A 282,992-nucleotide genomic window follows, 5' to 3' on the forward strand; every position below is an offset into this window, starting at 1 on the left:
GGGTTACCAAGGTGATGTCACATGGTTTCTCTCTCTCTTTATTTTACTGTCTCACCCAGGTGTCCTCTCCGACTCCGAACACTGGCACAGATTGCGTTAACGTGAACCAGTACTCGGTAGTGCCAATGTAAATGTTGGCCAGTACATTGGGTTCAGTATTCAGCCCTAGAGAAAGCAGTTAGTCCCTCCTGGAGAACTCCAGTCTTTGCCATCAAGCACTGAGGCTGTTTCAGCAGCTTTACTAACATATATAATACTGGTGGTTCCTTTAATATGACAAAGAAGGACATAAACATACCACTAAGCCATTGTCAAAATGGCTCCTGAGTGAACTGGCCTGACGTGAGATTTTTAGTCAAGCAACCGATATAATGATAGTGTTTATTTTTGCTTTTGCTTACACACACACACACACACACACACACACACACACACACACACACACACACACACACACACACACACACACATAAGCGCACACTGACTCTCTACACAGAGCTTGTATTTGTTTCCTAGAGCACCATCTCACATCAAAGGCTTGCCTTGCAAAGACACCCCATGATGCATCTTCTCTCCCACTGATCATTGGTATTGTGAGTAATTGTATTATCCATATCTGGACCCCACTGAACCCCCACCACTACCACCACCACCACCACCCCCTGTCATCTTCCCTCTCTTTCTGCTCCATTTACCCCTGAGAACCAAAGTAGGAGAGGCAGAGGAGTGAAAAGGCTCCTCCTGCTGTTAAGCAGAGCTACCTTTTGGCTATTAGAAATGTAAAAGAATAAGACATGGAGGAATAATCATGTTTTGCCTCTCGTCATTTCAACAACCGGAGTGACACTGTGGCAAATCTTTGTGCTGGACAATAGATGCCATTGACATCATAATATTATGGTAATAGAATATATGTATAAATAGCTAATCTTAGTCAGTATGATACTCTTGGTGTTCATTGTCAATGTCCTGTTTGTGGTTCAACCAAGCAGGGGGGTTCAACGGAGGCTGCCGGTGCCAAATAAGGCCTTTTACCTTCCATATGAACAGTGTGTGTTATGATACTATTAAATCAGATCCTCTGGTGTGCAGGAACCACACATGAATTCCAGCCTTTAAGGATCAGATGAGCTCGTCTTTAAGTCGAGAAAAATCAGGGTTTGGACTTGACCTTCTTTTGAAGACGGTCATCTGTTCTAATGAGGTTCTTTGAAGATTATCGTATTGTCCGAAGGTCTTTTATGCAGCATGTATAGTAAATGCATGGCATCAAAGCTTACTAAGTAAAAGCAGCTTTGCTCAGTAAAAAAAAAAAAAAAGATATAGAATGCTTAAATAGATGAGGAAGCAATACTTGAGCCACCGTCTGGCCACATTGTTTTTGTACATCCTTCTCTTCCTTGCCTGCGTAATGTGAGTTTATAGGGTTGAAAGCTGAGGAAAGTCTGGCTTTATGTGTGAGTCACCGCAGCCTCTGTCAGGCTGGAGAGTTTAGAGTTCAGTTCGGTGGCAGGGAAACTGTGTTTATACTGCATTTATCCAGGATTTAGTTGGTGTATCACCACTGTGTCTTTGGGTAGGATATTCAGAGTTTAAAAAAGAAAGAAATGCAAAATGAAAAAGTGCTTAGAAAGAGATAGAAATACCTAAAAGAAGATAAATAGTTCCGGTAGAGACATAAGTTATTGCTTTAAAATGTGTCTTTTAAGTGTCTGCCATGAAGGTTGCATTAATGGGGTAGATGGGGAGGAGGTTGAGCTCTGTCTCCACCATAACAACCTGGATACACACACTGATACAGATAAACAGCAGTTCAGGTACACACACATAAACACAGTCAGATCTCCAGACGTCTCTTTCTGGGCATCGTTCCTACAGCTACTCTTCACTCACACATAGAGCTGTTCTCAGGCTTGACAGGGAGCAGAAGTGCTGTCAACAGGCCCAGAGCCTGTCAGGAAACAGTCCACGACACTACACACTGCTACACACATGCGCACACAGATGTGTGTAAAGCTGACATGAAGAAAGATCCATACATGCACATGCAGTTGAAATATGTCAAACACGTCCAACATGGCTTCTATGACAAAATACAAACAAACACACACACACAGAAAGGTCAAGAGAAGCATTAAACAACATGGCTTGTATGACTGAAAGCTATAACACACTCTCTCTCTCACACACACACACACACACACACACACACACACACACACACACACACACGCACAAAGAACATAAATACATGAAGCAGCATAGCCATTATGACAAGAAACACAAACACACACCCACACACACAGACAAATACATAAACGGTCATCCCAGCAATGACCGAGAGGTAATTTTCTGCTTCTTCAGCTGATCCTGAACATGTGTCAAGGTTTACACTGTAATCTACTGGAAGAAACAAAGCAAAGAAACTACACTAACTTGACTTCTTCTTTTCATTTCTATATTTATTTACCGTCTTGCGTGGAAGTCTGTTTGGACTGCCATGCGTGTATGACGATATTATTAACAGCTCACTGTGACACAAACTCACTGCACCAAGGAGTGTCGGAGGTTTCCCCATTTATGACCTCAGCTCCGGGACTGGAGTCTCCCCATTAAGAACCCCACCGTGACAGCCTGAGTGTCCTGCAGGCCTCCTGGAAGATGAATTACAGCATCAATCAGATGGAGGCCTGGTGTTCCAACCCAGGTGGAGGGCAATGTGGAGCCTTAATGACCAGAAGCTATTGATGGTACATCCGGAGAAGCACAAGAATTCCATAACGACTTTATCAACTGAAACATACTGACTGTAATCTGGAAGCATCAGGAGGGATCAAGCACATACTGTCTAAATTATTATCTCACCTTTATTAGCGAGGCGGCACAGTGGTGCAGTGGTCAGCACTGTTGCCTCACAGTAAGAAGGTTCCGGGTTTGAGCCCCGGCTCAGGCACAAGATCTTTCTGTGTCTCCATGTTCTCCCTGTTCCTGTGTGGGTTCTCTCTGGTACTCCAGCTTCCTCCACAGTCCAAAGACATCCAGAGGGGACGAGGCTGATTGATGCTCTAAATTGACTGTAGGTGTGACTGTGAGTGTGAATGGTTGTCTGTCTCTATGTCTTGGCCCTGCGATGGACTGGTGACCTGTCCAGGGTGAACCCCGCCCCTCACCCGAATGCCACTGGGATAGGCTCCAGCCCCCCCCCCCCCCCGCGACCTTTAACAGGAATAAATGATGGAGGATGGATGGAGTTTCAAAGCGCAAATTCATACAATATTTGTGGCTGTGTCATCCAAAGATATTTTGCCTTTATTGTCTTTAACTCTAAGAACATTTACACTTGTAAACACACCAAGGACATCACACTTATTGGGGGTATCAGCTTGAGTTCATTTCACTTTTGATAGCTCCACTCTCCTTACCCGACATCTTTGGATCTTTCGGCCCATTGTCAGGGATCTACCACGTGTCAGAGTAACTCTTGATGGTCAAACCTCTCCACAAAGTTCTGGTACCACGACTGAACTGAAGAATCGCATTACAAAGCATATAAATTGGTTCCCTTGCTGGAAGAAATACAACCTCATTGTGCTACATTTTGCATGACAACTCAAAATCATTCACTTGACATCCCTTGTGGTATGTTTTGCAGTTTTTTTTGTTGTAGTTTTAGAAACCATCAAGTGAGTGTGACCACCATTCTTCTTCTTGAAGGGCTAATTTCTGCATACATTTAATTTAGCCATCCTGAACAACATTTACATTTTTTTGCAAAAGTAAAGAAACAGATTTCAGAGTCATCATATATGGAATCAAGCTCTTGCCCTCAGCTGGGTTGTATCCTTTGTACGTGTCTGCTGACAGTCAGACACAAGATAAAGTGGTCCTAGCAGTGACCCTGCTGACCACGACAGAGGTTTGACAAGAGTGGCCTGCTGGCTGCAGTAGGTGAAAACATACATGGTACTCTGGAGGGGTTCAGGACTCTACAGCCAGCACAGTGAGACAGTGAGTTGATTTATGAGCCGGTACTGAGCCTAGCTCAGTCCTCTGGGTCAAGGCACGCCACCGTGATTGAAAGTCCCATCCCAGCCAATGTACCGGCCCCTCACTCACCACTCTGCACACACCCTCAGATGACTGTGTTCTGTTTTGATATCCCAGGGTCTCAAGTGGAGTTGACAGAGTAGCATTTACAGAGTAATCTGAGCGCACAGGATACAGAGTCTACTGTTCTTGTGGAGTGGCATTTGGATTTTGTCCATTGTAAGTCTCTCTCTCTCCATCCCACCAATTGCTGTTTAACTTTATATTTGCTATAAATTTGGAGGAAAAAAATTATAAAACGCCATAATCTTTTCCATCCGTCCATTTTCTTAACCGCTTATCCATTAAGGGTCGCGCGGGGGGAGGAGCCTATCCCAGCTGACATTGGGTGAGAGGCGGGGTGCACCCTGAACGGGTCGCAGGGCTGGCCCTAACCTTTTTGTACAAAGGAAAATCAGTCAGTGTTAATAGCGACATTTACACATATACATCTTAATATAAACTTTGGGCATTATATTTTTTCAGGAAGTTAGAAAAAGTCAGTGTCATGTGAATGTATTACTAAAACTGGACTTTGAAATTACATGTACAGGTTCGTCTGATTGAAATCATATTAAGTCGATCTCTTCAACGTTGGACAGACAAATCCGATAATGCAGCTGGGGAATGATTTACTCAGGCATGTATACGCTTCAGTTGCATGTTCCGTCATTTTCACTGGCTCTGGTATTTAACCCACAGGTGGAAAATCACACAGTCAAGGAGGTATCCTCAAGGCCGATATAATACACGACAATAGCAACGTATTTTTGGACACATGAGGAGAATGTACATTGCTGTACATTTGTCCTTTACGCTATCGTTTTTGAAATCCACCTGTTGACAAGCTGGTTTACATCAGTAACAATTTAGCAACTTAGTTAGAAACCTGGCTGCTTTTGCTGGCAACCAGCTGTAAAAGGGCATACCGCTACATTTGAAATCTGATATACTTGAGTTACTAATCCCAGTTGTTGTTACATAACTTGGATATCTATGTTACATAATTTGGATCTCTATGTTACATTACTTGGATATCTGACATCTTACTGACAGTTGATTGAGGGTTTATTTCACCAAGCAAAACTCCCTGTAATGGCAGTTGTGTCTTTGTCGATGTTATGTCTTCCTCCCTATCGCTCGCCTGTCTTAGGTGGACATATATTCAGTAAATCCTGACTTGGTTCAGAGCAGCAGTCAGAAATTCACTCTGCAGGTACAGAAAATCAGGTGGGTTCCTCTCTTCTTTTTGCAACAGTCACATACATTTCAAATTGTCTCTTTTTTTTAAATATAGCAGTCAAAAACTTAGACTGAAAAATCCTTGCAGATGCGCGCAGATAGCGCACTACCAGGTGTGACCACACACAGCCAGCGAGCAGACAACCACAGTTTAACCACAGATACACAAGCAACTGAATACAATTAGTAACAACAAAATCAAATCATGGACAAAGCCTGGCGCAGACAACCAAGTCAAACAATAATTATTTGTGATTTCTCTTCCAGGGAAAATAGAGAGAAAATTAAGTCTGTGTGCACGTTGAGCTGACGCCAGTTTTTATCCAACTGACAGATGAGAACCTCAGTACAGTGATAACACAGCAGCATAGTTTGTAATGTAGGCTGAGAGCCTGCAGGACGTGAGTAATCTGGGGAAATATGTCACACAGGCTTAACTTAACATCCAGTCCTTTAATCAGATCGGATCTCCCGCGGCGGGTGAGAAGCGGGTGATGACTGGAGAGACAGAGAAGATGACAGCTGAAGTAAAACTTTTTCTCATCCTCCCCTTGATGTCACAAAGTGCTAACAAAGCCTCATTTTTGCGGTTACATAAACTTGAGGCTAACGCAATGCAGCGAAAGATGGGGATTACGGGAAGATGAGCTGCTGACAGTCCTGCAAGATTTAGTCATTGCGATTCAAAAACAATATCGTAATCAAGGGATAAAGAAAACCTCAACACAAGATTTTTTTTTTGGTTGTTGCTTTCAGTTGTAACATGAATCATCATCTTTGACCCTGTGTCAGTCCCTCCAGGAGTTTCTTTGGGATTGTTGCAGTCAAAAATGCTGGATTTTGCAGCAGCTTTTCTTATAAATTACAAAATTTGCAGGATTTTTGTGATTTTTTTTTTTTTGGAGTAAAATTTGGGGAAGTGCTAAATTTGGAGTTTTGGTGGAAAATGTGTGATTTGATGAAAACAAAATGCTACCTTTTATTTTCTAAAAATTAAGAAAGACCCAAGCTGTAAAAAATGTTCATAAATGTTTTTTAAACAATACAAAACAGTGGATCTGTTATAAAAATGGATTTAATTAACTACGATACTACATGCACAACAGGCAAAGCACAGTCTCTTACAACTGTAAGTTTGTTTAAATCTCATGTAATTAATGGGACAGGTTTCTTCATTGTTATAACATGAATGCGCACATGAAGCAAAGTCAAAGAAATACCTTTAAGGCAATAAAAGGACAGGCAGACAACTTAAACCTTAGTTCCAGCCTCAGGCCTACCAAATCTAGGCTTGCTGTTACTTTAACTAATGTTATTTGGCAATTTGAATCACTGGGTGGCCAATCACTATTACCTTAAATACTAAAAATAACTTTATGAGCATGTTGCATCATGGAAGGAAGGAGGGAAGGGGACATGACACCAGTTTGGTGTTGTGGGAATGCAGCGCTGCAAAGCTAACATTCATTATTCAAATTGTTCGTGATCTCCTCACTACACATAAGTACTCATCGTTATCTCAGACTGAGTTTGTGGGGAATGATGTCAGTCGTGTATGTGGTGGCAGACCAGTTCCAACAGAGCCTGACATCAGTGTCTATAGCCAGCAGACAGCAGCAGATGTCTGAGGAGATGGTAAATGGAACGTGGCAGGCTGTCGGCCATGTGGTTTAGCAGACAGAAAAAAAGGGTAATAACAACGGTTGGGTGACGCAGTGAAACCCTAACACTGCAACTAGACTAAAACAAAACACCTGAGACCAAAAGCTGTGTTTAATTGAAGGTTAGAGCCTTGTGACTGCATGAAACCAATAGAACAACAACAACAGTAAAATCATGTTAAATCTGTTGCGGCACTGTAATCTGATTCAGTTCAAAAGCTTTGTATGATTTTTTTCCTCATTGATCAAGGAGAATTTTCCCGAACATAAGAACCTGATCAGATATGACTGTTCAATTTAAGACCCAATGAAATTTTACTGTGAGAGTGCATGTCATAATCACTGTCATTAACCATACTAACCATTTCCAAATCAAATGAATAGTTTTTATCGTTTCCTCTGTTCAGCCCCATAAAAATGCTGACAACCAGTTGACCTCCTGCTGTGTATTTCTTTACCGCCACTCACTTGTTTTTCACAGTCTTCTCACAGAGATCATTAGTTGTCATCTCATACAATCATAAATTGTTCTCACGCTCTCTCTGATCGTTAAGAATTTTAAATTTACTACACATCTAAACGTCGGTTTCCTCTCTTGCCTTTTCACATTGTGTTTTAACATCAAACGTTACACATAAAAGACTCCGCAGCGCTGGAAAGAGTTTTCTCTCTTGAAATGTGTTTCTCATTTCATGCTATTATCATATCACTGGACATGTCCATATGCAACTTTTGTTCTGAAGACTGTGGATTCAGAGAGTAAATGAGCCACAGAGTTGGTAATTTGAGCTCAGATCCCGCCGTAAACCCTCTGATGGAGACTCAACTGTTTAGTGGAAAAATTTCCGAAGCCAGACATTTGTGGAAGGAAAACGAAGAAGATGTTGATAAAAATGAGTGAATAATCCTGGAGTTCCTGTTTGTCTTGGCCGTGGAAGTGGCTTTGTGACTATAGCGTGCGTGAGACAGAAAGATTTAGAGGTGAAGTGATCGATAGAGTTTCTGGTATACACGAGAGAAATAAATGTTCAGGGTCCCTGTCTCTGATTATTTGCTTCTGTAGGACTGTTGAACAACGGAGGAGGTAAAATATAAAATACAGCACGATCATTAAATAGTGGGAAAATTTGAGCCAAATTGTGATGCCCTTTAGTATTTTTCCCTTTCTCGTAAAATAAAGGTGAATAGCATGGTAGTTGGATCGTATTTTGAATTAAAGGTTGAACATCGATGGCAAAAAGTGCACATTCTTCATCATATTGATCTGAATAAAAGATTCACCCAATTAGCAAATAGTGAACAGGTTAATATTTAATCCTTTCATTCACCTTGAAAATGTGTCTTAAAATCCAAGTAATTCAGCCTCCTGGCAGGTAAAGAAAGTGAGACGTCAAACTTAAACATTATGTTTAAGGACTTGTTTGGTTTGTATCTCCTGTGAGAACTTTCTATAAGTGCTGTATTTCCTTTAAAGATGAAATGTACATGAACAGCTGGATTATTACAATGATGAAGCAATCTTGATGATGAAAGCATTGCTGTGGTCTTGAATCATTCTCATGCAAAGAAGTAACTCCATCATCACTCAGCTGTGGATGCACCCAGCGGCACAGACAGGGACTTGTGATCACATCTTAATGGCTTTGGAAGGAACAGAGTGTCACAGCGGAGGAGTAGCGTTTAGAAAAACGTCTTCTTCAAGATTAGCAAGATTAGGTCTGAGCTCCCTGTCAGTTCCGTTTAAAAGTGTTGTCAAACACAACAGAGCTCAGGTGAAAATGGACCGCTGCTAATGAAATTACTGTGTAACCAAATTGAAGTTGAACACAACTGTTGGCTCTCTGTGCATGTGTGTTATTGTCTGTGAGCTCCTCCACAAAGTTTCCAGGACTTTCCATAGCAGGTTTGACCGAGCCCGGCCTTGTGGGCTCCTCCTGCAGCGGCTGTGATTTATCAACAGCCGGCCCTGATCTGCTCCTCGCTGAGCTTCCCAGCCTTCAACAAACTTCCAAAAGCTTTGTCTAAACCCAGGAGGCCATTCAGCTCTCAGGCAATAGGGCAGTATTGCGGTTAACCATCACTCCTTAAAACAAATCTTATAATGATCCATGCTCTGGCCGCTACAGTGGCGGTGGATTTGGATAAGAGCCATATCCCACAACTGGCCCGGTCCAAGTCCCAGAGCAGCTCTGCTCAGTGTCTGACCCCTGGGCCAACCCTCGGCATTGCCACCTATAAGCTTCGCCAAGAGCCGGCGCCCATAGCTGCCATCTATCTACAAAACAAAGGGCAACATATCTGAGCAGCTTCCATTGTTCAATTTCCCACTCCTATCCTAAATTTAACTCTGGGCCAAATCATCACAAGCTTGCCCACCATTCAAAACATGCTCAAACAATTACAAGACTTCAATTTTCCCAAACAGCTCAATCGGTAGGGAGAGAATGTCTTCCCTGTACATGTGCAGCTCTGGCACAGTTCAACCTTCTCACACACATGGACACAATGAAGCAGCAGAATGAAACCATCGATCTTCTTGACACTAAAGGCTAGTATACAGAAGGAGCTCACTGTTTTATACATCTTTCTCATGTCTGCCAGTTTGCTTTGTGCAATGTGTACACAGTAGGACCCACATTAAACTGTGCCATCCTCTCCCTGCTCTGTGTCTCCTCGCCCCCCAACCCCCACCCCCCAGGTTTGAGCACGGAGGTCCAACTGAGAGGCCTGGCAGGAGATGTGAGGGAGATGAGAGGAGGAGTTTTTAAAGAACCTCTCATCGCATCTCCCTGTGGAGCTGACTCCATTTAACTCATAAAACCAGAGACCTCAATTTCACTTCGATAGGGATCAGCAAGCATAGCGATGCTTGTACAGATACACTTTGTGTAAACCAAACCCAAAGAGGAGTGTTTTTGGCTGTGCTTGAACTCTGTGTGTGTGTGTGTGTGTGTGTGTGTGTGTGTGTGTGTGTGTGTGTGTGTGTGTGTGTGTGTGTGCGCGCGCGCATGTATGAGTATGCATGTGATAGAGACACATCCTGTTGTTGCACACATAAAGAGACAGAGACCAAATTAAATATTATTTATGTTTATGGTGTGTGCATGTGTTAAACATCTGTGTGTGTTGGCCCAACACGTGCATATGTTTGAATTGATTTATGATCATATGCATGTATTTGTGCATGTGTGGGTGGGCTGAAGCTGTTTGTATGAGCTTGTTTTTTTGCATATATGCACATGTTTGGACACGTGATCGCAGACCAACTCCTAAAATAGCATGAATAGAAAATGTTATTTGCAAGTTTGCTAGTATTTTGTGCATGCGTGTATTACTCAGGACTGCTGGTGTGTGAAAGTGAGTGAGATAGGAAGGAGCACTCAGTGTTCAGCCAAGAACAGTGAAAAGTTCCCGTTTAGACAGAGGAGCTAGTCATGAATCAGGTGCGATACCTGCGCTAGCATCTGTAGATGGCCAAAAACAACACGCCCAAAGTGGAGGCCCTCTCCGGCTCAGCCTCTCTCGATGTGGAAGTAATTACTGAGGTGTTGAAGTTGTCACTTTTCCTTTGCTGTTAAAAATACATTCATTTGCCCTTTCACACAGAAACGCTTGTGTTTCGCTGAAGGCTTCGGCCACCAAACCTGCTCTGCCGACCTACCTTCACATCTGTGTAATGTACATGTCGCAATTATTCACAGATCAAATAACCTCAGCTCATCAAATGATGTTTCAGATTTGTTCAGGTCACAGAAAGTTTCCCTTCACACCTCTGCCGGCAGACAGTTGTTTGAGAACATATGACAGTAACTAACAATGTGAAACATACACTTTTAAGCTATTTCCCTCCCATTAATCCATTACACTGGGATCCTTTTCAATCTTAGTTGTACTCAAAGCACTTTACAGTGTCGCTTCATTCATTTCCACACACATTCCCACACTGATGGTGGAGACGGCCATGTAAGGTGCCAACGCGTAAGGATGAAAAGATTAGCCACAAAAGAAGATGGCTACCCAAAAATGAGGGTTTACATATTGCTGTGATGGATTAGGAATCGAGAGACACCTTCTGGAACTGTCAAAAAAATACTATTCACAGAGGGAATATTTTTTATACAAGCAAAATACATAAACATCCAATAAAGATCTGCATTTGTTTGTGGCTTGAACTCATTTTACATATATTTATTTTGTTAAACGACTGATTTCAGGGTAGGGATTGCTATTACAGACAGGAAACTGTGACCTATTTATGTTTTCATCCAACTGGAGCTGTAATTTCACCTCGTCACGATGGATTTTTATGAATGTGCAAGAATATATTCTGACTCGTGAGTCATTTGCTGCATTGATTTGACAGTTATGGGTTCAGTACTGATGGGAGCTGCTGGGCAGGACCAGCTGTATGTGACCCGCTGTGGGTCTATACAGGTCTGGACAAGCCGCCCCACTACCCCCCATTGTGGGTTGCTTAGAGGACGGAGCCATTTTACAGGAGAGGGTTGAATTTCGGAGTCACAGAGGAGTTGCTCTCACTCCTGAACCCCTGGCCTCCTCACCCTGCATCCCTGAACACCAGTATCCATTATTTCCCTATAACCCCGCGCACACACACACACACACACACACACACACACACACACACACACACACACACACACACACACACACACCGCCCCCTTATAGCTCCCTCTACCATCCCATGGCCCAGTGCACCTCCAGACTGTTCCACTGTTGTAAATGTCACCTGAGTTACACTCCCTCCACTTCCCACAGACGACCCTTTATTCACCACCCTTTTAAAAAAGACTCACACTCACATTTCATGTTTTCTCATTTTTACTATGTGTCATAGAAATCTTTTCATCACCGTCACACTCACTCATATTTTTCCTACAAATTCCAGAATTTCTTTCAGCTTGTCATATTTTTGTTTTCAAACTTTTCTTTTTTGAGACTTTTCCAGAGAGTTATGCTCTGATTTGTTTTTGTTTTTTTTAATCCTGTATTTAAGGCAGGCCAGAGCGAGTGTCGCATGTGTGGCTGAGGTTCCTCTCATCTAAATTTAACCTTTAGTTTATGGCTCTTTAGCCATACGGAGGAATGGGAGTGTTACACGGGTTTGGAAATCGACTACTAGTGGTGGAAAACACCTGACGTACAGTACTTGATGCTGCTCAAAGTATGTCCGTGCACTTCCAGCTGTGGTCCAGAAATATAAGCTGTTCCCAGAAGTCTTTCAACATATATAATATTGAACATGTCAGTCATGAATCTTGGACTTGAGCAGGAATGTTAGGCACAACATCATAAGATTGTGAAACACTTGTAATCTGGCATTTTGACTAAACGCGATACTTTCTCTCTTCTTCCATGACGCAAGGTTCATATGAAGTAGAGACTATAAGAGGACTGAGTGTGACGGCGATGACAGCATGATTAATGCCTACCTCCGTTTCCCACTCACACACCAACCTTACACAGACCAGTCCAAGCGGTGCGAGGAAAAGCTGCAGAAAGAGGCTGTGTCCCTTTTGATAGAAGCACAACTAAAGAGTATATAAACTTTTCATACAGTATAAACATGAATATTTCTAATTAAAGCAAACATCTCATCTGTCTGTGTGTAAAATGAGGTTACAGTAATAAGAGGTGAGGGAAAAAAAGACTCGTAAATTTAGAACTACTGATTCCACGTTTTACCGAAGTCAAAGCGGAAGGGGGAAACTCATTTCTCCAGGATGTTTTATTTCATGAAGAGCTGCAAGAATATCACATCAGACTCACCAACTTACACAAGTTATCTTAACAAACCTATCTCAAGTTAAAGAGAATTACTCCCGTACAGACCCACGTTTGTGTTAGCTATAGTGATTATGCACCTTCTTTCATGCCACCTCCTCTGCAGTTACAGGCCCCTGATAGAACGCCTGATTCATTTATTGATGTCCTGCCCTCCCCCAACAACATTTTTTTCCAGTGACAAAATGTGTACACTTTTAAATGTATTGTCACCATTTCCTTTAAAGTATACGGTCAGATATTTGAAGGACAGCTGCCAATAAAGTATCAGTAATGTCTCTTGGTACATAATCAAGCATATACGGCAAGATAAAGGTAAACTGAACTACATTTATAACATTTGTCCCTACTGCATATTTCCCGCAGTTAGCTGATGTACAATTTTGCCGATTCTGCTATTAATAGAGGCAGAAGTAATTAGAGGTTTGAAAACTGCTGCATGCGTGGACTCTAACATTGTTTTTGTCATGACTTTCTTCTGCCAAACTGACAAAAACATATTGACATCGATGAAACATTTCGTCTTGTGTAATTACACAAACACCCTGACTGTTGTGACATATACACAAATAAAAAAGGTAAAACAAAGCTGTTGTTAATTCAATGTGTCACTCAAATAGCTGAGAGTGATGAGTTTGCTCACTTAAACTAAACATTTTAATTCATGTTTATGCCTGCACCCATTTTTCTTATTTGCTTACAATATAAACTGACAGTACAGCGTCTAAGTATCCGTGTCGAGTGAATTGGATATTTTTAAGGCAATCAAAACCTGCTAGTACTGTAGGTCTGTTCAAAAAGATATCAGCGGTTTCATTGCTTTGATTGACCAGTTTTCAACACTATTTTTAATTAATTTCAGGTATAAAAAAAAGGAAAGGAAAGAATAAACTTGGTCACAACCTGCCAGTTATGTAAGCAAGCTATGTTTATCTCTAAACCATTAACTGTTGTTGATTTATCTCTGAAAGCAGAAGCTACATCAGTCCTCCGAGAGCTGCTCTAGAGTGGTCTGTGTGAAGGAGGACGAGAGCGTGTGGGGATACAGAGCACGCCAGTGGGGATACAGAGCACGCCAGTGGGGATACAGAGCACGCCAGTGGGGATACAGAGCACGCCAGTGGGGATACAGAGCACGCCAGTGGGGTTACAGAGCACGCCAGTGGGGATACAGAGCACGCCAGTGGGGTTACAGAGCACACCAGTGGCCGAATGGTAAGTCGGAGTGAGATAAAACCCAGGCTGGCCCACCAATTCCGGGCCAGTCACTGTCAATACATGCTATCAGGCCACATGGATGAGCAAACTGCTCAACTCTGCCATCTCTCTGCCCTGCTTGATGCAAATCATGAAAATAAAATGGCACTGGTGTGTTTTCTGTCACTATCTATAAAATTTATGAAATCATGATGTAGAATCACGATATTTAGCTAAAGTGTTGAGTACGCACCTTTAAAATCCAACGGAAATTCATTTATGAAAGTTCCTTTTGTGTTTTTTAAAAGGAAAAAGGGTGTTTGCTTGTTTAACAGCTATGTAATCACTTATGTTACAGGGTTTGCATCTAGATCTTGTTACATTACCAAACTATAACTTGTCACATCCTATTTCTTTATAAGTACACAAAAACTGAAAAGAAATATAATTTTCCCCTGTAGCCTTACCAATACAGCCTTAATGATGTTAAAAGGAGTAGGCGTTGCCTCATTCTCATTGATTATTCAAGGAAACAAAGAGTTTGTTAAAGCAAGTCATGCAGTACGGCTTCCCTCCCTCCTCCTTGTAGATACCTTGGTTGAGCTGTCGCAGACAGAAAGCGCACACAAAGTGTTCCGGGTGAAACTTGCGATCGAGAGCCGAGATGCAGCGGCCTTTGATGGGCTCGTTGCAGCTGCCGCACAGAGTCCCCTGTCGGCTGTGGAAGTGCAGTGAACAGAGGGCTCGACCATCCAACTCCATGAAGCAGCCATCAGAGAAGGGCTTCAGACAGTCCTGGAAGTCAGAGAAGAGGGTGGGAGTTAGAGTGAGGAGAAATTAAAATTCAAAGAAAAGATCAGCTTTGCACCCTGTATAGGATGAAGATGCAGTAAGCTAGAGATATCTGAAACTATATAATCACGTAATCAAAAAGAATTGTCTTGCATGCTACAATAAAAGAAATTATAACAGATTTCCAATGGGACTAAAGGCTATCATCCTTGACGGAAGACATTTTCTTGACATAGTCCTTGGAGGAAAAGGATAAGAGGGACTAAATGTATTAACGAGGGCTATTTTTGGCTTTTTAAATGCTCTAAAAAGCACCGCCACTAAACATGAATTCATTTCAATAACACGACTTTTCAACAAATAATACAAAATGCAATGCAGTCTTGATTATGTTGCCAGCAACTCCCATTTCTCCTCCACGGTAACAGTCAAAATGTTTCCTTTATTGAACGGAATATTTGAGTTTTCAAGCTTCTTTCCCTCAATGTTCTGTTTGGAAATTGCCAAATATGGCAGACATTTAATATAATTTCACACGATTCGTTTACAGTGGAATTACTAACATTCATAACTAAACCCTCTCTGTAATTATTGGACTTTTTCCATCAAAGGAAAGTTTTAAATCTCTGTAAATTGATTGTCTACTGAAAAGAAAGGAAACCAAAGACTGGAAAATCTGGAAGGTATGAAATTAATCTATAATCCTGGAGAATGTTTTTGCAAAATGGTCGGCTGTAATGGATTATACAGCTACAAAAATCACTGGCATATGTTATAAATTCAGGCACCGGATAGAAACACAGGGAAGAGCATTAGCCGTGTGTCTGTCCACAATCAATTCATAACAGTAAACTGCAGTGGTCTGATACCTTTCACACAGGAGTGATAGCGCAAAAAGTCCTGCAGCTGATTATAGACATTTCTTTTGGCAGTCATTCGAACCTGTCATTGCAATAAAAGCACAGGTGCACTCTAAACATCAGCAAAGGCTTTGTTCCATTTACGTGTGCCAGAAAGCCAGCAAGCACCTCACCGGGATCCTGGCACGGTTCACCTGAACGGACCGCAGCTATTAAAAATAACATTAGGAACAGCTGCAGCTGATAAAAACAGAGTGGCCTGTTTGTTCAGCCTCGGTGACAACTGTCTCGACAACTCAGTTAAAGCAGCAGTGTGTCATATTTTTATACGCCTTACATTCAATCCCCTACCAAATGAGGTCTCACAGTGAAATCATCGCTACCAGGTAAATCTCTGCATTTCACCGTATTTGGAGTCTGTGTCTGCGGTGACTTTGGGAGGGTGTATACTGCACAGCACCACAGATTTAAGTTAGCCAGGCTGGCAACTTCCTGTTAGCCTTTTGCTAGCTTGAATGTGGATAAGTACCTGAATGTTGATGGCAGCACCCACAGTCCCACATTTAAAGGTGTCATTTTGCACACAACCATCAGCGCTATCACGTCGCTTGGTTTCCTTCATTTGAAGTCACCTCAATACATTTGTTCGGTTCAAAATTTTGGTTAAAGATTTTATAAAATCACTTTCTACATTACATACATTTGACATACTTGTCATACTTGTTTTCATCGGCTTAATTCTCTTTGGTTTGAATTACCTGGCTGAGTGCTTCTTCCTGGTTTGCAAAAAGATGAGGGAAGGGGGCGGAGCTTGTTTATAGAGGTCTCATCAAAGGACTGAACCAACTGCTCTGAAATACTGGGGGGGGGGGGGGGGACTTGGTTTTGATGGGTTTTTTTTTGTTTGTGTCATCTTGTCTGCTAAGTTTGTCCACTTATTCTGCTTCTCTTGTTGGCAAAGTTAGCATCTTGCTATATTTAGGTGATTTCTTTCAAGATCCTTAAAAGCCTACAGTTCTTTCCTTGTTAATTTACTTTTTTTTTGTTGGACAAACCTGCATCTTTGTGCTTTGACTGTTTTATTTACAACTTAGACTTTCCAAATGTTATCAGACCAACTGGATAAAATGGTGATATAGCGAAACATGTCATTTTGAAGAGGTTAACGGTTTGATGGTCAAAACAGATATCCACTGTTTTAGAGCTTTTAGAGTTTTTACATAATTCTCCACATAGTTTTAAGCTTAAACTCCACTGTATAGATGTTTGATGATTGTGGACATTTTTATTCAAAGTGCAATCAAATCAAAGTAGACTCAAACATTTTGTGTCGGACCTTGTGAGAATAGCTGTTCAATATTGTTTGTTTTTTTTAAATGGAATTAATGACTTTTTTTCGCAACTATATTTCAGCTATTATTTTTCTAAAATGGTATGGCATCCCTCTGCAGGAATACCAGCTCCATTTGTTCAATTATTTGATTTTAAAAGCTTGGATTCTTTGTTGTGTCGACTTAATCCTGTATAAGGATTGTTTGAGGGGGACTGGTGGTTGCCAGGTTATGATTTTCTCAGTAAACTGTCTAAATTGAATCTTGAGTGGTTGGTTTTGGATTTCAAGTTCAGGTTTATAAACATTTGAAATTTCTCCCATAATTCTGAACATCTCTATCCGAAGGCATCGAGTACGACAGAAGTTCAGCTGCATATTTGAATACTTTGAGACAGATGCTGCAAACAGAAGTAGCTCTGAAGAGAACATAAGATATGCCCACATTGAGGAATATGGTTTTCTTGAATCATTTGCATTATTTCAACCGCTGCGTATTCATCAGCCATAAGGTTTTCATCAAGCTTGTGGTCAAAATGTTGCGAATAAAGCAAATGTGTGGTTATCTCTCCAATTTATCCCTGGGATTGTAGGCAAGCCGGAGCCGTGTGTGTGTGGTCTCAGAGGTACAAGGCTCACAGCGCAGACAAAGCACTCTGGATGCCAGGTGTCATTGGCTACATTCAGGTAGTTCCCATGCACTGACTCCCCACAGCCTGAACACTTGGGAGCAAACAGGAAGGAGAAGTCTTTGGGACAATATGGCTTCCCATCCTTCTCTAGGAAACCTGGATGAGGTTTAAATGACAAAATTAGTGACACATATTAAAAGATTTAATCTGTGCTGCCATTGTGGTCTCCAGTAAAGAGGAATAAGTCTCACCTTCATCTCCAAACAAGCCTCCACAGTATGTACAGAAGAAGTGCTCTGGATGCCATGTCTGGTCCAGGGCTGTCAGGATTTTCTGCAAAAAACCGCCAGAAGCAGAAAGAATGAATGAAAACATATTTTTCTGTATTTGATATTTAGTCAAATTTGTCTCATCTCATGTTTTCAGATACCCCTAAGCACAAAATATTGATGGTAAACCACATAAAAAGAACTGTAGAGGTTGCATTAGTTTCTGATTAATGACTTTGGTCTGCAGCACAAGTCTGCAGAAACCAAGGTCTGGGTTTGTGTTTTATCTATTAAACTGACATGTGGGATCCATCAAGAAAAATTAATTTCATACTACTGCATGTCATCATCCAGTATTGAAAAGATTATGAATGGATTTAATATATGACAGAACAAACCAGGGTACGAATCTGAATATGGATAGTAATGTGGCTTTGAGGTGACTTATGTACTGTAAGTACATACACATGATAGGAGTTTAGCACTTACACTCACACACCCACACACAAACACACGTATATATCTATCTAGATAGATAGATAGATAGATAGATATTTATATAACATACATACATGCATATACACGTATAACATCATAAATTATGTTTGGTATTCATTAATTTGTATGAGATTGAAGTATATACTTGTGAGAATGTATGTGTTTATCGTGTGTGTTTGTGTGTGTGTGCGTTCATGAATGTATGCGCACATAAATGTTCAGGTATGTAATAATGTATATAAGCAATGAATTTCAATGATTTTTTTTCATGTTTTTCATGGCTTTTATGTCAAATAATCAATTTCCTCCCTCATCAGCACTAACGTACATATTAGAAATTAACACTTTTCCACCTTAAAGGCACAGTAAATGGTTTACAATGTGGCCACATTCACAAACACATTAAAACATTGTGTTTCTGGGAAATAAACAAAAAGGGATAGCAATACAGAGTGAACTTAATTCAGATCAAAGACCAAATACTGTCTAATTTAAAAAAAAAAAACTTTTTTAGTGTAGAGACAATTGTTAAGAATACATAGGATTAACATTATTTTTTCTTATTTTCAGTTTTAAAATAAGTATCCCCTCACCTGCACTATGGGACCTTTGCAATAGGAACAGCGAGGAGAGAAGAGCTGCTGGTAGTCACTGTCACAGTATGGACGTCCTTCTCTCTCAAAGAAGCCTTTGGTGCCAAGTTCCTTCTTACACACCACACACACAAAGTGTTCAGGGTGCCACACTTCTCCGAGAGCTGTGATCATCTACAAAATAGAGGAAAAAAACTTTGGCTTTCATTTAATTTACTTGTACTTTTTTCCCTCTTTCTCTCCTAATTCTGTCAATTTTTTATATATCACATAAAGTAGATAACCGACTGTACCTTCCCGACAATGGATTTGTTGCAGGCAGCACAGTGGCCCTTGGCTGTGGTGCTGATGCCCATCTTCTCCAATTCAGAGCCGAGGCCTCCCAGAAGATCGTCGAGAGCATCTGTTTGTTTGCTCTGCTTGGAAGGCTTCTCATCTGAATCCTTCGCACTGGTGCTCTCCTTGTTCTCCTTTAGCTCACCTTCTGCTTTCCCTGTCCCAGACTGCCTCTGTGTAAGTGGTGTTGGGGTCGAGGAAGAACTTGGCTCCTAACAATGATGAAAATCATATGGACATAATTTTTTTCAAAATATCATTTAAATAATGCTCCAGCTCTGATATTCTACATGTGAGGCCTTGCCAGGAAGAAGTTACATCAATGCTGCCCTCTGCTGTTGAACCTGGTTAACTTCAGTTCCTTCTCTGCATGTGCATTATTTTCTCTCATGTTGCAGTCTCCATGCATAAATTCTTCAACATTAAGAAATAGCACTTAATCAATTATATTAATCTTCCCTGCTCATCGTTTTGTAATCACAGTAACAATACTAACCCCTTGTCCCAAACCCATCAGATCTTCTAAAATAGAATCCAGCTCCTTTGTGGATGAGTCACAATCCGAGGAAGCTGCCACAGGGGCCGGCAGCTGACTAAAACCCAGAGAAAAGCACGTTTGACACCTGAGCATGAAACCACTTATTCTAAATAAAATATCAAAAAGAGCTCTAACTTGCTGTATATATTCATATTCGTAGCAGAAAATTTTGAGGTCCACCTGTACCGTGTCTCTGCACATGACATAATATGTTATCTCTTTAAGTTGTGGAATTACAAACCGGGAAAAATGTTAACAGGAAATAAACACACATAAATCCAGTTTTTGATTCACCTGTAGACATTTAAGATGGCAGGGTTATTAAGTCCAGCATAAGTTGTTGCTCCTGGCTCCTGTGAGAAGAGAAGAGAAGAGAAGAGAAGAGAAGAGAAGAGAAGAGAAGAGAAGAGAAGAGAAGAGAAGAGAAGAGAAGAGAAGAGAAGAGAAGAGTTATAGCACCAGCAGAGTCCAACAATCATAAGGCAGTAAAAATAAAATGAGTCAGATAAAACAATAGAATAAAAACTATATTGTGTCTTTATGCGATAACGTGAAAACTATTTATTATGAACATGTATACTGTATGATCCTACATGACCAGTATTCTTCTGTGTATTAATATTGCAGAGTAGAAATGTGCCATTGTAACAGAGGTGAAACACAATTACAATATTTCTCAGTGTTTCTAAGTTCAGTTGCTAACTTGTTTAGCAAATAGCTGAGAAATTAGTTCATTTCTCAACTATTTTTAACAGGCATGGGTGTGGTAGTGGGGGGAAAAGTGGGCCTGACTACCCAGGGCCTGAGAAGGGAGAGGGGCCCATGAAAATCCAGATTTTTTGGGGGGGGGATGTAAATGACATCTTTACATCTTGTGTCAGCAAGGCTTATTTTGTTTTCTGCAAGCTGAAGAACAATTTGACAGTTGACATTTTGTACTATCACAGGCTCTATTGATAAGATGACATAGGCCTTTGATGTAAAAAGCAGAAACCAGTCACAACGTATTTTTTTTCACATTGAAACTTAATATTTTTCTGTTCGTTTCTACGTTACCCTCTTGTTACAAAAGTAATGAGGCTTATTTGATTTGATTCTGAGTGCACAGTTGTCTCCTGTTCTCCTGTTCAAAAATAAATGTTTTTTAAATCAAAATTTTGCACGAGCGTCATGGATCAAAGCGTTTGTTATGTCTCCACCTTTCTTGAAGTTGCACCATTGCTCCTGTTTTCATCAACCCCAGCTGGATTCAGGGCCAACTCTTCCAACAGCAAATCTGTGGCAGCATACAGGCTACAAATGTTAATCAACGGTGTGATATCAGTCTGAAGTTGCTTCATGCAAAACCATTTCCACAGGAAGTGAAGGGATGTTGCAGAAGTGAAACTTGCAATAATGTTGTAACCATCCGGTGACATATACCTCAACTTGAAACTTCTCCTTCACTTATTCTAAACTCACAAATCCAAGAAAATTTGGATATACTGATGAATAAAATGTTTTCCAAGAGAACTGACTACATGACAGTCAAAATGAGGCTTTTGATGTCTTTCGTTTGAGAGCTGATCAGTCTTCATGTTTCAATGTCTTCAAAATAATCAAGGATTCATTTTTTAACTGAAAATATAACCAAGTGTTGTAATTGTTAAGATATAGATAATCAGCCTGGCCCAATCTTTTGTTATTTTACTTTATTTTATCATAAAATCAGTTAAGACCAGAATCCTGGCTTGAGTGCAGACCAGCTATACATGGAATAGTTTACAAAAAGATTTAAAAAAAAAAAAGTGTCATAAAGCAGTGTAATAAAGCAGTGCAAACAGGACATATAAATCCCAATGAGTGCATTATAACATGCAATACTCTTACAGTGCACTGTGTATGACATGAACACAAAATACTCGTGAAAATCTCATTCATGACCAGTTCTTCTTTTAAGCTGTATTTTCTAAATAACTCATAAATGATCTCATCTTGCATTACAAATAAACCAATTCCCCATTGATCAATTCAAGAATGATTGACAGTCAAACATTTTTTAAAGCGGTTTGCTTACCGAGTTCATCCATGTTGGTCTGTTATTTGTGTGTGTGTGTGTGTGTGTGTGTGTGTGTGTGTGTGTGTGTGTGTGTGTGTGAGGGAGAGAGAGAGAGAGAGAGAGAGAGAGAGAGAGAGAGAGACTTCTGGTTTGTTATAAAAGTAACCGATGAGAATTTCTCATGTTAAAGCCTTCACTTCCTCTGACAAAACATCTGTTTCCATCTAATGCTGAATCAGAAGATCTACTTATTCAACATGAGATGTTTCCGCTGGAGAGTGACATCATATGATTTTGGTGATTTAATGTATATATTGAATGCACACAAAACTGTAAACATATTGCAAATATGGCTAATTTACTAGAAGATTGTAAACACAGAGGATACATGAAAGGTAGAGTTGTCAAATTAAAAAGTATCACACAAACTATTTTTTAAGTAACCCCCCCATTTGAATTTCATTGAGTCCTGCAGTGATTTACAATACAGATACAGAAAAAATGATTATTAATAGTTTTAATTGATAACTTAAACTGGCAACTTTATTATTTCTTCATAAAACATATGTATAAACATATTAAACACAAAATATGTAGAATGTGTTGTTAGAACTCTCTATCAACTACCCTTGTTCCTGAAACACAATCAGTGTTTGTATATATATATATATATATATATATATATATATATATATATATATATATATATATATATATATATATATATATATATATAAAACCATGCTTTTATTGTGGAGGTATACAGTGTATCAAAAGATGTCATTGGTGTTCCTTCCTTATCACATAATTATTCAATTTAATTAAGGCCTGGCACAAGTGAAGCATGGGTATGATTTGTACTCATTTGACATTTGTTCATTATATTACCGTCATGGCAAATGATGGCTAAAAAGGAGAAGTCACCAGCAACCAGGTTGTCGTAAATACGGACAAACCTGCATTACCGGTTAAACAAAGCAGACAAACGCTACAACGTTTCTGCTCCCTGAAATCCATTATGCCTTATAAATATTCACCATACATACATTGTTCAGTGGCAATAAAAGAAGAATGAATACATTCATGCATAACCCCAAACTGTTTTTATTAGTTCAGCTAAACTCAGTAGGGTTGTTTTTTTTTTAATTATAAATCCTCTTTTCATTTTCAGCATGTCCTCTACATATGGCGTTCCCTTACTTCGCATACCCGCATTTACTCACGCCACTCTGGTCGCAACCATTAGCGCAAAATAAGAGGGGAAATGCAGGTTTTCTGTTTGTTTATCGCTTGAAACAATGCCAATTGATGCGATATTTTGAATTGAATTTATAGTCATCGATGTAAAAACTGCAACACATTTCCAGCCTACGGATAACGAGACTTTGTGGCGAAGTATTTTAAAGTTATGAAAATACTATAGTCACATATTCAGTGGTTGCATTTTACCGGAAGGCTCCGTGTTTACAGTAGCTCACTTCCACGTTTGCGTCGTTAGTTTGACATGTAATGGAGGGGAATTGATCTTTCAATTTAAAATATCAGTTTTCGAATCTTGGGAATCAACTTGAATAACTAAAGCGAGGCTTCGTTTAGCATGGTTGTTTGGGGGCGGCCGGGCTGCGGAGACAGCTAGCAATGACAAGCTGGCTAACGTAGCGCCGTGGCTAGCCAGCTCGGACGTTAACAACACTAGCTAACTCCTCCAACTGGCGGTGAAGCCAAGACATCGAAACAGGTATAATTAATTAGTTTGTATCGAGTGTTTGTATGTGTATGTTCAATGACTTTGAATATCTGGAGTTGTCACTCATGACGGCTATGACGTGCCCGTTTACTCCCTTCACTGTTCGCACAGGTTCCGTGAAACGAGCACGACCATGGGCGCGGAGAGCAGCGCGGTGCGTAGCTGTACCCTGGAGGAGCCGTTACTGACCCTACCCTTCGGACTCACCATGCACTCGGCGGTGCTACAGGATGGAAGGTCAGCTTCTGTGTTTGTGCACAAGCGGGGTAATGAAGACAAAGTAAACAAAGCTGCAAAGGTATGTATGGTTAAGCTTTCACCTTATTGTAATTGGATTTATCATCTCCTCTGAAACATATAATATCCTACTCACTATAGGCACTGCTTTTGTCTCCTTTGTCAAGATATCTGTCTGCTTGAAAAGGCTTATTTCCTTTTAATACAGCTCAGATGTTATCTAATCTTTAATACTATTTGTATTAATAGTAGAAGCACACACTTAAATACACTCTCTCTCTTTCTCTCTCTCTCTCTCAATGCTGAGCAGGTACATTGCCCAAAGGCATTTCTCTGTTGTGTCAGGGATTGAACCTGTGTTATTCTGCTAAAGCCTGCTCGTCAACTGTATAATATGGTGTAAATATTTGATTGATTGGGCATAATCTGCAATTGAAATTAGTGAAGTACTTTCCCTTCTATAATCTGCATGCTAAATGTATTAAATTTGTGGTTCTTTTGGCCCTTGAGCTGTATAAGCAGTGCTTTTCCATGGAACTTCCTGCTTCCTGACATGCATTGGTTACAAGACATAAATGCGTTCATTTCCTGCAGCACCTGAAGACCTTGAGGCACCCATCCCTTCTTCGCTTTCTATCCTGCTCAGTGCAGGATGGCGGTATCCACCTGGTGACAGAGCATGTGCAGCCCCTGGAGCTGCTGCTGGACAGCCTCTCCCCAGAGGAGATCTGTGCAGGGATCTATGACATCCTGCAGGCACTTGTCTTTCTGCATGAGAGGGTGAGTAAGTGTCCCCTATAGGTTTGGTCTGAGGGGTTGTTTTGTTATGTATGATTGTTGTATGTACTTGAATGGTTTGTGTACTCTCTTAACTCATCTTTTTTTAACCAACAGGGTAAATCAAGCCACAACAATGTGGGCATTTCATCTGTGTTTGTCAGTGAAGATGGTCACTGGAAACTGGGAGGAATGGAGACGGTCTGCAAATTCTCAGAAGCAACCCCAGAGGTATATATTAGAACAACAAAAACAGAATTCCACCTGTTTTTGTCATTTTTCTTTTTCTGTTCCCGTCAACAATTAAAACTGCCTGCCTGGGATTTTTTTCATCTTCTTGGCTGTATATCAATTTTGATTGTTTTCAATTCCTCAGTTTCTGGCAAGCATTCAGAATGTGAGAGAAGCCAGCTGTGTCCCTCCAGAAGAGCAGGTAAGCTTAATAAAGGTCCCAACAGAGAACTGGATTAACCTCCCACCCTCCCTTGTTCACAAGTTGTAATGACCTGTTTACAGGTTGATGGCTTTAAATTGCTTCCGGATAAACATGCTCATTCTCGGGACTGTTACTCTTTTGGAACAATGGTAGAGGCCCTCCTTCCTCTCTTGAATGGCTACGGTGAGTAGAATGATGATTTTGTAGTATTCCACCTTGTTCAAATTTGTGCTGCATTTCTTCATCACTCTTTTTTCTGTTCTTCACAGTGTCACAGGAACTTTCTGACAGTCTGAAAAAGACCCTGCAGGCAGGCCTGCTGAACTCTGATCCCTTATCTCGCCCTCCACTCAGCTCCTTGCTGACTCATGATTTTTTCAGGTTTTTGTGGTTTGTTTTCTTTTGCTGCCATCAGAACATACTCTCCCAATTGATATGCATTCAGATACACCACATCTGTTCTTCTGTGAACAGGAATGATTTTCTGGAGGTGATGAATTTTCTGAAAAGCCTCACGCTGAAGACTGAGGAAGAAAAAAACGAGTTCTTCAAGTGAGAATCAATATGGCTTTTAGATGTAGCACGTAGTCATTCCGCATAAACAGTGTTAAATACACTTCTCAGACTAAATGTTGAATTTTAGTAACATCTTATCTTGACAAGCATCTCCTCAACATGGTAGTTGTGCGTTTGTGCAGGTTTCTCCTTGACAGAGTCCAGAGCCTCCCTGAAGAGCTGATAGCCGCACGTCTCGTCCCAAAACTCCTCAACTCTCTGGTTTTTGCTGAACCCATGGCTGTCAAAAGCTTCTTGCCTCATCTTCTAAGGCCAAAGTGTGGTATGGTGGCATTTTACTGAACTCTCTCTCTCTCTCTCTCTCTCGCTCTCGCTGCTATTAATAACTTCAATCTCACTGTTACTTCTTAAATAACCACACTGTCACTGTCACTCGAAGTGTGATACTGTAATTTCATGCTCTTCTTTTTTGTTGTTGTTCTATTGCGTCTTTGTTGACAGATTCCAATGGCGGTAGTGGTGAAGAATGTCTGCTGTCAGTGTCCCTTTACCATAAACATGTGATCCCACAGCTTCTCAAGCTCTTTAAGGTCAACGAGGAACACGTCCGTGTCGTGCTGTTGGCTCACATCCACATATACGCTGAGTTCTTCTCCCACGACGAATTGAAGATTCAGATTTTACCTCAGGTGGAGTGTTAACATGAAAATAGACTTGTAAACTGTAACGTCAGTTTAGAGCATAGGGCTCGGGTTGAAGGAATAGTTTGGAGGAATCCTTGTTAAGGTAGCTGAGAAGATACTTGGAGGAAATCCACATTTTTTCAATGTTAGGCAAATATTAACAATGGAAATTGCCAAGTATCCTGCCACTGATTTTCCGACAGAAAACAGGCACAAACTGGATTCCATCTCTGTGTTTTCCTGCTCATTTTAATGTATTGCAATGGAAAAGGGAGGTGGAACCACCAAAGTTTGAGAAAAAAATCCTCTAATTCACCAAAAAACGGTTTCTTTTAGGCTTTTTTTGAGGTGCTTTTTGATGCCAAATTTGCTGAATAAGTTCTGAACTAGCTTAACACGCAACTCACGTGACGGCTGTTTCAACTCATGGCGTCTTGGCGGTTTCACAATAATGTGCGGCAACATGACTGGTGACAACAGTAACAGGTATGAGCAGACCAGTGAGGAGACAAGCAGCCCAGAGGCAGGAGCAGCTTACCTGGACCACTCCAAACTATGAGTTCAAATTTAAAAATGCCTGTATGATTAATGAGACATATTAATTATAATAATAATGTAAATTTGTATTTGCACATATGTAGAAATTGTATTTGGAAATGGAGTGCTGTAAATAACAGTGTGTGTCTGTGGTTGGCAGGTTTTGCTCGGGATGAGAGATACCAGTGATTCTCTGGTTGCCATGACACTGCAGAGTCTGGCAGTGTTGGTGCCTTTGCTGGGGGCCCACGTGGTGGTCGGAGGAGAGAGAACCAAGGTCTTCAAACGCACCACACCCAACTTCACCAAGTCTACAGAGGCCACCCCTGAAAGTAAGCAGCACAGTAAATTTGTAGAGCACAACGTTGACATTTATAGATGAATTTACAGCCCATTATGTTTTCCTAATGTTGCTGTTATGTCTGCACTGGGAAACGGAAAGAAATTCTTCTCAATGTGAGTTCAGGCTTTTAACAAGTTCAACAACAAGGGTACAAGGGTAGTTTTCTGCTTTGGTAAAATATCAGAAATCCAAAGGGAGGGATGTTTATTTTAAATCCTTTGGTTTCAAGATGCAATGAGGTTTTCCAGGATTTCTTCACGTTAGTGGAAATGTTTTGGTACGGAATATGAAAATTAATGATCATTCGGCCGAGCAGATGATGACAGTATTCTAAACAGGTGCTGCACGTTAGCTTTGGGGCTAAAGTCTCAAATATTAACACGACACTTCCTGGAAGCACAGGCTAATCATGCATTAGCTGCAGCACATTCAGCATTTAAACGTCACACATCACCTGTTAACTGCTTGTGTGGCCCTCAGCACCGTTTATGTTCCAGGTGCCATATGCCGCAAATCAAATGAGACATTGACCCGCCCCTCCAGCAGGCTGGAGCAAAACGAGTTGACTTATTTCTGACCGGAGAGTATGATTTCAGTTGCATCGGACTACAGAAAAATAGAACAAAACAAAATAAGGAACTGGATTCAGCTTGAAAAATCATTAAGCAAAATGTAAAGGAATAGTCAAATAAATAAGAGGAAATATCCGTGCATTTCTTCAGTATATAAATCTTTGCGGTGTTCTGTTAAAGGGAATTTAAATTGTCGTGCCATCACCAAATGTATGTGCTTTTTGTTTTATTTTGTTCGCTTGCATGCTACAGATGGCCCTGATATTTAAGAGACCTGCTTTTTTTTTTTTAAAGCAGAGGGTTGTTAATTAGTTGAAAATATGGATGTAGAAAATTGAGCCTTGCTCCTGAACCAGTAAGAGTGCAGTGTTGCTGAAAAGATCTTGGAAAATATGAACTGTATTGTATATTGAAATGTTCTTTTTTCCATTTTATCCTTTTTTATTTAGCTTCACCTGTCCACATTGTTGGCGGCGCCCATCCTCAGATGGCACAGCCTTCAAAAGTCTTGAATTTGTTCCCCAGACCCTCAGGGACTGAAGGCCTGGTCCTGGGTAACATGAGCAGCCTTGTGGGTAGCAGGGAGATTACAAGAAATTACCCATCCAAATCAGGTATGACGTGTTACTTTAGAAATTTTGATTTTGTTTGTTGAGTCGTATGAGTGAAGAAGCTGATTGTGTTTTCCCTCTGTGTTTCAGATGTGAGTAAAGAGATCTCTCTGCCGTTGAACGGCTTTCATCAGCCCAGTGTGATGGAAGAGCTCTCGTACAGCCCAGAGCAGGCCGACAGACTGAAAGGCCCAGTGGAAGACTGGCCTGACTGGAGTGACCCTGAGGACGGCCAGGGCAGAGATGGCAAACCAGTCCAGATCCACATCCAGACCTCTCAGACAGCTGATCCAGTCAGCAGCAGAGTACCATTCTCACAGCAGAACATGGAGGAGGAGCCATGGGATGACTTTGAGGACACTGAACCTAACTCAGATCTCTCCCCGACAGCTCCGTTATCTCACCCAGTTAAACTCTCACCACCAAGAGGGGGCGCTATTACACCTATAAAACATGCCTCGGACTCTCTGAGACTGGGCTCCTCCAAGCCCCTTAAATTGAATTCATCATTACGACAATCCGCACAGACCAAGACCTCCTCGTCATGGGATAATGTTTGGGCTCAGGAAGAAAACCAAACAAACAACAAGTTGAAACCCACACAGAAAAATGGCGGGATGGGAGGCTTAGGGGCAGAGTTCACCATCACAGTAAAGAAAAAGCGAGAGCAAGACCCAGAGCTGGATTTGTTTGCGGACATGGTGCCAGACATCAAACTGTCCTCCCCGGCTTTTCTGTCGGTGGACGAGAGCAGAGAGAGCGAAGCGGGCCTGAGGACGGCCTCTAAAGACAAGGCCGCATCACTGCAGTTTGACTCAACCATAGATACTGTGACACTCACTGCCAAGTTTGCAGCCCCCAGTCTGACGGAGGTATGTGAGTGTGTGTTCAAGTGTGTGTGAATGCTCACGTCTCCTGTGGATTTTATTTTAGAAAGTTTAAAGACTAGCAGTTCATTGACGCTCTAATGCATTAGTTTACAGCAACCGCGTCGGCAGCAAGCTGTCTTCATTACGAAGCTTTCTACGTAATTCGGTCAGCCGACACCTAAACGATACAAGTGTGCCTAACACTGTCTCGAGGACCTTGTTTCAGACATGCATTGAGATCAAAGCATTGTAAATTTACTGTCCTCAGCGGGGTATTTTTATTGCAAAGTACAGAGTTTTCAAAGTTACGGTTATGGAGGCATTCACTGTTTGGAGGTGAAGAGAAGGAAAAAAAAATCACGAGCCATGAAATAGCGATTCCTGGAGCTTGTGGGAATGCCCTCAGCTCATTAATCCATGAACACTGCCATCTCATACATCTTTATAAGAATTATTATACAAGATTGGTGAGAACATTTCTTTTTCTTGGTTTCTGTTTTACAGACTGACACAGACGGCTGGGGAGACGGGGATGACCTCAACTGGGAGGACGAGAACGCCTGGGGATGATGTTGCACCCATCTGACTCAATCTAGACCACTGGAACATTCAAATTCTCAAGCTGCACCACCTCTCGCTTGCGCTCTCTCTCTCTCTCTCTCTCTCTCTCGACGGTCTGTAAACTGGAGGTTGCCCCTCTATAAAAGGTCCATTTCTCATTTACCACCATGAAACAAAGCATAACAGGGACAACCCGAGATATTAATATCCTTATCCGTTTGTCATTAGTCTTTATTAATTAGGATGATCTGCTTTGAACTTAAGGATTGGATGCTTATAAGGTGGTGCTACACTTGGAAACAAATGAAGCCATTCTTGTTTTATTTGCCAACTGACATTGGTCACCTCGATGACGGAGGATCATAAACAGAGGCGATGTCATTCATCTGCGTCTTTATTTTACGTGCCAACATCACTACTGGCATCAGAATCAGGAAACATGTTTTAGCAAGACAACACTGTCAGGGTTGATTTACTGAAGGCTTGCACTTTGAATGACTGTGATGGATACATTAGATAATTTATTAGTGACTTTCTGGTTGGTGGTGAAATAAAGATTTTACTTACTGAAATAGGACCTCCATCCTGGGTTTTTTTGTGGCTCAAAAGGCTTCAGGTGAATGTCAAATACACACCACACACTTGTGTGATTGAGCCTATAGACTGTAACTGCAGTCTGACATTACGCAACACAAGTGCTACATGTAGAAACTAACTAAATGTGCTGTGACTCCTGACGTACTGCTAAATAAAAACAAATTATACATGCTTTGTACTCAAATATATTTAATGACTAATAACATTTAGAAGACCGTTTCGAAAATGAAGAGAAAGTATCCAGCAGCAGCAACTTATACACCAAGTCTCAGACAGATTAAACAGTTTTTCGATACAAAAAGTAAATGTTCTGGCCTGGAGAGGCACAGCGTTAGGTTGTAGGTCTGGCGGCACTGATCTGAGTTATCAGGATCTGAAGCTCCTGTAGTCTGGAGTCCAGCCACGGTGGAGGGGGTGTGGAAGTGTGGGCTTCAGTCAGAGCATGAAGGGCTTTCAGGGCACTTCCAGCTGTCTGGATGTAGCGGCTGTACTCCTCCTCAGTGCTCGACTCCTGTCGAGCTCTCTTGGGGGACGGCTGAGAGGGAGGAGGAATAGTAATCAATCCATATCTCACATGATTTCATTTGAAATACAGATTTGTACTTTCTGAATACATGAACATGATATAAAAAGCTGATTTACAACCCAGTGGATTTGTGAGTAGAGGTGTCTCATTCCTTCACACTTGGAAGAATATTTCTTCTCTAATTCAACTACCATGGGATTTATTTGGTATTCAATTGTGCACATTATCCTTAACTTATTGCTCAGCCTTAAAAATAATGTACAAAGCTCTGGAGCAGCAGTAGAGTTTTGTTTTCTACGTGGTCATAGAAAAAAAATACATACTTTGACACCACACAAGAACATGTTCCTCAAATTTAATTCGTGGGCAGCCATGGATGTAATGTCACCGAGACATCAAATAACCTGAGGGAACAGGTTACATTTTAACTTTTTTTTTTTTTTTCCTTTCTAATACTGACAATTTTCTTTTCTCCCTATGGCCACTCCAGGACTCTGTAAAGATGTACTTGCCACCTGACTTGGACACTTACACCAGGAGAGGCATATTTAGGACACATGTCAAGACGCTACAAACCTCTGAATCAGCAACAGCATCATCAGCCAGTTCAGGAGAAATATTCCCTTTGTTCTTCTCATTGTGTTGTTCAATAACCAATGCTTCCAACTTGAGCCTCTCCAGCCGCGATGCTGCGTCTTCCTGACCATTCACAGTCTGCAGCAACACATGAACACGTTCACGTCTACCTCATTTCTCTCTGGGAGACTTTCATCTCTAGATGCTTGCCGTGTTTTACCTTGCTAAGATAATTCACCACCTTGGTTTTGGTTTCCTCTACACACAAACTCTGGGAAATTACCTCTTCGTGCTTGGTTATCTTCAGTGGAAAAAGAACACAAAGGTAAAGTTGAAGGATCTCCAACATACAGGGCTGCATGTGTAGCGTAAGTACTTATATGTCAAGTACCTCTGCGAATTGAGCAAAGGCCTCCAGGGACTGCTGATGCAGCAGCCAGGACCTGTCAGCTAGCAGGGCTCCAAACAGGCTGCTTAGCCTCGGCAGAATTTGACTCTGGAGGATGAAAAGACCACAAAAACACATATAATGACTGTGATAGTACAAAAAAAACAAAACACACAACTATAACAAAACCTTTTTTTAACTGAATTGACATGTTAAAAAAAATATACATAAAATTGAAGTCTGAATATGAAAACCAGGATTCACTCCAATTAGGTCAGGAGGTGAAAAAAAGCACTTACGTACGCAGAAAATGTTTTATTTTTTAAATCTTAAAAGCCATGAAAAACACATAGAAATTTTAATTAAGTTAACTATTCCATCATCTAATTTATTTGTTTTTCAAGTTATGGATGCTAGGAACGACTTTCAGAGAATACTTCAGTGAAATGTTAACTCCAGCAAGCGTGGTGCAAGTGAAGTGAACTGACCTGGCTGTCCGGTGGAATAAAGGTCTTCCCAAGAGATGAAAGAAACTCCAGAGCAGCCAGGAGCAGCTGGTCTGCACACTTCTGAGACACCACGGCATCCACACACACCAGAACCTGGAGCACGCGACAAGCGTTGGTTGGAACCTCTTCATGTGTTAGAACAGCGAGTGCAGCCAATAACACCCAGATACCTTGCAAATGACCTGAGGCTCCATGTTTTTCACTAAAAGGGCCGATACTGACAGGAGCAACTGCAGAGTACACTGGAGCACAGGGTGGGTCTGCACCTGGGGTATGACATGATAGGGGTCACTGGCATGCATTCACTGTGCGTGCCTGTGTGTGCGTGCCTGTGTGTGCGTGCCTGTGTGTGCGTGCCTGTGTGTGCGTGCCTGTGTGTGCGTGCCTGTGTGTGTGTGTGTGTGTGTGTGTGCGCGCGCATCCCACCTGGTGCGGACACAATCGCAACCAGAGCTGTGTGACTATCCTCAGTGCAGACAACACACACTGTTCATCTGGAGATGTTTGTCCCCGAACCAGTGCTAGGAGGGATGGTAGCGCCATATTCTAAAGACACAGAGGGAGGGACTTTGTTAATATAAACTTTGTATGAAATTTGGCTTTGGTAGAATAGTTCTTCGTTGTAACAGTGCTCCTTGGCAATGAGTCCAATACTGTTGGAAAGCTCGTTTATTTGCACTTTTGGTGCCACATTTGTTAGGAACATGCATTTGTGGGACGAGCAGCAGAGCTGAGTATGTGGGTTACGCCCATGACAAATTTGCCTGGTTACAACAAAGAAATAATCCACCTAACACAAATTACCTTACTTTTTATGCTGTGTTTAGTTGAACATGTTTTCCATTCCACCCCCCCCCCCCCCCGATAGTTTCCTACAATTGTTGCTATGCTGGCCGAGATACCCACACATACGCTGCCGGCGAGAGAATGATTAGTTAATAATAAAACAAATAACTTGTGTCATGAGTAAATAAAGCACTTCCCACTTGATCGGTCACACTGCTTTTGCCAGATTTTCATTCTGTTTGGTGTACAGAGGAGAGAGTATCACAGCAAGCAACGTCCATCTCGTAGGCCAACAACGCCATCAGTGTCATCTATTCTCAGTCAAACGAAGCAGCTCATCCGTCTCCTGAGGCGATCTGCTGTCATCGGTCTAGTCTCCCTTCACACTGCAGAGCCTACTTCCTTGATGTCTGTGTTGCTGTTTTCTCTCCCTTCCCTCCAGATTACATTAGCTTCCTTTCGTTATGTTCTTTGGGGGGGTATAATGGGGTGTAAAAACCTCAAATGTTGCATGCCAGTGGGATTTACCAAACTCATTTCCAGCTCTGACTTTGTTTTCGCAGATCATTTCATATTCAGCTGAGCAGAACTTCAATAATAACAGTGCGTCCCTTCAAGTTGGGGGGGGGGGGGGGTAAAAGCGAGCAACAGCACTAACTTGGACAGATTCCTCCGAGTGACACCATGTTCTACACACATCCAAGGATCAATCCCCTATCTCACATCCTCACCACTTTGTCCACTTGGCCCAATTTGTACCCTCCGTTCTGCCAGTCGGTCAGAGTTTTCTGGGTTAATGTGATGATGTCCATCTCTACACGGTGGCGGGCATCATTTGGAAGAGCTCTGATTAGGATGTGATACCATACTGGAAGATTTTCCAACTTAGACGGGGGAAATTGCAGAATTAGTTCCATCTGGAAAAGCAAACACAACAGACATATGGAAAATTACTTTTACAAACAGCTATGATCTTGCGTTTCTTTGCAGGAAGAAACGATCAAACCCAGGGAAAATAATGGACCAGCGGTTCCCCCTCGCTCACTGCGTTCAATAAAACACAACATAAATGAGAGCCCTTATTTTTCTAAGGAGAGGGGCTGAAGATTTACATTACACAGAATGTAAAAATGACTTATTGATGTGTTCTTAAAAAAAGGCTTTTAACATTTTTCTGTACGTTCTCACTGGGAGCAGCAAGGCAGTCAATATACTCTCACCGGCGAGAAATGCTAACTGTCATAAAAAGGACGACTTGAAGCTCTGTTTGAATGCACGGCTACGGAGTAGTCTTCTCCAACAGAGCCATGCATAGCGGTTGCAATCAATTTTACAAAAAAATGCACTGTATATTGTTGCTTGAGTCAAGTCTCTCCAACATGTGGAAACATAATACACAGGAGATTAATCCTTAAAGTCTCATGATTTAGTTCAGGTCACAGGATTTGTATTTTTCCATCCTGTTAAATTTTTCTCCAAATTCAACTTTATTGGGTAAACATTCGCCAACATGGAAAAAAACAAACTGTACCAACTAGAGAGATTATTTCAGTTCCAGGGGGTTTCTAACCTGGTGGTTTGGCGTCATAAGGAAAACCATGCGTCTGAGCAACAGGCCCAGGTGGGACAACTGGTAAGAGTCAGTGGTGCACGTTTTCACCTGACGGAGGAGAGAGAATCAGAGAGGAGGTCAAGTACAGCCTAAGTGTCAGTGTGAAGTCGCAGGAGGAGAGAAAACACCAGATAACAGATTAGAAGAAAGGTGAAGAACAGAGGCGGGGAGCTTGCATGGAAATGTGTGAGATCCGACTTAATCTGATGACAGTTATGAGTAGGTGTCACAGTCCCCGAAGTCTAACAACACCAATCATCACCTCTGTCAGGGTGCTACAGGAAACAGTGAGGGCCTCATACTAATCCATAACCCTACAGAGAGATTATGGGATTTAGAGTTATTTTGGAGAATGCCCAGGGAGGGTTCGCAGACACGGAGAAGCATCACTGACTTTGTGCTGTCTGAACAAGATGGTGAGAACCAAAATTTCAGGAGGAGGAATGTTTTCCGAATAACTTTTTACACACAAAAGAAAAAGGCTGTTTAAAATAATAATCTCATCACTGCTGGTTACTTGGGCTCACCTCACTCAGTTGACAGGCCCTAATTTCTGACCAATCAGCAGCAGGCTTGACGTTGGTAGGATTGACAGGCGTCATTTCACGGTGTTTGTATAAATCAACAAATGTATTAATGTTTAGAATCTATTATGTATGAACATTTGTCTGCACTCACCAACTGAGTGATGAGGAGGACATGATGTAGACAAAGTTCTGCTGTTCCATACCTGTGAGCAGAGGATTTAATCAGCATAGAAAAATGCGAGTTATACATGTGAGTACTAAATCTGTCTATTACACCATCACCTAATCAATCGAGAATCCATTTTTAAGACTTGAATGAAGAGTTCAACCTACAGCATTGACATTTTTCTCACCGTGCAGTGAAACACCAAACGTCTGTTGCCAGTAGAGTTGTCTGAGTATCAGGCTGCAGCACAGCGTCAACCAAACAACGCTCCTGGAATTTAGAAAAAAAAAAAAAAATTAGGGAGGGAAGTGACAGAAGAAAGTTAACAAGCCAAAATAAACCACAAAATCTCGGGGAATTCAGCAACAGCAGAGAAAACGAAAGTGGAGTTTGATGTCGCACTGAATGGAGGGAAATCCCACATCAAAGCACTGATAAATGCCCAAGGTCTGACTAGATAAACAAAACAAACAGTTACAGTGTTTACGCTGCCAGTGTCTGACTAATGTTGACAGATAAGCAGATGTGTTTTATTTCCATGCCATGTAGAGGAAATGTGGCAAATGACTGGACTAGTTTCGACGATTAAGTTGAAAACAATAAGCTTCCTGTACTGGTGCTACCTTGTGGTCCTTGCTCCAGCATGAACGTACAGATTTCCAACAGTGTCGCTTCAGCTTTGAATGCACCAGTCCAGACGTTACTCAGTAGTTAAGGTGGTTATGTGTGTGGGGCTCACCAGTACTGGGAAGTACAGCGGGTGAAGTGTAGCTACGCTGGCACAGAGACGCACACAGATGTGGTGGTGCAAAGAGACGTGGACCTGGGCTTGACCTTTCATCATCACCCCTGGTAATAACGCTGGCATCTTACGTTCAGCATAGCAACGGCAGAAACTACTGAATATTGCCTGGTAAAGAGGGAGTCTGCAGATGAAGAGAGAATATTTAATTTTGACATTTTTCTGAGTCTGTCTTTAGTTTATACACAAATAAGAGAAGTAACACTATCAATCTGTCTCCATCAGGACCCTACTCTTTCATGCTTACTGTTAACTTTCCTACTAGCTGCATCTTACAACTGAACTAGTTTTTCTATGATGCCTTTTATATAATTATAATACATGTGTTGGAGGTGAAATGCATTTCTTTTTTGTAAAAGTGTCATTCAGTTGGTGGAATAATAATCCACTGACATCAATAATCAATAAATGCTAGGCCCTACATTAAAAGATATTAATGTATATTAATTATAGATATTATATATTATAAGATAAAACAAAACCCCATTCCACTACCTGGGTGTCTCCTCGGAGAACTGGCTGCCAGTGTGCCACAGTTGCAGCACCTCCTCCGGCTGGGAGACCAACTGACCCAGGACACTCACGAGAAGAAGGCACTGAGGAAGCTCATGCTCCGGACTTAACCCTGGGTACAACAAAGCACAGGGCGCTCTGGTTTCTCGCATGTTTTGCTGCACTCGCACCAGTCGACAACTAAAAGTGTTACGTCAACATTCTTATGAGTAAGAGTATGCAGCCTCTTTCTGATGATGAGTTCTATCCATTCAAATGAAGGCTCAGCACAAAAGCAGAAAGCAGGAGCAGGATGTGTCTATGTACATCTAGTAAGCTTTAGAGGTACTTGTGCTTTACTTGGGCGTTTTTCAATGTATGTTTACTGCTCCACGACATTTGAGGGATACAGTATGTTTATGATCAGTTCGTTCTTGTCACACATGGTAAATTATCAATTATGAAGGAAAAAAGGAAATTGTGGCTCAACTCTGCAACAGCATTCATGGGGGGGGGGGGGGTGGCAAAACACAGACACAAATTTTAAACTCACGCAGGTCCTGCTGAAGTACGACTTCAGTAAAAGGTCTTAAAGGCAACAGCTGGAAAAGGAGGGCATCCATGGGAACCAGAGCTGCAACGTTCAGCTCCTGGGACAGAGTCGAGGGGAACGTTGGTGCACACAAGCTGGGGGGGAATTTACTGAAAGACACCAGAGAGTTTCCATGCTACTCAATATCATCAACGAGGATCATTTGTGATCTAAATCTACTTCTTAAACCAAAAACCCACTACACATACCTAATAACCTGGAGGTATAGCCGATGAAAGCAGCCGCAATACTTTGTCAAAAAAGTCTTGAATTCCTATTAAACAATGACAACGGTTGAATGCAACAGTGACACACAGACATTGAAATCAGAGACGACGGTTGTAACACAACACATATTTTTGTACCTTTATGTAATGAATCAAAGTGTTGGCAAAAAATCTGCACATCTTGGCAGTTTTCAGGAACAGCTTGTACTCTGGGCTTTGTGTTGCCTCCTATAAAAGAGAGCACAAAAAAGTGACGAAGATCAAGTCTACATTTGACGTTTATGCTTCAAAACCCAAGTGTAAGTTACTGTTCAGGCCAAGGGGAAATGCCGTGGAAAATACCAATCATTTGCTCTGTGCATCAGACACAAAGAGTACACGACTGGCAGAGAAAGACTTACTTTTTTGATGATTTTTATTAACTCAAAAATATACATTTAATCCCAAAAATTTTAATCAACATTAAAAAAACAGAACAAAACAAAACTGGAATTTCATACACTAGAACTGTTTTGATTCTACAGATTTCTAAGACGGGGGAGGAATAAATGGTTGTGCGGTCCAAGAGCTACTTTCCTACCTGCAGACCAGCACGGTGGATCTGTTCTGCCAGTTCAACACTGTTATGGAAGGATGTCAAGAGGTTGTCACACAAGTTGTTGCTTATGTCACCATGACGCAAATGCTCCTCCACCAATGACTGGTACTTCAGACTCTGTCTGAACAGAATAATGATGACATGTAAAAAACAGTTAATAAATTCTTCTTTCCGCCAAAGTAACTTAGTCATCTATGATGCGCCATAATCAAAGACTTCAACAACCAGAGTCTACAGCCCTGACCTGATGAGGAATTTCCATGTGTTTGCATGCAGTGCCATGTCCAGGTTAGAGATGACCAAGCAGATATCCAGGAGGCTGTGAATCACTGAGGGAAGCAAATTTAACACCTTGAATTCGTTAAAAGCTGAGTCAAAAAGGTACTAACGTGAAATAATGGTGATGGATCATCAGTCAGAGAGACCTCCTTAAAGATGGCTTCCTCCCCTGGCTGAACCACTTTGGAAGTCAGAATATGGCAGTATGCAGCAGTCATGCACATCAGACTGACTTAATCAGTCATACTTAACTTTGCACAAATATACATTATAGCCATACAAAAAAATTTGTCTATTAAAGTATTTCTAATTAAATTTTTCTCAATTTGTTAATTCCTAAATTGATTCTCACTCAATGCGTGAGTCAGGAGTGCTTTCAGTATTACATGAACAAAAACAGAGCGAGAGCCTGAGGGGTGAAATAAGGAGTGCAAATTCACACATAAACACAAACACACACCTGTAACAATGTCAGAGACCTCCTCCTCTTCTGAAGCACTGCTATCGAGGGAGATCCGGTCCAGCAACTCCAACAGGCTCTTCTGGAGGGAGTAGGCCTCCCTGAAGAGTCCCTGCAGCAGGTCAGCCACCAGAGACAGATGGCCACAGTAAACCACCTCACTCTCCTGTCAACGAAAACATCCAACTCATTCCATCCATCCATCCATTTTCCATACCACTTATCTATGGGGGGGGGGGGGGGGGGGGCTATCCCAGCTGACATTGGGCGAGAGGCGGGGTTTACCCTGGAAGGTCGCAGGGCTATCAGGAGCATTTACGTTCACTTCAACATGGTCACTGAGGGAAGTGCGGATCAAACCAGCAACCCTTTGGTTGCTAGATGGCCACTCTACCTCTGAGCCATGCAGCCCTGTATCAAACATACTTTCTTAACATTGGGTAGGAATATATCTGCAGCTCCTTAACACTACATGTAGAAAAGTATTCTCATTCACATTTTGAATTTAATGTTAATATTGACCGAAACATTTATAAGCAAAATATTTAGTTAAGAGTTATGGATCATTACTGCAAAATACAATTCAAATAAGCAGTCAATGAGTAGGATATAGAGGAAGAAAGAGAATGTAAGATTCACAACTATATTGTCATTTGTAATCAACTCAAACTAAGCACTGTTGTATTTTTGTAAGCTTGGAATAATCACTTTATATCTACATAGGAAGTGGGCCCTCTCCCACAAAGCCTGCCATGTTGCATCTGCAGTGGCTCAGGAGTAGGCAGCTTTGTTAGTTTGCTCATACGTTTTTCTCTTACATCTTTTGTCACATTTTTACATACAGTAACCTGTTGAAGCACCCTCAACTAAAGGAAGAGTGAAGTAAGCGGCTGCAGTCTCCAACCGAACCAGGAGATATTTCTAGATCCTACACAACTGTTAAAATACACTTGTTACAGACCCAGGTGACCAGACTGACCTTGCAGTGCTTAAAGGTATCTCTCAGGACTTTCAGGATACAAGTTGGTACTGAGCGGATAGCAACCAGGTCAGGAACCTCCTCAAATGTGCCAATGTGGCGGATACAGGCGGACAATGCATCGATTATCTGCATCATTGACTGAAAGAGACATGAGATCTTGTCAAAATATTGGGTAAGACAAAAGTTCGAGCTGTGTTTTTACACTGCAAACATTACACTAATAGTAAAGTGGTACTCGTACCATTTTGAAGTTTAATGAGTAAGTTCCATGAGATTGATGGCAGTCATCAAGGTGAATACTGACTGATAATTCTGTGCATTCCTGTAAATCAGCTATGGTCATACCTGCAGAAGGTTCCTCAGTAGAGAACACAGTTCCGTGTTCTGACTGGACAGTCCTCCAACTTGAAATGACAGTTCTTTCATCATGCTGTCAAACACTCTCACTGCCTGCAGACATATGTGAAAGACGAGGTTGAATGATAAATGATTCTTGATCCCAAGAATACATATTCCTTAACAAGGGAGAGATTTAACATGCAAAACTTTCTAAAAAACCCCAAAAATGAATTTGTCAAATAATTTCATCAAATGACAGAACTCAAATACAAAAAACAACTAACCTGGATAAATAAAGAATCACTGTTTGTTTGTTTGTTTACCTTTGGTAAGATCTTGGAGAAGCATTCATTCTCCAGCTCTGATAAACCAATATGAGGGAGGAACATGTCTGTAATGATCTTCAGGATACCTACAGGGGACGTGTGTTTTTGAGAAAGTCTATTGTTACAACACGAATGATCCGAAGGCACGAAATAGAGTTCATAATTACACAGAGAAGAAACTTACGCATGTGCTCATCCCAATCCTCAGACTTCTGATGTAAAGAGTGCAAACAGTCAAGGATAAACTAACCTCACTCAAAATAAATGAAGTATTGTTGTTAACATATGTCAAAACTATAATACCATTAGAAAAACAGTAAAATAGATATATTTTGTTCACACCGAAAACATTTTACCTTTACAGAGCATTTTGAGATTAACGCTGCACGTTTTATCCATGTAAGCGTCAACTGATATGCATTGACAATAACTGCAGGCTATCACTTATCAAGCTAAATTGCAAAACATCCACAACTTCCCCTATTCAAAATATTCTTTTTATATAGATTAATCCCTCTGTGAATGTAAAATGTATAAATCTGTAAATTAAAAATATAAAGTCATGTAAAGCAACAGCAAAACATTCCATAGTTGCTCCGACCAAATGTTAAGATCAGCAGTGTTTCTCTGGAGAAACACGTCGCTTTGGACAAAAGCGTCTGCTAAATGAAATTGTAGAATTGCAGAATTGTAGAGAAAGCAATTATGTGAAAAAGACAGATTGTATTCATTAAGTTTAAATAGGCATATTGCTGCCTCCCATTAAAAGAAACATTCCGTGGATAACTATTATGTGACAAGTATCTAACAAAACTCTCGTGCTTATTTATTTCCCCTCTTTCGAAATGTCCTTCCATTCTGAAGTCAGATGTATGAGACAAGGGAGGATATGGTAAGTTTGGGCAGGACAGCCTTGAGCTCCTGGCGGCACGTTTCCTGGCTCCATTGAACCACCTCGTCCAAGAGGGACGTGTTGGTCTGGGACATGACGAGCAGCAGACACCGACGGAGGTCCGGACTGACAGGTGTGGCTCACTCGCCTGCTTAGTCGTGCTTAGTAATGAGCTAGTGGTGGGTGGGTGCAAACATTTAATTTACGATTAAGAGCAGTTCAAAAGTTCAAATAAACACGACGTATTTGTCTTCACAGTTCGCTATGGTACAATTCGCTATGACACCATTTAAAGCTAGCATGTTAAGTTAATTCACGTGACATCTTAAGAGTACTTACAGTTGTTATCGTAGGTTTCGAGTTAGAGTTATACAGTCGCATTAAGGCTGCTTCGAGTTAGTTATCCTTCTCGTTAACCCGTCTACATTTTTTTTCTCAAAAACTAATAGAAAGGTACTTAAGAACCACAGCTAGGTAATACTTCCATGTTTATCAAGTCGCGCGCCATTGTTTGAATCGGATGTGACGTTGTTGTGACGAAGGCGGAAGCCGCTCTTGGTGCTCCTTTTTCTTTTTCTGATTAATATAAAATGCAATTTACTATCCGTAAAGCATTACAATAAAAAAATTAAATGACATAAAAATGTCATCATCTATAGACTCACTTACATGAGGTTTTACTATTTAAGTTTTAAATTTCACAGCTGACCTAATTCTGTTTTAATGTTACTGTACTTCAGAGAAACAAAAGGGATGAGCAAACAAACGGGTCTCATAGCAGGGCTTCTATTTTTTTGATTTTGAAATAGTTGAATTTTTTTGGGGATTATTTTTAATAGTTCCCTGAAAAGATTATGAGGTTGAATTGAAGTTTAAAAGTTTTCAGCAAAGCGTCTCTCTCTAACATGTTCATCCCTCAAACACTGCCTGCCCAATTCATTTTGATGGGCCATCCATGCTTGTGTTATTCAATCCAGTCCCTGCATATACAAAGACTTAACCAAAGTGTCTCTTGAAATTTAAAAATAACACATTAAGTGTAACATAACATTTTATATGCCTTTTCCACTCAAAAAACACTACAACCACAGATTTTATTTACTCAAGCTTTCATGATGTCATCCTCCATAAATTACACTGCATCCATAGCCCACTTTCCTAAAATCCCTTTTAGTATGTAGCCATACCTCCTTTTGTAGAGATGTATTTTTCAAACGGGGATGTTTTCAATATAAAATAATTTTATCAATAACATTTTTTTTGTTTTTATCGCTTCGTCTCCTTCCATCCTTGTCCCCGCCCATCTTTCTTATCATACTCTCTTGCTGTCTCTCTCTCTCTCTCCGTGAGAGGAAACTCTGCTGGATCGAACACAGTTGACTCTATAAAATCCCCCCATGTGCAATCCCCCATTGTTTCACTGATAAGATCTTGAAAGCTTAAGTAAACCATTACACTTTTCCAGCACCATTGTTTCCCGGCAGCCTAAGGTGTCAGCCACAACTGGAAGAACTCCCATTTAGGAAGCAGACCTCCAAACTGATGCTAATATCTTCTCATATAAAGTTGAATTTAACCCTACACACACACACACACACACACACACACACACACACACACACACACACACATATATATATATATATACATATATATATATATACATACATACATAAACACACACTAAACACAGCTGCTAATGAAAACTTTTGAATTCTATATTATTTGCACTGTTTTCATAACAAATGTCTTTATTATCATTTTAATGAATACAGACTATAAAGCAAAAAAGAAGAACTGATATGTCAAATTAAGTTTGTTCATATTTAGCTTGACTTTAGGATCTTGTAGTTAAACATAGATTGTACTACGTGTATGGAGTTCTTATTTTAAAGGGGCAGTACAGTAAAGTTTAATGTATAACCTTTGTAACAATTTCAAACATAACACACAATTCAAGTGCCCAAGTCCACGCACACAATATTAAGACTCTTTTAGAATCTTAAAATCCCATTTGATAAAAGACTTTGTGGTTTGTGTGTCTGTCAGCCACTTGACTATAAACACATTCAACACTGTATACAAGCATCTCTATCACTGAATTCCATTTATTCTTTCTAAAAGTTTATGAAACTACAAATGTCTGAACTCTATGCTTTTAGTGTGAGGCACATTATAGTGATAGCAGAGGAAGTGTAATCTCTCTAATCCTTAAAGCTGATATTTGATTTTTTTTTTAATTCTCTGTAGGGAAGGTAATTTCATTCCATCATCCATCCATTTTCTATACCACTCATCTGTTAAGGGTCGTGGGGGGGCTGGAGTCTATCCCAGCAGACACTGGGCGAGAGATGGAGTTCCCATCGCAGGGCCATCGGGGGCAATTAGGTGTTCAGCATCTTGTTCAAGGATACTTTGACATGGTCGCCGGGGGAAGTGAGGACCGAACCTTCAGTTGCCAGACAGCCACTCTCCCTCTGAGCCATGCCACCGCGGTAATTAAACCACAATTCAGGAAAATGTTGGCTTTCTTATGTGGGATAATTATTCAATCTTTACCATTTCATGGTAACACAAATTCACTGGAGCACAGGTAAATTCGTTTAGTCTGAAACCACTTTTTACTCTGTTGTGTTTTACAGGAAGAGGTCTTAATGTGACATTGTTGAGGGCTTCTCCCTCCAGTGCTGACCTCCTTCTTTACAGATAATGGAAAGGTTATCGTCTCAAAGGAAGCTGGCTCCGGATTTAGGATGAAAACTGGAAGGAAGAACCCCTCTTTGTTCCAGGGTAATAACCTGAATGTAGTGAGGGGCTATGTTAAGTCTTAAATGTGAAGTGATGACGACCTCGGTAATTTGAAGTCTCCCAAGGATGTCTCGACACTACCAGCGCTGTTCAAGGTCGCAGAATTTGTCAACCTTTAAAAATAAAAGTGTTGACAAGGTGAGTCACACACTAACAGTGAAGGTGAAGGACAGAACGGCTTCACTGATGAAAAAAAAAATCCCTTTAAAAATCCGTACAACTTCAAGTGGGAAAACCCCTAGAAAAGGATGTAGACTATCAAAGTTGATTCAGGGATCTAACAGGAATAAAGTTCTTACTGGTAGGTCAACATGGATTTACAACACTAAATCAAACATTCAATGAAGGCGGAAAACTAGACCTCAGAGTCATTTGAGCACTTCCTTCTGATTTTTGATTTCCACAGTAGGATTGATCCATGGATCCAGTTTGACCCCTTAAATCGGAGGTTGGCAAAATTCAATCGAAAGGAAAAAGCGAACTGCATGAATCATCATCGTGGATTTATTAGTAAATATCAACGTGATTAAATCAGCAAATTACTTAGCCGTTTCAGAACTGGTCAGTCATCCATTTCTCTAATTTCCTCAGACCTCAAAGGGAAAATTATAAAAACAATCACATTTAACTAAAGGAAGACATGACAACAAGTGTAAAGGGAATAAATAAATGTATAGTTTGTGCTTCCGTGATGTTGGATGCCAAAACGGAACAAAACCTAGAATGGCAGTGCGTGTAACTATTTTTATTTTTTAATGTTCTTACCTTGAGAGAGTTAGCTCTTCTTCTTGTGACAACTGGTTAATCTAGCTCTTCTTGGAAAAAATAAAGCATTTTTTTCTAAAAGTAATATGTTGATTAACAACAGCGTCAAGGAAAAAGCATGATTTTATCATCAGCTTGGATTGTGGGCTGATGGTAAATGACAGCGGAAGGAAAAAACAGAATCAGCAGGCTCTGTAAACTGCTAGGCTGTTTGAAACATGTTATCCTTTCTGTTGCTTTGCTCTTTTTACTCTCAACATCCTGACTTTTATCTAACATTGCATCAATGTCTCCAAAAGTAAAATGAGGAATTTGATTTTTATTGTTTTTTTGCAGTACGTCCAAGTGAAAGTGTATCCTCGAGATGTAAGTGAAAGGCTCTCTTATCTGCATCAGTTTCAATAAACAAGAAACTTTCCCTCCCGGTCAAACAGACAGTGGTGTTTCCAAATGGCTCACCCCTTCCTGTGCGGACTTTACGCTTGGCTCGCTGCCTTTAGGACTCAGTCTATTTTTAAGATGCTTGCTGACTTTACCACCTAACCCTTCCCACCGTAGTCTGAGTGAAAACAGGGTTCATACACATTTTTTTCCCATAAATTTCCATGATTTTGAGGAAAATTTGTGTCTTTGCACGTATAAAATAAATAGAAATCTGTGTCAAACACTTACCAGCTTATATTAGATGAAAACTGCTGACCGGCCATGTGGTTTGATATATGACATAAAAATGTATTAAATGTCTGTCAATATGTAGCAAAAAAACCCAACTGTATTCATTAGTTTTACTCAGGTACTTGTTGAGCCAATTTCCATGACTTTTCTGGCTTTTTTTTTTTTTTTTTTTAACTTTCCCAGGTCTGAAGACAGTGTTTTAGAAAATTCCATGACTTTTCCATATGTTTCATGATAGTATGAACTCTGTGAAAATGATAAAACCTCCACTCACAAAATATTTCATGAACTTTTGAGAGGAAAAGGGGTAGACAGAAAGAGAGAGAGAGAGAGCAGTGAATTCCACAAGGTTGTTATTGAATTAAACTCAAGTTGTACAGAACATTAGGTGTTAAAATTGAAACGAACTGGAAGTCACTTTTTTTCTCTCGTTTTGTCATCAGCAGGTGATCTCATAGTCACTGAAGGTGCTCTTCAACTTCCCTACAGACACAGAATGGTCTGCTTTGCCAAAGGCCTGAAAGCAAAGGAGAAGCAATGATAACTGTGTATTAAAATATGATCGTGTGTTATTTACGTATATTTGACATGAAAATAACTTACGGTTGATTCTCCATAAACCCGTATTTTCTTCTCCTGGCTGTTGTGCTCTATCTTCCCTCCTCCTAGGCATTCACACTCCATCCCTAAGGCCTCCATGGCTGGGTTGACCTTCTCGAAAATATGATCTGAAAAATAGCTCAAGTCAAAACATAGCATCTGAACTAGGTTATGTCTCTCCCTGGGGCATGATTTAATATTCTAAACCTGCTGCCTCAAATTTATGTTGATTATTTATCAAGCTGCAACTCCTAGGTTTCTGCAGGAATTATTCTTGTGCCCTTTTGCACAGGTTGCAGACAGAGGACACGGCAATGGGACGTAGCCGTTTATACTAAAGCAAAAATAGAAATGTTTTCACATTTGGCTGCCAGCATTGAACTCAAGCAATGGACTTACTGTGATATTCTGCACTTTTTGTGCCGCGGACAATGTCTTTATGTGCATCGCCACCTTTCACTTTCACTCTGACCAATATGTACTTAAAGGTTCCCTCCGGATCGATCTCTACGTCGGGGATTTTAGCCAGACTGTCTGCCATCGCAGCTGTAAGTTTGCTGAAAGTACAGAATCTGAAACTGCTCAGTGGTTTACCGACGGCAGAGAACATGGTAGTACGTTCAGGTTTCCGGTATTTAAAGAGACAGTACTGCCACAGGAGCAGAATACATGCTGCAGGCACGCACTGGCGACGCCTAAAGGTAGAGAGATAGAAGTACACTTTGAATCGAAAGCACGTAGGATACTTAAGTAAACTCCATATCAAATGCTTCTTTACTTTAATTTAAATAGAATTTTGAATTGATACTTGTGCTTTTACCAGAATTCTAATTTATCTAATCTAATTATCAAATCAATCAATCTCTATCTATCAATCTAATTATTCTATTTCTACTTTTACTTAAAGGAACTGTATATTTTTTTTCACCACTGACTGTATGTGACTATTTGCATTTTTGGTGACTTTGTACTTGTATTCCACATTTCAAGGTTTTGTTTTTTGTTAAGAAATACGATGATATACTTTATAATTTAAAGACTGGTAACATAGTAACAGCAACACAAATAGAGCACGTAGCAATCAATCTGTCTGAATTCCTCCCCGTCCCAAGGGTTTATGTTTTCCTCCACCAGGGTTGAGTTTTGGGGGTTTAGCTCAGACGTGATGCATTGATATGTTTGCTTGGATCCTCTAGAGTGCGTATATTTTATCTGAATTGTCCCATTAAACATTTTTTTGTTGCAGTTTATCTCATTACATCAGCCTGCGCGTGCTTGTCTGTGCCGTATCAGCACATTATTACGGATGTAATTTAATGTCCTTACACTAGTTTTGCCCCCCCCTACACACACACACACACACACACACACACACACACACACACACACACACACACACTTTATGGAAATGATCATAAAAAGATCTCTCTAAACACACCTTTAGGGAGTTTATCGTTTATCTAATCTGTCACTTCCATTAGCAGAAAAGATTATCCGCTTCTGTCCGTTGTAGAGGTCAGAGGTCAGGCGTAGAGCTTATAAGGATACTGGTTTTATTTCAGGAACACATCAGCAGGATGGATGTTTTCACTCAAAGTGCTTGAACCTTTGACAGCTGGATGGTTTCCTTCTTCAGTTACCTTTCATGCAGCAACTAATGAGATACAAAACATTTAAGATTATGAGACGGTTGTGAATGTCTCCTTGAGAAGGACTGGCTGGGTTGTTCATGGCCAATAAGCTTGTGATATTTGAAAAACTATTTTTTTTCTGTGATTTTTTGATAAACTTGGCAATTTATTGAATACACATATATGCAACCAATGCCGTAAATCTTCCCTTTGTCAAAATTATAAAATACTTTTTTTTAAAGAGGCGCTCTAAATATTTTGTGAAGCCCATTTCTACAGACTGCAGATCCAATAAAGATATACATACTCATTCTAGGAACAATTATGCAGGAATACTGCCAAAATTACATCAAAACATTGATTTTTCAAGAATGTAATAGTATGAATAAATCTTTGGAGCTGGACTAAGGTTGGACACACGGGGCGATTACCTGAGAATGATGCAAATTTAAATAAGTGTCTGTTGATGGTGTCATATGTCATCCTGAGGGTTAATTCGAGAGATGATAATGTTTCTTCACAGGAACGCATAGAGGTGAAGAGGTGTTCAACAACACCGGCTGCCCCGGAACATCAGGCCAGGAAGGAAGGAAAAACTGTCATTTCCAGAAACGCTGGCAGCCGTCAGGCGCCTCTGCACATTTCCCATACCTGGAGACTCATAAAGAAAGTGCCAAGTATTTCTCGTTACCATCGTTTTCTATTGTTCTTCTCCTTCGTTTAATGAGCACATCCTTTAACAAGACATGGCTATTTTTTAAAAATCGTAAAAATACATGTTCCAGTTTATGGATTTTTCCGATGGCACTTTTACTTCTCAGCTCACGCACATCAGGAAGACTAAACTATTTTTTTGAAGATAACGTGCACTACTTTCATTTGACGACTAACATCCGAATGTATAAAAAACAAAAGGAAACTGCTGGAACAAATTTTACATTCCTTGTCAGACAGCTCACAGGGATGGCCAGACGCCAAAGCAACAGTTTTCGTCTCGCTGGCCCGTCACTTCACACACACACAGCCACTATTGTGCTGCGTGCTGTCGCGTCTTTACCATCAGCCATTTGAAGTGATTCATTTTGTCATCGCTACATATTTGCAGGAGTGCCACATCAACACATGATAAAGTGACGGCAAACACTAGAGGGAAAGTTTCTCATGCAAAAATATAAAACAATTCATTGCGCTGACAAGTACTTAGGTGCATATATATATATATATATATATATATATATATATATATATATGTGTACACACACATATATATATTTGTGTGCGTGTGTGTATACACATCTGTTAGAAAAAGTTTTCATTCAAGTGTGCGAAAGAGTATTTTAGCTGAATACACTGTTCTATTTGTACTATCCTATGAATAAATTTTCAATTTGGATGTTGATTCAAATCTGAAAATACTGAAAAAATAAGAAATATTTGATTTACCAAAGTAGTAAAGCAGTATGAAGTAACTTCAAATGGAAATAGTAAAGTACAAAACTCCAAAAAGAAACCTACTTGGCATGTATGACTGATAGTAATGTTGATATTAAAATCCTAGTCCATGCAAGTAATTTGGCTGAAGACAAAGAATTTTGTTCTTCATTGTAATAACACAGAAAGGGGGTCTTTGCTGACTTCTGATGACCGCCGGCGAAAAGGGGAAGTGTGTGTGTGTGTGTGTGGGGGGGGGGGGGGGGGGGGTTTCCACTGAAATGCCGCTGATGACTTCCAGGAAACCGGGAGTATGCTGGTGGAGTGTATAAAAGGCAGGCAGTGCAGCACATGAAATCCAGAATAATCTCATTGTCTGACACTCAAGAAGCCTAGAGAGACATCTGTAGCATCAGTCACTGCTCAAAATGGTGAGTGGAGATGATGGTGGAATGCATGTTTGTGTGCAGGAATCTTTTGTGAAACTTAATTTATTTCATCATTATTCTTACAGGATTTGTTCAGACTGCGTTGGACCCGTGGATGCAGCTTGGCTCTAACTTTCTCAAGTATGTAAATCTTGTGGAATTTGAGCATTTACAAATTCAAACGTGTTTGAATCATTCCTTTTAAAACTTCCTCCAAAACCTAACCTGTCCTCTGCCCCCCCATCAGTGCTGTACATGTGGGCGAGTGTAGAAGGCTGGTCCTACTACTACTCTAACGACACCATGGACTGGCCACAAGCTCGAGCTTGGTGCAGGGAACACTACACAGACATGGTGGCCATCCAGAACCAGGAGGAGATCGAACACCTCAAGAACTTATTGCCCCTAAAAAGAGGCTACTATTGGATTGGGATCCGTAAGATCAACAATGTCTGGACCTGGGTTGGGACCAACAAGGCTCTAACCCCAGAAGCAACAAACTGGGCAAAGGGAGAACCGAATAATGGAAAGACTGGACAGATTCTGGGTCACAGTGAGGACTGCGTCGAGATGTACATCAAAAGGAAAGAACAGCCCGGCAAATGGAACGATGAGCGATGCGGGAAGAAGAAGACTGCTCTGTGCTATACAGGTTAGCGGCACATATGATTTCACAAAAAGTCCCAAAAAAAAGCTGAGGAAATTATTCTTTGCAAACAATGTTAAAGTTGTTCTTTTTTCCCCAGCTGCCTGTAAGAGTGACTCCTGCCTGTATGGAGAATGTGTAGAAACCATCAACAGCCACAAGTGTGAGTGCTTTGAAGGCTTTTACGGAGAGAGGTGTGAACATGGTAAGACATGAAATGATAATCTGCTTGTTTAAAGTTGGAATTTCTGCAACAAACTGCAAGGGTTTGATCACCATGTCTTGTTTTCTTTATCAACAGCTGTTAAGTGTAACGAAGACGAGGTGACCGTCCCATATAAAGGAAGTGTAAATTGCATTCACAAGTATGGAAACTACTCCTATGATTCGGTGTGCCATTATTCTTGTGAGGAAGGATACCAGCTGAGTACACCAAGGCCCCTGAGATGCAATGCTTTGAAAAACTGGTCCGAATCACCTCCTACATGTGAAGGTGAGTTTGCAAATTATTCTTTTTTTCATAAATATGGTCACAAGGTCATATTTAGCAGCATGTCAAAGAAATCTGCTGTAATGTGATTTTGATTTTCTTGTTGTCCACAGTGGTTCAGTGTCCGATGCTGTCCCACACATCAAGAGGTTCCATGATGTGTTCCGATCCTCTGGGCTCCTCCAGCTACCAGTCCACCTGTGTGTTTACCTGCGATAAAGGCTACGAACTTATTGGCTCTTCATCTAACACTCTACAATGTGAAGCATCGGGAATATGGAATTCCTCACAGCCATTTTGTGTTGGTAAGCACACATGTTGTAAGATTTTTTTTTTTTCATGGGGTAGGGCTTTTCAGAAAGCTTTTGTTGACATTCTATGGTTCTCTGCTGTTTTGCAGCTGTCCAGTGTCCTGATCTCCAGGAGGTAGAAAATATCATGGTCAACTGTGGGAACGACACAGAAATGAGGCTCAGCTATGGCAACACTTGCAGCTTCAGCTGCGCCCCCGGCTATAAGGTGGTGGGACCGAGCGAGGTGACATGCACGTCAGAGGGAGTGTGGAGTGAGAAGATGCCTCGCTGTGAAGGTACGGAGAAAATCCCACTTATTTGATGATACTCACATGAATCTGATTTTACACTGCGCTTTATTTGAGTTATATGATGATATCTCTTCACTTTCTTGCAGTCATAGGATGCCCCACTCCTGAGGTTCCAGCAGGAGGTCATATCAGCTGCACCCCGTCCCTGTCTTCAACTGCATCAACCAGGACCCCCTATCCACGTGATGCAGTCTGCACCTTCAGCTGCGACGAAGGCTACGAGCTTCAAGGTGCCCTCAGCAGCGAGTGTGCTCATACAGACCAGTGGACATCCCCGCCACCGACCTGCACAGGTATACACGTAAAACAGTGTTTGTGCATTATTTAGACTGGATTCTTCTGTAAGTCATTCTTCTTTATCAATATGTGGTATTTCAATCCTCGATGTCTTCTCCTTCAGCTGTAAGATGCCCCTCGCTAGAGGCTCCTGAAAATGGTCATATCAGCTGCTCCAACAATGAGCAAGTCTACAACTCTCAGTGCTCCTTCACATGCAATGAAGATCACCTGTTAGAAGGACATGAGCTGCTGACCTGTGGTCGTCATGGCAACTGGACCGGAGAAAAACCGATCTGTCAAGGTAAAACAGAAAGAAGTAACATCAAAATCAATTGAAGTAAAACCCCGGATTCAAATGAAAGTTTAGTAGAAGGAATAAATAATTTATATCTGCTGATGTGTCCACAGCTCCCACACCTCCGACCGCTGTAATTGCATCTAGTTTGGCGATAGGGGGCACTGTTTCATTGTCTAGCCTGACACTGGTCATGTGGCTCATGAGGCGACTGAGGCAGAAAGCAAACAAGTTTGAGCTGAACAGGTAAGACAAGCATTCACCTGTTCTGATTCATACATTCATCTACTTTACAATAAAATCCCTGAATTGTGGCGCTCAACGTCTTGTTTTTGTCTTTTCTTGCAGCAACTCGGACATAGAAGCTCCTCCGCAAGTTTATAAAAACAGCATTGACAGCCTCATATAGAGTATAGAGCTATTTTCAATGGACAAAAGAGGAAAGATTGTATAACAAAACAGTATGTAAGTCAGTAACGGACATTAGTATGGAACTTACATATCAACCAGTAAAAGCTATAACTGTTTTGTATTGGCGATGTTCTCGGTTGTGAAGCTCGGTGATGCGTTCTGAGATGTTGTTGACGTGCATTTCCTCCCAAAGGGAGTTTAATATTGAACACATTGTTCTGTGTCTTTATGAACATGCTGGAAAGCTGTTTCTGTGTCATTGTAACATTTCGTAACATTGCACACAGCCATGTCCTTGCCAAGCTGTGAATGCTGCCAGTAGATCGATTTTAGTATTTATGTATTATTTATTCAGCAGATAGAGCTGTTGCATTTGAAATGTTCATTCTTATGCCTGTGTGTCTACTGTAGTGTCAATATGTATTCATAATAAAACTTCAAACCATATCTTGCTTCAGGTTTTATTCAATATATGCTATTATGCTTTCTCTTATTTGCAGTGTGCAGTTATTTAAGAACTGAAAGTGTGGAGTGGCTTACAAGTTGAATAGGCTTTGAATTCAAAGGGCTTTTTCGACCTCAATGGCATTCAGAGGGCTTTACAATGTAGTGTACACACACACACATGCACACACACACAGCAGTTTTGAGTTTGAATGTGTATATTCTTGTATGCAAAGTAGAGGCCGTAAACCAGGGTACATGGCAGTCAGGGGTTCAGGATCAAGCTCCAGGGCACTTTGACACCACCTCCAATAGGAACGGGGATCGAGCCAGTGACCCTTTGGTTACTAGACAGTTTCTCCCGCTCCTGAGCCATGATACCCCTTGGTTGTAACTTCTCTTCAAAGAATTGACGAAAGTGTAAGTCTTAAATTAACTGCAAAAGTAAAATTTGCCTACAATTCAGATATTTAAAATGCCATTCCGGATTATGAATGACATAAAAGTAACATAAAAACGAAGAATTGTAAAAATGGGAACGGATCAGTGGATCAGCAAATGAAAAAAGGTTTCAAAATAAAAGACAAGAGAACACAGTTTTCTAACAGAAAAATATGAGAATTAAATGAGAAATACTCAAGTTAGTCCAAACCAAGTGCTCAGACAGTTCCTACCCTCTCAACCTCACGCCAACCTACATGCTGATCTTGCAAGATGTGTCTTTTTTCAGGAGTCCAGGAAGAACATTTTACAAACAGAATACAGACAGGCTATCTCTGTCATTCCAGTGACCGGGGTCACAACAGAGGTCATGACAGAAGTATGCAGCGGAGGAAAGGGTATCACTAGCACAATCTGTTTTACAAACAACATTGTCTCTTGAGTCTTCTACATCAGCAGAAATAAAGGTGTTATTTAACATCAGAATACTCAGTACAAAGAGGTCTTCATTTGAGGTCAAAGCACGTCAGGATGGAGGGCAGTGGTGTCACAGTAAACAGCAAAATAGGAAATACGTTTGATTAGACAAAATTTTCCTATGCCAGATGCCTTTCCTGATACAAGAATTCCAAGTTATCCTGAGTTGGGTTTGGCGCTGCGGCAGCACTTGCTTGTGCGCAGTCACAAGGGGAGACGTGAGGAGTGAACCAGCAACCCTTCAGCTACCAGACAATCACTTTACCTCATAGCCGCAACATCTCACGTAAGGAAAATAAAGAAAATGAAATATGTATGATCAAATGATGTAATTCATCCCAAAAACAGCTAATTCATAGTTTTCTCCTGGATTTACATCTGATCCTCGCTATCTCTCCCTTAAATTAACTTTAAATGTTTGTATAACCTTTTATAGAAATTTTTTCATACATGTTCCACTTTTACCAGAAACTGTTTCCAAGAGGGTCTGTTCACAAATAACAAACCCATTAATCCATCAACGCATGAATTCTCTTTGTACTGTAAACATCCAAGTATTCAATGATGATTTTATGATGTACAGCCTCAATATAAGAGCTTGATGTTGCTTTCCTGCTCGCAGCAAACCAACATTCACCTACTGAGATGTGATTAGAAAAATAAGGGAAGCAATTTAGATTTTTTTTTTTTGTTAATATATTTCAATTATAGGTGAGTAAGCGGGCTCCTTTTCATTTAGGATGGTTGAATATCAATGTTGTTAATGTTGTGGCTTCTATTTCTCTTTCAGAAAAACTGGTGTTTGTCATTTGCTTATTGAAGATGAAGTGGATGCTCATTCTCCTCCTTGGTGAGAATTAAAAGGGAAATGTACGGTTGCTTAGTTTTGATCTGATGACATGAGAGAAAAAACATTGCCCTTTCATGAAATCTTTCACATTTCAGGTGGCCATTTATCTCTAATCGCCTTGGGTTGGACATATCATTACTCAAAGAATACTATGAACTGGACCAAGGCCAGGGAGTGGTGTCGGGACGCTTACACGGACATGGTGGTAATCCAGAACCAGAGAGAGAATGATTACCTGGTCTCCTTCCTGCCAAACAGAGAAAAGAGTCCCTATTATTGGATTGGAATCATAAAAAGACACCCATATGAAAACTGGACCTGGATTGGGAATAACAGCACATGGACTGGTGAGAATTCGTGGGCACTGAATGAGCCCAACAACAACCGCAGTACGGAGTTTTGCGTAGAGATCTATGTGAATACAAGAGAGAACCGAGGGAAGTGGAACGATGAAAAGTGTGCCAATCGCAAATTTGCTGTTTGTTACAAAGGTATTTAAAGCTACATCTCTCCAGATGAGTTTTATAACAGGGAAAACGGTGTGTTTCAATGTTTTGATTATTCTCAACAGCCCAGTGTAATGAGACCTCATGTGACAGAGGAAGATGCCACGAGACCATAAACAACTTCACGTGCCTGTGTGAACCTGGTTTTGAGGGAGACAGGTGCCAGATAATTTCATCTAAAGACACAGGTAGTTTCACCTCTTTCCTTTTTTTTTTACCAATAAGAAAACTAATTCCGAACACTCAGACAAAGAGATTTGGGTAACACGTGCATGGATGAAAGGAAGTCTTGCACGCTTTTCAGATTTTGAAATATTAGAAGCTCTTAACTGGGACAGGCCCTTTTCTTCTCCTCTTTTTTGTTCTTAGTTTTGCATTTTTAAATGTCTACCAACTTGCCTATTCAGACACTGACATTTCGGGTTTTTGTAACTGTTCGTTTTGTTTTACCTGTGTTCCTCTGTGTTTGAACGTTTGAATCCAATTTTTTTTTTTAAGTTTTAAGAAAAATTCCCAAGTACAATTCCATACGTATATTGTGGAAGTTTGACTTCAACGATGTAAACTTTTCTCTGGAGTAGCTCCATTACAGATTACTGATAGTGAGTGACAAAGCCATAGAAAAGACGAGGTGTTCAATACACATAAGACCAAATCAATGAATCTTCACCGTCATCACTGACTGAACCTGCAGCTTTCGATCAAGACATTGTCATACCATTGAAAGATATTATGGAAGCATATCAAAGCACTATTGACAATTCTGGCGTAAATACAGGGCTGCTGAGCGTTATGTGCTTGCATTGGCTACTTTTAATCTGAATGTGAGAGTTTTGAAAGTCAGAGAGACCGAGAATCAGTGCTGGGGCGTCTTCATAAATGATCTAAAGTTTGTTTTAACTGTGATGAAATCCCTTCAGACCAAACACTGATGCCTTCTCTCACTCTGTCTGATTGTTGTTGCTTTTTTTCAGGCACATTACATGTAATTCATTTCAATGATGACTGCTTACTACGAATGATGGCTTTCAAAAATGGTTGCTACTATTCACAGTACGTGTTCAGCTTTACTAAGCTCAACCACTGCTAAGCGAATCTCCAGCTTCATGGAGACAGGTTTTCTAAGAGTTCAGTTTATTATCTGAGTCTAGCAGAATCATTCTACACCTCCTCTTGGCTTTGTGAAGCTTTAAAAACTGCTGGACAGGATAGACAACCTTGAATATAAAAATTCTAAGTGATACTTCATCCAAAATGTATGTTTTGCCTTTCAAGTATTTTCAAATGCCTTTTTTCACCACTGTATCACTAATTTTTTTTCTCCAGAATGCACAAATATACAACAGCCCCTAACTACTGTACAAACAACTGTTAAATTATACACGTGTGTATGTTTTCAAGCTCTCAAGCACATCGTCCATCGTATAATCCATGTCTTCTAGGGTCTAGCCTGTCAAAACTAGAGAAGAAGAGACCACTGTGATTTAGTTCAACAGTGCATGTCTGAGAAAACCAGACAGCAGCTGAACTATGTTATTTGGGCCGTCTTGTCGGAGGCACCGTGAAGAAATTCTGACAAGCATGAGCAAGTTGCTTCCATTGAATGTGCCAGTTGGTGCTCCACAACAAAAGTGGAAAGGTTGTTCTGAGTTTTTCTTCATTCAGATCAAAGAGTTTGCGGACTACTGAGACGATGCACTTGAGAATTTTGTTTTGTTTTTTTAACGATGGCTATTGGGAAATTTTGGATTCAAATTAAGTATACGTGCCTGGCGCTTTCTGCACGCTGGAGTCACAAAGAAGTGATGCAGGAAGGAATAATGTCTTTGTGAGCTCAAGGTACCTAATTGTTAGTTGAGAAAGATAGATATATCAATCAGGAGATGTTAGCATGGCACGGTGGTGCAGTGGTCAGCACTGTCACCTCACAGCAAGAAGGTTGCGGGTTCGAGGCCCGGCTCTGCACAGGATCTTTCTGTGTGAGTCTCCATGTTCTCCCTGTTCCTGTGTGGGTTCTCTCTGGGACTCCAGCTTCCTCCCACAGTCCAAAGACATCAAGAGGGGATGAGTCTGATTGATACTCTAAATTGACCGTAGGTGTGACTGTGAGTGTGAATGGTTGTCTGTCTCTATGTGTTGGTCCTGTGATGGACTGGTGACCCGTCCAGGGTGAACCCCGCCTCTCATCCGAAGGCTGCTGGGATAGGCTCCAGGCTCCAGCCCCCACCCCCGTGACCCTTAACAGGATAAGAGGTAGAAAATGGATGGATGGATGGATGGATGGATGGATGGAGATATTAGCAGGTTCCCTATGTCATATTACTTTGGTCATACTAATTTATAATTGCAGGATTAAAAAGAATAAGTCCATTTTGATGATTCTTTCAGGAAAAAAAAGTGAAGTGTTTATCCTTCCAAAAGCATTTTGGATGTTGAAGCATATTTGGAAAAAAAAACAAAAAAAACTGATTAGGATTGAGGAAAGATCCAATCATCTCCTGAGTATCTCGTGTACAGCCCAGCAACTCACACTGCACCTACAGTGATTCATCATCATCAGTCCAGCAGCATCTGTTTCCTCTGCTTCCTGAGGTCATGCATGCTTGTAGGATCACATTCAAATCAGTGAAATCAGCATAAATGTGCTCTAAAAATTTTCACAATAGATGTTATATAACTGCCTCTCAGGTAAACTTTAACTTTTCTGTGCCCCTAGATGTTGAATGCCCCTCCCTGTCTCAGCCTAATGGATACTTTAGCTGTGCTGAGGGAAATCGTTCGGTCAACTCAACCTGTCGATTTAAATGCCACCCAGGCTTCCTGATGACTGGATCGCCAGTTGTTACCTGTGAGACCACTGGGGCCTGGAGTGGCCCGAGACCCACCTGTACAAGTAATACAATTTTTAAACATGATTTTATGTGTTTATTCTGCTGTTTCACTTTCATCTGACTTAATACAAGTTATCACAAGCATTACTGACATCGAGGTGGTAACTTTTATTTTGTTTTCTTAGGCTACAAACACGCTCTGTTGGTCATAGCGGGGTGTGTTATCTTCACCGTCTGCTGCTGCATCTGTTTTTGCTGGAGAAAAGACAGAAAAAGTGAGTGTTTCTCAATGACTGTGCATAGAAATACAGATACCATGCAATCTTATTACAACAGGCCTTGATAACCTGTTTGTTCTCTTATTTCTCACAGGAAAAAAACTTGCCCAACAAAGGTCAGTGTTGCAATTGTTGCTGGTGAAAAGCTGCTCCACCCATTAACGCAGCCATTATTTGTATTCCATATTTGAAAACGAGTTTCTTTTATACTTAACAGTATTTTATTTTGTAGCAGTTATGTGTATTATTGTTTATTAATGTCCATTATTTTTCTTTACAGGAAAACTGAAGACATGACACATCCATCCATTTAGGTGCAAGGATGAAGGACAAGCAGAGCCTAATTTATAGATGAAAGTTGATCAATTATTTGCTACGCTAATCATTTAAATGATCATGCATTTATAGTATACTTAATAATCTCTGCTACGCTGGTCATATACACCGGCTCGATATTAAAACGCTCGAATAAATTGTATAGTAATGCTAGAGGTGGATATCCACGATTCTATATCATCAGGTCATGCACATGTTTGCATTTCTATGATATTAAATCTGAACTCTCAATAAAATGACTCAGCCTGGGGTTTTATGTGCTTTCAGTGGTGTGTGCATGCACGTGCATTTGTGTGACTTTGTGTGTTCTCATTGCATTGTAGTGGGTGGTACTGTGGCACCCTTCCTGGGAGGGAGTATTATGAAAATGGTATTGCAAAATTTAACATTGACTAATTTCCTCGAAGGACAATTAATACTGCATCTAACATCAGCCAAGTGGGTTAACAGCAATGATAAGTATGAGAGACTGAAAGACAGATTAATGGTAAGATCTTTGCAAGAGCGCGTTTATATATATATATATATATATATATATATATATATATATATATATATATATATATATATATTTCATGTACCTTCACGTGTCTTCAAAAAATATGTTTTCTTTCAGATGCTTCAAGAGTCAGCTAAAGTTAGTCTGCACCTGCACCACTGGGTGCTGATAGCTTCACTGATCGTGTTTGTCCGAGGTATCTCTGCATAGTCTGTTCATCTTTGCATCATCAGTTCTTTTCTTATCATTAATATGCATTAATTCATTCATCTGTTGTTAGACCAAAGCAGTGGTGGAGGAGCACATGCATGGACCTACAACTACAGCATCAGTCCAAATCGTAGATGGCCCGAGGCCCGTCAGTGGTGCCAGGAGCATTTCACAGACATTGTAGCCATCCAGAACCAGGAGGAAACTGACTTCCTCAACAACTTCTTACCTATGAACCCTAAATATTACTGGATAGGCATCCACAAAGATGCAGGAATGTGGATCTGGGTTGGAACCAATAAGAATGTGCCGGATGAGGCTCAGAATTGGGCACCAGAAGAGCCAGATAGCATAGAAGGTCAGGACTGTGTGGAGATTTACATTAAGAGGGAAAAAGACACAGCCAAGTGGAACAATGAGAAATGTAACAGGAAAAAGGGAGCCATCTGCTACTCCGGTAAAAACACTAATACTTCTGTTTCATGGAAATATTTATAGACTCCAACAGGGTCAAAATAGAATGTGAGATTTCTGTCTCTGCAGACTCCTGCGCACAGGACTCTTGCAGTGACCATGCAGACTGTGTGGAGACCATAGGGAGCTACACCTGTCACTGCCACCCTGGTTTTCAGGGGCCACGGTGTGAAGAAGGTGTGCAGACATTGTCCCAGTTTCCAAAAATGCAGCAACCTTTCTCTGCAATAAAGAAAAATATTTCTTTTCTTCAATGCCTCATGCCAGCAATCCCATGCGAGCCTTTGCTGGATCCAAAGAAAGGTTCTCACCACTGTTTCGATCCCTATGGGTCCAATCGTTTCAACTCTTACTGCCGTTTCAACTGTGAACTTGGCTTTCACTTGGTGGGTGCAGCCCAACTTCAATGCCAATCCAGTGGACTGTGGAGCCACCCTGTTCCTCTGTGTCAAGGTAGGTTCTTTTGATATCCACAAGGTCAGAATTACCGTCATTTCATACAAAATATCTGATATATTCTGACTTTTAACTGTAGTTGAACAGTGTCCACCTCTGAGCCACATCAACTTCACCGGAGGAGATCTGACCTGCAGCCATCCCATTGCACCTTACAGCTTCAACTCCACTTGTGAGGTCAGGTGTCATGAGGGCTATGAGATCACTGGACAGGACCAGATCCAGTGCGACCCCACTGGCCGGTGGACAGCCAGTCTCCCACAATGTTTAGGTAAAAGCGATTGTCTTTAACCAGATCAAACATGACCCACTTACTGTTACTACACTCACACCGAAGCTCGATCTGATTGTTGTTTCTGAAATATTCACCTTGTATGAAACTTCCTGTTACTAACTCTTGATTCAGTGTGCGGTCATATCCCGTAGAGACAGACCCGGGTCATACCTGTTATCACTTCACTTCACACTCATTTATTTCTGTACTTGGACCAACATTACAGTTTTTAGTGGGTGGGGAATGGCATTTCCCTTGACTATGATGTGATGATTCATATCAGAACTTCACGCTCATGCTGTGTTTACAAAGTGGAGTCATAAAACAAAGCATTTGTTTCATGAGGATAATTGAGTGGTCTGAGTGTGATTGATATCTGTGTCCACAGTGAAAAAGTGTTTCCCGATTTTCTTTCATGATGCGGGCAACATGACGTGTGTGGATGCTCTGGAGTCGTTCTCCTACGGCTCAGAGTGTAACTTCACCTGCCAGGAAGGTTTTTACCTGACTGGAGACAACACGCTCTCTTGTCTTGCCTCAGGACAATGGAACAAACCTACGCCTGCATGCACAGGTGTGTTGCTCCGTGTAGGATTTTTTTTTTTATGTTGTTGCCTGAAAATACTCAACATTGTACAATAATTTTGTTTTATTTTTTTCACAGTGGTACAGTGCAGCAGCCTAAATGTTACAGCACACTCCTCCATGCAATGCCGAGACCCTCTCAGTGTGTACAGCTATGGCTCAGTGTGTACCATCGAGTGTGAGGAGGGATTTGATCTGATTGGCTCAAATATGATGAAATGTTCATCGCAGGGCAACTGGAGTCATCCACTTCCTGTCTGCCAGGGTATGCCTAAGTGCTGGAATATTCTAGAAATGCCTGATCAGAATAAATGCTGCCAATTCAAGGCAGATTTATATGCCTGTGTGATGGGAAGAGCTATTGGGGTTTGAGACAGAATGTGTCCCATCCTCAATATCGCATCAAACTGGGGTCTCCCTGTTTTGTTTTGTTTTTTTCTTCTTCAAGCAAAGCAGTGTCACCCCATAAATCCTCCTCCCCATGGCTCCATAACTTGTTCGGATCCAAATGGTTCCTTCAGTTTTGGTTCTGCATGTGTGTCATCATGTGACAAGGGTTTTCTCTTGAATGGAACAGCTGAAACTGAATGTACCTCTCTGGGCATGTGGAGCACAGATGTCCCATCATGTTTTGGTAAATCCTGTAATTTCAGATTACATTTACCACATGTAGCAGTAAAATAGCTCTCTCATTTTGAGATGATGCTCTGATCTTAATTCAGTCATACACATATCCCTTCCATGATCCTCCTCTCCCTTGTGTTCCAGCTATGAGATGTCCCCCTCTGAATCCCCCCTCTCATGGTTCCTTAGTCTGCTCTGATCCACATGGATCATTCAGGTTTGGTTCTAGGTGCACATCAGCCTGTGAGGAGGGTTTCGCCCTTAATGGGACAGCTGACAGAGAGTGCACCTCTCTGGGGACATGGAGCGCAGACGATGCACATTGCTTGGGTAAAAATAAGTACAGACCCCTGCTGTCATAAAGAACTTTTGATGCATGGACTATTCTTTTATTTACCAGCTTTTTAAATGGTCTTCATGTCTCTGTTTGACCCCAGGTAAAATATGTCCCATTCTGAACGCTCCTGCTCATGGCTCCTTAGTCTGCTCTGATCCTCATGGACCTTTTCAGTTCGGTTCTCAGTGTAAGATAACGTGTGAGGAGGGTTTTGTCCTAAATGGAACCGCTAAGACGGAGTGTACCTCTTCAGGCCAGTGGAGCAGAGAAATACCCATCTGTCCTGGTAATATATATAGATATATAGATATAGATATAGACAGATAGATAGATAGACAAATATATATATGTATATAGATAGATAGATAGATAGATAGATAGATAGATAGATAGATAGATAGATAGATAGATAGATAGATAGATAGATAGATAGATAGATATTTCAATCGTAATCAGCTCAGAAGGAAATACACCTCTAAACTATCAGGTGATCTCATCTACAGCTCGCTCATGCACCCTACTGGCAGACATTCCTCAACACGGGAGGATGAACTGTAGCCATCCACACTCTCCCTTCAGCTACGGCTCTCACTGTGACTTTGAGTGCAATGAAGGTTTTTGGCTGAAAGGAACACCAACACTATCATGCAGCACTTCAGGCCACTGGAGTCAGGATCGACCCTCCTGTCAGGGTAGGTGCGCAGTTTTGTTTTTTGTTGTTGTTGTTTTTTTAATCAGGATTGTTTTATTGTTTTTTTGTCAAAGGGGAAAGTACATTACACGGTACGGTGCATCTGCAGTACAACTCTGGTGCAATTCATCATAAACAATCATTGGGGCAATAATAACACAAATCATGAATGTAACATCATTTACAAGACAATTTTTTGAAGTGAGGGTTTAATTTGTTTTGCCAACATTATCTACACATTCACAAACATAGGAAACAAGCGGAGATTCTACAATTCTACAATTCTACAATTTCATTTAGCAGACGCTTTTGTCCAAAGCGACGTACAACACAAGCAAGAATTCAGACTTAAGGAAAAACCCATAGGAAGAGCAAAAGTGCTTCAGTTGTGATTTGGTCACAGGTACTGCCATCTAGTGGCAGAAGAAGTGTCCCCCCCCCCTCTTTTTTTTTGTTTTTTTGACAAACATATAACATCACACAACACAGTTAGTGCTACATAATCACTAAGTGCTGGGTCTTGGACCCTCTGACTTATTCTACCCCACAGGACAAAGAGGAGAAGAGGCAGGTTAAGTGCCTCGGTGCTCTCTGAACAATTGAGTCTTCAATTGTCTCTTAAAAGTAGAAAGGGACTCAGCAGAACGCACAGAGTTGGGTAGTTCGTTCCACCATTTGGGAACAACAGAAGAGAAGAGTCTGGCTAGGGATTTGGAGCAGCGCTGGGCTGGAAGCAACAGGCGTCTTTCGCATGCAGAGCGTAGTGGGCGAGAAGGAGAGTAGACCTGGATCAGGGATTCCAGGTAGGCTGGAGCGGTTCCTGTGATTGTTTTGTGAGCCAAGAGAAGTGCCTTGAATATGATTCTGGCTGCCACTGGAAGCCAGTGAAGAGAAACCAGCAGCGGGGTGACATGTGCCCTTTTGGGCTGGTTGAAGACCAGACGTGCTGCTGCATTCTGGATCATCTGCAGAGGCTTGAATGAGCATGCAGGGAGGCCTGCCAGAAGAGAGTTTCAGCAGTCAATGCGTGAGATGACAAGAGCCTGAACCAGAAGCTGTGTGGTCTGTTGGGTCAGGAAGGGTCTGATCTTCCTGATGTTGTAGAGGGCATAACGGCAAGACCGAGAAACTGAGGCCACATGAACCTTAAAGGTCAGCTGGTCATCAATCATGACAACCAGGTTTCTGGCTGAGTTTGTGGGCGCAAGTAGGCTCGAGTCAAGTTGGACACTGACCTGAGGCTGAACAAATGGACAAGCTGGAAAGACCATAAGTTCAGTCTTAGATGTTGGTGGTCCTGACTCAGTCCATGGGGGAGAGGGTCTCCTGTATCTCCAGTCATCCAGTCCTAATCACCTTCGCCTGGACTTCACATTGAGCCTTTTACCATAATTGTCTCTATGGCACCACTCAGGGTACATCTCTGCGTGGTGTTTACGTTCTGCTTTGGCCTCCTCATAATAAGTGGCCTGCATGGCCTTTGGCAGAGACTTCCACCTCTTGCCAAGAACTGAATTGACCTCAGCATTGTTGGTGATCTGAATGTCAGCCACTACGTTTGCCCTCTGCTCCCTCGCAAAGAGCATGAAGGCATTGAGTGGTTTTCTGATGTAGGGGCTGTGTCGGTTCTGCTGGCCCTGAGTTGTCTTCTTTATTGACGTGTGGACATTTGGAGTGACAACAGCAGTGGTGGCTGCAGCTTCCAGCTCCCCCTGTGTATTCAGCTGTCCAGCAGGTTGCTGGTTAATGTCCTGAGACAGCGATCGCTTGGACTTGACATTTAATCCATAATTGTCTTTGTGGGACCATTCAGGGTACATCTGGTTATGGCGCTGGCGTTCTGCTTTGGCCTGCTCATAATAAGGAGCCTGCATGGCCTTTGGCAGAGACTTCCACCTTTGTCCCAGCGCCAAATTGACCTGAGCATTGTTTTTTATTTTCAGCTCAGCCACCATGTTTGCCCTCTGCTCCTTTGCAAAGAGCATGAAGGCATTAGGTGGTTTCTTGATGTAGGGGCCATGCTGGTCCCGCTGGCCCTTAGTTGTCTTCTTTATTGATTTGTGGGAGAGGAGATTGTCCATGATAGGAGCCTCATTCATCCATTTTGGCAGGTGAGGAGTGTCTCGAGGTGTCACACTGCCCACATAGACTGACTGACCCTGAATCTCCACTGCCTGGGGAACTTCAACGGTGATGTTGTTGGCGTTTGGAGGGCCAGGAGAAGTGATTGGTGGAGCTGCACCTTCCTTCACCCACTGTTGAGGATTTAGCTGTCCTGCAGGTTGATAGTGTGTGTCCTGAGCCAGTGGCTCATTATTCTCTTGACTGTTAAGATGAACCAGCGAAGCAGCGTTCAGAAAACATGTTGGTGGATCATCCCTGTAGAGAGCATCATTGTTTGACTCAGACAGGTGAGAAACGTTTTTCAGGGACGTGCAGTTCTCAAAGCCTCCACTCTGTGTTGCTGTCGGCTGAGACTGGTTATAGAAACCCTGCCAAACAGGCTCAAGATGTGGAAGAGGAACTTGAGTGCTGGGGGTGTTGTTGAAAATGCGCCACAGAAACTCTTCCAGAGCATCACAAGCCTCGTCCCACTCCATCTCACTCACAGGGCAGTCAAAATCTACTCTGCTATTCTCCATTTCAGTCCAGAATACAAGTTGCTCACAAAACACAAAGTGTTAACCCTGAGAAATTAAGTGATGAACATGACTCCTGCTTCATATACACATTTTCAGAAATTCTGCATCAAGGACAGAATTCTTTGATCACAGAAATCAAATATTTGATCTTGCCTGTCCTTTCATGGATCAATGTCTGTTATCTCAGAGTTCCAAGTTTTTTTTGGGGGGGGGGGGGGGTTGGGCATGTGGAGCGCAGATGTCCCATCATGTTTTGGTAAATCCTGTAATTTCAGATTACATTTACCACATGTAGCAGTAAAATAGCTCTCTCATTTTGAGATGATGCTCTGATCTTAATTCAGTCATACACATATCCCTTCCATGATCCTCCTCTCCCTTGTGTTCCAGCTATGAGATGTCCCCCTCTGAATCCCCCCTCTCATGGTTCCTTAGTCTGCTCTGATCCACATGGATCATTCAGGTTTGGTTCTAGGTGCACATCAGCCTGTGAGGAGGGTTTCGCCCTTAATGGGACAGCTGACAGAGAGTGCACCTCTCTGGGGACATGGAGCGCAGACGATGCACATTGCTTGGGTAAAAATAAGTACAGACCCCTGCTGTCATAAAGAACTTTTGATGCATGGACTATTCTTTTATTTACCAGCTATAGATAGACAGATAGATAGATAGACAAATATATATATATATATATATATATATATATATATATATATATATATATATAGATAGATAGATAGATAGATAGATAGATAGATAGATAGATAGATAGATATAGATATAGATAGATAGATAGATAGATAGATAGATAGATAGATAGATAGATAGATAGACAAATATATATATATATAGACAGATAGATAGATAGACAAATATATATATAGACAGATAGATAGATAGACAAATATATATATATATAGATAGATAGACAGATATAGATAGATAGATAGATAGATAGATAGATAGATAGATAGATAGATAGATAGATAGATAGATAGATAGATAGATAGATAGATAGATAGATAGATAGATATTTCAATCGTAATCAGCTCAGAAGGAAATACACCTCTAAACTATCAGGTGATCTCATCTACAGCTCGCTCATGCACCCTACTGGCAGACATTCCTCAACACGGGAGGATGAACTGTAGCCATCCACACTCTCCCTTCAGCTACGGCTCTCACTGTGACTTTGAGTGCAATGAAGGTTTTTGGCTGAAAGGAACACCAACACTATCATGCAGCACTTCAGGCCACTGGAGTCAGGATCGACCCTCCTGCCAGCGTTAGTGTCCAGCATTCACTTACATTGACTTATATTTACAGTTCAGGTGTTCTAGGATTTGATATTTTTAAAAATGTCTTTCCTAACCAGCTTTGCAGTGTGAAACCATCCATGCACTGTCTCTACTGTCCATGAACTGCACCCATCCTCGGGGGAATTTCAGCTTTGGCTCTCAGTGTATGTTTTCCTGTAAAGACGGAGCAACTCTGAATGGTACAGAGATGCTGTTTTGCTCCGCCACTGGGCTTTGGAATGACGCTCTTCCTACCTGCATGGGTAAATGGCTTTTTTTTTTTTTTTTTAGGAATTGAATTGATTCGTTTTCTTGTCTATGTGTGCCATGTGAGAATAGAGGTGGCTCCTGATTTATGAAAAATGAAACAAGACTGAAAGGGAGAAAAAAAAACACGTGGAGAGAATAAGACAAGAATGTGTGACATCTGTGAGGTCTGTGTGTTTTACAGTGGAGAAAAATCTGAGGGGAACTGGATTTCTGGTGTATTCCTGGTCCACTGCAGCCCTCATTGTCATCCTAGTGATCGTTCTAGCGCTGGCTTTGTTGATTTGGCAGTTAATGAAAAAAAGAGGTGAGTGTCTGTCATGATGTTGCATATTAACACATTTTATCATACATATCATATTTACTGTATTCCTAATGGTGATATTTTATCCATTCAGGAAATGCAAACATCTATTCTTCGCCATCATGGGGTGAAAGAGAAAATCCAGCATTTGAGTTTTAATTTTTTTTTTTTTAATTTAGCAGTGTGTGGTTATTATCAAATCCATCCATCCATCCATCCATTGTCATCTTCAGCTTATTCCTACATATTAAGGGTCGCAGGGGGGCTGGAGCCTATCCCAGCATCAACGGGCGAGAGGCGGGGTTCACCCTGGACAGGTCACCAGTCCATCGCAGGACCAACACATAGAGACAGACAACCATTCACACTCACAGTCACACCTACAGTCAATTTAGAGTATCAATCAGCCTCGTCCCCTCTTGATGTCTTTGGACTGTGGGAGGAAGCCGGAGTACCAGAGAGAACCCACGCAGACATGGGGAGAACATGCAGATTCCACACAGAAAGATCCCGTACCCGAGCCGGGACTCGAACCCGGAACCTTCTTGCTGTGAGGCCACAGTGCAAACCACTGCACCACCTTGCAGCCCTTTATTATCAAATCTTTACGGTCAATTATTTTTCCCTAAAAATATAAAGTCATCCTTGTTATTAAAGAGGCCAGAGTCAATGCCTGATACGTTCAGTATATTTGTATGCTTTTTGTGTTGTTGTTGTTGTTTGTTTTTTTTAGCTGGTTCCTCAGCAGTTAAAACCCTCAAACAAATTGGATCCGGGGAAGTTGCAGTTCACTGGTAGATTTCAAACCCGTTCACAAACGGGGAGCCGTAGTGTTTGATACTCTCTTCAACAATTTTAATGTGATCACCCACTTTTGACATCCTCCTTGGGGACTAATACTGTGGGCACAGTGTCAGTTTAGCACATTTAGGGGCCAAAAAGCTCATGTAACTGAAGGACGCTGAGGTCACATGTGATCAGTGTGTCACACCGGGTACTGATGCCACATTTAGCAAACAAGTATGACTCATTCTGTTAAATCGGGATGGAATTCGGATCGAATACAGTACGACATGCATTTTGTACTTTCCTAATTACTAATATAGAATTTTCCCCATGCACCTGAAATATTCTGTCAGGATTAAAGTATGTCCGGCTAATAGACTATCTTCAGCAAAGCGTGTTCATCTGTCTTGGCGCTACATCAGCATGAAGCCAATTATAGCGGTTAAAAGACAGAGGGTTTGTGGCCTGTGGTTGGCATGAAGGGTGCAATAAATAACCGAACTGTTGACAGGAAACTGTTTGGCTACCGTCAGAATAATAATGAGGTTATTGCTACCTGCTGTGACCGTATGATCACGCTTTGATTATTTTTCTCATCCCACCCACTGCTGTTGGCAACCGTTTATGCGTGCCAACTGTGCACAGACGTCCACACAAGAAGGGGAAAAATCCCGCAGTTGAACTCCTTGGATTCATTCCCTGATATTTAACTCTTCTCTCTTTGTGTATGTCTAAAGATATAGAGGCATGCATCATGTTGCTCCTCTTAACACACTTACAGACTCAAAGAAACACACAGTATGTTCCTCTGCTCACTTCTGCAGCTCTTGTTGGCAGTAACATACCCTGGTGACAGACAGTTAGATTGTTCCTGACCATTGACTTGCGCTCTCGGCTCTGCAAGGTCTGATTTCATAGTGGGAAATATGAGATGAGTCCAGGAGAGGGTTCATCACGAGGCCAAGGAGCCACTCCATACAGTAGGGCTTCATATCTCTATGTCACCCTGGGCAGTCTCCTCTGACACAGCTTTCAGTCTGAAGCCCCCTTCTTTGGTTTTTCCCAACTTCCCTCCTCTTGATTGGTGCATTCCAGCTGGGCATGGTGCCTGGGTGGTCCCCCTCCTTCTGTCCTGTTCAACTGGAGGAAGGAAAAGGCAGGGGGAAAAAATGCAGTGAGGCCCTCTGACCGTGAGGAGCACAATGTGAGCGTTGATGATGGCAGCATGGCTGTGATGCTTACCTGCCACTGACCCATACTGCTGTCACAGCCCCAACAGCCAGGGGGAAGATGCCTCACTGACCCCTCACCTAGATGGGACCGATAAGCACCTGAGGATGGACTGCCCCGGCTCTAACCCCCCGCAGAAATACCTCATCTTCTAATCTAAGATTCACCGTTTCATGACACTCTTTGTACTGTACTTACATAGCCATTATTTATTGATTCATTCAAAATGAACAGCATTCACACATTGAGAGAATAAATACACACTCGGACAGCTATTTACATGTAGCTGCAGTTAAAATCATTCAAACATAGTGGGAGAGGTCTGACGGTGTCATGCACACACAGGAAATGTACCATGAGCCTGTGATGGGGGTTGTAAAGCATAAAAGCAGTAGTGTAATCATCTTCAAGTGGAGGTACACATTGTAATAACCTGATTACCACTGATTTACTGTATATTGCATAATATCAGTGGGCCCATGTTCCATTAGCAGTAATTCTGCACCCACTTCCTCAACTATCTTGGTCCACGCAGATAAATAATGGGACCAGAGGACGAGGCTGAGTGAAGGAGATGAATTGAGCTTCTCTCAGGAGGCGAAGTAAGAGTCCTGCATGGAGTAGAGGCGGTCTATGGGTGTGAGAAGAGAGGAGTCACCCAGAGACAAGCAGTCGTTGTCAGACAGGTGACACAGGGGGTCTTTGTCCATGTCGAGGTAAAGAGCCTTGAAACCTAAAACAGACATATTCCTGATTACTATATAAGTAATTAGAACCCATCAAATTTTAAAGCAGTTTCAAGTCACAAGGTTGATTTATAACGGATTCTTCACTTTTGTTGAGGTTGTAAGAGAGGTTTGTTAATTGATGAGTCCTGAGTGGTGATGCCATATTTTTAAATTTAGAGACGTGAAGCTATTTTTTTTTAAAAAGTTAATAATTTACACTTTTCTTGTCTTCTTCAAGTAATTCGCATACAATTATTAAGAAATAAATGAGCAGTTTTATTCATTTCTTAGCAAATGTTGGTTTTAAAAATTGCAAAAATTAACGAAAAATAATGCAAATAAGCCCTTTGCCAGGCCACACACTAACGCATGTGTGTGACATCATGACTATTTTAAAAACCCCAATCACCTCATATATTTTTTTTTCTCATTTTACAATTAAAAAAAAAAACCTTAATGGTCATACAGGCTTTCTAGGTGAAAAATGTAAACTCCATGACTCCCTGTCATGGGTCAGCAGCACTCAGGTCTTTACCGTAGGGGTGCATGTGATCCCCTGGCATCTGAGGTGGGGTCAGGCCCTGTCTGAAGGGGTCCATGTCATAATCCTGCTGCTCCAGTGTTGTGAGTCCCATCTGCTGCTGCTGCATTGGCTGCTGAATGTGGGAGAAGGAGGACCCCAGGTGTTCCAGCTCAGATGTCAAAGCACCACAGGAGGGCGCTGTGGAGCAAAGGAGATCAAGCCTTCTGATGCCTACTTCCAGCGTGTCTCATGGGTTGTGCTCCCTGTGCTATCTTCATGTTATGATTAACATTTGCTTTTTTTGTATTTGTCACCAATGATTTACTTTTGTGGGTTCCTAATCTCATTTAAAGCTGACAAATCTTTACGGAAAGTCTTACACACTTTTGACCATCATACAATTTTCATTGATCGTTTATTATGCATGTAAAACAAGAGTGTCAGGTTATTTCACATGCTGATGTCTGTTTGTTGTGTTCTTACATGAAAAAATTACGTATGACATTTTGTACCAAAGTTTGCCGCATATAGAACATTTTGAAAATAAATTCCCCATTTCTGTGAAAAGGGGCTCCATCTAATACAAACTAACACTGAGACAACATTTTTAAACAGCGTTATACCTTTGTGATGTGACTGCTGTTCATGCTGCTCCTGAGTCTGCTGCTCCTGCTGCTGCTGCTGCTGCTGCTGTCTCCTCGCCAGTTTCTTCATCTAAAAACATCAGCATCCCACATTAAAGCACACAAACAGACTGTTTTTAAAATGACCTTTCAACCTTCAATTTCCTCTACTACCCCAGCATACAAGCATTCAATGACAAAGTATTAGGAGAAAGGTAAAGGGCATCTCTCAGCAGAGGAGGCAAACCACACATGAGCCCACTTTGTGAGGAAATATGGGCTTTAATCTACAGGGATCTTGCAGTGAGATGTCATCAGTTTCCTGTATGAACAGATAACTGGGCTGATTTCCACTCTGGCAAACAAACACAGTGCAGAAAGGCTCCCTTTATTAATAGTGTGTGTGTGTGTGTGTGTGTGTGTGTGTGTGTGTGTGTGTGTGTGTGTGTGTGTGTGTGTCTGTGCGTGTGTGCGTGCGTGCGTGCGTGCGTGCGTGTGTGTGTGTGTGTGTGTGTGTGTGTGTTTGGCTCTTACTTTGGCTCTTTGGTTCTGGAACCAGACCTGCACCACCCGCACACTGAGACCAGTCTCTGCTGCCAAGGTCTCCCTTACCTTGGATTAAGATTCAGGGACAGAAGGAAGAAACAAAGAAAGAAAGGAGGGTAAAAGACAGGAGGATAGAAAGATAGAGGTCAGTTGAAGGTGAACAAAAAAACGGTACCGTTTCACCAGTTCACTCTAAAGCTCGAAGTAAATGACAAAATACTAAACAATAAAAACTATACATTTTCCAAAACTACTTTTGCAAAAATAGACGCATTTCAGTCCATTCCTGTACTATTTGATTTATCAAGATGTGTTCCTGTTTTGGGTTTTTTTCCTCTCTAATAAGTGACGGCGACATTTTCAGAATGCAAACAAAATAATTGCGATATATTTAACAAAATTCAAAGATCCTGAGTTTTCTCACAGTAAAAGTATTTTGGGTTCATACACTCTACACACACATTTACACTCTACCTTTCTGCAAGGCTTGGATGAGACCTCAAAGGAGGCTTTAAAGGTCCGTCTTTGTTGAGTGGTCAAAATAGTGCGAGGCCTTTTAGGCCGTTTGCTCTCCAAGTCATCAGATCTAATTCGTCGGCTAGTAACTCTCTCAGATTCTTCTTCTTCTTCATCATCCTCTTCATCACTTTTACCTGGTTGGAAGACATATTTGAAACATATACACAGCACTGGTATAAATTCAAGCTATATGTTTCAGTAGATGCACAGATATTGAGAACTGTTTGTACCTGTGTCAGAAGATGCTGGGCTGGCCAGACACTGGTGGTAGTCCTCCCTCGCACACAGGAGCTGTCCGTCCCTGAGGACGCAGTGGTCTCCGGTCTGGAGCCGGCAGGAACACACACTGCAGGTGAAACACTGCAGGTGGAACACAGAAAGCCCAGCACGCATCACCAGCTCTGCGGGAGAAATGGCCTCTGTGCAGCCCCCACAACGCACTGCAAACAGACTGGTTGGGGGGGGGGGGGGGGGGGGGGGACATAGAAACGGAGAGTAAATAAGAGAGTCATGCTTTTGTTCATCTGTGGAGACACTTGAGAGCCCTCACACTTCTGTCGGAAGGAACTCTGTGAGAAAAAAAACAACTTGGTTGACTTCGGGAATGTTGCTGAGTCGAGCTGTCACTCAAAACGACCGCCAGCCTCTTACCCTCACCCTGCGTCTCCCCTCTCCTCCTCCTCCTCCTCCTCTTCCCACCCCAGCCACTCAGACACATACCCTTAGCATGGCGGGTGTGCATCTTAGCGCCTGGCAACCGGGACCGGTGGGTTTAGCCTTAGAGACTGTTGCTGTGGCTCCGGCTGCCGTGTCCGTGGCTGTGCTCCTGGGGAGGCAGGAGAAAGGCTCTCGGCAGGCCATGGCTCCAGGCAGAGGGGGGGAATCAGATATCCCGGTGGGAGAGGCTGAGCTGCTGGTCCCAGGAATTATCTGCAGAATTATCCCTAAGTCTGCTTAACCAGAACAGGACAAAGACAGAGCCAGCCCCCAAGCAGCAGGACCATTGTCCGCTGGCTGGCACCGCAGCATTTTGGGTCTGTCACGCAGGATGATGCGTCATCATTCTGGAGCTGGCATTTGTCTCCAGACCTGACTGGGTCACCAGACCAGTCAACGCAAAGGCATGAGAAAGTGACAGCTTTTCCCCCCTTTTTTTGTTTTCACTGAAAAATAGTGCGAGCAGCCCATTCTGCCACCGGAGGAGCTTTAGTGGTTACTGTAACATGAGAATCTGGAAGTTTGGTCGCATGCTGCTAAGAACAAGCGCTGCACACTACCTTCGGATGAATATGAAAGAGAAAAACGCAATATAAAATATTTGGCATTTATTTATTTTGGCCAGCCTCCTGCAGATGACAGAAAACTCGTGGTCACAGCTGTTTAAAAAAATACATGAAATAAAAAAAATTTTGACCAGTGTTTTTCATTCATAATTTAAAAAAAAAACCTCTCCGACAGTGTATCAAGAAGGAGGCACAGCAATTTGTTTATCAGAATCTTTTCCATTCATAAAAGTGCGGATGCGCATTACTTTTCATTCAAGCAAACCCCAGACTAAATAGTCAGGTTGAGAGGTTGAGACATTCCTGTCAAAAGGTCTGGAGCTGCAACATCCTAAAGCCAAACATTCCTGGGACCTCTCACTGTCGCCGTGGGGTCGCTAGGGGAACGGTAAAGCCTGTTCCGAGAAGCTCAGGAAGGTCAGTCAGTCTGCTTGACCAATCCCAGTTGTCTGCCTCACGGCCTCAATGGAATGCGGTTTAATATGGCCGACATACCTTTGCTGGATACTGTGTGTGTGTGAATTTCTGTGGCAACAGAGGATGCATCAGTGAGATATCTTCCAGAAAGTGTGGCACAGAAAGTCTCTAAGACGCATCAAAGATTCAACAATTTAATATGATGTTAATGTTTGATGTCGGTGAAGCGTTGTGAGATCATCCATGTTTCGAGAATCGCTTTTCCATTATACGCCAGGTCGTCTTATTATACCAAGTACTTCTTAAGCGTTGTTAATGCAAAGAGTAGCTCAGATACTTATGGGGCAGCTCCTGGTGTTTAATATTTCAGCATTTCCGTTGACATGATTGGTTCAGAGGCCCTGCCAGCTGAGCAGGAACACTCAGTCACGCTGGATTTAGACATGGTAATTAGTGACAGGATCATTACAGAGTAATAAGTCAGCAAAAAGCCATGCCACACTCAAGATGCACTGTGTAACATGGGAGTTTAGCAGAAGTGGACACACACACACACACACACACACACAGAGCGTAAGCCCCCTCTTTCATTGTACCTGCCGTGACTTCGGCGCTGACCTCTGGCAGCCAGAAAAACAGACTGCTGGTCTAGTGGACAAACAGAGGGACAGATCCTGTTTCTGGATCAGGTGAACTTGGATCCTCGACTGAACACACACCAACCGAGGCTGTGTGTCAGATACAGATCTACGGGTCAAGTACACCACCAGATCTGACGACCAATCTGCTGTCCAAGCCACATGTCCAATGAACCGATGGAGCGATCAAATTTACCTCCAAACATCACATTGTAAGACAGGAATTTTCAACACTGATTCATCACATTCACTCCAAAAAGTGACTGAAGTGTGTTGTGAACCCGAAATGTATTTTCAGTTTAGGTCTTTGTTATGTTAAATTGTGTTTTAATAGTTAGCTAGATGGCAACTAACCAAATAAAACAACATGGAAGTTGATGACAAATATATCTAAATAAAATAGTTCATTCATTGTTTTAGTGTATGTGTACATATGTGTGTGTGTGTGTGTGTGTGTGTGTATATATGTTATATATGTATGTGTGTGTGTGTATATATATATATATATATATATATATATATATATATATATATATGTAAATATAATTTTTGGAGTTTTCCAATTTTTAAATTTACTTAGTCTAAAATAAACTACTCACCCTCATCAAATGCAATCTGTTTGTTTTGAAAGACTTTTTTTTAATTACATCATTTAGCTGCTGATGACACTTTCCTAATAAAAGAGTCAAAGAAAAAGAATAAAAGTTAAAAGGGTGCTTCACTGACAGCGATCAAATCAAATAGATTTATTCAATTAGGGACTATGAAAACTCAAGCTGAGATGTTAGCGATTTATGTGAATAATTCAACCGGTTCTCATAACCTTTGGTAAATGTCAACTTCACAGCGCGTTAAATGTTACTGGTGCAGGACATCCCAATGAAATAAGAGATTCTAGCTCTCATTTTCCTTATATTGATGTCCATGCCACCAATGAATGAATAACAAGAAGCACTTTGAATCGTCCACTGGAACTGATCATTTTGCTAAGAAATCAGTTGTATAGTCCTGCTATCTAAACAATTTAAACAATGAGCAAGTCATTAACATCTCCATCCAGTGGGGGGGCTTTCACATGTTGTTTGACTTTATTTGTGATGTATTTCCAAGACGCTGTTCCTTCAAGGCGCATCAGCATCCTCCTCTAAATGAGAATATTGTTCTTGATGAAACAAGGTGAGATTTAGACGCATCATACAACTTCACATCAGAACGTAAACGTAAAAACACCGGCGGGATTTAAAAACACTCATTACGGTCAAACATCACGCTTTAAAGGCAGCAAGGGCCCCAAGACAGTGGTGTATGTTTTTTTTGTGTTTGGCTTTTTTTGGAGGGGGGGGGGGGCGGCTGGTGGAGATGCAAAACCTCCGAGGTGGAGCTTTGGCACCAGGCCTCCTGCTAATTGGTCAGGTCAGATATCTCACGGTCGGCTGGGTGTCGTCCCACCGCTCCACACTGGGGCTGCTGTGAGCAGAGCTTTCCAGATGCCACAGCACACAACGCTGCAGGACTCATGGAGCGCACTGTCCGCCAAAATAAGTTCACACCAGCGTCTCTGCTGAAGGGATGCACCAGACCTTCTGACATATGGCTCTACTCTCCTAATTACCTCTCAGACCTGCTCGTTTCCCTGTGATTTGTGCCACCGTCTCACCTGATCGCTCTGAATCGTTTCTTCTTCGTGTCTTTCAGGAACGAAAGTTGCATTTTATCTATATTAAAATGCCACGTCAAACAACATTGCAAACATGGTATATTCATACTATTCTGGAGACCAATAGTTCTTGCAAAGACAAAAGGGTCCTTATAGAGCTACCACATCACATAAGTTAGAGCACAACATTCTTTTGTTCCTCTCCTTGCTTGGCAGAACGACCATCACTAAATTGTTCAGAAATAATGTGAGCAGCTGCCTGTTAGGGTGACACTTTTTCATCTTGGCTCTTGTGTAGGTGAGAGTGTGCTTTGGGAGAAGGATTGAGGGGAAGGGGTGTTGAGCAATGGGGTGATGAGAGTTTGGGGAGGGGGGGGGGGGAGGGTACCTCCTCATTGGTGAGACCATATGTTGTCCCCAGCTTGCAGTTGCCATGCCAATGGGCTTCACAATTTTAACACATTTTGACAATGTGTCAGTTGAGCACTACCCCTGGTAGTGTGTGTGTGTGTGTGTGTGCGCGTGTGTGTGTAAAGGTGTGACTGTGTTGTTTTGTGCATTCTGTGAGTTGTCTGAAGGTACTATCCAATAGTGCTCACACATTCCAGCTCCCTCACTGCACCTCCCTCCTACAGTCACCTTGTTCTCTTAGAGGATTGTGCCAAGTTCCCTGGAAGTCAACGCACGGCGCAAAAACCCACAAAAAACTAGAAGCTTTAAATAGATGTAAGGCAAAGCAGAGCCCTGTTTTGTCCCTCAAACCTTTCTCTCATAACCTGGTTTCGTTATGAGTTTAAGAACTGCACACATACACACACAACACAGTCGTACACACACGGGCAAACACATAATAGTCGAGGTCAGACCTCGCACGTGTGTTCTACACTGGAAAAATGGCTCAAAACAAATTATTTTGTTGTCAGGACGTAAATTATGACCCCAAAAATGACAAATAAATAGACGATGATAAAATATGAAGGAAAGAGTATGTCAAAGTACATGTGGTAGTATAATCAGACGATGTCTTTGTCATGAGTAATGTGAAACTGCATAAGATCTTTAGGCTAGAAAGAATAATTTAGTTTGACTCATCAGTTTACATCACAAGCAACCTTGCAAAAATAAAATAAAAAATAAATGTGTGTGTGAGGACATTTTTAAACACAGGCCTCAAATTAGATTTTAGAGGCTCCTGAAAGTAAACTGGCTTCCTACAGTTCCTCTGTTGAGAACCGTTCTCTCTGAATTTAGTCTGTAAAATGTAAAATGTTCTATAGTCAATCTTTACATTCCGTTAAGGTGCAGTCATGAAAAAGAGTTTTTTCAAGCAGGCTGCCTACGTCCATAGTTTAGGATTTGACATTCAGAAACAATAGAGCAGAGAAGTAGATGAGCACTTACGCCGCATAGTCCCGTTTGCAGTAAAGTTTGCGGTCCCGCAGAAAGCAGGAGTTCCTCAGCGCTTCCCCGCACGCAGCGCACCTCACACACTCCTCATGCCAGAGGCCGTCAGTGACTCTGAGCAGGAATCTGTCTCTGATCAGCCGGTGGCATCCGGAGCACACGGCCCTCTGATCCATATCTGCGGTGACGGTAAGAGCTCATGTTAGGACACTTTTGACAGCCAGAAAGTTGCTTAATTTGTTGTCTGAGAGGCGTGATTGGTGCAAAATAGGCAGAAAGGTGGTTCGGATGCTGTAAACTTGCTAAATTTACGTGGTGAAAATAAAAAAAGAAAGAATAATGGTAACCTGAGAAAAGTTGAAACGTGTTTTGGTTTTGACTTTTAATTTACCCAAATATTGAGTTCTTTTTTTTATGTCGTGGCTGAAATAAAACTCAAACACGAGTGAAATAAACATAGAAATTATTGCGTAATAATAACAACAATTTACGTCACAATTGACCCGCCTAAAAAATATTACCGTGCAGCGAAAGGTCTTTTTTTATTATAAATTATATTTTATGCTATATTATTATTCAAACAAAATCACCATGTACCAAAAAATGTTAAATAATTGTTGGAAGAAGTTTTTACCCTTAAGAGGCGAATTTGCAGGCTGTAGAAAAGTGTCTCAGGTTTTTATCTCCCGATCTGCTCAGAGCATCGCCGAGGCTGCAACCTGGCAAAGAGCGTCAAAGTTTCTCCTCGGAGCTCCGGACGAGTCCACACTTATTGACCATTTAGGCTCATCTCAATGATCCCGATCGAAGTGACTGGGAGAGAGAGAGAGAGAGAGAGAGAGAGAGAGAGAGAGAGAGAGAGAGAGAGAGAGAGAGAGATTTCCAGGTGCAGGTACTCTCTCTCTCTCTCTCTCTCTCTCTCTCTCCATCGTACACACACGCTACAAAGTTACAACAGATGTATTCTTTCAATATAAACAATGCATGAATAGATAGTTTTTATTGATCAAAACGCGCATAATAGCCATGCATTACAAAATAAAAAAAATTAACAGCTTAACAATATTGAAAATCATTTTTAAATTTTATGAAACAAACTCAGTATACCCTCATTCCCACATGACGTCACCACTCCTGACACCATCACGGCTCTTTGTGATAAAACTGGTCCGGCTGGGGTTGAAGTGGAAACTGCTCAGACCCGCGGATGGACGTCGCTCAAGCCGGGATGCAGATGTTGCGTCAGCTTTACGCTCCGTGGACGCCATCTGGTGGTCATGCCTTGAATTACCAAGCAGAGAAGTCAGGCATCTTTGGAGGAAGATGAAGCTTCCACATACTACGTTTTAATCATCAAGACGGACCATATACTTTCTCAGCCTATTTTTAAATTAAGCAGAGAATACAGATATGATAATGTGGCCTGTATATTTGGTCTGCTAAATACTTCCAAGTACTCGTTCTTTTACCTACCTTAAAGTGTCAATTCACCTAAATCGTGTACTTTGCCCCTCAGATACTCACAAACGAGTGTATGATTTGACAAAGACATTTTTTTCGCCTGCATCACTTATTTGTGACTCCAGAATGTAGACACATTGACTTAGCTTTATTTATTATCATTATTTAAGGTTTAATGATCAGGGACAATGCACATAAATAAAACATTTTTTGCTCTTAAAAAACAATAGATGTAGACGTAGGCTGAAGGTAATAGCAAGCTGCACACGCCGTGATAAACAAATATTTTAATTTGAGCAACAAACACAAACAGATGGCACATTTAGTTGATCCCAGTTCACTCTTGCTCCATCAGTTCTAATTATCATCACAAAATATTTGTACATTTTTAGTATTTTAACCCTCCGGCAACCATTTGGACGAATAATGCCATTATTATTTACTTGTACTGACATTTGTAAACTCAAAACTTATCAATGAGATGCACCTTACAGCCGAAGTTCTCAAATGTTTCAGCATCGGCACCAAATAAAGGAGAATCTAGAGACTCATGACTCCCAGCATCACTGGGGAGGGGGAAGCATTTAGATGTTGCACCCACTATTTACTTTTAATTAAACTCCAGTAGTCACAGATAATTTGTTAGAATTTTTTATATTTGACCTGGTTTCTGGAAACATCTTGTGTGTGACATCTTAAAGTGATGGAAGTCAAATTCTTATTGAATATTCAGAACCCACACGAAGGTAGGAGACTGGAAACGGACTTGATATCAAAGCAGCCCATCAATCAATATCGTCACCTCCTTAAAGTCATCGCCTCAGTCATTCTCATCAAGTTTTTCACAAAAAAACACAAAAACCTGGAGACAAAACATCATAAGGAGTTGTTTTAGGCAACAACAACAAAAAACAGTAAAAAAAATTACCTATTTTAAGAAGGCGACGATAAACAGTATTCATTTAGTCTGCAATTTTTCACAGAGGACAGGAGTTGGTGGCATTTGAAGGATTTTAATGTGGTTTTTTTTTCTGCCATTAAATCACAAGGACCCACATAGCATTTTTGTATGTCTCAATACTTCATGTATTTGTGGTTTACCGCGTCATATATCATCAACTCAACAAATATCAATCAGCTGAAGAATATTAGCACTGACTTCAACAAAATGGAATCAGTCTCGTTCTGTAGCTGAACAGCCTTACAATATAAATTAAAAGAAGACAAAACAAATAACATGTTTCACAAACATTTTTAATAACTTTATTCTGTAAGAATTCTGAAAAGTGTTTTAAGAAATGCAGAGATGTTTTATGTTTTTTGTACAATTCCTCTTTGAATAAAATAGGATTCATTTTCAAGTTGCATTGGGCTGCTTTTCAAACGGACACCTGAAATTATCTATTTACAAAAGAAATGTGTTAACAATTCTATTAGAATTCATTTTGACTGCGTGTACTTGATCCTCCCCACAACCTCAAAATAACGTCTTTTTTTTCTATTTTAATTACAGTTACAAAATATGAAGTTTTACAATTTAAATCATGTTTCCATCTTCACACCACTGACAACATGGGAGTATGTACAGGGGGGGAGGGAGGACTGGGGTCATGTGATCTGATGCGGCGCCTCTAGCATCTCCATTAGGAACGTGTCGATAGGCGTGTCCCCGATCAGTTTGAAGAAGAAGAGATGCTCCAGGCACTTAAGGCCGATGGAGCGAAGGGCTGGCAGGCGGAGCAGCAGCTTTGCAAACCTGCCGACAGGGACGGTAGAAGCAAAGCGTCAGTTGATCAGACTGATCAAGTCTTCCATTTTGTAGAAAATTATTGCTGTTGTTATGATTAAAAATCTTTGAAAAATCATTTGAGTCCAACTTTTTAAATCAAAGTTATGTACAACTCACAAATACTTCTTCTCTGGAAATGTTACTACTATGACTAATAATACTAATACTATTTACATAGTAAGTTACCTAGAACAGGGACTGATGCATCCACATCATCCATCCATCCATTTCCTGTACCGCTTATTCACTAAGGGTCGCGGGGGGACTGGAGCCTATCCAAGCTGACATTGGGTGAGAGGAAGGGTTCACCCTGGACAGGTCGCCAGTCCGTCACAGAGCCATCAGAAACAGTTAGGGGTTCAGTAGCTTGCTCAAGGACACTTGGAAATGGTCACCAGGGGGAAGTGAGTATCACAATGGGCAGCACGGTGGTGCAGTGGGCAGCACTGTGGCCTCACAGTGAGAAGGTTCCAGGTTCGAGTCCCGGCTCCAGCACGGGATCTTTCTGTGTCTCCATGTTCTCCCTGTTCCTGTGTGGGTTCTCTCTGGTACTCCAGCTTCCTCCCACAGTCCAAAGTTATCAAGAGGGGCTGAGGCTGATTGATACTCTAAATTGACTGTAGGTGTGACTGTGAGTGTGAATGGTTGTCTGTCTCTATGTGTTGGTCCTGTGATGGACTGGTGACCTGTCCAGGGTGAACCCAGCCTCTCGCCCGAAGGCTGCTTGGATAGGCTCCAGCCCCCCCCCCCCCCCGCCACCCTTAATGGATAAGCGGTAGAAAATGGATGGATGGACACAATGTCTTGCTTATACTTTTTTAAATGAATTAAAAGATGAAGCAGTTCAGTCTTCTTGAGTGCGTTGAATCTCTTGATTGCTAACATTTATGTTTGAGGAATTCATTTGTAAGTAGAGTTCACGTTCTAAACAAGTGCAACCAATCTTTGTGATCAATAACACAACTGGAATATTTGCTAAAGGAGTCACTAGAGTTTTAGTTATTAATGGGATGTTCTCTACTAAATGAACGGCAAAATCCAAAGCAGCAGTGAATCAATGGAGTCTGATATTGATCGATCAGACCTGTACTGTGTTCAGCTACTACCTGCCAGGTTGGTCGGGGTACTTCTGTTTCGTGTATGATTCCAATGAGGCGTAGACCTTTTCCCTCAGCCCCTCCACCTCTGGTGGGTTAGACAGACCTTTTGCATCTGAAACAAACACACACGGTCACACAACAACCGCACAGTTTACACCCCCCCCCCCACACACACACACACACACACATCCCCCAACTCATCGGGGGTTGAACTGACCTGGATTAAAAAGGACGATAGCTCGCAAGCAGCCCAGCTCTGTCTTATCCATCTGCATGTCTTTCATTTTAGATACCAACTCTGTCAGCACTCTGCAGGACAACAAATCAAGACTTCAGAGGGTTTTGACACAAAAGGCGAGTAAATCAATACACAATATAAACTCTCCTGTGTTCACTTGGTCACACTTATCGTCCCACTTAACTTGAGAGATGCTACGTGATTTATTTGTGGAGGCCTTAACATGCATTTGGCATGATTTTTTCCATACAAAATTATCTGCATTGCTTTGACTGGGTTTTTTGTTATGAAGTCTGAGTCGACCAAATATTTTGGCAGGTATTTAGTTTTTTTTTTATGTTTGTAAGATGCCAGAGCCTGAAGAGACGAATAGAATCTTGATTTGATCACAGTGTTTTTATAGCATCCTTGACTCTATGTCCATCCATCCATCCATCTTCTATACCGCTTATCTGTTAAGGGTCACAGGGTGATGGGGCTGGAGCCTATCCCAGCTCAGATTGGGTGAGAGGCGGGGTTCACCCTGGATGGGTTGCCAGTCCGTTGCACGGCCATCAGGAGCAATTAGGGGTTCAGTATCTTGCTCAAGGACACTTTGACATGGTCACCGGGGGAAGTGAGGATCGAACCAGCGACCCTTCAGTTGCTAGACAGCCACGCCACCTCCAAGCCATGCCGCCCATGGCCTCTATGTCTTTTTGTTTAACTGATGTTTAAACCTGCACTTATAACTTTACAGCTGTTCTTTTTGTTTCTTGTCCACCTCCGTAGTGCCAAATGCGGTATTAACAATTAGTATCATTATGTCTTGTAATTGCTTTCTTCCTACCTGTCAAAGATGGAGCCCACCCCAGCACTGTGGGCGCTGCTTCTGTGGACGTGGAGGCCCGTGGCCAGTAAGATGCCATCTTTTACCGTAACCGAGCGATGAGAGAATGAGGCTATAAGAAGCTCGTTCCAACCTGGAAAGAACAAGCCAACAACTGTTTCAAAAAAACGAAAATAAAAAAACTCATATATTCCGTCAATACCTACTTAACAAGGTCCAATGACAGAAAAATGACATCATTTCTAGAGCTCGAATGAGAACTGTCAGTCCAAGTTTTCTAAAAGAATGACTACTTTTTGGATCTACTGCTGTCTCTGAAATCAAACAGAACAATTATGAGATCAGAAAACTGATTCCAGAGCAAGATTTTTCACCAAAAATAATCAGCAATTGAAAATGTATTAATTGGAATCAAAATTTTTTTAATTTAAAGATGTAACACACAGCTCTCTTGGTCAGTTTCTAGCCAAGCTGAGACTCAGTCAACGGTCAACTCACACAAAACTTTTGGATTCCCAAGTCAAAAATTGAATTCACAAGTTTTTGATTCCTGTTTAAAGAATTTTTTTTAAGCCTTGAGTTTATTTGGGTTTCAAAAAAACTATTTTTTGATTGCATAGTCAATTGTATTGCTCTCAAATACATCTGCATTGAAACGTTACCACATTAAATTGCTCAATAAAGATTAAAAAAATGGCTTATCTTCCTCGTTGGGATGTGAGAGGGAGATTTCTCACCAGCAGAGGGCAGCGCTGCTCTGGCTGCAAACCAAACCGTTGGGACTTGCCAAACAGTCTGATTATATTTGGTGTAACTGCTACATTTGATTTGATGATAAAAATGTGTCCAGTGGATGTAAAAGACACAAATAGAGTCCCTGCCTGAGCATTAATGACTCTGCTGAAGGAAATACAACCCCGCCAGAGAGACAATAGCTTGTAAAAAACGCCTGTTTTATTTAGGTGGAGACGCTTGGATGATTTTAAGGTCTTAACGGAATCTCTTTTCCGTTCATTCACACACGAAGGTGTTTACCTGCTCGTAGTAAGATGACCTGGTCGTCGAGGGGAAGTTCAGAGAAATGAGGGATCCTCTTGGCCCACTCTACTAAGGTGAAGAGCTGCTTGTCGGCTGCTTGGCAGATATTGGTAACAGGGTCATTGGTCTATAGAGACACAAGGAGGATGACTAAGCATTAAAGAAACAAAAGTCTTTCACAATATATCACTCAACTGAACGAGCTGCACTTCGTAAACCAACAATTTCCTCTCAAGACTTGAGCTGAAGGATGATTTGATTTTCATGTACGAAGAAGAAGAAATAACTTTTCAGGATATAATTGACTATAACTCAGAACGTTCAGGCTAATCTCACTCTTAAGACACAATAAAGCACAAACAAACAAAGCCTTTACATTGCAGTGTCCCCTGCACTAATATGTACCCCTTTAACCTGATGATGATGAGCCCACAACCCGATTTATCCCAACATCTGCGACTCTTACTGAGTTGCCGGGGCTGCCGTCAGTGTACGTCTCTGTTTTGGGTTCGACAGCCAGCTCAGCATCCAGGATCTTGTCCACCGGCATGTCCTCATTGAAACTGCTGGTAGACTCCACTTCGTTCTCCCCTCGCTCTTTCCCACGCTGCCTCTCTTCCTGCACCGCTGCAAACCCATAAGCACACCCTAACAGCGTCACTGTGACATCACTATCTGGTATTTTGCATTCATCTGGATGTACCTGAAGAATAATTTGGCATTTTAACCCTGCAAATATTCTTATTGGGTTAGTTTCCTCCCTTCCTCTGTCATGTGATCATTCATAAATGATTTGGATTCTCAAATTCTTCTGACTATTAATACTGATGACAAGCTCAAATAAACCCTAAAAAAGGGCCTTTGAGTCTTAATGAGTTTAACATTCATGTTTTTAATATTGAATGTTCCTCTAATCAGAAACTGACATTTTTTTCCATCCTCTGAAACTTTATTTATAAGAGGATGAGACAGAGATGCAGCTCCAGAGGTTTGAAAAATCTTTGCCCAATTCCCCATTTCTTTAAAAAGACAGTTCTGTCAAAGCGCGAGCATTCCCTGATCTGTCTAGTGTGCGGACACACACACACACACACACACACACACACACACACACACACGCACCTTCTCTCTTCATGCCCATGGCCAGGCACTTCTGGTAGCGACAGTATTGGCAGCGGTTCCGCTGGCGCTTGTCAATCAGGCACTCTTTGCTGTCTCGACAAGTGTAGGTTAGATCTTTTCGCACTGTCCTCTTAAAGAAACCTTTGCATCCCTCACAGCTGTACACGCCATAGTGCTTTCCTGTAGAAACAACATGATGATGAATGATGAATGAAGGCATGTTGTCGTCTCTGTATTATTTTTGCTGGAGCAATCCAGATTGTTTATGGAGAGAGTGAGTGAAGTTTTGTTTGTCCATCCTCACTCTCTAATGTTACCTGAAGAACGGTCTCCGCAAATGGCACAGATGTGCTTTGACATTCCCCCGGGGCTTGTACACTGGTAGTTGATGTTTCCCAGGTTCTGTAGGCCCGGCGGGGGCTTGATGTCCTCTGAGCTGCTAACACTGTTCATAGAGTTCATCTGAGGATGACAGGAAGAAAGAGGAGAGGACAGAGAGAAAAAAAAGTTGAAGCTAAGGTGGCCAGAACTGAAACGAGCAGAGGAGGGCAGGAAGCTGAGGGGAAGTAAGAGTGAAAAGTGTTAGCGGTCTCATGACTCCTTCCCTCCTCTTTCTCTCTCTCTCTCTCCCTCTCTCTCGCTCTCTCTCTCTCTTTCTCTCTCTCTCTCCCCCTCTCATTTAGTCTTCAGCTCACCCATAGTTTTCTTTTCCCCACCCACACACTTTATTATGAAAGTGTTTCAGGGTGCGATCACATGCTTGGTTAGTGGGAGGGGCTGAGTTTCCTTTCAGAGGCTTGTCATAATGTTTGTTGACAGGGAGAGGCATATGAGAGGAGTCACGTGGGTAGAAAGTGCAGTTCTCACACACAAACAGCAGAGGGGACTCACACGTGGAGCCTCACATCCTCTGAGAAACAAGGAAACTGTGAGATATTGAGTTAAAACTTGAGTGCATCATGTATTTCATATAAATGAATAACCCTTACATTCAAGCCCAACTCAAGCATACACAGCAAGTTCGTACGGCATCGCTGGCTACACGTGCTAAGTCTTTTGCTAACGTCTATGTGGATAAATAAGTTTATCTTGTGGCTCTTTATACTTTCCAAATAAGTCAAACTAAATGGATTCAATTATAAATGTAATTTCACAGAGGTTGTGTGACGCTCAACAAAATTCAACAGCCAAAAAGGAAAAAAAATTGAGTACCATGACATCATGTTTTGCACTATAGCTTCAAGAGTTTGGTTTTTGACTCATCGAGTACTTTAAGGAGTATCCCTAAAATGCTCCATGAAAATTCAGGACTTCTTGAGCTCAGCCAACTACATACATTTAGCATGAAGCTGATAGTGCCACATGATCTGCAACTACAATCAACAATAGAAACGCCCGAAAACATCTATTTACGAACTCTAAAGTACCTCGTCAGTTGTTCTGACCAACTTACTTGTTTGAGGTCGTGCCAGACCAGAAGGGTTTTAGTTCATTTTTTCAAAAGAAAGCGTTTGCAGATTACATGCCATACAGCTGATTTTTTTTAGAGTGTATTAGACCACATGATGCACTTTTTTGACATTTGGACAATACTGCTTTTCTTTGTAAAACGTGTCGACGTACATGATCGACTCTTCCTGCATTTTGGATGCATGCTAGTTGAGCATCAGGGTAAAAAATATACATTTTGACTGAAATATTAATTCAATGGACCTCAGAGATACTCTGCAATATGCGGTCTCATGTGTTAGCTCAAAGAGCCCCATGAAACACCGAGGTGAATAATGGCTCTACTCACCACGCGGGTGAGCTCATGAAGCCTCCTGAAACAAGTTCAAAACAACGCAACAAGTCTTGATTTCCTGATCCATAGCTTCGCTTATCATCGTCTTGCCCTTTGACCTCCTCCCACTGTTGACCGCCAAGCAGGATGTTTAGCTGTTTAGGTGCAAACATCTACTTTCTCATTCTGTTGACCTACATATGCCCTCATGTGCGATATATTTGATGCAGCATGACATAAAGGACACCCTCCTCACAGTCACCTCAGGCTTTTCCTATCACTTATTTATAACGTGCACTCTCTTCTCTCTCGACAGGCAGGCAGAAGTCAGCGGTGACCTTACAACCAAGGAGGGCATACAGTTTTCTCTCTATGCATATAAGTTGTCCATGCTATCCGCTGCACGTGCCCCAAAGGCACACTTACACTTAAATGAGCATTCAGCCCTCCCGCTGCCTCTCTCATTGGTGAGCAGCTGTTCCTCTTTTGCACACTTTCCAACGCTTTCCACGAATAATTAATTTTACACATGTTCAAAAGAAAACTCTTGCAAACTCTACTCCATACTGCTGGAGAGGAAGGCTACAAGGCAAATGTATGGATTATTTATGCGTCATACATACTTTATTTAACACATGGTAAGGAGAACACACTGCATCATGTATGTAATGTTGACTTGGATCATAAGTGGGCCAGATCCACTTCTTGGCTCATCAGAGGAAACGTCTAATTCAGGAGGAATCTTAGAAAGTTTGAATTTGACCCTTTAAGAAAAATAACTCGGATTTAACAGCAAATTTGTGCTTCACACGGTGGAATAACTGATGCGTGAACACATGCAAAGTGAACCCAAAAAAATAGGTCAGTTAATCAATTGACAGTAAATTATACAGAAACATTTCTGATAGTTATTCCCATTCATGAGATCCTGAACTTTATCATTTTTCTGCTGTCCATTACTGGGTACATTACCGGGTATACTCTTAGGATTTATGCTTTTTATATACATTTTAAGATACACGTTTGTATATTTGTTAGGGTTTTTAAGTTTTCATTTTCATTGGATTTCAGCCATTTTCAGCATTTCTTTGGCTAACGTTCACATTACATTTCATCCAGTAAATGCATTTAAGAGTTATAGAGGTGATTAAAGGCTGCACGGTGGTGCAGTGGTTAGCGCTGTCGCCTCACAGCAAGAAGGTTCTGGGTTCAAGTCTTGGCTCGGGCATGGGATTTGGCCCTGCGATGGACTGGAGACCTGTCCAGGGTGAACCCCGCCTCTCGCCTGTTGACGCTGGGATAGGCTCCAGCGACCCTTAATGTAGGAATAAGCGGAAGACGATGGATGGATATATGATTAATTAAAGGAAAATTGGGGGGAAAAAGTCTCTCTAAATTGTAACATTAGCTGTTTTTTAATTGTTTTCCATAATCTTTAAAAAAATGCTTAGGGTTTTAAATATTTGTCAGAAAATTGGCGGCCCAAAAGATCAATCAATCAAATCGAAAAAAATCAAAAAATGGATGTTATCGGTACAAGTGGCATTTTTAACCACATAAACATACTGTAATGACATAGTAACTCAAGCTTTTCACTTATATTCATTCATATAGTCAGATGATACTCATTAGGGCTATAAATAGGTTGCCATCCTTTAACACGGATCAAACCCTGAGTATCACATAATGAAGAATTGAATTTTTTCCATCTCCTTTAAACCCAGCACTGCTCAAAGACTTCTGTTTACGCATGAAAAAAAAAAGAAATATTTTATATGACATGATGACATGGCGGCCACGTGGTCATCGGCTTTTGGTGGCTTTTGAAATGATGGACATACCATGAAATTGTATAAAGACCAACTGTCCCTGAAGGCACAGATCCATACTGTGATTGAAGCAGCATATATCATTGTCTATGGTGCCTGCAGCACTGGCCTCAATGCAGTATGTGTATATGTGTCTCTATATGTATGGACCATCAGCACTGAACCTTGTGGGATTTGTAGTCCATTGAATGGACCACTCACCACATCTCCATTTGCTCTCTCTCATCCATTAGCTAACAGGAAAAACTGCAAATCTGAAAGTGATGCTTTTTTGAAAATATCCAGTCTGCAGTGCTCAGTAGGACCGGAGACGTTGGAAAACTCATGTCTAAGACTTTTGTGTCAGGCAACACAAAAGACACACTGGCCGACAATGCAGCCGGCACTTTTCTCCCTTTGCTTTCTCCCAGTAATCCATTAAAGGACTCGTGGCTGGACTGCATTTTAAGTCTCCACGCATGACAACAGTGACACAAACCTCAGGGATGACCTTTAGGCTAAGAAGTTTAAAGGTCAGCAGGAGGGTAGGAGAGAGAGGGGAAAGCCAAGGTACGCCAGCAAAACAGTTTGGCAGCGGCTAAACTTCAATCTCCTGTCTGCAGTTCCAAGAATTAAAGGCACATTTAAAAAAAAAAAAAAAGGGAAAAAGTCAACAGTTTAAGCAACGTGAAATTTGCCAAAAATGACGTGTAATGTAAAATCAAAAAAAAAAAAATTGAATTTATATCAACTTTAATCTTGGTAACAATCTACATACAGCATTGCATTCATCTCCACATGCATTACCCCTTATTGAATAACTCATGGATTCATCATTGTATCAATATTAAACACATACTCGGAACCAGAGTTCAAGAATTATGCCTGTCACTTATTAGTACACCGACAAAATTAGAACACAGCTCAAGCTTCTCTTACATAACAGCTCATTTATTTCTCAGCTGAGTTCTTCACTTCATCGCACCAGTAATCAAAATAAACTTCCCCTCTCCGATGATGCTTGTTTTATTTGAGTGTGTGTCAAAGTCTTGAATAATCTTCTATTGATATTACAGCAAACTACTGCATGTTATTTAATGTTTGCGCTGGATAAAGGGCAACAGGCAGTTATCCAGGCGTGCAAACACACACTAATGTTACAATAAGTACACAATACGACACCGTAGCTACAAACAGCCAACACGCTTTGCTTCCTGTCTGACTAAATTGAGGTCTACAAAGTTCCATAGTGTATAAGAACAAATTTGTGCTTCACAGGAAGCTGATAGATTAGGCCTGCTATGAAGGTCTTGATGAACTCTAACAAATAATAAAAGAATACAGTCAGTTTTTTTTTTTTACTTGACTCCCATGTTTTACTTTAAGACTGAAAACAAAAAGGCAAATTTTTCATGGTTTGACAAAAAAAAAGGACTCTGAAATATGAACTTCTTGAAGACTATCCTCTATAAAAGTTTAGATTGCTTTAAAATGTGAAAATGTAAATTTGAATAGATCATGCACACAGTAGCCAAATAAAAAGTGAAGTTAATGATGAAACATAAACTTCCTGATTGATGAACAACTCAGTGGGAGCGCGTGTGTGTGAGAGGGACGACAGGACTCATAGAACGCCGCTACCAACATTGAATGACAGCATCAAAAGGACAGTAACATCCGAGCTCAACAATACCCCAGTAATGACGGTAACTGTACACTTGACCTCTCTAAACTCTTTGGAAGGGATATCACAGTCTGAACTCTGTGTTCAGTGTGTTTGTGAGTCTCCGCCTTTGTGTGATTGTTGCGTTGGAGCACTGGTCTGAGATCGGCTCATTCTCCCCTGCATTATCTCGTCACGTCATCCTTGGGTTGAAAATCAGATCATAGATCAGTTGTCAATACTTAAGGGAGTATGGAGCAGCAATACTGGTAGGAACAATGTAGTAGTGGCTGGATATCGCTGAGGAAATGTCCCTACAGTCTCTCCCAATCCTACACCCCTGCCTCACTAGTTCAAAAGTGGAAAAACTCTACTTTAAATTTCTCACAGCAAAGGAACCTGCATTTCAGACAGATAACCTTCAACTGGCTGTCTCACCTGTGGACTGCTGAGGGGTCCAAAGTTCATGTTGGGCGTCGACGGCAGCGATACAGAGGGTGAACCAAGAGATGAGGTAATGACGGGGTAGGGTGATGCTAGGCCGTTCATTGGGGAGCCCAAGGTGGACATGGGGGATGGCAAGGGCCTAGAGGTACTGATGACTGACGGGTGGCCCACCATACCACCCATTGGTGGGGGGTGGGAGTGGGGGTGGGAGTGGGCCGTGCTCATCGGCCCAGTCGAGTCTAGAGGAGAAGAAGAAGGCGACAACGGTTAGCTTATAAACAAGTAAATCTATGTAGGACATAAAAATGTAAAGCAAGGTGAACTGCATCCAAAGTGACGAGCAGTAAGGAAATAATCCTTTAAAATCAATTCAAGTCCTCAAAACACATATGCACATATATGAAACAATATCACCACTGCTGCATGTCTTTGTTCAGCCTGTGGTGTGTAAATACGGTGACACCGATTGAAGCCCGTCTGATTTTGGTCACACGGTGCTGACTTTGCTGTGCATCTATTGATGTAAACTGACAGGCTGGCATTTACATAGATGACCTACTTAGGAAATCTGCCAGTCAACTGGCTAACAGGACATGGTGTGTAATTTCATGCATGTGGCATAGCTATGAGGACATTCATTCATCGTCACATAAATTGCTACATATACAAGCATAAATGTACAGCATGTGCATGCAAGCACCAATATAAACCCGCATAATAAATAGATAACAATAAATAATCTTAATAAAGGTTGTTTCCGCTTATTCTGCTACAGATGCAATAAACATGCTCTGCAGGCTAATAGCAATGACTCATACAATTTAATACAGAGAGGCTTTTTGAGTAAAATGTTACTGATGAAGAGTGGCATGTGCATAGAAACATTTGGATTAGTTAGAGAGCTCAAGAAATGCACGTGTGTTGGTACACCATCCCCCCCACCTAACTTTACACACACACACACACACACACACACACACACACACACACACACACACACACATACACACATAGGTCACAAAGTGATGCTGAGCCCAGTGCTACCATTTTTAGTTAAATGTCACATTCCTTCGTGTGTGTGTGTGTGTGTGTGTGTGTGTGTGTGTGTGTGTGTGTGTGTGTGTGTGTGTGTGTGTGTGTGTGTGTGTGTGTGTAAAAGAAGCGCCGTTTTGGTTGTATATCTATATATTTTTCCTGCACTACCACAAAGCCAGAAAGTGCTAAAGCAGTACAGATCTCAAGAAGTCCCCTTACGGAGCGTTGTCAGTGAAACGAATTTGTGAGGGAAATTTCAAAAGTTGTATCATATCTTTACAATGCAGAATTGCCTAAAGGGGAAACAAAATAAAACGAGTTTACTAATGATTTTCTGAGTCTTTTAACTTCACATTGGCAAATTTGCACTACAATGTCCTTGTTTCTGGAAATGCTCCAGTACTGAAGCAAGAGTTTGGAAAAGTGAGCACTCCACTGACCTTTCTTTAAAACCTCTAAAGTCTTTAACCAATTCCATCCATCCATTTTCTACTGCTTATCCTGTTAAAGGTCGCAGGGGGGCTGGAGCCTATCCCAGCAGCCTTCGGGCAGGAGGAGGGATTCACCCTGGACGGGTCACCAGTCCATCACAGGGCCAACACATAGAGACAGACAACCATTCACACTCACAGTCACACCTACAGTCAATTTAGAGTATCAATCAGCCTCGTCCCCTCTTGATAACTTTGGACTGTGGGAGGAAGCTGGAGTACCAGAGAGAACCCACACAGGAACAGGGAGAACATGCAGACTCCACATAGAAAGATCCCGTACCCGAGCCGGGACTCGAAACCGGAACCTTCTTGCTGGGAGGCTACAGTGTTAACAACTGCACCACAGTGCTGCCTCTTTAACCAATTCATTATAGTTTATATTTTTCTATCACTTAACCTAGAAACCATGTATGATGTTTGATAGCTCAGTCCTACATCTTACTCTTGGTGATGACATCATCATGTGCTGACAAAGGGAAAAAAGCTCCTTCATTCAGTGTAGCTGCAGTTGTCCATGTTTCACAGGTTTACCTCAAGTAGAAGTCTTGCTGAAATGAATCCTCCCTGCTACTGTTTTATATCAGATGTAGCAAACCATGTGGTCACTGCACAAAAATGCTCATCTGCAATTTGTTATTAGTGGTCCCAATAACAGGTTGTTTGTTGTTATAGCATGTAATAATCAGTGGAATATCACTGCGCCACACATAACTAATACATCAAATTGTTTTGTTATCTTCTTACTCACTTACCTACGCTTTGCCTCAACGCTCACGATCACTGGAAAGAGCAGCATTCAACTACAGTGGCACAACTTGATCCCTCAGCAACAGACACGTTTTCTGAGAGTTCACCTGTTCCCAAATCTCAGATGAAAATTTGCCTTTTAAGGGAACTAAAACTACAGTCTGATTATTGCTTGATGAAAACGTGAAATAAATAAATAAATTAAAATTATTAAATTAAATTAAATAAATAGATTACTGAGTGTGCATCCCCAGAAGATGCCTCCGCAGGTTTACCCTGTCTCTGATTGGCTAGATCAGACAGACAAAGTCAATATAGGAGATGGAGCAGTTCTTTAATTGCAGATGGGAACATTTTTTGGAGAGGATACTATTTCATACAATTTTTTTTTAGTGTAGCCTAACCCTTAACGAAACTGCCTGATGGTACATGCACCCGTTTTGGGGAAACACAGACTTCTTGGGTGATGGGATTTTATGTCATTTGCAAACAATGTTTCTGTCTTGTGTCACAGGTCAATTTCACCCATGCACTGCAAACACGAAGGGTATCAAGTCATTCATGCTGATTGCGAGAACGAACGTGACCAAATAGTTTGGATAAGATATTAAAGAAACTTTAACCTTTCAGCTCCCTAGCGGGTCATTGTCTGGAGGGTTTCACAGTGACATTTTGAACTGGCTTTATGACAGCATACTTATTGCATCATGTCCTTCCTCTTATTAGGCATGGGCCCTTACCTTAAATAACTCTGAGAACTCCATCTGCTGTTGTGTAGCAGATGTGTGAACGGTCAATTCCAGAGAACAGGTCCACATAATGTCCCAGGTTTATATGAGAAAACTGATATTTTGTTTTCCTACAAATAGTGTGCAATTGGAATAATGATAATCAGAATATCATGCACCAGCGTCCCCTGAGCAGCACAGGAGGCAGCAGATGTCGCTGTTGTCACTTAAAAACGCAAACATGGAGTCACTTTAAATCTCAGCAGTCTCCAGCCAAAATAAATATTTCTTCACTCGTTCCCTGGTGCGCTGGCCGTTGCTAGCAGACATGCTGACTTAATATGACATGGAAACTTTAATAATACAAGACAGTTGCTGTCAGATTTCAGTGAATTGGGAAACACAGAGGAATGTAACATTGTCTGCCTGGAAGGAGCCGTTTTTGCAAGAAGACACACTCTAAAACACACAGCTGGCCATTCACTCCCTCTCTGTATGCCAAGGAGCAGATGTTGTGCAACTTCCTGTTTAGCACTAAGACTATAGCCTCCGCCCCCTTTCTCACTCGCACATTTTCTCCCCGACTCCATGAGTAATCCCTCTAAGGCAAATATGTATTGGGAGAGTTACTGCAGGGGAATACATATTTAAAAAGTTATTCATGCCGTATGCTAAAACCTGAAATGCAACAAAATGTACAGCCAAGATTTAAATTCAACAAGGGCAAGAGCGCATTGCCAATGTTTTGGAGTGCAGATTCATCTAATCAACAAGCTTACATAATGGATGAGGCCTGTACAGCATGTACTCTGTCCGATTTTGTGCACTGAACCCTCTCTTTATGTGCATGTCAAATTCCCTTCAGGCCTCGTAAAGATCTATTCTATTCTAGAAGTGCTGAGTTGGAGATATGGCAACGGCAGGATATCATCCGCTCAGCCAACTATTTACCAACATGATCTTGTAGGCAACAAGTGAGGCCGAGAAGATGGCATGATAGAAGTGGAAATATGGAGGAATCTCAAAAGAAAGAAAACATCTAGTTTTTATAATGTCTGTACAATCAAAGCTGCCAAGTAGGCTTTTCAACTTTGGCCTTGTTTTTGTTGTTGTTGTTTTTTTGGTAGATAATTGCTTGTGTGTTCTCTGGCTTGTTTCTGAGGGTAAGTTGCTCTTTAAGTCTCCTGTCTCTCTCCAGCATACCTGTCTGATAAAGAGTAGACGCCTTAAAAATAGAATCAATATTTCATACCAAACAATGATCGCTGCGAAAGCTAGTGAGTCCCACTGAGAGAGATGCTCCCTTTTGCAAGAGTGCCCTGATTGCATTCACCTATTCACACACACACACACACACACACACACACACACACACACACACACACACACACACACACACACACACAAGCTGAGTCAGTAAGCCAGAATCTAAACTGTGCACTAAGAGGTCTCATTTCTGACTTCTCTAACAGTGCTGGGGAACAACAGGTGGGTGGAACACAAAACACGAGACAGAGAGCTGCTTAAAAGATGACGAAAACGTGGTGTGCAGAGTTCTTGTAACTGAGGCTTCCAGATTGAATATTCAACCAACCAAGGTAAAGTAAAATTATACGGTTTGTTCATGCAAAATTTGACATTCATTTTTATCACTTCCACGTAAGGAATGTCAATGAAAGCAGAGAATTATATATGGATACAGACTGATCAGATTAATTCAGTGACCTCAGTCAACTGATCATAGATTAAGGTGACAGAGGGGTTTGGTTGTGTGTGCATGTGTGTGTGTGTGTGTGTGTGTGTGTGTGTGTGTGTGTGTGTGTTTGCGCGCGTGTGTGTGTGTGTGTGTGTGTGTGGAGGGAGGCCACCATGTTCAGCAGAGGTAGCATTAATCGGCCCAGAGCAGCTCAATGGTGCCTATCCTTGAATGAACCACCTCACCCTGCTGTTCCACCGTCATTCTATGTAAATCACCTCAACACAAAGAGGCCTCTGGAATGTGTTTCACACATTTCCCCAACAGAGGACCGTCCATTATAATGCACTGAGGACTGAGAGGAGCGCCTCTGAGGACAGGCAAATAAATCCATCATATGATACCTGTCTCGCCAATTTGTCCCAGTCGTTCCTGTCTGTCTTTGTTTAAGGGCGAATGTAGACACTGCTGCAGCGACACAAGCATGTATTTGAGAGCAAACAGACAGAGAAGTGAAGGGCACCTTTGACCACTACCATTGCAAATCAAAGGTCGCCTGTTGCCAAACTCCTGAACCAAGTTCACAGGAGTTCCTATCTGTGCAGCCTATATTCTCCCACTGATCATTCCCAGAAATGACCGTCGAGGGGAAGTAAATCCATAACAGTAATCAATATATTGTCATTAAAGCACCAGAATGTTAAGATAACACATCATCTGATTTTTGTATTGCAATAGCTTTGGAAATATTATCACTTGTTTTGATTGATTAGGTTTAAGATTAAGTCTTAATGTAAAAGATAACCGGGTATTACTGAGGAATCATATCTTATTGATCCTTTCCAAAAAAAAAATACTGTATTTAAACACTTACAGTAGTGTCCAGGACATGTTGTGCACTAATTAATACTTGATCAGCTGAATGACAGTAAATTCCAAATGAATACAATAATTGACGTTTTAAACGATACAAGAAAAACTGAATGTTTAACTGTTTGCTTCACAATTTCCTGCTTTTATTTTTTTTCTCCTATTATAAAACAAATAATGACAATATTTGGAAAGAATTTGTGACGGATACAGACGTACATCCTGGCTTTTAATTAATTTGCTAACTGCCTGACAATTTGTGCATTTGCTGCGTTCTGAAATTCATATGAACTGCACAAAGGCAAAAAATAAGCATTTAAAATATGAAGATTAATTTGTTTTACATAAATAAAAATATAAATATTCAGAAAGTTTCAATACATACACACACAAACATATAAATACATACATGTATACGTGTATATGTATATTTATACGTATGTGTGCGCATGTTTATGTATAGATAAATATATGTACATATACATATATGTGTGTATATATAAATATACATATATGCACACATATGTATGTGTGTGTGTGTGTGTGTGTGTGTGTGTGTGTGTGTGAAGAGATCTGATCGTATTCCTTCATTCTGACTTGCAATGATCACATCAGCATTATCAAAACAATTGTTACGTGAATTAGATGCTGATGTATGACATTTGTGGTAGAAAAACAGCAAAGCCACAAACGCATCGCTCTGATCTCATGATCAACAGGTTTAAAGAAACATCACAGACCATAAAGCCTTCCAAATCCCTCACTGTTAATTACTGGCTACTAGATGGATGGAGCAGTCCACTGTGGTAATTCAATAAGCCCGTGGCCCACTAACTAATAATATCTCGTCTCTGGAGAGCGGAGCAGCAGTGTATAGATGAGCGACGGGAGTAGGGGAAGCAGATCTACTCCACAACAACAAGTCTTAATACTGAATCCAACAGATTAGCTCCTTCGAGGAGGATCTCCAGCTTGTGCATCCATCTGTTTAATACCCGTTGAGTGTGTGTCTGCACGGGTCTCTTTTGTGTATGCTCACCTCGTATGATCGCATGTTCGCGTGCTTGTCTGTGGGACCAAATGACGGAGAACAGTCAAAGTAATTAGACGAAGGAGCTCATTAGGGCCAGATGACATGTCATGGAGAAATGGCTTGACTTTAGCATTTATTGTTAAACCCTTGTCACTCACACACACACACACACACTCCTCTTTTAAATAAAAACAGAAAACTAGATATTTATAAAGGACAATAACACAGAACCATATCATTTCTATGGTAAATGAGGTTGATGTCTGACCAATTGTGTCAGTAAATCCTCTTATCCCTGGGTAAGTATCTGCAGCTCAGCAGGCCAGCTGTCAAGAAGGTGGGAGACCGAGGAGGAGGAGGGGGGGGGGGATGGAGAGAGGGATAGAGCTAGAGACCAACGGAGGAAAGAGAGAGAGAGAAAGATAGATGGATGAGTTGATTGATGGGGGAGGGACAATGTCGCACGACAGACCAAAACACACCTAATCTCTCTGTCTGATGAGAACATGTGATCACTAGTGGAGAGAAGTCTGTGTTGTTTCAGCACAGTAAAAATGAAGATATTCTCTGTCACATGAACAGCAGCACACTCTTCTGCTTTATGACATAATGCAAAACAGTAAAATATATACAATCAATGGTATCAGTTGAACTGATACCATCAAAAACAGACAGAAAGAATGTAAATTACCTCTCTTGTTTCAAACATAGAGAGACTGATTTTTTCTTTCCTTCCATAAACCCCATTGCTGTGACAACACAAGCACTTGAGCTGGTGAACTGCTTTGACCCTATACTTTGCCCTGCAGTGAACTCTCTCACACACACTTTTCCCTGAAAAGAAGGGAAATTATCTAAGCTACCTTTCCTTTCTACCTTCAACTCACCCCAATTCCCTCATATAACACTGAAGAAACAAGCTAGTGCACAAACACAACGTTACAATTTTTTTTTTTTTTTTTTTTACTTTATTCCTTGAATTTAAGGAGAGCGAACCCAGACTCTGGAAACTTTTTGCACAGAGGCAGCAGATCGATGAGGAGGCCAGGGCTGAGACAGGGACGAGATAAAGATTGTTTTGCAAGTGATAAAAAAGTTGGAAACGTAAACAACAAGAGCTAACACAAATCCGCTCGCACAGAAGGAACAGGCTGACCAAGCCGTGAGCAACCAGCACACCGTGTTCTTCACCTGCAGCTGCTGGAGATGTTTTAGGAGCAATGTTTCGGTACGCAGACATTAATAGTGTTATTTTACAGAGGAGGGACCATTTTAGTTACCCTTGAGCTATGAGGTACTTGCAGTCAGTGAGCATCAGTCAAAATCACATCCACGGTAGCATGAAACAAAAGACTATTAAACAAAAAGACTCTACCAAATGCTGAAATTAAGATTAATTTACGAAAAAAATGGTCTAGACCAGTACAAGAATGAGTCCTAAACCCCGCAAATGAGAAAGTTAGCAATGCTGAAGTCAGTTCGCTCATCTCATAGTTAATGGTAATTTTGAACGAGTTTTCTGTTAAATGTCTGATTCAATGAAAATAAATTTCTTTGGATGTTCGTTACGGGAACCCAGAGCTAACACTAACTTCGAACAGCACATCACACCTGCAATACTGCAGATATATTAAGTAAATTCAGAGAAATGCTTCAAAAACCTACACAATATCAAAGTGGCTCCTTCAAGGTTAGTCTAAAGATGAGCGACGTCCAACAAACTGTCTGTTCCTGCAGTCTGATGTCATTTCAAATTGCAGCAAAAATGCAGGTTCTCTTATTCATTTGAATGGGGGTTTTGCATTTCAGCTGTAGTGGTACGGTCCAGAGGGGCGATACAGTCAGCCTTTGGAGAACCAAAAACTGACGCCGCGATGGCTAATCATGTAAGACGGAGAACGGATTGGACGGCATCTGCTGTTTCCTGAAGAAAAAGACAAAGAGAGGGACTGATCGGCGTCAGCAGTCACCTTCTTTCGGTTTGCGGTGATTTTTTTTTTCAGTTCGAGGAGGAGGGGAAAGGATCTGAGTCAGGAGCTGGGAACCTTCTACTTCTCATTTGTCGTTTAATGGTGGTTGGTGAAATGTTTACAACATACGTCACACAAACAGGCCACGTAGTGACATGCCCATACCATCACACAGCCGCTCTAGAATCTGATTGGATCTGAAACCAGTCTTACCCTATAATTTGACGTTGTGGTAAAGTAACAGATTAAGTGCAGTTTTACCATACTTTTACAATCCCAAGCAACACATAAACATAAAATAAATTCCATTTAAAGAGGTTAACCCCGATCTGAGAGGTTCGTCTGGTTGATGCACTTCTGCAATGATATGAAACATCTTAAAATAGCCAAAAATAGGAAATGCTGACCAAGTTAGTGTCATGTGAGCATCGATATAAAAAAAAAACCATCTGTACAATAGGGGGAAGAAAATGAATTACTCATTCCAGGTATAGTTTTGCAAATTTTTTTTTAAACACTGGTTGCTTGTAAATTGTGCTGAGAAAATCTACAGGAATAGACTAAAAGTGGAGCAACACATTATCACTTATTTATTTATTCTGATTCAAGATAAGTACATAAATCCTGTAATGATTCATTGAGCACAAGAAGCAAGACAGGAAGCATTGTCAGGAGACATGTAGCAAAAGGAAAGCTTTCCAATCATAGGATTCTTCTAGCAACTTACTCAATCAAGAACCTTGAATAGAGAGGTAGGGCCTTTCTTAGATTTCTGGAATGGCTGCAACTCAGATTTACAGTCTGAAAATGAAGCCCTTTTAATGTATTTCTTTATAGTTCCAAAAAAAAAAAGCAGAGTAGATTTGGAACAATAAATAATTTCACACAACACAATGACAGCAATTAGGAGTGCTATAAAGTTGTGAAACTGTGACAGATTTATGAGCCCATAACTGACAGGGTTGATAGCCACACACCCCTGAGTGCAATGATCAATAATTCTACAACTACGATTACTACCTAAAATATATAACTACAAAGGCACTCAGAGAAATCATACTGTACCTCTGCCAAGGAGATAATTACCACTAATGGCTACAGTATATCCTGCCAATATTTGAGAACAATCAGCAGGATCCAGGATCAATGATTTAATCCAGGTAACATTTGAAATGTTATTCTTTCCACTAATTTCCATCAAAATCTGTCATTTGTGAGACATCTTGCCAACAAATGAACAAAAAAAGTCCTTTGCGAAGGAAAAAAAAAAAAATTAATGTAACTGTCCACGTTTTGACGTTATTACTGCCATGACTGCATTTGTGCTTTTTAGACAATTGTTGCAACACATACATTTGCCTTTGGTTCTTTACAGCTCAGCTGCCACAAGACAGATCTCATTATGGACGAATTTCTCATACAGCTTCCAAACTACTTTAATTTGTGGCAGACCACAAATCAGCTACATCATTGTGATTGCCTTTTGTTGTGGTTGGCCCAATGAGGAGGACAAACTGCAGACAAGTCAGTGTCGAACTATGAGGTCTTGATCATCCACTAAAAACCAGTCAAATGACATGATGCATGTGATTGTTTCCCACTAAAGGAGTGAAGATTTCGATCGCGGAAATTTGTTTTCTCACTAAATGAGCAGACAAATTTGAAGAACACCAGCGCTGTTGTCTGATTCTTGTTAGCGCCGCAGCCTTGTTACGCCATGTCTTGGAAATGCTTTTTACAATGTTGTTGTGCTATCTGGCACAGGGTGAAACACACTGCTGTTGCTCTGCCTGAACTTGCTGTCGTGAAATATGACTCTCGTTTGCACAGCTGGCTGTCATAAAAAAAATTCAAGAGTGGGAAGAAGAGGCTGTTTCGCTGGGATGTAAACTCATCTTCTTTTGAAATACGGAGAAGTGAGGCCTCTCTTACTCAGATCCTACCCTGCTTTGATTAATTCAGCCCTCTATAGATTTATAACTTCCCTTTTTTAAATTATATCTTATGTTTGAAAAACTTTGTGTCAAAGAAGCAGTGTTCTGTAAAGTGAATAAAGCCTTCATTGGTGCCTTTGCTCATGTCTGCCTTGGTTCCTCTCTATTTTGGGTCCTTCTCGTTTTCCCTGACAGCGTCCCAGTTTGAAAATAAATTCAGCAATTTAGAATCCAATGTTATTTAATCAATTGAAATTATAAAAAAAAATTGTAAATAGTAATAAATGGGATTATAAAACATGTACATGTACGGTTAAGTAAAACTGCACTGAGGCTTAGTAACGATCATTCATTGTTACATAAAGGTTACAATGAGGGAGTGGAGAAGAAAATTACAGGAAAAAAAAATACTACGCGTACCAAGGTTACCGGGCGGCATTCCTCTCAAAGTTTTTGATCCCCACAAATCGCTTTGAGGTCGGAGCAGATTTCAAATTCATCAGGCTTTATTTACCATTCAGGGTACATGAGGGCACACTGGCTGATCGTAAATCAATCAGCAGCACTCAAGCGCACATCTGACGGTGAGTTGAATTTCAACCATGTCAGAAATGTTGGTCAGCCATTATCATGCTCTGGTGAAGGCAGAGCCACGATCTAACTGCCAGACCTCAGTCCATTTTTCTCATTACGACACACAGCATCTGAAAATGCTACAGTGGCACACGGCTCGTTGGTCAAGCTGTTGCAACGCAATGGACGGCTGTTTGACACGTCTTCCTCTTCCGATCGCGACACACATGAATGAGAGAAACACTGACTTTCACAATCTCTGCTTAAACTTTCACAGCCAATTCTTAAAATAATCTATTCTTCATTTTCTTCTTCTCCGAGGTATAAAGCAACTTTGACCTTTTGAACAATTTTACAGTCGTCATAAGCCAGCATGATCCGCAGGTGCCTCACTGTAATCGTGGCATGATGATCAAGTGTGAGCACATGAATTGTGATTAAACATCATCATTCCTCTAATCATACAGTGTATGCCCATAGTTTCACACTGCAAGCAGTCCTGAGCAATAAATAATTCACTGAAAGACCCCAAAAATCCTCATTCATGTTGCTCCCCCTCATGATGTAACTTCAGTTAGTTCTTGGAAGTCAGGAGGGCCACGGGGACATGCGTATGCGCCGCCAACACACAGGCACACACAGGCACGCACACACACACACACACACACACACACACACACACACACACACACACACACACACACACACACACACACACACACACACAGTCTGTCCATGTTGTGACCCAGTGAGCCTGACCACAGTGACCTGACCTCTGGATTTATGAACAGATCTTACAAAGACAACCAGACTAGCAAACCAGCTGAAAGGAAATTGTAAACTTTTTTTGGAGTAATGCATCATCTGAATAAACTTGAGAGGAAATTAAAAAAAAAGGCAATATAACATATAAAAAATATAAAAATATATATATATATAAAACCAAGACTAGGCAGGGTTAGTTATGGCCAGACCAAGATATATGCAAGTTGGAATCTGTATTGATGAATTCCATCCATCCATCCATCCATCCATCCATCTTCTTCCGCTTATTCCTGTTAAGGGTCACGGGGGGCTGGAGCCTATCCCAGCAGCTACAGGTGAGAGGCGGGGTTCACCCTGGACAGGTCACCAGTCCATCACAGGACCAACACATAGAGACAGACAACCATTCACACTCACAGTCACACCTACAGTCAATTGAGAGTATCAATCAGCCTCGTCCCCTCTTGATGTCTTTGGACTGTGGGAGGAAGCTGGAGTACCAGAGAGAACCCCCACAGGAACAGGGAGAACATGGAGACTCCACACAGAAAGATCCTGTGATGGAGCCGGGACTCCAACCAGGAACCTTCTTGCTGTGAGGCAACATTGTTACCCACTGCACCACCGTGCCGCCTGTTGTTGCCTTGATAAATTAAGTACAACAATATCTGTGTATTGTATGTGTAGCACAACTGTACATTTGGGATATAGCTGACATCATTAATCACTTTGAGTACTCCAGTAATGAAGGGAAAATTGAGGAGGGATAAATTACGAATTTTGTGATGCTTATTATATTATTGATACACAATAACAAAGTACCATACTTTAATGTTACCATCATTAAAGCTCAAGAACAGTCGGAGGAGGACACGCCGTGGGAGGCGTTTGTGGCATAAAATGCATAAAAAGACTTTTAACAGCCACATCAACACAATACCATGAATACGTACAACAACACTATAAAATACTATTTTGTTGAGATGATGTAATAATGTATAAGCTGCAAGTTACATTCAAGAAATAAAAAATGTCAAGTCACGGTCACTTCTGATAATTGTTTAACATCAGCGCTCAATTTTTCTGTCATTTATTCTGCGTTCGTTCACTCCAGATGACGCTTACGTGCTTGCTGGTTCACTTAGCTGTCCCTGCTCCGAAAGTTCTACAGAAAATTCAAGCCAGTGGTAAATTTCAGTTTAAAGACTGAAATAAGACTATTTGTTACTGGAGCAACATCAGTCTGGCCACACTCTCGGCCAGCAGAGGTTTCTAACATTCTTTAGCCATTTGATGCTCATAGATGACGCTCAAGACCAAACCGAAGACCAAACAAATGTCAGTGACTGTGGTGGTAAAAGTGTTGCATGTTCGGTGTACAAATTAGGCTTGAGTGATAAAAACCAGTGTCTTTCAGCAATAAACCTTTAGTTGATGGCACGAAAGGCAGATTTAGTCACAGGTCTTTCGTTGTTACCCCCAAATACAACCTAGTGAAGCGTTTCCTTGATTAGCGCCCTCCACTGGCCGAGCGTTTCAATGCGTTTGATGAGTCTATGCTGACAATATATGATAGCAGTCAGGGGTTTTGTCTCCTAGGTTACACATCAGTCTCTCACTTGTTGACCATGAGATCGAAACCACAGCAGAGCTGATCCAGACCTCAGAGCACAGAACACCTGCAGGGACATTCCACAGCAACAGGAATTCCCCTTTCTTTTGGGTGAAACGTTTAACACTTAATGATCGTTTAAGCAGTGCTGTGAGTGGGTTTAGACACAAAATCCACTTGCTTAGTGTTAGGAAATGATTTGGTCGAGCTTAAACTCCAGCTTTATGAAACACAGCTGAAAAGAAAACGGCATTGAGTAAAGTCGCCACAAAAACGGTGCAAAACGCATATCTGATTTCTACTCCTGTTGACCTTTCCGCTTAAAATGAGTGTCGCGACTTACGAAATTCAAAACGTAAGCACGACTCGTTCTAAGCTGCTTAAAATTAATCTTTTGGTCATTTTCTGGGGGAGGATAGTCTTGGTTTCACTAAACATCTTTCATATCTCCAGATCAAACATGTGTAATCGAATTAGCTTTAATGATTTTAATCTGCAGTAATAAATAATCTTGCGGTTAATATTTCAGCGCTTCCATAAAAGCTCTACTTTATCATTAAAGTGCGGTTCATAGTCCTTTGAAGTATGCAACACTTTTTTCAGACTAAATTAGCACCTTTCAAATAACCACGAGATAACAACTGTGACTCTGTGGTTGACCGTAATTATCGGCACATCAACAATTTGACTCTTGCTCTTGTCTAGACCTTTGAAGCTCGTTGATTTCTATCTCTCGCTACAAATATTTGCCAAAGAAATGCCAAAATAATCCGAGAAACCGTCAAGGATTAATGTCTTGGGTCCATTTTGTAGTGAATGAGCAAAACACACGAAATCATAGTCCAGTTGTGTTTCGTTTGCAAAATGCTCCAAAAAATTAAACAGCTGCCTGCTAATAGAGAGTATTGTGAATGATTCTTTCCATGTTTCCATGTTTAATTCCACGTTTGTAGTGTCTCGCTGATATATTGGTCATCCATTAGTCCAAGACCCCAGAAAACAATGAACGTCTTCGTGGTCTTTAGTGATGAGAAACTACATTTGTAAAGATTTAGTGTGTCACCTAATTTTTCAAGGACAAACGGAGAAGAGACGCTGTGCTCTGCTATCCTCGCATTCACACAGACGGTGAGGCCACTGCATGCTGGGTAATAGGTCCGACTACAGTATGTGTGTGTGAGGGAGCTAACATCAACACCTCCCATGTCACTTCACACACAGGAAGGAAGAAAAGACCGAACCAGAGCTGACAGAAGGATGCAGGGTGACAGAAACCAAACAGAGAGAGCAAGAGAGAAAGAGAGAGAGAGAGAGCAGGGCAGAGACAGAGATAATAAGACAGGACAATTGTTGACTGATAAATTGATAGTGACGTGTGCGATAATGAGAGGCAGGGGGGCTTCCCCGCTCAACACTCCTGAGACCACAAGTGAGTTTTTGATTGTAACATCCATCTACCACACATGATTAAATCAAACCAATGAGTGCGTAATTGCTACTGTTTGAAATCTCTGGCAGAATTAAGCGTTCAGTTGCTACGTAGAAGTGTTCATGCAGGTTAAATTTGAGACTTTTAAGATCACTTTAAAACATAGAATTGAATCTCACATTTTGAATTGAATTAAATTTTGCCATTATGGCAAAAGAAGGGAAATTGCTCTGAAATGATAAATAAGTCACAATATTTCTTTCAAAAGTAAAGATTTTGATTCATGATGATGCTCACCAGGGCTCCCAATTAACCATTTACTGGCATCTCTGAACCATTCCAAACCCAGTTTTTACCATCTAACGTGAATGCAAAACGTCCTAGAAGTCTAAATGCCGTCACATTTCTTTTTAGATATGACAAATTTCACACAGAACACTTCAAATGCAAAAGTATCACACGTTTGCAGTTCTCCCTCTGCTGAAAGAAACCTAAAATACTTTCTTTTTTTTTAAAGAAGATGAAAGGATAATAACTCTTGTAAAAAAAAATTTTAAAAAGCATTTTTGTTAGTTAGACAGGCATCTTCCACACTGATCTGTCTCACTGCGACCAGAACATACATTCAGGCAAGCCCAAAGCCGACTACTCACAGTGACCGTAACCCAGCTCCCTCCCTGGGCTGCCTCCAGTTGCAGGTGATGCCACAGGGTGCCACATGTCTTCAGGTGCAAGTGTGGCACTGGCAGGAGGCCAGTCGGTCCCGATGAGTTGTAGGGGCTTAAGTTTTGATGTGGTGACAAACTGAAAATGACTCTAGATCTCAACCACTTTTCAGGAATATAACAAGCAGGAGGGAGGGCATCAGTTAGGAGCAAAAGAGGAGGAGTCTATCGCACCGGTTATAGGATTACCCAGATTATCCTTCCCCAGAGATCAATCCCTCAGGAACTTTGCTGCCTGACTGCTGCACAAAGCACCTCTTCTGCCTCCCACACATCTCTCTCTCTCTCTCTCTCCCTCCCTCCCTCTCTCTCTCTCTCTTTTTCTTGTTGGGTGTCGGTAGAACTATCTGTCTAGAGGCACCTGTTGTCATTTCAGAACACGGGGTCTGACATGGGGGGGCGGGCAGAGCACTGAAGGTGGCAGGCGGGGGGGGGGGGTAGTTTCTGATTACTCGCACTTAAAAGCGATCAAGGTTGAAGTGCATGGGAGGACAGTCAGACATTCACGTTCCTCTAGTCCACAGAGGTTTTGATGTGTCAATTGTGGCATTTTCTTTCCAAAGATTTCCTCATTTTGTTCTATTTGTAAGAGCATGAGTCACAGACTGTCTAATATGTTGGTGCTAAATGGCATGTGAGTGTTGAGAAAGAAAGTGACAAGAAATGGCCAGAAGCAAACAAACGCTCTTCCATCTGCTCCCTCCCTCCAAACATCTGTAATTCTCTTTGATGGTATGAAAAAAAAAAAAAACTGGGCCAGTTGTTGTGACATGGCGAGCTGCCTGCGTGCACGTTGTTCGTGTGTTTGTGTGCTCTGCAAAGCGTTTGACATGTATAGCATTCCAGGAAGTCAGGAATTGTCTTTTTTAGAATGCTGGAAGATGGACAAGCAAACACAGAGTAAAGTGAAAACCCAGATGCAAACACAGGCCAAAAATATACCTTAAAAGCAACAAGGAACAATACACGACAAAGCCTAAGGGAACTCAGATAAATGGTAGAAGCCAGGAGGGGATTAAATCTTTAGCCTGGCCCTTGTTAAAAGGGTGCGCCTATCAGGACAGGCTTTCAAAAATAGTCGAGGAATTTAGTGAGTCAGGATGCAAAAAGTAGCAATAAAGTTGAAGACAATGACTTAGTACCATGCATTCTTCCCTGTGGAAGTACAGTGTGTTATATTATTATCGGCAGAAACTAAACCCTGGTCAACTGGCAGTGATTTAAGAGCAGCTGCTTCTTTTAATTCATCCTGCTGTCAAACTGAGTGTCTGCCTGTTGCTCGCCCTCAGCTTTTGAAACAAACATGGTCAGATTGTGCTATACACCAAGTTCGTTTGCATCTATTTTACTTACAGTACATGACTCAACAGTTTCTCATGTGAACTGCACCTGCATGTGCCTGGATCAAATATCTATATAGTGCCTGAAGGTAATCAGATCCCCTCAGTGACAGTAACCTGGCAGGAGACAAGGCAGCCTGACACAAGACGACAGCGAAGAAGAAGAGACGCTCGCAACCATCTCAGACTTCACAAATCCCTCAGGGAGAAACTTAAAATAATACAGTCCCGCTTAAATGCATTATGTGTTATAATAGTGTGTCGTGGCCCACATAAAATACAGCAAGTTAGCCTGAGCTGAGCTGATACGCGTATAGAGACTGAGCTAGAAAATCTGATCAAGATGAGAAGGGGGCAACCCTAAATATAGCGCACACCACTAAACCTTTCATCAAGTAATTTAACCATTTCCTTTTAAATGAGTCTCAAAAAGTTCAACTAAGCCCACCATCACCAATCATGACCATCACCGATTCAGTGCACAAGGTCCAAGAGTAGAAGGAGGTATGTGCATGATTAAATTCAATGCCAACTTAACATTATTTAACACAACTACATTTCATAACCACTGGACCATTTTTGTTATAGATGACAATGACTGTAAAATATCAGAATATTTCCCATCAGAAAGGGAAATCATGTCCCTGAGACCACATTCCTCTCAAACAATTAAGGAAACTTGTTGAAATAAACTGATATACTGTAGTAAGAGTATAAATCAGAGTCCTGATTCACTTCGAGGTTGGGGGTACTGGGTCGTGTCGTCACTTTCTGTGAGATCGCTAATAAAAACCTGTTGAATCATATGAGCTTGAGGCTTTAGTTGGGTTTCATGTGAGTTAGTTTGGATTAATTAAGTTTAGTTATCAAGAACCCTGCTTGCTTGTCATGAGTCGACCAGTGACGGTTACAGCTTTAAAACCAATCATCAGAATATGATATTTTCACTTCCAGAACTGTTTTATTCCTGTTCACAAATTGTGCATCCATCCATCCATCCATCCATCCATTGTCTTCCACTTATTCCTGTTAAGGGTCACGGGGAGGCTGGATCCTATCCCAGCTACCTTTGGGCGAGAGGAGGGGTTCACCCTGGACGGTTCACCTGTCCACCAGGACCAACACATAGAGACAGACAACCATTCACACTCACAGTCACACCTACAGTCAATTTAGAGTATCAATCAGCCTCGTCCCCTCTTGATGTCTTTGGACTGTGGGAGGAAGCTGGAGTACCAGAGAGAACCCACACAGGAACAGAGAGAACATGGAGACTCCACACAGAAAGATCCCGTGCCCGAGCCGGGACTCGAACCTGGAACCCTCTTGCTGAGAGGTGACAGTGCTAACCACTGCACCACCGTGCCGCCCCAAGTTATACAAATTATACAAATTATAAATCTTTCAATTTTTGCCTTACTTGACTGATCAGATAGTGAGGATTAGTTCTTCTTGTGTCCTCACTGTCTTGATTTCACGCTGAATAACTTTTTAAATCAGGACGGATCATCAATAATGTGGGGATTTTGCGAAACAACAATGCGTCCTTGTGTTTGAGCGATACACTAAAAGAAGAGGCCAGAACACTCAAAATAGCATGAATGCCTCTTGATGGACAGCTTTAATGAGATCTAAAGTACTTAGCTGTTACCTGTGACTGCCATTTGTGCCATGAAGAACTGGGCCCGCTGAGTCAACCCAGCCATAAATCTCCCTTCATCAATCCTGCTCATTAATGGTGTTAGTGAGCTCCGTCGGGCTTAAACTCTTTAATCACATACTTGTTAGTACAGGGCTCCAACAAATAAAATCCTAAATGTCCTGACTTATATTACTGTGGTTGCATTTTAATGATAAATTGTTTTAGTTGATAAAATGTCAAACAAAAGTACAAAATAAAAGGACAGAAGGTCGCAAACTACAGCTTTACCTTGTCTTTTGGCTAGTAAGAAAATAGATTTTAATGTGAGGCTATTAGTCTGTAAATCACAGCAGGGTTTGAGCCCAGAATAAATCCCTGATATGCTTGCAGAATATAAACTGAGCAGGGCTCTTAGATCCTTGGACTCGGGTCTGCTAGAGTCCAGAATAAATATAGCCGGGCAGCATTTAGCTGTAACGCTGCAAGCTACTGGAGCTGCCAGAAGAACTTAGATGAGCCTCACTTCTGGCAATCTTTTTTTAATTTTTGCAAAAGGAATTTCTCTTACAATGCCCTTTTGATTGAGCTGTAAAGTTGCACTCTACTCCTGCTCCATTCCAATTTTGGAAGTCTTAACACACACAATCCAGGCTGCGTCCACTTTGTTTTTATTCAATTTGATGTTTTTCTTAATGTAACCTCACTATTTGGCAAAGCAAAACGATGAAAACATATTCCATTTCCAAAGACATAAATCAGAGTGGAGAATCCTTACGCAGGACCAGGGAATTTGAGGTGTTTATTCTTTAAAAATAAATAATAATACGGGCATACCTGAAGAGGTCTGGGAGAGCACATACCTCCGCCAAGGCAACCAAACCCAATGTAAAACAAGCACACTCACACACATCGGCGTGTGTGGCTGTTCCATAGAGTGAGAGGGAGAGGGAGAGGGAAACCTGATCATATTTGGATTTTTCATGATACAGCGGAGTAATGCTTGCACTGGGTGGCAATAGAGAATACACACGTGTTATTTGCTGTATTACACAAAGGCAACACAGTTACTTCTATGTAACAAATGTTGTTTGTAACAGCTTACTTGCTGGTACCTCTAGGCAATGTTATGATTATTTGTTAGCTTGCAGATGGACTTTCACCAAACATGTGACATTGGAAAAGATACGGCCATGTTGCGTTCACCTATAACTGTTTATGTTCAATGGCAAAGTATAAAAACACAATAACCGATCAACAAGTTTGTTTTGCCACCAGGTGGCGCTGTGACTAATGTGCTCTCTTTTTAAGGTTCAAACTAGGACCTGCCACTGTGACTGTTGACAATCAGCATCAAAGTCCTGCTGACCGACAGACAGAAAAACGCCAAAGAAACACAATGTCCATTGCTGAATGAATCATTCGTGATTCCATTCTATATTGATTAAAGAACTACTTTAAACGGGACAAGAATTTACAAAAATATCAAGTTATTCTTCAGACTTTAACCTAACATGTGAGACCATAAGCTCATGAAGAAAATATATAAAGAGAAAAATCAATTGGTTCATTTTCTTGACACAGTTTGATTTTCTTTTTGTTTGTTTTTTTGTTTTTCTTGGGGGGAACCACAGAAGTCTCCCTCTGCTGGACATTATCAAGAATGCTGAACATGGCTGAACTACTCCAAAAGAACTGTGAACAGGACCTCCATGATGGGGGCCATTATATTCTTAGGATAATTCAATTGCGCACAACATTTTTTAAAAAGTGGCTGGAAATAATTGTTGCAAGCTGTTTCTATGTGAAAGTATAAAGTAGAACATTTACTGGGTTTGCAGAAGATGGGGTTTTTTTCCCAAAACAATTATCTTTAAATCAAAAACACACCCTGAGACAGACACATGGTTCAGAGCTGGTGTGCATCCGTCACAAGTGTGACGTGTGTGTTGTTACAGCACAATTAGTGAAGATACAGCGACGCAAGTCTCACAACCAAACACTGCTGCAGCCTGTGGGCCTTTCAAGGTCCTCTGCTTGATTAAAGCTGGAATTAAATCAAGGCTTTGACCTTCTTCACTAATGACTAATTACTGGCAATTAGCCCAGAGAATGGCCTCCTTACACCCCTTCTTTTCCCTTCCTCTGTTCTCACAAGTAGCAGCCCCTCCACGCACACACGCACTCAAGTGAAGGAGTCTTTTCTACCGACACGTAAATACACTCATTCATCAACAGTGTCTGGGAAAAAAGCTATTGTATTGTCTTGTAATGCATGCGCCTGCATTGAAGCCTGGCAGGTCTCGAGCTACAGAATGCTTAAGCAAATACCTACAGAGAACCACACCCTCTACCTGTGTGGTTCACTGAAGGCTGTGGGAGTGAGTGGTGATCGCTCTGAGACGAGACTTGGCAGTTAGCAAGCAGGTTTTTAGTACTGCGAGTCAAATAGTACCACCCACATTCTTTAAGTCACATGATAGCGTGGTCACATTTTATGCTACATAGACAGACCACACATTTGCAACTGGGAAGTTATGGTATGAATGCATGGTTGCATGTGCCTCAGAGTGTGTGTGTGTGTGTGTGTGTGTGTGTGTGTGTGTGTGTGTGTCTGTCAAGAGAGAGAGGTGAATCACTGACCCCCTGGCATGTGATGAGAGTTCAAATCAAAAAGAGAGGGTGACCTCTCCCTCCACACCCAACTTCCTCTTCTTCTTTTTTTTTTGGCTCCCTTCACTCATCATCACCGTCAAAAAAGAAAGAAGAAGAAAAAAAACAGTTCCCTCCATCAAAAGCAGCGAGTGGGCGCTCATCAGTGTTTCTAGAATCACTTCCACTGACGGGAAATCAAAAATGCTGAAGTGCGGAGAGAGGAAAAATGCTGATTCTACTTAAAGCCCAGAGCAAGCCTGCGTCCAGCCAGCATGTCTGGGGAGAAAAAAAAAAAGCTGAGTGGATCACTAAACAATCAGCACATAATCACTGGACTGTTTTTGACTTTGTTCCATGCCAGATTCCAAATGTTTCAACAATCATCTCCCAATCAAGAAATTAGTCATGTTTCCAGTCTTATTATATTTGATTCCATGTGGGTTGTCGATACTTAAACCTATCCTCAAATGCTACAGTTCTTCCTTGGAATGATATTCCCAGGCTTGTGGTTTTCATCTCAGCGACTTCACTGCCAGCTTTCATTACATAAATACACTGCTAAGATGTATCCTCATCTCGGGTTCAACTCATAGTACTTTGTGATATACATGAGTGATAGTTCACTTTTAACCATGTTCACGTCAGAATATCATCAGAATTTATATTAGATTTCCTATTGTGGAGTGGAAAAGTGGGAAGAAAACTCACTGCTGACAGCTTGTGAAATAATAACCAACAGTTGGAACACAAGAAATATGTTGTTTCAGATGTATAGCGCTAGTAGAGATGGAGAGGTTTGCATTTTTGTGCAGTTCTGATCGGATTCTGATACACGTCAAGCAGTAGTGATGCAGTACCATAGCTCTATTTTTACTTAAATATAAACATTATTGTTGTTGTTAGCATTATGTTTCAGGTAGCAACAGAAGGCAACAGTAAACCACACAGCGTGTATTGTTAAAAAAGCAAACAATAAAAAGGAATTCAATTTAAATGTATTCTAAATCGGGCGGCACGTTGGTGCAGTGGTTAGCGCCTCACAACAAGAAGGTTCCTGGTTCGAGTCCCAGCTTGAGCACGGGATCTTTCTGTGTCTCCATGTTCTCCTGTTCCTGTGTGGGTTCTCTCTGGTACTCCAGCTTCCTCCCACAGTCTGTCTGTCTATATGTGTTGGCCCTGGTGGACTGGTGACCTGTCCAGGGTGAACCCCGCCTCTCACCTGAAGGCTGCTGGGATAGGCTCCAGCCCCCCCCCCCCCCCCCCCCAAAAAACCTTAACAGGACAAGAGGTAGAAAATGGATGGGGATCGATGGACGGATTCCAAATCATGTTGTTTGAACTGTGTGAGGCAAGAGTCTCAATCTCAGTCTGGATCTGCACCACCATTCTGATATCAAATCAAATGTTGAGCCCTGCCCTAAAACATTGATGCATTATGGGTAACTTTATGCAGCTGTTAAGTGAAAAAACAACTTGGAATATTCAGATTTATGACAAATCTCACTGAATAAAAGATCAATAAAAGCACACCAGCATGCATGATGCTGTTCTCACATGCATAAATCTCAGAGCGACACTAGCGCCTGATCAGACTAACAAAGTATTTAAGGACAGACAAGAAAAACTCTGTAGCCCAGGGGAATGCTCTGTTGCTTCTGTACACTCTGGGCTTCCCTTCACATGCTCTCCCATACAGATGTCTCTCTCACTCCCCTGGGAGCCACATTCATTATGGAAACAATTTTCTGCCTCTCCAAATGGTGCCAAGATATCTCTGCGATAACATATAAAAGAGGGGGGCTGCACATTTCTGTCCTCAAAGACTCATTTTATTTCATTATTTCATGTCACACTATCCCCAACGCAATACAATGTAGATGTTATATTTCTGCCTCAGTGGGATGAAAATAAGTGTATCTTTCAGAGGAAGGCGGGGGCATCACATGATAAATGATGCATATGCTGTGACTGGGTCTGACTGACTGCTCATTGATTTTCATTTAGAAGCATCAAAATACACACACACACACACACACACACACACACACACACACACACAAACACACATGTTGCATCCACAACGGTGGAAAGTTCAGATTTCAAGAAAATGATTCTGATAATAGAAGAAAAGGCAATCAGCCGGTTCAAGGGCAAAGTCGTGGAGTCAGAGCAGAGTTCAGCTTTACTTAGTAAAGTGACATCATAGAGCTGAATGTGCCCCGGGCGCTGACCAGTCAAGCTGTGCTCCTGCTTCTGTTTACAAAGTTTGTTTGTCAGTAGAAATCCGCCATTCCCCCGGTGAGTTCCATGGATGTCCGTCAGGATCTGACGACCATCCCAGACCAATAAATTCTCTCTCTGTCTAAAACAGTTAAGTGAGAGACGCGCGACAAGCGCCATAAATTACATAAGCGCAATTAAAGTGCCAACCTCTGACCTTGGCTGACCGGCACAACCGTGATCACCTGACATTTGCATCGGTCGCAGCTTGTACAGTTGCAGTTACCAACAACACGGAACATAATAAACCGCATTCACAGACAAGAGTCGGGTGGTTAAAGTCCGCGGTGTCTCTCACAACACGGCTCGCAGCGCGGAGAGAAGACGCCATAACAAACGCAGTCTGCGCTGACTCCAAATAAAAAATGCAGCGGCTTCAACAACACAGTCACACCGACGTCTCCACAAACCGCTGGACGTGTACTTACTCAGGTGTAAATACGGATCATTACTGTCCATTACTGTGCGAGTTGTTGAGTCGTTTCCTCCAGTCGGTGCTGCTCCGCATCCCAGCGCGGCGCATTCCTCTCCAGCCCGACTGAACTCTGCAAGGCGGCTCTACACGGGGGCCCAGCGAGGGGGTGGGGGGCGGTCAAAACAGGACTTCTCCCAATGACAACAGTGGTCGATATCAAGCTCCAGCACAATCAGGACTAAACATCTCTCCTGCGGCGGCACCGTGCTGCAACGTTTCAAGGTACAGCGTTAAAGAGAGGCGGTGATGCGTTTAAATCTTCGTTTTCCACTCATTCTTTTCAGACCCGCTCAACAATGATAGTCAAAGGGAGGATCGTTGTTGCTGCCAAGACGTTCAATGTCGACACTATAAATCTTACTGTGCTTCTCTGATTATTTTCTTTTCGCATTTCATAACCTTATATCAGAACAGTCTTTTCAATTTTTTCACATTAAAATATAATGTGGGATTTTTTCCTCATATTGTTATTTAATAACATAATGTCAATATTTTACATATTATATGCATATTAATATTTGTTTGAGTTTTGTTTTGACTGACTCTCTCTCTCTCTCTCTCTCTCTCTCTCTCTCTCTCTCTCTCTCTCTCTCTCTTTCTCTCTGTCAGTGTTTACCTGTTGCTGTTACTTTTAGTGCACATGCAGGCTGGGTACCCCCCGGAGTCCCCCCACACCCCTCTCCAGAGTGCGGGGTCATGCAGGGGTGAAGCTCCCGGTACCTCCGAGGGTTATTCAGGAGTCAAGCCGCACTGAGACATTCACTGTCTTGAACTGCGGAGCGGGCAGACGCTCCGTCAACGCCGGGCCGCTGACCGCTCAGGCTGCCCCGCTAATGGGACAAGCACCCCCGGCTCCACCGTCCTTGTAACAGCGACCCATAAAAGAGCTCAGGAGGATGCTAACCAAGATGAATGACATTTTTTTCTCAGCTCATTCTACACTAATCAGAGCTTTTCATTTGTTATGGCCTTGCGCCAGCCCCTCCGCCGTAGCCCCCCATTAGGCCCAGATAACGTATAAATTCATTAAAGTCAAAGAGGGACATTAAAGTGGTCATTTGTCAGATCTCTCTTTGTGTGTCCCTAATGGTGGCACATGGTTCAAGGCATTGAGATGATTTTTGGTGGGGCTTTTTTTCCTCTCATGAAGGGAGGAACGTGGGAACCAGGAAAAGTGTGTTATCGTTTTGTGTTTAATCAATGTTAGAAATATGAAATTATCAAATCTAAACTGAACAGGTTTAGTATTTGAATCAACCTCTGCATAGCAGACTACAATAAAGCGTTCCAAAACTAATTTTATGCTCTGACAGCCATTGTTTTCTCTTTTCCAGCCCAGTGTTATCTTTTATCTGTCTAAATAGAGCAAATGTTTTATTTTAGTGGTTATCCAATCCATCCATCAACTTCAGGTTCCTACCCCCCCCCCCCCCACCCACCCACCCACCCACCCAAGAAACACACACACACACACACAAACACACACACAAACTCAGTCAATGAAGCAACCCTCTGCACTAATCCCTTTGTATTCACAGGGCCATTCCCACCAAACAATGTCCTGGAGCCTAACCTAAACCAAGCTCAACAAACCTGGGCCACCTGCTAGTAAGTGTCAGTGCAGCTAAAAGGCCAAACCCAAACCTGAACAGCAAACAGCCTGCTTTGTGTCACCATAAAACAACCTTTCTGCATTTATATAAGTGCATACATGGATGGAAACACATGAGCATCCAGGACATATGTATTAATACACACAGACACGCACGCACACACACAGAAACACACACACACATCAAAGTCTTTTTACTCTTTTCTCTCTGGTCCTTTCCCTCTATTTCTCCCTCTCTCTCTCCTTCCTCCATCCAGGATGGAGGTTGTGGCTGCGTCGTCATGGGAGATGGGTCTCTCCATCTGCCTCTGCTGTCATTAGCCCATCTCCATTACGCTTTATCGGAGAGACCCCCGCCACCCCCCACCTTGCTGGATCCTCTTCACTACTCTGACAACCCCTGCCCCCTTATTCTATACATAAGCTTGAGATGATAAGTGTTCTCCCTCTTTGTGTCAGCCAGGATAAGACAATTGAACACAGCACTACAGAACATCATCCATCTCGTAGGTCATCAATCTCAGACACAAAAGATGAAATGTAGCTCGAACTGGCTTTTCTCTTTGCTCAGGAGAAGCTTATCCGCCACTTCTTTTGCTCCTTTCAGAGGTTCACCATCAATTTCTGCCGCTCACGAGTAGAGAAGTGTTAAACATGTGTTAATTATTTGTATAAAAACCACAATAATTACACCACCTTGAATAGATATTCATCACTACATTATTACCAAATAGACAGAGAGATTTCCTCTGCAAATAAATATCTTGCACATTATGGAACATCTCATTAAGTGACAGACGATCCAGAAAAACCCACATGAGGTTATGAAAATTCATGTGTCCCTTTAAATAATGTGACTTTTTATGTCCCTCCTCTCCACCTTATTAATCTTATATTATCTTAAAGCGATACTTCACCCATAAAGTGTGTTTTCACTTTCATATACGCATAAAAAAGTGTCTTGAGCGCAAAAAGATTTTTCACTGCTCAGTTGCAACTCCAAAATGCAGAAAGAGCCAGCCATGAATATTTAGCTATGAGGCTCATGACGCCTCATAGCCACCAACTACTATTGACGGCAAAACTGCTCAAAAACATCAGCTTACAAACTCTCAAGCGCATCATCGGATGTGATCGACTTCTTCTTTGCTCAAGAATGCACAGTCTTTTTGATTTTAGCAACAATAAGCTAACACTTGCGGTTCAGCGCAATAAGAACTGGAAATGTGATTCATCCTGGAGTCAGAAAGAAATGATGCAATGCAGAAAAAAAATCATGAGCTAAAGACACGTACAGTATTTGTGACAACTTGGAAGGGAAAAACCTTTTTTTTTTGGATGATGTATTGCTTTTAGTCGAGGACTTTTTTTATTTGTATCCATGTACATTTTTTTTTCTTGCAATGCATTGAACAAAATAATATGCTGAGTATAAAACCCCCACAGAAGCTTAAAAGTAAAATTACAGGCACAAAAAAAAACCCACACAAAAATCTTAGGAATGAAATGAAATTCACAGGATGTCTTTGAAGCGAGCTACAGATGTAGTCTGACACAAACGTGCGGCCTAATTGTTAACCACAGTGGCAGGACTTGTTAGCAAAAGCATCGAATAAACTGTGAGCTGTTCGTCTCGATTCATCTCTCTAACGTGCAGAAAGTTTTATCATCTTCAGCCATCACAACTCCAGATAACAACAGCCTGGGAGCATATAGCTCCCTAAACTCTGATTATAATGCTTGACTTGTGTTTAAATTGGGTGACCTTGATTTGTTCCAAGTGATCAGTCCGCAGGCCGTCCAGTGGATTAGCGTGATAGTGGTAAAAATGTCTATTTTGCTTACTGTAACTTCATGTTTGTCTCAGTAAGGAGCTGTTTGTGAATGTCATGTGCTGCGCTGCTGCTGAGGTGCACGCTGTAAAAATAAGTGAAAACATAACACAGAATTGCAATAAAAACTATTTGAATTCATTTATTTAGGTTTAGTCAGTAGCCGAGCAATCAACAAAATGTAATTGTGTATATTTGAGTATTTGGGAAGCCTCCAAAATCACTGCCGTGTTGTAGCTAGGTTTTAAATGATGCTTAACAGGAAGCATTTCATAAAGGAATCTTTCTAACAATCATTCCTTTTTTGCAATAATACCTTTTACTTGTTTCAGATTTATCATGTTACTGTCCCATGTTGTATGTTTTATTTTATGTTATTGAGCTTTGTATTTATTGTAAATGACTGAGTTATGTGCGAGGTTTGCTCTTAATCATTTTCAAGCACATTGAGTCGTCATATTAAATGTGCCTTACAAAAAAACTTGACCTGTGCTGTGTTTTCTCCTTGTAAAGCATCTTTGTCCAAATAAAGATACAAGTTTTCCATTATTTGTCTGGTTTACTACTGTTATCTAATATCTAAGTATTGTGTTACAGCTGTTTTATAGTATATCACATCCATGCTATCAAATAATTTCTAACTTTATTAATCGTAGGCTTCCAAGCCTGGAAAACCGGTCCACAAACCCTGATGTGCGCAGCTTCACGAGCTGAAGTGATCAGACCGAAGCTCCTAATCCATTTTATGCAAACGTTCTGTGAAACCGTTCAGACAACATATCAGGTTAACGTGCTAATCTGCTGTCCGTGTGTGTGTCTGCGGGGCTTTACAAACACTCAATATGATGAACCAGGAACAGCTCACAGACGCCATCATATGCCATTACCACACCACTCCAATCACGCGTGCATTATCATTACCATCAGAACACATGATGTAGGCAGACACTAGGCTTAGAATAAGAAGATCCGTGAGGAATGCGTTACATTATTCCAACATGGATTCCAAGAACAAGAACAGACATGCCGTTACTTGGACAACAAAGACGAACATTAACAGTTGCATGTATTTCTCGGTGATTTATGAGACGATGTAGCTTACATTAGTTGATTAGGTTTCGTGTCATGAGTGGACTACAGACTTCTGGCAGATGGTTGACCTCTTGGTTCGCTGTAATAAGTTGAGATGGGGGGGTGGGGGTGTGGGGCTCTCAGAATGCAGCTGAGGTGATCCAGCAGGGGAATCATGCAGACCACCTCAGGTTAATCTCACGATGACCTGAAGGCCAATGAAGGATTAAACCAGCTATACACCTGCTTCCATTTTTTTAAACACACGATGCTTCTTTACTGTGTCATTCAAGAATCACCAAGTCTGTGAATAGAGCCAACTCATTCTGTTACATGTTTATCTGACAAAATGATGTCCTATTTACAGGCTTTTGAATGCATGTCACGCGGAACTAACACAGCTATTTTCCCTAAATGTCATTGCAGTGTTTTCTTTGTGTACAGTGTATACACAACATGCAGGAGCCGTACCCGTGACTGTCTGTCACACTGCTTCAAAACCAATTTGTTCTATTAGCATAGGTCCTCCAAGATCAAGTTACAGGCGCACTGACATTTTCAAGAACTCAAATGATTAACTCCAGTAATCAGGAGAGGATCAGAAAAGATCAAGATGATGATTTTTTTTTTTCCTCGGGGTGTGTTTTGATGACTCTTACATTAGTTTGAATTCTAAAGGTCACTCCGGCAATTTAGCAAAAATGTTTGCTATGCTTTGCTAAAATTCATGCAACGTAAGCAGAAATACACATTCAGATCCTAAACTCCTTCAATCTACTCATCATAAGTTGCAGATTTAGATATTTTTATTTCGACCTTTTTGACAGTTTGATGAGGCAGAAGTTACAGTAAAATTACTCAAGTTTTTTTTTCTCACTTTTGAGAAAAGGTCCTCCAGGGCCCTAGAAGACTAATTTTTTATTTGCACTTTCTAGCCACTGAATTTCATATTCATTTGTTCTCTCTTTCTTTTCTCTCTCTCTGTAAAGCCTTTTAATACTGCTACATAATTACAACTCGGACTGGGGTTATGATTGGCAGCTTAATTCTACATTTCGCACAGACTTTGCCCTCCAACCGGATCTGCTTAAACAGTTTTAAGTCAGTTGCTTACACGCACCTTCGTGACTCTGAAGTACAATTCACGGCAGAAATAACAGGCGCACATAAGCCCGACAAAATCACCCCACCCATCCAGTCCACCAGTCAGGACTCCTTCGCAGATGTCTTTGTCCTCAGATGTAGCTGTCCTTACAGTGCCTTGACTGCTTTAGTTCTAGATAGCAGTCTAACAAGCCAGAGACCAGAGGATCAGACCAATCAGTTGATCAAATATGGAAATTTAGTTTTCACTGCAGTAGACATGTGGAATTCTATTTATTACCCATTAAGCTCTGCTGTGCCAAACATGTGGGAAACATCAGTGGGAACTTAACAGCAAACGGTTCCACTTGGCAAAGGAACACCACTTTCACAGGGTATAAAGAAGCAGCCTAATGAACAACACCAATATCTATTTCTTCTCTTTCTCTTTATTTATCTATGCAATTTATACTCTATAATCATCTATTTTTTCTCTGTCTTTATTTGAATTTTTTTACTTTGACATTATTATTTCTAAATTATTTCACATCATTTTTTTTTAAACTGGAGTGATGCTGTTTTTCTGTGACACTTCAAAGTGTGTGTTTCAACAAAGAGAAGAAGTTGTGACGGTCGACCTGATGACATCTGAAGTGTGCAACCAGTGTGTTGTCCTTCTCCCCGTACCTGACAAAGTTCAAAGAATAGCAGTACCAAGTGGATGGGGTTGAGTTGTTTCTCCTCATTTTAACCCCAACACCCACCTGGTGTCACGTGACTTTAACAACTCCCACTTGACCATGATGAGGGTGTGAATAAAGTTAAAACGCACCGAGAGTGTTAAGAGGTCCAGTGCGCTCATTTAGTAGAAAAGTGAATTTAAAAAAAAAAAAAAAAAGGCTGTGCATGATAAAATGGAGTTGAACCACATATTTTAGCCCACAATCAATCATCAGGGAGGCTTTTTGTGCTGCTGCTACCTACCTTTAATGAACTCATGGCCCATTTGTTTGTTAGCTCCAGATATAAATCACAGCCATCATGAGGGGTTTCCAAGTTGTGGTTCAAAATATGCTGACATTTCTAATAGTTTAACAGTTGAATTTGGGTTTCATCCACAGCATTGTTCATGATAAAAAAATGTATGTTTAAAAAAATCGTACCATCACCATTCACTCCCTTATTTGACTTATTACTTCAAGAATATACAGAACCGTTAGGTAATTGTAAGATTAACCTTCGGTTGTCATCTTCTTTTTAGAAAAATCCTAAAAAAAAAAAAAAAAAAAAAAAAAAAAAAAAAAGGTCAGTCCTTGGAATTTCACTTTTTATACCCTCATATTCCAAGACATTTCCCTTAACCCAAGGAGACGAGAAGATTTACTGTGGTTGCAGTACCATGCTGCCGCCCCGTGGTCTGGTCAGGCAACTCCAAGTCGACGTCTCCAGCGCACAATAAGAAGTTTGGCCTGGAGATTTTTATGACATAAAGCATATTTTTTCACTCTTTCTGCCAGGAAGAATTCAGGTTAAGTAAACGTCGTGCCTCAGCTCGATAAAGAATCGTTCCGAATTGCTTTCTATTTATTTCTTCTGGCAGAAAGTGTATCCTGGTCCTGGTGTCTGCTCGCTTTTTGGAACATTTGTCCCTCGGCGGGATCCGTACATTAAGCAGGACGTGTATCTGTGTGTCAAACCGGATATTCGTCGTACTCCAAAACAGCAGTAACCTGAACCAGCTTATGATCCATAACCTGTGATAATTTACTAATGAATTCAAACGACGATGTCATCCGATTTAATGTTAGACCTGGAAAATCATCAATATATTCCTGAGATGGACTCTGAAACAGGACTTATCGCCATCGATCAGGGAGGCGAGTGGGGTGAGTTTCTCGAAAGAACAACTTGGTGATAGCAAGTGGCTCCAAGGTAGCGAGAGGTTAAATCAACGGACATAACAAATACACTGTCTGAAATGTAACATTATAATACGTCTTTTGTGTCAAGGTTAAGTGCATGTACTACCGAGGTCGGTGTATCAGCTGTGTATCCCAAGGTTCAGTTTCAGCTACCGAGTTAGCATTAGCATGCCGTAACGTTGTGGGACGTGATGATGTAATATGTTCGTATTAAATGTAATAGAATTAATTAATGTTTACGACCATTGGTCTTTTCATTCGGTACCTTTCCACAATCAAACATTATCTCATACAACAACTCTGTTATAAATTCTGCCTTTCGTAAGTATTGTTTTCCTTGACTGTCAGCGAAGGTTTGATAACGATATGGAAAATTAATTTATCTCATCGTGTATTATTCTAATTATTGTTATGTTCAAAATACGGTTGTCAACAAAGAACAGATATTTTTCCCGAATTGAAAAGACAGAAGTCTCCAGGTGGATGAATTGATAATAAATCACAATTATTAACGCCAAAGATGGAGTGGAGTAAACAGGACTTTCTGTTGTTGTTGTACTTCTTCTTCTTCTTCTTCTTCTTCTTCTTCTTCTTCTTAATATTGTTGTCATTGTTTTTGTTGTTGTGTGTTTACACCAGTCAGGAACCTTTTGTGAATATGTGATGTATTCACAGCTATTTAGTCCAATGAACTCCCGCACAGCAGCAAAAACGTGTTACCTCGATAACAAACACAACCTTGAATAATGACCTCTCTGACAGTGGGAACAAGCTAAAAAGCGATAAGGTTTGAGTTTAAGTCATTGTAGAGGTGTTTTTTTAGTGCAGGGACCAGGGAATGTTTGTGAACTTTTAGGTATTGAAAATGAAATTTGATACCTAGTACGTGTCTGAACGGTATCCTCTCACATATCAGCGGATGTTTCCTGTGTCAGCCATTGCACGTCATCATTATTGACTAGCATTGCATCAGTGTGATGGACAGACTTATGTTCCATCAACTTGTACTGTTTATCTTTTCTTTGAACAGTGCATGGCCAGGATATATTCAGTATATGTTTTTGTTTTGCATGATCATTTTTATGTTTGTATTTTTTACTGTCTATATATTCTATAAATAGTGGCATTTGTAGCTCTTTGTATGTTTAAAATACAAAGCCATTTTCATTAATAACCTTCTATGGATGCTTACACCTGCTCTATCATGTATTGTCAATCAATATCAGTTGTTAAATACATATTAACATTAAAATTCATTATTGAGCTCTTGCTTTAACTTTTGCACACTGTGTCTTTTTACAGATATTAGTCTTTTCGATGAGCTGGACTATCTTGGAGGTGCAGATGAGCTTCTGGAAACCCTTGAGAATGCTGGCTTCGTGAGTAACTCATTCTCTTCAACCGGAACATAGTCTTAATATGAGATGCACCTGAAAGGAACTGGATAAATATTTACTTTTAATGGAGTTGCTCATCAGGAGCTGATCTGGTACCTTTGTGTGCTATACTTGTTTGAACACTTGTACTTTCTTACCCGTATTACATAACAGCTGATTTTACCCACTTGACAGTGGCTTGAATTGAAAACATTTGCTCACACCGTCAGACATGTTGGCTCAGTTTAAATCTCAGTGGAATCTGTTATTTAAAAAAATTGCATGCTTTGTGTGTCTCAGGCCCATGGGGGTCCAGACCTGGACTTTGATATTGACATACCCGGCTGGAATGAAGTGGACACAAGCAGCACTTGCACAGGTACAACAACACAGATGTTACACTTTTTCAGAGTGAAATAAGAACTGTGAGAGACTGCCATTTTAACCAGTGAATGAATATCAGGTTAAACCCTAGTCATGCCAGTCACAGTAGAGAAGGTAGAGTAGCACAAATCCTCCTCCTCGTGGTGTGCTGTTGCATACTGAAACGACCCACTCAGATACGGAGCTCTGCTTCATACTGCTGTAAAACTAACATCCTGTTGCCAACACTGATACTTGAATTATAGAAGAAAATTATAACATGTTCAAACAAGCATACCTTAAATTGATCTTATGCCTGTCTGGCTACATTTGATGTTTAATGGATGGAGAGCAGGCGGTCTCATTGATGCTGTATCATGAAAAAGTGTGTTTATCCTGAGGTCATCTGCAGTAACAACTTCAGCCCACTCTTGCAAGACTACTTCCAGCGTATAACACTTTTTTTCCTCCCTTGTCTTTGTCCTTGTGCATCCAGATGGTGAGGTGAGTGTGGACTCTCTGTCACCTGCTCACACCCTGAGCTCTGTCCCCTCTCCCTCCTCTGTGGAAGCGCTGTCCCCATACTCCTTACAAGTGAGTCACTCTCCTCAACTCTTTGTCGTCCTTTTGTTTTCTTCATTTGACTTGCATTTCCTATGCAAATTTGACCTTTGTTGTTGGTACAGTGTTTACATATGTGCACATTTGGTTTGAACAAATAAAAGCTTCATCCAGATGGTGTCCACACACTGACAGCTGCTCTTTGTTGATAGGCACACACATACTGGATACATACTCTCACACACACACACACACACACACACACACACACACACACACACACACACACACACACACACACTTACTCATTTGAGACACTTATTAACAAAAGCCTTAAACACCTTGTCTCATTAATAATTAGCTGTCAGTCTGAGTAGTGACCCGCCCCCTCGTTAAAAAAGGTGCTGACAACTTCAGACACATTAGCATAATTTAAAAGGCAGATGTCTTCACAGTGCATCAAATGAAGGACACAGGGTACATCTTTGTCTACTCGCAACTCCTGTGTCCCTCAGTCGAAGGACATACACGTCTTTGAATATTGAGAAGGGTTACCCGATCAATATCGTTTCTGCTGTGTCACAGTACGCATCAAGCATATATATTACAAAAAGTAGCTTCAGAAGATTGGTGCTACTTCCCCCTTTGTGAAGCAGAATGATTACAATTCATTTGAATTAATGATTTTATTTTGGACCAACAAAAACAAACATACTCTTAAGATTTTAAAGCCCCTGCTACGTGGCTCTACCTGTTCATTAGTTGTCTTTTTGAATTTCATTAAGACACTCCTTTATAACTTTTTAAGCTTTTAAAAAAGGAAAATATTAAAAATTGTGGTAAAAATCTGTTATCATATTACAAGAGTAGAGCTTCATCAATATATTGTGAATGTTACTTCCTGAAAATTATTTATATATGTATATTTTTGTGTGTATATTTATATATACATGTGTGTGTATTTGTATGTATGTATGTGTGTATATGTATATGTATATATGTGTGTGTGTGTGTGTGTGTATGTGTGTGTGTATAAAATTATTTAAAATTAAATTCATGCCTGTGAACCACATAAGAAGGTATCCATTCCCACCATTGTAGTTTCTTAAACCAGGGGCACCCTCAAACCTAACAGTGGCTGTGGGATTCTTCCAAATTTGGGTTTGCCATGTATTTCCCTTTGTCAGAAAGTGAACCTATACTTTCTTCATCCAGGATGAGGCTCTGACTCCACAGTCGCAACTCTCGCCAGTTTCGGTCTGCTCAGAGTCCAGCGGCTTCTCCGAAGCCTCTCCCCCAGCTAAGAAAGCTCCAAAAAGGACCAGCCAGACCACACGGGGTAAGGCAGCCTCCACCACTGCATTCAGCTGTCAGCTATATTTGTTCTCTTTGTCCATAAACCAGGGGAAATTCAGCACCAATTTCAGGTTTGCAGAAGTTTTGGATGTGATTAAGTATACAAAGATGATAAAAATAGCATTTGTTTGGAAGAGCTTTCTCCTTAAAAACAACTATTATAACTAATACTACCCCCCCCCCCATCTGTCCTTCCCTGTAATTTCATCAGCCAAACCAGCACCAGCCAAGAGGCCAATTCAGTTTGGTTCAAAGGTCATCCAGCCCAAACCGGTGATCACAGCTGTTCCCTTGGCTCATGCAGCAGCTCCTTTGCAGGCTAAGGCGATCATCATCCAGCCCCTGCAAACTACTGTGCTGCCTGTGGTTAAACCAGCTCCAGTCACCATCCAACCAGCACCTCCTACAGGTCAGCACCCACACTGCAACATGGTGGAAGTCATTGCATCACATCCCACTGTATTGCATCAGACCAGCACATTCTATATGTATGACTGGCCACATTCAGTCTGATCTGCCTTCTATCAAATAATGTTTAGTTAATTACATTATATGAGAAAATAATTGCTATTAATATACTTTCTTGCTGAGAAACCTTGTTATCTGTATCTCAGCCAGCAGGTGGTGCTTTCGTTATATTTTTAGTCACACTCTCCCAGTCCCATTTTTATCTGCACAAAAGCAAGTTAGTGGGATAATATTTCCCTTTTACAAACAAAATGTTCCCACAATAGGCGTGCATTTGTGAAAAAGTAGCCATTATACACATAAAGATGCAATCAAGAAAGTTTGTTTTATAACCCACGCATAAGTAGCAGATTATTTTAAGCTGTGGGACATTTGTGTGTTCCCAGAATTTGGGTTCATTTTGTTGTAGTTTAGTGGTTTGCCTTTCCTGAATTACTGATCTGGTCCACTCTGTGTTACATCAGCAGCACCTAGGCCAATGTAAATACTTATGTCATCGCCTGGGACCCAAGTGGGTGGAGTATCTGACCTCTCTTGACTTGAATTTGAACTTGGCTCTCCACTCTGCCCAGTAAAAGCCAAGATGGCAGATGGTTACGGCCAAGATATCCAACTGTAGGACCTCAGATGGAAGTCTTAAGTCTAAACCACCCCTGTGTTACGGGTCCCTTTGGTTTAAGATGTTCTCCTGCATATTCACAGCTGAGAGGTGAGCCCTGTGCATCAGGCAGATGGAAGACAGAGCTGAGAGATCTTTCAGATTAGTTCTCATGTACAGTCTGACCTGGGCGGTCAGGTATTTTCAAAGATCGCATAGGACTCGTTCACAGGATTTTAAATTCTTTGGAACGTCACCACTCTGAATTCTTCTCACAGATGGTGAACTGGGGCACAAGACAGTGTTGGCACTACTAACATTCATTAGCAGGACTGGCTAACTCTTGTAGATAATCAGCACTGACAGGTTATTTAGAATCAGAGCTGAAGGTTTCTGTCGGTTTGAGAAATGGTTCCTGGCACAATCATAGGCGGGGAGGGTGGGCTGCTTGTGGGAGGCTCCTACATTAACCGCGACATTTATGAACATGTAGAATATCGTGTTTTCTTGACGCTTGGCTTGTCTCTTATGATCTGTTTAAAATGTTGGCACACGTGCATGTTTATGTGTGCTCATGCATTTAAACCTGCGCACCTCTCAGTTTGGAATGTGGATGTTTAAGACCACAGGTCACGATAGTAAACACCTCTTCCACCTGTACTTTAAACACGGCGAGTCTCTTTAAAGCCAAGGGGTTAATGTAGGTCAGCGGTGGTGGTGGTGGTGGGGGTTGGGGGGGGGGCTGGATTGTGCCATCTGCAGCACCAAACAGAAGACTGAAGAGCTTTCCAACAAGTACAATAATATAATACAATCTAAAATGTTATTGTTACAGAAGTCAGAACAAATAGCCGGTTCATAATTTGCACACATATGATCGAGAGCAGCCCCAGACAGAAACACATAATCACATTCGGCGTTAATCATTGTTAATAATACAGTAAAAATATGATTATGGTATAGAACAGCTGAACCCTGTAATTTCAGAGTGCCTTTGTGTCTTTCTTAGGTGGTCCCATAGTGCTGACTCAGCCAAGCCAGTTGCTACAGATCAAGACACCGCAGACTGTCACTGGCAATGTGGTCACCATGCCAACACTGGGCCAGGACAGGCCCGTCCCAGTCGCTGTGCCTCCAATGGTCTCTGTCACACTGCGAACCCCTTCTTCAGACGATGATGTAAGTCCTTTTCATTCGTGTTACATAAACCTTTTATGCCAGATTTGAGCATAATTAAAGAGAATTGTTGTTCATTTGCTTTAACAACAACGGGGTCGAAAAGAACAGAGTAGTGCCCCTGCCCTCAGTCAGAGGGTCAGTTACAAATGATATTATTCAAAAGACTCAAACAAGCATATAAAACCAACTGACTTTGACAAGCCAAAACACAAACCGGTGCTTTAGCTGGAGCACCGTTATTTGAATCGATCCTCTGCACCTCCCAAATCTCTTTTACTGTCGATTTAATTTCAGCTAAATGCAACATACAGATACTGACATTTAGAAATCTCAGCCAGAAATCCACTAAACGTCCAATGGCGCCGCTTTGTAGCAACCTGGGCTCGGGCGACCGCGTTTTCTAATCTTCCTGTATGTGTATGTACCAAATAGCCTGGAGTGGTCAAATTCAAATAGTAGTCGTTTAGTTTCATTTTAAGAAAACGGGAGTGAAACATCCATTAAGTTAAAAGTGTCCTCCCTTTCCCAAGCCATGGAGGGGAATATACAACTGACTGACTGAAAAACATGTCAGACATGGGGTTGGATATGTGTATTTTAACTAAATATATATATATATATATATATATATATATATATATATATATATATATATAGATATATATAGATATATATAGATATATATAGATATATATAGATATATATATAGATATATATATAGATATATATAGATATATTTAGATATATAGATATATATAGATATATATAGATATATATACCCGAGCATTTATTAGACAAAGCCTCTTTACGGGAATAAACAGTCCTTTCAGTATTTCTGTGTATGTGCGTGCGGACATGCATGAGCTTGCCTCTGTGCACCTGCCTGCAGCTGCAGGATTATGATTATGAGCATGGGCGTACATGCACTTGTCACTATGTAACTGCTTTGTTTTGATTGTACACAGTCGGAGTGGAGCTTGTCCAACATAAACTCCTACCCCATTTTAATAAACGTGTATATGCGTGCTTTTAATTTCACAAGACATTAACTTTTATTTAGTGGTAAAAATATAAAAATAGTGCCGAAAGGAAAAAAAACAACCTTTCATTCCCATCACTTATGACTGTGAATGTATTTTTCCACACTGGTGTAAAAGTAATTATGCTGTTATTGAAAAAAAAAAAACGCCAACGAGCGACAGGAAAATTCATTGATTCGATGATGCCAAAACTCCTGGTGTCCTTGCATTGGTTTCAAATATTTCCTCTGCTCGATTACAGAAAGTGGAACATTTTGTCACTGTAATACAAAGTTTAAAACATGCAATTGAATTTGTGTGAAATGATTCATTTTTTTCCCATATTGCCATAATCAGAAGTTAAGCATTGTTCGTGCCTATTGTTCCTTCCACGGCCATTATCTGTTTTGACCATTCATGCTGTACTTAGAGCCGTTTCAACCAATTTGAGCTTATTTTTTTCACATTGCTGCCTTTTTAATCCACTGTTTTTAACTCGTCATATCCGACACATGTGAAACCCTTTCTCTCATCAGTTATCAATTAAAATTTTTCTCATATTAGTTGCTCTACTAGACAATCTTTGCACCGGTTGCTGGATTTAAAAGACAAGCATCTGCTAGACAGTCCTGATTAGATGATACAATGATGTAGCTGGTCAGCGGAGTGCACCATGAACCCTCACTGACTGAAACAAATAATCCACACATGATCATGACTGACCTCTGCTTGGTTTGCACCCGCGGGGTTTTACTGGAAAGATAGATGCGTTATGTAATTGTAGTTCAGACCGCGGTAAGTTACCAGGGACATTCTCCATGTGGATGACAGAGGGTGGATCCTTCCATGTTGCATTCAGCGGTGATGTCAGGACAGCTGCAGTGGGGAAAATTCAATTACAGTGTGATTCGCTTATAGCACAAACATGTGGCCTCTCGAAAAAATGCTCCCGAGTTTGTTTGCATGCAGGTCTTTAAGTGGAAGTGTGCGAGAAGAGTGTCTGGCTGTCTCTCTGGCTCACAGACGGATGGATGGATGATAATAAACTCCAAAATCGTCTTCATCTCAATCGTACGCAGCCATTGCGAGATGTGTGAGATGCTGTGACTTTAAGCAGCTTCAGTCCTGTTTCAGTCCAATGTTATTTTTTTGAATAGCAAGTTCTTGTCAGACCTCTTAACTTTTATAATTCACAGGAGTCATGTGTAAAATGTCACCCTGGCAGCAATTTAGGCGCTGAACTGGGACGACTACAAGGAACACATCCAGTTTTCAGCTGTTATCATCTCACAGGAATAATCACTGTATGACCCTGATGGAACTCTGTTTTCCATCAGCCCTTTTAATTTCGAACCTCAACTAAAATTCCCCTCATCGTTGTTTCAAAAATAGCAACGATTCTGTGACTGTAAAAATACTTGTCAGGTTATCGTTGCTGCTACGGAGTCTGCAGAATCCATTTTTTTGCAACAGATCCGGAGAGCAGTGTTGAGGAATCCCGGTCCCATGGGGCCAAAACAAATATGCCTGCGAGCCATTTGTAAAGTTAACCAAGTCAGTAAAAATGTATGAAAGGGTGGCACGGTACATATTGATTGTGACGGTATAAGAATAGAACTGGGTTTTCAGAACTGATTGGTATCTCAAAGATGAACTTAAGCGGGGAAAGTATTTAATCACAGTTCTTGGGTGTTTGTCATGTCAGCTATGTGGAAATTGAAATTGACTTTAGAGACGCTTCCTCAGCCGTGACATGCCGCTGCAGTGGAAGCTAGTGTTCAGGCCCACTGCAGCTGTGTTCACTTTACAACCTCGCGGTAGTGGACACGGTGGGCTGGGATGCATGTAAAATGGAACCTCTGTCAAAGATGGCATGCCTGTGCCAGGTGTTGGTACATGTTGTATCTACAGTATGTCTGTGTGTCTCTGCTCATGTTTACAGTTCTGTATGTTAGCCTAAACGGCTGCTTGCGATTACATGCTTCGGACAGGTGTTGTGCAGGACTAAGCATTTGCGACAGCTGTAAACGGCCATCAGGGACTGGGTCACTGTAATGTAATGGGCTCCTACACAGCCGGGGATTTAGGTGTGTGTGTGTGTGTGTGTGTGTGTGTGTGTGTGTGTGTGTGTGCACGCGAGTTAGTGAGTGAAGTACACCAGCCTGAAACTGTGGGCCTCAGCAAATCCTTCCATGAGCTGGGGGGGTTAAAGGATGGAACCCCTGGAGGGCATGGTGGGATTCTTGAAGGAAAGGGGTCCACTGCAGAGGATGATACATCTTAGAAACAGCGTTGTGATTCCAAATCAAAGTGCCAGTGGAAACAAATTACTCCATATTACTGTTTTATTTGAGTTGAAGCTCCTGGGGCTTCTGCAAATGATGATGTTGTTGTTGTTTTTTTACATGTCACTGTTGATTGTTAATGCAAAGCAAGCAGACAGTCCTTAACTTGTGTGTTCCATGGAGACGCTCCTGTTTTGTATCAAATGGAATTGTCCACGATGTCTTATATAGCAGTGTCAAAAATAGAAGACAAAAAAAAAACCCAAAAAACCACAGGACAACGGTTAACTGGAAAAACTCGCTGTCTTGGTTTTCCTCTTCACATACAAGTTCATGTTCTTGGTGTTGACAGGCGGATTTGAGGGAAATGTCACAGTCTCGGTAATTCTGAACATCCCAGATTGACAATCATTAACCCGTAGAACACCAGCCACAGTATTTATGACCTCCAGTAAAATTCGGGAAGCACGTTTGCTCCAGCTTGTTTAACTGAAACCCCTCACATTTAGATAGGTAGATAGGTCACCGGTTTATCACACACTTCCTCCCTGAGTAAGCCTGAGAGCAGCCTCTTAAAAGTGTGTCAGTTGGGCGTGCTGGGATCTGTTGGCGTCTAGCGGGCCTGTCAACTCAAGCTTTTCTTTTCTACTTCACCTGCATTCTCTTTTGCTGTCGAGCAGCCATTCTCTCTCACAGCAGCACCCTTTCACACACAGGGCTGATGAGTGTACCAACAGCTGTTTGCAGCTGGTTCTCTGTTGGAGCAGAGGGGGGCAGGTGCTTGGTCAGGGGCACCTTGTCAGTGTTTTTATGGATAATAGAGGACTAGACATTGACTTTTCCCACCAGTCCTTTCAGTAGTTCGAGTCAAACATGATCACTCTTACACCCATTTAACTGAGGTTCATCAAGAAATGCCACCGCCATATTTGTCCCCTGCTCTACATTTTCCTCTTGGGCTTCATTGTGGTATCAATGAGAAGTTCCCCCCACTCTCAACTCCCTGGTAACTGCTTACTTGCAGCGTTCCCAGGCTCGGTCTTGTGGCAAGGCTCCCAGATCTGGGCTGGGAGACAGAGGGGTTTCTCAGGAGACAGAATACAAATACAGAGATCCAAATAACTTAATCACCAGTGGGGCTATTAGGCCCAAGATCTTAGAGACTTACCCTTGGGAGGGTGTTTATGTTTGGAGTAGGGCAGTAGAGGGGTAGCTGGGGGACCGGACAGACAATGAAGGTGTTTGGTTTAACGCTAAAATGGGTTGCGGTCATGTCTGATTGGTCTTTTCTTTTCTTTTTTTTTTTGGAAGTGTGTTCAGCATTTCAGCTCTCGCTTCACTTACCTTGACGAGAAGGAATCTTGCTGCTCATTTACCAACTTTAAATGGTTCTTTTTTTTTTCACTCATTTATTTTAATACACATTTGTTTTCGCTCAACCCAGATTTGTAAGAAAAGCCTTAAATGAAGAGATTGAATAGATCCAAACAGAAAAATGTGGTTTATTTATACAAAGATGAACGGGAGAATGTATGACTCTAATTGCAGTGGATTTTTTTTCCCCACCAGACCTGTAACATGTATAAGGTATTCGTGTTTTATCTCTGATATGTACTCATATATCAAATGGTGACACACTCCATAAACACACCCTCCTTCACGTATAGCACAGAGGCGCTGTAGGTGACCTCTAGAACCTCTCAGAGAACGGGGGCGTAAATATTGTTGAGCAGAAGCTGGACCCGTTTGTGCTCTTGGAGGTGAAATGTTGACCTTTGTTGCGGATGTTTCGTTAACATTTCTCATTCCGTCACCTCGGTTAACAGCGGCATCAGCAGCTGAGGCGTTCTCCTGCGGACTATAACGAAGTTCGGCTTCGGCTCTCAGGGATGTGACGACTGTGAGATCCAGCAGCAGTATCAACATTTCTGATAATGATTTGGCTGACACTGATGTTTTTTCATGTTCAGTTATGTCATTAGTCACACTTTAGTGCTTGGGAAACAAAAATCATCATAAAAATCACTTATTTTAAGTTTTCTTTATATGTAAGTCATTTTTTTTATCACACTGTCTTAGAGGATAAATTCTATCCACAAATTGCTGAAACACTGACAGTTAAACATTAGCCAGTGCCATCGGTGAACGCTATCTTATGTGCCAATGGCCAGTACTTTTATGCACAACCAAACATCAATAGGTACCTTTCCTTTTCTCCATTTTTCTTTCTCACATTCTCATCCTCTTTTTTACCGGTTGTCTGTCTCTTTCTCTCTCTCTCTCTCTGTATGTCACACTTCATGTTCAGTGTACCACAAATATCTTGAGTATGAAAAATGACTGAGCAGATGTTAGAGCTCTTATGTGAAATAAAACAGCTTGAAATTTGGATGGCGATCATATGAATGGAAAGCCATATTTAAACCAAATACCCTGGAGAACGTAGATAAACATGATGTCACACGAGTGAGAGGAACCTATGATGTACAGTTTTAACAGGCGGCTCAGACAAGCAGGCATTTCCCTGCATCCTCACAATAGCTGTCTCTCTTTCCTGTTTGAATAGGTGTCCACCAAATACATCCAGATGTGATGAAATACATGACGTGACATGAGTCATAATAAGCCACGCCAAATGTAATTCTTGTGTCTCGATTTTTTTTTCTTTCTCTCACCTTCTGACTTCAGTCAAAGTTGTCTCAGAGGCAGCAGCGCATGATCAAGAACCGTGAGTCAGCATCCTTGTCTCGGAAAAAGAAGAAAGAGTATCTGCTTTCTCTGGAAGCTCGGCTGAAAGTGGCGTTGTCTGAGAACGAGGTGCTCAAAAATGAGAATGGCAACCTTAAGAGGCAGCTGGAGGGCCTGCTTAGTGAGGTTAGCATCAACATACCACCACTCTACAATGGCCAGGAAGAAAAACATGCCCAAATACATCTTTTAATTATTGTTTTGAATTATATTATTATCATTATTGGCTTCCTTTTCCTTTCACAGAATACAGTACTGAAGGCAACGGCCCCCAAGAGGAGAGCTGTGTGTCTGATGGTGTTCTTGGTGTTCCTTGTGCTGAATGTTGGACCGATGAGGTAAGAACATAAAGATGAATGCTTTGTTTATTTTGACATGTCACCACAATCATTGAATTTAGCGTCCAACAACCGAAATTCAATTCAAACCTGTTGGCAGTGTTGCCTGCCATTACTGGCAACTGGAGCTTATCGTGGATGTACAATGATTAGATTGCTGGGGGAAAACAATTGGGAAGCCCCATGACTCATTGTGGGAATCACGCCTCACATGTAAGACGTCATGCAAAGATGTTTATTGAAAACAGTGCAGAATGTTTCACATTGAAGCAAAGCGTTCTGCCCCCCACACTCACACGGGGACACACATACACACACACACACATGCGTGCGCACGTGCGTGAACCCCCAAAAGTAGTTAAAACAACTTGCCAATCTTGCGATCATCTCATAAAATTGCAGCTCAGAGTTTGTTAGGAATGGAGAAATAGAAGCAATGTAGACTTTTTTCTGCATGAATCCATACCAGAGGCTCCTCGTGAGGGTGCAGATGCAACGTAGTCTCATCCTGAGGAAAAAAAGGGTCAGTCTGTTTAAAGAAAACCCAAAACAATCAATGATTAATAATCCTTCCGTGCAATATTACTCCTGTGTATTTGCTTCATTGCTCTGATGTTGCCAGACTTTATAGGACATTGTGACTAATGGCTGAGTAAGAATCTGACCAGCCCGCAGAGAAAGTAAACATTTACCACTTGCGTATGTTAAAAAAAAACAAAAAAAACTTTTCAAGCGACAAAAGTGGTTTAAAACATACAAATGTGGCAGTTCCTTTTATCATGGATTGGAATATTAACAGTTCGAGTTTGTTATGTGCAACTACAAGAGGGAAAATGTGGTTGATTCCACCCAGTTTGCAGATGGTGGTATTGTGTAATTACACAAGCTCAAAGTCCAACTAAAATGACCGAATCTCTGTTCTCATGTTATAAAAATGTTTGTTTTCTCCTGGGTTTAACCTTCTCTACAAAGATGCAAACGTCCAGTCGGATTTGTTGGCTTTGATAATCTGTGCTGGGAATATGCACTGTGGGACCTGAGTTCTCTATAGCTTACATATCAATTCATTTCGCTGGGCCTGTGAATGAGTTTGCTTTTGTGACTCGAGTGTATTCACAGTAACGAAAGTGTGTGTGTGTGTGTGTGTGTGTGTGTGTGTGTGTGTGTGTGTGTGTGTGTGTGTGTGTGTGTGTGTGTGTGTGTGTGTGTGGTCATGCCTTCTTGCCTCTGTGTGTGTGTGTTTTGTGTTTGGGCTCTCCTTTGGAATGTAAAATATGCCCGCTTTTGAGGTCAGATCCCTTTGAAATGAAAATGCCACCCAGCGTAGTAATAGCACTGAAAGAGACGGTGTGTATTTTTGCTTGTGTGTGTGTGTGCCCTGATGTGCTTTTTGGGCTGTGTGATCCAGATCAGAGTTCATGATTGCGTTTGTGGCTAAAAATAAGGAAAAAAAAACCCAAGACTCCCATGCACAGGATGTGGGCCACGTAGAATTTAGCGAACCATTTCAGTCCAGTGCCAAATTCATCTTCCCCAGTTTTTCTTGCCATCCAAAGTGGCCTAATTTCACCTCAACTGTATTTGCTCACTTCATCTCCCTCCTGGTTTATTAGTCAGTTTCAGAGTGGCTCAGGCTCCAGGCTGGAGGTCGTGTCCACGCAGCACAGCAGGCACCTGCTTGGCTTCTCCTCAAAGGCGGATACCGAGGACACGATGGGTACCGAGCCCCTCGCCAGTGGCGCCACTCAGATGGCCGACAGGTAATGAGCTCATCCCTCACCGCCTCTCATAACAGTGTATTTACCCCCAGGATGCACCTGTGCTGGGGCTTAGTCTGAACGGGTACAGCTCATTACAGAACGTGTAAACAAGAGCGCCAGCCAATTACCAACTCTGTCGCAATGCCTGCCTTTCAAATGGCTCCGGGCCCCCCGACTAGTTGGCCAACAGTTTTGCTTTGAGTAACAAGGTGGGAAATTGGGGTCAGACCTTGTTTGACATCCAGCTTTATATCACTAGTAACAGCTTATTTTTCTAAGAGGTTATATGTTTTTCTTTTTTCTTTTTTAAATGCACTCGAGGCCCACCAGTCTCTTTTGTAAATTGCATAGATAACATTCTTGTTTGGTACATTACCTGCACCCCCATGTACTGAAAATGGTGTTTTGCAATTTGGTCAGAGAGCACATGGTTCTGCCAGCCTGTGTCGTGTCAGACCTGCATGTAGGTTGTGCCACATGTTAATGCGAACCATCCATCCGCAGTATCAGGTTTCCTCGCAGCATTAAAAGCAACACCGGCAGGAAGAAACACATTAGCCTTTACAAAAGGGGTGACAGCACCAAACGCCGCAGAGAGCAGGAAGATGGGGGGGTATGCAACCCAATCTGGTGGTCTGTCTGAACAGGAAGGTGTGTGTGTGTGCGCGCACGCCCCTGTGCAGAGAGGTTAATACAGGGCCCTCAGTTAGAGTTATGATCAGGCCTCTGTGGTTTGACATGTCGTCTCACGGAACCATTTCCAGAGCATTCTTGAGGTGAAGTCTCCATGGTGGCTAAGATCTGAGAGGCCGCAGTACCAGCCTCCCGCCGTCCCCTTATCCCCACCGCCACCACGCCCCCCAGGTGGCCAATGACTGTAGACATTCTACATCATCACCTCAAGCAAGATTTCATTCATCTGGGGAGGAATGTCATGCAATCCAGTGTCTTGTGTTCTCACCCTTGGTATATTTATTGATTCTCTCAGCACGTCACGATCTGTCGATGAGTCCAAAGCTGACTGTAAAATAATAATCTCAGCTCTCCACTCCGCTGTGTTTGGGCCACCTGGGCCTGCTAACGCTGCAGCTGCTTGCTGCACCAGAACCAGAGCAGCAGTTATCATCGTAGTTCAGACGGAGCAGCGCCGACACGTTCAAGCTCGGCGTATCTCAGCCGACTGTCACTTTCACCCGTTAAAATGACAAACATTGCTGGAAGCGCATCACATCCTCATCAGCTGTTACTCATATGCGCGCACGAACCTGCTGACTTGACAAAACGTCCGATTTTACGTCAACGTGCACTCAGTGGCCAACATCTGCTCCTCCTCTTGTGCATTTATTTAGCGACAGAAGCTCCACACATGTTAAACCCCAACAAGTTGAACGGATTAAATGCTTTACTATGCGATGAATATATAGCTGTGCCTGTATTGAAGCCATGCTGATATCTTTTTGGCACCCTGTTGCTTCCCATAACCAGTTCACAGAGGGTGCTTCACCTAGCGGCCCCAAGGCAAGTGGCCATGCTGGCTCTCACTTTGCATCCAAAGCAAATTGTAAACATGTGGAAAGTATTTTTAACAGATCGATATTAAACTTGCAGCTCTTGCATTGATTTCTGTTGTGAACAACCTTGTAAATCTTATTACTTTCGTCTGCCCAGCACTTGATTTTTTTTATTTTATTTTATATTTTATTTTTGCTGTGGTTATGTAGCTCTGAGGATAAGGCCCTGATGGTCGTGAAGGACCCGGTCTTTCTCAGGCCGACTCCCCCGTGCCAGCCTCCTGTTAACAGGACCAAGTGTATTGAGTAAGTAATGATGTATTCTCCCAAATGTAAGACAACTAATGTTTTAAATCTTTCTTTACTTTAAAAGAGCGAGAGAGAGAGAGAGAGGCACAGTGTAACATGTTGTCAAACGTGTCCTGACTTTGATTGGCAGGTTGGCTCATGAGCTGAGGGGTTGGGTCCACCGTCATGAAGTGGAGCAAACCAAATCCAGGCGCATGAGTAACAGCAATCACAAACCCACCAGGACCATTCTGGTAAGTCACAGCAGTGTGTTTTGGACAACAGGAAACTGTATCCACTGAGCTATGTAAGGATTTACAGAATGTATTCACTCAACTCAACTTCCCCTGACCTGTTTTATATCATGACATTCAGTATTAAGAGGTTTTGGCAAACCAAAGCCTCCCTTTCACCACGGTCTCACCTCTCCTCACACCTTCCCCTTCTCTTCCACTCATTTCTCTTTATTGAGCTGATTTTAATCCGGCAGCCCTGAGAAAGTAAACATAACACTTGGAGGGGAGCTGTAGGATTATAGTGCCCCCCCCCCCCCAGCTCATTTTTTGGGGGGGGGGGGATCTGCTGCAGTAACTCCAGTACACCCGGAGCTGCCTCGTTAGTATACGCCCATTTATCCTTTTTAGTGTGAGTAAAAATGTAGATGCGTTCCCTTTTCATCTGTGTTGATCAGTTTAATTTCTTAGTTACTTGATAACAGTTTAAGAAAAAAAAACAGGAACTCGATGTGGTTAATCAGGAGAAAACCTTTGGATTGGAATGTGTCTTGATGCTGGTTTCATAATGATAATAATAGTTTTTTTATTCATGGAGTGGTTCGGCAGGTATTCAGAGATGCTTTGAAAGGGGAATAAAAAGCAACAGGGAGGTCAGGGATGGTCTGCAGTTTTGAAAAGGGCTGTTTTAAAGGATTGTTTGGTTACAACAAGTGAGGAGGATGTTTTCGACTGTTGGTCCATTATGACGTTTTAATGTAAATGTGTATTAAAATGAGCCACAGTGTTGCCGGCATCGTACCCTGGATAGTCAGTGTGGAGGTCATCGTGAATCTTGTGTGCTTTTCTTCCAGAAAACAGAGAATAAGGACGAAGGGAGTGCGCAGATGGTCACCGTCCAATACGCGGAAGCTGCTGAGGAAAAGTGAGTTAAAGCTCTATACTCTGTATTACCCATCATATTCAGAAAATGAAAACAAAAACAAAAAAATTCAGCTTTTTGTTTTCTTTAAAATCAATTCCCCCTTGTGCTTAAAGCAGCTTGATAGCCAGAGTCCGCACACATCATCAGCTGATCCAACTCTCATTTCTGGCTTGAGTCACTCATTCTTTAGAAGATCAGTCCTTCTTTGCTTTAACAATATCAGCCACTTAAAACTCGCAAACAGCCACGGCGTTCGTTGGAAGCGGTCGGTTCAATCATTAAAGTCGCCTTTTCTCATCTCCATTGCGTGAGCGACTGTAAACATATTAGTGTTGCACTTAAGCGGGTCTTTCACTGGGGCTGGAACAGCTAACAATCTCTCCTTCTTTTTTCCCTTTTTTGGAATAAATCGCTGTTTAACTTTTTACAGTCCGCTGTATTTACACACTGATTTTTTTAAAGGTTGACCCCACTCTGCCGCTTCAGAGGTTTGGCTTTCAAGATTTTTTTTGACTGCACCATGTAGTTCAGATCAGACAGATGGTCTCAATAGTATTTTTGGCCACCTATAGTTTTTTTTTTTTTCCCCCAGTGGTACATCTGGCTTTGAAATATAAAGGATGAAAGAGAAACACGTTTACAGTTCCGCTGGTCCAACATCAGGTATAACATTTTAAAACCATGTCAGAGGGATTGTTTTGTTTTTTTCTTTCTATTTTTGGTTTTTCGTTCTCATGTGCTTGACCTTCACTCTGTGTACGTGATGTGTACCGTTCACCCAGGCACAGCGAAGCCCCCACTGTCACCGAGCCGTAGACTTGACTGAGGTGAACCTGCAGTTTAATGGTCGGCGGTATCAAATAAAACTAGCGTTGTAATGAAAAAATAAGAATCCTTCCCTTAAAGACTTTCATAGGCATGAATGTGATCAAATTCTATCAGGATCTAAATTGTCCATTTTGAAACGCCCATATTAATTGAATTCTTGCATCCGTTTCTGTATCCTCTTCGTGTTCATGCCGTTCTACTTTATTCATATGCGTCTCTGTTGCTTTCTTCAACAGGAACCCAGGCAGTGAGCTGCAGGTTTACTACGCACCCCATCACACGTATAGCGACTTCTTTGATGAGCTCAATCGTCGCGGCGACACTTTCTACGTAGTGTCCTTCCGCAGGGTGAGTTTCAACACAACACTGAACAAAATCTGACGGTTAAACTTCACACGTGAAGTAAAAAATATGAAGGATTTTGGCCACTCAGCATGCTTTTTTTTCATCTGTTGTGAGATTTCCTTCTTCTGGTGACCAGTGAAAGCAGCTATTTGTAGTTTAGCTCAGCAGCAGTGACCTCTTCTGATGCCAAGTGGGGAAATATAGGAAAAATTGTCAGCACGGCGCTTTTTTAACCTGTTCTAATGTAAAACATGTTTTTTTTTCTCCAAACATGGGTGACAGAAACATATTTTAACTTACTACTACTTACTTCTGCGTATTTATAGTTGATTTCATTACCAGGCTAACTGATGCTAGAGCAGTTTTGTAGCCTGTGTCTTAGAATGAAGTCGCTAAAGGCGAGCTAACTAAGTGGCAAGCAGTTAGATAAGAGTTCTCTTATTGACTTCCTTCCTCCATAATAATCCTCTTTCTTTTTCACCTGTCATGTTCTCGGTTCTGAGAATTCCAAGATTGCTTTGAGTACGTGAGAGTTTTTAGGCCTTTTGTGTCCGGTCAGCTGAAGTTACAATGTGCAAAGGGACGCACAGCTTGTTCTCAAGTTCATGTTCCATCAAAATGATGTTGAAACTGTTATTTTAGGCTAAAAAACACTGCATCATGCTGCTTCCAGTATAGATGGATTTACGCATGAATCATAAATACTGCGTAACCGGTCTGTTTAATGTGAGGGGAGGGATGAAAAACACACGCCTAAGGGTGTAACTATCCCTTTCCAGTCCTGTTTCCTTGGTCCATTTACAATCATCAAGACCATGTTTTAGGTTTTTAGCCGTGACTTTATGTCGTTGTTCATCTGTTTGCTCGGCATTTGTTTGACCATTTCCCCGTTGGAGACTCTGGGCCTGGTTTTAATGTTCTCTCTAGATGTGATTAATCCTGGACAACACACTCACTAAGGGTTCTTTGATTAGTTGGTGTTTATTTTTTTGCTGTACTACACTCAATTCCCTAAAGATATTTAATGATCCCCCCAAAATTACATTGTGTTTTCCAGAGCTAAACAAACAACACAGAACTTTTTCATGTTGAATTTTTTTTTTTTTTTTTTTTTACCCATTTGAAAGTTCACTTCAACACGAGGAGCTTTGCTGTTTTATCTGTTGTCGCCGTACGCTGCCAAAAAAATACACATTTCCTTCATTTAGATAACAAACGGCCCGATGAATATCAGTCCCTTGTTACCCGTTCCTCTATCATGAAAACATCCCTGACTTTCCAAAAAGTCTGAACCAAGTTCACTTGGAACAGAGGGGGCATCTCACACTCAGCGCCTCTACATAACTCTTGATTTTGTTAACCTCTTAAATCCTCGGGACTACTAAGCGGGGCGGGTGTTTATGAAGCGTGTGGTCAAAGATCAGGACCCCTCGTCCTCAGCAAGTAACAAAGCTTCATCTCTGAGTTGGCATGGTGACAACTGGGACAATAGCAACAGTGGTGTTTCCCGAGTTAAGGGTCTCTCGGGTCAAATAGCTGTCCTTCAATCCCTAGCAGCTTTTGTTTCATGTGAGCAGTTAGGTTACATAGTTTATCCAAAATAAAAGCTTCATAAGAATTTCAATATAATGAAATACCCCTGTTAAAAAGATCAAGTTACAAGCTGGCCTGAAGTTGAGTCTTTAATAACATGATATTGAGAAATAAGCACTAATAATAAACTGATATTTAAGCAATATTAAAAAGCCTCAAAACGTCTTTTGTCTTCTTTGTTTTTCTTGACTCTGGGACTGATACAGGGTTTAAAAAGAGGGAGGATCAGCGTGATTGAAGATGCATTATTGTATAATAAGACAAACACAGACTTGCAGAAGAGCAGTCACACCCTGGGCCATGCTGACTGCGTAGGTGACTGGCAGGTTAATCATTGGGACCTCTTGAATTCGTACAAACCTTTACCAAGTTTCTCGTCTTGGTTAGTTTTTATGCCTGTATTTTGGTTCCTGGCTTTCAGGGCGTGCATGTTTGTACAAAAAAAATGAGGTTGGAGGTTGTTTTGGTTATTTTCCACATTGTATGATGTTGTTACAACGCTGCCAAAGTTCTGGATTAAATTTGGAATTTGTTACAATCTTACAGCCTATCACTCCCAATTCAGGCTATTGTCCTCCTAAGCAAAACTGTTTTTATGCATCATGAACATCCTAGACATGATTTGCCGTCTTCAGAAGTCGCCGTCTCTCGACTTACTCTGAAGTGGTCATACCAAGGTCAGGGTTACTTTAAGCTGGCATTGTTGGCTTTGTTTAAGTGTGAAATGAGGCGATGGAAAACACCACTCTCAACAAGACCATATTACGGAGCTGCTCTTTCTCTACAGTCATTCTGGAGTCCTGCCTTACTTTTTCTGTGGTTAAAGCACCTGCAGCTTTATGTAGGAGGCCGCTGATGTGAGGTGGTGGAAACACTGGTCCGCTCTCCCTGCGGACCGTATCCATTAAGTTTTGAGGGAAATTCACCTGTTGTCATGGCAGCTGCAGCTATTTGACAAGTCTGTTAGTCTCTTGATGATTAGCAGAAATGCAATAGATGTTTTCTTACCTCCTGCCACCCTCCCAACAGTGTAAAGGCACAGTTAAGACCCTCTCATTCGGAGCATGTAATACTCCCCTCGGGGGGGCGGCGGCGTTCCCTAACGGCCCCTCAGTGCTACGAGCATATATCCAAACCTGGATGAGAAGCTCTTCTAATTACCTCTTAGCTGCCAGCACAATACTTCAGTGCCATTTTAAGAAACTGGAGTGCAGAGGTTTGGACACTCCAAGATCTGAGCTCATAGATAAGGTTTACCAAGGTCCCGGTTAGGGATCTGGCTTTTTCGGAGGCACTGCCAGGAAAGGCCACATTCCTTTAAAAATACCTTCACTCAGTAGTCACTGGCTCCTAAGTAGCTGCCTGAGAAAAACAACACAAAAGAATAAAAGATTAGAAGGCGATGAGAACATGCAAATGGACAGTTTTACGTCTGGAAAGGCCAATAAATATTTTTAAGAGAACAGCACATAAGATTTTTTTGAAAGGCAAAACCCCCGTTTGACTGTAAATGACCCTCAGGAAGATTTGGTAAAGGTAGAGTGCGGTAGAGCGCAGGCACCTACGCAAGTACGACCTAGAGGACAGAGTCATCAGAGGAAAACCTCTCCTGCCTCTCTGCAAAAGAACAACTTCACAAGCCTGATGTGTCTCGAAATAAGAGAACCGATGAAGTTAAAATAGAGTGTTTTGACTGCAGTGAGCAAATATATGTGCGGAGGAGAGATAGGGGTCAGAACCTCTTCAGCAAGGGGTGGGGGGGTTTGATCATTCACTGGATTTATGTTTTACTGGTTGTTACAATGCGCCTGGCTAGGGGAAAGGGAAGCAACATGAACCAGATGGATTTGGTAAAGAAAATGCTGTTTATTAACAGCATAGGAGCACAACAACTAGGCAAACCACAAAGGAACAATGGGGCCTGTGGCCGCTGCTCACAAAACAAAAACAAAACAACCAAAAGAAAGACTTTTAGCGTGCTACAAAAAAACCTGTTTACAAGCTGGGAGTCTTGACCGTGGTGAATGCTCAAAGTTTCGCTCCAAACTCTTCTCCTTTTTTTTTTGTGGTTTTGAAATTGTAAAAGATGGAACAAAAAGAAGAAATCGCATTTGAAATATAGTATGAATGTGTCGTCTTTTATCCCTTAATTCCCTTTAAACCCAGGAGATTTGCAAGCTAAGTGGAATAGCCTGACACCATGTTTCAGCTTAGAAAGCACAATGTCCTTTTAGTGATAAAGATTAAATAGTCAACAGTGTCTCTGGAGCCCTATCATCTTAATTTTAATCTGGTTTGATGTATTTACTGTCATGCAAACAGAGAGAAGATAAAATAATCTCCTCTGAAATCCTATTTCATTCTCAGGGTTGTTGGGATTTTTTTTTTTTTCTTCACAATTTCTCTAATGATTTCATGTAGCAATTACCACATGTGGTTTCCATCCCTTTGTTGACGTATGGGGGCTTGTTGAGATACTTTCTTTTTACTGCTTTGGCTCATCTGTTGGTTTACTGTCCTCAATGGGCAATAGATCGACAGATACTGGAGGATTCCAGTCTCCAGTGTTCAAATTACCTCAGTTTAACAAGTAAAGTCCTACTTTTTGGATCTGTAATTGGAGATGAGGATCAACACCACTGTTACAGTGTGTGTGTGTGTGTGTGTGTGTGTGTGTGTGTGTGTGTGTGTGTGTGTGTGTTTGTGTGTGTGTGTGTGTACATCACATGTTTGCCCACTCCACTCCACTGTAGCTAATTCTGTGGATGTGCTCCGATTACATCTCATTAACTACTCACATGCTCAATACCTGTTATTTACAGCTTCATTAACTGAAGTAATCAGTTGGTTAAAGATATTTTTATTTCAAACATCTGGTGGATTTAATACAGGGAAAATTTCAAAAAGAAGAAAATGTTTGGATGATGGGGTGCGTCTGGGAAAAACTCGGAAAAGCTTCAGTTCGGTGGTTCTTCTGCTCAGTTTTTTTTGTTTTGTTTTTTTATGTCTCGATGACTGTTTGACGAATGAACAAAATCAACCTTTTTATTTGCTCCCAAATAAGTTTTTTTTTTCTTTTTTCCTTTTTGATAATCCTCTCTTCTCCTTTATGTTCTCAGGATCACCTTCTACTTCCTGCAACCAACCACAACAAGGGAAGTCGCCCCAAGATGTCTGTGGTGTTGCCAGCCATGAACATAAATGGTAAGATCCTCAGCACAGACACACATCTGGGAGGTTGATCACTGCAGCAGTTCAGAGAGACAAGCAGAGACCGAATCCCACAAGAATGCACTGCTCGAACATTACAAGACACTAGTGGGGGGAAAAAAGCAATAATGACCAAAGTTGAGTCTTTTAGAGTGATAAAGATGATATTTTGTTTTTTTTTTTTGTATTCTTGCTCATATTTTCTACTTTATTGGATTTAAAATGTTGCCTGATGACTTGAATGAGCTCTCTTTTATAGATTCCTCTTTCCATGAAATTCTTACATCTGGTGTCTCGATAGTAGAATCCTGAGCAGCTCAGCCTCTGATTATATACCCAGTTGCGTCGAGCAGTGCTGCGACGTGGCTGTACAGCCACAGTCCAAACCACACACAGACACAAACATAAAAAAAATGGCTTTTTCAATGTTTTCATTCCCTTTTGGCCTTGGGGTTTTCAGACCTCTCTGGGAATAATTTAGCAGATGCTTGCCCTGAAATGTTGTATATATTAGAAGTATTAGTTTAAGAAATAATATTTGAAATAATATAATTTTGTTTAAAAAAAATACCTCTGCGCTATCCCCAAAAACTGTTCGGCTGTAACCTTTATTCATCACCTCAGATATTGTCTCTATAACCATCTTGTACCTACCAAAGCACTCCATCCACTGAGCCTGTCACCCCCAGGACAAAGTTCAACCCCTACAGGTAAAGGAAGTGGAACTTGTGTAGTTTTGCCACCTGCAAGCAAGGCTTTGCCCATCCCAACAATCGTGAGGGTGTTCGACGCTGATGATCTGCCCGTACGATCCTGTAGTGAGAGGGTTTCACACACTCCAAGATCATCTCCTCTGGGAGCGATGGAGTAACGAACATAAAACTCACAACAGCTGACCGGAAAGATATAATGTGGCACTTTTCCCCAAACTACAAACTGCCATCACCATACGCTAACTTAGGCTCCACCGTAGCCTTTTCTGACTTTCCATGAATTGGTTTGAGCATCACAACCCCCGCGTTATGACTCGCTCTCTTATTACAACACTTAGTGAGCAGGCGGCTAACCTCAAGCCATCGCGTCAGCCGTTGTCACCTCCTTCGCCTGTATGACGGGGGATGAATGGCTTTAACGATCACGCAACACCTGCGAAAAGACTTGTGGGACGATGAGAATTTGTTTGGTTTGGTTTCACAACATCTATAAGAACCACACCATTCAGTCATTTCTTGACATTAGCGGAGATTTTCTGCCCACAGAGCTTGCACTGCATGCATCGCCCCAGCAGCTCAAGAATGTCCCCACGTAAAAACAAACTCCATATACTCTAAGATCAAGTTTAAGCTGGCGGGAATGGACTTCATTAGCATTTGTGAGTTCATTTGCCCAGGACTTGAATGTAAGGGATGCTCATTTGAGTTCCATAAGTCCTGCAGGTTTCATTTCATTTAAACGTTGAAGATTCAGAAGTTATCTCCCAATTTTCAGGCGACTTGCAGTGGTACTTATTCGGTTTGTGAGTTTTCCCCTCCCTGTATCATATGATTTTACCTCTTCTTTTTTTTTTTTACACATTTTTTTTTTTACAGGATTTCAAAGTGTCTGACTGATCCAAAACAAATTCAAGTACTTTAGCTTTGGTGCACCAGACAAACCGTGTTCTGTCATTGTTGTATATGATGCGCATCTGCCTCATCACCACAGTTACTCCTCAGATTGCTCGTGTGGTTCACAATCATTTGGTTGCGGTGTGTGTGTGTGTGTGTCTGTGTGTGTGTGTGTGTGTGTGTGTGTGTGTCTGTCTGTCTGTCTGTCTGTGTTCTTGTACTTGCTACATCTTAAGGACTAGAATACGCATTTAACCAACAGAGTGAGGACATTTTAGCTGGTCCTCACCACTTCAAGGGCCGTTGGAGGGTCAAGACTTGGTTTCAGGGTCAAGGTTAGATTTAGGTTCGGGTTAGGTTTAGGGTCAAGGTTCGGGTCAGGCAGTCAGTTGAGATGGATAGGTTTAGGGTGAGGGGCTAGGGAATGTATTACGTCAATGAAAGTCTTTACAAAGATATAAATACAAGGGTGTGTGTGTGTGTCTGTGTGTGTGTGTGTGTGTTGAGATGAATCAATCAGTCATTTGACCACCTGCTCTCAAAAACAAATGCGTGACAAACTGAGCTGGTATCTTGAACATGTGATGGCCATTTGGTTGTCATATTGTTTTATATGAATCACATGTTCTTAATTTCCATGAGCTCATCCAATTCTCCTTCATGGTCCTTTTGATCTGCTGGATTATCTATGCAGGATTTCAAAAGCAGGTCATTAGAGAACTCAGTGGAAAGTAGTTGTCTTTGTCCAAATACTGCTTAGTTCATTAGGAGGAGGTTTGGGTTTTGACCCAGCCTGAGGAACACTGAGCTGAAAGGAAACCTGCACAAGAGGGATGGTGTTTATATATGCTGTAAGCGGCTAGGAAGTCAGCCTGTTGTTGTTGGCTCCACTTTAGTTTCGTATCACAGATCCCCTTGTTTCTCAGCTATCTTCTCCCTGTCTGTGTGTGGCAGAAGACCAGCAACAGTTTTTATTAGGGTTTTTTTTTTTTTTAAGCAGCTCTGAGAGGAATGAGTCAGTGAAATATGATCCTATTACTCAGCAGGGAAGACATGACCATTGGGAAATAATTTTTTTTTTTTTTTAACAGGCAAGGGGTGTGTTGAGGATGAAGATTGATGAAGGTAAACATTGTTCTTGGTTGGTCTTGTCACGGAGGAATGTTAAGGTCCGTGCCGGTCAGATAGCCTATTGAAATAGCAGTAAATAGTGAAATCCAAAACCTCCTTTTCAGCTAATTGTTGAAATGACCAAACAAAGCTGGCATTCAGGGAGAGATGGAAGGGTTTGGACAGCTTCTCCTCAGCTCAAGAAGAGGCTCTTGGATTTGTTCAGTCTGTCATGGATGCGTGCAGTCGGCCGCAAAATCAAAACAATCTCTCCCTCTATACTTTTACCGCTAATTCTTTCCTGAGCGTGTTGAGCGAGTGTCTTTGTATCTTATGGTTTAGCTGAATCTTCTTCACACCACATGATTTTTAACCCTAATTCGCTACCAGCCGACAGTTTTGGGAGCTCACAGTCAAAAACCCCTGATTAGAGACAAATCAGTATTCGCTCAGTGTTTCTTAATAGGCACCAGAACCGCTGTGAGCTGTTGAAAGCTATGATGCAACCCGAGGGTTTCTGGTGTGATCCCCAGCCCATCCAGACTCCATGTTGAAATGTCCCTGTTGGGACCCACATTCTTCCTGGTTAGCAGTGAACAGTGTAAGAATATGTGAGTGAATTTAAAGCTCTTTAGGTGCCATTAAGGCTTTACCAACAGATCCTGTTTAATATGGAGTCCAGACTCCTCCTGCTGAATGAACTTGAGTTGAGTGAACCTTTGTCCTGTTGCTGCTCAGTCATGAAGTGTGTAAACTACAACAGCTTTAAGGAGCCCGCGTGTCATTAGCAACAGCCTGTGGGGAGAAAAAAAAGAACTGGAAACAAACTGGACTTGATAACTGTAAGTTAAAGACAGTTCCGTAGGAGAGTAAAGACCTTGTAGAACTTTAGCTGATGTGTCATATGTGGAAAGAGAGAGTAAAGGAACTGGCTGCCGGCAGCTGGCGGAGCAGTATAAACTGGGAATGTTGCTCCGCATGTATATTATGATCCACATTGTGAGATCAAAATAAATGATTTTGTCCGTCTAGATACATTTCGCTGATTGTGGAGCAGCAATATTCTTATTAAAAATGTACAGGCACGACAAATTCATTAGGGATGTGCAATATTGCATTATATATATTTTTTTGCCAATATCTGATGTACTGATATTTTACAGCTGATTTAGCCGATAGCTGATTTGAACTTGTTCAGTACAAAAACAAGTACGTATATATATTAAAATTCAGTTCATGCTTAAAAACACCCTCAGGAGCAAGTTGAACCCCAAACAGTAACTCCTTTTTATTTCCAAAACATTTGGAAAAGCTCATCGTTGCTTTGACAAAAAAAAAAAAAAAAAAAAGCAAAAATGAAGAAACGAATCTTGATTTGCTGGGCACGTGTAAATATCGGCCATCGGGCCAATAAAATATATTCAAAAGATGACCCGTATCTGCTGATACGAACCAGTAGTGTTGTACATTCCTAAATTTGACCCTCTGTGCACCGCCCTCAGGTCACATTTTAGCATTGCACCTACATGATGTGCATATCGCTAGTCACATGCATGAAGAGTGATATTGCCGCATTTTCTTCGTCTGGTAATATTTCTAAAGCTGTATAGTGAGTTGGTCGGTGCTCAGCCGCTGACATTGTCTCCCGGTGAGCTGTTATGGAGCCGTTAGTTTAGCGTCTCACCCCGTGCTGCTGGGACAGAAAGTCAAACAACACCATTTTTGCACAGAAATACAGAGAAGCTTCAGTTCCAGATACCACAAAGCTAAGACTGGTGGTCATTCTCTAGTAGCACAACACCCCCGTGATCCCCACCCCCACCCCCCCGAACACCCCAAGTGTCACACAGATGACTGCTGTCAAGTAGCACTATATATTATACTTTGCTGTTAGAAACTATGAAGTGATTGAGTGCAAATGTACACACTCAGCTGGGTGAGACCCTAAGAAAAGCAGACACGCTGTCCTCTCCCTGGAGCGCGATTGCTCCACAGTGGAGAATAATTCTTTCCAGCTCCCTGTTGCTGCTCTGTGAATGCCTTCCTTCTCCAGTCACTAAATGGTTTTCATCTGGAGGGGGTGGAGGGTTTCTGCTAATCTGGAGGGATCTCGAGGTCTGTCTTGGTCTGCAGCTGAACATTGATGATGGAGACTTTGATGTACGCCGTGGTCTGTTTCGCTCCATGGTTCAGAGGCTCTGGTAAAGTTACTTGACCTTGACCTGCTTGATTCTCTCTGAAAACCTGAGCAGTGGCTCCTTATAAGGAGTGACGGCTGTGTTTATTTAATGATCCTCTGAATTTGAAAGTAGCTCAATCAAGTAGAAGTGACATGTTTGGAGGAGAGGAATGTTTCAGAGATGACATCATTTACAGGTGGATCGACCGTGGGAGACGCACTCTTAGTCTATTTATACTTGTCTGAGATTGTACGTGCGCTCCGTAGCTAACGGGCAGCTTTTACTGGGGGTTCAAGGTAGCACTCCACACCACCGAAAGAGTTGGGGTCAGATTTTCCTACCCGGCTAATCCAAACAGAACATCCCCTCAAGTACTGTGAAACACAGTGGTAGTTTTCCTCCGACCAACTCAGATGAGAATCCCTCCCCAGCCTTTCTGCAACAAAAATCAACGGAGTGCATCAGAGATCTAGTTTTCTCCTTATAAAGTTTTTCTTGCCCTGTTTTCTCATGTTGCGTGCAATATTTCTTTGCTGATCTCTAGTTTTAGCAGTTTGTGGCAGAATGTTCCAAAAAATGTGCACCCATAAACATACGTGGGTCACGATCCTAGTTGACCACGATATATTGGGATATATCGGTACTAGGGTCTCAAGTATCAATTGCACAGCCCGAGAATGTTTCAGTTCAAAATGAGCTGTTTCTCTCAAAATAAGTTGTGTCTGAAAATTAAAAGCAAAAGCATCCCTCGTGAACACGTCTGACTTTGTGTCAGTCTGGCAGATGTCGTCCTCCTGAGACACACTCTCTGGAAGCAGTAAACGGAATAGGATTCAGACCATTAGTTTAACGTGGCAAAAGATGGATGTGTGTGTGTGTATGTATGTGTGAGGAATCAAAAGAAGGGTCGGATTATTCTTTAGATTACGACCCACAAATTACAGTGTAATCATCGTAATGAATGGGCACTTTTAAAATAATGACAGGTTCCAGTAATCTCGTGAAGTGGGAACAAAACATGAAGTCTCAACAGCCTCCCGGCAGCATTAGCTCTAGTATATTAGTCTTGTCACCACCTGGCTAATGTACAGTCAGTCCTATTGTCACTTTTAGCTCCATTTAGGTGTCGGACAACTCCCGAAGGAAAACTCTCATTGGCAGCAAAATGCTCCTCTACAGTCGCTATCAGGACATTTCTCCACTTGCTGTTTGTGTATCAGGGTCTGAAAAATCACTGAAAATAGCTACCCGCTGATTCAGGCGGAAAAAACAAACAAAAAACCTCTGCTAAGAATAAAACAAAAAGGTTGTCAGAGATATGTTGGCCGAGGGTGAGACTGCAGGTGGAAGCCAAATTCAAACCGGTGATCCGCAACAAAACTGCTTGTTTTGGTCGCCGCGGCGCGTCTGAAGCAGTTGCGCGGAGTCAGATATCCAAGTGCAAAAAAGGCAAACTGTTTCGTTAGGAATCATGAATGTGAACTGGACTCTAGAGGTGCAGGGACAAGCCAGCTGGTGGTGCCAGAGTTCAAACACAACATAAGATGAACTGGCGTTTAGTCATTAGGCTGGAACTTGGACTTTCCCCAAATGTTTCTTAAACTAAGTTAAAGTGTTCTTTTTGTCCTCTGCTATTTTTTTGTTGATTCCTTTACATCCGATTTCAACTCTTTTGTTTCAAATATTTTTCATTTGCTTCACGTGTTCTCCCTTAATCATCTGCTATTTCTTGTACAGCACTTCAAATAACATCTCCACTCTGTGAGGGTTTTCTGTTGCCGTTTGTATTTGTAAAAGGACCGATGTCAGGGAAGTAGTTGTGACGTCGCAGCACTTTACGATCTGCGGAACAGAGTCCAAATGCTCAGCCGTGCAGTCATGACAAGACCTTGAACTGTGAGCCAAAAAATAACAATTTGCGATCTTATCGAGCTATACTGAGACGCACAGGGTGGAACTCTTCCAGCTGTACAGAAGTGGACTTCTAGATGGCGTGACGGAAATCTCTTCCAGAGTCGTCTGCTGAGAAAGTCCAGTTTCACTGCAGGTGCTAAAGAGGAAGTTTGACTGTAGATGAAGTCATACTCAGCATTACGTCTTCTATCCATCTAATGATATCAACATCCGTGGAATCTTCCAGGCTGCAGAGGAAGCCGTTATACAGCCGCTCACACAATCTGATGAACTGGCCACAGCATTTCCATAGGTTTCCACTTAAGATGCATTGAAGCGGAAGAAACTGATGTCTTGCACAGGTGTCTGGAAAACTGCTGCAGCTTTTAAACAACTTGCAGCACACTCAGGCATTTTAAAGACATCCACAGCTCCATTCTGGATCATATAAGAGTGCACTAAAGCAGACTTTGGTGTGTTTAGCTTGTGTGCACCATTTGGGGAATGCTGTCAGTGTCCTGCATGGCAGAAAGGGAGCCGAGTCTGTTAATGTAAATATACTGGAGAAGAGCCCTCAACGTGCTGTTAACAGGTTTTTCTTGCGAAGGACTTTAAAAGCGTGTGATGCCCCCGGGCCAAATGAAGTTTTAGCTCCTGTGGTCAAACAGCTCACGTTGGTCTCGAGTCAAAAGATGAATCCAGATTTATTATTTGTAGGTCATGTGACATTGAGCCTTATCTCAGGCCCGGCATCACTTCTAGACTCACACCAGCACTTCTCGTGTTTAAAGAGCAAATGTACACACACCCATATGCGTGCCCATGGGTGTGTGTTGGTCTTTAAATGAGGCGTGGTCCGGCGCATTCCTATCTTGGTCCGGTGAAAAGCATGCATGCCGTCGATCAACAAAAACCAGGTCTGCGTCAGTGGTGCAACATCTGGCGGGTGCACGATGCCGGTACATTCTGATTGTTTTACACGCAGGGATGCAGCACAAACATGTAAAAGATCACAACTAAAAACAGTAAAATGTAAAAGTTAATGCTGTGTATCCCACCTGCGTCACCTCAGGGAGCTTCAGTCCCGTGGATGGTCTGCTCGCACGCTTTCAGGTCCGTGGAGCCTCCAAACAAAGCTGTCTTTAACTTGTTTGATAACAAGACAAACAAATGTAAATTGAGAAGTGTATCTTCTCATTAACAGAGACCCTGTGTGTATTTACACTCGAGGCACAGCAAGCCAGGTCTTTATTGTGTACTCTACTGGTGTATTGTTTCTTTAATGATTTACTTTCGAGATTAAAGAGGATGCTTTCAGTATTGTAAACGTTTCCATACATGCACTAATGTCCCTGCAGCAAATATCGCGAGGCAGTGAAACAGCCAAACAACAACAACAACAACAACAACAACAACAACAAAGCCTGTCGTTCTAAAACTGACGGGGCAGAAAGAAAACAACTCGCCGAGTCCATCTTCACATCGATGTGCTGATGTGGAGGCACACCTGGCTTTCAAAAGTATGAGAGATGACAGTCTTTATTCATGTTGTGCCCAAAACACAATTGCGTTTTAAAATTTGAAACTAATTACACCCCCTACGTGCCCAGATTTTGCATCCTTTAACTAACTTGAATGGATTGGACACTCAGAGCGTGGGCTATAAACCCTTCAAATTGGGCTCCTATTTATCTTTGATGAGTCAGCACTCTTCTCTTCTTCTCCGAATGAGCCAACAGGCCCGAAGGATCTTGAACCATCATCAGAGATCAGCCTCTCTCCCACACATTCTTGTTTTCCTCTCTTAAACTTGCTTGTTCTGCTCTTGTTTAGCGTCGCTTTGTTTCGGTGTACGTAGGAGAAAACCAGCGGATGAGTCACCTCCAGACTTCATCTGTGACTGAGCCCCCAGCGGCCTCCAACAATATTCCTTTACACCCCTGAAATACTTCCTTCTATCAAATGATGAGAAGACCTGCAAGTAGTGATGATGATATTGAAACTGATGTAACTAATGTCTGGACTGATGTGCCTCTTCTTCTGTTGCTACAGACAGCATCATACAGGACAAAAAGTTCGAGGTGATGATGCAGATTGACTGCGAAGTAACCGACACCAGGATCCTCCACATCAGGTCTTCCTCTATCCCGCCGTTATTCCGGGCCAACCGCACAGACACCTTTTATCAACACCGGACCGACAACCAGGCTGGCCCTCCTGTCGGCGTGCTGATGGACTCTGCTTAACATCGCTCACATTCAGAACTCCTCCCATTTCAGAGGATGTCCAGCCAGCTCAGATGGTCAGCCACAGGTCTGATATCTGAAGCTTTTGTGTGTGTGGCGGGGTCCAAGCCAGCCCCTGGTGTGGGAGCTTCCCCACGTAACCTCAGACGCCCCCACATAAAGGTAATTGCTTATCAGCAGGGGGCAGAACACTGAACCCTGAATCACCCCGTCATAACACAAATACCTTTGACTCCAGAGCAGCTCTCCTCACGTCCACTTTTGGTTCAGAATTTCTGGCACAGAAAACAATGATAATACACCTCGGATTTATTCTTTCAAAACAGAAATAAGTGACTTAGAATCTAATTTAGCTAAGATTACACCGTAAATGAGCGCTTTCCTAATGAAACCTTCCCCGTTTACTTCACGTCTGAAATGCCAAATTAATGACTCACTGCAGTAAAGGCATGCGGTCAACTCAGGAAGTCATGTGACTGGTAGGAGCTGGTTACTCTAACCACTATCTTCATTTTTGTACAGTCCTCAGGTACATGGTATTGATGAAGAATTTGAGTTTCCTTTTTTTCCCCCCTAGTCTTGACACTGTCCCTCCATATGTTGTTAATATTTATATCAACTCTTATTAAGTGCAACTACATCTGGTCAGCTGTGGTGTGATGCAGTCTGTAATGAAGAACTTTTTCCGTTCTGTTCAATTTTCAATGTTTGTGTGTTTTCCTGTAAAAGATTATTGTACATCAAATTTGTAATTTTGGGTAGGGAGGCAAGGTGCATTTGTAATGGTTGGGATGAAACATTTTTTAAAGCTGGTTTAAAAAAAAAAAAAAATACAAGTACATCTCCATCCCCAGGCTGAACAGCACTTTTTGTTTTTGCATTTGTCTTTTTTTTATAATTTAAATCCCCCTAAAAGAACAACACTGTGTAATGGAGTTAGTATATAAAGTTTTTAGTACTAATTAGTTTTTAAACATTTGCACTATGAAGGCAGAAATCTGGGAAATTCAGTTCTGGCTCTGAATGCCTTATTAGACTTGGTTTGAAATTGATTTTAAGTATATGTGTCGTTAGAAACATTCAGCCTGTTCTTGCTCAGCTTTTGTAGGTTCACGAATCGCCCTGCTGTGTCTCTGAAGAGGAGTTTCTTTTAACTACACCATTGTACAAACAGTTTTATTTTGACACAACAGATGCCCATAAAATTCTTGCTCAGAAGAACAACTTGCCCTTCACCTAACACGGGCCGTCTGTGTGTGTTTGTGTTTTTTTTCCTCTTTTGCCCCAGAAATATTTGATTGCCGCAGTGTTTTTCACTGCATCCCAGCAGGAGGACAAAGACTTTAAAACGTGAGGATTTTTGTCGGAGATTTTGTTCTTAAAAAAAACAAAACAAAAAAAACACTTTTTCTTTCATTTCTTATCGTCCTGCCTGAACTTCTGAATCTCACGAAATGTTTTTTTTTTTTTTTGGTCATTAATCTCCATGCTTTCTAAAGTTGAATTAACACTCACAAGCTGTAATTCAGTTTATTGCAGTCTCCCCAAAACAGTCATAGAGGGAATAAGTGTATTCACAAGACAGAGGTCGAAGGACCCCGTGACACATGATGCAAAGAAAAATGTAGAATAAAATGTATCAACAGAAAATTGAGTTCATCCACAACATTTGGTTGCAGTTGTTCAAACTGTTAATGAACTGGTGCTCCGAGGTGAACTGCTATATTTCTGACAGCTTAGTATTTTCATTAATCTCTCTTGTGCACTATTACAATATAGACAGTACAACACGATGAGTTGACTGAGGCTCATTTTCTTATTTATTTCTGGTACAAATTAAAAAAACAAAAACAAACTCATGTTAGGAACCAGTTTTGGGACTGATCTACAATCCATTCAAACCATGTACAAGAACTAATCATCAAACCCTTATTTTGGGTCCACATAAGCAAATTTAATGTTGTATGTAATTTGGTGTCCATTGTCCCACGCGTATAATACACCCTCTTTGGGATTGTAGTCAATCTGTGTGGTGTAGGTGTAGTTGTTAGTAAAAGGCATTCTGGGAGTCATCTGAGTGTTTGTGTGTGTATCAAAGGCGTATTCCAGGTTGGCGTCCCTTTGGTTGTAGCTGTCAACAGCATATAGAACGCCACACACGATGAAACAGTTCCCGTAGTGGTTCCTCTTGAGCCCTGTTCTCCAGGTGGTCTCTCTCTGCATGCTGAGGTCCGAAGGGTTCAGACGACTCAGAACAATCACTTCCTGTAAGAAGCCCTCATCGTCCAGCGCCGGGTAGATGATCCACAGACCACTCTCGTCCAAGGCGAAGTCGATGTCTGAGTGGCTGCGCCATTCCCACGGCGACGTCGACTCTTCGACCAGGGCGTCATGCAGCATGGTCCAGGCGGCCACGAAACGTAGGCGTAGGTCAAACTTGATGATGTCACGGGAGAAAGCACGATTGTAGTAGAAGGCCCCGTTGTAGACTACGTGACCCGTGCCGATCCAGTTATAAGGAAGCTTATAGGAGTTGGTAAAACGGCCTAGAAAGGATGCAAAGACAAGAGTCAAGACAGTGCAAGAACAACTCAAAGAAATGAGTGCTGGCTTTTCTCTTCAAGGATGCGTTCTTACAGTTCTTACCTTTTTTGAAAACCTCCAGGTTGCGGAACTCCAGGAGATTGTTTCCGTAATAGAAGTTTGTGACATATATTTTGTCATTATCAGACTTTGGGTCCTTCATCCACGCCCCCTCATTCCTGCCATAGGTGTTGTGAGTCACTGGCTCTGAGATGGTTGCCAAAGTGTCTTTGCACTCCTCTATGGAAGAGCCAGAGGGTTATGAGTGAGGATTTAGAGCATTATAACATCATCCAGACCTATGTCAAACAGTCTGAAAATAATTAGGGGTTTTGTTTTAACCAGCTTCAAGCACGGAAAGGCAAAGCTGCCACAAAGGGAGGAGAAATGAATGACACAGTTTTGAAATTCACAGAGAAATGTACGTTTCTTAAATGTTTTTGACATGAATTCCCTGATTCTCATGACATGGGGAACATGCAGGATGTTGGTTCTTGTCTTTTAGGAATTTCAAAATGATTGCTGAATGTTGTATGTCAATGACAAACTTATTATTAGGCAACATTTTGGCACCAAATTGGTATTTGCTGTAATGTTAATGGGATCCCTTGTCAATTGACATTCTCTGCACTTTAACTGAGGGTGGAGGTGGTTTCTTCCTCTCTGGGCCGGCATCGGTGGCTGTCATTGCAAAGTGTAAAATTTTGATGAAGAGGAAATTTAAAACCATTAATGAACTTCTTGTTGATTAAGAACACACCAGCTTTTGGGGAAGTAGGCTTTTTAGCCATCTTCTGCAGAGCCAGACAGTAAAATGGACACCCCTCTCTCCTTTGTGGGGAGGAGGGACCTGAGAACTGTAAAGATCAGCTGACAGCTAGTTAGCCTAGCACAATGAATGGTAGTTGCTGGTAAGTGTTACCTCAGTCAAAATTCATTCAGATAGAGTAGGTGAGGTTCAGGATCTGGGTTTGTACAAAGGTGATCATCCTTATCCTTACAAAGTTGGTTGTGCAATTCTAATATTTCCCATCCACAACCAGACATTGTGCTAAGCTAACTAGCTGTCAGCAGGTCTCAGCTCAGACAGAGAAGGGTATTTCTCTTCTTTTCTGGCTCTGTACGGGATTATAGTCTCCTAAAAAGTTGACATGGTCCTTTAAACCACTGACAAAGCACATGATGTATTTGTGTAGAAGCATCCAGTAGTTATGAAGTATTTATTTACCTGGTTTTCCCGTGGTAGATCCCTCCTGCTTTTGCACTGGCTCATCTAATTCCGGGAGCTCTTCCTTCTCCTCTTCCTCTTCCCAGCTGATTTTGTATTTGCGCTTGACCTGGGCAGCGTGTCTGGTGGTGGTGGTGGTTGAGGAAGAGGTTGCCACCAGTGTGGTGGAAGGTAAAGACGTGTGGAGAGGCGACGTGGTCGGTCTTTGTGTGGTGGGAGGCAAAGTGGAGCTTGCTGAGGTGGTGGTGGGGTCTGGGGTGGTGATGGGGGTGGTTGGTTCAGGGGAGGTGGTGGGGGGTTCAGCGGTGGTCGGGTCGGGGGTGGTGGTGGTGGGTTCGGCGGTGGTTGTGTAGGGGGTGGTGGTGGTGGGTTGGGGGGTGGTCGGGTAGGGGGTGGTGGTGGTGGGTTCGGGGGTGGTCGGGTAGGGGGTGGTGGTGGTGGGTTCGGGGATGGTCGTGTAGGGGGTGGTGGTGGTGGGTTCGGGGGTGGTCGGGTAGGGGGTGGTGGTGGTGGGTTCGGGGGTGGTCGGGGTGGTGGTGGTGGGTTCGGGGGTGGTCGGGAAGGGGGTGGTGGTGGTGGGTTCGGGGGTGGTCGGGAAGGGGGTGGTGGTGGTGGGTTCGGGGATGGTCGTGTAGGGGGTGGTGGTGGTGGGTTCGGGGGTGGTCGGGTAGGGGGTGGTGGTGGTGGGTTCGGGGGTGGTGGTGGGGATGGTGGTGGAAGGGGCCTGTGGTGAGGTAGCTGATGTGGGGTTTACTGGTATTGTGGTCTGGGCAGGGAGGGTTGTGGCGGTCACGGGAGCAATGGTGGTCGTCAGGGACTCCGTGATGGGGTTCGGTGAGAGTGTGCTTGGACTTCTGACAGGTTCGGTTTGCATTTGGTCTTTCAGCTTCAGGCTTGAAGTTTCCGGCGTTGTTGGTGTATTTCCTGTTGTGACTAATGGGGCTTGTTTTGTGGTTAATGTTTCATGTGGTTGACTTGTTTGGTTTGTAGTTCTGGTCATTTCCTCTGCAGCAACACTTGGAGACGTGCTAGCAGGTGCTGCCATCGAGGGAAACAACTTCTTAGTGATTGTAGATTGATTTTCAGTGTCCGTCATCTTGAGTTTCTGCGAGGTTATAGATGTGTCACTCTGGACATCTCGAGAAACTTCCATTGATGCGGAGTCGAACGCACTGATAAACTCCTCCTGAGTTTTTATGGTGGGTTCAGCTTCTTTGGGCATTGCTGACTGGCTGGGCTTCTTAGAACCATGTGGTCGAAATGATCTCGGCCCCACTTTTGTTCTGGGGCGATGGGGTCTATGGTGAAGAAGATTCTCCTCCGCGAAGAGATCAGTCGGACCACCTCCACTGAATCCATGATACTCAAAAACTGTAAAGGGGACAAAGTAAAGGCTAAGGCTCAGCATAATATATACTCTTAATGTGCAAGAGCTTTAAATGTACACATGGAAACAGTAAAAGGAATTCTAATTACTACAGTGCAAACCAGCAGTGGTAGCCACAGGATGAAGCCCATTTGTAACTTTGTATTTTTTCTGTTCCCACAGCAGTTGCTCACAGATGGTCCTAACAGACAAACAGCTGAGGGAAGCATTAAGATTTTACAACCTTCTTTGAATGTTCATCCAATAATATCAAGTCTTTTTCCCGCCTATTTAAAGCAGCGCAAGCTTTGAATTAAGATCACTTAAAGTTTCAGTGTTTTTAGTGTTGCAGTAACATCTCGTTTAATCCGTTCATTTGCAGCATATTAAACCAACATTACATCTGACTGGGAGGATTACACTTACAGTTCTCCCCGGGTTCCCCATCATCCGCCACCATCGGATCCGTATCGGATTTGTAAAAAGTCATTCCTCTGATGATCATTCCATTTTTGGCCGTCTTGGACACCTGCGAAACCTCCTCTTTAGCCACGTTGTCGGGAGTCCCATCAGGTTTCACCTTGATGACCTGAGCCGAGCCGTTCGTGTGCAGGAAGAACCCGTTTTCCCCAATAAACTTCTTCTCATATTTTTCCTGTTAGTGGACAGATAAACACATACAGCTTCCATTAGGAAAAATCATGAAGCTTCCAGATGGATAGACATGTGTTTGATTATACATGGGGCCAATATTTATCAGTGACAGATACTGGCCAACGTGGTGAGATCTCACCAGGGAGGGCTCACATGCACTTTTTCCTCACTACATCTCCCCATTTCTAGAGATAAATGAGAATGCTCTGATACATTAGAACATATTCTGCTCTCATGGTGACAGAGCGCTCGTTGGAAGTTGTAGTACACGATAATCTTATGCACACAAAAAATAATAATAGCTGGGATAGGCTCCAGCCCTCCCCACCCACCCACCCACTGTGTCTCTTAACGGATAAGAAGTATAAAAAATGGATGGATGAATCATTTGTTGCTCCACCCATGATCGACATTATCGTTCTAATTTCTAGTCAAAGAATGTTGTTACACCACAATTAAGTGCAAGAAATAAACAATGAATTTATGAGGAAAATTACTGGGAAAAGTCAAATTATTTATCTGTGTGGCAAGACAGTTTTACTTGAGAAGAAATGCCTGCTGAAAAAGTCAGTCACTTTTAAAAAGCACGCTTACCTCTAACTCTGTTGTTCATTGTTGATCGTTAATAATGTAAAGTATTTTAGAAAGAATTAAATCCTTTCTCCTTTTGTTTGAAAAAAAAAAGGCATTTTCTTTTTTCCCTTCCCCTCATTTTTGGAGAATTCCTTTGGAGCTTTCACAGCTGTTTTTAATACAAAAAAAAAACATCAAGATTTGTCACTTTGACAGTATTGATGTAGCACAGGATTAAATCTTAATCCCAAGAGCTTTATCATGGTTTTAAAACTGCTATTAATTCATCCAACAGCTGCATTGAAGTTACTGTCATCATACAGTTCCGGTACAATTTACTGTACGTACCTGACATAAAGATGAGTTAGTAACACGAGCATCTTTACAAGGATGTAGTGGAGTCATTTCTGGATGTGTCAGCAATCAACCGCATGTACTTTGCTGCACTACTGCAGTAATTGCTCCTTTATATCGCTCATCATCACAGTGTTATTACAGTGTAATAAAGTGGTATTCATTTCAGATAAGACAGCAGATTTTTACAGTAGTTTGTGAGGGATTATTAGGATTGAAATCACTGTTTCTTCAATAACAACCAAGAGTGAATACACAGCTTTTACTGTTCTGGGTGCTCAATGTTATTTAATAGCTTTATCAACGAGCAAATAATTACTTCCAGCTCCAATCATTATCGAGTGATCGATATTATAATTAGCGCCTCTATTGACCTGAACATCACGATGTCACATGTACCTCTGGATGTTGATAAACTGCTGCCTTGCTGACATTTCCGAGCATCTTCTTGTCCTGGCTGATTGGGGGAGGTGTGATCGGGCGCTCAGGCTCCTCCATCATCCTGGGGGGGCTCCTCTGGGCCTTCACCTCATCTCCAGTTGTGTCCATGGACACCGCCTTCATGCAGTCAAGGAGCAACGGAGATATTAGTTCAGGAAAACCTGCAATCACCACTAAAGGAGGGAGAACATTCTGGGAGCCGGAGCAAAGACTTGTAGGGTGGTGGCAATCTGTTTCACTTTATTTAAAAAAATGTGATTTATAATCATGCGACACGTAAATATGGCACTGAGTGTTGAGAGCGAGCCAGCATGTGTTCGATCTGGACCCTCAGAAACGAAACAGGAGTGAAGTCCCTCACACTTCCCAAAGCAGTGAGCGTCTCAACTCATTATGTTCACTCCACTTCCACTTTTCCACAACTCCAACTGCCCTTTTCACAAGTCACACCAGGACAAACATGCCTGAAACTAATAAAAATGAATAACGACTTGATTTAACCATTCTTTTTCCTAATTGCAGCTGTTTTTCATGCCAATGCTGCTGATCTCAGTCCTTTCGGAGGCAAAAGTAACTACTCATTTGCAGGTCTGTGGAGTTCGTTAATTCCTACACCACAGCTTGTTTGACCTCAGAGGGAAAGTGTGCTGCTGGAGGGAAAATGAGCTGCGGGTTAATAAAAAAAAAAATTAAAAATATCAAATTAAGTAAATCAGAAACTCATTTCTGTTGAAATCCAACAGACTGAGACTGAAGCCAGTAAACACATGTTGGATGTTGGATGTCGGGAGATAAAATCCACCCTGTCTTGTATCCTGCTCCCACCAGGACTATTTTGAGTGACACGCCCACGTGTGTGGAATTGAGTTATCCAAAATCCCTGAGAGCACCTGTTCAAACCGCCACATGTTCTGATGGCTCCCCCTCATGATTTAATGACATCTATGATTATAATTCAGTTATGGTTTTTCCAGCAAACTCCCCGCATGGCTACGTCCTCCTCCTAAATCAGCCAACTTAATTCGAAACGCTTCCTAGTCAAAGCTCTCCATGACCTTCATCATCCCGGCTGGCACCAGCTCTCGCCATCCCTGAAACTTCTCACGTTTCATTACAATCTTCTGCTGATCAGTTCCTCCTCATTCAGGATTCTTTCAGTCTCACGCCGAGGACCAGCAAACCCATCTCAGTCCTGTATTAATCCTGACCTGTTACGTCTGAGCACGGGATCCTTCACGAGTTCAGCAGGTTCACCGAAAAGGAAATATGTCTGTTGTTCATTCTAATTTCAAATATCGTTTTTCAGCCTCTTTAATCGGTATCGGCCTTGAAAAGGAAAACCATATCGGTTGACCCCAGAGTAGAATAGATAACATCCTAATGCATATGCCGTTAATATTTGCGCTCTGAAGTAAGTGATTCATTATCATAACAGAAAAAATACCAAAGATGGCGGGTGTTTAAATCAGAAACATGGGATGGGAAGTTGACGTTGGCCGAGTTTTAACGGTGGAGCCACTGGTACCGTTACTCACATCCGCACGTGCATGTCTCACTGTACCTTTTCAATGTTCTCCACCCGACCCACCAGCCTACTGGTGATGGAGTGCAACTTCAGTAGATCCATCCCGTAGAAGGAACCTTCCAGCAGCTCCAATATGGTGGAGAGCTAAAATGAGCAAGTGAATTCCGTCAAAACCCAATTCAAGACATGCCAAGCGTAAGAAAAAATAGGCCAATATCCAGGATCCTGTGTTGAAATAGTGACGACATTCCCGCCTGAAACAGATAAAGAGCTGGTATCCACTCCCTCTGCAGCGCGGGGACTTTAGCACATTGGAGAACTTCACCTTGACATCCTCTTTTCCAGCTTCCCTAAGTTTCTTCAGCCTGAACTCTCCCTCACACGGGTTGACGGCGGATGGAGGAGCGATACAGGCGCACTTGCACTCGGGTCCAGACGTGATGGTCTCCACTGTGTAGAAGTCTTGGGCGGTGGCGCTCCCCTCTTCTATCCGCCGGCAGGCGCTCCTGCTCAGGGGTCTGACAACACATTTACAGCGACAGTCAGAGCCTTCCGAGAGGGCTTTCACTTTGTCATAATCACCCAGCAGCTACAAAGAGAAAAGGACGCATGTGTTTTTTCCACCATTTGGAAATGTTTGCACTTTTACGCACAGAATGAATGTGAAGAATGAGGATGTGGTCTTTTGCTCCTACCTTCGAGAGGATGTTCTCCTGGTCGTTGATCTCCGTCTGCAGCTGGTCGGTTTGCTCTGCCTTGTCTTCAGGTGTTGACCAGGGGTCTGCGCCCCAAATCTTTGGCGCTGCAGAGCCCCGTGGAAACAACGCACAGTACACGACGATGGCAACGCATAACTTATACATGTTGTGATGCTCACAGAGGACAAATAATGGTGCAAGGATGCTTGCAGGACCAGCCTGTCACCAATTACTAGATTAGCTGCCAATAAATGTTCATGGCCTACAAAAGGCCCCAGAATCAGAGAGGCGCTTCCGAAAAATATCATCCAACAGCCAAATTAAGTTTTATAGCGCGTTGTCATCTTTGTCACAGTCGGAATGAGAGCAGAGTGATGGGGAGTCCGGACAAAAGCTCAGACTGTGTGAGAGCAGCCGGCATCTGCAGCGGGAGCAGCACTGACAGGAGGCGGACCTGGTGAGACTGGCAGGAGGAGTTCAACCGCTCCAGACGCTTTTCCCGGCTTGAAGCGAGGCTCTGTTATCACGTCAGTCAAATAAAAGCGAGGCCTAAAACTGCGCGTCCCGGATGAGTTAAAGCAGGAGTCGATAGAAAAGTAGCAGCATGATGCATTTTAATTTGTTGCTACTCAGTTCAGCGACTTTGGTTCCTCCAGCAGCCGTTCCAGCTGGGGCTTTGCTGCCATCTAGCGGTAATTGCGTGAACTCCAGACAGTAAATAAGCTTTCAAAGTTTATTTGTACTTGAAGGCACATTATTACGTTATGCACCTTTTGTCTTCCATCAAACTTTTTTTCCGGTAGTGCGACAGTTGATTCTAGAAAATGGACAATTCTCTTAAGGCACGTGAAGCCTTGAAGGTCTTAGAAAATCAAAAAAAAAAAAAAAAGTGTACTGAGAGAACAAGGAATACCAACTTGTACTTCTTAGATTGTTATCCATAGGAGAACAATCAGTTCTTACATTAAATTAATTTTATGTAATAATTTTATACATTTTATCATAAAATTCACAAGTTATCATAAACCACACAAACTTCATTCACTTTGACATGTCTACAACTAAATTTCATCAAAAGTTCAAAAGCATAAAGTGCTACAGTTTTTCTGTTGTTTTTGTGTTGCCATTTTTTTCATTATTAGCATAACCTGAATATGTTTTGTGTTTGTTTTTAGCATAGTTTGTTTGTTTGTTTGTAGCAAATATTGATGCACTGCTTCTATAATTCCAGAGTGACCTGAATCTGGCCCTGGTTTTCTTGTTTAGACATAATAAATGATGGGGACAAATATAACTGGAATCGTTCCACTTTTGAGGAAGACCGCCGTCTTCTTGACTGACTGTTTTTTTTTTGGACGCTATCCTGTCATGTCTTGTGTGTACGGATGCGAGGTCAACGCAGTAGCACCGCGGTTGATGGTCCGGGTGCCGAGCATTATTAATATTCATATGAACGCCACTCTGCAGCAGCTCCTCTGGTGCTTTGGTGTTGGTTTTTCCACGATGCTCAGCACACAGACGTCCGTGTTTCCAACCATCAACTTCAGCGTGTCCCCGTCCCTGATAATAACAAGCACCTGCAGTAGGTGGACTCTGATGTAGACTGGTGCTTCCATTGGATGACTCTGCAGTGCTCTCGCTCAACATTGGAACAATTCAGGTAATGTTTGTCCTTATCAATCATTTCTAACCAAACACACAGGGAATAGGGCCAACTAACGTGTGTCCAACACCCATGCAGGTCTTTTAAAATGGCCGCCCTGAACTTCAGAATGACCAGAGTCAGCATTTGAATGGCTGCAAAAGTTTAGTGCTGTGACTTCCACTTCAAAGCGGTGATCTATGTCCTGGGGCAACCTTCATGTTCTATCCTTCTCTCTGCTGCTACAGGTAGGATGAGGTGAGAGATTCGGCTCCACAGTCCACCGTACTTATCCAGGTCCATCCGATCGAACGACACAGGGTGGCCGTGAGAGAGGAACTTCTTCTGTAGGTGGTCGTCCACCATCTCCTCCACACTGCTCAAAGAAATCTGGGGAGGAATCTCCTCTTCCTCCCCCAGCAGCACTGTGAAGATGAGAAAAGTCTTTTTGTAGGCCGCGTTCTCATGGTCACAGTAGCGATAGAAGATAAGGGTGGAGCCTGGTGGCAGCTCCTCGAAGCGGTGAATGACAGCCACAGGTTTGTCTCCTTCAAAAGCTCCCTGCAACTGAGTGTCTATATCCAGCTTGACCTGGTCGCTGTCCTGGCTGGCTTTACTGGCTCCATCGATGTGGAGGACAGAGGCATTGAGGGCGGAGGAGAAGGCTGAGGCCAGGTCTTGAGCCAAGCACTGCAGAGTCCTCTTGGCTCCCAGACCTGCAGTCAGGATCAGACTGACGGGTTCTGTGGGGTGTGTGGTCTGGAGGTGCCTCTGTAGGTGGATCCTGCTCCTGATCCACAGCTCAGCACGCTGGTTAGGGAACTGAGGCTTCACTTTTTCCATCTGACGCAGGAAGATGTCTATCTGCCGCGCATCTTTCTGAGGAGGAGGCTCGGGTTGGAGGAGATGCTGCACCAAGACCGCAACAAGAACAACGGCGGCAACGGCTATCAGGTATCTTCCTCGTCCTGTGGAGAGGGGGAACGTGTGTTGTCTCAACCAGCGCTTTCAAATCATTTGCTTGATTTGTGATCAAAAGACAAAGTACCTCTGAGGATTCCTGGAGCTAAATGTTCCATTGTCTCCTGAGTCGTCGGGCCAATAGTTTCAACCTTACTTCTTAGTTTATCAAACTTTTCTTCTGCTGAGATTTCCCGTGGCGACTGTGAGAAGTCTGAGTCCTTCTGCGCATCTTCTTCTTCTTCCTCAGGAGCTGAAAGCATCTCCAAGCTTCTCCCAACATCTGAAGAATAGGAGAGAAAAAAAACCAGACAAGGTGAGCAGCAACGAGTACAACCCTCACTGATTTCTACAAGTAGGCAACGGCTGGATGGGGTGGGGCAAAACGGAATGCTTTAGAAAAGGGAAATCACGCGATAATGGAAATGTCTGAAAACTCAGCCTCACCCTGTTGATCTTCGGTGACTGTTCCATTAGAATCCGGGCGTTCTTCATCGAGTTCTTCAGGGCCATCAACGTGATCATGCGCTGCGTCTCCAGGCGTTTGTGGAGGGCTGTTTTCTGACGCCGCCTCCTCGTCCCCAGCGCGCTCATCTCCTGCTTAACAAGTAAGAAAGGTTTCACTTCCACAAGTGTAAGAGGTTCCAGTTCCATTAGGGTTGTAGTCATGCACCTCTATGAAGCTGAAGACAGGATGTGTATTGTTAAACAAATGCAAGCAAACATTCTGTGATTGTTGTTTGCTGACACCCACACCAGGTAAGGAGGCCGACAAAAACATTGATAAACATCAATACGTCCACCCACATTTTTAACCCTAAATTTTCAGGACCCTTACATGACTTTTCCATGACTTAGAGGAATATTTTCATGACCAAATGTTATCCGGAACATCTGTTAAAACTGGAAAAATGAACTGCAATATATATCACAGTATGTCAAATCAACAATCTGGTTTGGTACGACATGAATATTAAATTAATTCAATACCAACCAAAAGAGATTTTCACTTAATTGCAAATACTTTTAATATTCAGGTATCGGTGAGGCAAATTTCAATGACTTTTCAAAATTTTCCGAGCTTTATTTCTTTCCCCAAAAAACTTCTCAAGCGTCTGTTTTCCCATTTTATGACTTTTCCAGGTTTTTCATCACTCTATGAACCCTGTATATTCCTATGAGAAAAACGTGTTCAGAGCCAAATGAGCGTTTTAAGAGTTATTATTAATTAGATGGTCAAACGTCCAAATGAAGACGGGAACTTCAATTAAAAAAAAAATAAATAAAAATTGAAAATTCATGCGAATCATTAACAGTCAAAAAGACAGGAAGGAACACTCACCGGGAAACTCCTCAGCTTTCACCGTTGCTCCCTGACTTGTTGGTGCAGCTCCGTCACAATCGCCACCTCCGTCATCGAGCTGAAGAGGGCTCCTCACCACCTTCAGCTGGATGTCGCCCCCTGGACTCAGTCCTTCTGTAGGAGAAGACGCCCTCTCTCTCTCTGCATTTGGATCAATGCCTGAAAAAAGAACATGTGGAGTAACTAAACACCAAAGAAAACACTTTTCTCAGCTACAAACAAACATATAAAGGAATTTGGAAAAGTGGAGGAAGTTTCTTTTTATTCAAATGTTAGTCATAACATATTAGACAGAACTCCAGTATTTGATTAATTAACTTATCTGACTTAATAGGCAGTCTAAACTGGAGGATCTCCCATGGTGCACTGGGCTTCTCTCTCCTCCTCCCTGTCCTCCTGGATGTCTTATATATAAATCTTACTCATATGTGTTACTAACTCGTCTTCTTCTCCGGAGCCTTCAGGCGCCCCTCATCCCAGATCCCGGGTGCAGCTGAAGGAGGCTGCAGACCTGAAGAGGCTGCAGACCTGAAGAGGCTGCAGACCTGAAGAGGCTCAAGCTGCCTCCCGTAGCTCCACCTGCTCACGTCCCCGTCTGTCCATCAGTCTCTTCCCTTTCTCTCTCCCTCTTTATCTCTGTCCCACTCTTTCCTTCTGCATATCTGTCTTCCTCCATTATCTGTCCTTGTCTCTGCCCTGCTCTCCTGCTCCCCCCCCCCCCAATAACCCAAAGCAGAAGGCCGTCCCCATTGATCCTGGTCCTGTTTGACATTCCTGCCTGTTAAAAGGAAGGTTTTCATCGCCGCTGTTGCAGGATGTGCTTGCTGATGGAGAACTGTTGGGTGTAGATTCATTGGAGGAGTTTGGTACTGGACCTGCTCTACTTGTAAAGTGTCAGGAGAGAACTTTGGTTGTGATTTGGTGCTCTACAAATAAAACTGACTTTTTTACTGCACCCTGCAATTTAATAGGTTTTTATTTATTTTCGTCTTTCTATTGAGATTTTATTTCATTACTTATTATTATTTCATCTCTGTGTGTTTGTGTGCCTATGACTTGATTATTCTAAACAACTGTTCATCATATCAACATCAAACTTGGCGTGTACATTGAAGCATCGAGGAAGTTCATGTCTGAGAAGAAGAAGAAGGTCTGGGGTGAGAACCCAACTAAACAGTATCATACTACTTACTCGCGACATCAGCCTTTTCTCCGTGATCATTTTTAGCTTCTTTGGTGAAGGAATCAGTTGATGATGCTGAATCTGGTTTGGTGAAACCATATTTGATTAGAACAGTTGATATTAAACACTCACTTGCGTAGTTAACATTAATGCTATGGTAGATTACCCTCAGGAAGCGGCTGTTTTACGATCGAGTCCATATCAGTGTCCTCCTGATTATTCTCGATACACACTGAGATACGATCCATAGTTGTGGACTTTGTCTCTTCCTCACCTAAGCCATGAAAAGTAATGATGACATGTCACATCAGCCTCTGTAACTGTTGTTTAAGATTATATGATACCTACCATTAATCATTGGTATTTCATTGCCTCCTGTGTCCTGGTGGACGGTAGCTGAGTCTGGCTCTGCCATGACTTCGGAGGCTGTTCACTCAGGATGCTTCTACGGATCGAGGCTGCATTACAGAGGTACATAGACGTTGAGCTCTTTAATTCAACTTCAAGCATATTTGTTAACAACAACCGAGCTTATTTTAAACAGATGGAAATGGAAAGCTTCCATTTTGAGTCACTATAAGCGCAATAAATGCCCACTATTTGGACATGCTAAACGTTACAATTTACCGTTGTGCAAACAGTGACAAAAAGGCAGCTTGCTAGCTCGTAGCGCTGTTGACGAGACCTCCCGCGCTCTAACATTATTTTTAACACATGAAACACACAAAACATGGCGTGGAAATCGGAATAGATAAAATAAGAGGAAAAACTAAAACAGAACAGTAATAACTCAGACACAAATTGCGATCTTAAGCTAATGCTAGCCGCCTGAGAGGTGCTAATTTAACCAGCATAAATGATTACGTTACCCTTCTTTTATGAACAAAACGGGTACGTTGTGAGTCAATTAACCTTTATATAATAACTTATTGTCATTAGAGATTGTTAGTAAAGCTACCTGCGATCGCATCACCGTGAAATTTGACCAATAATATGTCCTTGTGTCCCTCCTGTGTAGCTCACTTCGACTGACAGACTACTGAACCTGGTGCGGAACCATCGGAATTGCTCATATTGCTGTCAGGGTGCCCACATTTGGTAGGACTTGTTTCCGGAAGAATAACGGTGTCCGCCTAAAATGTTCCCCTGACTATCTCGTAGTGGTTCATCGCAGTATTCCACACGATGGCTTTAGTTTGACTGATGTTTAGGCATCGCTGGAGTGAGTTGTGATCGTAATGGATTCAGACGTTTCTGAAAAGAAGGATTTGCGTCCCCTGAGACGATCAACACGACAGTCGTCAGTGAAAGGTGAGCAGATGAGTTCTGACAGTTGGTCTGCTTTAGCCCTCCGAGCTAGCTGTCTTTTGCTTTCTCTAGTTTTACAGCAAAGGTTTGCTCCGGCAAATATTAACGGCCTTTGAGGTTCCGCGTTATTTTATAGTGGTAAAGACTCTTCTAACTACAACATTCTCTTCTGTTCCGATTTAGTATTGAATTACGAGGCGACCCCAAGGGGTCCTCTGAAGAGGTCTAAAAGACTGTCAGAAACTCGGGCTGCTGTTGCAGCAGTGAATGGTTCCAGAAATGTGGAGAATGGCTCCGAGGATGAAGGTCTGTTACCTGGTGTCCATATTAGTTAACACTTGGTTTTCTGTTCTCACAGAGGTTTAAATAACTGTGACATTCCTCTCGCTAATAGGGTCCCCCAGCAAGAAGAGCCGACGGGAGTCTGGAGGCACAGAGGTCGGCGGTGGTGATAATGACATGGATGTCCAGGAATCAGTTGAAGATCCAGAAAAATATGAAGACCAGGAAATGGATACTGAGCAGGACCCCGAATATAGACCTCATCAGCCAAAAGCCTTTCAAGGTAAGTGCTCTCATTTTTCAGTTCATCCTTGAACAAGATATTCAGAGAAAAAAAGTCACAAAAGACATAATATTACTATATTTACTGTCAAATCCAACAGCATTGTAAATGAGGATGGCCCCTCAATGGATTTGTGATGTAAAATAAAAGCGTGAATTTGAGAGTTCAAAATTAATATCAAACAACCCGTCAATCAAAAAAATTCAGCATTAGCCAAAGATAATTTAATAGTTGGAGTTTTTTTATATATACAATTGGATCCCTCATCAGCAAGTGATTACATGGTATCTTATTTAAAGGGTTGATGGGGTTTTTGACAGTTTTCCTTTGTTTTTTCGACAAGGAGTTCACACTGAGAAGAAAAAAAACTACAGATCAATCACAATTATCTAAGTGTGCAACTGTTTTAGTGAAGCCTCTCTTTGTGTGAAACAGGTGGCCATGGGGATATGAAACTGAGGCCGGTTGTAGTGCTAGATGAGCACTGTCGATTGATTCCTGTTGACAAGGAAGATGACAACAGGATAAGTATAAAAAGAGGTAGGGTCGTGCCACAGTTTCAGTCTGCATCTGCTTACGTTAACATTTGATGTTCTTAAAGTTGACCTCATCTGTTTTTGTTTTTGTCTTCAGTCCAATCATCAGCTAAAACGCCCGCGACATTCACTTCATCCACCAATAAATTGAAATTGTCGGAGAACCTTCATGATGTATCGAGGTCAAAGATCTCCAGCATGGACGAATACAAGAGGACGCTGAAGGCCAAAGCTCGGAGCACTGGTACTGAAAGGCATTTTTATCCGTCAAATGTTGTGGAAATTGCTGAAACCAAGACTGAAAATAATTCCTAGATATCATCAGTTTTGATGGTTAGATGTTGTGTCCGTCTCCTCTACAGATTTTACCAGAATTAACCACAATGTCCCAAAATTATACCCATCCTCTGAGATGTCGTACAGTGTTCGACAACGTGTGAATAACATCCCAACACATAAGGAAACGGATCAGCAAAAAAAAAGAGGTATAACAGCGCAATGTAACAAAATCCTTGCTGGTGTCTGAATCCGCCATTGATGTCGTGACATTCTCTCTTAGTAGTGAGAGCGAAAGCAGCTGTCATCAGAAGACCCTCTGCAGGTTCATCTTGGGGTAAACCAAAGCTGTTTTAATTACATGATATTAAAACCTGGGTATGCCAGAACTACATTGTTTGTTTGTTCTCATGTCATTTTAGGATCAGTTTGTTTCTTATCATTCCTGGTTCTCCTGGTGCTGCTCGGCTCCGCTGCCCTGCTGGTACACAGGATCGTCCCTCTTCACCAAAAGACTGGAGAAGGTTTGGGGCGCCCCTCCAGGCCAGTGAGGTTAGAAACATTTTCAGATCTGTTGTCTCATCTGGAGGCTCAGTTCCTCAGTCAGAGGCCTGACTTGTGGAAGAGGAGCAAGATCCACCTGGAGAATCACCTCAAAACACCTCATCCCACCCAGCCTGTCAGCCTGATTTTGACCGCTGGTCGTAAGGCTGAGACGACGCTGCTCTGCCTGGCGAAGGGCGTGGCCGCCGCCTTCTCTTCAGTCCTCAACGCGTCTGCCCTCTATATTGACGGAGCCAGCAAATCCAGTCAGGCGAGTGATGAGGTGAAGCTTGACATTGACAGGCAGCTACAGGCAGCCTTTGAAGGAGACAAACCCGTGGCGGTCATTCACCGCTTCGAAGAGCTGCCACCAGGCTCCACCCTCATTTTTTATCGCTACTGCGACCATGAGAACGCTGCATACAAACAGGTTTTCTTGTTGTTTACTGTGCTGCTGCCTCAGGATGAGATCAAGGGGGACCTAAAGGACGTGGAGGAGATAGTTCACGACTATGTCAAGGACAGGCTGGAGTCCACCAGCCACCAAACGGCCTTCAATGAGATGGACGCAGACAAGTACAGCGGGCTGTGGAGCCGCATTTCTCATCTTATCCTACCTGTGGTGTCAGAGGAGGAAGTAGAGCAGAGAGGATGCTGAAGCTGGCCTCGCCAGTGAATTCAGGATCAGCAGGACCAGGCTGACCCCCCCCCCCCCCACCCACCCTTCTGGTTCCAAGGAAAAACAGGTAACAATGAAAGGTAACATGTGTCATGATGTTCCATACATAAAGACTCAAGGTGGAATGTTGTGAAGTCAGACATTCAGAGGTAAAATCTCTGTTGAAGATGAGCCTGTACTCAAGCCTCAGTCCAGTTAATGTGATTGAGTTCAGCTGCTCTGTGTGTGTGTGTGCGCGCGTACTTAGTTTCACATCATTAAAACACGATTGACTGAAAAAAAATCTGTAGCTAAGGTGAAGAATCTTTTTTTTTTAGTTCTCTAAAAGATATACAGTATTCAGATGGACATGTGTGAACACGTACAGCCTGAAAATGAAGCGATGCTGCATCATCATCATCATCATCATCATCATCGTCATCGTCCATTTCCAAAACATTCGTCTTGCAGGATGATTTTCCACCATCTCAGAAGTTGAAGGTCATTCAATAAACAATTTATAATGTTCATTTTTCTTGGCAAACCACTTCTTTATTTTCTTTTTCATTTTTTGTTGTCTTTTGTGTGAAAACTCTGTATCCTTACATCAAATCTGTCTGTTTCTTCACTTAACCGTTCAGCTGTTTCCATGAATGGGTTTACTTCATTCAGTTTTCCTCATTTATCGGATTGGTTTGCACTGAACTTGGATCAGTTTGATCGTATACCATCAAGAATAATGTTGTTTTTATTGAATTACAATGTTTTATATTCTATGTTTGGAATGTTTATATTTGTGATATATATTCTCTTTTCTTCCCAGTTTGGAATATTTTTAGATGTTTGTGTATTTTGGAGCTGATAACAATTGTTCTTTGCACTTTTTTTGTTTCCCCAAGGAATGAATTAAACATTCTTACAATGCTGTCAACTTCGAAACAAACAGGTTCGTACGACATAATTTAAATTTGTGAGACTATCGCTGTATATTTTCCGTAATTGTCAAAAGATGTGCCTTAAAAACTCAATGAAAACGATTGGAGATTATTTGAAACGCACAAAAACGTATAAAAGTTTCTCAACAAAATCAGAACTCAAATGTTTCTTGCAGGTTTTTTTATGTTCTGTCTTGTGGTTCTGCTCATTCCTTCATCATTCTCAGATTCCTTTTGTTTTCCTCATTTGAAAACCTTTTAATATTTTCAATAAAGAATATTTTGCTACCTAAACATAATTGTTCTGAATTTTCAAAATTGTGCTTTTTTTTCATTTTGTATGCTTAAGTTTGTCCCATCTAGAAGTCCATGTGGGATCGATAGAGAGTCACTGGGTCACACGACATGGAAGCTACTGAATAAAAAAAAACAGCTGAATCTTTATATTAAATATAAGAGGCAGTGTAATGCAATAAAAAAAAAGAAGTCTGGAAATGATAAAGTCTGGAGTCATACGAACGTGTCCTGAGACTACGTCACGTCACTTAGGGATAATACACCGGAAAACTAAAAACTAAGGTGCTGGTTTTCGCTTATTTGGCAGACGGGTGCAGCAATGAATCGATCGTTAAGATTTTGACATGGAATCAATAGAAACATCACATGATCTGAATTGGACAACAATTCATAGAACTGCTTTATTTTTATTCATTCTGATTGAGTCCAAACACACACACATACAGCCATCTATTTATTCTTTGCGTATAAATAGATGAATATACACAGATATACATAAATACACATTTCTGATATGCATATTCATTTTGAAGTCATGCTATGTCTGTAAAAGTACTCTCCTTATTGGATGAGGGCACACAGCGATTCTGAAAACACGTACACAACACGGCTGAACAGTGGAAAAAAAAATTCCTTATTGATTTTTGCATGTACAGTAAAACTCACACTTCTCTCTTTGTTTTACAAAGAAACAGCTGTGGACCACAAATATACAGCAGCTGCATCTGAATAAACACGCCGAAGGATATGATACAGTCACTTGTGTAGATTGCAATCCTTTTCTTGCCCAGCAGCAAAAATAAAAACCAAATAAAAATAATATTCTCCGATTCAAATGGAAAATATATTTGTATATCTTTATATATGTATTTATAATTTTATGTACACATTCTCAGGAACACAACTATGAGAAAGAAAATAAATACAACAGCACACGTGGAAAGAAAAATGATAATAGGCCTACGTTGAACATTTCTCAGTAAGGCAATCAAAAAGAACTGAAATGCATAAGACTGTACAAAATATTGCTGCTATGACCTCCATCTGATGAACGACAGCAGACTGATTACAACTGGCCACCGCACGATAGGAATGATCTCTACTGTACAATGTCTGGACACCGATGTGTCCTCCTCTAACATACCAGCTGAAGAAACTAGTTGTGAATGTTGGGAGAGGAGCAACTGAGTCCTAGACTAGAGGAAACACTGACCCTACACACTTGATGACCCTAAAACAAAAATATCGGCAAGAAAAAAAACCACCAACAACAACAACAACAACAACAAAAAAAACCCATCCGCATGACGTGATACTTGATATTTGGCCTCTATCACTAGTTCATCTTCAGGTCCTCTTTAAATATGTGCAAACAACATTCACCCCATTCACGTGTCTTCGCCAGGTCAACACTGCAAACGTACTGCGAGTACTCAAATATACAGATAACAGGTACGATATTGACTGCAAATACCACGACTGACATCTACAAACATTTGAAACGTCCAGTTTAAGGGTAGGTAATCAGCTCTAGTAAATGTCACCGAGATGCTACAGCAGAAAATGTAGAATTCTATTGTTAAATATAACTTGAGCACAATCTGTCCCTAAGAAGAAAAAAACAAACAAACAGGGACAACGATGGAAGACATTGTAATGATGCGAAGAGAATGAGCTGCTGCCTTAGTGTTGTGGTCAACGAGAGTGGTACGCCTAGGCCGCTTCTGCGAGGAGCCACACTCGCAGAAGCTAACACTGTATTAATAAACACATGATAACAAAAACAAATAGATATAGTGACATCATCATCGTTGAATCTTTGGATGAAAAACACTGAATTAAAAGTTAAAAAAGTACCAGTAACAATGATGTTAAGAAGAAAATACAAAATAAATAAAAAGATCGCAGCAGTAAAACAGCTGGAGAAATGTTGTTGTTGACGATAAAAAAAAACCTTTGATATAAATGCTAAATGATCGTGTGATGAGTTCAACAACATACTGTAAATATCTGTTTTTACTTTTTAATCTTCCGTGTACTCAACTCATATAGTCACGACTGGAAATATGACCTTAAACCATCAGGTGCTCTGCTGTGATTGACTGAGCAGTAGTTGTCAGGGTAACCACAGCTCTATGAGCACAGGCGGAGAACCCTCCTAGAGGACAGGTCCGGCTGGCCCACTCACTCCTCACAGAGACTCCTCAAATCAGCGTGTAGGGGCGGGTCCAGGCCAACCAAGAGAAGGCCAGTACTTGGGAGTGTTGAGGGTCCTGATTGGTTGAACCAATAATTGCACATTTCAACTGAGCTGCGAGCTGGAAGGAGCTTCTTGAGGCGCTCCGGGTTAAAATCTCGTTCATGTTCTTCATAAACATTTTTAGATGCCTGAGACTCTCCCGGCCTAATCATCCGTACAAAAGATGGATGATGAAAAATGCTTGCTCATGTTGGATGACTTAGCAACAGATAATCTGTTGTCTTTACAAATGCAATAATTGAACAATTGGCTGGTTCAAAGATTTGTCAAAGATGAAATCGTGAGAGGTGGAGGTGTGGCCTCACACCTAAAGATTCATGCAGGCTGTCAGGGCGCTGCCAGCCCCTCCAGCTCTTGAGAGCAGGGAGCGGGTCGTTCAAGATCACTTGTGGCCAATATTGAGTTTGGAGTCAAGATATTGATCAGGCTCATCATGGCTTGGATGATAATATAAACCCCCTTTCCTTGTAACCTTTCCTTGAACTTGAGAAAAAAATCCCGATACGAAACTGTTCGCTGCTTCAGCAGCGTTGCCTCAACTAAACTCTGCTCAACTCTGGCATCCCGCTGCTGCCATCTGTCAGTGACAGTGGGCGACCGCCAGCTGCTACTGTCACTCATGAATCTTATGGTGTGAGTGAGCGATGAGGGTTGTTCCAGTATCTAGGAGACCACTGCGTTGTCATGTTCAGTAAAATTGAGCATATTCAAACGTGACATGAGCCTTCCGCTTCCCAACTCCATCGCTGCTCTGCAGAGTGAGTGGTCGAGCCTCCGCGGTGCCTGTGTGAAATAGAACTCTAGAGTCTGTCAAACATAGAAGACTACATACAGCCTTATCTGAACTATGTCTCTCACACACACACACACACACACACACACACACAAGCACACACGCATTTATTGAATTGATAGGATTTTTAACTGTCGAGGATGAAAGGCAGGGATGTTTGGAAACTGTCAGGATTTTTACCCCGCCTCCTCTGGTACTCAAGAGTGTTCAGTTTCTGTATGCATGTTTAAAATCCTGGTCCGACAGAGATCCTGCTGCTACCACTGAGGTCTGGGCTTCAGGCCGATGAGTCCTCTGCACTGAGACGTTCACTCTTCTCTGCCAGAGATCAGACTTACTGTTGGACACAGAGAGAGAGAGAGAGAGAGACAGAGAGAGAGAGAGAGAGAGACAGGGAGAGAGAGACACAGAGAGAGAGAGAGAAATTTGTAATGTGTTTGATAGTGAAAACGCTGAACCTGCTTCTGAGAGCAAATGTACAAAATAAAGCAAAGAACCTCTGAAAATCTAGTAAAGTGTGCATATATTGACAGATGACACACTAAAGTGATCACAGAGACTGTTTACTCTGGTCTCCAGCGGTCAGACTGATTGATTGATTGATAGATTGATTGATTGAACTTACTGCTGGTTTTCATTCCATATCTTTTGGGGTTTCAAAGAAACCAAATATTGTACCTGCTTCAGAATAACAGCGAAATTCAGTGCCATTACTTTACTAGTTTTTATGAGCTTGCTTGTTCTGTCTTCCCTGGCGGACATTAACGGATTATTAGTAGATATCAGCTTAATAAATGACTTCCATGTTCTCAAAAAAGGAAGGTTCCTTTCAATGTGACCGATATGATTAGAACCCTTTTCTATGAAACCGGGATTGATGATTAACGTTGTACCTCTGATTAAAGTGTTCTACGGTTGAAAAGACACAAATAATCTTCACTTCAAGCACCATTTATGGAGCCGTGGGCAGCCACGTCCAGCTGCAGCTGCAGTGGTTTCTAGGTCCCGATCCGTTAATCAGCCAATAATAATATGAGCTGATGTGAGCACTTTTTTTTTAGTGCAGGCAAAGTGGCTTGGTTTAATCATGGAATGTTACACAGTAACTTCTCCTCTAATGCGTCCCGTCAAAATATTGAAAGGTTAAGTGTTCATTCATATATTTTCTCCCTCTCTGAATTTTTCACCTCCTAATATTGGCGTCGGCCCCAGAAGTCCCATACCAGTCCTCCACCCTCCTTTCTCCAGTGCCTTGGTCAGCTGTAATAAAATGATGATATATGTGTCTTTGTGTTGTGTTTATTTTTTCGCCTATGGAATTTCGGTAAAATTGACTGGGACGTCCCTGACGCGGGGGTGTGCTACTGAGAAAAGCGGGAAAGGGAAAATGAGCAGGGAAGGCTGCACAGGGCCGATGACTGAGGGCAAATGATGCTAAACTGAGCAAAGCAGAGAAGCAGTTTGCCAGCACCACCCTCAAATACAGCCAGGAAACATCTCACTTCTCTCCAACTCTCTGTGCTCACACATTTGTTGTATGTTAATATTTCCCGATAAGTTGTTTTGTTGTATTATTTATGATAGAACTACTAATTATCTGCCTGCAGCCACCAAGCTGCTGCTCAAACTCTGATTTCATAATCACGCGTCATCTGACAGAATCCCCACCAAGCACATCTTTTCAAGTCAATAATTATGAAGTTAGTAGTGAGAGAATATTTTTGAAATGTCAACTAAATGCGCTGCTTTCTGGAAAGAGTGGCGTTCCTCTTCTTGTGGAAAAGTTTTGGGAAGAGTGTTCGGATTCACTTTGGGCGGTTTCTCTCGCAGCGGCTCAATTCAGTAGAATCAGTTCAGTGTTGGACGCCATATTGTTTTCAAACCATTCAAAACCAAGAGCAAAGTGAGCTCGACCCAGGAGAGAATCATCATTACTTTTAATTTTGAAGTAGATTCAGAAGATTTCCATTTCCTTTGAGCACGCATGTTGACGTGGTATCCGTAAGCATGTCATGTGACCCGTCTGAGTGTCTACACATCTGTAGAGTGCACATCTAGCAGCTAGAATGGGTGGAGATGAAGAGACGTGGGATGGTGAGTACTGAGCAGCTTGTTGCCTGGTGGTGGGGGGGGGGGGGGGGGGGGGACAGGGACAGGGACAGGATGGCTGGCCGTGGATTCAATGATCACACAAGATGACCATTTCCACTCAGTTATCAATGAAGAATGAATGTAGTAATGTGGCGCTGAGACTCTTGAACCCCTTCGATCCAGATCTACTTTTTCTTTAAATGCGATAAAACTGAAGGTAAAGCTAATCTAGAATTTCTCTGATTTCGTTCCCTCTCTACTAAATATTTTAGTCTTCTCACTTACTGTCTCTCTTTCCATATCCCCATCTGGCAGGGCCTTAGACTCTGAGCCATAGTGTAGCGGAGAGTACACCCAGGTCCTGTCCTCTGGAGGCTGTTTTTACACACCAATCACAGCAGAGGGGGCCAGAGGGACAGAGGAAAGGCCATTGGCACAGAGATAAGCAGCAGGGGCAGGCAGGAGAAAGACACAGGAGACCACAGGAGAAGAAAAGACAAGACAGGAAATGAAAATTAGGGATGCATAAAGGAGGAAATGTTGCTGAGACACATCGGAAAGTGTTGATTTGACATGTCCAGTAAAAAGGAATTGTGCAGCCTTTTGGAAGTGAGCAGAATTTAACACCTGGATGTAAATATGAGCAATTTGTGATGCAAAGAAGTGTGATTATCAAGATAACTTTAACTGATGTGTTTGAATCATATGTTTTAGCTCCTGTGTAACAAAGTGAAGGGTAGAGCGGGAGGGATGAGTTCCTCCGTCAGCCAAACAGGGAGGATGAGGAGGGGGAAGGGAGGGAGGGGTTTTGCAGTGACAGAGGGAATGGGAAGGAAGCCAGGATGCTGGGACAGTCAACTGAGTGGCAGACAAGTAGAGCATCCTCAGTCAAAGTAAAACACCGGAACAGGATGTTTTTCCTCTCTGACAAGCAGAAGCGCTCATTACATGATGTTTGAGGTCAGTGTCGCCCCCCCCCCCCCCTTTAGAAGGCAGTCAACTCTCCCTCAGTGTAGGTGGCAGCCCTTTAAGAGCGCGAGGCAGCTGCAGCACGTTATGCTGACAATGGAGGTGGTGCGGGCAGATGTCACACACGCATATTCACACTCACGCAGCTCTCAGCCTGTTGGAGTGCACGCCGTGAAGAGGAATGAGTCAAACTGAGTGAGGAAACACAAACTTTACACAAGACAAACAAGGAACAGAGACACAGAGGCTGTCTTTGAGCAAGATGGTTTTCCCTCCTTTATCACTTCTACTTGACTCTAGAATGTAGAGCCAGCCACGTATCGTAAACTTGAAGCTAATGTCGCTATGATAGCCTCCTACTACGACAATAAAAAACTATCATAAAAGATTTGTTTAAAAACTGTCGAGTGCATCGTGTGGTGTAAACCACACCTACTTCATCCAGTCGTACAGTTGGTTCTGCTATTCAAGTAAACAATAATCCTCCTCCTCCAACGCTACGGGTCTGATGTGTTGCAGTCCCCCAGTTCACGAGTGAGCAGGTGATGTTTTTACAGGCAAAGCTAAAGTGGGTCTGAATGGCTGAAACACACACACACACAGCACTAATATCTGATCTAATGCAACACCAGGCTCCACTAGTGCCATCTGTTGTCTCACTTACTAGCCAACAGGACTGGCTTTTCCTCCTCTGGTGAACAGGAGAGACCACCCAGGTCCTCCCATCAGGAAACTGACAACAACAGAGGCACAAAACAAATGGAACAAAAAAGAGACGTGAAATGAAAGAGAAAGAAGGGAGAAAGAGAAATGCAACATGATGCAGGAGGCGTGCTGAGGTGAGAATGGGACTTCTAAATATGTGTGACGCAACAGAGACACACTGGATGAGTCAGAGTTGACCGAAAAGATTCACGCATCTGACGGCATCTCAGACGTTCCCGCTCAACAACTCGTCACGATCCTGTTATAGCTGATCATGACTCATGACTAAAGAGACATATTGAGCACAAAGACATAGCGAGAACTGAAGAGGAAAGGTGCAAGTGAGGTAAATGTAAGCGAGAACAAAAGGAAGGATGTTGAAGAGAAGAGAGATGCGGGGTGCGCCTGCAGCAAACACACACACACACACACACACACACACACAAAAACCTCTTTCCACCTCATCCGAGCTGAGGTGAGATCTTGCACACCAAAAGTCAGTCAGTCTATCTCTCCAACCTACACACACCTGCCGTCTGGCCGTACACTGAGCACATGCCAACAGGACAGAATACCTGGTCATGTCTTATAAGCCTCGCTGGCCGCATGTTACAAGGGCGGCAACCTGATTTGTTCTGTTTCTCCTGCATAAATGTGTGTTCTTACAACTGTGAGGTGTAAACAAAGATCAAATGCCATTTTATGAAACAATACATGCTCCTTGAGTGTGTAATACCCGTGTTATGTTTTACGCATGCTCGCTCTTTCCTACATTCATAAGTCATTAATAGAGGGCTGCTTCAAGTGGGGCCTCTGGGTAAAACTGGTTTGCTATACGGTTTGATTTGGCCTCCATTATTATTATTTATTACAATTAACACTCTTTAAATGTATTTTGTATAAGATGTGTTTTTTTTTTATGTATGATGATTCGATCAGGCTTCAGAGTGTCCTGTGATGGAACGAAAACGCATTTTATCGCCGCTGAAACGTATCATCTCAAGTTGATACTTAATCGTGGAGAAGCTAATATTTGTTTAACCCCAAGCCCCGAACCCTTAGGGAACTTGACAAACAGTAAGTTGCAGTTTTTAGCCTTGCAAGGTGAAATATTTAGCCACCCCTGCTGTCATATATGAGTGGCAAACCATGCATGTATATACAGCCACAGATTACTGCCTCATCATCCATCCGGACACAATGATTACTCTGGATGGTTTCAGATTTCTCCAACTCCTGAAGGACATGAGAAACAATCGTTCCATCACATCTATTGTTTAGTGTCACTGGCATGAACCAGCACCTGAGGCATTTATCGGGTGTGAAACGGCAGGCTGAGTTCCACCAGATTCATGTGGGATGTCAGCGAGAAGTGATGACGGCGATGCAGATAGAAAAAAGAAGAAAAAAAAACAGCAGCAGAGCACAAAGGATGCTCAGACGGCTGACTGAGCCGCTGAATGGCTGACAGCATAAATCTAATTTTCCGTATGAAAAAAGGTATGTAAGGGTTTCACACTTCACTTTGGATACGTGGCAGGATGTTAAACAGCTGAGGAAAGTGCTTACTTACAACTCCTTGAAGCCACTTCTGACGGCGCTGCCTGCGGCTTTGTGTTACACTTCAGCTTTGTTTGATGCAGAAGCACAGAACCCTGCTGCCGTGAACAGAGAGTGTGTGGTCTCTCTTTGAAGCGCGACCCAGGTATCAGACAGGGCTGGTCAGATGAGAGCGAACTCCCGACTAACCTGTTGGCAATTTTCTCAGGCTACATTAAGAGTTTGTTTAATTCCTGAGACGGGACCACCGGGGAGGAGTGAAGCCAGCTCCCATTCTAGACCCACCTGGGAAAATGCAGCCGACATAACTTGATCTTGCTATCAGTCAGAAGGACTTGTAGGCCGAGCTCATCTTAATGAGCCACTGGGGGGTGTCTGCAGCCTTGTTGAACCCAAACAGCCTCACAGCTGAAGATTCTATTAGGCAGGAGCAGCAAAGTGGCGGTGCACGCATGCTATTATCACTCTGCAACCACTCCAGAGTGCACACGCTAATACTCTGTGTTTAACTGAATTAGGGTTGGGCGGTAGTACCATGATAGTGCACGGCAGGATGTTTAAAAAGAGCAGTGGCGTCATCGCCTTTCTAAACACTTTCTGCTGTGCAAGGGGTGATTTACACGTCAAGATGAATTTCAGGATGTCACTGGCAGTACAGATCGTCCTTGACGGGCACAATTGGTTCAGTCTTTTACCAGAGAGAAGTATGCTGCTGAGTGCTACTGGATATTATGGTCTGAGGGCTAGAAACCGAAGTTCCCAATGGCTCTGATGAGGTGTCAGTCAAGAGTTATGATTTGTTAGCCAATTTGAAATGGGACAACAGCGGATCAAGTGTGTTTTCCGGTGTGATTTTGGACTAGAAGAGAGTAGATCATCTGGACTTTTGGCAATATAACAAGACCACTTTTGCCAGACTCTTACTGCTCAGTGCATTACTGTACTGAAGAGGCTTCATCGCCTCAAGTGAGTCACCGTTTTGTATTGGTTGTTTGGAAAAGGTGTTACAACTGCTCTGAATGTGTGTTTGTATCAATTAAAATACAAGAATCTCAGCTTTACTTCTGGTTCATGGGCATCAGTGGAGCTGATAATACCTCATACTGCTAAAACAAATTGTGGACGACTTAAAAGTCTCAAAAATGAAATACCGCTCAACCCTAAATTGATTGCACCACACACTGCAAGCATACACTCGTCTTCCCATACCAGCCTGAGGGTCTGCATCCTTTCTGCTGCCCCTCTGTCAACGCCTCTGTAGGAGAGCATCGAAAAACTCTGGCCTTAAGACTATAAATACATTCAATTTGATTCATTATAACATATGAAGCAATGGCTGGATACAAATGTTTAACAGGTGGAAGATGGGAGCTAATCCTACTCTGCTTACTTTATCTTGAAGTGTGTGCGTGTGTGTGTGTTGAAGGGTGTTTGCTTACAAAATAAATATCTGTGATTGGCACGTCATCGTCATCGTCAACTGAAGCCTGGCTAGTGCACCCTGAACCAGACATCTGGCTGGCCCTGTCCGCCTCCACCGCCACCACCAGTTTGGGACTGGACGGGGCTTCCTCTGCTGCCCCGGGAGAAGATGGAGCAACCGGAGCAGATGGAGAGGAGGAGGCCTCGGGGGCTGATGAAAGGGTGGAAGGTGCTGCAGCAGCATCAGGAGCCTCGGCACCGGCTCCCTCCAGAACCTCACTGTGGAAGAGTGCAGGCGGGAATATCAAACTGTAAAATTTCAGTGTTTCTCTGACATTAATTGGGTCATATGCCATAAGCCACTTTCCAGCACCAGGAAAGAGGAAGGAGCTATTAGAGCAAACTGGCTCCGGCTACAACTCAACAGCTGTGTGGTGGGTGTTTGTGGTTCAGAGGCTCAAAGATTTGCCAGCTGGCTGTGTGTGGCCACAATCCTTTATTGTTCCTGGCCAGATCACCAACTATTAGCAAGGATTTAGACTCATCCACATTGCTTGCTCAGCTTCGGTGATCGAGCTTAGCTCCTTCAGAGGAAAAGCTCGGTCGCTGGCTACAGAGGCAAAACGGCACAAAGAGAGCAGTGACTGGCTGAAGGAACAGTGGAACGGGAAACAGGAGGTTGCTATGCAGTCTGACCACTCCCCTTCTTTCATGTCACCCTGTGCTTTCTCATTTACCCTCTTCCTCCTTGTATTTCCTCACACACCTTCTCTTCCTCCTCCATGCTGTCCTCTTGTCCCCTTTCCTCCACTGCATCTACCTCTTTCCTCTATTCACCCATGCATTCCTCTCTCGGTTCCCCAGCTGCTAGTAAGTTTGATGCTGTGCATCAGAATCGTTTTTTTCAAGTGTAATTTAGTTGCTTGTCATCGCACCCCCAGCCTCCTCTCTACTAGCTCCTTTCACACCCCTCGGGCCATATGTCTAGCCGATGCCCTCTTTGCATCAGACCGAATTGTTCAGTTGGTGTCCCTCAGTGACCACACCCCTGACCCCCCCCCCCGACCTAAATGAGCCTCCATTATGGCGTTCCCATCATGCTTTGTTACCGCATTATCCAGGTTAGTTATTCTGAAGTGTGTTTCTATCCAATGTGTCACATTCCAACAAATCTGGTTTGCTAAGCTTGTACTCTTTAATTAAAAATCAGGTTAAAATATGCCATGATTCAGGTCATCCAGGCCTTATGGGGGCAGCCTCAGGCCTGCAGGGTTCCTGCCCCACTGCCCTACTTCGATGGGCCGGCTCTCATATCTGGGCTCCTTTGTCTGCTTTACAGTGTCACCCCATTACACACTATACACACACTGAATGCTCATGCATGTGCGTGCTCTCTCACACCCTCATTAGTCTAGAAGCCTGCTCGAAATTGGCGGCTGAGGCGTTTATCAGGGGACTCCGGAGTCCATCAGACAGACGGGCCAAGCAGTTCATCTGTTTTGCGAGAGTGTGTTGTTAATCTAACAGCTGGCGGAGCCCAGGTGAGACTGTGGCAGCTGATTATTTATAGAGCAGCATCCACCTGAGTCATACTGATGATTGGGGTCACGGAGGGCTCCAGCGCCACACCATGTTATCCTCTAATGGGGTCAACTCTCTTGGCTTCTGTTTACCAAAACAGTGCAAAGGACTTGTGTGTTGTGAGTACGATGTATTTAGTGTATGTTGATGTTTTGAGTTTATTTCAATTTCTGTCATGCCGTATCCGATTAGCAGCACACACATTTACTTGCAAGACAAATAAAATGTACTAAAGATACTCAACTTCGTTTTGTGGTTTAATTACTACAGTTTACAAGCATTAGGCCAGTGGTTACAGTATGAACATATGATAAGCTGGAAATCAGCAGTTACCACAGTTGACCAGCTGTGGATTCATTTCTTTATTAGTTACTGACCTTTGTCAACGTCACAAGCCAACAGACCTGCAATCAGTCCTTCCTTCATGAAGTTTGTTACGATCGATTCAGTTGTTTTACGGTAATGTTCGCTAAATAGGCTGTAATCTCTTTGTGCTGTTTATCTGCACTTGCTTTTACTGAGATGTGTTCCTAATAGTTTGTCTATCCCATTTATACACATTAGACTTGACAAAATATTCGGAACATGACATGTAGGTGTTAATCAGAAAATGTCTTTGCGCTCCAGTAAATTACACTGAAGTACTACATTAAATCCTGTTAATTTCATTGTTCTTATTTTGGTGAATATTGCCTTAAAATTGATAGAAAATCAATACAATGCTGCCTGATGTGCTGAATTAAGTACCCTTACCTCGACCCTGCGTCTCTGCTTATACCAAAGAAATACAGAAACCTTATGGACTTATCTGAAAATGCATTTCTCTTCTTATGTCATATTTTTTACTATGTGACATGTTTCAGTGGACTGTAGGATTTATATTCGTAAACTAACTCGGCATACCTGGGATCAGGTAAAGGCGCAGGGACAGAGATGGTGGGCTCACTGTCGTGTCTCTTTAACTCCACCTCCACTGTGATGGTCTGCTGATCCTCCTCACGCACACGTAGCTCTTCCTGAGTCCTGAAAACACAAACAAACACACAAACACACACACACGCATAAAATAAAACAAAACATCAACAGAGGAAATGAAATGCGCAAAAACACAAAGACGTTCATTCAAAAACAGGATGACCTCACTTTTCTACCCACCCACCTACCACACCCAGAAATGCTGTGAAAACAAGATGTTATAGCAAACTGAAGTAATGCTGCTTTAAAAAAAAAAAAAAAAAAAGTTTATGAGGTGCATGTAGCTGCTAACTAACCTCCCATCATGGCTGAGGGACTGGGTGTGCCTCCTGGAAACAGAGGACACACTGTTAGTACGCTCTGTTCACGCACTGTGGCCTGCTAATATGAAACACAAGAGCTCAGCAAAAAGAAATCCAGTGCTGTCGAAATCCTATTATTTCAAGTTCTTTTTAGGCAGATTAATCCAAAAAAAACCAAAAGCCCACCAAAACAGAACAAGCTAGGTAAACACAGGTGCTATTAATCACATTAATGAAGGCTCTGTTGTTCTTTGTGTTTTAGAATCAACCTGATTAGAAACACCTGTGTTTACCTATTGTTTCATGTCAAAATGGCAGCTGTGAACCTGCGCTTCACCGGGGTAAAATGAACTTTGTTCTGTTTCGCAGCACGAGGGCTTGGCTTTCAGTGCACATACATACCGTACAGCGTATCTGCTCATTGTGTGTTTATTGTGTGTGTGTACCTGTAGCGGGGGTGCTCAGCTGTATCAGAGGGAGATCTCTCGGGGATGGACAGAGAGGTGGTGGAAGAGAGAGTGGTAGCGATCGAGGCTGTGGTGGCCTCTTCAAATGACGGAGGAGTACAGGGAAGAAGATCTGGTCGCCCTGGTTCAGAGACAGAAAAAGGTTATCTATCTTGCTACAAGAAAAAGAGCAGGCAACCTCCCCTTTGTCCCTACCCTGCTGCACACTGTGTATATAGGCGTTATTTACCCTCATCTTCCAGCGTCGGGAAGCTGCGAGCGCCTCTCAGGTCGTAGATATTCTCGTCTCTCTCAGAGGGCAGCTGGCTGGCTGACCAGGCTGCACCAGGACCAGCGCACTTAGGCACCGTCAGTGACACGCGGCCCTTCTTCGACGGAGATGATTTCAAAGCTGAGAGACACGATGTTAAAGACAATAAACTAATTTAGAGGGGAAAGATTCTTGATGGCGCAGTCAAATCGAATCAAACCTACTTTTAAAATGTTTTTCCTTCTCCAGGGGATGCTAAGATGAGAGGAAATCGTAACTTTTTTAAAGGGTCTTGTTCAAATTTGAACATCTCCTGACATCCGACGTGAACTGTGCTGTATATGAAATGGTAATTAATGTTGTTGGGTTGCAGTGAGTTGAAAACCTTAAGGGTTGAATGAATGATCTGTTGAGGTACTGTCCTCATGTGAGGCTTTGGCTCGAAATGAAAACCAATGCCGCACCAGGATCAGACGGACGCGCCTCTCAGGTCAAGCAGCACCTAATAAGGCATTTAGTAGCTTATCTGATTGTCCTGGCAAGGCTCAGCAGTGAAAGAGTCAAAACCCTGGCATCTGTGGCAGCGGCTCTGTTTGACTATGTAAGGCAGCATCTCAAAGTAAGTTGAACTTACAGGAACTCTTCTTAAAAACCGTGTTGCTCATGAACTTGAAGAACCTGTCAGCATAGAAGCCAGGCCGGTGGACCGATACGGTGTCCTGAGGGAGGGATGGAGAGATGAATGAGGAAAAACAGCACTCTCAGTAGATTAAACTGCTCATTAGTCCCCTTAGCGTCCTATTTGAGTTATTTGTCTCATTGGGTTAACTGGGACAACTTGTTTAAAAAAAAAAAAAAAAAAAGACAGAATAGAGAGAGAGAGAGAGAGAGTCAGACAAGGGTGCAGACACATCTCTTCATTATTCATGTGGCAGTGGACTGAGATAACGCTGCCAGGTGACACTCGGTGTGTGTTTCAGAGAAGCAAAGATGGAGGAGCAAGTGCTGGAAAGAGCAGCTCCACCCTACTCACTTATTATTAGCATCACTAAACTTGAGTATGACTAACATCTTTGAATGCCTTCGCCAGACTGAAGCGATACGAGCGATACAGAGAGAAAGAGTGTGTCATCAGCAGCAGTGACGCACAGAAGGCAGTTGTGGGGTTACTCTCCCACACACACAGCAGCTAGCGTGTGTGTAAGGAACAAAGATAGTCGGTTCTGTCTTGGCGGCTGATGATGTGTAATATCAACCCCCGAAAGGACGTAGGATCTGCCTCACGGAGCTGCTGTCGACACTTAGCCGTAAATGATGACGGTCAGCGAGGAAGTCACATAATTTATTAATTTATAAATTGAAATTCTAACATCAGTGTGTAAGTGTGCCTGTGAAAAATAAGAATAAGCAATCAAGGAAAATGTTGAGGAAAATGTTTTACTTTTAACTTGTAATTGGTAAATACTACATCTTTGCTTTTGTTGTTGATTTATTTTAAAGGCCATTTTGGAGGCTGTATTTTGTGCCGCTGTTGACCGCACTAAGCTGGCAAAATATTAGGAACAGGTCCCAGTATCACCCTGTGCAGTTCCACACCACACAGAGTTGAACAGATCAACTCCTCCATAAATCAGAGTCAGTAAAAATTCAACATTATAACCCTCATGAAAGGGGAAATATTGTTTGACATTTGCATCACCATAGGCCACTTATTTTTATTTTCCTATTCTATAATAGGAGCTACCAGTTAATAGTTGGTGGTCATTGAACATAACAAATAGCCTTTTCTGCCTAATGTTTGTTTTCTTGTGACTCTGGTCCACAATTATTGTGATTTTTTTTTTTTAATCTCTATTACTATAAAACCTCCAATATCAGTATTTTTTTTTATTTTTGCTAATATCCGGCACCTTTATAACCCTCTATGCAACGCAATAATGTAGCTTTAAGCTCTTAGCCTCTAATGACCTCAGGCATCCTTGGTGGAGGTCCCAGTACCTTTCAGTGTAACATTCTCTCAAATGACTTTGGCGTGAGGATATTTAGCAGACTCTTCTACACCTTTTCTTCTCTTAAATGCTCCCTTGGTCCTGTCGAGGTGTAAAAATGGTGGATTTCCCCCCTTAAACTAAAGAATTTCTCTTTGTGAGACAGAACATGCCACCTCACGTTTCAGTTCTATCCTCATCCAAGTATTGTTTTTGAAATGCTTTAAAGGTTTTAGGCAGATTCGATAAATAAAACGTCGTCCTAAAAAAAAAATCCCGCCTTCCTCTTTTGCGCAGGAAATCTGTTATTGACCATCAAGATCACTTTTTTTTTTTCGATTTTATCTCATTCACAGTCTATTATAGTGTGTTTTTCATAAAATATCTTGTCTTTCCTTTTACATCTTCTCTTAAAGCTTTTCATGTTTTATTCAGAACCTCGATTAAAAACTGCTAAAGAAATAAAGTTGACTTGCCTCAAATTCCCAGTGAAATTCACCTCGGTAAAATAAGATACGATGCGCAGGAGGGGTAGGAGCTGCCAAATCTTCATGAATTGATCTGATTTGTTTATGGACGTGTAGTCGGGTTGTGATGTCTTGACAATGACATTCATACTCAAAGGGTCTGGTGATCATTCATATGTTAAAAATGGTGGAGTATAAAGTTCTTAATTCTGTTATACACACCAACACAAAGAATGACTGCGTTCAAAGACCGTCTTCATCTGAATGACTGAAGATTATTCAAAGACAAATGAGGCTGACTAGCGTTGTGTCTGGATGAGGAACTCGTGAAATCTCACCCCGTCGTGAACCAAAGCCTTCCATGTGTGCTCCAGTTTCTTGATTAACCTACAAAAAAAAACAAAAAACCCATAATGAGTGCAGGTGAAATCCTAAAGACGGACACACACGCTAATTGAAGTTGTTTCAGTGATTGTAAGTTTTACACCCATGTTTGTCCAGACGTATGAAGCGGCGAAGACTTTAAAGAGATGCGTGTCTTTTCTTTTCTCCGTTTAGCAGAACGGAACTCATCATTACTCAAATATCAAAACCCGCGAGATAAAAAGCCATCACCTGTATGACTGTAAGATGTCAATGATTCCGATGTAGAGAAGAAGTCGCTCTCCTTTCCCGTTGACCGCTGGGATCCCGCCCATCCTTGATGGAAAAACCAAAGAGAATTATTTCAAGAAGAGTCTATGAGATGAGATGAGCTGTCATCCAAACAAAAGTCAATTGCTCACTTTTTAAAATTCAATTTTCCCAGTAATGAATTCCCTGCTCCTACTCTACTGCAGTTGCAATTTGCGTTTGAATTTTACGGATGCACAATAAAAACTATCCTACGGGAGACCGAAAGAACAGCCGGGGCTGAGAGCTGATGAGTTTTTATGATGAAGCAGCTGCAGGAAGTTGTCAGTACTTGGTGTATTTTGTATGAAAGTGCGTTACACAACAGCCTTTTGTCTTCTACTGGTATCTAACGTGATGTATTTGTTGGCTACTGAAGGTCAATGTGCTGTTTGGTAAAACGCCACATTCAGGGTTCAACAGAGTTGTCACTTCTGGTTCTCGCTTTGGACCAGATAATCCACGCAGCCCACCATCACTGCGCACATTTTATGAACAACGGAACAAAGATGTTTTATAGATTGTCAATCTCGCTTCGATAAATACCCGCCCATGTCAAATTCCTGCCACTTTCTCCATTTTAGAGCTTATCAGGTTTTGTCCTCAAGCTGTTAACCTTTTAATCCAGACCTGACCTGAGCACAGCTGGCATGACACCACTGACTGATCAGAGTTGCACGAATGTGGATCAAACCTGTTAAATCTGGATTCTCCAGTCTCTTTACATTTTGCATAACCCTGGATTTTATTTACCATGTGCATACTATGATGTTGAAGTCAAACCCAGTGACTTGCTTGCCAAGTGGCAGCGGTCACACCGCCGTCTCTCAGGCGAAAACTCACGTTTCATCAGCATCGATGGACCCCCCACAGGCTGCCCCTCCCTGGATGGACTCCATGGCTGTGGAGTACAAAGCCTTCTGCTGGGCCACTGGCCTTTTCTCATCACTGCCACCCTGGGAACCCTCCATCTGCCTCTCCCTCTCTGCCTGGTCCATATTGTGGACCCCAAGCAGCAGGCTGTAGTCCATGATCTTGAAGCTCTCCAGCACCTGGGCAAAAGGGGACGGACCAGACGTGTTCAACTTCCAGCTCATAAGAAATTTATACGAATCCTAGCAATGCCAGACCCTCTCTCTCACCAGACAGTCTCTCTGCAGGGTCTTGACAAGGGCATTGTATGTGTCCTGGTCCAGCATCAGCCCGTCCTGCAAGTCTTGCATGAAGTCGAGGTCTTTGAAAGTAGGTCTGGCCTTTTCTCTTTCCTTCTTGGACGCTCGCCTCTTATAGGTGGAGCCCTTCAGGTCGTATTTGAGGTGCATTCGTACGACACGGGGCAGGACATTGTTCATCACCACCACGCGGATGTTCTTCCCGCCCGACTGGACACAGTAAAGGCCGAAAAACTTGGGCAGCAAAGTGCGAGGGTTTTGATTCAAGTTCTGGAGGACAGGGAGAGAAGGAGAGAGAGGAAAAAACAAGTCTTGAATGTCTGATGGATGGCCTGGAAACGGATTGTTGATGGGATGGAGAGAACTAAAGAGAGAAATAAAGTCAGCTGGGTTGCCTAAAAATACACCCCAAAAATTAAATGATCGAATTTTCTCATAAGAACACGATATAGCCAACATTTTTTTGGAAAATCGATGGATTTAAAGTGCAAAAAATATCTTTTTGTCACGCAAAAACACCCAAATAACACACCCAGAAACATGACTTAAAATTCTTTTAAAAAAAAAATTCTAATTGGAACATTTTATTCATATAGAGTATATTTATAAAGACTTTAACACCCCAAGTCTACCTGGTGTGGGTCCAATGTCACCTCAGCAGAAAAAAAGGAGGAACACGAGCAACACGAGAGCAATGTTGTATTTCAAAAATTAAACTGCAATTTTTTAAATATTTCTATAATTCCTTATTTTATTGGTTTACCGGGGAAACATTTTAATGAAAAGTTTGGCAGAATAATATAAATGAAGATAATTATTAGTTAAAAAAAAAAAAACTGTCACAGACCTCATTAAGTGTTTGTTAACATGGTATAAACCACAATCACGATATATACACAGTAACAACTTTTTGGCCGATCGGAATGTAACAACAAAATGAGAAGAAATATTTTGAATAACATTTTAGGAAATACTTCTCTGTTGATTTTACATTTTTCTGCCTCTCCTCAAAAATTCTCTGCAAACGTCACCAATCTGGGCTGAATATTTCAGTCGTCCCTCTGACCAAATGAGGTTAGTTGGACTGGCTGCTCTGTGAAAAACCTGCTTTGACTTTGGGACCTTAGCCAGTAAAGTCCCATTAGAGATATGAGAGTGGAGAGAGAGAGCGAGAGAGAGAGAGAGAGAGAGAGAGAGAGAGAGAGAGAGAGAACCTTGGTCCATTTATAGTGATAGCGATAACACACAACAACCAGGAGCAGAAATGATGAAAGGAGGAGGAGAGAGAGAGAAAGAGAGAGAGATGAAGGCTGAATATGGAAGTGTGGCTTAAAGGTTCAGTATTGTGTTGAGTGTTGGCAAATGAACCTCACATGAAAGATAGAGAGAGAGAGAGAGAGAGAGAGAGAGAAAGAGCATCCTCTGCCCTCAGCCACGCACGACCCTTCTGTCAATGTTAAGAGGCCAGAGCGGTGACGAGCTAACAACGCAGACACGTGAGAGGGAGGAGAGGAACAAACATGAGCGTGAAAGAAAAAGGGCGGATTAAAACACAAGGCAGATAAAAGCAAAACAAAAACAAAACCTAAAGTGACAGCAGGAAGAGTGACAAGACACAGAAATATGCGGATGGATAGAAAAAGCACATAAAGAGGGGAAACTAGAATAAGGACCAAAAAAAAAAAAAAAAAGAAGGAAGAGAAGTGGTTACATCACGGTGATCTGTATGCTGCCCAGAGCCAGTCAGCTGGAGAAGACATGTGGAGCTCCACCAATGGCTGCCTGCACGTCTCCACCAGGCAGTGCAACATCTCTATGTTGTCTGGGATTCTGTGTAAATTCAGTCTGGCCTGACCTGGATGTGAGTTTGACCTGCCTGTCTGTGTCATTCTGTCAGCAAAGATCGCCTGCTCTCGCTTCAGGCTACGCGCACACACACATACACACACACACGCACACGCACACGCGCACGCACGCACACACACACGCATACACACGTGAGACTGACTACTTTCACGAAGCCGCTGAAGTAGACTGACAACACCTGGAAAAATCCTACCAAAACACCACCGGAAGATGGAGAAGTCAAATGTTCCACGTGATTCAATTAATTCCTGCAGTGGTTTTCAACCTCAACACATAAAAAAAACACACGGCCGTGAGCCTCGAACTGCAGAAGTTGGACTATGGTCATACATGGAGCTGTTGCTGGGGGAGTCCAGTCAGATGGAGCCTGGAGAAAGGAGAGGGGGAGGGAGGGACTGTTGGGGAAATAATGTTCTGTCCGAAGGGGTGGGGGTTATTGAAATACACGGGCCAGTCTCTTATGAAACCACATGTCCTAAGGTTTTCTAGCCTGAGAAGACTGTTATGTCTACTTTATAAGAGAAGGTTATCACGCTTGGAAAGTCTTACATAAACATCAGATCTAAAAATATCACTCAAAACAGGAACATCAGACGAGGTTGGCATTTAAATCTAAATGTGACGGTAGAAGCATCTTCATGCTGGGATACATGACCTGGACCTTCTGCGCAGGCAGCCATTCTATCCTCTCAGCATCTATGTTCACGTCACCTTGAATGTACTAAAACCTGCGACTGATCCTCTTCACCGGTATCCAAAAGTAGGTGGAGGACAGGGGGAAAAATGTAGCTTTTAACAGAACAATGAGCCAGACTGATACTGAGGATATTGTTTCCATACAAGGAGTTTCTCCTGTTCATGCATCAACAGCTGAATCTTCATCTGCTCTTGGGAAACTGAGAAATTTCACCTTGAACAGACAGAATTAAATTTTCTACCTCGTTTTTTTCATTTTTTTTCTTCCAGTCCTCCTACGACTGCATATGGATGAATGAGAGGGCAACGTGCCAGCGGAGCGCAGCTGCAGCCGCATGCGACTGTATTTGACTGCGTGTCACGCGATGCCTTTAGAGCACGTTGTGACAGAATGGCGCGAAAGTAACTCCTCTACTTGTATGTGCTATTCTCATCCCATGGTGTCAAGGCAGACGTGTTATTTTGGATGTGATCAACAACAGTACATGTATGGGTGAGTACCATTTCCTCATCATGTCGTATTCTCTTCGTGTGATTGTTACAGTGCCACAAGGAGGCTGTTTGATTTCCTACTTAGCTTTAACTGAAATCTGACAGAAGACTGATGCATGAAGTTGTAATAAAAGTCCTAACTTTCCCACTTGGGCAATATGTAAACTACACACACACACACACACACACACACACAGAGTCGTGACTCACCATGTAGTATCCAGGCAGCAGCTTCTGTAAGAATTCAGCCTCTTTGTGCATGACGGTCTTGATGATGAACTCGTCGTCTTTTGTGAGATAGAAGACGGAACCACTCGCTCCAGGATTGGACAGCTCGATCAGTGGCTCGTTACAAAGGGAGTACTGCAAGAACAAACACAGGTAGAAAAACATTTCATCTGTATGCTACGATCCAGTTTAGTAGAGCATGTTTTCCCAGAGCTGATTCTCACGATGTTTTGTTATTTTTGGGAACAAACACTGAAAGCTGTGAATTGGATCTCGTGTAAAGCTAAATTCATAATCGTAGTGGAACTCTTTTGAACAACTTTTCCCGAGCGATCCGTGTAAATTGCTTAATCCAGGTACTTTCTCAGGCAGATTAAAACCAGGATTTTAGATTACTGCAATCCATGTAAATGCATCCCTTGAGAGAAACTAGGAGGGCAAATTATTACAACATGAAATAGTAACTCTTCACCGTGTAACTCCCTACAGCTGATGATTCATAGTGATATGCTATCGCACTTCTGATGTATCTTCTCTTCGTTTCCTCAAAAAATAGCGAAGGATTTAGGATTACGCAATAAATCTTTCACAAAGAGCTCGTGTAGATTCATGTCAGATTTTTGCATTTCATCAAATTGTTGATCATTTCAACTGTGTCTAGATGTTGTATATACATTGGAGTTGATTCAAAAATGTATATCTGTATATCTTATATATTTATATGTGTGTATGTATATATATGTATATATGTATATGTGTGTGTACATACATACATACATACATATATATATACATATACATACTACAAAAATATATACATACAGTATATATACACATATATATATATACACACACACACATACATACATATATATATATATACATACATACACACACACACAGGACATTATATGGAATGCAACCAATAAAATACCTCAAAAAACAAAACAGCAAGCACGCTTGATCACCGAGGAACATAAAAAGTAGAGCACGCTCATAAATAAATGCTGCAGCAGGAAAGTGAGAGGCAATTAATGATGAAGGTAAAAGAAGGTGAGAGACACACACACACACACACTGACGCACTCTCCCTGCTTTGCCCTACAAGACCCCCCACCAACCCCAACACACACACACACACACACACACACACACACACACACACACACACACACACACACACACACACACACACACACACACAAACACACATTGGACCCACCAAGATGGCAGCTCTAAAAATCAAGCTTTAATACACACATCAGTTTCCTGCAGAGCAGCCAGCCAGCCTACCCATCCCCCCACCCCACCCCCCCCCCCCCCCCCATTCCTCACTCTCTCTCTGGAGCTTACGCCATTTTTGTAGGGGATGACAATGCATCTGCCTTGCATCGGCTAATGCTCTTTCTGTATTTGCCCCCCCCCCCCCCCCCCGCCCCCAAACATCCCTTTCGGAAGAGTCTGACATTTTTGCATTTTACATCAAAAACCACAGCTGAGAGAAAGGAAGGGACAGAACCCTTGCAGCCATGAAGGGCTTACTTTGCTCCGCTTGTGTGGAGGGTTGGTTTTTTTTTGCTTCCTGCTGCAGTTCAGGAAACTTGTTGTAAACAATTACCTGCCTTCTCCTCTGGATTCCACCCCAAATCCCGGTTACACCCAAAGCAGCGCGCATACCAAACCTGTTACGCATGAATGAGCGATGGAACCGAGAGCCTCTTTAGGACTTGCAGGGAAAAGTGCACTGATCTCCTGTGAGAAGGTGAAGAAAAAACAAAGGCCCTGCTGTACTTCTACTATTACTGCTGCAGAGATCTGGATGAAGGATCAGCTGGATCCCAGTGATGATCCCTGATCCAAGTGGAAATCTCTAACAACAGGTATGATGGTACCAAGAGCTGATGGTACCACAGCGGCAACAAGCTTTTGCGAGTGACATTGACTGTGGATACAGTTCACCAACAACCTCATATTATCTGATGTCATCTGCATGAGCAGTGAAAAGTATTAATACATCTGAAATTTTAACAAAAGCCTGTTGGGATCCATGAAAAGTGTGTCAAACACATTTGGAGATTTGGTTTGCATGGAATACTCTGAGGATTGGATCTAATCTGAATGACTTTTTTTCTTGTTTTAATTCCAGGCAAAGTAGATAAAGGAGGTGCAGAGTACAGTGTTTATCTCGCAAAAACGAATCACAAGTTAAGTGTTCTGATGAAGCAACCGCTATTTTCAGATTCCTTGAAAGGTTTTTCATGACTGTAAGAACCCTAAAATACATTAGTCTGATCTACATAGCGCCCCCTGGCTGTTCCACTAGACTATGTAATTCTTTTTTTACTTTTTAGAAAAGAACTGGGGAAAAAAATGCACGAGCGACTTTAGTCTTCATCTTCTGAATTGTCTTTTTTTTTTTTTTTTACATTAAAGAGACCGGTTTAACGGGGGGGGGGGGAATCAACAACAATAACAACATGCAGGTACCCAGATGACACATCCAGACACATGATGATGAGGGAGCAGAGAAGGGGAAGGAAACCATGCAAGTGTGTGCGCGCGCGCACGCGCGCGCGTGTGTGTGTGTGTGTGTGCGTGCGTGTATGTGTGCGTTGTGGCCACGTGTTTGGAATACTGATGCATTAAAAATAAGTGCACGTGGGACACACATAAACGCTGACCAAGCAGTGTTTGTGTATGCTGCTGGACTGCTCAGGGTGGAGCAGTGAATCACACTGCCTCCAGGCCTGCCGTGATGACGGGAGCTGACAGGCTGCAGAGCTGCCGTCCCTCTCCTCAAACAACCTTTATCCTTCTCAAGCTTTCATTCTTCCAAACGGCTCTTTCCTACCACCCCCTTTTTCATTTGCAATCTCTAAATTTATGTTTGTCCTGTGTGTGTTTTATTTTCTTGCTCTGACCGTTAGTTCTGTACCTCCTTTCATCGCTCTCTCTCTCTCTCTTGCACTCTACTGATTACTCAATTACCTTCGGATAGAATCCTAGCACGGATTTAAACACAAGTTTTCCTGACGCCATCCATCTGGTCATGTTGATTTAATCAAATGTAGAAACTACAGACACACACACACACATACACACAGCCATGAGTGAGTGATTGAATCTTACCAGATAATCGTCTGGCCTGATGCCAAACAGTTCTCGGAAGTAGCGGAACGCAACAGGAGCGTATGTTTTGAAGCGGAAGTCTGGGAAATGATGAGCTGGGGTGAGGTTGCTCCCTTCACTGTAGTGCAGAACAACAACAGAGAGGTCAATATGAATATTTACTCCTGCAGTATACAGAAATGATATATTAAATGGAGTAATATATGTTAGAAACCTGGGGAAGAAGATGCTTTCCACCACGTAGAAGTCCTGCATCAACACATCCCTCTCAGGCTTGGAGCTCAGGTTGCCCACTGTGTAACCGATGCCCAGCTGGATGGCACCTTTCAAGGCTGAGGATGTGGTCTGCAGCAGGGGGGATGAGTGGGGAGACAGTGATTAATATTCTTCATGATGAAAATCCCAGGTGTTGGCATGTATCCAAACTGAAAATACAAGCCTCTACCTTCTTGTAAGTAGTTTCTCCTGATGCATCCACCCCTCTGTGACCGATCTTCTTCCCCTGACCGGGCAGGCCGGAGGACGAGGGCATCTGATCAGAGAGAGAGACCTTTTGATTCAAGTGCACAGGGAGGTTTGCATCTGTTCATTAACAGTAATTCCATCCATCCATTTTCTATACTGCTTATCCGTTAGGCGGGGAGCATGAACCTATCCCAGATGACACTGGGCGAGAGGCGGGGTTCACCCTGGACGGGTTGCCAGTCCATCGCAGGGCCATCAGGAGCAAGTAGGGGTTCAGTATCTTGCTCAAGGATACTTGGACATGGTCACCGGGGGAAGTGAGGATCGGACCAGCGACCTCTGGCCGAGGTTGCTAGACGGCCATTCCACCTCTGAGCCATGCCGCCCCAATTAACAGTAATTCATTAAATAAAAAAGGTTTTGATGAACGGTGCTATAAAGTTGTCATTTTGAGCTGCTTCCTCTATTTTGAAGGAACTTTGGAACAAACTGAACACGGCGTGACGCCTGCTTGCTCAGTTTTTAATTCAATCTGCTTTACAATGTGTGTTAAACTGTGTGTGTGTGTGTGTGTGTGTGTGCTTTTTAATTAAATATCCCCCGTGGATTCAATGTATATAAATTGTGTAATTCTTTTAATTAGTTGCTATAGCGTTGATGCAGCAGTGCCAGATGGACAGGATTTATCGAACTGGGGAGGATTAAGATTATATGAGTCACGGCGTCTGGCAAAGATACCGAGCAAAATCCTCTGATCAACCCCTTTGAGGAATAGTTGGTTTCATTAATATTTTTAGACGAATCCAACAAAACGTGGTGCAGAATTAAAACCCTCACCTCGGTGATGAAGGCTTTCCGAGCAGCAGCGTCTGAAAGCCAGAAAGAGAAGATGGACAGGTTCTATAACTCAGCATCATCAGATGTGACAAAGATGAAACGAGTCGAAGAGACAAAGCGGTCCAACGTTACGCTATAATTTCAAACACAGGTAGGGACATGTCAGCCGGAGGACCTGCAGGAGTGATGTCAGATTAAAAAAAAAAAGAAAACAATTTAAAACCATGTGCACAGTGGGTTTTCATGCATTTTTATACAACGAGAGATAAAAAGAAATACTTCATTGAGTCAGTCGACTTAGTTGGTCAGTAAGAAGAGCAGGAATATGCAACGCAATCAATGTCCGTCTATGGTCAAAAAATAAGTCCAATCGAAGGTGCTTTTTTTCGGTTAAAAGCAAAACAGCTCATGCACTGTATTACTGTGTTACAGTATATTACATGTAAAAACCCTTCAAGTTAATGTTGGAAGTATTCTGATCTAATATGATCCAAACTCAACTGTACTCCATCAAGACACTTACAAATGCAACAGCACACATGAGATGTGGCAATCTAACAAATCGGAGGGGCGCGACGTCTGCTGGGTTCTCTAATGACAGGATGTCAGCAGCAGAGATGGGTTATCAAGAGCGCTGTTTTCACCGGCAAGGCCTGAAATAGATGTATAATTACGGATGTATGGCGCTCCTCATAGAAATGCTCACATGACTGCGGAGGACAGGAACGAGGGAAGATAGAAATAGCCGACGGAAGAGTGGAAGGATACAGAGAGTAGGACGTGCCTAGTGGGAGTGAGAGAGAAAAAGAGGGTCTGGCTCTGATCGTGATGTTAGTGATGTGTGTGGCTAACGGCTGATCCGCTTCAAAGAAGATGTATATCTGTGTGGGGCTGTCCTCTAGAACTGCACACACACACACACACACACACACACACACACACACACACCACCCACTAGCAAACGAACAACGGCATGACTGAGATTTAAAGTATCCTGGCTCACAAATGATCTGTGGCCAGACGGACGCTGACTTGCAGATAAACCCAGACTACAACTGCTTCGGTCGATTGACTGTTTTTGCCTGTAAAGGTTGAGCGGAGATTCTTGCGTGTGGCTGGAAGAGTATTTCTATGTAGGGATGGGCAATTTATCCAAATTCGTCAGAAATGGCAACGTGATCTCCAGCAAGAAGTGCGATATTTCTTAAAGGGTTAATTGTATCAAAACGCCATTTTAAACTAAATATTGTGGTGCTGCAGCAATTTCCTGGCAACACATCATGTTCTTTGTTTGACAGAACCCCACAAAAATAATACCATTATCACTTGAATGGGTTTTTTTTTAATGTAAATGAAAATAATGATGTAAAAATGAGCATTACCTCTAATATCGCGAATCATATCAAAATATTACTAATCACAATATCAGTCAGTTAAATGTCCTTGTGGAGCCCTGTTGCCAGTTTACAATCAAACTCTCGAAACGTTCATTTTGATATACGAGGATTATTTTCGTACCGAATTGGTAATAAAGTATTGCATTATTTCGTGCAGAGAAAAGAACCTTTTTATTTGACCCTGTGAGTCAGAGACAGGATATTGTAATACTGCAAGTATAAGGGGATGTTGTGATTGTATTACAAAAAGCATTATTCTGCATTCAATGACTTGCTGTTTGTGTTTGTGTGTGTGTGTGTGTGTGTGCGCGCGCGTGTGTGTGCGTGTGAGCGTGTAATCTCACTGGTCTCTGTTGACGACTCCGTGCCAGCGTTTTTAATCTCATGAATATTCCTTAGTTTGAATAGCTTATATTGTGCATTTGTTTTTCACATCTTTTAATTAGCAGCTGACAATGTGGTTGGAAGCCCCTCGTGATAATCTTAGTATTACCATCATCTTCTCTTTTCATGAAGACTCTAGATGCTGGCACCTTTACAAGAATGGTGTTTTCAGTGTTGTTGTTTTTTTGTCTCAAAGAGCTGGTAAGACATGCTATGAATTTCAGTCACAATAACTACAAAGAGGATGGTGAAACGTGAATTTCTAGTAGAATCTCTGAAGGCTCGGATTTCTGTGCGGCTGGAACGCGATATCAGCTGAAGCGTCGCACAGGAGCGGTAGAGCATCTCGGCAGCTTGAGTCGCGAGTGTATGCAGCTGAACTGATAGCCAAGCTCCTCTCGTGGATGCCCATGTGACTGAGCAACAGAACTGCCACCCCTCCTCCAGCTCAGTCTCTCCATCTCTCACCCTCTGTCACACACATTCACACTAGGATGAGCAAGCTCAAGCGTGCCAGTGCAATCCCACTGCTCCCTGCAAGCTGGAACATTGACGGAAGAGGATTGAAGAAAGAAAGAAAGAAAGGAAGAAGGGGGAAAAAAACACTAGTAGTGAAGGAATGTTTGCAATGCAGATAATTATAGAGGAAACTCTTCTTTTTTACCGTGCCCATTTATTTGTGACCAAGTGTGAGCGCGCATGTGATTGGCTGCTTTAAATCCCTTTTGTTACCTCCCCACGCTTGCTTCTTGTTTAGTATGTGTTTGAGTGTGTGTTGTGTCTCCTACTGCGGTCGCATGGTTGAATTTCCACATGCCTGCACCTGTTAAGACTGCCCTCAGCGTTTGAATTAGAGGGAATGAGAGTGTGTGAATGCTCGCTGAGACAACACATTTGGTGTTTGTGTGTGTTGTAAATGACTCTGGCTGTGTGAGTGCGTTTGTGTGTGCTTGTGCTTGTCTGAGAATAACCCTAAAACATGACAGTAAAACCAGCGATACACATCTACCGTACAAACTCCAATTCTATAGCCTCAAGCACTGCACCACATTGGTGCTGTATATAATCCATCCGTCCATCTGTCCATCCATCCATCTTCTTCCGCATATTCCTGTTAAGGGTCGCGGGGGGGCTGGAGCCTATCCCAGCGGCACACCTACAGTCAATTTAGAGTATCAATCAGCCTCGTCCCCTCTTGATGTCTTTGGACTGTGGGAGGAAGCTGGAGTACCAGAGAGAACCCACACAGGAACAGGGAGAACATGCAGACTCCACACAGAAAGATCCCGTGGCCGAGCCGGGACTCGAACCCGGAACCTTCTTGCTGTGAAGCCACAGTGCTAACCACTGCACCACCGTGCAGCCCTATGATACACGATACAATACGCAATACAATAAACGATAGGATATACAACACAATACAATACGATACAGTGCGATAAGATATGGTAAATACTGCGAAAACTACGGAATTTATTGCAAATTTCAATCTAGAGCTTTACACACAGCTTGCTTTGCTAAACATCATCTGAAATACAGCTGCCATAAGCAGAGGGTCCCAATATGATACTATCATACGATAATAATAATAATACGATAATAGAATATTAATACAGTCTCGTGAAAATATCACTGTATTATTGCACCGCCCTAGTCAACTGTTAAAAGTCTTCTCAGACCACACACTCAGGAGAATCTTTAACAGAAAATACAAAAAAAAAAACTTGATTTAGATTCAAGCGTTAACACAGAGCATTCATCTGTTACCCTGCTCCTCAGCAGCACAAAGTAAACCCAGACGAGAAAGTCATTACTGTGAATAAACTGCATTCTGGGAGAAACAGAAAGATGAGGGAAACTACACTGAGATATGAGTCATTTTTCTAATGATATAATGTAATTATATCGTAATTGCAAGCAACAAATTTGCGTGTCCAAGTGTCAAAAGCGTGACGCCCCGCAGCTACTCCTGTAAAACTGGAATGATAATACAAGACTAACCCAGAGATGATGAGAGAACATGACATTGAGTAAAGAAACAGAGGAAGACGTTAGCATTATTCGTAAAACAATAATGAAGACAGTCGTCTCTGTCGTTACTCTCCTGATGTTTCAATATTGTTTGAAAGAGGGAGTAAAAAGCAGACATTTCCTTACAAATTTAACAGAATTTTAAGCTAATATAACTATATTTTTTCACATCTCATGAGGACTTTCCAAATTAAAAAAAAAGAAGAAGAAAGAAACGAAAAAAGCATCCACACTCGATCACAGTAGTCCAAACATGAACATCTCCGGATTTGGCTGAAAAAAGCTATTTCATCCTTGACCGTGTTACGACGCTGCAAAATGAGGATGAGAGGAAAAACAGGTCCCGCTAAAGCATCATGTTCAGTCTGTAGTTCTCCAGGGAAAACTACAAATAGACACGTCCAAATAAATAGCTTCTCACCGAGACTGTTGCCTAGCCAGACTGCTGTGTTGGTTTAATGGCTCTTAGTACTCTTAACAGAAGGGTCCATTACCAGCTATTGGTAGCTGTGGGAGAACGGGCGAGGCACATGGTGTTTTTCTTTCTCATATGTTCAACCCACTTTTTATTGGACACCAACGGCAAAAGATCCTCTTTTGATGCCTATTTATGACAGCTGCCTTCACACAGAATCGTTACATGTGAAAACTGGAAAGACTGTTAAAGTATTGTTCTGCGTTTTTTTGTTTTTGATGAAGTGTCATGTCTACTTGGGAGGATTTGGAGATTCCTTGGATTTTTTTCCATTCTTTTTCATCATGATAATGAAAATATATTGTTTGATTTTGTGCTACATCACAATGGTGACCCACCAAAGAACCAAACTTTGGATTTTTAGAATTCTAACCCACTTGAGCAGTAAGCTGATCCATTCATTTAAGGTCAGTGCTAGTACCACTATGAAACAACCATCCATTTTCTATACGGCTTACTGCTTAAGGGTCACGGGGGGGCTGGAGCCTATCCCAACTGACATTGGGTGAGAGCCGAGGTTCAACATGGACTAGTTTCCAGTCCGTCGCAGGGCCATCAGGAGCAACTAGGGGCTCAGTATCTTGCTCAAGGATACTTGGACATGGTCACCGGGGGACGTGAGGATCGAACCAGCGACCTTTCAGTTGCTAGACGGCCACTCTACCTCTGAGCCACGCTGCCCACCCTGTATGAAACGTGTAAACCTATAGATGTGACAAACCATGGCAATAACAGGGATGCAGATGATGTGTTGTGTTGTTGTGTTCCCATGGTGCTCCAATCAGATCCACCAGCATCTTTATCACTGGAACACACGTGTGGTTGGAATCAACAGACAGATGCTGCCCTCCACATGTCCTGTCACACTGCAGTTTACTAGGGTATTAGCACACACACAGACACACACACACACACACACACACAGTTTTGCGTAGCTATCCTTATTGGGACATTCCATTTACTAACATTCATAGTGGACAACCTAACCCAAACCCTAAACCTAATCCTAACTCTAACCAATCAATGCCTGACGTTAACATTAACCTAATCTCCATTTTTACACCACCATCCAAACTTAAACCAGGAACTCAGATATTAAACTGCACTATATTATGACTGGTTTTTGGTCCCTATGAGGACTGGAGGTTCTGATATTGTTTGTACTACAAAAGATCCAAAAGAACTGAAATGCTTCAAAGGGCAACTAAACCAGGTAAACACACACACACACGCACGCACGCACGCACGCACACACACACACACACATACAAAGTAATTTGTGATGCAATTAACAGATGAGCAGTATGCATAGACAATACAACCACCAATTGCCCATTCATTTATATTAAATATAAGACAAAACTTGACATTAAGCCTTGCCTCATTGACATGAAACACATCAGGCCAGTAAATGTAGCAACACGCAACTACAAAAGAAGGTGAGACGAAGGAGCAGTAAGAGTTTTTCATCATTTTTGAGACTGTGCATTAAGATATATAACTTATTTTATACATTCCAAAAAACATGGCATAAATATATTCCTTGATAGTATTTTTATGGAGCAATAAAGACAACTTTTCAGTGAGTGTGTGTGTGTGTGTGTGTGTGTGTGTGTGGGGGGGGGGGTTCTTAAACACACATATATTTGTCCAAACTGATAATTATAGTATTTATGCAGCGAGCCTTTGTTTTGTTTTGTTTTTTTGCTCCCATGCACAGTATCTATCAAGCACTGTGCTCCCATGATCCAACGCTGCCTGGGAGCGCATTAAAGCGGATGGGTGGAGGAAGCCTTCCACGCATCGCTGCAGAAGCTGCGACACCGTTGTGCTGATCGTCGCTGACTCGTTCACACTCGCTGATTTTGTCTTTTTCCATCTGCGAGAATGTTTGTTGCTTTGTATATATGACACATGAATTCCTGTGCAGATTCCGCATTCATTTATAACTTTTTCTCACCCTTGTTGCAGTAAGTAAAACACATTGTTACGTATGAAGATTCATTTTAGCCCATTAAAAAGAATGTTTTTAGAGGACATCAACAAAAACAATAGCTTGAATCTTTGCAGCAAACTCATCTCAAAACCGATAATGACTTGAACTGTTAACGCTGTCTACTGTAGGATGAAGTGACTGTTACTGACATTAGTGCCTGAACCAGATGGAATCGATTGGGGGGGGGGACTCCCTGAGGACCCGTTAAGTGAGAAGCAGTCTCTTCAATGATCGTTTATTATCTTGGCAAAGGCTAAGTGATGGAGATTCAGTTATCAATGGGGTTTTAATTTTTCACAATGGCGCAGCGGCCGCTTTAAGTGATAAAGTGCAGCTGAGCTGACCCACAGAACGCAGATATCCATGACTGTTGAGAGAGAGGAAGAAAAAGCAACAAGGTAGTCACTGTGTTTCCTGGCTTTGTCTGATGTTGGTAAAAGGGTTAAGTGTTCTCTCGTGTCAGCCTCTGCTCTATGTTCTAATTCACGTTCAGCTAAGTTTGCTTCACTCGTGTTACGCAGCCGTCGTAGAAGGCAAACTGATCCTAAATCAGAGTCATCAAGCCATTTCACCCTTGAGCCCTTTAGCTCAACAGGTAGCCGTATCACTAGATAACGTGTTGTGTGTTTTTCCATGACCACAGCAGTCAGCCAGCCTGGCAGTGTGGTCCCCATCCTCCTCCTCGTCCCAGAATAGAAAATAGAAGCAGTGAAAGGGCCTCATTGAGTTGGATGCCCAGTAATGTCCTTAGGGTCTTCCACACTAAGACCACCATCAATGAAGATAACGATGATGACCAACGATCGTGACAAAGCAGCGACTACCTTTCATCTGTTTTCTTAACAACAAAGAGCTAAATTGTGTACCTTATAAATGTTGTCCTGGCCAACAGATGTTTGTACCCCCTGTACGGAACATTTGGTGGTGGTATCCAACATGACATCATAAATTAAGATGCATTTGGAACAGCTGTCGTCGTCATCATCATCATCATCATCATCATCATCATCATCATCGTTGTCATCATCATCATTCAAATTCATCTCAAATTAATAAAAACAAATTTATGATTTTCATCAGCAGTACTGCAGAAATGTTCCAGAGATGACTTTATTTTTGTTTTTTCTTTGTATACTAGCTTCCGTTTGTGTATTTGAAAACAAAAATACACATTTTGGAATGATTAGTCATTTGTGCATACTTTTCTTCATAATCAAGCAAGTTGACAAAGATCAAATTTGTTTACTTTATCACAATACAGTACACAATTATCCTACGAGATGGTCCAGAGCCCACTGATGTGCTGTTGCAGTTATGGTGGAGAATCCGTTTTCAAGTGACAGTGGTCCTCTATCTTTCTGTTGTCTTCTCTTTTTATTCAAGCTGTATTCACTAAACACACACATACAATGATCTTCTGATAACTCTCAACAACTCAAACAATTATATTTGTATTTCCTACCATATTTTGTCCACCTCAAGGGAAGCAGGGGAATAACGTGGTAATAACAACCTTGTAAGATGATGAATTTAGAGCCTGCGGGTACCAAGTAACATTATCATTCATGTGGAGTCAGGTTTCTGTCCACCTTCTACAATCTACAGGTAAAGACTCAGGTCTAATCTTTCCTTGATACAGAACCGTTCCAGCCTTGTTCCGCACTGTGGTTTGGATAAGTGGAATGGGTGGATCTCTCCGTGGAGGCCTGAGAGCTCAACAGCCTTTGAAACGGACATTCAAAGTGAAGGGATGCATGAAAGAGGGGTTTTGTTCTCGCCGCTCAATCACGTCCTGACAGAACATGGAAGGTAGTGGTAACACTCGATATTACCGCGCTGTTAATAAACCTTAGTGCACATGAACATCATAAAGGACTACGAGCATTAATGAGCTGTTATTCTTATCTTATTAACCTTAATTAACCCAGTAAACTGCTGACACCCAAAACCTCATTTATGATGCTACTCACACTTCTATAGACGTTCTAACACCCAATAAGCATCTAATCATCATCATATTTATGTTATGTTTATGATGCTTTTCACACTTATATGGTCATATCAACAAACATCAGCAAGCAAGCTATAAGCTCCTCTTATTAAGAAGCAATAAGCATTCTATTACGCATATAATAGCGTAATTACCTATTAACTAATGCTTAATACACGCACCTTGAAATTAAGTGTTACCAGAGGATTATTTATTACACAATTCACACTTATATCGTTTTTTTAATTGATAATGGAGCAGATTTTTGGGGGGGGTTGGTTGATTAATTGTCTCCAATACAGAGGCTTTATTACCTGTTAATTACGGCTTATTACAAGCACCTTGTAAAGTGTTACTGGAATAATACATTCACTCTCGTTATCTCTGTTATTGGTCTCCGTCAACTATGAAGGAAGGAAATATCTGGGACTCTTGCAGCTAAATGTACTTCCACATTAACCCAATAGCTCCAAACTATCTATATTTAATGTTTGGTGCAGAGTACTGAAGATTCTTCTGCCATTAGCGCCGAGCTACTTGGATAGTGACACTTATAATTTAGGAGTCATCAACTTCCTAATGCTAAGCTTTTCAAAGAGGCTTTTGAATGTTCTTCGCGATTACGACACTGGCAGAATAATATCCAGCTTATCCTTGCTGCTTCTGCAAGTAAACACACAGACTGGAAGAGAGAAAAGTACTGTAGAAAAACACACGCGTACATGGTGACGCCAATTAACTACAGAGAGAAGTACCACGCTCTGAATATGTTCACACGTCTTAAACTGCCATGCTGGTGTCAGCATTAGTGAACATCTTTACATTTGATAATGGGAATAACGCGCTCAGTCAGAATGGGACGGGGGGGGGGTGGCGCCGCTCCGTCCACCGCTGTCGGGCCGCATCACAAACTTTGTATAATACACCGGATGGAAGCAGAAGCTGCAGTCGTCAGCATTTCACCACGCCAAGTCATCCATTATGATCAATAGCACCAGACAAACAGGCTTCCAAACAAACACTCCTTTGAGACGTTTGGCTACGAGCTGGCTGAGGAGCAGAGCACACAGGGACAGGTCCAACTGTACCAATGCACATTTGTTTACAAAGGTATTTTTAAAGAGAAATACTTCATGACTAAAATGTGAGCAGTAGTTCCATTAATTGCCTGATCAAAAAATGAATTAAATAATGATTGATTGTGATTGACGGCAAATACACATCCAACAATACTTTATTTTATTTGTTTGCTATCTCAGTACATTGAGACTTATTTGCATCTCCTCTGTTCATTGTGATGAGCGCTGATTTTCATGAATAATTACTGAGTTAAATAAATCAATACATGATTGGGCTTACTGACAGTTAAATTCATTTCGTAGCCAATATTCTATAATAGATAATCTGAAGTTTATATGAGACTTACAATTGAAATTGTTCAAAATATATTTTTTCTTTATTTTCCAAAGCATTTGGAAAAGCCCATTCATTACAAATGTATACATTGTGTCCTGACCGTAAATGACAGATAAGGAGGAAAGATTAAGAGACTTGAGCAAAACTTAGATCATCAAACGCGTACCGACACGGTTCTTAAGTGACCAACATCTGCCGGTGCGATGGTGTGCCCATGTCACTCTGCATTCTTAAGACAGCAAACACTTGCTGAACTGTAAAAAGGAACACAACACTGCGAAACTTAGCAACGCCTGGGGTTTTCAGCTCTGGCCCCTTCACACAACTGCGACACACAAACCGGGCGTGACTGTGGTTCACCCAGACACAGACCCAATTGTAAAAGCCAGCCAAGTCACGGTCACTGTTACTTTACTATCCCTAATCCCAAATCCCATTCTCTCCAGGCCACTAGAGTTGCTGTCCAGATTATCAGGATCGGTTGACATCACTGCAAGGACAGGTGGAAGTCATAAGACCGTCTGTCTGCTCTGCTTGGGTAGCTCAAGTATCTGGAGTAACTTAAACCAGTACTATGATACTCACCGGTGATCGCTGGTTCAGCTTTATTTTTCTGCTGAATTTTTATTTATTTATTTATTTAGATTTCAATGCAAATAAAATACCTCGCAGCTCCATTTATTGAGTCTACTCACTGAAGAGAGGCTTCAATGAGAGGCTGCACAGTCAGTGACAGTTGGTAATGACTCAAGTCTAATCTGGCCTCCATTCAGAAGAGGCAGCGGCACTTAGAACCTCGTTCCACACTGTGGATTAGATGAATGGAACAGGTGGATATTTCCTTGGAGAGGCCTGAAAGCTCATGGCGCTTTGAAATGGAAATTCAAAGTGAGGGGTTGCAGAGAGGAGAGCCGCTGGAGCAGGTTCTCACTGAACGTTATCAACATAATAGTGATAGTAGCTGGGTTTGAGACACACACATCAGAGGCGTGTTTAACACCAATGTGTGATATCCTCGCTGCGCTTTTATTAATATCCTGAGAATGATTGATTCTGGTCAGTTCAGTTAATTTTGAACCTTCAATATTTTGAAAATGTTACAAAAGTCAAATGGCTTAAATGTTAGTTGAATCCGACGGATGAATATTAAATCAACACTGCCTCTTAAACTGAGGGTTCTCAGCAGGAAAGCAACCGCGCCAAGTACAGAACGAGTCCTCCTGACCCCAAAAGAGGTGAGGAGTTCAAACATCTGAGGATTTGGTTTTTGAGTGAGGGGACGATGAAGACCTGGAGGTGCAGGAGCGGTTGTTGTTGGGATAGAAAACAGATCAAAGTCGGAAGTCAAAGCTTTCGATCTACCGGTCAGTGCACGTCCTGACACTCTTGAAATATGAGAGAACAACATCGCAGGTACAAGCAGCCAAAGTGGGCTTTTTCAGGAGGGTCTCTGGCTCAGAACAGAGTCGCTGCTCCTTCCAAAAGAGTCCGCTGAGGTGAAGCAAATGAGGATGCTGGAGCAGATGGATTAACTAAACATTGTTTTTATTCAGGTGTAATGTAGACATTTCAAGCCCACAACGCATCTTCCTCAGAGCATCACATGAGAAACGTCAGAGATAAACCGAACTTTCAGAAGGTGGAAGTGGGAGGGAGGACAAAATGTATCTATTTTTAGAACATTGAATTGATATGTCAAGAGTGTGTGTGTGTGTGTGTGTGTGTGTGTGTGTGTGTGCGTGTGTGTGTGTAAGAGTGTCCTACACTCAGGGAGCTATGGGAGGGCTAGAGGAAATGGGTAGCACCACCTTGTTCTCTGAGAAACAGCTCAGTCCTTCGAAGTAAGACTCACACGATCCTTGGAACACACACACACACACTCTCTCTCTCTCTCTCTCTCTCTCTCTCTCTCTCTCACATACAAGTACATTATACTTTTCATTACCAAGCACCCAGATCGGACCAGACCAGGCTTAGTGATCCTTGCTGATCCTTAAAACTCAGTGAAAGCTGTCAGCTAAGAGACAGAGAAAGAAGGGGGAGAGAGGGAGAGAGCGAGCGAGCGAGCGAGAGAGAGAGGGGTCCTTTTAAGGATTGATGCGTTGAGAGGAGAGAAGTCCTGGAGTGTAGATAATAGAAATAAAAGCAGAAGGAGGGGATCAACCTGACTCCTGGGTGCTGGCGGCTATGTTACTGCTGAGAGCAGCATCTTCTGCAGATGGTGACTCAGAGGAATATAATCTGCTCTAACTACACAGCAAACACAGTTAGACGGCAACACAAGTCACCGCCACTCGCATCGACTTGCAGACACAATCCACGTCTTGGCTGAAAGTTGTTTTTTCGCACATTTGCATTCCACTATCCACTTCTCGTGAAGCTGCTACACTCACGGCTTCACTCTCGTGTGCTGCAGCCTCAGGTAAATGGTCAGTAACTCAACAAGAGTATAATTCCCTTCTCCGCATCCCGTGCACAGCATGAGGCTGAGCTGCCTGTGCCCACCACAGGGCAAACGACAGGCTCGCTCTTTTGTCACATACAATGCAGCTGATAACTCCTCTTTCAGCTCAGAATAAATAGAAAATGAAACCTCTCCTCCAGCTTAAGAGAACAGTGGAATGTTACAGAAAATCTGTAGATAGAGAGAGAGAGTTTGTAGAGGAGTAAAAAGAGTGAGGCAGATGGGAATATCCACTCCACCGTGCCACATGGCTGTTGTAGCAGATTGTTTCATCAATTGGAGCAGCTCCACTGACCACAGGGGTCCCATGCTATAGATCTCTACTTGGGACTACTGTGAGAATCAAAGGATCAAGTCTACGAAGCTCAACATTTTAAAACAGCCATCCAGTGATGGAATACTTGCAGGGAATATCGGAATCAGTTCCAGACACTAACTTTATTCACAAATCAGAGATTGGAATGACGCTGATCCAGATAGGGGACGCAGGATTTGGGATTTTTTTTTTTCTTGCAAATACCTGACAGGCTAATATTTTACAACTAATTTGACTGATAGCTCATATTTGCCGATATTTTGTGTAAAAGAACGAGTGTATACGCGTGTAGTTTATATGAACCTCTGGTTACGACATAAAATCTCACATTCACGATGAGTGTGAAAGACATGAGCCAAAATGAAGAGACATATTGATTTGCTTGGCTGATATTAATATCGATTTAATTGTTTTTTTCTAAATGGCCAATATCTGCAGATGACATGCTGATGTCATCATGCATCCAGAATCCGGATTCCGTAGCAGAAGTCCCACTGGACCCTGAACCTGCCACAACACAACAGAAAACATGTCACCTATCCATACATGCAGTTTCTACAGCATAAACTGCTTTGGAATACATTTGAATCTCAATGTATTTCTATATATTTTTACTATTTCAATAAGAAGAGCTGAGTGGTTTACTACAGTCTCATGATGTAACCTTTAATAATACAAACATTTAAGAAAAAAAGAGATCTTGTATTGAAACGAGCATGAACATTTTATATTTTATGTAACAGCACAGAAAACAATAATTCAGTAATTGAGTCGGCATGAAATGGCAGAAGGAGAGCATATATAAACATATACTGTACGACTACTGTATATGATGACCCAAAGATAGCAACAGCCTGATTTGCATGTGGACAGTGTCTAGTGACGCTCACAAGAAAGAAACTAAAACGTGGAGGGGCGGGTAAAACTGACTTGCACATGATTTGTGTTCAACCCTGACCAGGTGGGGCTGTCTGTCAACAAATATTCAAAATTCAATTGTACAATCAGACTGTAAAAACAACAACAACAACAACAACAACAAAACAGATTTGACTGTGAGATATGATATTTGAATATGGAACTTCTGCCGCCACCAGGCCTGCACTGCTGCACTGAACACACTTTATCTGCATGACGGGATTCCCACATCACTTTCATTGATTAAAAAAAAGAAATGTAGGTCAATGATGGCAGAGAACTGGACCACAGGGAGAGGGAGAGGGAGAGAGAGGAGGCATGAGAGTCTCATTAAGAAATACTTTCAGTTTTAGGTTGATACAGGTGTATGAACATCTAACCTGGATAAAAGCACCTATTATATGGCTTTCAAATCACACACAATTGCTGCTCGCCATTCCCTGATGTCACTACGGAACAGAAATATATATATATATATATAGAGAGAGAGAGAGAGAGAGAGGGAGAGATCCACAGTCTTGTGTTATGTCTGACTTGATTTTATTCATTGATTCTGTAATATGGAGGTAGCGTTGTCATTTCTAATGGCCAATCGTGACCTTTGACCTGACCCCCTCCACCTCTGCAACAATAGGAACTATTAGTCTCCATATCTCAGCGGTCACCGTACCTCAGCGCTGATGCTAGGCCCTGACCTCAAATCAATCAAGCAACTGCTGCTAACCCTGGGAGGTATAGACTTCCTTGCACTTGCTTACCTTATGTATGTTGTTGTGTTGTTGTTGTGTAACCAACTGTACTGCTCTCTGCTCCCTTAATTGCCCCCCGTGGGGATTAATAAAGTTTTCTGAATCTGAATCAGTTCCGACTGTCTCAGCTCCATGGGAAAACCACAAAAAAAATCTCAGATGAAAAACAATCTCCAGTGATTATAGTGGTAGACAACAGAGACAATTACAGCTTCTGATTGGAATCAGGCACCAGGTACAGATTACAAAATCACAATAACTTGCACAGTGGGAACAAAAACGCCTTCAATACAAAACAGTTTGTGGTCTCATATCACGTCAAAGGGAGGACGTGTACAGCAAAAGCCTCATTGTCTCTGTGCCTTTTACATGAGACACCAGTCATTTCTTTGTTGCATCTCTTCAAACCAGCAGGTTTTACTCTGGAACACAAGGACGCGCAGCGACACTCCTGCCTCGCTGAAGCAGCTACTGTAGCACGCATCCCCCACTTGCACACAAAAGCAGCGGCACGTAAGACGTGACTGAACTGCGTCATCATCTGTGACATCAAATAACCTGGCAGAAGGTCAAAACTCAGCACAAGCTCAGCAAACTGGCCACAGAGATACAGTCTGAGAACAGCAAACGAGAAAGAGAAAGAGAGAGAGAGAGAGAGAGAGAGAGAGAGAGAGAAAGAGCGAGAGTGCGCTATAAAGTGAAGGAACCAATCAGGACAAAGCGGGTGGATGGCATATTCCAATGAAGGCAATCATCATTTTTGCTTCCGTCAGCAATTCTGACAAACCTATAGCCTGAAGCATAGAACAGAGATAAAACAGAGGACTGTTGTATCGTGACAAGAGAGGAGAGGAGAGGAGAGGAGAGGAGAGGAGAGGAGAGGAGAGGAGAGGAGAGGAGAGGAGAGGAGAGGAGAGGAGAGGATGCTCAGACGGCTTAGAATTAAACATGCGGTACATCTGACGTTAACCAAGCTCCTGGATTTTGCACTCAAACGTCTATCCAGCCACTCAGGCTCTTGGTTTATGGGAGAGATCACATTTTGATGCTCTCTGCCGACCATTCAAACCACAGATAAGTGAATGCTGACTGCCTGTAAACTGTCAACCTGAATACATTTGACAGGACAAGCATGCACTTAGTAATGCATCTGTTTAATACGGTTCATCTGCACATGAAAGCAGCTCCTTCTCTCTCTGTCTCTCTCTCTCTCTCTCTCACTCTCCCTCCACTGTGTCCAATGTTTTTTTTATTGCATGTAAAGCTGCACTGAGCAGGCACACACTTGTGAAATTACTCCAGGTGCATGAGACACGCACCAGCAAGCATGTGAGGGGATCTGCTGCCACAGGCAGCCCCACTTACATTTTCACCTTCTGATACAATGAAGCTCGACAAGCAGTGCTCACCAAACAGCCCTAAAAAGCGCCGTGATCTCATGGTTAAAACAATGACCAAACGTCTTGAAATGACACACGTCCACGTCTATTACTTTCAAATCGAATCACGTTTATTAAAATGTGATAAATGTAATCATCTTGGTATTACGCTTATCACCCTTTACAACGTCAAGATCATTGAAAAATAGCGTCAACGAACGCGAAAGCAATTGCACTGATTTCAACTGATATCTTAATCCTCACTCTTTGTGGAGCAGCAAAGTATCTCAGCGACAACGTATGAAGAAATCACATTGATAATTAAAAAACAAACAAACACCAAAAACATCTCATGACATACACACTTGGGTTTAGGAATCAAGACGCGGTTCAAGCGATGACACGGTTCTAAAACCTCCAATCGCAAGGAATCATGTGCCTCCGAACTAAATAAGTGCCATTAGCTTCATCTCCTTTTAAGCTGCAGTGTAATACATTTTATTTAGTTTCAGAGGTTACCAGGCAGACAACTAGTAAGACTTGGGCACATCTCAATCACACACAGTCGTTTCTACACTGCGTTCAGACTCACAATAACGGTGTTGAAGTGTGTGCGGGCAGTAAAATGGATCAGGAATCGGAAGTGGAAGTGGAAGAGGTGATGTCATCTATGTCGGTAAAATCGGATTCATTGACAACTTTAATTTCTACAACGACTGCAAAACCTGTCGTGCAAAATTCTGCACAGACTTGAGCAGACGGTCGTGTATTCACTTCAAAATCTACACGCAAACTATCACCGCACATGTGACTGAGAACGTGTCTGCGTAAGAAGAACATTTGCTACAGTTTTGCTCATTAATCCATTCACAAAGTCTCCTTTATCGGATCCAACCAGACATCTCACAGAGGGACAATGCTTGCCTTCACACTGCTCCACCTTCCTGGATTCAGAACTGATACTGAGGAGGAACACGTCATCTGACATGACGCAGTCACACCTCAACTGTAAATGTTAAGACTTACGAGTGAAATACAAACTCAATTACACGTGTTAGTTAAAAACCATCATTTCTAACTGATAACTAGCCACCAGCTAGACTAGAGGTGCACAGACTTTTTCCATCAAAGGGCCAAAATTCAAAGTGAATGCCCCCCCCCCCCCCCCCCCCAAAAACAAACCCACATATCGTGACGTGAAAGTGTCTTCTATCAATGTACCAACGTCTCTGCAGCTTCATGATTGTTTCCTTACCTATGTCCGGCACAAAATGTCGCTCTGCCGCCTGATCAAATTATGAAAATTATATTATTTCTGTCAAATTCAAATAGTACTTAAAAAAACTTAAAACTTAAAAAAAAAGCATTTACACTATATATTCTCAAACATCTTACCTTAATTATGTGCTGTTCATATCTACTTGTTGTTAATTAATTAGCAGTACATCTGGCGGGCCAAAGTGAACCTTCTGGCAGGCCAAATCTGGCCCCTAAACTGGACTCTGGCCAACCCTGAGCCAGACCTCTCAGTCTCAAAACTTTTGTAGCATCTTACAATGTAGGAACTCCCAAATCTGATCCAGTTTCAGCTGAAGTGGTGTTCCTCTGCAGAATATTACTGGTTTACCACAGTATGACTGATACCAGGTGACATGGTGCCACTGAACACACTATAATAACAACAAATATTGATACATTTATTTTTTAAAACACGCATACATGATTCCAGACCCTGAAAAATAATGTTCATAAATTGTTTATTCGTGCGCTTGTGATTTTTAGGATGTAATTTCTCTGAAAATTCACAGGTAATCTACACACTTTTTATCTCCAACCTGATGGTTTCTATTTAAGAAATGACAGTTATTCCGTCAGTGGTGGCAGCCGGTTGTAATTCTGATCAAAACACGATGTAAGGAAAATATCCTGTGTCCAGTGCACGACACGACATGACACAGAGGCACATCCAACATGATCGAACTTCACCTGCTCTCCTCATCTATCCAGCTAACTTAGCTTCTAGCCTAGCTTACCAATTCCTTGCTAGCAAAGATGAGTCGGGACTTTCTGCTCACATCCATCAGACGGAAATAAATGTCACGATCGGGATAATGCTGTAAATATTTATGACGGAGCTGATAGGCCGGATATTAGTGGTAACCTACCCATGTCTGCGGCGTCCATCCCGTAGCTAACTCCAACCACCGTGTCCGCATCATCGGATGCTGCGGCCCCGGATAGAGGACTCCCGTCCCTGGCCTCCGACAGCCCGACCGCTCCCTCGCCTGCTGCTTCCATTCAGCCTCCTGGAGGAAAATGATGGCAAACCCCCCCCCCCCTCCCCCCCAGCGGTGGCGGTATCCCGGTGGTTGAAAACACGAATGCGTTGTTTTATATGTGGATAATAATCACACTGAGAGATATGTGATCGTTATCCGTGACGGTCCCTTCATCTGTGCGGTGTTTCCCCACGACAGTCCGCCCGGTCCGCTCAGCCCGTCTGCTCTTCCTCTTACTGCCGCTACCTCCCCACTGCTGCCGGGTTTTGTGACGGACGCTGTGGCTTCCTCTGGAGGAGTTACGAGGGAACTGCAGCTCGGACGCTCCCCCGTTCAGGGGGCAGGTGACTACTAAATCTCGTTGAAATGTTATTTATCTTATAATGTCAGTTCTTTACACTTCGAAAACTTCGACAAAATGCTCACCTAAACAGAAAATATATCAGGAAAATAAAACTCGAACATATTTTAAAATCAAGCTTACATCCTCACACTGACCTTTTGACCTCATCCAAATAATCCACATCTACAAACTCTTTGGGTTTCTAAACAGGAAGCAACAGGCGTGTGTATTTTTTCAGGGGACATCACATCAAATGTCGCTGGAATTTTTGTTATATGAACATGGCTTTAAAAGATTTCTTCCAAGAATTTGTTTTATCTCATCTAGACCTCTGGTGTAATATTGTTTGGATTTTGCGCCTCCATTTCTATTATGTAGTGATGAATCTCCTCACCCCTGGCTACTGTAGAGCCCAAAAAAAATATCCTTGTTGTGCCGTAGTGAGGTTGCGGTTTGTAGCTGATGATAACAAACGTGATTGTCGCACCGTGTTCAGTGGTGTGGAGACACAAGATGAGATGTGCGATGGTTAAAGATACAAACAAAGAAAGAGACTTGTCCTTACATCTTTTAGTGCATTTTAGCCACAGTTCAGTACATCTGCACAACGTCCACTGTAATATCATGTGTTCGCAACAGCTCTGTACACTTGTTCTAACAGAAGCAAGGAGTCACGCTACTTTCATGGATCGGCAATTGAAGTTAAATAAAAGAGGTGTTATAAGGTGAGGCTGGCACATAGGCACTTTTCTTGAATGCGTAAAATGAGTATGTCTGTGTCAATTTCATAAAAATATCGTAATAATCTCATATCTCATGCACACCAACCAACATTTTCTAAAATCTTCAACATTATAATTTATTGTCTCCTTTTTTGTTCCTTTCCGTCTTTGAACATTTTTGGCTTTTTAGCCGATCAGCTCTGGTGGAGATGATCCTACGATATATAGGAGCATGTATTTGAAGTGTCAGTGAAGCTCACCATGAGGACATGGCAAATAAATAAAAAAAACAGTGACGACAAATTAAAGATGCCATTGCTTTGTCTTTGTATTGACATATTTTCACCAGTACTCTGAGTTAATCAATGTGCAAATTACTTTTAGTTCATTAGGAGAAATATATGTTGTCATTTGCTGGGTTACATCCAGTGACTGAGACTGTAGGGTGTTTTTGCGGAGGAAAAAAAAAATCCTCTCTATCTCGTTTTAACCTCTACCATTCATTTCTTTAGGGTTTTATTCATCACATGCTTACATTTTTCAGAGGGATGGAAATGGATTTCTTGTCATGTTTATCAATGTCCTCATTACACAAAATAACTGGATAAGTCTTTTTACGCATCAGTCAACCGTGATAAAACATCAAATCATAAAAATACTTAAAAATTGTTGAATATCCTGAAAAAAATAAATTTATTGGCAGGCAGCGAGTCCACCAGGCAAAGACTAGAACAAAAATCATTTTCTGGTTTTATTATGAAAACACATAAATCAATTATGCTGTGTAGCGTTTCTCCTCCTCTCCAGGGAACCAGATGAATATAATCATGGTAATCCTCCCAGCAGGTTTGCACGCCATTTTCATCAGGTCTGTCCTGTCCGACACGCGGGTTTCTGAGCAGACCGTCACAGGTCTGGGGGTTTGGAGCCAAACTATATTCATGTATGCATGGAGAGGAAGAGAGACGGGGGACGGAGAAAGAAAATGCTCTGAAAATCTGTAATGCGATGTGAGTGATGAATTAATCTTTCATTGGGAGTTTAAAGGTACAGATGAAGATCTCTCTCCACCACCTGGAAGGAAAGAAGACACATAAATTGAAAACGTATTTTCCACATAGAGATGAACGACAACATCTTGCATTAAGAACAGTGAGCAAGATTAAAAACTCAGTTTATTAGAAAGATCAGTTCTATGTCAAACATATCCTCTCTCACCTCCCTCATTAATTTAAGCTCACTATTTCATATTTAAAAGAGCTGAATCGTCTCAGTCTCAGATATGTTTTGTCTTCAAAGTTGTTCCTGATGGAACATAATAATAATATACAACAGTACAGCTCTGCTCAGGCATCAAATATCAGCCACATGGTACAAATGAAAAAAGAGAGGCTATGTAATCATCGACTATATATTTATTAAAGTAGCCTTCACAACAAATTAGAGTGTTTCATTTTTTTTGTACATACGCTTGGATCATCCATGGGTCCGTATCTCTTCACCACCTGCCCTTCTCTGTTGATCAAAAACTAGGCAGAAAGGAAAAGGGAGCATTGAAAAAAAAATCTTATTTTCTCCAATAATTGTTATCTACTCAAACTTTATCTACTCTTAGCTGTCGCATTGATTATAACCTCTGCAAACCCTCTGGTAAATCACTGAAATATTTTTACCTTAGTGAAGTTCCACTTGATGCTACTGCAGGAGTGAAAATAAAACCCATATTAGAAATAAAGTTAGCGTTCATCCCTTATTTGACCAGTAATTGTTATAGAAGATTTGTATGAAATACCATTAAAAACAAAAGGACCAGAATCCTGTGATAAGAAATGGTCAGAAAAAGGTTTTGTTGGAATGAAAACTACTCTACTTTCCTGTCGTTTATTCACTACTTACTTTCCCATGAAGCCCCGCCCATTGGGCTGCTCTTTCAGCCACTTCCACAGAGGGTGGGCGTTGGCCCCGTTCACATCGATCTTACTGAACATGTCAAACTGAGCGTTGTAGGACTGAGCGAACTGCTTGATCTGAGCCTCATTTCCAGGCTCCTTTGGAAAACAAACAAACAAACAAAAGAACAAGTGAAATTACATGGATGGATATGAAATGAGAAATACAGCAGCTGTCTGTTTGAGATGAGACTTAACGACATACACGTGTCGACTTACCTGGTTCCCAAACTGGTTGGAAGGGAAGGCAAGGATGCGTAAACCTCTCTCAGTGTACTTAGCGTGCATCTCCGCAAACTGAGAGTAGTTTACTGGGGTTTTACCTCATTTAGAGGCAACGTTAGTGATGATGACAACGTTCCCCCTGAATATACAAACACAGAGATGCTTTGTATGTGGATTACATTTGGATGCTGCACACAAACGCATACAATCCCACAACGGATTATCCTTAATTCACCTGTATTTTTCCAGGGAAACAACGTTGCCGTCGATATCCGTGGCTGAGAAGTCATAAATTGATGTGGCAGTCTGCCAGTCCTCTGTCGGGGCAGACTAGTGGGAAAAGAAAAAAAAATAAGGCTGAGCGTTGGGAGCTTTAAGGAAATCCATCGATCCGACTACAAAACAGTTTTTTTTCGCATTGAAATATCATATCAATGGTCGAGAACAGGAATTGTAACAAGAAATAATAAATAACAAACCCATGAGTGATTTCCATGTTTCAGCAAAAATCCTTTTGGGAATAATCATGTCAAAATCGAATTCCAAACCTGCAACATACACCGGGGATTGAGTTCTAATCTCTTTAGATCTTACCGTGGCCTGCAGCAGGACAGTGAAAAGGACAGTGGACCCTATCAGAAGCATGACTGCCCTACAGTCAGGTACTCCCAAGGCAGGACGTGATCAGATCTTTACTGTGGCTTCAGCTATATCCACTCAGTCAGACGACTATCTCAGCAGTGAGAGAACGCACACACTCAAACGTTCCCCTATGAAAGGCGATGGGTGATCATTAACCCAACTGCCTGCTGACAACTAAATCCGCTATTTGTGCTACAGTTCACAGTCCACGATATTATGGCAAAATCCCACCTGACTGTTGTATCATTACGAAAGCAGATATTAGGGTCGGGAGGAGTTGAGCTCATTGTCTCCGGGGGCAAAGTTCTGACTTCTGAGGAAATACATGAACTTGTTGCATAATCAAAGAAGGAGGATCATTTTCTGCACCCATAATCTTCTAAATCTCATCTCGCCATTAAAGTAAAAACAAAAAAAACCAACAACAACAAAACCCATTTGTTTTGTTTCACCAAACCATCTAAGAAAAAAACAAGGGATTTGGTGTTTCAGGCCAAAAAATGTGTAATAGTCTTTGTTTTCTAAAAAGCTGCCTGTCTGTACCTGCTAGTTCTCAATTATTAAAATGTCAAATTTGAACTAGTTAAAGCAGTTAAAGCATTGCGCAACCAAGCCAGCAATTATACACAGTTTTTTGTTTGTTTTTTTTAAAGATAATTCATAAATATTCTGCCAGATAAACCTAGGTTTCTGCACCATGCCCTGCTTCTGTCAAATGTTTTGCAAGGAAAATATAGAAAAGTAGTGGAGAGGTATGTTATCTGTTCTCTAAAATCTCAGTTGATCGTTCTGATCTATATTTTACACAAACTACTGTACTCCGTACGTATGCAGTAGTAAAACTTCATTTTGCATTTAAAGACTGAAATTTGGCATTTAAGAACCGAAAAACACAATAAATGTGTAAATAAATTAAAAATAACTGTAGCCAAGAAGATAACGGTTGATACGACACTGAGTTACAATGCAGTCGTACAATGACGCAGCGTAATTTCATGATAAATCTATCAGTTGGTGCCAGATGCCAGAGGGCAGCGGGGGGGGGGGGGGGGGGGGGGGGGGTGTGCTGCTGCTGCAGCGACACAACAGCGAAAATAACGTCAATTCATGAAGTATTACTACTTACACTGTGTAACTGTGTAACTTCGACTAATGAAGTGTAAAATACTCACTTAAAATGCTTCTTTAATAAGATATGTATCACAAAAGAGTCAATTACAGTCAAAACAAGCCTTTGAAGACATCAATAACACGTTACGAAAACACCCACGCAAACATGACTAGTATTGTGTAGCTTTACATTACCGTCGAGGATAAAACAAAGTACAGTACCATCGCCAACAGTACTCCAGTGCCAGCCAAAGTCGTAAATGTCAAAATCATGTGTAACGGCCTCATTTTGGGATTAAAGGAAATGCCACAGTTATCATAGCATTGTAGCCGCAGTCTCCTCCCTGCAGTTTGTTGTGAAACATCGGGTTGGACGGACTACCGATGACGTTCAAGTAGTCCCCAGCTCATTTATTTAATTTTTTAAATTTATTTAATTTTTCCGTTTCATTTATTATTATTTCAGTTATTTTACTTTATCTTGTTTTATCTGATATTCTTTTATTTCATTTTATTTCGATGGACGACACGCGCTCACCTGCTACGTCATCAATCTGCGTCGGGAAACGACAACGACGTGTGCGTCGCGTAGTCCGCTGAGGCGAAAGCTTAAGAATAAAACTTGTTTTTTTATTTATCCTTGACCGAGTGAAGCAATTAAATTAATATGGATGACGAAGAGGAAACCTACCGATTATGGAAGATTCGCAAAACTATCATGCAGGTGATTTGAGTATGAAAATTTGAGCTAGTTTGTTAGCTTAGCATATCCTAGCTGTGTTTTTGGGTAGCGCTTTTTCGATCGATGTTTGTCACCTTTGTACTGCAGTTGTTGATACTCTGACAGGCTAAGCGTGTATTTTGCCCTTCATAATGTGGTTGCCAGCTATTTTAATACAACACCAGTCACTATTTGTGCAATTAGGTGTCAGCATATATGTTGTTTACGTTTCAAACACCTTTAGAAAGAACTACTCCGAGGATGCGAGTACATACAAGCATCCTGTCCGAGATTAACGAGTCAAACCCATAATTTGTAGCATAACTCCAAGTTTCCTTGCTCAACTGAAACCTATTCATCACCCGGTGTTTACTGGGAGGGGAGGGGATTGAGGGAGTTGTCTGTCAATACTCTTACTAACCTCACGACCTCAATTTAACACCCATAGCTATGTCATGATAGAGGCTACCTGGTGACGCAGGATGAGTTGGACCAGACTCTAGATGAGTTCAAGAGCCAGTTTGGAGACAAGCCCAGCGAAGGTCGCCCAAGACGGACAGATCTTACCGTGCTGGTGGCGCACAATGATGACCCCACCGACCAGATGTTTGTCTTCTTTCCTGGTAGGTGACTGCTTTCATACATTTGATTTAGAAGTTTCATCTTCTTGAAGCAAGGACACACAAAATTCCACTTTTAAGTCGATGCATATGACCGTTATGGCTGTCAGGGTTCATATGGTCCTGAAAAAAAAATCAGTAAAACTGAGTATGAACTGTGGAATATAATAGAGTCTGTTTGTCTTGCCCTGTCAGAGGAGCCCAAGGTGGGAATCAAGACAATAAAGATGTACTGTCAGAGGATGCAGGAGGAGAACATCACCCGCGCCATCATTGTAGTTCAGATGGGCATGACACCTTCTGCTAAACAGGTAAACACTTCCATTTCCAACAAAACTGAATTACGTCTCTTGTCTATATTCTCTTTCTTTGGATGTTGTTATCTTGATAAATTTGTTTCTGTAATTATCCCCATCCAGTCTTTAGTTGATATGGCACCCAAATATATACTGGAGCAGTTTCTACAACAGGAGCTGCTTATCAACATCACTGAACATGAGGTAAATAAGCTCTAAAATCGGCTGTATTCTAGGCCCATTAACATTATATATCAAACCAGTTTGTCCATGATGCAAATAACTTTCTTGATCCTTTTTTTTTTTTTTTTTTTTGTCTTTCAGCTTGTGCCAGAGCACATAGTCATGACAAAAGAGGAAGTTACTGAACTTCTGGCAAGATAGTATCCTTATATTTTACTGCGGGACTTGAGATTTGAGAAAAATGTCTGATGTAGCTCACATAATATGCACTTGTGAGGACATTTGGCTTAACAGCTTTACCACAGTAAGTTAAAGGAGAGTCAGTTACCGAGGATCCAGGCTGGGGACCCCGTGGCTCGCTATTTTGGCTTGAAAAGAGGACAGGTAACAAATGTGGACGACTCTTGTATTTGACATAAGATTTGCCTCTACATGTGGCTGCGTCGGGCTGTGACATCATTAAATACATTTCTTTATGAGTGAGATGTCACTGATTACATATTTTACCACATGATTTTAAGGAGACTAACAGTTGATCTCAGGTTATCATGATATCACAATAATGTAAAAGTCACCCATCAAATGTATAATTCCAGACCTGGGGGGTACGGTAGTACGGCCATCTGAATCACATTGAACTGTCAGCGATGTAGAGCCTTCAACTCTGCCACGTGTCTTTAATGTCTCCAGGTAGTAAAGATCATCAGACCGAGTGAAACAGCCGGACGCTACATCACATACAGACTGGTCCAGTGATGGGTGAGTGTCATGTGACTATCAGGCAGTATTCAGGTAGGCAAGAGTGCAGAAACGTATCAGGAGAGTTGGAGCTGTACGGATAGACACTAGAAAAACAAGTGTTGGGAAGTTAAGAGTTGTTCAAAATAAAGGGGGAAAAAAGTCAAAGTTCATCACTTGAAACATCATCTTGACAGTGGCTGGCAAAAGCATTCATACCCCTTGAACTTTTCCACATATTCTCAAGTTACGACCACAAAAATTATTGTATTTTAGTGGAATTTTATGTGAAAGACCAACACAAAGCGGCACGCATTGGTGAAATACAAAGAAAATTATGCACGATTTTAATCTTTTTTTTTTTACAAATAAAAAAACCGAAAAGTGCAAAAGTATTAAGCCCCTTTTTCACTGAATGCAACCAGTTGCCCTCAGAATTTGCCTGATGATTTCTGAACGATCAAATGTTGATCTAATGAGGAAATAGAGTCCACCTGTGTGTAATCTAATCTCAGGACAAATACAGCTGTTCTGTGATGGCCTCGGAGGTTTGTTAAGACTAGAGACTACTGGGGGGCAAAAAGAATCATGAAGTCCAAGGAACACACCAGACAGGTCATAAATTTGTGGAAAAGTTTAAAGGAGGGTTAGGCAAAGAAAAGGTTTCTCAAACTTTGAGCACCTCACGGAGCACTGTCCAGTCCATCATCCAAACCTACCGAGACACAGCCGTCCTGCTAAACCTACAAGCCGAACAAGGAGAGCACTGATCAGAGGTGCAGCCCAAAGGCCCCGGTGACTCTGGACGAACTGCAGATATCCACAGCTCAGGTGGGGGGGGATCTGTCCGCAGGACAACCATTGGTCGTGCACTGCACAAATCTGGCCTTTATGGAAGAGTGGCAAGAAGAAAGCCATTGTTAAAAGAAAACCACAAGAAGTCCTGTTTGCAGTTTGCCAGAAAACGGGGGGCACAGCAAACGTGGAAGAAGTTGCTCTGGTCAGATCAGAAACACTCTCCATCTAATCTGAGCTTGAGCTGTTATGCAAAGAAGAATGGCCAAGATTTGTAGTCTCTAGCTGTGCAAAGCTGGGAGAGACATACCCCAAAACACTTCCTGCTGGAGCTGCAGCAAAAGGCAGTTCCACAAAGTATTGTTTGAGGGGGGCGGAATACACACCGCACTTCTGTTTTTTAATTTGTGAAATATTTAAAATCACATTCTTTGTACTTCAAAATTGAGTGGCACTTTGTGTTGGTCATGCACATAAAATTCCAAGTAAAATGGAAAGTTTGTGGTTATAATGTGACAAAATGTGGAAAAGTTCAAGGTGTATGAATACTTCTGCACGCCACAGTATTTCCTGTTCAGCGTGGAATATTAATGCCAAGATACTTGAAGTTTTAAAAAAATTTTCTTTTCTCAGATTTTGATCTGGATCAACACTTCGGAATAAAGGAAGATGAAGTTTATGCATCTATGGCTTCTCCTTCTGTTTTGTGATTTATTTTTTTCCCCGTTTGTTTCTCTTGTAATTCCAATTTTGTTAAATAAACAGTGAAAAAAAAAAGTACACTTTTCTTTCCAGGTAGTAATCGAGATCCCATTACTGAACAATTCAACAGCCGATGTTCACCTCATTATCATGAATTCATAAACAAATAATGGCTCAGGTGTCGATGCCTAACTTCTTCCTCCAGAAGGCCATGGTCTCGCTGCTCTCCACCAAAGTCGTCAGACCTCAGTTCTGCTTCGCATCATCAGCAGACTTCCAGCTGAAGGCAGAGGCCGGCGTTACGGAAAATAAATTCAGCAAGAATGACTTCCGTAGGAACAATGCAGCCACTCATCAGCTGGCTCAGTTGTGTCCTGTAACATGTATGATTGAAAAGTTTTATAGCATCCCTCTGCAACTGACTATTTTAATGTTGTTTTTTATTCTGAATGGAGGATTTTGACCTTTTAATTTAGACTACAAAGTCAGTGTAAACTCAGCTACTGACCAGAATGACAACAGATATAATTACTTCCTTTTTACTGATTTACTGCAGGCGAAGGTAACTGATATGAAGCAGAAACGACCATGTTCATGAGTCAGAAAAACATCACTTATGGCAAAAAAAAAAAAAAATAGCATAGCTTACCCATAGTTTTGCAGAACCTCTTGTTTTTGAATTTGACGGTTAAACAAAATGGAGCAAACGTAAAGCTTCACAACAAATGTAATGAATCTAAGAAACCTAATCTGGCTAGGGGCTGATTTGCAAATATTCATATGCATTTTCCCTTTTTATTAGAAGTTTTTGAAAAATGTCTAATTGCCATTTTGTCATTAAAGCTGTGTTTAAGGCTCATCTGTAGTGGAGCCATAATATCAGTATTAAAACCCTTTGTAAGGCTAACTTTACCATCAACAATGAAGACAACTGTAGTTGGTTGAAATGTCAATGAAACTAAATTGCAGCTGAGTTGCAGGGTGTAAAGTATACGAGGAATATCTGGTACTGATTCAGAGTCAGGAGGTCACATGACATGCTAGCTCCTTGGAAAAATCCATTTATTTAGCATTCAAATTTCATTTAAAATAAAGAAATCATGAAATTGTGAAAGAAAAGGTTTCTCGTCCACTTATTTAGTGATGTTATCTTGTATTATATTGCAGTCTCAAGGTCTCATGACATAAAACCTATTCAAATCTTTGAATGTCGCGTTAATATATAGAAGAGGAAATTAAAATCCAACACACAGGTTTGTTTCCGTGGTCCAGTCTTCTCATATCTACATTACTTAAAACAATAAAGTGAGATGTAATGGTTTCGTGAATCATGGCGGAACATCAGCATGTAGCAGCCCCCCCATGAAGCTTTGCAATTTTACGTCGCTGGGGTCGCTGGTATGCAGTAACAAAAGTGAAGGAGAATCGGATGAAGCCCCAGGGAAAGTTTACCAGAAAAATCCCAAACAAAGCATTTGTTGATGACTAGAAGTAAAACGTATGAACCCAATAGACCCAAGCAATACTCACAAGCTTCAGAAGGTATTTGCAGCATAAAATGATATAAGATGCACATATTTCTAAAGTTACATGAAAACTACATGAATGCTTATTAAAAATCTTACGACTGCATGGAGTAAATAATGTCATACTTGGAAGCATGGACACCGCAGGGAGTTGAACCCCATTCCAGTTGTATGGAAGTACCTCTACCAGTGTCTTTTGCTTTTTTATGACATTTGGGGAAAGAAAACCTTCATTAGCAACAGCATTTGATGTTCATATGCAAATGTCTGTTATGGTATAGGAGGACCTCACAAGTGTGTTAAAGCTACATAGAACGGTGTGTGTTGTGTTGTTGAATGTCATTCAAATGGATGTTAAAATGCTGTTGCAATGAAGGAAAAAAGAACCCCTGGAGTGCTAAAGGAGAAGATTTTAGAGGACTAAGTTATTGTAGGTTTAATGTTTAAAACATTGCTGGTTTAAAATGAAAAGATGAACTCAAAGTCAAAGGCTCTATTTATCACCATCTGCTATTGATTGTGCTAAGCTAACTAGCAGTGAGCTGGTCTCTAATGCAGGACACAAATGTGTCTGTCCTCTTGTCCTGCTCTTTTGATGAAGGGCTATAAAGTGTATTTTCTAAAATGTCGCCATGTTAAATGTATGTGTGCATTTAGCTTGTTGCCATGGTAACATGCTAAACATTACTTACCTGAAGAGACCTGCTCCACCAAGGCTACGCCCAGATATAAAGGCTGGTCTACCTTGGTCTCTTTGCACCGGTCTCATGAGTGAACAGGGTCAAGGAGGGGCACCAGGACCCTGACGTTGCCTGACCACACCCCCGCGCGAGATTTTGCTGCCACCCGAGGAGAAGAGAGGGATGAGGAGGTGGGGGGGCTCTCACCCTTGACTAGGGAGGAGAAAGACAATACAGGGTTGAGTTGATTCTCTCATCATCCAGCATCCTCATTAAAAACATCATTCTAAACCACCAACACTGCGTCCATCTATCAAATCCACACTTTAGTCAGGAGTTCCTACCTGGAGGTCCTCCGTCCAGACTTCCTCTGTCCCCGTCATCAGTCACACCAACACCAGTGACCTCTGGGTCTCTGAGGTCGTGGACGCTCCGTGTCCCGTCCCAGTCTGCCTCCACCTGTGCTCCTCTCTCCACCCAGAGGTGGGCTGTACCCGTCACCTCTGGGTCTGTGAGGGACCGGATCCTGCTGGCTTGATGTCTACAGCTGCCGGTGAGCAGCTGAGACCAGCAGCCTCATCAGGATCTTCATCCCATCGCTGTCACTCAGGTGAACCTTCACAAACAACACATTCAACGTTAATGGACAAAATCAACACTGGACTTTGAATCCATGAACTTTTACTGTCAGCTACAAAGAGATGCATGTCACACACTTCAACAACAACATGGGGTTTACTTACGCCATCTCTGCACCACAGCTCACGGCGTTGCAGGGGGAAGTGCTCAGCAACAGGCACGTACTTCACACCTTCAATAAACATCACAATCACTAATTATTAAAATGCCTGGACAGATCATGGAGACCCTTTTGGTTCCGCAAAAGCTGATAATGGGTTTTTGACAGATGGTTCAAAATACAGTGTAACTGTGGAAATGTAACTTTCACAAACTGTAACCAGCAAAAGGCAATAAATCATCAACTACCAGTGAATTTGATTTTCTAGAAACGTGCAGGTATTTTTGGATAAACACGTCAACTGCCACATGCAACTATTAACAAAGACTTCCTATCGATACAGAAAAGTCACAGAACAGAAACACATGATTCAGTTCCACTAATCAGACACAAAGAACTCAAATCCCTCAACCAGGAAAAAAATCACAAATAAAAAAGTAGCACAGTTTACAAACGCACTCACCATTTCGTGCAGCCACGTGCTGAAACTCCCGGCGCAGAGCTTCCTGGTGAGCCACGTCAATGTTGAGACGTGGAGGGAAGTCAAGAACAAAGACCTAAAAAACAACAGATAAAATCAAACTGCTCATCGTACACATTTAAATATTATATTTGTATGTCTAAGAGTGTGTACAAGCAATCACGTTTAACCCAACAATAAATGACTAAAACAAACAAACATTAAAACCATCTACTTACATTCCTCCAGCGCCTGCAGACGGTGGTCAGGAGCAAGCCGAAGTCTGCTCCTGCCTGGCTGATGGTCCTGCTCCTCGTCAAGTTGTTGCTAGGAGCCAGGAGGCAGACGACCTCGGGTGAACGGGGCACCACAGCGTGGAGGACCTCAGTCCTCAGCTCAGCGGCGCTGGCCCCTGGTGTTGACATCACACCGAAGGCCAGTCTTCCCTCAGGCATCCTAACAAAACCATCCACGACTCCTCGCAGGTGGGAGTCCCCAACGATCAGTCCAAACTGAAACAAAACAACCAGGTGCTTGGAGAAATAAACACTAAATCATGCCGACTTGGACTGATTTCATTTCAATTCCACATCAGGTCTACCTTCTGATGTGGAGACTCCACTGGAAGGATCAGCTTGTGGCTTTTTCCAGTCAGCTCTGAAACTGGCCATTTCTGGACAGCGTGCCGGTAGCCAGTACCGTAGCCTATCATGAACGAGTGGAAACACACAAATTTAACTCGTAGACATTCTTGGTAAACCAGGGCTTCTCCAAACAGGGAGTACAACAGGCACCTTAAATAACAGCAATGTTGCACAGAGTCGCTGGTACATACGTGCATCATGGTGGAAGCGGGGCTCCTGTGGCTCCCAGGTCACAGTTGACCAGGTTGTAGCCCGAGAGCGATGGCCACGGCCACGAGGCATCTAGAAGGAGAAGCCCAGACATGAAATAACTCAAGCAATCACAACACCTTGTTGATGCGTTTACATACTTGGTCCAGACCAAGTAGCTACAAGAAGCTACGCTACCATCACCTCAATCACATCAATATTCATTAACCTGCATTTTAATATCATTCCTTCTGAAGGTCTTCATGATCACGCTTGTAGTGCTGCTTAATTCACAAATTACTAGATGCTATCAACAAGTCACACTCCTGCATGTCTGTGCAAAAATATCCGCGATTATTCCAGAAGGTTGTTTTAAAAGAAATTTGCAGGGAGTTTCACCAGGAGCCACACGTCAGCAAATCAACGGCAACAAAGAGGCACATCATCGAAAAGGCAACACAATGTCGGCCTGGTAATCTACTGAGATCAAGTAGGATTTTATAGCATTTCGAAGGGTTTGAAAGCAGCATCCTGCTGGCACAACATGCTTGTACATTTTGGTGAATTCACTTTGTTAAATAATATGAACCACTTCAAACACTGGGGTACACTGAAGAACAAACACACTCACCAAAGTCAGAACAAACCCCTACCAGCACTAACTTGCTTTAATACTTGCGTTCTAGATACATTCTTCTCTGTTATTGACTCCAGTGATAGACGAAGTCAAGCAGTGCTGTCCATTTTTTAACTCTACAGAGGTTAACATCTGTCCTCCCGCTGCCAGCCAACGAGAGAGAAGCGCTTCTCCCGCTGTGTGCGCTTTGGGGAGCTGGAACCCGCAGAGACTAGCTAGTTAGCTTAGCGCAGCTTAGCGTAGCACCGGAGTTAGCACAATGGTTCATATAAAGTTGTTCTAAAACCAATAGGTGCCTCTGTTGTTGTATAAGACTTCGAATATATACATTTCATACATCTTTTCAAGCTCTTGAAATGGATAAAAGTTTGGCTTTACTTGGCGCTTTTTAGTTGGAAGGTGCTCGGTCAATCACTCAGTAAAATAGCTCTCATTGTGTCTGATTATAAAATTGCATGAGCACTACGCTGAAGTTGAGTCCTAATAAATGCAAGAAAAACATCGTTTAAGAAGAAGCTGTTTTTGGACTGTTGTTGAAGGTGCACTGCTGGCAGTCACAGCGCTAAGCTAACCGACAGCTAATGGACTTTAGCAGGTGTCTCTGGGTATTTGTCTCCTTGTTTGCTGGTAGGAGAGTAAATAAATATACATTTCTCTCCAAAAACACTTTTAATGACTTCAATATGTAAAGAACTCTTCACACAAACATGTAGGAATCTTTACACATTGGATGAGATACAAGATTCACACAAGCTCGTCAATTTGTTAGCCACTTACCTTTTTCAGAAAGCGTTTGGTGGGGAAGAGAGGAAGAAATATTAAAGAATGTCTCTGTCTCTCTCAATAGTGTTCAACCAAGGTTGAAGCAAAGAAGTACAACACTTCCCGAGCTTATATATAGCAGCTGAGTTCATAAACAAACGACTAAGGTAGTAGCCAATCAGTATCAAGAATCCCCGGCAACATCCGGTGGATTGGGCGGGGCTTACCTCCAGGGGGCGGGGCCAGAAACATGGCAGGAAGTATATGTTTAAAAAATATGAATCTGGAAATTAAATGTCATGAAAATTCTGTTTTTCTCCAAGTCAGAAGTTTACACAAACAAAACAATATATGAATAACTATTTTTAGATAGTTTTTTTAAGGAATTTCGAGTTAATTATTCAATATCATTTATCATTTATTCCTCACTGCACTGCTTTTTATAGAATATAGACTATAGATTATATAGATTATAGAATATAAAAAGCAATGTAAATGGATGAATGAGAACCACTGCAGAAGCAAAGTGTGTAGAATTAATATATTCAATATTTTGAATTAATATTAAAAATCTATACACTAGGACATGTATTTCAAAATCCTTAGAATACCTTTTTCAGTGACTAAGGGCTCATTCTCCAAAACATGTGTTTACACATACGATTAACTTATTTAACTAACTAACTAACTAGCTAACTAATTAACTTGTTAACATTAAATCAAAGTTACATTTTTATTCTTTAATATGCAGATTATTATTTCCTAAACTTATCCAGGACTGGAGATTCTCTTTCTAAACTTCCAGTTGAGGAAACATCATTAAGAAAATATAAAATAACAAACTCACACCCAAACCTAAAGTTTAAATTAAATTATATTAAAGTTAAAGTTCATGCCAAGTTTTGGAGGTCAATTATTTAGTACATCTTTTTGTGATTTTGAGTTCATTCAAATTTTTTAATTCCCTATGTCACTGCATTTTATAGAATAACTTAGGTAAGTAAATTAATGGATGAGGACCATCATCCATCCATCATTGTCTTCTGCTTACTCCTTTCTAGTAAGGGTTGCGGAGGGCTGGATTCTATCCCAGCATCTACGGGCAAGAGGCAGGGTTCACCCTGGACAGGTCACCATCACAGGGCCAACACATAGAGACAGACAACCATTCACACTCACAGTCACACCTACGGTCAATTTAGAGTATCAATCAGCCTCGTCCCCTCTTGATGTCTTTGGACTGTGGGAGGAAGCTGGAGTACCAGAGAGAACCCACACAGGAACAGGGAGAACATGCAGACTCACACAGAAAGATCCTGTGCTGGAACTGGGGCTTGAACCTGGAACCTTCTTGCTGTGAGGCCACAGTGCGAACCACTGCACCAATGAATGAGGACCATTGATCAATAAAGAGAGTTAATTGATTAATTATTTTAAATTATTTGGGTCATTCTCTGAAACATGTTTCACATTAAAGACTGGAGATTCTCATTCTCAACTTTCCAGTTGAGGAGACATCATTAAGAAAATATAAATTAATAAATCTCCCACCCAAACCTACCGTATAAAATTATATGTGGTTTTGAGAAAAAATCTTTTGGTTTAGTAATGATTTACTGTAATATCCATTTATCGACTATTGATGAATAAGGATAGGATAAATTTAAATAAAAACATTAATTAATTAAAGTGAACATTATTTTTTAGTATTTATAAATTTAAATAAAAATTAATGCTTCACATTACAGTGAACATGAATTTTTACTTAAATTTATCTGAAGCCTTGTTGGTCAGTAGTCGAGAAGAGGAGGAGAATGAGCCCTTAGCCACTGACAGAGGTATTAAAAGGATTTCGAAATACATGTCCTAGTGTATAGATTTTTTAAATTAATTCAGAATATTTAATTCATTAATTATATACTCTTTGCTTCTGCAGTGGTTCTCATTCATCCATTTACATTGCTTTTTATAATCTATAATCTATATAATCTATAGTCTATATTCTATAAAAAGCAGTGCAGTGAGGAATAAATGATAAATGATATTGAATAATTAACTCGAAATTCCTTAAAAAAACTATCTAAAAATAGTTATTCATATATTGTTTTGTTTGTGTAAACTTCTGACTTGGAGAAAAACAGAATTTTCATGACATTTAATTTCCAGATTCATATTTTTTAAACATATACTTCCTGCCATGTTTCTGGCCCCGCCCCCTGGAGGTAAGCCCCGCCCAATCCACCGGATGTTGCCGGGGATTCTTGATACTGATTGGCTACTACCTTAGTCGTTTGTTTATGAACTCAGCTGCTATATATAAGCTCGGGAAGTGTTGTACTTCTTTGCTTCAACCTTGGTTGAACACTATTGAGAGAGACAGAGACATTCTTTAATATTTCTTCCTCTCTTCCCCACCAAACGCTTTCTGAAAAAGGTAAGTGGCTAACAAATTGACGAGCTTGTGTGAATCTTGTATCTCATCCAATGTGTAAAGATTCCTACATGTTTGTGTGAAGAGTTCTTTACATATTGAAGTCATTAAAAGTGTTTTTGGAGAGAAATGTATATTTATTTACTCTCCTACCAGCAAACAAGGAGACAAATACCCAGAGACACCTGCTAAAGTCTATTAGCTGTCGGTTAGCTTAGCGCTGTGACTGCCAGCAGTGCACCTTCAACAACAGTCCAAAAACAGCTTCTTCTTAAACGATGTTTTTCTTGCATTTATTAGGACTCAACTTTAGCGTAGTGCTCATGCAATTTTATAATCAGACACAATGAGAGCTATTTTACTGAGTGATTGACCGAGCACCTTCCAACTAAAAAGCGCCAAGTAAAGCCAAACTTTTATCCATTTCAAGAGCTTGAAAAGATGTATGAAATGTATATATTCGAAGTCTTATACAACAACAGAGGCACCTATTGGTTTTAGAACAACTTTATATGAACCATTGTGCTAGCTCCGGTGCTACGCTAAGCTGCGCTAAGCTAACTAGCTAGTCTCTGCGGGTTCCAGCTCCCCAAAGCGCACACAGAGGGAGAAGCGCTTCTCTCTCGTTGGCTGGCAGCGGGAGGACAGATGTTAACCTCTGTAGAGTTAAAAAATGGACAGCACTGCTTGACTTCGTCTATCACTGGAGTCAATAACAGAGAAGAATGTATCGAGAACGCAAGTATTAATGCAAGTTAGTGCTGGTAGGGGTTTGTTCTGACTTTGGTGAGTGTGTTTGTTCTTCAATGTACCCCAGTGTTTGAAGTGGTTCACATTATTTAACAAAGTGAATTCACCAAAATGTACAAGCATGTTGTGCCAGCAGGATGTTGCTTTCAAACCCTTCGAAATGCTATAAAATCCTACTTGATCTCAGTAGATTACCAGGCCGGCATTGTGTTGCCTTTTCGATGATGTTCCTTTTTTGTTGCCGTTGATTTGCTGACGTGTGGCTCCTGGTGAAACTCCCTGCAAATTTCTTTTAAAACAACCATCTGGAATAATCGCGGATATTTTTGCACAGACATGCAGGAGTGTGACTTGTTGATAGCATCTAGTAATTTGTGAATTAAGCAGCACTACAAGCGTGATCATGAAGACCTTCAGAAGGAATGATATTAAAATGCAGGTTAATGAATATTGATGTGATTGAGGTGATGGTAGCGTAGCTTCTTGTAGCTACTTGGTCTGGACCAAGTATGTAAACGCATCAACAAGGTGTTGTGATTGCTTGAGTTATTTCATGTCTGGGCTTCTCCTTCTAGATGCCTCGTGGCCGTGGCCATCGCTCTCGGGCTACAACCTGGTCAACTGTGACCTGGGAGCCACAGGAGCCCCGCTTCCACCATGATGCACGTATGTACCAGCGACTCTGTGCAACATTGCTGTTATTTAAGGTGCCTGTTGTACTCCCTGTTTGGAGAAGCCCTGGTTTACCAAGAATGTCTACGAGTTAAATTTGTGTGTTTCCACTCGTTCATGATAGGCTACGGTACTGGCTACCGGCACGCTGTCCAGAAATGGCCAGTTTCAGAGCTGACTGGAAAAAGCCACAAGCTGATCCTTCCAGTGGAGTCTCCACATCAGAAGGTAGACCTGATGTGGAATTGAAATGAAATCAGTCCAAGTCGGCATGATTTAGTGTTTATTTCTCCAAGCACCTGGTTGTTTTGTTTCAGTTTGGACTGATCGTTGGGGACTCCCACCTGCGAGGAGTCGTGGATGGTTTTGTTAGGATGCCTGAGGGAAGACTGGCCTTCGGTGTGATGTCAACACCAGGGGCCAGCGCCGCTGAGCTGAGGACTGAGGTCCTCCACGCTGTGGTGCCCCGTTCACCCGAGGTCGTCTGCCTCCTGGCTCCTAGCAACAACTTGACGAGGAGCAGGACCATCAGCCAGGCAGGAGCAGACTTCGGCTTGCTCCTGACCACCGTCTGCAGGCGCTGGAGGAATGTAAGTAGATGGTTTTAATGTTTGTTTGTTTTAGTCATTTATTGTTGGGTTAAACGTGATTGCTTGTACACACTCTTAGACATACAAATATAATATTTAAATGTGTACGATGAGCAGTTTGATTTTATCTGTTGTTTTTTAGGTCTTTGTTCTTGACTTCCCTCCACGTCTCAACATTGACGTGGCTCACCAGGAAGCTCTGCGCCGGGAGTTTCAGCACGTGGCTGCACGAAATGGTGAGTGCGTTTGTAAACTGTGCTACTTTTTTATTTGCGATTTTTTTTCCTGGTTGAGGGATTTGAGTTCTTTGTGTCTGATTAGTGGAACTGAATCATGTGTTTCTGTTCTGTGACTTTTCTGTATCGATAGGAAGTCTTTGTTAATAGTTGCATGTGACAGTTGACGTGTTTATCCAAAAATACCTGCACGTTTCTAGAAAATCAAATTCACTGGTAGTTGATGATTTATTGCCTTTTGCTGGTTACAGTTTGTGAAAGTTACATTTCCACAGTTACACTGTATTTTGAACCATCTGTCAAAAACCCATTATCAGCTTTTGCAGAACCAAAAGGGTCTCCATGATCTGTCCAGGCATTTTAATAATTAGTGATTGTGATGTTTATTGAAGGTGTGAAGTACGTGCCTGTTGCTGAGCACTTCCCCCTGCAACGCCGTGAGCTGTGGTGCAGAGATGGCGTAAGTAAACCCCATGTTGTTGTTGAAGTGTGTGACATGCATCTCTTTGTAGCTGACAGTAAAAGTTCATGGATTCAAAGTCCAGTGTTGATTTTGTCCATTAACGTTGAATGTGTTGTTTGTGAAGGTTCACCTGAGTGACAGCGATGGGATGAAGATCCTGATGAGGCTGCTGGTCTCAGCTGCTCACCGGCAGCTGTAGACATCAAGCCAGCAGGATCCGGTCCCTCACAGACCCAGAGGTGACGGGTACAGCCCACCTCTGGGTGGAGAGAGGAGCACAGGTGGAGGCAGACTGGGACGGGACACGGAGCGTCCACGACCTCAGAGACCCAGAGGTCACTGGTGTTGGTGTGACTGATGACGGGGACAGAGGAAGTCTGGACGGAGGACCTCCAGGTAGGAACTCCTGACTAAAGTGTGGATTTGATAGATGGACGCAGTGTTGGTGGTTTAGAATGATGTTTTTAATGAGGATGCTGGATGATGAGAGAATCAACTCAACCCTGTATTGTCTTTCTCCTCCCTAGTCAAGGGTGAGAGCCCCCCCACCTCCTCATCCCTCTCTTCTCCTCGGGTGGCAGCAAAATCTCGCGCGGGGGTGTGGTCAGGCAACGTCAGGGTCCTGGTGCCCCTCCTTGACCCTGTTCACTCATGAGACCGGTGCAAAGAGACCAAGGTAGACCAGCCTTTATATCTGGGCGTAGCCTTGGTGGAGCAGGTCTCTTCAGGTAAGTAATGTTTAGCATGTTACCATGGCAACAAGCTAAATGCACACATACATTTAACATGGCGACATTTTAGAAAATACACTTTATAGCCCTTCATCAAAAGAGCAGGACAAGAGGACAGACACATTTGTGTCCTGCATCAGAGACCAGCTCACTGCTAGTTAGCTTAGCACAATCAATAGCAGATGGTGATAAATAGAGCCTTTGACTTCGAGTTCATCTTTTCATTTTAAACCAGCAATGTTTTAAACATTAAACCTACAATAACTTAGTCCTCTAAAATCTTCTCCTTTAGCACTCCAGGGGTTCTTTTTTCCTTCATTGCAACAGCATTTTAACATCCATTTGAATGACATTCAACAACACAACACACACCGTTCTATGTAGCTTTAACACACTTGTGAGGTCCTCCTATACCATAACAGACATTTGCATATGAACATCAAATGCTGTTGCTAATGAAGGTTTTCTTTCCCCAAATGTCATAAAAAAGCAAAAGACACTGGTAGAGGTACTTCCATACAACTGGAATGGGGTTCAACTCCCTGCGGTGTCCATGCTTCCAAGTATGACATTATTTACTCCATGCAGTCGTAAGATTTTTAATAAGCATTCATGTAGTTTTCATGTAACTTTAGAAATATGTGCATCTTATATCATTTTATGCTGCAAATACCTTCTGAAGCTTGTGAGTATTGCTTGGGTCTACTGGGTTCATACGTTTTACTTCTAGTCATCAACAAATGCATTCATGTATTTTTTTTATGCGTTACTTTTGAAATCAGCTGCTTTTATTTGTCCTGCAGGAGGTCTGTCGGTCACAGTCAAAGAAAGAGAAAAATATATACTTGTTTGTTACGTGAAAGAAACAAAGCTCATCCTCATGGAAATGAACGACTTAGATTTGGTGTGACTGTAAAGTGGCTCACTTTCAACAAAATTTAGGGGGCAATGGAAAAGGAGTGTAAGACACCAACCTCCAAAAACAAAACTTCCATCATGTGTCACAGAAAGCTTATATCTTAGTTCCACAAGCATATTTGCTCCTTGAGGAACAGAAGTGTTCAAGGAATGACAAAGCAAATGCCATTTCTAGACAAGTCATAATTTAAAAAATCTAACAAAACAATGAGTTTTGCTGAATGTATTAGTAGGTACTTGTATATATATGTCTGTACATCTAGTTCAGTTTTAGCCATTTAAAAGTCAAGAACTGGCTGCAGGGGGTCCCTTATTTTTAACCGCAAAATTTACAGTTCTGTGCTGATCGTTAAAAAAATAAACCAACTTCTTATCTGGACTGATATCGCAACACATTTGAGGTGTTGTGAAAATGGTTGGAAAATGTGGTTTTTTTTGTGTGTGCGCCTACTTTACTCACTTTCGGTACACTTTCTTCAACCATCAGCCTCGTGTCATCTGTCCATCAGTCACCGTAAATCTCATCTGGGAGAAGAAAAAAAACCACAACCCTGCTTTTTTAAATTAAAAAAAATCAAATCAGACAGACATTTTTCATTAGTTTATTAAAATAGAACATCAACAATAAGACGATACAGGCAACATTTATAAGCAGACCACTTGTTTAAAACTTAATTTGTAAAATTTCAGTGCTGAATTGAAACCAGCAGCACTTAAACTTGCTTTGAAAATTTCCGTTGTACACTTCCAGATACCCACTGTCACTCCAGTGTCAAAGAGTAAAACAATTCAGAATAGAAACCAGCACAAAACGTATTTTAAATCACTTGACTCCAGGCCTCTTACAATAACAAGAGCAAGAAGAGTGAGGGCCACAAGAGGCAGACACAGCTGCAAATGCAGCTGCAGCTTCAAAGATAAAAAACATTTGAATGTGCGCCACAAAACTCTCCCTTTCAGCTTGAGTTTTTATGAATTCAACACCAGACGACTGTTGCTCAGACTTTCCACGCGCTCATTCTGATAAAGATCTCAGACAAACTCAGGCTCACTGTCCCTGTTTCTAGTCAAAGGTAACTTCTTCCCACACAGGTGGGTCCGCGGGAGCCCAGGCAGGCTTGGTACTGGGGAGCAGGGGTAGTTGTTGTTGGACTGGTTCACGTTAAGCTTAGCCAGTGAGGTGCTCAGAATCCTCTCCGTCCTGGAGTCATCATCTGGGGGCCCGTTATCTGGCAGAGCCGGGGGCTCTCCTCCCTCTGGGTTATCTTGGTCCTGGTCTGTATCAGTGTGGGTCGCAGAATGGCTGGACAGGTCCAGACTGTCCCTGTAACTCAGCTGCTCGTCATCGTCCACACTTAGCTGGCTCTCCTGCTTCCTCATCCGGCTCTGGGAGGATGCCATCCTCTGGCCGCTCTCATCCACCTCTGAGTCTGAGTCAGGAAGCTGCTCACTTGAGCCCATTGACCCTGAAGAAGTACCTTAAATAGATGGACGAAGCCAGCAGCATCAGACGGGGGAACAAGACTGATTTCAAACAGACAGGTTTAGGCTTCTTTAAAAGTAAATCCTTTTATGATATGGCCATTCAACTACTTTTAAATGCCACTCAAAGCAATGGATGAAACAGACAATTTACACAACGTAGGCTGCATGAATACTTACAACATCCTTCATCCACTTTGTCCAACTCTGGTTTGCTCTGCCCCTCTTGGCCTTCATCCTCCTCTCCATCAGCACAGCTCTGGGTCTTGTCATCAGCACCGCTGCTCTGAACCAGGGCAGAAAAAGACAACGTCATACAACAAGGAGGGCAATGTCACAGTTGTCTTGTTGTTTTTTGGCTCCATGTTACTGACATGAAACATGGAAATCAAAAGGAACGGCTGGAACACCAAATCAGGACAGGCGTTAGCAGCTCTGTCAGCTTGGAAGGCCCCTGGCTCTTTCAACTAAACGCTAGAATCAATATGCTAACCGACTCGCCATCTTTATTTATGTGTTAGCATGCTAACATTTGCAACTTAGCACTAAACAATTAAAACCTTAGGCTGATCATAAATAAAATTTAAAATAAACTCAATTTCAGGCGCACATCACATGACGCGTCCTGTTAATATGAAAGAAGAAAGGTGAATGAGCAAATGTTATGACTGTAAAATGTGCATCTCTGTCTGGGTTGTTCATGTAATAATGTGTCCCCCCCCAAAAGTCAATCGATATAAAAAAATTGTCTTAACATTTTCCACATATTTTGTGATACTGAAGCACATTTAGGGAGATGATCACTGGATGCTGAGGCCCCTACCTGCTGAGTGGAGGAGGCCGCAGAACGGCAGGGTTTCTGGGAGGTCTTTGACTGGAAGATGGAGGAGTAGAAGACTATGAGGGCCTCCACAATTCGGGCCTGGTGGGGGTAATCGACCAGAGAGGACAGGGAAATGGTGGCCCCGGTAGGTCGAGGACGCATCAGGGAGGGCCCAAATACAATACCCAAGTTACTGGGACTCATCTTGTTGTCCTCCTCCAGCTCTGCAATCCTGTAAGATTGTGGGAAGAGTGTCATGAGAGCAGCTGTTGTTCTATTACTACTAGTTGTCTTAGTTTTAAAAGAAATGTTCATGTTTGCAGAGGAACTGGTGTAACAACTGACCTACGCAAATGGCGAACGAGGTAGCGTAGTGTAGCAATGTTTGCCTTGGGCAGCTCCTTCAGAAGCTCTCTCAGTTTGTCCACTAGGACCAGGACCTCTGGCTCTGTGTCAGGGCCCAGATCCACCAGTTCTGAACCCCTGCCCGTTCCTTGGTGACTCCCACTGGACTCCTCTCCTTCTGCTGGGTCTCCTTCACTCTGCAGACTCTCCTTGGCCAGTCCCATCAGACTATTGTACAGGCGGAAAGGCATGATGGGTTCTGGAAGCTGGAGGTGAAGAACAGAGACCACAACATTTGAGGTCAACCAAAAAAAAGGTCCAGTAGTCAGTTTCACTGGCTTCCACCCTTGCGTGTGCCTGTGCAGGCTTCTGGTACCTGTCTGAGGTAAAGCTTGAGCACGTTGCTAATATCGTGTGGCGAACACTGAGACAGCTCGACCAGCTCTTTGCCGTTCTCGAAGGCCTGGCACAGCTTCTCCACACGAGTCTTCACCCCGTTCACCCTGTAGATGCCCTGCAGGCAGGAAGCAATTTCAATATGTCTGTGCCTGACAGAAACAATTTTGGCAGCATGAATAACGGCGTTCTCACCTTCATCTTCAGCGCCCGTCGCTCTATCTCAGAGATGCACTTTGTGATAATGAAGGGGATGCCGTCGCTGGCACAGCTGGCTACCTGGGAGAACTCCCTGCCAAACAGCTGCAGACGACCCTGCAGCTTCTTATGGCCACACTGGATCGCCAGAGTCTCCAAACATCGCTTGTGACATGCCAGGAAACACTGCAAGGGCACAGAAGATGAAAATTTGTCAAACTCTCAATGAGAAGCGTCAAAAGCTGCACATTCGCTTACTGAAATACATTTGAGGACTTGAACTGCTGTCTACAGATCAATACTGACCTCCTCACACTCAGCTCCCTGGAAATAAACGTAGCTGTCACACTCGCGGCACTTAGCAGGAGTTCGCAACTTCCTCAGTCGGTGGGTCTGAGCAGCCTTAGACAGGCCGACATTTCGGAAAGGTCTGGTGGACACCACCACATCGGGATCCATGCCATTAATATCTAAGGGTAAGGAACAAAACACCTGTAGTCTTAAGAGAGGTCATGTATTGTCCATAGGAATGGAGGGGCAAACTGTGTATCTTACTTTGGCTTTCAAACGAGGACACATTCCCGTCTTTCTCATCTGCATCCTCATTGGATGACATGGTTCCAGTGGACGACGTCCGAGCCATTTTACTAATGTCAGCTAGAAGAAATTCATAGCGCTCAAGTATGTGCCTTTGTGAAGATATTCCTCTTAGCTTGTTTTACACACGTGTGTGCGTATATACATACATATATATCTATACACACACACACACACACACACACACACACACACACACACACACACACACACGTGTGTGTTTGTGTGTGAGATATGTGTATTCTAACTGTTAAACTTGCTTACTTGTGCTGGTGGTGGGAGACTCCAGGCCTCCGTCTCCTCCAACACTGTCATCACTCACTGTTGAACCCCATGACTTGTGACCCTGCCCTGCACACAACAAGAGGAGACTTATCAGACATGATGCTTCCTACCTTCATGCAACCTTTACAGGCACTTTCTACTTCATTTTCTTCCACTTCGCTGTGTCTAGGAGCATCAGGTATCACTAACTCTTGCGTTGGCCGTCCATGTCTCTGGTATCCCCGGATGGTGTTTCCACATTGATGACCGGACCGTCTGTTTGACTTGGTTGCTCTGTGTTGAAACTGTCATTCCGCGGTCTGTGGCCATGGCTGCAATGATTTAACATGACAACATCATAAAAGTAAAGAAACAACTTCAAGTTCCTGTAAATTGTTACCATAATTAAAAAATAATTTTGACTTGACTAATTGAAGCTCTTACTGTGGAATGGTGTAGGCCTCAAATGTGTAGCTAACTATGGGCTCGTCCGGCAGCTGCAGATCTCGCACGTGGGCGGCGTACTGCTGGCCCGGGTCATACAGCTTACTGCTTTCACACAGAGTCTGGTAATGGACGGGAAGTGCTACTGTCTGCATGTGCATGAGCTGGTAGTAGGAGATGGTCGCCTGTTGGAAGGAAAAAAAAAAAACTTCTAACATTGCTCATCAAGTACAAAGACGGGGAAAAAATAAAGAGTTGAAAAAGGTCAAATGTCTTCATCCTGACCGAGCGGAGGGTTTGGTCACTCTGCTTGATGACGTCCTGCAGCTGCCTCAGCACCGTGACCTTGGTGTGCTCTAAATCCATCATCTGAACTGAAGCATCTGCTATGCATGTCTTGTAGGTTGCTTCTGCCTCGTCTGCCTATACAAACAAACACGCACTTTCATATTGCTGCATGCTACTGAACTTTTTGAAGCTGCAAATTAACAATCGCAAATAATAAATCATAGAAGTTGTGCTGGGACCTTGTTGCGAGCCTCTTCCTCCAGTCTTTTCTTCCTCTCCACTGACTTGGCAGTGGACCCTCCTCCCTCCTCCTCTGCTCGGCTGGCGGCGGTTTTGGCCTTGTCATACTCCTCGCAGCGGGCCATGTAGGTTTGCTTGGCCTTGCGCAGGTTCACCTCGCACTCCATCTAAAAGCAATCACATAAATTCTGGTCATTTCTATTTGTAATGAGAAATTCAAGCCCGCATCTACGAGGGGACGGATCATACCAGTTTTCTCTTCGCTCGACTCCATTGCTCTTTGATATCCTTCCGTCTCTTTTCATGCTCCTGTTTACGCTGCATCAGAGGCTACCCACACACACACACACACACACACAGAGGTTTATAGAAAGATAAACATAAAGATGTCTGATAATGGATAGTGTGACACATTATTACAAAGGAGAATCAAAAAAAAAAAATTCCAGCACCTGAATGAATGTCTGGTTGTGGAGGGTGGTGTTGGCCTGCTGCAGCCCCACACTCTGCTCCTGGTCCTGCTCCAATGCCAGAGAGTAGATGGAGAAGAGGGGCATGTGTGGCTGGAATATGAGAGATAATGTTTGATAGTTGGAAAAAGACTGGGATTCAATGAAATACCATATTAAATTATATGTAGAAGAGAAATAAATACGGTTTACATGTGTTATATTGTGTTTGCAGGACTGATACAATCTCTGGAGACCTTTGGAGAACTCCATCTCTGGTTAAAGAAAACAAACAAAGTTGTTTATTATCAATTAGAAAACCCCAAATCCAAACATGAGCTCCCAAGTTTAGCATTTGAGAAGCTTTCTTACAAATGTTACAATAAATAACATTGCAGGATGGAGTTGTCTGTCTCTTGTCCATTTTTTTTTTTTTGCCACAGCCTCTTACCCAGTGAAGTTCGCTTTTCCACGTAACTTATCAGGTCTTTCATGTACTTTGAGATGGTTTTGGCGTAGTGCAGAGCAGAGTCCACCCCTCCCTCACTGCGCTGCAGGATCACATCCACTTCCTCTACACCGCCTACATGTCCACACGCACACAAACATTACTGCACAGTTCTTTACAACATACACAGCTCTCATAGCAAGGGTAAGAAGAAGCACAGCACAATCTTGTGCTCACTTTACAATGACTGCTTTATTTAACCAATTTCTTGTCTATAAGTGTTGTGTCAGGACTGTTGTGCACAGTTATGCTGCACCACAGCATTACACCAGCAGGGGGAGTCCAGCCATGGACAATGCATCATTTGGACTGTGACTAACAGAATATGAAATGATCAAAATGATGTCTTCATATTCAAGTTTAAATTAGTGGAAGAGCGACAAGTTGCCTACCCGTGTCCTGTTGCTCGCTCCTGAACTGGCTGCCGTCTGCCGATGCAGAGTACAAGTTCTCCATTGACTACACAGCAAAAAGACGATTAATTATTGAGAGGCACGGATTAAGACATGTCATCCTCTGAGGGAGCTTTCTAGTAACCTGGTGCTACCAATGCTATTTTAGAATGGGTTGATGGGAAATCCACTCACCCGGCTCTTCTCGGTAGGCAGCAGGGAGAGCAATGTGCTGCTGTCCACCTCGCCCATCAGCAGTTCAGACACACTGGTGAGACACACAGAGACACAATAAGGGTGCATTATGGGAGAGCGTGGACCAATTTGACAATTAGCCTCTGCTTGTTGATAAAATTGTCTTATGAGACCAAACAAAGAGAGGAAATGATACAAATGAGTTTAATCTCAGGAGTTTCTTTCGTCTTCATGCTACCCTAACTGTAATGCTTTGTTTTTCAAAAATCAGTGACATACAGGCATTTTGGTTGATTTATTTGACTTGTGCTGTTGCCACACAGAAAAGTTGAATCTCTATTCTGCAACTTGCTGTTGAAAGTAGTTAAACAACGGAAGAGAGAAGGAGTGAATGAGGAAACAGACTTGTCAGGCAGATTTCAACTGTCTCTGCCAGACACTTCCTCCTACAGCCTTCTGACCAAGACAGGGCACAGACAAGCATGGGATCACTTCTTAGCTGCAACTAAACTACATTACTCAGGATCAGGTAAGATGTTCCATTGCAGGGGAAAAAAGAAAACAATGTTACAGCATGCTGGGCTTTCAGTGTAAAGCACTCGTGATTTCTCAGTTCCGCAAGCCGTTGTGATCTCAGCAGCCAGGTGGTGAACAACATTTGAGTTCTGGTTTTGTGTCATCTCCTACAAGAAATACCACTTCCTGTTTTCAACTCTGCCTCATGCAAATGTGTCACCATCACCACACTTCTCTAATGTTCTCAACAACAGACTTTGTACACAGTAACACACAGCTCCACTGGATTTGTCCGTAAAACGTAACATAAAGGTAAACCACATTTTTCAAACTCCATTGCAGGGTAAATAACACAGGTTTTAAATGATCTTGAGGTTTGTGGATGATTTTAACAGTTTTACATTAGAAAGGTGGTAACTGCAGAATCAAACAATGAAGAGGTGAACTTTCTACTCACTTGCTGCTAAAAGCAACTGCAATGGTCTCAATTGCCTTCTCGAAGTCCTTTTTGTCGGCCTCATTACACACCTCATAGTGGAAACCTGACAAAAAAATCACAACAGTCTTAATCTGTAGATGGAACATTCTAGATTAAATGTATTATCTATGAATACATCAACAGTTTCTTTTCTGTGACATTCTTATTGACCTCATTTGAACCTGCTATAAACCCAACAACTTCAAAGAACCAACACTAAAGAAAATTGTCAAAAGTGATTAATAAATGGCTTTTTTCATCTGTTTGAAGGTGTGTTCATTGCTGACCTTTGACCTTGGATATGAGTTTGCCAGCAGCGGTAAGGATTTCCACCGTGTTGAGCAGAGGGTAGGTGTTGATGACCTGTCTAAGCACCCGCAGCACCTCCCCTAAACACTCATGGGCGACAGGCCGCTGACTCTCTTTGCCTGGACGAGAGAGGGACAACAAGATGTGAAGAGACTCATCAAAGTTTTGGAGGTCTGATCACTTCAACAAGCAGATAGACTAAAAAGTGGCTGTCTTTTCTGTTTCTCTTATTTTTATAGCACAGACTAAGTCAATGAAGGTCCTTCAGGGAAGCCATTTATCTGTATAAATGCAATTTGAAAACCATTTAATTGTCAGATAATTAGGCCATCTATCGCAGTCGACAGTTCTGAAACGGCTTTGTTCTCGTCTGTTCACACCTTCAACCACTAGCAGATAAACCTACTGGTTTCGTTGCAAAAAGGTAGATAATGCAGGATGCTCTGCAGGCGAGCGTGTCCTTGAATGCACCAAGGGAGAGCGGTGCATCGCTGGACACGAAATGTTAATTTAGGTGTATGTGTCTGGAAAAAACAACAACAACAACAAAAACCCTAGCTCAGTTACCTCCATCTTGACCTGATACAACTGATTGCATGTAGGGCTGCAGCTAACAATTGTTAAATTTTTTTTTGGACATTTTGATAAAAACGTCAATTTATCGCCTGTCAAAACAGTAGCAGACTTCCTTTTGATCAATCGATTGATGGATGAATTGTTGCAGTTCTATTTGCATGAGACCTCATGCAGGGACTCTATCATTTTAGGTATTTCATGAATTGTTTTTTCCTCTTGACACAGAGGCTTAAGGTCTGAGGTCTTTGAGTTTTTATTCCATGTCTGTCTGCTATGTGGGCTGAGAGATGGAGATTGGGTAGGAAATTGATGACATTTATTTACAGAACTGTTCTAGGTTTTTCCAGGCATTAAAGATGAGATAAATTTGAAGCTAATAATTTAAGAGGGGAGTTTTAGAATTGTGGGTACAAATAAATCATCTTGTGGGAAACCCAATCCAGCACTGTTGGAAGTGCAGCACTAAATTCCTGCAGTCAATATTTGACCAGGGGACATAAATAAGTATAAAAATGCCCATCAGTAATGCTGACGCCTGGTTTTCTGTCTCTAAAAGACTGTAGCAGACGGTCTGGGCAGACAGGACACTGACAAAAGTCAAAAAGGTGACCGTGTCAGACAGGTCAGGCTTAGCAGCCCTGGTGCTCTCTTCTGCTTTGATTTCAGCGCCAACACATCTGCATCCTCACCCCCATCCTCTATATCGCTCTGTCACACATGAACATTTTTTTTGGTCTTATGTTACAATCTCTTATTCCACCAATTGATGAGACGTGTCTCCTTGAGGCCACCAAAGGACCGCTGATCCCACCGCTGTTTGTCTGAAACAGAGTGTCAGTGTGTGTGTGTGGGAGCAGCAGATACAGTAGGAGCAACTTGGAGGACACAGCTGAAAGAGAATCAATCATGTGATCATTGATCTTGTATATAGAACACCAAAAGCATTATGTGTTTGTATGACGTTTTCTCTAATGTTGTTGTTGTCGTCGTCGTCTTGTTCCTGATATTGCGTGTAATGTTTATTATGTGTTTTATTGACTCCTTGCCAAGGGACCACAGATGCACACTGGCTATCAAGCGAACTCTGGTATAGAACCGGTTCTGTATATGGTCCCTGTAAACTAAACTAAGCTAAACTTTGAGCCAGAGAGGATGTGGTTCACTCCGGGGTTATGCAAGATACTCATTCTGGTGCTGCACAACATCTGCTTCAAGACTCCACTTGACACTATAGATGTACAAAAGTAGCTTCTGTCGGTGGAGGATCCTGCATCACAGCCGACAAAACTAATCAGATGAGGCGGCAGCACATTACAGTGATGCAGCTAGACTATCAGGACAGGAAATATGGACAGGCTGTTCTGTCAGATGCTATCCATCATGGCTTCCTGTTTAGAAAGCTTGGGCTGGGTGGAGAATGTGACAGAACAGACACTGAGAGAAACAAGCTAACGTTCTGTCTCTACTGAACATCAAATCTTTGGCATGGAGGAATGAAACTGTTGTAGCGATTTCAACTCAACTCTAAAGTAATACTGGAAGCAGGTGGTGCTATGTTAAAACAGGTCGTATTGGCACTGCGCCATTTTTGAGGTGTCACCGACGTGCAGGAGGACGAGTGTGTGTAGAAGGCAGCAGTAAACAAGAAGCTGGCTTCCTGCTGGAGGAGAGTGTGGTTAATCGCCACAGAAACACAGCCCTTCATTTGGAGAGGGAGGAAACAAGTGGAGGGTGGCCCTGCCCTTTCATCAGTCCAACCCGCCCTCAAAACACATGTAAGAGTGAAAGAAGCCCCTAGTGGATGTCAGAACAGGAAGACTAGAACTGTGCCCATGAGATAACATGCTTTGCATCATGACGGAGGATTTACAAGTTCACACTGGGGATGCGCGATAACATCCCCACATCATCCTAAGTCAGGGGTGTCAAACTGGTCCAGTAAGGGTCGTGTGGCTGCAGGTTTTCATTCCAACCGAGCAAAAGCAACACCTGATCCAAAAAATGAGCTGTGTGGACACAGCTTGATTGATTTCAGTAGAATCAGGTGTTGCTTTTGCTCGGTTGGAATGAAAACCTGCAGCCACACGACCCTTACTGGACCAGTTCGACACCCCTGTCGTAAGTGGAAGATACTGGAACCCCCTCGGTATCGGCCCAGTTTTGCTCAAGCGAAAACTATTATTTTTTTCCAATTCCCAAATTTAAATAAACAAATAAACATTTTTTAATACAAATAATACCAAGATTTGTTAATTCCCGCAATCTGCAAATAAGTTGCAAAATATTGGCATATCAGATATCGACAAAAATATTCAATATTGTGCACTTTCTAGTTCGGACTAATCAGAAATAAGTCACCAGGCATCACGCACGGCTACACATGCATGGTGATATTCAAATCAAACTATTATTCACGTCTTTTCTGTGACTCATCATTGAGAACAAAGCTCACGCCTCAGATTGTGAAATATTGTGAGCTTTTCTTGTGCTGACTTGAACCTCCTGCTTGATGGTTATGGACTACATGGTTACCTTCAGCCAGCACCACATCCTTCAGTTTCTCCACGGCCTCAGCGAAGCGAGCCACGTCTCTCAGCAGGGCTGGGATGTCTTCTACTTCAATAGCTGTGCTCTCAGGACCCTCAGACGGAGGGGGTGGGGTCAAGGCTCCTTTCCCCTGGCCTCTAGTGAACACCCATGACTGCAGCGGGAAACCTGCCAAGATTCAGATTGCGTCTGGGGTCATGATTTCATCAGCATGTGATACTTGCTACTGCTTTTCTCTGTTTTATATCTTTGACATGTCTGTGTGTTTGCAAACATGTTAAAGAAAGAACAAGCAATTTAAATAGGTTGCTGTGGTGACAAATCAATGTGTTCAATCACCTGCAGCGCTGGCGTGTCTGCTCAGGGCTGTAGGCCTCTTCAGGGTGGCCACAGGAGATGGGCAGCCCACTCCTTGCATTGTCGCCAGCTTACTGTGCTGGGTGCTTGGGGTACCGGGGCAGGACATGGAGGGGTCATGTGACCCAGCAGAGACTGGGTTGAGCATTGCAGAGGATGGTGATGAGGAGAGTGTGACATCGCCAGCATCTTTGCGAGGCTGCTCCTGGAGAATGGACAGCTAGAGAGAGAGAGAGAGAGAGAGAGAGAGAGAGAGAGAGAGAGAGAGAGAGAGAGAGAGAGAGAGAGAGAGAGAGAGAGAGAGAGAGAGAGAGAGAGAGAGAGAGAGAGAGAGAGAGAGAGAGAGAGAGAGAGAGAGAGAGAGAGAGAGAGAGAGAGAGAGAGAGAGAGAGAGAGATCAACAGCTATACATTCAGCTGGACCTCACAAGATGACCTTAAACACAGTGTTGTTGGTAAACACACATGAAGACTTTCACAAGATCCTGTGTAGCATTATGCAACACTTCCTGAACCCAGGCTGTTGTAGGGTGCGGCAAAGCCAGTGAGGTGAAGAAACACAGAAGACAGGACTGTTTGGAAAAAAAAAGATAAGTAATATTTACAGGAACCCTCTAACCCACTAACACCATAGAAATAAAAAAGACATGAAGAAGTTGACTTGTCTCACACTTATACCTGGCTTAACTTTAAGGAAATCTGGGTTCAAGCGTCACTACTTAATGCTGCTTTTTTCCTTTATGGTTTAGACTGTTCCAAGCTTCAAAACAAGGGATCAATGATGACTGCTCTGATGATGATGATGATAAAGTATGTACCTACCTGCTTCAGCAACACCTGCTTGTTGGGCAGTATGTCCAGTCTGTCCTTGACTCTAGACTTGCATTTCTTGATTCTCTGACCAGTAGAATAAGGGTTGTAGCTATTTTTACTACCGCGTTTCAGCATATCCATCCCCTTAGAGCTCTGTTCTCACTCTAACTAAACTGATATTTTCAAAAACACACAGATTCACACAAAAGTCAATAAATACCGATAATATCCCTCACACACTTTCCATCCCTCCTCTAAAAAAAAAAAAAAAAAAAGCAACAACCCTTGTTTAAAAAAGTCAAATAAGCCTGCTCTCACACACCCCATCTGTAGCCAGTCCTCTCCAAATGAAGGTCATTTGATACAAACACACACACACACACACACACACACACACACACACACACACACACACACTAGTTACAGTCACAAACCAGAAGTGATGCGTACTCACAGACGGGACGCTACTATGGGGCCCGGGGCTTCCTGCTCGACTCTTCTTCGAGATAGAGGGCGTCTTGATTAGTTCCCGTTTCTTCCTCGTGAACATCTTCAGAGTTCCTTTCCCGTCCATCCTGACCTCTTTGAGTTTCAAGTATAGTCCCCCCACCCACCCCCCGACTCGCCACTTGGGTGCTGTGCCTCCTAAACTCAGCGGGACCTCGGTGCCATCCAGCCCGATCCTCCGTAGCGGTTTCTGTCTGTCTGTCTTCCTCCTGTTGTCGCACATGAAGCCGCGCAGACTCACTGACGCAGAGACAGACAGCTCGCCGCAAAGCGGCTCTGCGCTCGCGGCATCCGTTGTGCGCGTACGCGTTTCCTCAGGGGGGGAGAGGTGAGACACACGAGTGGAAGACGATTAGTCGACTGATTATGATTCGGTTTTTATTTAGGAACTGTTTTATAATTAAGTTTCACCTTTCGTGGAGAATAAGGTAAAGTTAACAGCGTCCTGACGCTAGGAAACAAAACGCCGACGTTAGCAATCAACTCATCGTTACACACACGTGCGTTTTCACCATGTGACCTAAAGGTAACCATCCGCCGCTTCTGTACACCTGCTCAAGACATGAAAATAAACCCTCAAGTTGAAAAATGTTTACTTTCAAGGAAGCAAAGTGTTTCTTGAACATTAAAATCCTTAAATTTCTGCCCACTTTTCTTACTCACCCTCTTTGAAAAATATAACACGAAGATTTGGTTCCAAAATATTTGACGTTACATATTTATTCATATTTTCTGTTTAGCGGAGAAAATTTGCAACGTAGAAAGACGAGGGAATGCGAATATTTGACCAGGATGGAACTCCCAATTATCACATATTTATGAAATGTAATGAAATAAGGTTTAATTCATTTATTTGAAATTATAAATTGTGCCGTCCATAAAAAAAGTATTGCTTATTATGCAGCGATTCAACTCGTTCAGACTTTTTTGAATAATAAACCAGTGAAAGAGATTCACTGGTGAGTGGACCGAAGTATGACAAAAACATAAAAAAAGACATTTATGGGGGGGGAAAGCCACCTAAGAGTGGTATTGTAACTGCATCAGTCTATAGTGACTGTTTTCGAAGTAGCAATAAATTCAGTATATATTTTGTATCTGTAAAAGTGTAAATATCCTTCAAAAATTAATTATTTAAAACATGTTGGCTTTAAGATGGTGAGCATCACACCAAACCGATCCAGTGGGATAAAATAATGGGTGTTCTCCAGCTGTGTTGATTGAGACCAAGCCAAATTAAACTCACAAAATAACATATGATAGGAAAAATAATAACAAACTGATGTGATTAAAAGATGTCAATGACACCCATTACATTTTGATCCAGGAACCTCTTAATTTCACTTTCTTTATTACAGGAAATGGTACATGGACCTTTATGGAAACCCCCCCCCCCCCCCCCCCAAAAAAAACGTGCATATTTGCAGTGTGTTGATGCAGTAAAAAAGTAGTACATCCTCTTGGGAAAAAAATTCCTCTAAGGATTGTGAAATCTAAAGAACTCATGTTTGTTTATGTTAATGTTACATTAAAAAAAATGGTGTTATTGTCTCATTGTAGTACATCTTTGTTTTTCCTAATCAAGACAAATATTTTTTTTTCCATTTGAAACAAAAGATGTTAACTCACATGACAGACGAACATTAAACCATGCATAAAATATGAGCTGTAAATACGCACCCTCTTAATAGCTATATAATACTAATATTTTGGTTTTTGGTTTTTTTTTTGCAATTTTGTTTGAAAGAGGAAAAAAAATTTTAAATCAGGAAAAAACTGGTTTAATCTAGAAAACTTTGAGACATCCAAATATTCCACAAATGTCCAGCATAGTTGAATTAAAAGAGCAAACTTTAATATAAAGAGATTTCTATTACAACTGGAAGTAGTTTTATTACATTTAGTGGTGGTTTGTTTTAAATGAAAAAACTCTGAAACATCAGGCACTTGTAACCGATCATTCCAGAATATTGTTTCATCTGTAGCAGTCAGAGACGAGAAGATGGGTAGAGAAGCATTGTACAAAAAAATGACAGAGACCAGTTTCTAGTCACAGCAAAGGAGTGACGTGTAGTTTGATCAGTAAACTCTAGTTTTAATACTCGGTGAAAGGAATGTCTACAGCTCTGTTGCTGGACCCCATTCAATGTCCTCAACCTCGTCCTCGTCGTCCTCAGAGCTGTCGCTGCCTCCTCGGATCTGTGTGCGTCTGAACTGGACCGCTTGGTGATGATGCGCCAGCCTGAATGTCAAATTGCAGGAGAAAGGGTTCAAAGTTAGCACGCAGCCTGAGTTAGCTTCCATCTAAAAACCTGGAGCGAGGAGAGGAACTCTTACACGATGAACTGAGGGGTTTTCCTCTCCTCAGCTTGTGCCTGCGGTTCGGCCAGACGGGTCTGGAAGAGAAGACCAGCGTCAAGTTTGGATCGGACCCCGTTTAACACCAAAAGCATGACTGATCTTTGAATTGTGGATAAGAATGCTTGGAACATGAACTGAGGAAACTCAAATTTGTATTACTTTCTATGCAGTTACTGTTTTACACAACAAAAGTCAACCTATATTAACTTGTCAAAGCAATGAATTGCTTTGTTGTGTGGTTAGGATACAAACTTCCGTGTTCCGGGAAAAGGTTGTTTGACTGATAGCTTTATGTATAAAATGATAACTGGTTTGCATCCAGCTCACATGTTGTGGCTGTTAATGGAAGTCACACAGAGCCTTAAACAAGTAAACAGTAACCACGTGTACCTCCTGCAGTTTCTCCTCGATGGCTGATAGGCTGGCAGGTTCATGGCTCTCAGGCTGCACCCCAGCGTATGAAGGCTCATGTATAGAGTATCGAGTAGTTGGGTCGGGGGCTATAAAATCTGGGGGTCCATCGGATGGAGTGGTGGGTGTAATTACATCCAGGTGGCTGAAATCTGAGTCTGTAAAACTGCGATGAGAAGGGTCGTCCTCCTCCGCCGGGCTGTGGTTCTCTCGCCGGGGTGACATGGGCTCTGGTACATGCATCAGAGGCGGGATTTCACCACCAAGTGAGTATGTGTCAGAGTAATGTTCAGGGTCCGGGGACGGGGTGTGGTCGTCTGAGGCTGGCTCAGATGACCGAGCTAAAGCGGCTCCAGACACCCTGGAGCTTGATGGGAGCCTGGCAGCATTTTGACCAGGGTATGCCTCCTCCAGGTCCTCGTTATCCGTATAGGCCTCTCCATCGGTGAATGCCTCACCATCGGTGTCCTCCAGGTCACTCGCTGCACTGAGGTAGTCCGACTGGGTTTGATCCAAAGCATCCAGGTCCTGTTCTCCACCACTCTCCAGCTGTACAGACGAAGCAATTGTTTTTAGCACAATAAAACACGGATCACACCAAAGAACTCACTCAAATAAGTCTTACCGTGACCTCAGACACCCAGACAGGTTTGGACTGTTGGTGGCGGATCTTATCCTTTAGAATCTCGTACCAAATGTTGGATCCAGGCTGCAGATCAACACGCGCTGAAGGGAAAGACAAATATTCATTCATGAAATGAAACTACAAGGAAGAAGTAGCAGAATATTGACTGAGGAAGAGTACAGTATAGTATATCAATAAAATAACCCACCAGCCCATCATATATAGATGTACTCTGTCCAACACGGGGGGGGGGGGGACATTTTTTTTGCAAAGTTTCTGACCAAAATTTGCTAGAACATTAAAACAATATTCGGGACATTCGGGAGGGGCTCAGAGTAGAGCCGCTGCTCCTCCATGTCGACAGGAGTCAGTTGAGGTGGTTGAGGCATCTGGTGAGGATGCCTCCTGGACGCCTCCCTTAGGAGGTTTTCCAGGCATGCCCAAACCGGGAGGAGGCCCCGAGGCCGACCCAGGACACGCTGGAGGGATTATCTCTCTCGGCTGGCCTGGGAATGCCTCGGGATCCCCCCGGAAGAGCTGGTTGAAGTGGCTGGGGAGAGGGCAGTCTGGGCTTCCTTGCTGAGGCTGCTGCCCCCGCGACCCGGACCCACCGGATAAAATGGAGGACGACGACATTTAAACAATACTAGTCTTAATTATTTTAATGCCTTTGCCAACTTGAATGTAAAACACACTTCTTTAGAACTTAAGTCCAAAAATTAAATTAATAAATCCTAGATTTGTAATTTGACACTTGACATATCCTGTTACTGAGAAAACATTCTTACATGTTTGAAATGGAGAAGGCTCTGTTGTAATAAGCGCCAAGTAAATAATCATTCATTTCATTAGTGGCAAAAATTGAATATATACTGTACATCAAATGAGGATTTTCTGTCAGTGTAATCAATCCATTTGTTTTAAATTATTTGATGAATACTTGTCGAACACTCTAGAATTGGTAGGACACAATGTTCTCAGCGCAAACACAAAAACAGAGCACAGGCTTCTATTTTATTATCATCAAGAATTAATATCATGAAGGAAGTTAAGTGGACTTAATTGAGTAGTAGCCTGGCCGATGCTTCTGATAAAGAAATCACTGCAAGGACTCTGTTTGTGTTATTACCTGAGAAAAGGTGGCTGTAGTCTTTCCTCAACTTGAGGGCCTGAGAGTAGAGGCGTCTGGAGCTCTTATTGGAGTTGGGGTTGTACCTCTGCCTCAAGGCCTTGACGTCCTTACGACTATGAGGGTCCAAGAACAGCACCATCGGGTGGTACTGGATGTAGTTCAGCCTCTCCACTGCAGTAGGAGTGATGTCCAGCAGAGGGTGCTTGTCCTGGGAACAGAGGAGTAGACGGATACTGAGTGAGGGGGAACCAAGACAGCAGGAGTTGTGCTTCAACTAGCTTCTGATTCTTATTAGACGCGCTCACCTTCTCTGCTATTTTCCTCACAGTGTCCAGTTTAATCACTGTGGAGCTGCTGTCTCCTCCCCCACTGCGAGGGACCATCTCTGCCCAAATAAAAATAATGTTATATATGAGGAGCAGACTGAAAAAGACACTGGCAGGACTGAAAAGTATGAATAAATTAAAAGAAACCAACCTGCTACTTCATATTCATCAGGCATCTCTCTGACTAGCTTCTCCACGGCAATATCATTAAGAGGACCCAGAATAACAATGGGCCGTTTAAAATTAGCTGGAGGCAAACAGTTCAACAAAATCAAAAATTAGTGACTGGCATTTAACTTTGATACCACGTGACATCTTTTGGTGAGCAAGAATGAAACACACACCAACCTTCTCGGAGTAGGACTCTCTCATAGGCTGGGAATTTGCCTTGAATGGTGAGCTGGAGAAGGTCATCACGGGTCCGGCGAGCGTTCTTTTCATTCTTTTTGTTCCCTCTGAGCCCCCTAAGTTTCCAGAACTCTGCTCTCGGTCCTGACACTGGCTTCTCTCCGCCACTGGCCCTCTGTGTCTGCTCAAGGCTGGCAAGAGTGTCAGCCCTGCAGGAAATGACCAAGAAATGGGTCACAGGAACTCATGGGAGAGACATTTTTAAACCTCAGATAAATTTTTAAAAAAATAGATAAATTAAAAATAAATAAATTCTTAGTTCAATCAGATATATGAATCTTCTCCCTGACCTAGCCTGGTTGGGGATGGTCCCTTTATCCAACTCATGCAGGTCGTTCCCCATGCGGATAGCCAGCCAGTTGCCAAGTTTCCCACGATGCATTGTGTCCACCACCCTGAACACCTCTCCTCTGGTGAAGCTCATACCGATGGGATGATCTGCCTCGTGGTCGAAGTGTGTGCGGATGTAGAAGTTGTCTGCCAGGTTGGACTTGATGATCTTCTTATAAACTAGAGAGATACAAAATGAGGATGTGACTGACGGTCACTGACTGAGGTTATCAGTCAGCCATGCTGGCCAACACTTACTGTCCATTTTGGTCTGAGTAAAAATTTCAACCCGTTCTCCTCTCTTGATGTTTAGAAGGAAATTGGCTGCCTCCTCTCGGGTAAAATGGCCAAAATCAACGTTATTCACCTGAGAAAACATGGGAATGAGACAAGTTTTAAATAAAGGCCGCTTTTTTAAGCACTTCAAAATTTATCAGCACATCAAATTTGTTACTATAAAGGCAACTTATGAATTCCCCTGGAGCCTAGCTTTAGCTTTAACTGCATGTTTTGATTATGCTCGCTAATTTCAATGCCACAGGACAAAAAAAAACAAAACAGGTTGAAAACTGGATCATTCAAAAACTAGATTTTTTCATTTAAATGAAAGATCGTGCAGTTGAACCCCCAGATTATGTACGTATGTCTCAAAGAGCATATTCAAATGGTTTGTTTGCCACTAGACTCCCCATGCTAGCTCAGTAGGAGTTATACTTGAGCTTAAAACTAAATCCTCTGTTTCTAGTTGATAAAGTGATCTCACCTGCATGATCTGGTCTCCCTCCTTCATTCCCTGCTCAGACGCGGGGCTGTTTGGTTGAACTCCACCGACAAAAATGCCGACATCATTGCCGCCAACGAGCCTCAGACCTACGCTGCCTTCCTTCACAAACGTCACTTTGTGCAGGTCTGAGCTGTACCTGACAGAGCCGGGGGAAGCAGTGTTTAGTGTTGCCGTGTTGATTTGATCTGAAAATTAACATTTGTGCATTGGGCCCCACCCTTGATTAGATGTTGGGTAAGAGTCTGGAGGTAGAGAGTAGATGGGCTCTTCTGCAGATTTGGCTGGAGGAGAGACAAATATGTAATTATAAATAAATAAATATGTATTTATTTTATTTTTATTTTTGAAAAGCTATGCAATTAGTCTACTTAAAGCACAAGTCAAAGCACCAGAACTCAAAGTGATTGCTTTTTTACTCTGAAAGATTGCTAAGAGTAATTCACTTATTAACATTAAATGTTTACATATGACCAGCCAAAATTTGAGGATTTTTACTTGATAAATCATTGAAATAGGGATCAGATCCAATACTTAAAGAGCCAATCAAAAGGGATCATTTTATATAATCAGTTCTAGTCTTACTGTAGGCTGGCAGGTTGCTCTTCACCGAGATCCCAGATCTCCCAGGACCAGTTCTGCTAGCCATAGCTGGAGCACTGCCAGGTAGAGAGAACATAATACAACACATTTAAACTCACGAGGTCTTTAGGTAGTAAGAAGTCGGTGCTCATGATAGTGCGTTGATAGTTTGCTACGCTACGCTTGGCTGTACCCGCGGTGGCTGTCCCCCCGCTCGGAGCTTCCTGACCTCCTGAGGTGTGAAAGCTGGTCTGACTCAGAGGAATCTGCGTCAAGAGAGACAAAGACAGCTAAGCTCAGCATTTCTGTGTTTCTACAGATGAGAAGAAGATGAGAGTGTGTGACACACATGAACAAACTGACCGTCAGGAGGTGGTCGGATGGGTGACGGGGCACGGCGAGGGGGCTCCTGCTTCACAGCGACTGTAGTTGGAAGGACTCTGAGAAGAGCACAAAGATTGGAATAAGTTATCTGATTTAAAATGATACGCCATCTTATTATACATAGCAAGCATTTACCCTCAGTCAAAATTAATTTAGTAAGTCTGTTTCATTAAAAACAAAAATATTCTTGTAAATTAGCATTTGAGCTGAAACATCACAGTGACGTAATCCTAGCAGAAAGTCGTGTCATATACATGAGTGTGTACAGACCTTCAAACTGACAACTCCTCAAACTTTTACAGTGAGGTAACAATTGAAAAGGTCCATTCAGGTTTTCTACAGTCAATAATATTACAGGTTATTTATAGATACACTTCACTTATTTTTAAACCACCTGAGGAATATTGCTTTTCCTGCTGCTACAATTTCCCATCAAGATAAATTGCTTTATTCTATTTCATACTTTTAATTTATTCTGAGGAAATCAGAGGAAAAGAAATCTGGTAAACCTGGCCAGCGGTTTTCTTTCACTCAAAATTTCAGCTGACAATCATCACATATTTAACCAACTGCACCATCCATCTGTTAATGTCTATAATCAATAGAGTGCTAATTGAGCTGAATTTGTTGAGGCACTTTTTAGTTCTTCTCAAATGTGTCATAAATTTTAGGTTTTAGGTTTTATCCAAAAACCTGTATCAAGTAGGACTTTTCCACTGCATCAATGGCGTACTTTGGATACAAGATTTTTAGGTGTACCTGTATCTGTCACGCGCTGTGTTCGAATTTGTGCTGTCTGTCGATTCCCGGCGAGGGACTGAAGCATAACTGGCCTCTGATTCAGTTTCTGAAGGAACTGTGAAGATCAATAAATCATAAACATGGGGTTAATTCAGGCAGAAATTAATAAAAATACACAACTTGGTGAAAGAATCTTTAAACAAATAAAAACAGCAGGATTGTCCCTCAGGAGTCTCAATGACAGGAAAAAACACACAGACTGAAGTTTATACACACACACACACACACACACCTCTCCTTGGTGGATTGCTGGAAGGGATGCTGGAGGCGCTCCATCGTGGCGGCTCCAGCTGTGGTGGCTCCAGCTGTGGAGCAACATCTGGCAACACTCTGGAAGAGAAGAGAGGGAGGCGGGAGTGAGGGAGGAGGAAGACGACAATTCTGAGTTATGCTTGGAGAGGGGGGGGCCTGTGGCTAATAATGATTATTGATGAAACTGAAATATTGAATATTCACCTTTGTATCTCTGAGGGAAGCGCTCTCTTTGATGTTTAACAGCTTTGAGACTGATCAGTGTTAACCATTTAATCATGTTAGTGGTCCTGATTATACTTATGTTGAAACATGGTGTAGAAATAAGCAGGTTTTCAAGAACTGATCAATAAATTGGGAATCAATGTAAAAAATGCTTCAGTGTTCAAGTGTCCTCTGGTTATCAACGCTTAGCCCCATACAGGAGAGGGTCATGTTCAGGGAAAGTCACTTTTATTTCATTGTCAAAATGTCACCACAAACACATGATACACAGTCAAAAAAACAAATCAAGAGCAACTGAAAGCAACAATCTGATAACAGTGAAAATCATAGTAAAATGAAAAATAAACACAAGACAGAAAGGGCTAATTTAAGTTTTAAAAAAGTAATCAAGAACATTTGATTAAGCTGAAGATAACAACAGAAGCATGCACTGTTTCAGTGTCCCAGTCCACGAGATCTTGTTGGGTTGGGGGTTGGGGGGTGTGAAGGATGGGGGTTTGGCGGCACTTCATCTGTACCTGTATCTGCTGAGGGAGTCCTGGCTGTATGTGGTGCTCTGCCTCTGAGGAGGCCCCCGGTTGCCTTCTGATTCTGACCCCGAGTCTTGAGAGGAGAGAGGAATGGGAGACATTCAGTATATTTTATATAGCTTTTATAAATTTGCTCATAAAGATGTTATCATCCACCAGGATGGGACACGGAGCATCAAGTGTCATGTTGACACTTGCTTCGCCGCAAACATTGAGATTAAGCAAATATTGTCAAGGGTGTGTACCATCACAACAAAGCTGGATTGTTGTGTTAGGGCATGTGTGAACTGACCTGGGGGCGGGACTCTGACAGGAGAGTTGACCCTCCTGGGTGGCTCCTGACGGATAAGGACGGGGGAAGATCTCAGATCAGGAAGAACTCTGCAACAAAGAACAAATAGAAGAGACAAAATATCTTAATGAGATTCTGGTTTTCAGAGAAGAGGTTTCTTCAGAAACCTGTGGTATCTGACTCTGGACAACTGAACCAACGACTAAAGCATCACGCTCACTTGTATCTGCCATCGAGGCGGGGGCTCCCTCTGCGTGGTGGAGGGGAAGCGCTGCGATCAGAGTCAGACTCTGACACCGGTCGGCGGGGCCGTGAGGCGGAGGAAGACGTTCGTGAGTTTGTCCAGTTGTGGAATACAGGAGAGGAGCGGGGGTTGGGGAGGGTGGATACTCCGGACAAATTTCTGCAGAAAGACCAAACCAAAATTCATCTCTCATAATCCGACACAACAATTATTAAATTAATCTAGATTACGGATGAAGAAACTGTGTTTGTGCATCAATGGTGACAGAATTACAGGAGATTCCAACAACACAGCAAAATGAAATTACATATACACGCAAAAATACAAACACACACACACACACACACACACACATATATACAGTATATATATACATATATATACACATACATACATTATATATACATACATACATTATATATATATATACACATTATATATATATACACATTATATATATATATATATATATATATATATATACACATTATATATATATATATATATATATATATATATATATATATATATATATATATATATATATATATACACATACATACATACATATATACACACACACACACACACACACACACACACACACACACACACACACACTTGTAGCAGCAAGTCTTCACTCCTCACATCTATAATAATCGTGTCAACAGCAGATGAAAATACAAATGCAATGAACAAGGCCTAATTATTCCACAGCTCCGGAGAAGACAATAAAATTCAAACACAAGTGTTCAGTAGAAAAAAGTACCTGAGTGCTTAGTGTCATAAGGTGGCTGTATTTCAACTCATTCTAACTTTAATTTCATTTATTCTAATGTGCATTCAAATCTAATAAAATAGGAAATTCAACATATCTTGTTCTGGTTTTAGGAGTTTTGAACAAACTATTCATGGGATTGACAATATATGCCTGAAAGTAACAAACACTCGGGAGTTTTGCAAGGTTTAAAGAGAATCAAACAAAGGGACAACCGTATTTATACAAGCTTTCTACCTGTTTATGGGTTGGGGTTGTTTGAACCTCACTCTGTATTAAAGCTGCTAAAATGGTAATGAATTCTCATTAGTTCTTAATCTAATGATGAATCAACAACAAACGCTGAAGAATAAAGACATAAAACTGACTTGTGTTTGCTGGAGGGATCTCGTGTGTCCAGACTGTCTCTCCTGGCAGGAGGAGGAGAGGCACTGCGATCCGACTCTGACCCGGATGGAGCTGAACAAGTAATAGTCAACAGTTAACGCCATTACTGTAAACTTAGTGACTCATGCCTTTCTGTACACACTTCCTAACATGACACAATCACTCTCTGCTTATCTACGTTAGATCAAGGAGCAGGGCTGACCTCGGCGAGCGGCGTGGGTTCTTACGGGAGGCCGACTCAAGGTGGAGCGAACGGGTGATGCATCCCTGGATTTGGCTGGAGGAGGTTCAGCTCTTGTTCTGGGTTGACAAAATACATGTTATTAATTAATAGAAGAAGAACGGTCGTACATAGACACAGTAGCCCGAATGGAGACATATTGGTTAAAAAAAAAAAAAAAAAAACCCTGACGACTGAATCCCATGCACCACCAACTACACCCAGGCTAATGCTGTTACTGTCTTTGTCCTTATTTGCTAACTCAACACACACTCCAGCTGCAATTGTTGGCTTCTTAACAGTTGACAGATGTGGGTGGAGTGTGTAGTAACAGTGCATGAAAAAAAAAAGACATTCAAATGAAATCACTAAGTAAACAGTGAGGAGCGACTAGAGGTGGGAATCTCAACTGGCCTCAGCATTTGATGAATCACAATTGAGGCTCCACTTTGTAAACCACTTTAGTCGCTTCTCACATCCCATTCTAGATGATCTGGATCTTTATTAGCGTTTCTTACGATATTACAATCTGACTCTTTTTACTTGCAAAGTGCTTTCAAAAATCAATTAACTACTAACATTATAAGATTTTATTGAAATTGTAAAATCAATGTCAGGTAATTAAAAAAAAAAGATCCTTTCCTTTAGATTTGTCAATGAACAGATGTAAGGTTTTTTCATCTTAATTCCACTGAAGCAGGTAGATGCATTTTGTAATTTTTCAGGAATAACTAAACCGTCTACCTTTGGAAACCACTGTATATGCTCTTCTTTGATTTAAACCAGTTGTGATTATACCACCCTTTAGGGTTTGACCTTTTTTGTGTCTTCTTTTTATGCGTAATAAAATGTATTTTCTTATAAATTATTATATATATTTTTAAAAAATATATATTTTTATATTCTTTGGTTTGATTTAGAAACTCTTTTGATCAAGTTATGAATGTGAAAACCAACAGAAATTAAATAAAACCACCCGTAAAGAAGAGACGTAACATTTAATTACAATTCTGCTATTGGTTTGCTTCTACCTGCGTGTTCGTTTCTCTCTGGCGGGTTGGCGAGATGTTCTGTGGTAGGGGATGTGATCGTCCAGATCTGAAATATCTGATGGAGTGCGGGAAAAGAAAAAAAAAAAGCACAATTAGTGGAGCAGAGAATTTTGGGGCTTTGTGATTCATTTCCATTCTTAATGACTGTATTACTTTCCCCCTTTCCGTCACTCACCCTCCAACTCTGAGCTGCTGTGTCTGCGGCGGTCTTCTTCACTGTTGGGGGCGCTGTCCTCCACCTCTGGGATGCTGACCAGGAATCTACGGTTGTCTCTGAGGACTGTCATGGTCAGTTTGCCCCTGCTCTTCTCCACCAGGTGCTTGGTCTCCAGCAGAGATAGATTCTCTGTGGTCATTCCATTGATCTGGTCAAATGAGACACATCATAAACACAAGTATAGGAGGACTGCATTCCAGTGCATGTGGACTAAAAACAAAAACACGGATGAAGAGGAAACCATCTCCAGTTAATTCACCTTAAGAATCAGGTCGCCCTCTTGTAATGTGCCTTCCTTTGCTGCCAGGCCTGTTTCCGTCATATGCTTGATAAAGATCTGACTGCCGAGCTTCAAACCATACTCTGCACAAAAAAAAGAAAAAAAAGAAAAAAAAGGAAGACACCAAATTTATAGTATGTGATATCAGTAACAGAATATGGCATTAAAACGCTTTAACAATTATGGATGCAAAAGTAGAAATGATTTATTTCTGTGCAACAGACAAAACTGGTGGCCCTTCCCTTGTTCCTGCAGTCTTACCGTCTGTGATCCTCTTTTTTATCAGAGTGGTTCTGATGGGTCTCTCCACAACCTCCTGGTGCGGCAGCCTCTTGTACCCTGACGACATTAAGGGTAATGCGTTCCCATGTCCGTTGCGGTCAGGCGAGGAGCTGCGTGCGCGGGGACGGTATCGATTGCTATCTCGGTTGTCGCTGCCGTCAGAGTAGCGCCGTGTTCTCCTGGGGGGGTCCTGCTCCAGCAGGTTAGCGTGTGAAGCAGCCCGAGTGGGCCTGGAGGTAGCTGGGATCTGGATCTTACGAGGACGTTTCACTGTCTGGGGTGAAAAAGATGGAGAAAACCAGAGATTTATGAAGATGACTAAGGAGACAGACATTTTCACCCCATATAAAAGTGGTAATTCTGCAAGCCACTACAAAGGCCCCTCCTCTCTGCTTTAAAACATGAACATGCATGGAAAGTGTTCAGAAATTGAACACCTCCGCACAAATTTGCACGTGCATTCGCTTCAGCCTGGAGAATTGGGCGAGACAACATATGGCTTGGATTGCACATGTAGCTCCGCCCATATTGTTTTCACGCTGCCATCTTTCCAAGTCCAGACTAAATGAATTTGAAACGGCCCCACTTCTGCTATCCTTATTTCTTCTGAGTGAAAGGTAACACACAAAAGGTGAACAGACAGCTAACGGTGGCTAATACAATGCTACCAGCAGCCTGGTGGGGGAATGAAATGAATGGAGCACCCTAAAAGGGATCTGGGGATTTGATCTGCATTGAGCTTTGTGTAGTTTGTTTGGTTGAATGTTTTGAGACCCATGTAGAGGGAGTTTGGTGACATTAGGTGAGTTTGAGGTATCCTACACTTTCCCCACACGCAGTTGTCTGGATGCTCTGGGTTACGTGGCTGAATCCAGTTTTGTATTCCTCTTGAAATGTTTATTTTGGACAAGTGAGTTAGGTCTTTTGTTTCTTTTTAGGGTGGTAAACCGTAGTCAGACCCAGTTTTGGAAAATTTATTATCATTTCTTTGGTACAAGCACCATGTCCAATGCCTCTGGTAATATTATTGAGCTGTTGTGAAAAAAACCCTTCTAAACTTTGACTGCAAGTCTTTTGATTGTCACGCTATCCTATTTGTTTTTACTAAGACCGCATTAAAAAGAGCCATAAATTGATGTGACTGAATCTCCACATCCCTCTGTTCCAATAGAAGTTTATTAAAACCACGGACTTGAAGTCTCTCGGGGTTTTGGTGCCTTCTTCATACTCACAATGTTAGCTGACTTGCCACATGACTTGAGGGTCTGAATGGTGAAGTTAGAATGGACGTTCTCCATAGACACGCCATTGACCATCACTATTTGGTCTTTGTTGCTGCAGAGTAAACAAATGGTTAACACACTTTATGTATTATTTACCTCCCATACAGCTTTACATTGGTCAGCGCTGTAGTCAGGTGATCTTGTGTTAAGAGTGCCTTCAGTCACGTGCAGGAAAACAATCGATAGTAATCAACTTACAACAGCCGTCCCATGGCTGGTCCATTTGGCAGCACATCAGACACAATCACAGAAGTATCCCCGTCTGGGTGAGGTTTGTCCTTCCCTCCTGATAAGGCGAAACCAAACCCCAGTTTGGGATCCTGTAATTATGATAGAATGTATATTAAAAAAAGAGAGAGACGGACAGAAGGACAAAATGAGTACATAGCAGGAAAACTTTGATGAAACTAAAAAATGCAGACAGGTTGAGTACGAGAGGAAGATGGAGAGATAGAGCAAATTCCAGCAGCTTTCAGCATGAGGCAGGGTAGTGACGAGCCGGCTGGTGCTGTGAGGTGCAGCAGGGTGTGTCGCTTTGAATTCCTCTTGGGAGTCACTGCAGTGAAACTGAGAGGTTTGAGGAATGGTCCAGCTCAGCCCCCACAGAACCCCCACGCACAATAGCCCTTGAAACAATACTGAAAATGCCCCTGCACTAAGCACGCTTGGGCAACTTTCACTTCTCTGTTTGGGGATCTGCACGGGCCAAACAACACTTACATGACACACAGTCAGCAATTCAGTTATGCAAGTCGAAGGGCAAGATAAATCACGACCCCTAATATAATCCCTTCTGAAATAAGTAAAGTATTAAAATCATTACACAAACACTTACTTTGTTTAGTGTTATTGTGTGTTGCTCCCATATCGTTAACTCATCCATCCCCGGTTTCTGGAAAGAAAGAAAGCACATTCAAAACAATTGTAAGAATGATTGTCAGTATTAGCTACAGAATGATTATCTTTAGCTGAAGTATATCGAAAAAAATATTAATTGATATTAGTCTCTAATCTGGGCGCTTATGAGAAAGGCAGTTACGCCTGAGATGAGCAGGAAGAGTGAATGTACAACTCAACCTGAACTCGGCATGCTCTCACCTGTCTCAATCCTGCCTGACCGGTATGGAGGAGGAGTTACCTGGCGTGTGTGTGTGTGTGTGTGTGTGTGTGTCTCTGTGCTTGCATTGCCATTCCCCTGTGGTGCTGACAACAAAACACCTGGGGCTTGTTCAGTAAGTGAAGTGCACACAGAAAAGCAATCTAAAGACACAGCATCACTTGTTCATTCTCCATCAACAGCTTTCCTTTTAGCACCATAGCTTCATTTGGTCTCTTTTCAGCCAGTGATGAAATACTGTTCCAGACACACTAACCCAGATACAAAAACAAAAATGACACAATCACATTCAAAACCCATGGCTTTTTCTTTTAGAATTTCAAATGATCAAAATATGATAAGGTAGATTCAAACCCCTGGCTCCTTTGCCCAGTCTGAAGAGCCGATATGCTTTCAAATCATTGTTATCTTAGAAACCTTGTTATTAAATATATTTAGAGACAAAAAGCAGGGGCAGCATGGCTCAGAGGTAAAGTAGCTGTTTAGCAACCGAAGAGTCGCTGGTTCGATCCTCAATTCCCCTGGAGACAGTGTCCAAGTATCCTTGAGCAAGATACCGAGCCCCTAATTGCTCCTGATGGCCCTGTGACAGACTGGTGACCCATCCAGGGTGAATTTTTAGATAACCTATCTAAGAATGGGGCTGTAAGCAAACTCCACTTCACTTGTCTTTCCATCTTGTGGAAAACATCAGAAAATACCTTTTCCCAAAGTTTGTGTATTTTAAATGAACCAGCACTTAGTACACCAAAGCCAATCTATTCACCTGAAGCACTAAGATGACGACACGCCTCCCATGATCGCCATGTTACACATCCTGGCTCATTCAGAAACCAAACAACCTCCGCGAGACAGACGACCGCCTCGTACCAGTAAGAACAGGTACAGCCAGCTACTCTAGTCGCACACACGAAGACGTACTGCTGAAGTCACAAAGAACTTCACTCAAACACAAGAATACTGTATGTAGGCCACAAGGAACTCACAACTGTACGCTGCCAGTAGCAAACAAAACCATTTGCAGCCTTAAAAGCACACTCATTGTGTGAAAGTTTGAGCAATCATCAACATGCAAACGAATTCCCTGATGCTGCCAACCAAATGGTTTTTTTTTAAACTTTTTTTTTTTAAAAGGAATCCAATCTTAGTTTAATATTCTTATTACATTATTCATATTCTTGTCATAATTTCACACATGGATCATTACAAAAGTACAAAAGTTAGAAACTCGTTGCTGTAGGTCACCATGAGTGCAGCTGGGAAGTGCGTGTGAGAGCAGCAGGCTATTTGTTTAACCAAGTTAATCATAAACCTGTGAAAAAGAGAAAATACACCACAACTCACCTGACTGCTCAAACAAAATCTGGCTGTCAGTTTACTGAATATATGCAGAGCCACGTTTTCCATAATTTCCCCTTGTAATTTCTCTGTATTCATATTTTAAAGTTTTTAACCTTTTTAGCGGATTTTGTCATCAGACTGGCAGGTGAATAAAATGTCAAGATTTCAATTAGAAAGAAGTCACAGTCACAGTTTGTAGTGCACTTGGTATTGAGCCACCACCGGAAGTACAGAAGGATGACATGCAAATAACAGCTCTGCCCTCAGGCTGTGAATTACCTTAAAAAAAGGCAGAGATTTCCAAAACTGAACCTCTTCCATCCCAGTGTCCGTCACGACACTTCAACGATTATACCGTGATAAAGTATCGAATTCCTGTCAGCTTCAAATATTTATCTAACCTCGTTTCCTTACTCTATACTTGTATGTGTGTAAAGACAATAAAGTTGAATCTCACCTCCTTAACAATAATAACAACAATAATACTACTAATAATAATAACAACAACAACAATACCAATAATACTACTACTACTACTACTACTACTACTACTAATAATAATAATAATAATAATAATAATAATAATAACAACAACAACAACAACAACATGTACTTTGATAGTTACAAACAAAAACATTTCTCGCTCTCTACTTACCCCTTGGTCCTTGAACCTTACTTCCATTTCCCACTGGGATGTCTAAGCTGAACAAAACACCTGCAGCCTGTAGCGCTCACTAAACAGCTCTTTATATTCCATATGGCAACACAGAGATCAGCAGAACAATCACAGATCCCACACCTTTCCACCTCCAGTTACAGCCTCCCCATGTCGGCGCTGCGTGGAAGCAGTCCAACAGAAACTTAATCCTTCTGGTGAAATTATTGGTAAAATGACCTGCTGTGGTGTTGCTCTCTCAGAAGGGGAGAGAAGAGTCGAGGAGAAACCTCACCTGGAGCGCTCCTCCCCCACTCAGCCTTTACCCACTAGAGTGCCCTCCAATAAAGAGGGATTTAAGGTGGAGCAGCAGTGTCATCACCAGCGTCAGATATCAGAGAAGTAACTTCAATGTGAGAAAGATACGATGACTACCAGCTACTACGGAAAGGTACATGACAAAGACATGGACAGCAACACGTGTGCTGCTGCTTTTTTTTCCAACCACTATGATCAAATGTTGCTGCTTTCAAATTCAAAAAAATAAATAAATCTATACATAAAAATGTACTTCAAGTTATTTCACGAATTGTAACACCTTCAAACACTCAACTAGAAATGAAAATGCACACTACAGTATGTCATTTCTTCCACCAGGGGTCTCTCAATCAAAGACGTAGCTTTGTGAAGAGCTAAGGGATCCTGGGAGATGTGCTCAATAAACCACAGAGGAAGCTAAGACTGTATCAAAGTTGGATTTACGTCCATTTTAGTTGTGCTTATTCACATAATATCATTTCATTCTCATGAAATGCCAGTAACATGAACTCGGCATTTTTCTGTGACACTGCATGAAAGGATCCTGGCCACAGTGGATGGTATAAAGGGAATATGATGCCACTGACAGGCCAGCGGATGAATCACACAACTCCCTTGAGAAAAACAGCAGCTTTATCTTCTGATGAAACGAGTTCACAGAATATCGGTCGAGTTGTACTGAGACATGCTAATGTGCGAGTGTTACGTTACATATTTATCTATGAATGCCTGACATCTTTGGCATGATTTTATACAAATTTCCTGTTGTATCAACCCGGTATATTTATAGGGCAGCAAATGTGATGTCAGTTCGCTCAGCGTTCATGTCAAGTCAACCTTTAAACGAATTCTTTTATTTAGGTTATCGTAGATCATTTGCATGAATGTTTAACCCTTCTTCTTCTTCGTCCGTCTGTTGTATGTCTCTGTTTTCAATAAATACACCAATGTAAGCGGAAATGTTGAGAACCACAAAGCACACCTTTGTAAGGGACCTGTAGTATTTTCCAGGTTTTTTTGGAAAGATTTTGGTCAATATTCCTACTCTGTCACTCGGATTACAGAGAGTAAATCCAAATTGCTCTTCTTCAATACAATTAAATCATCAAAATACACAAATGCTGTTCTAGTGACAAAGTCAATAACAAATACAGTAAGAGCAGTCTGCACTTACAGGCACCACCAGCAGTGGTGGTGGAGGCTCCGGGGGCACGGAGCCAAAGTGCTTCATTAGTTTGATTCGCTGTGTGAGATTCATGATTGAGGTTCTTCTTTGCTAACGTTAACAAAGTCGGTCCGAATGATGCACAAACTCCGGAGAGGAAATGGATGCATGCAGGACAGAAAAGAACCTTGTTGTGTGTATCTCAGCTACACGCATTCTCAAAAGAGAAACAATCCACAGGAAGACGCCGGAGTCAGATTAAAATAAATGCACTGCCTCCAACTGATAGCTCGCGAGTTAATCTTCAGAGTCCAGCACTGCCTCCTGAATTATTCCATTTCTGATGGGTTTATCAAAAAAAGCTCCGTTTGCCGTCTCCGTCACTGGTATGTGTGTGTCTTGTTTCATTCTTTCCCACAAGGACCTGCTGCTGCTGAGTTTCAGTCTGCTGGGTGCTATGGTTACGTCGGGGGAATGAGAGCACTGGGCTGTTAATAATTGACAGGGTGTTTGCTACACTAAAGTTTGCTTACTCTGAGTAAAGTTTCCTGGGTTCCTTCACAAGCCCTGCTGTGTTTCAGGATCAGGAAACAGTGCTATCTGTGTCTCCTTCGTGGTTATCATTTAATCACGCCCCAGAGCACAGGCGTGCTGCGGTCTCTCTCTCTCTGTTTGACTCCCGCTATCAGTGTCCTGCCTTGTAAAGATCGTGACTGAGATCACAAAGTGCACGGGGAAGTTTTGTACCGTACTGTAAACCTGGTGGAGACGAGAAAATATGTGTTTAAGCGCTGCATGATGGTTGGTGTGTTTTGACATAGGTGAAACAGCTGGTCTCTGGTCAGCCAGAATACTCCACTGCTACATTATTGATAGATCTCAAGAGAACTGAGAGCTGCTACTGTTACTATAGCAGACACTCCAGTCGCTCATTCCTGCACCAGGACTTTACTCTTCTAGGTTAAGGCCAGTCCAGTTCTCCTACCATCACTTATTGCCAATAGAGTACTAGTTAATAAACAGCCTACATCTCGGCTGGCAGGTGCTCGTAGCTGACAAGCAGCGAAATACAACCATGTGAGGACTTCTGCTCAATGTGATGTTGCATGTGGCAATATTGGCATGACTCCGTTTCTATTTCTATTAAATTGATCATGAGGAGAACTGGGAAGGAGGAGCAGCCATCATTTCCTCTCCAATTCAAATAAATCTTCTGTTGACAAAGTTTCCTGTTTTAATAAAATAATACTTCAACCAAAGGTTTTGTTTTAAGGGCATTGGAGATACTCAAACATGTGTCTTGAGCTCATAAAGACATATTTTTTTCCTCTTGAATCACTTCTTTGTGTCTCCCTCGTGTAGAAAGAGCCCGGCAACAACACAACTGTTTTAATCAGTTTGTTTTTTGGGTTTGTAAATTACTCAGCATACCTCTGGATTCAGATTTGACAAAAGAATAAAAACATGTAAAGCAGATGTTGTGATATGTCAAAGTAGTAGTGGGTTAACAGGCTCGCTGACCCTGACGTTTGACCGATCATCTGTAACCAAACAACCAATCAGAGGTAGAGGAAGGGCGGGTCTGAAGTGAGTAACTATCATTTGCTCATCATCAGTCAACAAATGTACGGACCAGTCTGTCAAAATCAAAGCCTCGAAGAAGGATGGTGCAGCAACAGAAATGAACAGTCACTGGCTTTTTAAGCTATAAACGCCGAAGCTGTGAGTCACCAGTTTACCAAAGACACAAACACAAACACACTCATTTGTCAAGCATGAGTCTATACTTACTTTTCTATTACATTTCCTCTTTTAAATTGCAGTTAGATGAAAATAATAGATTTTATAATCTCACTTTGGCAGACGAGACTCAAGCCCCGTTTCTTAGACCTTCGTGGTCCATGAGGAATTTTGCTGTTCAGCCTAAATGCGGAGCTTTGGAGCACAAATACTCCAGACGTTTACAGAGCGGCTGTAATTACACCCGCTCTGACTTGATGGCCTCCACTCACACTGCAGTCACTCCTGCCATTTACTGTCAACAGTGTTTACATACTGTAAACAACCGTTTTATAAGTACGTGGACTCCATCATTCATGTATTCACTGGGGTTATGTACGTACGGACAGATTGACAGACACACAAACACAGGAAACAGACACTCACACATAATTTGTGTGTGCATTCTGATTATCTTTCATCGGCAGAACTCACACAAAAGAGCCATATGAAAAAACAGGGATTCACAATACACGTTCATATCAGTATCAGTTGATGTGTGTCATTTTGTGGGTTCTGCTGGACGATATATGATGAGGAAACAATCGTGATTTGTTTGGATATTCTAAATGTTATGGATATAAAGAAAAAAAAAAAAGCTGCTTTTTCAAATTCAAAATGTTTCCATGGGTTTATCAGTGGGAACAAACGTAATTCATTTAAAAACGCTGTCCTTGCATCATGTCCAGTAGAGTGCGCTGTTCTCCATTGCTGCATTGATGTCGTCTCGGTGACACAAACGTGTGTGTAGTTTGACAATAAAACGTTCTTCCATTTACACGTACCTTTGTTAAAAGTGTGTGAAGCATATTTGAGGCATCATTGTAAAAAAAAAAAAAAAAAAAAAGAAAGAAAGAAAGCAAAGTCTTTACACTCTCTCTATACAAACATATAAAATACTGGAAGAATGATGGCCGACAACTGCACCCCAAACCCCCAAAATTTGTCAGACCTGACAGTGACTTTAAATATCCACTATTGGCGAAAACACCAATAATACTGGTCATTGGTAACTTTCATATTGGTGCTTACCTAAAAACTAGAAAATACGAATAGATATATTGTGTTCCTCCATTTTAAATTATGTCAAAAGTGTCAAAAGCCTGGCGTTAATCTATCTGACCTCCATCTGTGGTTATCACCCATTAGTGGTCAAATCTGAACAAATTCAAGATCAAAACAATTCAAGGGGGGAAAAAAACTGCAAAATATACTACGACATGTGAGTAAATAGACTGAGCTGTCTGGGAATGAAGTATGAAGAGTGAAACTATTGTGAAACTTTCAGGCAGGTAGAAACTTGCATGTGCGGCAGAACCAGTACGGCGAGGATGGAGACAGCGGCTCTGACAGCTGACTGGAGGCCAGCTGAAGGGAACACAATGCGTCAAAACAACCACCGCTGACACACGAAAGTCAAAAAGAAGCCATTCAACTATGAAATCAATGCAGTTTTAAACTTAAAGGTCAGTACGAGATGAAGCTAGCTCAGGTGCGAGTAGCTCACCACGCTCACTGTCAATGTAGCTAGCTAAAGCTCCCCAAACTGCATTAAATGACACAGAATTATGCCATTGTACGACCAAATTCCTGAAAATTGAAGTGTTTCACGAGCTCAAGTGTTTCATTTTAATACTCTGAACCAACTTATGATATGGACAGACGATGAAGCTTTACGTGGGAGCACCTGACGGAGGTGAGGCTAGCTTACCTGGCTAGGTTGGTCTTCCTGTTCCTGTATCGGTCTGTGCTTGTAAGTGGACTCGTCCAAGTTCAAGTCTCGTCCCTTTAAATCCCAGATCAAGTCTCACAAACTGGCGTTGACCGTTTGAGAAGTTCCACTTAAAACTTTGTGAGGACAGGTAAGGAGGTGTGGCTGGCTGTCGAGGCTCCGCAGGTGGAACGGAGGAGGTGGGGAGACGCGCGACATCAGGGTGTCGCTTGACTGGCCACACCCCTTTATACAGTACTACACTAGATACATGATGAATGAACGAAATTAGGTTTGTTTAAACAATTGTACCTCCTGGTGTTGTTTTAAAAAAAGTATTTAAGCTGACTATGCAGTAGCCTAACAATAGGAAAAAAACAATATTTTTATCTAGGGTATTTAATTAGTAAACACACAAGGGGCCCCCCAATAGAGTATTTTTTTTTAAAACGTATTACATATCTTAAGGAAGTGACAACATAATTTAATGAATGAATGAATAATTCTATCCAAGAAGAATCTGATTTCATGATCAGAATACCTGCCTTCGTTTGAGTCATGACTCATCAACTCGATACCTCGCGGCGTGCATAGCCAGACACTGCAGGCTCAAGATTCGTTTGGAAGGGATGGTAATCTAATGTTAGGCTTGGCACTTTAAAGGAAGTATCCCTCTGGTGCCCAGAAGAAAAAAGAAGACAAGGACAGAGAATAAGACAAATGTTTGCATGATTATTTACAGTATGTTTTGAACTCACTTGAGGTGGCGGCTCGAGCTATGATAGTGGTTAGCTAGCTAGCTAGCTAGCTGGCTAGTTAATGTCATGATCTTACATAGCCATCACCTGAGCTACGTCCCCGCCGTTCACAGTGAAATAAAATTTGATAATGAAACATTATAGTGTGACATTTATGTCAATAGTCCTCAAGCACAGTTCACTCTGCATGGTGATGGTGGTGTTGGGCCGGGGCAAAATCAAATTCTGTTTAGGGCCCCCTAAAGGCTCGGACCGGCACTGAATGGGCCAAATTCAGATGCCAAAAAAAAAAAAAAGAGCTTTAAATGTAGAATCAATATAGGGGGACCCAGACAAAAGCAATCAATGCTCGATGTAGTTGAACCAACATCAAGCGAATGAAGATGCACTACATAGGTCATGTGATGCCAGCGCAGGAAGGGGGTTAAGTTAATAGCCACTATTTCTTAATACGAAGTACTCAAAGTTCAAAGTCTGATCTCCAGAGTGCAGGAGGGGCAATACGAGTTTTTTTAAAAAATATGTCTTTTGAACTTTATTGAACATTTACAAAAAAAATAAACTCTTGATGAAGAAGCATAGATTACAACGAATGACAGTGTATAAAAGGAAAAAAATTGGGGATTTATGTATGAAAACAAGACACAACGTTGCAAAAAGACAATAAAGGTAATATCAGGGCTATCCGATAAGGCATTCATAAAACCCAGAGGAACAGGATATGAATCAGAGCAGAGGCAGAAAAAGCGGAAAACAAAATTCAGCCTTGAATATAGCTGGTAGGTTATTGCACAGTATAAAGTCTGGGACAAACAGAAACGTGTGGGAGAACAGATTTCTGTTTATGTTTTGGCTGCTGTATCAGTGGGAGACGATAAGAATTTATAAACACACAAACACATCCATACACACACACATTCCAAATTTCAAATAGCAAACTTTGAGCAATGTCTAAACATATCTTTCTATCAATTTATCTTGTCTGCAGTTTTTTTTTTGTTTAAAACCATTTAAAACTAGGAAAAGGAGGCTTAGTATTTCTCCATTTTGCACAATGGATATGATATTTACCCAGTAATAAAATACTATTAATAATAACTGAAACTGAAATGGCCAAATGATCCATGTAATAAACAATATGATGTAATTCAGAGGATGGACCGGAAGGGGGCAATAAGTTGGCTTTGGTCTTAAAATAGTAGCAGCATCAATGACATCATCGCCCAGACCCGCCTTGGCCTCAGCCGGCCTGCTTTCACATTATTTTTAGTTCCGTGAAACTGTTCATTATATCACAAATCACCATATTGGGATATAAGAGGACGAATAAATTAACCCGCTCCTCACTTGTACGTCCCCAATAACACCGCAACATTCTCATCCTCGCGAGGGGGCCAATTCACTTCAGGGCTGTCGGATAATTCTGCTGTCAATTTTTTTGTCTAGGATTTACCGAATACACGCGCAAGTATAACATACACACATGGATATGATAGGTGATAGGATTCTAATAGATTATGATCTATGATTATCGATTGACCTGACTGTAGCCCTGTATCATGTGACATCATCTGATCGTGCACAATACTCTCTTGGCAGACCAGAGGTTGTGTGTCTGGAACCATAAACTGGTAAGTAACTAGAAGCCACACCGCCGTGATATAAATCTTGTTATTCCATGTAAAATTTCAGAAGTAGAAGAATAAAAAAAAAAAATCCTCCTGAGTTGTGAGGGAGCAGAGTGTTTGCGAATTTAGTCATTTTCCAACGCTGCACTGGCACTTCTTTGATTTCTTCCCTTCAGCGAACCAGTTTGATTCCTTTCACGAAACGAGAGTCTTTACGCAAGTTTTTAAGGCCTTTTTCTAAAACGTCATCACCCGGATGAACAAATCCGACTCAGTTTCAGCAATCTTCAAGTTTTTATTTGTTTACCAAGTTTTTATTTGTTTACAAAGTTAAGATTGCAATTTCATATAGTCCTTCCTTTAATGAGTAGAAAACCTTTTTAAAGAATTAGTCGAAAGGCACAAATTTTACAATATATACATTTGGATCTAAATTATAAATATATAGAAAAAAAAAAAAAAGCACAACCCAGAATAAAAGTGCTGAACACGGTTTCTTTTTTTCCTTTTTTTTTTACAGAAAAAATAGACTTTGTTTAAAAATACATACAATCAGTAGCATGTTTTTTGTTTCATTTTTTTTTGTTAGCAATAAATTATTTGAGTGATTTATATAATATGCAAACAGTGGAGAAACAAGAAAGATGGTTACAGTATACACAGAGCAATCCATTAAAGGTCAGAAACACAACAACAAGCTGACGTTCAATCATGAGCGACAAGGGAACAGTAACTTGATTATGCCATTCTTAGTGCAAAATGATAACACAATAAAAGGCCTGACTATGCTACGAAAGGACTCTTTGAAAATGGAGGAAAATCAACAACAAAAAAAAGCTTTATATTTCCTACAAATGCGGCCCGTATCCCTCTGATGCATAAAGCTTTGTGTGGCTATGAAACAAAACAAAACAAAAAAAAAAAAGAAAAAAGAAATGCATCTTTTGCACACTGATGTCTGGGAATGTGCCTGATGAGGAATAATGAAAGTGAAATGATCAGATATAAATTCAGACACTTAACGAGGAAATTGTGCTCTACTCAAGATGCTGCTGCTGCTGCTGCTGCAAAAAAAAGGAAGCATTTAGAAGAATCTGAGCGACTGTGAGCGAGTCAGCCTGATCCAAAAAAACCTCGAGGAGAGGGCTCAACGTTGGACTGATCGATCGCACGTTTCAGTACAACCCAGGTGCGTATCGACTCCGAACAATCTGCCAGGTTTAACATGAATTCAATGTCTTAACAATACAAATAGAAAATAAAACTGTCCACAGAAAATAATGTTCCTTAAAATAAGAAACAGCCTTTGATCTTTGCCCTAAGAAGGCATAAACATGTAGAATCACGGACATTTTCACGAGAACGAACGACGACGACGACCCCATCACATTAACTCTAGAACATAAATACAGCAAGAGTCACAGCACAGTTAAGAAAAAAAAATACACGTACTGGTTACTTTCAGCACTGTTATAAGGGGGAAAAGATAAATTTCTTATGTAACGCCCCACTTTTTTTTTGTTAAGCTTCTTCCTGAGATTGAAAGGTCTGATATTGTGGAGCGAGTAACTTTAGGGGTGTCTGTGGAATACTTTGGTATCTCTCTGCAAACCAAAGGCGTGAAAATGGTCTACAAGTTGGAGAAACTAATCATAAGAGAGAAAGTGAAATGAGCAGAAATAAATCCAGACACTGTACAGCAGTACAGAACAGTGCAAACATATTTGGTGGCCGGTTATAATAGATTTTGTTTTATAGAATTCTTGAAAACTAGAAACTTCCCTGACCAAACATTTTCTTAACTATTCTAATAATAAGCAGGATAACATGTCTAAAATCTAAATATCCCTTGAATATAAATAACAATAATTTTTTTTTTTTTTATAATAACAATGACTAAAACATCAAAAACGCATTGCGTTCATCCCAGGACTATACAAAGGTCGTAAGCATTTCAGAAAGACTGTGAAGCACAACAGAAAAAAGGAGACTCGTAGCACACCAAGGTAACCTGTTGAGGGTAAACAATACTTAGGCATTTCTCTTAACACAACAAATGTAGATTATGGTTTTATTGCTTTTTACCACTCTGAACGTATCCTCGCATGTTGTCATGAGCCAACTACAGTGCATCAGGTGGCCAGATCTCACAGGTTTTGGATGTACGATCATACACAGTCTAAACGTGATTCACGCACGTTTTTGTTTTTGTTTTTTTTTACAGCCTTGAAATCCGACTTGAAAATGCGTTTCAATTTTACATTGAAAATAAATTTTGACATTGTTCGGTGTTTTGTTTCACCCAGTGTTCCGGAGGAGTTACTGAGATTTTCTTTTCAGACCTCAAGACAAACAAAAAGCGTAAAGTTTGAAAATACCAAGCCAATCCACTGTGATGAATGACTGAAAACAAGTTCTCATGTTGGTCGAAACGACACGCGCACGAAAAAAAAAAAAAAAAAAACGACAACAAAAACAAACAACGACATCACCAAAAGCATTCGAGACTTTCCTGAGAAATATAAACTCAAATCAAACCAGGAGTCACATCACTGAATGTTATCGTCAGCTTTAAAAACAGGAATTTGTTTTTTTGTTTTTTGTTTTTTTTTGTGGACACTATTGTTTTGAATCCATGCTGTTCAATATCGTGTGCCATATTGACTACTTGCATGTTGTCTTTTGACCGGGGACAGACAGGATACAGTTAAAAGTCAAAAGTCTGCTGCTCCTGTTTGAGAAGCAAATTACAGGTTCCACAGACAATCATAGGATCACGTACAGGCTGAATGGAGACCCACCATCAGCACGGTGAAACACAATGATACCGATAGACTGAGGGGCTAAAAGTTAAATACAAATATACCATATTAAGTTAAAATTAAAACCAACGCTTAAAGAGTACAAATCTATACATTAGGCTACATGGATTTTTAAAGACTGCATTTATAGATTTCTCCAAAGGCACTGTTTGCAACAGCAGACTGCTGTTCCTCTCCCTTTTTCCTCACACTAGTGTTTATACAAGCAGGGAGAGAAACAAGAGGGAGCATGTGGAGGAAATGGAAATTGAGGCATTTCATGGCTTATCAGCTAAAAAGTTTCTTTTTTCTTCTTCTCCTTTTGTGTTCCAGTTCGTCACTATCTTCTGTTCCACTCAAACTGAGCCTTGCATACATACAGCCTTGTTATAGTCAAACGGCCATGAAGCGCAGTATAAGTCAAGCAAAGATGTGGTTTTTCACTGGAGAAAAGGCATTTAGAGCTTCCAGCAACTTCACCAGTCATACCTCATCAAATCAGCAGCGGGAGGTTTTTGTTAAATATTTCTACACAAGTATTACCTCGATAACTGAGCTTTTGATTTTACAGCTCTAATGTTCAATAAAATACATAGTCATCACATGTTTTTTCCACTTTTTTTTTTGTTTGTTTTTCAGCTGCCTTTCTTTGTGGAGGACACACTTTGGTGCAGAAATCTTGATATTGGTGGAGCCTATTATCACCCTAACAGCCTCAAGCAGGGGGACGCTACAGGTGGACAGAGAAAGAGGGTGAGCCAAGAACAGGACAGGCAGTGACGTGACTATAGGCCCTGAGGGGGAGGAGGAGGGAGTAGGTTGAAGGGTGCGATCAGAGACAGCAGCGAACAAGCTACTTTGAAAGACACAATTAAAAAAAAAAAAAACAAGAAAAAAAAAACCCAGAAGAAAAGTTTAGTCCACATAAGCTGTTGCTGTTTAAAGTCTTAATCTTGTTGCCGGTAGTGAATGACAGACTTGCGGTCTGGCCCAGCCTGTAGCATGCTGTTCAGAGCCTCGCGGACGTTAAGAGCGCCAGAACTACAGTGTCCGTTGGATAAAGGAAGCGGGTCTGACTGGGGGAGGACATAGTTTGAGGAGAAGCGAGAGGATGAGTTGGAAAACAGAGATGAGGAGGAAGAGGACGGGCTAGAGAAGAGAGGAGAGGATAACGATGCTGGGATGCAGATAGATGTTGGCAGGAGGCCGGCGGAGATGTGGGAAACCAAGTTGTTTGCTGCTGAAGACGTGGAGGACGTAGAGGACGAGCAGGGCGAGGAAGAGGATGCAGGACTGCCTTTCTGTGTGGGCATATGGGGAGACATGGGCAAGTCAAATAAATCTAATAAGTCTTGGTGGTTGTTGGCCAACAAGCTGTGGTTCTGCTGCTGTGGAGGCTGTAGATGCTGCTGCTGTTGTAGTAAAAGAGGCGGTGGTATCTGTGGTGCATGCTGGGTATTGGACACATTCGGGGAGATGAGAGACTCCAGATTAAAGTCGTCTCCAAATGCTGCAGGATGTCCCGTCAGACTGTCTAGATTCAGCCCACCCTCTGTGCTGTCTGGGGAGGGGGACGGAGAGCTACCAGTCAGGTCTAAGATCTCATCCAGGGGATTCTTGGAAGACAAACTGGGAGATTGTGCAGCCTGATGGAGTGGAAGAGACGGGCTCTTAAGCTCTGGAAAAGAAGATATGAAGGACTGGGAGCAAAACAAAGGGAAATTGGAACTGAAGACGGCTGAGTTGTGCACAGGACCCTGTTTGGTTGTGGTGGTGGTGGAAGATTTGTTTGGCCAGCTGTTGTGAGTCATTTGCTGAGTTTGGTTGAGATTTCTCTGTAAGGACAAAAGGTTTAGGTTCTGGGAGGGCTGTAAAGTGGTCTGACTGCAAGTGGCTTGCATTCTGTGCTGAGAAATACTCCCCACTTGTGTCCTTTGAAGAGGGTTTTGGTTCATGTTCAGTTTCTGTTTAAGGATCTGGCTCTGGACAAGAGACTGAGTGATGGACTGGTTGTGTATGGGTTTCTGGCTGAAAAGATTTGCCAGTAGGTGTTTGTTTTCCTGTTCCCTTTTGCGCATGCACTCTTCAGCCAGCAGTTGCTGCACAGCCTGCGTTTCCTTCTCTTTGCGCCTCCTCTTCACCTCCTCATCCATTAGCAACAACTCCTCACGCACACGGGCCACGCAGTTCTCGGGGATCTTGATACCTAAAACAAATGAGATGTATTTTAAAGTTACAGTCGCCAGTGAGGTTAAACCAACACTTACAAAAGCATGACTTTTAAACCACCATCTAACCACATCAAGCAATACTCCTGATCATGTCTTTATCAGTCAAGTACGACACATCAGTTCTGCACTGAGCCAGTTAAGTGCACCACCGATGTACTCACCGACTTGCTTGTTATGCTGTTTAGTTTTAAGGCGAACGATCTGCAGGATGCTAGAGCTGGTGATGTCGGACACTACATCTGAAACCCGCTTCCACACACGCAACAGAGCACCACACAACATGTGGTACTGACGGAGGCGCATGCCCTGTAGACACTCCTGGCCCTCCTCAATTTTCTTACATTTCCCATTCCTGTGTAGCGGGCAGAGGAAAAACAGGTCATTTAGGTACCCACCAAAAGGGACAAAAAGGGAATGAGATGACAGGCTCTGAGACCGGCGGCCAATTAGCTTCACTCTTGTGTTTAAACACATTGATCATGTGACACTTGGAGGTTATTTCTTCCTGATTAGTTCTCAGGTGATCAGCAAATCCTTGGAAATGGCATCTGATCCTAAAACCACTCTAGCAGGAGCCTCATAAGAAGCAGCCTGATTGGATCAAGTGAGCCATTAATCCCAAAGGAGGGTTGTGTATTCCTGCGTACCAGTTGGCATGGCTACACTTCTTGAAGGAGAAGGTGAACTGGTTCTCCCAGCTGTCCTTGGCTTCCTCTGGAGTAACCTGGAAAAGTATAAATAAATAAATAAATACAAAATTAAACATGGATCAACTTGGAACAATGTATCAAATATTTGCCTTAATAGACAAACTTTAATAATCAGAGTACATGTGCAATATCATGAACCATCCTCATGTTATTCAAGAAGCGGTACAGCCTAAATGAATATGTAAATGAATTTCATCACGCCGCAGTTTAACTTTCAGGTCTTGTTTCTGTTTCTGCTATACAGTACTAAACCCTGCTTGGTCCAGTACTGGTTCATGACCTCACGGGGGCAGCAAACACATGTGTAATAATAATCAAAACCATTGACTCACATGGTCTTTAATAATCTTTCCCCTTACTCCACAAAATATACCTGCAGATATGAGTAATTAGAAAACTATGGAACCCATCAATGAACAGTTAAGCCGTCACCTTTCGGTAACGTTGGTGTAAGTTGTCCAGGCTCTCAGGGTGGGTCTGCTTGCCAATGTTGGGTTTATAGATAATGAAGTTCTTTCCTCTTCCTTGTTCCGCTAGCAGCACACACGGATGGTTACCTCGCAGCTGTGGGAAATACAGCACGGAAAGTGAATTCTCCTGAAAAGATGTTTACTCCTTCGAATTTCAGTGGAGATTCATTGTTGTGTGAGATCAGAGCTTATCATTTTACACTTATGACATGGACGCACCTTCTGGGACAGGTAGAATCCCTCATCAGGACCAGTGAGCTTCTGAAACTTGTTACAGGCTTCATCCCAGGGCATACCTCTGTCCACACTGATCTACAGGGGCAAAGAGATGGAGACTGAACTGAACAGACATTCTTAGAAAGGAGAACAAAGCAGCTGGAGTGCTTACCAACAGCCCGTTGTGCGGAACTTCTTTTTATATTTAACAACAGCTATACAATGGAGGTTAACCAACACTTGGGATCTTCCTGAATATATCCTACATCCAACACTAAAACTCAATGCTGCACAATTTGAAATACCAAATGTAACCTAGATATGACATTTCAAAGTAGCCAA

General features: G+C 42.0%; 21 protein-coding genes across 44 annotated transcripts in view; 8 read left to right on the forward strand and 13 right to left on the reverse strand.

Annotated features, from left to right (window-relative positions):
- Positions 1–5,578: 5,578 nt before the first annotated feature.
- lpxn (leupaxin) lies at positions 5,579–21,967 on the reverse strand. 4 transcript variants are annotated; one of them, XM_086224390.1, is made up of 10 exons: positions 21,896–21,967; positions 21,039–21,115; positions 20,134–20,192; positions 19,798–19,894; positions 19,259–19,513; positions 18,966–19,139; positions 17,857–17,938; positions 17,613–17,761; positions 14,585–14,786; positions 5,579–5,826 (listed from the first exon to the last, which is right to left on the reverse strand). In XM_086224390.1, exons 1-10 carry the CDS (start codon positions 21,906–21,908, stop codon positions 5,786–5,788), a joined length of 1,149 nt encoding a protein of 382 aa, XP_086080516.1. In that variant the 5' UTR covers positions 21,909–21,967; the 3' UTR covers positions 5,579–5,785. The 4 variants fall into 4 exon arrangements, with proteins under 4 accessions (XP_086080516.1, XP_086080517.1, XP_086080515.1 ...); XM_086224389.1 differs by lacking the exon at positions 5,579–5,826 and having other exon boundaries at positions 11,671–14,786; XM_086224392.1 differs by lacking the exon at positions 5,579–5,826 and having other exon boundaries at positions 11,671–14,786; positions 21,039–21,132; positions 21,896–21,912.
- Positions 21,968–23,301: 1,334 nt separating this feature from the next.
- On the forward strand, positions 23,302–30,986 carry scyl3 (SCY1-like, kinase-like 3). Its single transcript, XM_086224196.1, has 14 exons — positions 23,302–23,615; positions 23,736–23,922; positions 24,456–24,641; positions 24,756–24,869; positions 25,015–25,071; positions 25,155–25,257; positions 25,344–25,455; positions 25,549–25,626; positions 25,773–25,912; positions 26,092–26,279; positions 26,971–27,142; positions 28,175–28,339; positions 28,427–29,208; positions 29,710–30,986. Exons 2-14 carry the CDS (start codon positions 23,758–23,760, stop codon positions 29,773–29,775), a joined length of 2,328 nt encoding a protein of 775 aa, XP_086080322.1. The 5' UTR covers positions 23,302–23,615; positions 23,736–23,757; the 3' UTR covers positions 29,776–30,986.
- firrm (fignl1 interacting regulator of recombination and mitosis) lies at positions 30,472–41,977 on the reverse strand. 3 transcript variants are annotated; one of them, XM_086224193.1, is made up of 25 exons: positions 41,782–41,977; positions 41,442–41,615; positions 40,735–40,774; positions 40,548–40,636; positions 40,231–40,335; positions 39,883–40,023; positions 38,904–39,069; positions 38,409–38,493; positions 38,147–38,285; positions 37,705–37,794; positions 37,549–37,613; positions 37,301–37,449; positions 36,751–36,880; positions 36,193–36,379; positions 35,641–35,723; positions 35,439–35,490; positions 34,719–34,808; positions 33,880–34,065; positions 32,789–32,908; positions 32,533–32,628; positions 32,342–32,455; positions 31,857–31,961; positions 31,686–31,766; positions 31,466–31,603; positions 30,474–30,898 (listed from the first exon to the last, which is right to left on the reverse strand). In XM_086224193.1, the coding sequence occupies exons 2-25, from the start codon at positions 41,535–41,537 to the stop codon at positions 30,695–30,697; spliced, it is 2,751 nt and encodes a 916-aa protein (XP_086080319.1). In that variant the 5' UTR covers positions 41,538–41,615; positions 41,782–41,977; the 3' UTR covers positions 30,474–30,694. The 3 variants fall into 3 exon arrangements, with proteins under 3 accessions (XP_086080320.1, XP_086080321.1, XP_086080319.1); XM_086224194.1 differs by lacking the exon at positions 34,719–34,808 and having other exon boundaries at positions 30,472–30,898; XM_086224195.1 differs by lacking the exon at positions 41,782–41,977 and having other exon boundaries at positions 30,473–30,898; positions 41,442–41,582.
- Positions 41,978–44,740: 2,763 nt separating this feature from the next.
- On the reverse strand, positions 44,741–46,924 carry LOC147249917 (14 kDa phosphohistidine phosphatase). The gene is made up of 3 exons (XM_086223769.1): positions 46,690–46,924; positions 46,294–46,418; positions 44,741–46,207 (listed from the first exon to the last, which is right to left on the reverse strand). The coding sequence occupies exons 1-3, from the start codon at positions 46,898–46,900 to the stop codon at positions 46,130–46,132; spliced, it is 414 nt and encodes a 137-aa protein (XP_086079895.1). The 5' UTR covers positions 46,901–46,924; the 3' UTR covers positions 44,741–46,129.
- Positions 46,925–49,699: 2,775 nt separating this feature from the next.
- sele (selectin E) lies at positions 49,700–52,944 on the forward strand. Its single transcript, XM_086223887.1, has 11 exons — positions 49,700–49,783; positions 49,867–49,921; positions 50,028–50,432; positions 50,527–50,631; positions 50,728–50,919; positions 51,030–51,221; positions 51,317–51,505; positions 51,607–51,813; positions 51,921–52,100; positions 52,208–52,340; positions 52,443–52,944. Exons 1-11 carry the CDS (start codon positions 49,781–49,783, stop codon positions 52,501–52,503), a joined length of 1,722 nt encoding a protein of 573 aa, XP_086080013.1. The 5' UTR covers positions 49,700–49,780; the 3' UTR covers positions 52,504–52,944.
- A 1,576-nt stretch (positions 52,945–54,520) lies between these two features.
- Positions 54,521–59,064, forward strand: LOC147249919 (L-selectin). The gene is made up of 8 exons (XM_086225154.1): positions 54,521–54,578; positions 54,658–54,717; positions 54,813–55,208; positions 55,289–55,411; positions 57,940–58,116; positions 58,240–58,329; positions 58,427–58,448; positions 58,992–59,064. The coding sequence occupies exons 2-8, from the start codon at positions 54,690–54,692 to the stop codon at positions 59,062–59,064; spliced, it is 909 nt and encodes a 302-aa protein (XP_086081280.1). The 5' UTR covers positions 54,521–54,578; positions 54,658–54,689.
- Positions 59,065–59,069: 5 nt separating this feature from the next.
- selp (selectin P) lies at positions 59,070–68,017 on the forward strand. Its single transcript, XM_086224108.1, has 17 exons — positions 59,070–59,155; positions 59,285–59,363; positions 59,448–59,834; positions 59,921–60,028; positions 60,119–60,304; positions 60,387–60,578; positions 60,970–61,155; positions 61,246–61,431; positions 61,744–61,800; positions 61,935–62,120; positions 62,228–62,413; positions 62,631–62,819; positions 65,851–66,036; positions 66,557–66,745; positions 66,836–67,021; positions 67,210–67,332; positions 67,424–68,017. The coding sequence occupies exons 1-17, from the start codon at positions 59,153–59,155 to the stop codon at positions 67,486–67,488; spliced, it is 2,694 nt and encodes an 897-aa protein (XP_086080234.1). The 5' UTR covers positions 59,070–59,152; the 3' UTR covers positions 67,489–68,017.
- On the reverse strand, positions 63,008–65,500 carry LOC147249921 (uncharacterized). Its single transcript, XM_086224109.1, has one exon. The coding sequence runs from the start codon at positions 65,458–65,460 to the stop codon at positions 64,171–64,173; it is 1,290 nt and encodes a 429-aa protein (XP_086080235.1). The 5' UTR covers positions 65,461–65,500; the 3' UTR covers positions 63,008–64,170.
- A 1,646-nt stretch (positions 68,018–69,663) lies between the features above and the next one.
- Positions 69,664–77,859, reverse strand: lmx1a (LIM homeobox transcription factor 1, alpha). Its single transcript, XM_086224111.1, has 7 exons — positions 77,681–77,859; positions 72,515–72,735; positions 72,240–72,418; positions 71,754–71,831; positions 71,220–71,310; positions 70,609–70,794; positions 69,664–70,078 (listed from the first exon to the last, which is right to left on the reverse strand). The coding sequence occupies exons 1-7, from the start codon at positions 77,857–77,859 to the stop codon at positions 69,936–69,938; spliced, it is 1,077 nt and encodes a 358-aa protein (XP_086080237.1). The 3' UTR covers positions 69,664–69,935.
- Positions 77,860–79,412: 1,553 nt separating this feature from the next.
- rxrgb (retinoid X receptor, gamma b) lies at positions 79,413–115,070 on the reverse strand. 2 transcript variants are annotated; one of them, XM_086223486.1, is made up of 10 exons: positions 106,501–106,680; positions 90,953–91,200; positions 85,578–85,722; positions 85,261–85,440; positions 84,605–84,765; positions 84,136–84,265; positions 83,101–83,233; positions 82,251–82,342; positions 82,040–82,145; positions 79,413–80,900 (listed from the first exon to the last, which is right to left on the reverse strand). In XM_086223486.1, exons 1-10 carry the CDS (start codon positions 106,565–106,567, stop codon positions 80,753–80,755), a joined length of 1,410 nt encoding a protein of 469 aa, XP_086079612.1. In that variant the 5' UTR covers positions 106,568–106,680; the 3' UTR covers positions 79,413–80,752. The 2 variants fall into 2 exon arrangements, with proteins under 2 accessions (XP_086079612.1, XP_086079613.1); XM_086223487.1 differs by lacking the exon at positions 106,501–106,680 and adding an exon at positions 114,915–115,070 and having other exon boundaries at positions 79,416–80,900.
- Positions 115,071–122,213: 7,143 nt separating this feature from the next.
- Positions 122,214–155,337, forward strand: atf6 (activating transcription factor 6). 2 transcript variants are annotated; one of them, XM_086223355.1, is made up of 16 exons: positions 122,214–122,445; positions 123,784–123,860; positions 124,158–124,236; positions 124,717–124,814; positions 125,997–126,120; positions 126,349–126,546; positions 128,213–128,382; positions 134,375–134,560; positions 134,681–134,772; positions 136,386–136,532; positions 138,254–138,349; positions 138,483–138,585; positions 139,419–139,489; positions 140,554–140,665; positions 145,375–145,459; positions 148,164–148,605. In XM_086223355.1, the coding sequence occupies exons 1-16, from the start codon at positions 122,346–122,348 to the stop codon at positions 148,190–148,192; spliced, it is 1,767 nt and encodes a 588-aa protein (XP_086079481.1). In that variant the 5' UTR covers positions 122,214–122,345; the 3' UTR covers positions 148,193–148,605. The 2 variants fall into 2 exon arrangements, with proteins under 2 accessions (XP_086079481.1, XP_086079480.1); XM_086223354.1 differs by lacking the exon at positions 148,164–148,605 and adding an exon at positions 154,308–155,337 and having other exon boundaries at positions 122,215–122,445.
- A 678-nt stretch (positions 155,338–156,015) lies between these two features.
- On the reverse strand, positions 156,016–164,404 carry olfml2ba (olfactomedin-like 2Ba). Of its 2 annotated transcripts, none has more exons than XM_086223352.1 (8): positions 163,921–164,404; positions 163,551–163,743; positions 163,262–163,369; positions 161,659–161,817; positions 160,105–160,333; positions 158,313–159,683; positions 157,148–157,324; positions 156,016–157,047 (listed from the first exon to the last, which is right to left on the reverse strand). In XM_086223352.1, the coding sequence occupies exons 1-8, from the start codon at positions 164,229–164,231 to the stop codon at positions 156,431–156,433; spliced, it is 3,165 nt and encodes a 1,054-aa protein (XP_086079478.1). In that variant the 5' UTR covers positions 164,232–164,404; the 3' UTR covers positions 156,016–156,430. The 2 variants fall into 2 exon arrangements, with proteins under 2 accessions (XP_086079478.1, XP_086079479.1); XM_086223353.1 differs by having other exon boundaries at positions 163,551–163,814; positions 163,921–164,230.
- A 304-nt stretch (positions 164,405–164,708) lies between these two features.
- On the reverse strand, positions 164,709–170,126 carry LOC147249926 (torsin-1A-interacting protein 2-like). 2 transcript variants are annotated; one of them, XM_086223357.1, is made up of 8 exons: positions 170,030–170,126; positions 169,420–169,529; positions 169,238–169,345; positions 169,081–169,152; positions 167,868–168,047; positions 166,973–167,122; positions 166,614–166,808; positions 164,709–166,533 (listed from the first exon to the last, which is right to left on the reverse strand). In XM_086223357.1, exons 2-8 carry the CDS (start codon positions 169,484–169,486, stop codon positions 165,764–165,766), a joined length of 1,542 nt encoding a protein of 513 aa, XP_086079483.1. In that variant the 5' UTR covers positions 169,487–169,529; positions 170,030–170,126; the 3' UTR covers positions 164,709–165,763. The 2 variants fall into 2 exon arrangements, with proteins under 2 accessions (XP_086079483.1, XP_086079482.1); XM_086223356.1 differs by having other exon boundaries at positions 166,973–167,125.
- Positions 170,127–170,177: 51 nt separating this feature from the next.
- LOC147249927 (torsin-1A-interacting protein 2-like) lies at positions 170,178–174,176 on the forward strand. Of its 2 annotated transcripts, XM_086223375.1 has the most exons (9): positions 170,178–170,382; positions 170,563–170,685; positions 170,774–170,944; positions 171,380–171,484; positions 171,578–171,724; positions 171,843–171,965; positions 172,040–172,093; positions 172,179–172,582; positions 172,763–174,176. In XM_086223375.1, exons 1-9 carry the CDS (start codon positions 170,310–170,312, stop codon positions 172,955–172,957), a joined length of 1,395 nt encoding a protein of 464 aa, XP_086079501.1. In that variant the 5' UTR covers positions 170,178–170,309; the 3' UTR covers positions 172,958–174,176. The 2 variants fall into 2 exon arrangements, with proteins under 2 accessions (XP_086079501.1, XP_086079500.1); XM_086223374.1 differs by having other exon boundaries at positions 172,179–174,176.
- A 391-nt stretch (positions 174,177–174,567) lies between these two features.
- Positions 174,568–217,630, reverse strand: pip5k1ca (phosphatidylinositol-4-phosphate 5-kinase, type I, gamma a). Of its 6 annotated transcripts, XM_086223367.1 has the most exons (19): positions 217,257–217,629; positions 199,577–199,608; positions 198,720–198,806; positions 198,489–198,619; positions 198,275–198,392; positions 195,128–195,280; positions 191,834–192,133; positions 191,535–191,743; positions 190,635–190,718; positions 190,358–190,406; positions 188,199–188,283; positions 187,544–187,705; positions 187,294–187,435; positions 186,842–186,874; positions 186,474–186,593; positions 184,007–184,268; positions 180,967–181,035; positions 179,619–179,708; positions 174,568–177,579 (listed from the first exon to the last, which is right to left on the reverse strand). In XM_086223367.1, exons 1-19 carry the CDS (start codon positions 217,387–217,389, stop codon positions 177,577–177,579), a joined length of 2,262 nt encoding a protein of 753 aa, XP_086079493.1. In that variant the 5' UTR covers positions 217,390–217,629; the 3' UTR covers positions 174,568–177,576. The 6 variants fall into 6 exon arrangements, with proteins under 6 accessions (XP_086079493.1, XP_086079494.1, XP_086079495.1 ...); XM_086223368.1 differs by lacking the exon at positions 186,842–186,874 and having other exon boundaries at positions 217,257–217,630; XM_086223369.1 differs by lacking the exon at positions 180,967–181,035 and having other exon boundaries at positions 217,257–217,628.
- A 916-nt stretch (positions 217,631–218,546) lies between these two features.
- On the reverse strand, positions 218,547–222,745 carry gpx4a (glutathione peroxidase 4a). Of its 3 annotated transcripts, none has more exons than XM_086223378.1 (7): positions 222,584–222,745; positions 220,845–220,939; positions 220,604–220,748; positions 220,332–220,483; positions 220,109–220,133; positions 219,905–219,964; positions 218,547–219,509 (listed from the first exon to the last, which is right to left on the reverse strand). In XM_086223378.1, the coding sequence occupies exons 1-7, from the start codon at positions 222,647–222,649 to the stop codon at positions 219,477–219,479; spliced, it is 576 nt and encodes a 191-aa protein (XP_086079504.1). In that variant the 5' UTR covers positions 222,650–222,745; the 3' UTR covers positions 218,547–219,476. The 3 variants fall into 3 exon arrangements, with proteins under 3 accessions (XP_086079504.1, XP_086079503.1, XP_086079505.1); XM_086223377.1 differs by having other exon boundaries at positions 222,557–222,711; XM_086223379.1 differs by lacking the exon at positions 222,584–222,745 and adding an exon at positions 221,204–221,457.
- Positions 222,746–222,891: 146 nt separating this feature from the next.
- Positions 222,892–227,456, forward strand: polr2eb (RNA polymerase II, I and III subunit E, b). Its single transcript, XM_086223376.1, has 8 exons — positions 222,892–223,085; positions 223,531–223,705; positions 223,898–224,013; positions 224,122–224,202; positions 224,323–224,381; positions 224,487–224,565; positions 224,872–224,940; positions 226,348–227,456. Exons 1-7 carry the CDS (start codon positions 223,029–223,031, stop codon positions 224,935–224,937), a joined length of 633 nt encoding a protein of 210 aa, XP_086079502.1. The 5' UTR covers positions 222,892–223,028; the 3' UTR covers positions 224,938–224,940; positions 226,348–227,456.
- A 6,956-nt stretch (positions 227,457–234,412) lies between these two features.
- LOC147249931 (uncharacterized) lies at positions 234,413–237,082 on the forward strand. The gene is made up of 5 exons (XM_086224718.1): positions 234,413–234,487; positions 235,810–235,900; positions 236,031–236,134; positions 236,224–236,496; positions 236,639–237,082. Exons 2-5 carry the CDS (start codon positions 235,810–235,812, stop codon positions 236,846–236,848), a joined length of 678 nt encoding a protein of 225 aa, XP_086080844.1. The 5' UTR covers positions 234,413–234,487; the 3' UTR covers positions 236,849–237,082.
- Positions 237,083–239,430: 2,348 nt separating this feature from the next.
- arhgap45b (Rho GTPase activating protein 45b) lies at positions 239,431–252,068 on the reverse strand. Of its 2 annotated transcripts, none has more exons than XM_086224336.1 (24): positions 251,515–252,068; positions 250,231–250,468; positions 249,877–250,059; positions 246,747–246,887; positions 246,439–246,523; positions 245,466–245,538; positions 245,271–245,337; positions 244,822–244,953; positions 244,584–244,645; positions 244,374–244,484; positions 244,171–244,251; positions 243,921–244,088; positions 243,679–243,816; positions 243,394–243,578; positions 243,160–243,281; positions 242,950–243,036; positions 242,644–242,745; positions 242,395–242,558; positions 242,086–242,274; positions 241,871–242,008; positions 241,495–241,760; positions 241,150–241,381; positions 240,507–240,612; positions 239,431–240,322 (listed from the first exon to the last, which is right to left on the reverse strand). In XM_086224336.1, exons 1-24 carry the CDS (start codon positions 251,788–251,790, stop codon positions 239,877–239,879), a joined length of 3,792 nt encoding a protein of 1,263 aa, XP_086080462.1. In that variant the 5' UTR covers positions 251,791–252,068; the 3' UTR covers positions 239,431–239,876. The 2 variants fall into 2 exon arrangements, with proteins under 2 accessions (XP_086080462.1, XP_086080463.1); XM_086224337.1 differs by lacking the exon at positions 251,515–252,068 and adding an exon at positions 251,070–251,438.
- Positions 252,069–252,999: 931 nt separating this feature from the next.
- tjp3 (tight junction protein 3) lies at positions 253,000–274,031 on the reverse strand. Of its 3 annotated transcripts, none has more exons than XM_086223843.1 (30): positions 273,837–274,031; positions 266,586–266,642; positions 265,949–266,070; positions 265,700–265,802; positions 264,447–264,741; positions 264,165–264,268; positions 263,864–264,053; positions 263,668–263,743; positions 262,619–262,716; positions 262,398–262,488; positions 261,228–261,410; positions 261,008–261,096; positions 260,704–260,788; positions 259,941–260,038; positions 259,667–259,763; positions 258,887–258,963; positions 258,717–258,789; positions 258,527–258,600; positions 258,162–258,225; positions 257,924–258,080; positions 257,419–257,527; positions 257,121–257,340; positions 256,771–256,979; positions 256,574–256,669; positions 256,402–256,481; positions 256,094–256,304; positions 254,965–255,065; positions 254,319–254,888; positions 253,905–253,963; positions 253,000–253,809 (listed from the first exon to the last, which is right to left on the reverse strand). In XM_086223843.1, the coding sequence occupies exons 2-30, from the start codon at positions 266,631–266,633 to the stop codon at positions 253,686–253,688; spliced, it is 3,903 nt and encodes a 1,300-aa protein (XP_086079969.1). In that variant the 5' UTR covers positions 266,634–266,642; positions 273,837–274,031; the 3' UTR covers positions 253,000–253,685. The 3 variants fall into 3 exon arrangements, with proteins under 3 accessions (XP_086079969.1, XP_086079967.1, XP_086079968.1); XM_086223841.1 differs by lacking the exon at positions 273,837–274,031 and adding an exon at positions 270,356–270,780; XM_086223842.1 differs by lacking the exon at positions 273,837–274,031 and adding an exon at positions 268,864–269,155.
- A 2,153-nt stretch (positions 274,032–276,184) lies between these two features.
- Positions 276,185–282,992, reverse strand: part of sbno2b (strawberry notch homolog 2b) — a 57,373-nt gene continuing 50,565 nt past the window's right edge. For all 4 annotated transcript variants that reach the window (XM_086223624.1, XM_086223620.1, XM_086223623.1 and 1 more), the window contains 5 exons: positions 282,654–282,746; positions 282,397–282,528; positions 281,902–281,978; positions 281,416–281,606; positions 276,185–281,229 (listed from right to left, as the gene is read on the reverse strand). In XM_086223624.1, coding sequence (XP_086079750.1) covers positions 279,971–281,229; positions 281,416–281,606; positions 281,902–281,978; positions 282,397–282,528; positions 282,654–282,746 — 1,752 coding nt within the window. In that variant the 3' untranslated portion in view covers positions 276,185–279,970. The remainder of the gene's footprint in view (positions 281,230–281,415; positions 281,607–281,901; positions 281,979–282,396; positions 282,529–282,653; positions 282,747–282,992) is intronic.

This window comes from Aulostomus chinensis, chromosome 14 (genome assembly GCF_037954235.1).
Source record: "Aulostomus chinensis isolate RoL2024-O1b breed Wild chromosome 14, RoL_Achi_v1.0, whole genome shotgun sequence".
Lineage (NCBI taxonomy): Eukaryota > Metazoa > Chordata > Actinopteri > Syngnathiformes > Aulostomidae > Aulostomus > Aulostomus chinensis.

Bases quoted from the DNA above. Each gene is read 5' to 3' on its own strand.
- sele (XM_086223887.1), top strand. The intron at 50,632-50,727 runs GTAAGACATGAA...CTTTATCAACAG, and splicing joins CGGAGAGAGGTGTGAACATG to CTGTTAAGTGTAACGAAGAC. The intron at 51,506-51,606 runs GTACGGAGAAAA...ACTTTCTTGCAG, and splicing joins GAAGATGCCTCGCTGTGAAG to TCATAGGATGCCCCACTCCT.
- lmx1a (XM_086224111.1), bottom strand. From the start codon at position 77,859: ATGGATCAGAGGGCCGTGTGCTCCGGATGCCACCGGCTGATCAGAGAC. The intron at 72,419-72,514 runs GTACAAACAGTT...TCTTCCAACCAG, and splicing joins CCCAGCATCTTCTGACACAG to GTAAAAGTGATGAAGAGGAT. The intron at 70,795-71,219 runs GTATAACGCTGT...TTTGCTCCACAG, and splicing joins ACAGCAGTCACATCACAAAG to CGCCCTCCTGTGGTGCTTTG.
- LOC147249926 (XM_086223356.1), bottom strand. From the start codon at position 169,486: ATGGCAGAGCCAGACTCAGCTACCGTCCACCAGGACACAGGAGGCAAT. The intron at 166,809-166,972 runs GTGAGGCTGAGT...CCTATTCTTCAG, and splicing joins AGTCACCGAAGATCAACAGG to ATGTTGGGAGAAGCTTGGAG. The intron at 166,534-166,613 runs GTACTTTGTCTT...CCCTCTCCACAG, and splicing joins AGCTCCAGGAATCCTCAGAG to GACGAGGAAGATACCTGATA.
- LOC147249917 (XM_086223769.1), bottom strand. From the start codon at position 46,900: ATGTTCTCTGCCGTCGGTAAACCACTGAGCAGTTTCAGATTCTGTACT. The intron at 46,419-46,689 runs GTAAGTCCATTG...GCTATTTTTCAG, and splicing joins AAAAAGTGCAGAATATCACA to ATCATATTTTCGAGAAGGTC. The intron at 46,208-46,293 runs GTAAGTTATTTT...CTTTGCTTTCAG, and splicing joins GGGTTTATGGAGAATCAACC to GCCTTTGGCAAAGCAGACCA.
- rxrgb (XM_086223486.1), bottom strand. From the start codon at position 106,567: ATGTGGCACCCTGTGGCATCACCTGCAACTGGAGGCAGCCCAGGGAGG. The intron at 91,201-106,500 runs GTGAGTAGTCGG...CTTCTCCTCTAG, and splicing joins GGAGCTGGGTTACGGTCACT to ACTCGACTGGGCCGATGAGC. The intron at 82,343-83,100 runs GTAGGAAGAAAG...GTTGTCCTGCAG, and splicing joins GTGGGCTCCATCTTTGACAG to AGTGCTGACAGAGTTGGTAT.
- atf6 (XM_086223354.1), top strand. From the start codon at position 122,346: ATGTCATCCGATTTAATGTTAGACCTGGAAAATCATCAATATATTCCT. The intron at 123,861-124,157 runs GTGAGTAACTCA...TGTGTGTCTCAG, and splicing joins CCCTTGAGAATGCTGGCTTC to GCCCATGGGGGTCCAGACCT. The intron at 126,121-126,348 runs GTAAGGCAGCCT...TAATTTCATCAG, and splicing joins GACCAGCCAGACCACACGGG to CCAAACCAGCACCAGCCAAG.
- pip5k1ca (XM_086223367.1), bottom strand. From the start codon at position 217,389: ATGGAAGCAGCAGGCGAGGGAGCGGTCGGGCTGTCGGAGGCCAGGGAC. The intron at 195,281-198,274 runs GTAAGATTCAAT...TTGTTCTTGCAG, and splicing joins TCAGGCCAGACGATTATCTG to TACTCCCTTTGTAACGAGCC. The intron at 190,719-191,534 runs GTGAGTTTTCGC...TTTTCCATCAAG, and splicing joins TCCATCGATGCTGATGAAAC to GATGGGCGGGATCCCAGCGG.
- selp (XM_086224108.1), top strand. The intron at 59,835-59,920 runs GTAAAAACACTA...CTGTCTCTGCAG, and splicing joins GGGAGCCATCTGCTACTCCG to ACTCCTGCGCACAGGACTCT. The intron at 67,022-67,209 runs GTAAATGGCTTT...TGTGTTTTACAG, and splicing joins CGCTCTTCCTACCTGCATGG to TGGAGAAAAATCTGAGGGGA.
- LOC147249919 (XM_086225154.1), top strand. From the start codon at position 54,690: ATGAAGTGGATGCTCATTCTCCTCCTTG. The intron at 55,412-57,939 runs GTAGTTTCACCT...CTGTGCCCCTAG, and splicing joins AATTTCATCTAAAGACACAG to ATGTTGAATGCCCCTCCCTG. The intron at 58,330-58,426 runs GTGAGTGTTTCT...TATTTCTCACAG, and splicing joins CTGGAGAAAAGACAGAAAAA to GAAAAAAACTTGCCCAACAA.
- lpxn (XM_086224389.1), bottom strand. The intron at 20,193-21,038 runs GTGGAGACATAA...CTCTTCTCACAG, and splicing joins ATGGTGCAACTTCAAGAAAG to GAGCCAGGAGCAACAACTTA. The intron at 19,514-19,797 runs GTTAGTATTGTT...CATCATTGTTAG, and splicing joins TGATGGGTTTGGGACAAGGG to GAGCCAAGTTCTTCCTCGAC.
- LOC147249927 (XM_086223374.1), top strand. From the start codon at position 170,310: ATGGATTCAGACGTTTCTGAAAAGAAGGATTTGCGTCCCCTGAGACGA. The intron at 170,945-171,379 runs GTAAGTGCTCTC...TGTGTGAAACAG, and splicing joins TCAGCCAAAAGCCTTTCAAG to GTGGCCATGGGGATATGAAA. The intron at 171,485-171,577 runs GTAGGGTCGTGC...TTTTGTCTTCAG, and splicing joins CAGGATAAGTATAAAAAGAG to TCCAATCATCAGCTAAAACG.
- arhgap45b (XM_086224336.1), bottom strand. From the start codon at position 251,790: ATGTGCGACAACAGGAGGAAGACAGACAGACAGAAACCGCTACGGAGG. The intron at 242,559-242,643 runs GTAAGATACACA...CCTTACCCTTAG, and splicing joins GTCCTCGTTTGAAAGCCAAA to ATATTAATGGCATGGATCCC. The intron at 241,382-241,494 runs GTCAGTTGTTAC...ACAATCTTACAG, and splicing joins CTCGTTCGCCATTTGCGTAG to GATTGCAGAGCTGGAGGAGG.
- polr2eb (XM_086223376.1), top strand. From the start codon at position 223,029: ATGGATGACGAAGAGGAAACCTACCGATTATGGAAGATTCGCAAAACT. The intron at 224,382-224,486 runs GTATCCTTATAT...GCTTTACCACAG, and splicing joins ACTGAACTTCTGGCAAGATA to TAAGTTAAAGGAGAGTCAGT. The intron at 224,566-224,871 runs GTAACAAATGTG...TAATGTCTCCAG, and splicing joins TTGGCTTGAAAAGAGGACAG to GTAGTAAAGATCATCAGACC.
- olfml2ba (XM_086223352.1), bottom strand. From the start codon at position 164,231: ATGATATTTTTCGGAAGCGCCTCTCTGATTCTGGGGCCTTTTGTAGGC. The intron at 163,744-163,920 runs GTAGGAGCAAAA...ATGTGTTGTCAG, and splicing joins AGGAGAACATCCTCTCGAAG to ACCCCTGAGCAGGAGCGCCT. The intron at 157,048-157,147 runs GTAAGAACTGTA...CATCCTTTCTAG, and splicing joins CCTGGAGGTTTTCAAAAAAG to GCCGTTTTACCAACTCCTAT.
- LOC147249931 (XM_086224718.1), top strand. From the start codon at position 235,810: ATGCCTCGTGGCCGTGGCCATCGCTCTCGGGCTACAACCTGGTCAACT. The intron at 236,135-236,223 runs GTAGACCTGATG...GTTTTGTTTCAG, and splicing joins TGGAGTCTCCACATCAGAAG to TTTGGACTGATCGTTGGGGA. The intron at 236,497-236,638 runs GTAAGTAGATGG...GTTGTTTTTTAG, and splicing joins TCTGCAGGCGCTGGAGGAAT to GTCTTTGTTCTTGACTTCCC.
- tjp3 (XM_086223841.1), bottom strand. From the start codon at position 270,439: ATGAATCTCACACAGCGAATCAAACTAATGAAGCACTTTGGCTCCGTG. The intron at 260,789-261,007 runs GTCAGTTCACAC...TCTCCTCTCAAG, and splicing joins TGTCAGAGTCCCGCCCCCAG to ACTCGGGGTCAGAATCAGAA. The intron at 258,226-258,526 runs GTAAGACTAGAA...TCTCTCCTCCAG, and splicing joins GAGCAACCTGCCAGCCTACA to CCAAATCTGCAGAAGAGCCC.
- LOC147249921 (XM_086224109.1), bottom strand. From the start codon at position 65,460: ATGGAGAATAGCAGAGTAGATTTTGACTGCCCTGTGAGTGAGATGGAG.
- scyl3 (XM_086224196.1), top strand. From the start codon at position 23,758: ATGGGCGCGGAGAGCAGCGCGGTGCGTAGCTGTACCCTGGAGGAGCCG. The intron at 25,072-25,154 runs GTAAGCTTAATA...ACCTGTTTACAG, and splicing joins GTGTCCCTCCAGAAGAGCAG to GTTGATGGCTTTAAATTGCT. The intron at 25,627-25,772 runs GTGAGAATCAAT...GCGTTTGTGCAG, and splicing joins GAAAAAAACGAGTTCTTCAA to GTTTCTCCTTGACAGAGTCC.
- firrm (XM_086224195.1), bottom strand. From the start codon at position 41,537: ATGTCCCAGACCAACACGTCCCTCTTGGACGAGGTGGTTCAATGGAGC. The intron at 39,070-39,882 runs GTCAGTCTGGTC...TTTCGTTGACAG, and splicing joins ATACCTTTAAGCACTGCAAG to GAGAGTGAGGTGGTTTACTG. The intron at 34,066-34,718 runs GTTAGAAACCCC...TTGCTTTTCCAG, and splicing joins TTATGACGCCAAACCACCAG to ATGGAACTAATTCTGCAATT.